The following is a 261,419-nucleotide window of genomic DNA, read 5'->3' as shown; positions in this document are numbered from 1 at the left end:
GAAACGTCAGCCTCAAAGGACGGCTTGCTATTCCTCCCTAAATAATTCCTAATCTCATCTATAACCTGACCCAATCTAACCTAACTTATCCCTAAACTAACCCAGATTATGATGTATGGTGCTCAGAATGGCGTAAATGCAGGCTAGCTGGTGGACAAATTCCATGATATGCAAGCCTGAGCGATGGGCAAGACACGTAAACAAACGTGTTGCGTTTGTTTACGTGTCCTGCCCATCGCTCAGGCTTGTCTATCATGGGATGTATGGTGCTCTTAGGTCAGATTAATGGGGCCATGCGAGCTTGCCTGGCCTCCTAAATCCACTTCGATAATGAAGTTGGGAGGGCAAGGCAAGCTACCCCGAACGCCCGACAATCTCCGTTCCTTGTACAGTAACTAACTTGTTTGTGGTGTCGTATTTGGTGAAGATTTATGGTATGGAAACGGTGCAACATTGATAACAGCACCACATTTCTAAAACACCTGAGACAACAGAAAAAAGACAACGCGACACAGCCTACACTCCCAATAAACCTCTATCCGAGAAACGTCATCATGACGTTGGTAGACACACCGAAACCAAAACAGATCGAAAGGGGAGAGGTGGGTTCCACCTAATGAAAGAAAAGTAAGGACCGAAGGTCGCGTCCCTTTCAGAGACCATCGTAATCGCCCCTCAACCAAGATCGTGGCTTCGGCGCGACCTTGTTCGCCACTAGCTTTGAACGTAGTTCAACCAGGCTCCCACAGCTCCCCATAGAGCCCATAGTTTGAGATAATTCAGGCAACACTGGACATGCAACCAATGAAAATGAACTATGATGCCTACCTCTCGGCCAATCAGGAGTCTCTCAGTTTGGCTCGCCTTTCGGCCTGGTACTGGCCAGTACTGGCTACCATCGGCTTTTACTTTTACTGGTTTTCATGCAGACGCTTGTTATTCCGTATTCCAGAACAACTAGGCAAATTTTTGACAAAATAAACATTTATTTGAAACGTCGTACTGATTCAATAGTCTGACACAAATATTCACCGTGCCTACAGAGTCCAAATCGTTGCGTTCGTTGACCAAGTTCGAACTCGAAAAACACACACACACTCTACTCCCAGAAGTGAGCGACGCTCACACGAGTGCACGCGATTTCACGGTGATGATCTCCTTTCGTTGGTTGCAGTGCGAAAGTTTCAACGAAGCGGGCAATGCTTGTCGCACGGACACCGAATCCTGTCTCCGTTGTGACTGCATTTGAAAATGCGACGGCGCTCACAAGTGTTCCTCAGGCGTCAGCTCACCACTGCATTCCAGTTCTGAACTCGAGAGACTGTTCGTACGTAGGATACTTGTGTCGGGAAACATCACAACACGCGCTGAGTCACTTTGACACACGAACAAATTTGGGACTTCTCTTTGAACAATGCCATCATACCGTGGTGTCAACTGACATCGTCGAGACGCCGCTGCCGCTTCTCTCCCTTCTCTTCTTGTAACTGCCCGCCAGACAGGCAGCCCGCGAAAGAATGCTCTTTTGAACTTTGCCAACCAATAGCGGAGAGCGCAATGTCCTTCGGCCAATGGGTATCAACTATGATGCCTGACGGAGTAATACCACGTGTTGATGACGTGCAAACATTTTTTTAGAGCCGCGAAGAGGGGGAGCTGTGGGGGCCTGGTTCAACGGTTCAACTCTACCAAACTCGTGGCGCTGTCGAACATTATGACGTCATTTGTTTACAAACAGGTAGAGGTCTATAACCTCCTGATGGGTGGAAAGCATGGTGGAAAGAGGGTACGCAGCTTTTTCGAAACACTGGTCTCACTTTTTTTCTGTTCCATGTCTCAGGTTTTATCGTCGTTTTACAATGTACCAGCTCGCCTGCTGCACCCTTGCACTTCTTCCACCACATTTCTAATGATCGAAGCGAAAATTAAAGGCTGTTTGACATTACTAAAAACATATACCGCCGCCACAGAAGAAAGAGGGAAAGAATGGTGCCGATGTCGTTGCATGGGCAAAGAAAAGGAAATAAAATATGACACGTTTTCTAGCACGTATATTGAATTTATTTTCCGATATCACTGAACTCGCGCTATTTATTTAATCCAGCATATCGCCATAGCAGACGACGATAACCACCGTGATCAACACGTTTTTGTTTTGTTGCGTACATGAAAATTAACACGAGTTCAGTGATATCTGAAATTAAATTCTTCAAGATACGTTACAGAAACAGAAATTTTATTGTTCTCAGGCGTATCATTATATTTCATCCCTTTTTTTACTCATGCAACGATATCGACACCACTCTTTCCTCCTTTCTTCAATGGCGGTAAGGAAGGATCAGGATGATCAGGATCATACAAGCTCGGCAAAAACTTTAGAGCTCTCAGCTTCTAGTACGCTTCTAGTAATGGCAAAGTAGCTTCGAGTGTCACTTAGAAGGTGCCTTTACTGTTCACTTCGAGGCAAAAGCAACTTGGGGCTCTGTCAATGGAGATGACATGGGAATCTTCACTGTTCACTGACTGACATGACGGCGTAAATCTGTGTGTGTGCTGTGTGTTGTGTCGTCCTTTGTTTGTTTCCCGGCACGGATTTTTTAAATCGCTTTTAAAGTGTAAATCCACATACTCCTCGTTATTATTATCGGTGAGATCTTTTCTTCAGTGCGAACATACTGCTCCAGGATCGTCTGGGGCGAACAACAATCTGGGAAGCACCGGGAACAGAACAACCTCAAGGAACAGGACACAGACACCGTGCACAAGCAAGTGTGTAAAACGAGGCTTCATTGAAACAGTGAGTTCTATCTAGCCGTGTGACGTCGACCTGCGGATATAATTAAATGTTGCAACATGTGATCTAGGGGAGCTGCCAGACGGTATCCGTGAAGGCATCTTATCGATGATGTCGACGTCTATAAACAAGTCTGTGAACGTTGAATGTAATGTAGCGAAATGCGTGGTGTAGCGTCACGTTTTTTATTACTGAAAGTACACGAAAACAACGCTTTGTTCTTAAGCAAACTGTATTTGCTTTTAAGTACGTTGGATATTTTTTTTAGTGGAGCCCGACTTTTTGGATGCAGACCACGACCGACTAGATTATAACGATCATGTCATAATCAGCATCCCCTATGAGGAGCCAGGTTCAGGGTTGCCTAAACCCTTTGGAATCATGGTGGGCCCCGCACGCGGGCCACAGGTAAAAGGACAACAGAGAAACAACACCAAAGACGACACAAAAAAATGTAGTCACTGTTCGAAGGGGGTTCCACATACCTGGCAAACACCGTTCGTCCTCCAGGCGTCATTGTGTGTTGTGTTTCGAGGCTTCGTCGATAGATGTCATTGGCTTTGGCTTTTGTTTGTCAGCCCCGTGTTTGTGGCCGTTTCGTGTTGGCTGGGCGAGCGTTGACGGCTCTTGGGGAATTGCTTGTCGTTGCAATTTCCTTCTCTCCGCTGTGACTTGGCTGAGATGGTGCGTTGGTCCGCTTTTGTTTGGTTGTCTTAATGGCTAATGCCAGTCAGGTCGTCGGGTCTAGTCCGTTTGTTGGTCGTGGCCAGTGCCTTCTCCCAAGCGATGAGGTGTCTTTTTGTGGCAGCGATTATTTCCATTTCACATTCGTGAGTAAAACCCAGTGCTGTTTCAAGGGCCTCTGGCAGGCTGTCTCTTGTCTCCTGTAGCACCGGGCAAAGGTGGGTGGCCGGGGTGACTGTAGAAGTTCATGCTCTTCTTTTTAGCGGTCGATGTGCTCCATCTCTCCTCCTCTATCAATCTCATCTCCTTCCTGACGATGTTATATCCCACTCCCATCCGGTCCTTGCTGTGTGCCGTTTCGTACTGATGCTGTAGATCCTGTCCAGTTAGCCTACTTTTTTTTATCCAGTTAGTGCGGACGCCACTGAAGCGGAGGTAGTGAGACAGGCGAGTGGTGTACGTCAGGTGTGGTCTGCGTACTAGTCTTCCAAGATACCGCGTTCTTGAGCGGGCTTCGCGCTACGAGAACGTGGACCAGCCTAGTTCCCCTTCAACGGCTGTGTTGGGTGTGGCGGAAGAACCTCGTAGGAGCCATCTACCTGCTTCCCTTTGTTGGCGCTCCATTTGATCGACTGTGTTCCTGCGGAGGCAAATTAGGTCGTTGGTGTACGTTGCCACGGGAACGGCAGTGGTCTTCCAATGAAGTCTGCCGATGTCATACGGGTTGAATGAGTGTCTCGCTGTGTGCCATGTGTGTTCGGTTCATCTTCCGGAGGAGCTGCTCTTTATCATAGATTGAGAAGTTACCCATCAAAAAGAACACGTTAAGTTACCGTGTGAAAAATGTAACTAAGTTAATAACGAAGTTCTTCAGACTGAGATGTAACTTGCAGTTACTAAGCTACTTAAAATAAAGAACGAGTTACTTCCAAGTTACTTCGGACACGAAATAGAATTACGCAGGTGCAGCGCGCGTGAGCAGTTGAGTTAGACCTTGAGTTGCCTGCGGTGGAGTGCAACACGCTTAGATTGTTTTCGTTTATGTCCAACAATAGACCTATCCCTGTTTGTAAACAAATGACGTCATAGTGTCTGTCCCTGTGGGTGCACATTGGTTCAGCTTCATTTAAATGGCAGCGGTTCCTTACTTCCTGAATAAAATACTGTCATTGATTGAATATCACGTTTTATGGCAAAAAATGCCATGAAGGAAACGGTGAGAAAGCAAGGAAATATGTGGACGTGAGTAAAAAGCGAGTTAAAAGTAACTTGAAACTTTGGCAAAGTTACCTGACCCCTGAAAGTTACCACTGCGCAAAAGTACCGAGTTAAGTTACAAGTTACCAAAAAAAAAGGAACTTAGTTACAGTAACGAGTTACCTCGAACTCTGCTCTTCATGCTGGTGTAGGTAGTGTTTCTCGTTCTGTATCCGTATTCCGAGGTAGGTATATGAGGATGTGGGCTGTACCTCTGTTTCTTGTAGGTAGAAAACTGTCATGATTGAGATTAACGAAGAAAGATGAAAGTCACTGAGAAGGTTAGCCAGCTGTAGGACTCGAACCCACATCTTCTGGATTGCCGGTCCAGGGCTCTACCAATTGAGCTAAGCTAACACGCCTTCTCAGCAACTTCCAGGGTGCGTCATCTGAAGGGACAAACCAGTCACTCTCTCCCACTCATCCTCCTTTCACTCTTACATTTTTGCTCACTCATACACACATTCGTACGACAGGGATCGACGCAACTGTTGAACATGAGAGAACTGATGTTCTGAGGCTGGAACAACATAGAAGGGACAAATACATACAATGCTGTATATATTTGTCCCTTCTACGTTGTTCCAGCCTCAGAACATCAGTTCTCTCATGATTGAGATGTCGCCGAACTTCATTCTGTTGGATTTCTCGCAACCGAACCGCATGCCCGTCCCTCTCAGCTCTACGTGAGCAAATGTCAAGGAGGTCCTGGATGTGGGCAGGGTCATCCGATATTAGTACTATGTCATCTGCGAAGGCTAAGCAGGATAGACTGGTCGTTTTGATTTCTCAATTGGTCTTCTGCGTTTGGAAAATGACTCTTTTCCTGGTATCTTAGAGTTCTTTTAGGAGGTCATATACGAAGATGTTGATGAGGGTCGGAGAGAGAGAGGGCAGCCCTGTCGTAGGCCTACAACCTGCTCGATCCTGTTAGAGCGAAATGCGCCCAGATTGTATTGGCTGAATATCTCTCTATACAAGTTCTGTATGAGGGTGATCAGACTTTCAGGTATTTTGGCTGCCTGCATTCGCTCTCCTAGCAGGTTACTATGTGGTACAGCATCATAGGCTTTTTCCAAATCCAGGAACGCTAGGTATAAGTCCTTCTCCTGCAGTGGGTAGGTTCCAATCAGTTGAGTTAGGATGAAGATGTTGCTCTTCGATTGGTCCGGAAGCCGTTCTGTGATTCAGAGGGAGATACGTCGCGTACTTCCTGTAGTCTCAAAGTGAAAATTGACGCAAATGGCTTATATACTATATTGCTCTGGATTGCGATTGGCCTGTACGAATTGAGCTCTTGCTTGAGCTTGTTGATCCCTTTGTATATTAGGGTTATGTCGGCTTCCTTCCAAGGGGGTGGGATTTCTCCAGTGCAGACGACATGATTGAAGCATTACCTGATCGTCTCCCGTGCCTTGTCTTTGAGGGATGTCATCCGACCCAGTTGCTTTCCCTGAGGCTAGACGCTTTATGCCCGCCTGCATTCGCTCTCCTAGGAGGTTACCATGTGGTACCGCATCATAGGCTTTTTTCCAAATCCAGGAACGCTAGGTATAAGTCCTTCTCCTGCAGTTGGTAGGTTTCAATCAGTTGAGTTAGGATGAAGATGTTGCTCTTCGATTGGTCCGGAAGCCGTTCTGTGATTCAGAGGGAGATACGTCGCCTACTTCCTGTGGTCTCGAAGTGATAATTGACGCGAATAGCTTATATAATATTGCTCTGGATTGTGATTGGCCTGTACGAATTGAGCTCTTGCTTGGGCTTATTGATCCCTTTGTATATTAGGGTTATGTCGGCTTCCTTCCAAGGGGGTGGGATTTCTCCAGTGCAGACGACATGATTGAAGCATTACCTGATCGTCTCCCGTGCCTTGTCTTTGAGGGATGTCATCCGACCCAGTTGCTTTCCCTGAGGCTAGACGCTTTATGCCCGCCTGCATTCGCTCTCCTAGGAGGTTACCATGTGGTACCGCATCATAGGCTTTTTTCCAAATCCAGGAACGCTAGGTATAAGTCCTTCTCCTGCAGTTGGTAGGTTTCAATCAGTTGAGTTAGGATGAAGATGTTGCTCTTCGATTGGTCCGGAAGCCGTTCTGTGATTCAGAGGGAGATACGTCGCCTACTTCCTGTGGTCTCGAAGTGATAATTGACGCGAATAGCTTATATAATATTGCTCTGGATTGTGATTGGCCTGTACGAATTGAGCTCTTGCTTGGGCTTATTGATCCCTTTGTATATTAGGGTTATGTCGGCTTCCTTCCAAGGGGGTGGGATTTCTCCAGTGCAGACGACATGATTGAAGCATTACCTGATCGTCTCCCGTGCCTTGTCTTTGAGGGATGTCATCCGACCCAGTTGCTTTCCCTGAGGCTAGACGCTTTATGCCCGCCTGCATTCGCTCTCCTAGGAGGTTACCATGTGGTACCGCATCATAGGCTTTTTTCCAAATCCAGGAACGCTAGGTATAAGTCCTTCTCCTGCAGTTGGTAGGTTTCAATCAGTTGAGTTAGGATGAAGATGTTGCTCTTCGATTGGTCCGGAAGCCGTTCTGTGATTCAGAGGGAGATACGTCGCCTACTTCCTGTGGTCTCGAAGTGATAATTGACGCGAATAGCTTATATAATATTGCTCTGGATTGTGATTGGCCTGTACGAATTGAGCTCTTGCTTGGGCTTATTGATCCCTTTGTATATTAGGGTTATGTCGGCTTCCTTCCAAGGGGGTGGGATTTCTCCAGTGCAGACGACATGATTGAAGCATTACCTGATCGTCTCCCGTGCCTTGTCTTTGAGGGATGTCATCCGACCCAGTTGCTTTCCCTGAGGCTAGACGCTTTATGCCCGCCTGCATTCGCTCTCCTAGGAGGTTACCATGTGGTACCGCATCATAGGCTTTTTTCCAAATCCAGGAACGCTAGGTATAAGTCCTTCTCCTGCAGTTGGTAGGTTTCAATCAGTTGAGTTAGGATGAAGATGTTGCTCTTCGATTGGTCCGGAAGCCGTTCTGTGATTCAGAGGGAGATACGTCGCCTACTTCCTGTGGTCTCGAAGTGATAATTGACGCGAATAGCTTATATAATATTGCTCTGGATTGTGATTGGCCTGTACGAATTGAGCTCTTGCTTGGGCTTATTGATCCCTTTGTATATTAGGGTTATGTCGGCTTCCTTCCAAGGGGGTGGGATTTCTCCAGTGCAGACGACATGATTGAAGCATTACCTGATCGTCTCCCGTGCCTTGTCTTTGAGGGATGTCATCCGACCCAGTTGCTTTCCCTGAGGCTAGACGCTTTATGCCCGCCTGCATTCGCTCTCCTAGGAGGTTACCATGTGGTACCGCATCATAGGCTTTTTTCCAAATCCAGGAACGCTAGGTATAAGTCCTTCTCCTGCAGTTGGTAGGTTTCAATCAGTTGAGTTAGGAAGAAGATGTTGCTCTTCGATTGGTCCGGAAGCTGTTCTGTGATTCAGAGGGAGATACGTCGCCTACTTCCTGTGGTCTCGAAGTGATAATTGACGCGAATAGCTTATATAATATTGCTCTGGATTGTGATTGGCCTGTACGAATTGAGCTCTTGCTTGGGCTTATTGATCCCTTTGTATATTAGGGTTATGTCGGCTTCCTTCCAAGGGGGTGGGATTTCTCCAGTGCAGACGACATGATTGAAGCATTACCTGATCGTCTCCCGTGCCTTGTCTTTGAGGGATGTCATCCGACCCAGTTGCTTTCCCTGAGGCTAGACGCTTTATGCCCGCCTGCATTCGCTCTCCTAGGAGGTTACCATGTGGTACCGCATCATAGGCTTTTTTCCAAATCCAGGAACGCTAGGTATAAGTCCTTCTCCTGCAGTTGGTAGGTTTCAATCAGTTGAGTTAGGATGAAGATGTTGCTCTTCGATTGGTCCGGAAGCCGTTCTGTGATTCAGAGGGAGATACGTCGCGTACTTTCTGTAGTCTCGAAGTGATAATTGACGCAAATATCTTATATATTGCTCTGGATTGCGATTGGCCTGTACGAATTGAGCTCTTGCTTGGGCTTATTGATCCCTTTGTATATTAGGGTTATGTCGGCTTCCTTCCAAGGGGGTGGGATTTCTCCAGTGCAGACGACGTGATTGAAGCATGTCCTGATCGTTTCCCGTGCCTTGTCTTTGAGGGATGTCATCCGACCCAGTTGCTTTCCCTGAGGCTAGACGCTTTATGCCCATCTCCAGTTCCCTTGCTGTGATCTCAGGTAAGGGGGCCGGATGTTGTTGGCTTCTCTTGTCGTAGGCGGGACCTGGTGACGCTCGCCTTCCTAGGAGGTTGTTCTATAGGGTGATGTAGTAATTCGTAATGTGTTCTTCAGTTTGACTACGTGATGTGAGGATGTTGTTAGCTTCATCTCATAGTGACATAATTCTGTCCTCTTGTTTTTGTGGTTTCATGTTAGCTATGTACCTCCACAGCACTGCTCCTATTCTTATCCCACTTTCAGTTATTTTTGTTGGGACTTGTTTCTGGAACTTCTCAATTTTCTCGGACACCAAGGCCTTCACTCTTGTCTTTTGTTCCTTGTATGCTCGGTCTGCTCCAGGTAACCGACCTTTGTATTGCCTGTGTGCCCTTCGGACTCTGTTTTCAGTTCTTGTCGCACTCTGATGGCCGATTTGATCTCTCCATAAAACCAGGGTTGGTTCCTCCTTTTCCTGACAGCCCCTTTTGCACGAGGTTTTCCCCACTGTGCAGGACGTGGTTATTTCGATTTGGTTTATGATATTTTCGCATTTCACATGAATGTGTCAATTCTGCTATTTGGTGTTCAAGCGCGTCTGTAAATTTTTGCAGTGCTGCTTCGTCCATCATCTTCCATCTTTGTTTCTTGGGTACCCCATATAGGTTCCGTCCGGGTGGAAGGTTGCCTGGTGGAGTTCTCGTGGACATCGAGAGCTGTAGTTGATTGTGATCGCTGCCACAGTTAGAAGTGCCGTCTTCCTCTATTGTCAGCTGAACCGTATTAGGGGATGTCCCACAGGCTTTGTTTACTAGAACGTAGTCGATAGTGGACGATTGGGTTCCCCTCGACCACGTTGCTTGACCACTGCCTTCTGGGTCGAGGTTGAGGATTGATAAATCATTCCTTTCCGCCAAAGTTCTGAGCTGGGATGCTGATTCATGCCCATCTAGTTCAAAGAGATGGCAATTGAAGTCGCCCATTAAAATGACACAGACTCCAGGTTGGCTGTGTTCGAATTCAGCTAGGTCTTGTTGAAGGCAGTTGTATAGCGGCTCGCTCCACGCAGCGTTTCGGGCCCTGTTGCCATATATGCCACTCCAAGGATGTGTCATTCCTAGGCTAGGTGGCGCAAGCTACCGCACGCTCCAAAGGGAAAAGCCACAGTATCCATCTGTCCACCGTAGCAGGTGACGCTAATCAACCATCATCGGGGGGGGGGGGGGGGGGGGGACAGTGCCAATTTTGGCGCGGAGCAATTGCGTGAGGAGGAGGCTGACTGTCGGCCGCTAGCGGAGCATATGCAAAACCTTTCGTAATTGGAATTTATCTGTCGTTGTGTCGCGCGGTAAGGTCATAATTCCACGCATTGCTCTAGCAGGTATTGTATTTGGAGATCCACTTGCTCGTGGAAGAACCCTCGTTTTCCATATTTTGTCTCACTTAGTCAAGACCCATACACGATTCCTCTTTTTTTTTTTTTGCGCTTTTATTTGAACATGGTCCATTTCACCGGTTAGGGACGTAAAACAGTCTGTCGAAGGCAAACAAAAAAAGGAAACTGTCAAAAGACGCTGATCCGTCCTCAAGTCACCTGGCAACACGGGTACCATTTGTCGGTCGGGGGCTAATGGTCCACTGTGGGATTCCAGGTCCCCTGCGGACCGGAAGAAGACGCACGTTTTGATGACGTAGGTTGCATTGTCTACATCGTTACGTGTCCCTCATGTGAACCCGCCCTAAGGCCGCCGCTGTGCCGCCGAGAGCCAACAAGCTCAAAACTGCCATCTCCCATCAGATCGGCGTTCCAATGACCGTCATGGAGGGAGACAAAGTACTCCATGCGTGCACTTCGTTTAGCTGGGTGAGGGCAGTACTATTTTTGAGGCACGATACAGGCAAGCTTGTCTGTCCTATAGGTGGTGTCCCATATAAAAAGACCACCAGATTCAAGTGTGCCAAAATATTCTGTGCTGTAGGTCTGCTCCTCTGTGATGAGTAATGTCTAGAGAAGTGTTAGGATATATGTTGCGGTGCCTTCTAAAAATACGCATTTTGCACAAACACCCTGGCTGTAGCCATCAGCCTTTATATCTTCCAAATGTCACATGTTTAAACTAGGAAGTATTATTCTAATACAAGTGTCATTATTTCTTTCTCGATGAGAAACAGGGCTTCGTCAAGAACCTCCCACCGGCACCACTTCTGTCTCAACTTGGAACCCATTCTGACATTTCCGACCCTCTGAAACAGTGAGTCGGCATTTCCATCAATGCCCCATTAAAGGTTTTCATGTTCTGCAAGCATACGAAAACCGTCGCTGTATCCGTTTCACTTCCAGACCCAATTTTCTCTCGTAATTTACGTGGGGCAAGGACACCTCTACAAGAAATGCAGCTCTCCCCAGAGTTGAATAGTCAGCCCGTGAGAGTGAAATCAGAACCTCTTGATGCACCATGCCTGCCAGAAGAAGGCCAGGTACATCCACGGCACTGCAGTGAGTATCCACCAGGAGGTGACGCTTATGGTAATGTCCTCCTAAACTATGCACTCAAGTGGGGAACACTTTATAAATAAAGCATGGCTTTTGCGAGTTAGATGCCCGAGACCAATTCCGGAGGGAAAAAAATCGTCCGCTATCATGGTTCCCACCGTTCCTTGAAACACTTGAAAACATAGAATTTCAAACTGCAATTTTCGAGGCTTTGGAAAACTCTGAGATTTTCCACGGTCCTTGAAAGCCCTCGATTTTGCATCAGTTTTTTTTTCTTATTGTTATTCTCATGGAGCTGGTAGTGCAAGTTTCACTTATCCTGAACTATCTGTGGTTTTGAGCTATAGTTTCAAAACCATGGGGTTAGTACTTCTTGCAATAGGAATCTAACCTAACAGTTCGAACCAAATTAATTAGCACGATGCTACCATAGAAGAAAAAAACACTGAAAACGGAGCTGTTTTTTTTTTTTTTTTTTCAGTTATATTTTTACCTCATTATGAAGGCCTCAGAAGAAATTTACCTTTTTTTTTTACATAAATATTTAGTCCTCGACGGATAGCCCGAGACTGAACAAAAACTGTGCACAGTGCCTCAACAGAAATAGTCTAAAATATTAGTAAAACTTCGGCTTTAGGCCCGCCTGCTTGATTGTCACGAAGAAGAGCGCACATGAGGTGCTGGGAGAGGAGGAAGTGTTCCCGCCTTTGCTTTTAATTTCTTTCCCCCACTTTGACCTCGATGCTGGTGATAACCGTCTTGTCACAAACAAATGAAGGCGGAGACACCTCCTCCTCAACAGGCACATTTAGTACGCACTTCTTCGCAAAAATCAAGAAGGTGGGGCTAAAGTGGAATTTTTACTCTTGTTTTGAATACTTCTGTTGAGATACCACACATTGTTTATCTTGGGTCGGCAGTTATCCATGGAGGAGTTCATATTTCTGTAAAAAAATAGAGGTTTGCTTAGTAATTCTCTTAGTAAAATATATTTCTTGCAATTAAAAATTGTCCAAAGCCTTCCTCGATCGCGGCCAAAGCTTCCAGAAGGTAAGTACCAAATGTCCCACAGTCCTCTGGCAAGTACGTTGCCAGTTAGAAGTTTTTTATCACTTGAGGTGAAAAACATCCTGTGTTACGTCCTTCTATTGCGCTCCACTATGTCCAGCTGTACATGTAGACATCATACCTCATTGTCTCTCGCGATAACACCATTGGGCGTGCAAAAAAAGCTGTGACTGGTGCGCTGATGTTACTATACACGTGCCACATCTCTCTGCTCTACAGTTGTTGTCATTCTCAAAATGGATGATGGCACAAAAGGCAACACCGCAGAGTGTGCTACGAGCCCCGGGAAAAAGTGCCCACTCCTCCCACTAGGGAAATTCGCTTGCGGCGCCCCCAGAGACGCTGTACTGGGCGTACGCCGCTTCACCCTTACGTAACCCAAATTCTTTCATCTAACAACCCACCTTTCCCACGCTTCAACTTGTACAGCATTGGCTGCGGCGGCGCCCCGACTTTTCGTTACTGGCGACGGCGCACACCTGTAGGTGCAATATAGCTTAAAGGTACTGTAAAGCAGCACCGATCAAATGTCATTTAGTGTGGCTATTCGATAGTCCAAGCCACCAGGACAAAAACTGTGCAAGTTTCATTCCAATCGACGGTGCAGTTAATTAGAAAATTACAATTAAAGATTACGAGCAACACTGTACTAGGTATTCGAAATGAATCCGTGCTTCTGACACATATGGCGGCAACCACATTGCATGCATATACCACTGGACCCGACATAACAATCCACCAGAATCCACCATAAAATCCGCCCCTGCAATCCACACAACGATCCACATCTGAGGATAAACGGATAAGCGAACTGAAATTAAATGTTGAGCCGTTGAAAAAAATGTGTCAGACGTTCAAGAAGCCAGACAGCGTCAGGACTTGTTTGTTCACAGAGAGAGTTTGTTCATTTGAAAGAGGCCGTGAACAAAAGGAGTGCGCAGGCGCAGCAGAGAAGTAGGGAGAGCCCCCATTGAACAGCGGCTTTACATGTGGTTTAACAGGTTAAACTGTTAACACGGGTTTCAGAATGCATAGGTAAACAGGAAAACTAATAATATGGTTACTAAAATATATACTAAAAATAATATAAAAATATATAAAAAATAATATATATATAAAAATAATAACGAAGTTCGGATGTCATAATGTGTAATACCAATTTTCAGTGTTGCCCGCTGTACAGGGGGTTGTTTGACACCAGGCGTCGCACCGCTCCACAACGCCGCCTCTTTCATGGCAAATTAAAAATACTTATAGAGCGTTGTCGGTCGTATGGTCCCGCATATGGTATTTAGATGCAACAAAGTCTCTAGTCACATCACCGGCATGTCATGCTTGTCTACTGCTTTACAGTACCTTTAACAAGGTTCAGAAAAGGCACAGAGGTGGTCATCACTCGAAGCCTCTTGATGTTGCTTACTTCTCTTCTTTCTTGTTTTGCTTTAGGAGTGACAACTGACATGTGTCACGTCAAAGAAGAGCCTCGAGAGGAATCTTTGAATGAACATCCAACCGTAGAAGTCAAGACAGAGCCTTACAATGTTCCAGTCTTGGCAGGACAGGACCAAATGGGTTACAGCCGTCAATCAACATCAGAAGGTAAGTACAAAATGGTCTAGGACATTTAGTCAAGACCTAACTTAATAGCGTGAGAAAAAGAGGGATACAACAGAAATGCACTTTAGTTTTCTGACAAACAGGTATCAGCTTTAATGCACGTGTTCTTTTCAATGGAAGATTCTCATAGTTGTGGGAAATGGATGTGGAGATTCTTTATCACATTTCACGTCACTGTTGCATCTCAATACAGTAAAATCTCGTTAATTCGGCCCCCGTTAATTCGTAATTTCGGATAATTCGGCGCCTCCAGTTGGTCCCGTCAAAACAACCACGTATTTCAATGGCAGGAAGCTCTCATTAATTCGTCAAAAAATTGAGCGGACTCCGCATAATTAGGACTTCGGGACGGACAATCGGCTATCACAAACGCGAAAAAGAGCGGCACATCAGCCTCTCATCGAGATCCCTGCCGGAAAATTGGCTGTCGCAAACATGAAAATGAGCGGTGCAAGCTCCCATCGAGAGAGGGCATCATCTCATCTCCTTCTCTCTCCCTCTCTTATTGCACGTGCACTGCCCTTTCTCTCTGCTCCTCGTGGCGTTTGTACCTCATATCGGCTCACTGCAGCAATAGACGGGGACAAGGAGTTAGAACATAGAAGAGACAAACCACCTGCAGACTCTCAACTAAGAGAAGTTTAATGAAAGAGGAAGTATTTGAAGAACAAACATTGAGTTGAGAGTCTGCAGGTGGTTTGTCTCTTCCATGTTCTAACTCCTTGTCCGCGTCTATTGCTGCAGTGAGCCGATATGAACTTGTACCAACTACCTCGCCTCTTGTTCGTACCTCAATGGGAGCATTCGGACTGCACATGGCCATTATTGCTCACGCAAAAAGTGGAAAAAGTGGTGTTTAACTGCTTCAAATATAGCGGATTTGTGCAATCTGATGACCAACTGGACGCTCCCGAACAAACTTTCGAGGCTAGCATACAAGACGATGGCATTTTCGAGCGCACGATCTTCCCCGCACGGTGCTGCTCGCGGACTACCTTTCCCACGACGACGGCGTTGCTGCCGCCGGCCAGTTGACAGACGAGGACCGTTTCAATCATGCGTTCGGTGCAAAGCGCAATGAATCCAGCCACAGTGGCAATGCTTGCTCAACATCCGGGTATGCAGACCCACGCAGACGACATCTCTTCATGTTGGATGCACTTTTCGCCAACTTTTCTCTTGAGTTCCATATCCCGCATGCTCATCACTAAATCATCCCACACTTTGAACATGTCATTGCTCTTTACTTCCATTCTGACTGTTTTTCTTTTTTTTTTTTTCGGAAATAAACCTGTGTAAGTGCAGCACATGTAAAAAAAAAGATTTTTTTTTTGCGTAAATTCGTTATTTCGGAAATTCCGATAATTCGGATTTTTTTCTTTTTTGTGCGCTCCCTTGAAATCCGAATTAATGAGGTTTTACAGTAGGTAGCGACCAAGTTGTATTTTTTGTGCTCATGGGGCTCCACTGTAATAGATGTCTTCCATATGTTTCGCCTCCTTTTCTTAGTTACACGAGTGTTGGAAATTCCTGTTATTAATTAGGTATCGTGTGCAAAAAATTCGGGGCTTCAAAAACTGCTGTTGATTCTGAAGCCATTCCAAAGCTGTTCAGCAGTGTTAGTTCCTCTTCTGGACACATTCGAAAAATTCGCATTTAAAAAGCGATTTCATTTGGAGTGCTGAAAATAAATCCGGATTTAAAGTGATTCCATTTCCTATCCAGACTGAATTTGGATTTGATGTAAATCTGTTTTGTCTCCTGAAATCCCTCGCACTATACGGAGGCGGTCATCACGTGACTCAAAGCCCTGCAATGTAGCTTACTTCAATAATGTTTCACTTCAGGCATGAGAGCTGGGACGTGTAATGTTGAAGAAGAACCTCAAGGGGAATCTTCAAAGGAACATCCAATCATAGAAGTCAAGACAGAGCCTTATAACGTTGAAGTATTGACTGGACAGGACCAAATGGGACACAACTGTCAATCAACATCAGAAGGTAAATACAAAGTGGCCAAGGAGATTTAGTCAACACCAAACTCAATAGCACGATATGGACAAAAAGAGGTGATGCAACAGCAATCCACTTCAGTTTTCTGACAGACAGACACATATCAGCTTTCCAGAGCACACGCTCTGTTCTATGGAAGATTCTGAAGGTGGGCAAAATAGACGTGGAGCTTCTTTGTCACATATATCACTGTCATGCTTACTCTCGAATGTCGGGAGATCTAAATCAAGTACAAACGTCGTTGCTGTACTTGCCATTGAGGAGCATGGAAAAAGAAGAAAGGTTCAGTTTTCCGTGAACCGTACATTCCGATGTGGAGAGCACTGGACATTCGTAAGTTACGGATGGAATTTCAAATACGTAACGGCAGTCATCATTGGTTGAAAAACGCTTCATTTTTTGGACCACAGTGATCACAAAACACCGCAGCAAAACAAAATCGAGAACGAATGTAACTATGGGGCAATTGCATAGTTCTCGCAGCAGTGGTTTTGCATGCTCGATCCAGCAATTACATCATTTTATGTGACAACACCAATTTTACAACAAAACGTTAGTGTTACGGAGACGTGACTTCTCCCTCCCTCTCCAGGGGAGGAGGATTGCTCCCCTCTCACCCGCACCTGGGATGCTGTACAGAGGTGTTAGTTGCCTACGGGCTTTGTTAGATAGGACGTGTCGAACGAAAGCATTTCGTTATGCCGAGTGCAGATATGCATTGTCGTTTATGTGGAATTGTATCTGTAGCGGAAATAATACATTAAAACGGAGGATTTTGTTAAACGAACATTTGCATAAAGAGACACATATACATTGAATATACAACGAATTCTTAGGGAAGTGTGCGATGTCGCGAGTGCGTCAGAATCCTTCCAGGTGTCTAAAAAAAATGTCATATACAGTAAAACCTCGATAATTCGACACCTGTTAATTCGGAAATTCGGATAAATCGGACGACCCGCGCGGTCCCGGCAAACGTCTGCACAAGTGGGAAGTATGGGAAGGAACGCTCGTTAATTCGGCAGCAGTCGCGTGCGCACCGGATAATTCGAACAACCACGGCTCGAGGGAAGCGCACGGGAGCGCAACAGCGGACGCCAAAACGGTAAAAAAAGACGGCAAAGTGCGGCGTACACATCGCCATTGTCATCAGCGCCGTGACGTCAGGCGCCATCTTGAAGCGAAATCTAGTTTTAAACCACGTGTATACGTCAGTCTTTCAACGACGTGTATGCTGTTCTGACATGGCTCCTCCTGCTAAGCGTGCTAAGTACGAGACCAAGGACCTTGCAACAAAAGTCGAGATTCTTAAAGGGACAGTCGCATCCGGAAGCGTGTTCCAGAACTGTTATGGTCATGTTCCCTGTCGTTCATAATGTACGCCGGCAAATTTTCTCCGCACAAATCCACTTGGTTGACTCAGAAATGATTTTTAAATGTTCGCGCTTCCGGCGCGCACGGCAATCCCCGCAAGGCGCCGACACTGGATGACGTCACCCGGATAAACCAACCATCAGGAGGCGCTCCTTCCCGCCGGAGTTCTGTGTGTGTCTGAGCGTGCGTCTGACCCTTTTTCTTGTCTTGTCGCGTTTGCTTTGAAGTACTTTGAACCACAGCGTGTGCCCAAGGATTTCACGCCGTTGACGTGCGATTTCACAGCCAGGAAACCGGTGCTACGTGCCCGGGTGCACAAAGACTGAATCCCGAGCTTACATTTCACCAACCTCGCAATGGCGAGACGAAACGAAAGTGGGAGGCAGCGATCGCCAGCCACTACTGTGGTGTGGCCCAAGGATTGAATGTTTCACGCGTCTGTTCCTGTCATTTCGCCGACGACGCCTATTTTGATGAAGATGTATTGTAAGATCGGCTCGGGCTACGGCAGAAACGGAAACTGCTGAAGATTGACGCCGTGCCTACCATATTCGATCAGGAACAAGTGCAGGAACCAGTAACGGAGGTAAGTGACAATCCTGCGTGGTCACAGCTACGCTGCGATGAAAACTATCAGTTGCACAGTAAACATCATCGCGAACACCTGGCCTCGCCGCCGATCGTAACGTCACAGTCACACCGCCTACTAATGTACACAAATTATTACAATGATTGCAGCATCCTGACGCAATAGTACGCTTACTCTCGAGAAAAAAAATTGGTGTGTTGTTGCAGTGCTAATTGTCGCCTGTATTATGCAGGAGTAACGTAACACTCCCACATGACAGCGTTATTCTAATGTTATTGCAGCTAGTGGATGTTTCTATAGTGCATAGTGTAAGCCTGATGGCAGAATTCAGGGATGTGGGAACATCGTTTGGCTACGTCCGAGACACTTCACGTTGCATCAGTATTCTACTGCAGCCTTGTTGCTAATTTCTGGCCCTATTTCAGGTGGCAGCAAGCACGTCAACGGAATCAACTGGATTTGGTATGTTTGGTCAAGCCACGAAAATATTGCAATGCTTTTTGCACGTCCCACAACATAATGGATATGTACGAGCCCTGAAAATTGTCGAATCCTGTGAAAGGAATCTTGTGTGATGTGGCTGCCAGCGTTTATAACGTAATGTCGACAGGAAAATAACCGTGCCAGTGAAACGGGGACCTCAAAGGGGAAGATTTATTTGCATAGTCATTTTTATGTTTGTTATTGTACCTGCTAGGTCCTCAACATATTCTTTTCACTGTTAACACTCAAGGTCATATTTCAGATGCGGAGGTCATGGCTGAAGCAAGTGCTGGGGACCCACTTCACGGCGCCTCACAAGGGGGTTGTTATCCCCTGATTCCAGGAAGAGGAAAACAAAGGACACACACTTGCATAGCGTATTAGTACCCCAGATATGGATCTGCCAACATGAACCCTCCTAACAACTCTGTGGCAGCATACCTGTAACCATCCAGACTTCACACCACATTAATTTAGAATCACAGCACAACATAATAAAATAGCTTAGGTTTATTTGCCTGCCATACATAATGGGAGGCAAATAAACCTAAGCTATTTTGTTATTCCCACTCCGTCATACTCCACTGTACAATAAATTGATACAATTATAGGGTCATTCTTTATTCCCGTCACTACACCGCACTGACAATCTGCACAGAGTTCGAAATATTCACATGTCGGCACTAACTTAGTGCAGTGCGGTCTGGATTTGATGCCAGAGCTAATACCGCCACGTGTAGTAGTTTTTGCTGTACAGACGGGTAGACAGTCTGTTGACTGCAACCGGAGATACAGAGTGACAAGACAAAACATCCCCACACCGCAATGACGAAAATTGCTGCAAGACGAAAATTTTGCTGACATAGGCACACTTCGTGCAAGTGAGCCCTTGGTCATCCCCCTTGCCTCCCATCAGAGGTTTTCGAGAACACCACACACCTATAGTATTCTCGAAAACCTCTGATGGGAGGCAAGGGGGATGACCAAGGGCTCACTTGCACAAAGTATGCCTATGTCAGCAAAATTTTCATCTTGCCACTGTCTCCAGTTCCAGCCATCAGTATGCACCAGCTTGTCTCTCTTGTCAAGGCACCCTTGTTTCGATGGTCCTAACACTGATAGCCTTGATAAGACGTAGATGGGAACTCCCTCCTGATTGCTTGGACAACGCATCCAGGACATCTTGTGAATGACGAGTATGCCGTGAACCTCAGGCAGCTGGAAAAGACAACTCCACATGACATTTCTTTTTGTTTAGCATCATATCTTGTGGGCATTTGCACACCTGCCAAATATCCCGCAGTGTTGGGAAGACAATGGCCAGAGCAGACACTATCCCAACCTTGGAGTTCAAAGCTTGTGCATTCCTTCCTTAACTCCAGGGTCTCCCGCATTTTGAATGCGGAAGGTTGGCAGATGTGCAACATAGTACAACAAAAAAAATGTTCGCCTCTTTCAGGATGAGCCCGATTCCAACTGCTAACTCCCTCCCAAACCAGCTTCCCTCCAATTTCGGCAAAATCCCATTTCTCCCAAAATACGTTACTCTTACATGCTTCCCCCCTTCATTGGCACCTCAAATGCTTCTGTTTTCAGACTTGTAAGACCTTCCTTCAGAGTTTAAAATTCCCACTGGATATCTGCCAAGCAATCAGGGATTTGTGTTGACAATCAGGCCATGGATAACTGGCATAATTGAGAGCATGTCGAGACTAGCTGAGGCGGCTGTGTTGCTTCACTTTTCCTAATGGAATTGTTGGACCAGGATTTTCTGGATCGTTCTACGGCTGTCGTCCACGCTTATGATTTATAGGGGACAAACTTGTGTAGGCCAAAAAGCTGCTGAGAATAATCGCCCTTTTGTATACAGCCCTTGTCCACTTTAGGTGCAACAATTTGCATAACCAACAACACCCGACTAGCACCCGAGTTTACCCTTCCGAATCTTGATGTGGGGGGGGGGGGGGGGGTCATTTAAACCGAAAAATTCATTACGGTCGTAATCATATAGCAAACGGGAGAGCACTGCAGCAGGCTTACCTGTGGTCCTGGGGATTGAGTCGCCTAAAATGTTGATCATAGTGGCAGAATTGAGGCTAGAAGCTCTCTACGGAGGCAGATGTCCCTGAGTAATGGGTGTTGTGCAATGCAGTGCACGGCGGCACCGTTGCACATTTCTACCACCCTGGCAACAGAATGGCAACACAGGCTCTCGTCGGGCTCCTGTGGATCGCGGACACCACACAGAAACCTGCCAATTTCAACATTCTAAACTGTCTTGCACATCCGACGGCAACCATGCAAAGAGATACGTCACCTAAAAATGTCATCCCGCGGGTTAGCCGGAGCCACATCTCGTGCATGGTCGGCGAGTTCCATGGCATTGGGTCCGTAGAGTATGGGTCATCATCCAGCATTAACTCGTCGCCGCTACTGCTAACATGTTCGTCAGAATCTCCCCCAGACAGAGAAACATCACTCTCGTTTTCCGACTCCATGTTTGCTCCCTTCGCTTCGCGATCGCCAAACAGGCGCGCGGCTCGCATTTGCCAAAGCGCGCGCTGATTGGCCTTATCCGGGTGACGTTTCCTCCCACTTTTAGAGAGCGAGGGCGCAAAGATTCCCGTTTCTTTTTCATAGGATTGCGCGAAAACTACGCCGCGGATCGAAATGGTATTTTCGGGCCCACTTCAGTGGTCGGCAAGGAATTGGAATTCGCATTAGTTTCGAAATTGACCTCGGAGAATGCGACTGTCCCTTTAAAGCGCTGAAGGATGGTGTCCCAAGGCAGGAAGTGATGAAAAAATATGATGTGAAAAGGAGCACTTTGGCAACATACGTGAAGAATGAGGCACAGATCATCGCGGCCATGGAAGGTGAGAAGTTCCACGGAAAGCGGAAACGCCTTCGTACAGCGGCGTACCCACAATTGGAAGACGCTGTTCTTCGTTGGATTGTGAACTCGCGCGATGCACAGTTACCTCTGAGTGGGCCCCTTATTTGCACGCAAGCCGAGAACTTTGCAGCAAAAATGGGGATTGAAGCATTCAAAGCTTCGGAAGGTTGGTTTTCGCGATTCAAAGAACGCCACGGACTTATCTTCCGAAACATCTGCGGGGAGAGAGCTGCTGTTGATGAAGACGTCGTCAGAGATTGGCGGTGCGTTCGGCTCCGGGAGCACATAGCCGCCTACGAGCCCTGTGACGTGTTTAATGCGGACGAGACCGCTCTTTTCTTCAAAGCACTGCCAGACAAGACTATCACGCTCAAGGGAGACCCATGCGTCGGCGGTAAAAGGAGCAAAGAGAGAGTGACCGTCCTTCTGGCCGCGAATATGACTGGGACGGAGCGCTTGCCATTGCTTGTCATAGGGAAAGCACAGAAGCCCAGGTGCTTCAAAAACCTCAAGCAACTCCTGGTGGAGTATTGTGCCAATCAGAAGGCCTGGATGACGTCCGACATTTGGCGAAGTTGGCTGCAGAAGCTGGACCGTCATTTCCGCGCTAAAGAGCGCAAGGTGCTCCTTGTTGTTGACAACTGCAGCGCACACTGCAACGTGTCTGACCTTGAGTGGGTCAAGGTGGTGTTTTTCCCGCCCAACACAACGTCTGCCTTACAGCCCATGGACCAAGGCATTATACACTACGTAAAGCGAAGGTACCGACGACATGTCCTGGAACGCATGCTGCTCTGCATGGGTACCGGCAGGCAGTATGATGTGACGCTGCTCAGCGCTGTTCATATTTTGGCGCACGTGTGGACAAGCACACCAGCTGAAATTGTGGCGAACTGCTTTCGCCATTGCGGGTTTGTGCAATACATGTATCAGGACTGCGACCAGGGGCGCGTTGCTGGCGAAATAGTGACATCGTGACTCGTCATCGGCATTCGTGGTCGTGATTTTCCCCTTGCTCAAGTGACGAAACACGAAAGATGGCCAGCAACGCGATATTGACACATCGGCATTTCATACCTCCTCTCCGCTTTGTATCATGGCGATAGTCTCGACACCGGATGGTCCCGAGCGAATAATATTTGCGCTTATAAAGCATAAAATGAACAATGCTTGTAATTTATATTGCTTTAAAATCGTTCTGAAAATAAAAGTACATGACTGTACGATCTAAATACAACGGTTCTGCACCACCAATGCAGACGAACCAATCACAAAGCAGCAGTGTCGTCTGCTAAGCTTAAGTTTCGTGCGCGCGGCAACGCTTGATTATTACTTCGGCGCTTTTTTGTCAGAAGGATCTTTCTGCCTTACGGAAACATTTCAGGTGAGACAAATCACTGAACTCCGTTTTACACATTGTCACAAACCATTTCCAGCACGCATGAACAATATTTTCGTTGCAGTCACCATGTCGATGTCGGAGGCTCAGAAGCTGCTGCTATTGTCTTACATGGAGCAGTCCCCCGAACTCTGCAACAACAGAAGTTTCATGGTTGGGGAGACAAAGCAGCAGCGCAAAGCGAAATGGGACGCAATTGCTGCCTCTCTTAACGCGATAGGCGGCATCCAAAAGGACGCCACCGGATGGCAGCTCATTTGGAAGAGCTGGAGGTACCGCGTACGTAAAAACGTGCGCGGTAACATTTGCAACATCGGGGGCACTGGTGGAGGGGCAGGTACGGCAGTAAACGCAACGACGGAGCCTGGAGAAGAAGGAGGAACGCGCGTGGTGGACGTCGCTGCGAACCTGCAGGGGCTAGATGCTAGGGTCATGGCCCTTGTGGGGTGGGATACCCTAGGCGGTATTGCGGGCAGCCACAATGTTGCCCCACAAGGGACTGTTACACTGACGGATGTCGTCGTCGTTGTAAGAACCCAAAATATATAAGCTATATATTACTGTGCAACCCAGACACATAGAGCTAGTATACAGGGTGTTTGCTCTAACGTGTCCAGAAATTGTATTTAAAGCGAGCGATAAAAGAGAAACGAGCGCTACTTTTCAGCTACTTGACTGAGAAACAGCTGCTACTAGTGAAGCAATACCTGTTTCTTATTCAAGTAGCAGAAAAGTACCACTTGCTTTTTTTTTATCGCTCGCTTTAAATATAATTTCTGGATACGTTAGAGCAAACACCCAGTATATCATTTGCTACCAGCAGAGTGCCCAAGCACCAGCAGAAGAGCCTGCAGAAATAGAAGACCCTGTACGGCAAGAAGAGTCTGCATCAGCAGAAGCCCCTACAATGGTGGGCATGTGTTGCAACAGACGAAGGCAGAGGTAGTAACGCTGTTTTGTACAGGCTCCAGAACCAGCGGGGAGCAGTGGCATGGTGCAACCTCGCCCGAACAGCCAGCCAGGAGCACGGGTTCAACGTCGCAGAAGGCGGAGGGTGCCGATCAACATTGCACAGCAGATTTTAGCGGCTCAGAGAACTCTTGTTGACCGCATTGACCGACTCACCGAGGTAATGTAACAAAGACACTCGTGTCATGACATGTGGCCAGTTGAGGCATCCATGTAACACAACAGCAGAAGCACGAGCAATGACATAACACCAATGAAAAGTGGAAATTTAATAGATTCCACGTGCACGGCACTGAGGTACTACATACAAATATACAATAACTGTTACCAAGAATTAGAACTTACACTTGAGCATGCACAACGTGAAGAAATACACATACGCACTCTCGCACACAGTCTCAAACTAAGTGATGCGAAAATGTACATGTTATGCGCTATAGAATGTTGACCATAATGAATGACCTGGTTTATATTGCACTCCAGCGTTCTTCATATTTTTTTTTCTCTTGTACTTGCTTCGCAATAGTCTTATACATACATTTTCACTGTAAGGTTAGTAGTTAATGTAAGCTTCAAAGTTCAGTTTCACCCAGTGCGATCTGTTAGTTTTCTCCTCATAAACATGATAATTGTGTGGTGCTTTAGTGACAGCAATTAAATGCTATGTGGACAGTGGGGGTGGCCCCCATGGCGAAAAGGGGCCTTCTTATGTTGCTACACGTCCCAAAAATGAGATCACCGTTGAATTATTCCTCCATTACATCTTAATTGCAAATTTGTTTTTTTGCTTTCTCATATAGGCAATGACACCCATCAGCGAGTACTACAGGCTGAAGCTGGAGAGAATGAGGCAACAAAATGTGCCATAGTCCGGAGGGTATTCTAGTATGTTGTGTGCTCACCTTGGGTGAGTGAAACATCGTTGCTACAAAATAGCTATCAGCACGGCCTGTGCAAGTGCTGATTTTCGACACTGAAATGAATACGAGGGAAACAGTCATAACCAGAGAAGAGAGGACTGAAGCTAACATTTTTAAAAACTGGAAGAAAATCTTTATAACCTTAGTGCAAAGTAAAACGTGCAAGCAGAAATAAAACAACGCAGAAAGGAACACGCATGTTGTGAATACTTGATATATGTTTAAACAAGGCAGAAAACCATTCAGGAGCATTAAATGTGAACTTGCAGAACAAACTGACACACTTTAAGTGAGAACATTCTCTCGCTAGATATGACTGCAATGCCACCATGCTGTTATTCAGAAACCTCACACAACGTGGATAACTCGATATCATTGTCATCATGTATCTCTCTCTCTCTCTCTCGATTTTGTTGCATTACATGAAACATAAAATATTACATATACCGTAATTTCACACGTATAAGCCGCACCGCAGATTAGCCGCAGGACGCGTTCTTAGGAACGTTTTGAAATTTTTCTGGCGGATAAGCTGCACTGGCAGATAAGGCGCGGGCAATACGAGACGACTCATTTGTGCGACAAATGAAACCATAAAGGCAGCCGTAAACCCTGTGGTCCATACTCCAAGTCGGCATATTGTTCAACAAAGGAGGTCAGCTCTAGAGTTTTACAAATATCGGATTGTGCCCTTGTGTGGCGTTTTTCATGGATTGACGGGTCAGTGGTCTTGCAGTAGACGTGAATCACTGTCACCGCTTTCGTTAAAGCTGCATGGAGGAATGCACTAGGAAGATCAATCTACTCGAATGTGGACCCGTCCCTGTTCGTGCATCGGCGGGGCAGAACTAGTCCAGAGACATTGTCGGCCCTTTCATTAAAACCGACGTATGGGGAAGATGCCAGGAAAAAATAGTCATCAGATAAGCCACACCGGTGGATAAGCCGCGGAGCGTCCGTGAGAGAAAAAAATCGCGCATAAGCCACGGCTAATACGTGTGAAATTACGGTACTTGCAGGCCTAGTTACTCCAGAAGCTACTTACAAAGGTGAAATCACCAGCATATTTACAATACTGAATATTTTAACAGCACTGAAAATGGAAGAAATTGTAAAGCATCAGAAATATTGCCTTATTATCTGGCTCCTTCTAGACAGTCCCCTGGTTACAACAGATAAATCATCGGCTTCGTCGATGTCTATATCCAACGCTCCTGCACTGTTATCCTCATAGTTCTCTGGTTCTTCCTCATATGCTGGCTCAGGAGTGTTGTATTTGTGGCACATGTTGTGCAGAATTCCACATGCTGTTATTATGTTGGAGGCTCGATCCGGTGAGAAGTGTAGTGTCCTGTATCGCTGCAGGCATCTGAACCTCATTTTCAGAACACCAAATGTTTGCTCAACTCGGACCCTTGTTTTACGATGGGCTTCATTGTATGCTTCCTCGCTACTCGTTGCAGGGCTGCGAACTGGGGTCATGAGCCAGGGCTCAAGAGGATAGCCAAGGTCACCTGAGGGAAAATAAAGAGCAGAAAACTGAAGACACGTCCTATGTGATCATACAGCTGCATGGCAACATGTGTATATAGTGTATATATGTATATAGTGTACTTTCAATATTTCTTGCTTCGTGACAGACACATTGTGTGCACACCATATTTTAGTTATCATCCTAGATTTGTCATATGTGCGAGGGCATCCAAGACATACATTTCACCTGTGTACAGCATTTTGGATACATCTAAATTTCAATAAACATTAACATCACTTCTCGTAATGTCTCTTAAAATGCAATTCTATTTTTTCTTTCGGCATAGCAAACTCTCATAAATTGAAACCCCAATTTCGTTTGAATTAGGTCATTTTTTTGTCAGTGATTGTCAGTGACAGTGAAATTTCGAGGCAGGCGCACAGCATTTTGCATACATCGCCCCTAATTTTCTGAAAGGCCTTCTAATGAATAATCCGTTACTCATGCTCCCCTTTATTTTATCGGCCCTCTTTTTTGTGAGCAGATGTGCAAATGAACTGAGAACGTAGTGAGCATGAGTGAGTGAAAATTTCTAGCACTGACTTCTGTGCACATGCTGCCCAGAAAACACCATAGTTGTGCAATGGTGTTGCACAGCTATGATGCAACACCATTGATTGACAATGTTGAATGACATATAACTATGTTATTGTAAATACATAAGTTGCTTGTATCAATTATTAACCACAGATAAACATTTTCTAAAACGTTACATGTCGGAAGGGTAGGTAGAACAGTGATTATAGACATGCATTATATGTGATTATAGTCATATTTGTACACTCCCGACACAATCACTTGTCGTACTCCACTTGAAGATCACGTTACATCAGGGTGGGACACAGATTTCTTTGTTCGATGACGGGGAAAGGTGATGGCATGATGGGAAAGCCCAGACCTATGGGCTTGCTACTCCCGATGAATGAAACCTGATTACGTGGCTAGTACAATCTAACCACTAGCACTTGTGCTTCTGAAGCAAGCACTAGTTTACTAGCAGCATAGTGAGCAGCTTTCTGCTGAAGGTGTTTTTCTTTTTTTCAGTACACAGTCTTGCGCAGATAACTGCTTACCACGCAAACAAATGTGGAAATATTTTGCTTTACTGTTTCTTCTCTCGGAGGAGTGGAATGTATACTTGCCTAAAAGCCATTCGCCATCTGCAAACAGTTGAGGAGCCTGGCGACGGAGGTCACACAAACTCCATATAGCTGAATCGTGGCAGCTCCCTGGGTAGCATGCATTTAGGTAAAGGATGCGGCGAGTAGCGTCCGACACCTGTTAAAATTTTATGGATATAAAAGAGGAATATGTATGCTAAGCTATCGTATATGAAATCTACCTTACCCCAAGCACGTTGATGGCATGGTATCCCTTGTGACAGTAATAGTTACCATCCACAAAACGTTGGTCTGTCCTGCTTGGAGCCATTATTGAAATCGCTGTCCCATCAATTGCGCCTGAAAAGTTAGAATGCGGTCGGTAAGCATAAGTTTTACATGTTTTAGAATACAACATTATGCTGTAAAGTCACGTTGACGTACCAAGGCAGCCAGGCAGACCTGCAATCTCGTAAAAGCCTCGTTTTACCCTCAACTTTTCCTCGGGTGACATGGGAAACTTCAGGTATCGCGGGGCAAGGTTACGGATGATTGCAGTGCTGACATCATGAATGGACTCCGACACTGGTCGCTTGCTCGTAAGGAAGTCTTCCTCCTCTGCGATGTTGCTAAGAAACGCACCAGTTGCGTAAAATCTAAGTGCCATAAGCACCCTTTGCGCAACTGGTAGAGTGGTGCTGCGCCATTGCTGTGCTGTAAATGGACATAATATTTCCATAAGTGCACACACATAGGGGTATAGCCTATAGGTGTATGTTCTTTAGGCCTGTGTACTATATCTGTGTAACACAGAGTTATTAACCGTACTGAGACCATAACTGAGAAAACAAGCTCGCCCATTGCAAAAGTCTGATGCAATCGGGCAAACCGACCTCTGCAAAACAAGATAGGAAATCCAAGAGGCGTGAAGCAGAGTGAAACGTTCACTCAAAGGAACTCTGTTTATAAATGAATCCGAGAGGTAAGTATGGGGCAGTGATTTCCCCAGAAATTCACTGCTGGGGGGGTGCCGACCTTTCAAGGGGGGGGGGGGGGTATGCTTTGTGAAAATTCCACTTACAGAAGTTTTCTTAGACACAGAAGGAATTGTCGCACAATAGTGACATCTGCACAACTTTCCCGTTTTATTTGTACATGTTATTACGTTAGAACACAGTACATTAGAATACAGATTCATTATGAAGGGCATTTTAACATAATGCATAATCGCATGACCGACAAAGGAAAAAGACTAGCACCCTGTCTCACGAACTCAATGAGAACCTAGCAACCAACGGAGGAAACCTTAGACGAAAAAAAGCAGAACAGCTCGCTTGACTGGGTTGGGCGCAAATGGTTCTTGATGATCCACATTGAGTGTGCGTGCCCGCACGCATTTTTACTCGTATATGTGCGCAATATATGTATTTGACAGTTACTTTCAAATGATTTTGGACAAATGCATGGTACGATCATCTGCATGACTGTGGTCATACAGCCCAAGCTTGACAGTACAGGATGTAATTCGCTGCGCCGGACTCACTACATGGTCGAGCTGGGTGGGGTCACCTGAGCAATTTCAGGGGGGGGGGGGGTTGCAAAAATCCAGGGAGGGTGTACACCCCCCTGGGGGGGGGGTGTAGGGAAATCCCTGGTATGGGGGCTACAGAGAGCTTCCCTGAAACCGTGAAACAGCAGCTGACCGACAGGCACTTCATTTTCTTTTCCCATTCCTTCTCCCCATAACAGAGCTCAGCCAATGAAGTTAGTGAAATAGTACAATACAATTGAAGACTGGTCACCACATTTTACTATTAAAGTATGATCACATACGCTTGTATTACATCACTGGTTTCAACTCGTACACATAAATAAATAGTTATTCGAGCCGGTTTGTTCCTTCGTTTACGCTACCAAAGTTGAGGTCTTTCGTTGTGAGATTATAATATCCAGTTACGCTGTTTACAAACATTGAACTAAGGGGATGTTCAGAGCATGGGTTCTAAGCGTGCACAGCCGATGTACACACGATGTACGACTCACACTTCACACTGTACGATGCAGACGCGATACGAACGGTATTAAGAAGCCCTGCAGAAAACCCTGTTTCAAACAATGCTATATCTCGTAAACGGGACGTACGATGAGAGATCATATACGTTGCTTCCAATTCTAAAGTGAACATGAGAGTACATACGTCTTTGCAGATCCCCTGCGACAGCGTCGCAAACCTCTCTGGCTGCGTCCTTGCAGAGGCGGAACTTGGCAATAAACTGCTCCTCGTCTAGCGCTGTAAAGGCGTCACGGTGTCTGCGAAAGACGCGTGCCCTTTCATCTTCGCATACGCCAGCATCAGCGAGGAACAAGTAGATATCCGCCATGTTGATGCCGATGCTTGTGTGAATGACGAGAGATTTACCGTCACTAAGCTATCGTCATTCCGTGCCGACTTCCTCGCGTCGGCATGACGGCAACGACATGGCCAGCAACAGCATTTCGAGTGCAAGTGTCGAAATAGGTCACGTCATAGGCACGTTGTCATAGAAACACTGCCGAATGCCGACACCCTGAGCTCGCCAGCAACGCGCCCCAGTTGGAGGACGTGACATCTCACGAAAACGAAGAGGACGACGATCATTTTCGTGGCGTCCTGCCACCCGCCGTGCAAATCGCAGATTACATCTCCATTGACGACGGTGTCGCTGTCGCCGGCCAGCTTACGGATGAAGACATCGTCAACGAGGTGTTAGGTGCCGATGACAACGCTGCATCGGATGAGGATTGTGAGGAAGAGCTGCCGCGACGGCGGACTGTTACAGAAGCGGCGGAAGCCCTTGCTGTTTTGGAAAACTTTTGTTGTAGTGCTCCCGGCGGTGCCGAAGCAGTGCAGCACTTGGCAGTTATCAGAAAAGTTGTCTTAAACGCCCAAATTTCCTGTACAAGGCAGACCACACTCTCGCAGTTCTTTTCGCAATAAAGGTACGTTGATAATGGCAAGTTTACCTGGTATTTTGTTGCCCGTTCGATAATTCGACATTCGGATAATTCAGACATTTTCGGTGGTCCCCCGCGATCCGAATTAACGAGGTTTTACTGTATATGCAGGATTCACCGGGAGCTGTTGGCTCTCTGGATGATGCGAGAAAAATTGTGCTTGAAACTCATCTCTTATGAAGTTTATATATCGACAGTTCTCATTAACAGTCAAGACCAGGTTGCTATTACTGATGGCTGCCACATTTATATGTTTGAAATGACTCAAGGGTACTGTAGTTTCATGTGTATAAGCCACAGTGCAGTCGCGATCAAGTTGTGATCGAGAAACTGATTGATTGAATGAGGAAAAATAAAATGGAGGTCGTAGCACTCCTAAAGAGAGGCTGACCAATGGCATTCAATTCATTAATTGCTGTTGCACTGGATCTCACACACTCCTGGTGAAATTGAGTGATCCATAACAGGAGAATCCAACTGTACCTACCCATATTGAATCATGTTAAAATCTGGGTTGGTAATCCATTTGAATCCCCCCCCCCCCCCCCTCCGCCACTCCGGTTGTTCGCGACTCCAGCAAACTATAGGTGGCGCACGCCGAACCTGGACTCAAGGGTTGCCGCTTCCACCACTAGGTGGCTACGGCTTCGCTGGAGTTGCGAGTAATGATTCTGGTTCGCTAGTCATTAAGGGTCAGCACCCTGTCCCTTTGTGGCCGTAAACCAGTCTTGCCAGTTCCCCCAGAGAATTGGGGGATAGAAGGAGCAGACGAATCATGACCTAGCAGGGAGCAATGCTTTTTCACAGCCCTGAACAGTCGACTAGCAGACAACATTTCTCTGAACCAGTCAACTAATGTGGACGCTGTAGCGTCAGCGCGAGGCCCCAGGCAGATCACAGGCTGGTATTGCTCTCCTCTGCTGTTCCGCACAGTCGCTTTTTGCGGCGTACTTTAAATTCAATTTCTACGTATGACTCTGTGGCGTGAATTACTTCTCATGGTGCATCTTACTGGCCTACTTAACAGTTTTATAGGAAGAAAATATCATTGGGGTTAAGTCGGAAACACCATTAGGCCTCATCCACAGATCATCAAGAATGCCATTTCGTCCACCACAAAAAAAAAAGAAACACAGCGGCTGAGATGGGCCAAAAAACATGCAAAGTGATCTGAGCATGAACACACACACATGCAAAAATCGAAATTATGTTTTCGGTGTCCCTGCAAATCATGTAATCTTGTTTCAGTTTTCATTTTGTTCCGGTTCGTCCAAAGATGAAGCTTTCTTTGTGCTTTCGGTTCAGGTTTCAGTTTTGCTTAGAGGTGTACAAATATTGAAATTTTCGAATACAAATCGAATACGAATATCTACAAAATTGTCCTTCGAATATCGAATATCACGTCATAGGATAACGGCTTCTAAGAGCTAATTAAGTTAAGTAAGCCCCGAAAACAAGCATCGTCACAGTTGTGTTCTGCTTAGAAAAATCCTTAGAAAAATGTCCCAAGTGCTAATGAGGAATATGTATTAAATTAATACATATTCCTCAACAGGTTGTAGAGGTGTGGGAATATTCGAAATTTCGAATACGAATCGAATATTTGCGATATTCGATTCGTATTCGTATTCGAAAATTTGATATTCGAAGTTTTCGAATATTCGTAAAAGTTGGAACATTCGATTTTTTTTTCGCATATCACAGCAGCTTATTCCGAAGCTGTTGCGGGCTGTGCTCTGGAATTTGTACGTTGCAGCGACGAACATGCATAGTACAACAGCTGCAAAGCGACGAGCGGAGCTTCCGAGGTACGCTCATCTGCGAATGAGCCGCTATACGTTCGGTAATCGAAACCGAAACTAGTACGCAGTTGTGTGAGGTCGCCATTTTAGAGTCCGCCCCAGCGAAACCCGAGAACTCGGTACGTTTCACACAATTGTCAACACTGTCGCGGGCTTTAGTGGATTGCTAGCGAACTCTGAACATTCGTATGAGGCCTACAGTTCGGTGAAATCACGGCTAAATATCGAAATTTGGTTGATGTTGAAGCTGAACACCGCTGTTCAGCGTCCCATTGCAGGCACAGCCAAAACCTGCGTCTCGAATGCGTCTTTTTCGGTTTCGATTTGTGGTTGTCAGCGATATATGATAGAATCGTGGTCGTGTGCGATGACGGCGATAATCGAGGAGTGGGACGTGTTTATATTTCGACATAGTTTCTCCAACTCTGGCGCTCTGCGACTGTATGAAAGCGCCAACTAGGACGACAGTAACGCTGCAGTCATTTGAAACTGCGCTAACTGTTGTTACAGGTGATAGTAAGACGCATACATAGCCTTACGCACGACCTTCATGGAGCGATTTTGCTCGCGACTCACGCGCGTCGCCGTCGGCGCGACAAAGTTTCAGGCCCGCGCGCAGATTTCCGCCGTGAAATGAAATGAGCGCTCAACACGAACGTCGCGGAAACAATCACGAGTGATACAGCCATACAACATCGTCGAGGGTCGCAGTTTTACTGCGCTATAATGCATGAGGCCGTTCCAAACTATGCATTACCGTCAGTAACGGTGGTCTCACACGCGTGACGTCACGCGTGAGAGCAGTGAAACCGTGCAGTTTCTCGCCTTCACGACAAATGCGGAAGGCATTGTCAATGCAAGAAGAGACCACTTGCCACCTTCATTTTCCTTCTGAGGTGCTCATCACTAAATCATCCCACACTCTGAACATGTCATTGCTCTTTACTTCCATTCTGTCTGTTTCACCAGCACTTTACAATGCCAACACAGGTGTTTACTGTTCATGAAAGACTTTTGAAATGGAAGTTTTTTCTTGCGGTTTTCAGCTTGCCTCATGAGAACAGCACACAGTTTCATTGTAAAAGTAATTTTACTGTACATGTGCATATAAGCATGTATGCCCTATGCTAAGCCTGGAGCATGGAGAAACTGTGTCGAAATATCAACACGTCCCACTGCTCTATTATCGTCGTCATCGCACGCGACCATGATTCTATCATATATCGCTGACAACCACAAATCGAAACCGAAAAAGACGCATTCGAGACGCAGGTTTTGGCTGTGCATGCAATGGGACGTTGAACAGCGGTGTTCAGCTTCAACGTCAACAAAAACTCGATATTTAACCGTAATTTCACCGAACTGTAGGCCTCATACGAATGTTGAGAGTTTGCTAGCAATTCACTAAAGCCGCGACAGTGCTGACGATGTATGAAACGTACCGCGGTCACGGGTTTCGCTGGAGCGGACTCTAAAATGGCGGCCGCACACAACTGCGTACTAGTTCTGGTTTCGGTTACCGAACGTATAGCGACGCATTCGCAAACGAGCGTACCTCGGAAGCTCCGCGCATCGCTTTGCAGCTGTTCTACTATGCATATGTTCGTCGCCGCAACGTACAAATTCCAGTGCGCAGCCTGCAACAGCTTCGGAGTAAACTGCTGTGATATGTGAAAAAAAAATCGAATATTCGAACTTTTACGAATATTCGAAAACTTCGAATATCAAATTTTCGAATACGAATACGAATCGAATATCACAAACATTCGATCCGTATTCCGAATTTCGAATATTCGCACACCTCTAGTTTTGCTCAGTTTTCGTAACCTTGCTCGTAGCTCAGCACCTCACGAAGTCCTTCAGTGGGGTTGCGTCAGCTCAGGTAGCAGATTCCCGAGCGGCTTCTTCCAGACACATAAGAAAGCCAACAGAACACCTTTGTTGGGTGACTTAGATCACCTCAGTGAATTCGAACGATGAACCCAGCTAGCTGAGACATTGAATGTCCAGCTCCCAGTCATCCAAGCAGTTTTTGAGGTCAGCTAACGAATAATTAAAGTACTCAACATCAGATATAATCATAATCATTGCAGAGGGCATTGCATTGATCAAGAAAGCAGTGAGATCAGATTATCACATACAAGCAGTCTATATCGCACGATTCATTATACAGGGTGTTACCCTGTAAAAGTCTACCCGTGCCGCCTTGCCGTATTCGCAAATTACTCAGTGCAGGTGGCATATTGTGCGATCTTTATAAAAAGCTCATAAGGACATTTAATCTTGGTAAATTTCAAAGTGATTCAGTGCCGCAGCACGAAGTTATAACTCAAAACGTGCAATTCCCATAGTCAAAACCAACAAGATGGCGGCGGTGAGAAGAGCACTTGACATGCTGCTCCCCACACGACAACGTGTCGCATATCCTGCCAGCCGGACAGAACTGCAGTTTTCATTTCGCTTTCGTGTAACTGTCGTATTTCGCGCAGAAGTAAGCAACGTGAGGAACGAAAAATGCCGACGCATACTCAGCAGACGACACCCAAAAGGGAGTCTGCTAACTGAGAGGCGCCATCTTGGCTGTTTTGAGTACGGGAATCACACGTTTCGCGCTATAACTTTGCGTTACGGTGCTCGATCACATCGATATTTACCATGATGAAATGTCCTTATGAGTTTTATACGTATCCAACACATTGTACCGCCTGCGTTGAGTAATTGGCGAGCACGGCATGCCGGCGCGGGTAGACTTTTATAGGGTAACACCCTGTAAATTTGCTGAAATTACATCTAACTATCAACCTGGAAAGTACATAAAAAATTTTATCGTGTGATGTGTTCCACTGCCACGGATATGCAGTTATTTTATACCAGTTCTTGCAACAATATCGAATGAGCAGAAGTTCAGTATTGTTGTATAGGGTCTGATGTATCATCACTTGTTGAAAATCAACAACCATATGAAATGCAGTGGACCACTGGACAATTTTCATCTAATACTCTCTTGTACGCCATTCAAGAATCTTCATACAAAGAAAGGAAAGATTAATAAGAGATTGTGCACGTTCGTGGCAACTAAATGCAAGTTAGTACGCTGACATCGTATCAGTTGCATTATAGTCCAGCCCGTTTGTTACGATCTTAGGTAGACCAATAACTCAGATATTGCGATCGAATTGCTGGTTCCCGTCAGCTCCCCCATTGAACTTCATGTCAACAAAACATTGATACAACGATCACAACGAAAGTGCTGGCTTGCATATAGCGATCAGAATTCTCCCGACGGTCGGCAAAACACGTGAAGATTAGAAAGCAAGATTGCACCATTTCACTGAAAACAAATTACATTGGCATTTTCAAGAGCCTTTGCCCCTGGTTGAATCAAATGAATCGCGGTTGAATCATGTATTGAATCAAGAACGGACAAAGGTACATATATGAGTAAAAGTATGTCATACAATGCAAATTTTTGGTCATCCGCTGCATTTTTCTTGCTAGTATATGCTTGCAGTCGCTGTCGTTACTAGACATAACACGGACAATGGAACGTATTATTTTCAGGTAGACACTGACACTAGAGCGCAATTTAAAGATTATTTGCACGATTGTTGCAAAATAATGTATAATTACAGAATGAAATTGAAGTAATTTGTGAAAAAATTGTCACAAAAGCCTCGCTTCGCTGTTCCAAGCCATACCGCCATTTTCGGGAAAATTTTGGTGTCACTGTGGTCTGCATAGGAAAGAGCAGCCATGAAAAATGCTCAAGTTGATTGACAGGTGGAGCCTCTTTTTTAGGCTCCTTCTAATGGCCAAACTCCCTTTGGCACATAAGGCACTGTTCCCAGCCACAGCCGTAACACTCTTAGATCGTCTGCTATAAAATGAGCATTGTGACGTTCTGACTGCCATGAACGCACATTTGTGTATCACTTGCGCAGCTTTTGTCTATGGATCTCCTGTGCCTGTAGTGGACATTCGTGAGAGAGCATGGAATTGCAGGGGAAAGCGTTATGTAGCATTCTGTAAATTAGGCTGCAGTTGTGGGTGTTGAATGAAAGAATGCCAGCTGGCATAAGCATTGGTCATGTACAGATCTACATGAGCAGCACAGGCTTCGTGTTATTACGAAAGTCAAAGAAATAGCTGTAAGTGGTGCTTTATTTGTACACTGACTATACTCTTACTCTTACTCTTTCCATCAGTCGCTTAGTCCTCTGACTGTGATACTTCCTTTAAAGGTTAACGGTTCGATTGTTTATTGCATCATTCGAACGCAGTCCACTCTCAGGACCTTGCCTGAATGAGGCTCGTCACGAAGCACACGTCGTGGTTCCCGTTTCTTTACTGTTTTCTTCGCGTTCGTGTAAAATCCACTGTCCCTAATTTGGTGAGGACGGGTGTTGCAAGCATCTCAGAATCAAGGATCTCTTCAACATTGGAAAAGGCTGTACACTTTTGGAAGGCCCTGGGGGAGGGCAAATCCAGCTGAAAAAAGATAATCCTGGTTATACAAAATCTGCATAGCAACCCACAAGTCACTCCAGGCCAAGGGTGTCCAAGCAAAAGGTGTTTGGGTTCAAAGAAAATGGTTCGGTTCCTGTTGTGCTCCTGAGTGAAAACAAATAACTGTTTGAAACCGGTTCAGCGCAGTTCAGTTTCACGCGGTGTAGGGTGAATTGGTTGTAGCAAAAATAATCCCCTATATCCTTCCCAACAGAGAGAGATGCAGAGGGTACAGCTTTGAGCTATCGAAACGATACGAAGATTTATGAAAAATTTCAGCAAAATTGAATTAAAGACAAGGCTGCAACTGTCTGGAATCGAGCTTTGGGCTTTCCGCCTGAAGATCTGACGCTTTACCTCACAGCAAATACTGGAAGGGCAGGGGATGAGCCGCTTTGATCTTACGGCCTCAGTTGTGCACAACGGGGAATATTCGTTGAGTCAGGCGTGACTGACAAATGCGGAACCATTGATTTTTTTTCCCAAAAAATCGTCAATCAGAGATGCGCCTGTACTGGTACGCACTCTTAATTTCCAATTTCCAAAATTTCAGGAGCATGGGAAAGCACTGGTTTGCCCCACGTAAAGGACCAGCCCAGAGGCGCTTGTGATCGCACATCTTCAGGATGTACTTCTTCAAAGGCATGGTTGAATATCAGCACGACGACCGTTGAGCCACAGCTCGACAGTGCTCTACTAGTCACTACGAACGGTTGGGCAGACCGGAGCAAGCCGTGTGAACCTCCATACACACTGAAAGACAGCCTGAAACACCACACGTTTGCAGAGTGTCACAGTGTGTCTGAAATGTGTTCTGCTACTCCTCCAATGGATGATCAGATGGGAGAGGAGGGTTTTACATGTGACATCTGTCCCCCTACATTCTCACCGTCTAGGAGCGACGAGAGTCACGTGCCAAAGCGTAATGACGAGAAGTCACGCATGTCTGATCTCTGTTCTGCACAGTTCTACCGGAACACGGCCCTGTGCTGTCACAGGCGAACACACAGCCTGTGGAGTCAACTGCATCAACACAAGCAAACACACAGGGGTGAGAAGCTATTCAAGTGCAATGTGTGCCCTGCAGAGTTCAGCAGAAGTGGGAACCTAAAGCAGCACAAGCAAACACACACGGGCGACAAACCATACAAATGCGATGTCTGCTCTGCAGAGTTCAGCCAGTGTGGGAACCTACAGCAGCACAAGCGAACACACACGGGCGACAAGCCATACAAGTGCGATGTCTGCTCTGCGCAGTTGAGCCAGAGTAGGACTCTACAGGATCACAAACGCACGCACACTGGCAAGAAGCCATACAAGTGCGACATGTGCGCTGCGGTGTTCAGGCAGAGAGGGCACCTACTGTACCACAAGAGGATGCATACAGCCGCGAAGGCATACAAGTGCGATGTCTGCCCTGCGAAGTTCAGTCATAGAGGGCACCTACAAAAGCACAAGCTGACACACACGGGCGAGAAGCCATACAAGTGCAATGTCTGCCCTGCAGAGTTCAGCAAGAGCACGTACTTACAACAACACATGCAGATACACACGGGCGAGAAGCCATTCAAGTGCAATATGTGCCCTGCGGAGTTCTGCAGGAGCGGGAACCTAGAACGGCACAAGCGAACACACACGGGCGAGAAGCCACACGAGTGCGATGTTTGCTCTGCGCATTTCAGCCAGAGTGGAAACCTACAGCAGCACATGCGAACACACACAGGCGAAAAGCCATACAAGTGCGATGTCTGCTCTGCAAAGTTCAGGCAGATAGGGCACCTCCTGTACCACAAGAGGATACACACAGCCGAAAAGGCATACAAGTGCGATGTCTGCCCTGCGCAATTCAGCCGGAGCGGCCACCTACAGTATCACAGGCGGTCACACACAGGCGAGAAGCCATACAAGTGTGATGTCTGCGAGGCAGGGTTCAGCCAGAGTGGGAACCTACAGCGTCACAGGCGGACACACACGGGTGAGAAGCCATACAAGTGCGATGTCTGCCCTGCACAGTTCAGCACGAGTGGCCACCTACAGTATCACAAGCGGACACACACGGGCGAGAAGCCATACAAGCGCGATGTCTGCTTTGCAGAGTTCAGCCAGAGTGGTACCCTACAGGATCACAAACGTACACGCACTCGCGAAAATCCATACCAGTGCGATCTCTGCCCTGCGAAGTTCAGTCAGAGAGGGAACCTACTGCCATAGGTCTGCATTTCCCTAAGAATTCATTCAACATCACATCATGGTCAGTTTTCTGCAAAGCCCACCACATCACATCACCGTCATAAACCATCGCATCACGGGCCCATCACTCAACTTCAACTTCAGAATTAATCACGTTGTAACCCATCATTCAACTTCAACTTCAGAACCCATCAGCATCACATCACGTCATTCAACTTCAGAATCCATCTCATCATAACCCACCATTCAACTTCAGAACCCATCATCGACTTCAACTTCAGAAACCATCACCGACTTCAGAGCCCATCATCAGAATTCAACTTCAGATCCCATCGCGGTTTTGAAGTTGAATTGCTGTGATGGGTTCTGAAGTCGGTGATGGATTTTGAAGTTGAAGTTTGTGATGGGGCTTTGAAGTTGAATTCCTATGATGGGTTCTGAAGTCGGTGATGGATTTTGAAGTTGAAGTCGGTTATGGTGTTTTGAAGTTGAACTCCAACAAAGGCCTACGTTGGGTGTACCCGGCTGCAGGATTACGACGCTAGCGTCCTGCTCGCCTGTGTGTGTGTGGGTTTCCTGGTAGTGGCAGCAAAAGCGTAAGCGAAAGAGAGGTATGCTGTTTGGAGGGTGCGGTCAGCCTGCACTCGGCTGGACTTGGAAGCAGGGTGTACCAATGAGGGAAGAAAGGGAGGGATGCCACGTTTGACCCCCGCTGTCGCATGTGAACGGCGGAAGGTGTGTTGCTTGCGCGCTAGGGTTGTTGCACAACGTTGCGCCCACGGTGTAAGATATATATATAGTTAGGTGAGGAAGCTCCCGGCGCCCGGACGGCCTCCTAATGTTCGCCTCCGCCCTTCCGCGGCTCTCACTAGATGGCGCGAAGAACGGTGGGCTGAGGCGGCTGAGGGGCGTGGGATGGGAAGAGCGCGTTGAAGTAAATGTATGCACGGTAGCCGGCATTTTAAAAGGGTAGCAAGCAAAGATAGAGGCTGACACTGGCTCGAACTTATGATGAAACTGCAACATTTATAGTTACTTTCCGCGTGTGTATCCGCGCCAGCTAAAGTAATCATGATCCGATGCAGTGGACGGCGTTTATTCCAGCCATCGTGTCATGTTTTGCTCTTTATTGTTTTGTCGAGAGAAACTTTGTTGGTGTATGCGTATCCATTTTCAAACTATTTTCGAATCCACAGCAATTCAAACGAAATATTCCAAGTACAAGTTTATTTATTCTCGTCGCTGCATGGCAGAACACTCAAGCGAAAATGTCTACGTTGTGCAAAAGTGTGAACTTTTCTTCTTTTCACGGGTCTCTTTTTTGTCCATTGCATTCATTTGCTTGCAGTATTGACGCATTCGCATCAAGACGTAATACTGCAGGATCTTTGACAGCAACTCGGTTTTGTGAGTATCACAGGGAAACGTTAGTGTGCACACGTCAAGGACGTGCTCGATCGTGTCCCAAAAAATTGTCTGTTCATTGGCATGGGCAGAAAAATAGTCTTCTGCAGCCCTCAAGATCGCGTACAGTTTCATGTTTGGATGCTGCAGTCCACCTCTACTCTTGACATTTGTGAGTGCCGCTTCTGGCACCTGTGGCGCGTGAACAGTTAAAGCACTAATGCACTTTGAACAACTTATGAGCCTCTTCATTTTTCGGGTTAGGAACCCTGTGACGTAATACAAAATACAGTCGGCTACTGCAGGTGAGGTGCTGTCGCCTACGACTATGTCGTCACATTCCCATTCTTCGGTGCCCACTAGCGCGTCAATCCTCGACTTCAGCTCCTGCAAGGTATCATGATCATTATTGTTCTTAAATGCACAGAGAAAGTCTGAGAGTTTCAGTATAGGTGCCTCGTTGGCCAGGACTTCACAATTCCCGAACTTTGGTGGTTTTAAAATACTGTAAATTTACAGCATGCGATACAACTGCAGGAACGTTGTCATGGTTGGGTGATCGTTCTGACTTCCTGCAAGACGAATTTTTCCAAAAAAGCGCTCCAAGCAGTCCTGATTTAGTTTCCCAGTAAGGACATGCTTGAAGCCACAATTTTTGATTAAGTAAGTACATAAATCTAACGTTGACCTCAGAGTAACACGCAATCCTTCGGCAGTATTGGCTGTCAGGAACATGTCTTTCAATATTGCACCACTGTGAACCTCTTCTTCCCAGTTGTCTAGCCACTTTAATGAATCTTCAAGTGTGAGACCAGTCCCTCGTCCCTTCCTCTGTACGTAACTCCCTCAGCAGAGAAGCGACGATTTAGGGCATCAAACATGTCATTTATTCTTCTTGTGAATTCGACTGTCCCGTCGCAGTCCGCGAGGCTTCCAATACCGCGATCTTTGTAGAAGATTAATCCCTGGGCTACAGAGTTGCTAAATACTTGCGTTGCAAGGCGCACACGCATCTTGTCGCAATTCGTGGGATATAAGTGTGACTGGGTGAGCCTAGGGCACACACGAAATCCAGCTGGCACAACTTTGTCTTCTCTGTACAGGGCAGTATAATCTGTCCACTTTACAAACTTGCCACTCACTTTTAGAAATTTATTCTTGTGCAGGCGATTTCTTATGCATTTCACCAGATGCGGAACATCAGAAAATGCATACACTTTCCTGTCTGAATCAAGTGGATGCTCAAAGAAGTTGCTACAATTCCCTTTCTTCCCACATATACCGAGTTCGGTCCACATGCGCCTGTTTGGATTTGCGCCGTCGCATACAATTCCGTCAACAAGAGCACCAGCACTTTCCAGTAATACAATTGCTTGAAGGACAAGCTGTGCAATAACTGTTCCTTTCGTGGCATTTCGAGATGCGAACACACCAATTGGCTGTACATAGCTATCGGCATACGGTGCAAACATGAACACAAGGCCGTGATCTGCCAACTCAGTTGTGGGTTCTGTATTGTCACCGTGGTCAACTAGACCTACATATGTCATATCTTTTGAGTTGCACGTCCTGCTTTTCTTCACCTGTATTTCATCGAACACAAGATTTCCATGTCTCTTGAAGCTGGACATACTACGAAGCTTTGTTTGCATCGCTTTGAAGAATGCCTCGTCAAAGCCACATTTCAGGCCGACAGAAGATATGCATTTGCGAATGGTTCTCACGGTCGGCAGTGGCAGGATGTCATTGGCCAGCAGGAATCTGTACGCAGAAGGTGAGCGAACATGCAAAAGTAGGCATAACAGCAACCAATCCTCAGTGTATCGGCGACCTTTTTTTGTTTTGCATCGACCAGCAGCAATGCATTCGCGCAGAATCATTTGTTGAGCATCAGGAAGGTTGGATCTACCGATGATATCGTTCAGCTGCTCTTCTTCCAGCTCGTAGAGTTGCTTCTGGCACAAAAGCAGTTCTTCTTCCAAGCGCTGTTTTGCTGCGAGTAGTCTCATTCTTGAACGGTATGAGGATATTCTAGCTTTGCGGATTACATCAACACGCTGCTTCTTAGATGGTGTTAGCGGAAGACGTACGCGTTTCAGTTGATGTGTTCTCTTCTGCCGCCGCATGGTATGGATACGTAATGTATCGTACAAGCCATGACAGTGTTTACAAGGCGATTCCCCATCCACGTGTAATGTACACTTCTTATGTCTCCACGTGCTGGCTTTGTCGACATACGCACATTCTGGTTGAGCTGCAGGGTACTTTTGGAAATCAGGTCCACCTGGACACACATGTAGGTTGTGAAAGTTGTTGATGACACTAGTTACGGCGGGTATTGAATTGACATCTATCCCTCCAAAAGCCAACGTTGTTTCGACGTGTATGTCGTAGACAAAACTCCGAAGGACCAGTCGCCTGTCTGAAGCCGGGGATATTGACAACATCTTTACACAGGTAGGTGAGCATTCTACGTCCTTTGTCGCCACCATCTGACAGAACATGACTCTCTCAACTTCAAAGTGCGAATTTACGTGGTAATTCCAAGTTTCGTTCGGAAGGCGTACTTCATCGAGCTTCGTCAGCAGCACATCGTAATTCAACACATGATTGATGAGAATTTCCTTCGGGGGCACTCCAGCAGTTTCATCGTCGTCGTTAAGTACATCTCGACCAATCGCAGCAGCATCACCACCTTCACAGACACCACTTTCGATAGACACGACGCATCGCTCCTTAGACCTCGATGACGAAGGGACGTCAGCGACGGATCTTCGCTTCGGAGGCTTCCTAGCAGGCTTAATTGAGGACAGATACTTCGGACATCCAGGGAAGATAGTTGGCACCATAGGTCGGCATTTTGCTAAGAATTCATTCAACATCACATCATGGTCAGTTTTCCGCAAAGCCCATCACATCACATCACCGTCATAAACCATCACATCACGAGCCCGTCACTCAACTTCAACCTCAGAATTCATCACTTCATAACCCATCATTCAACTTCAACTTCAGAATTCATCACATCATAACCCATCATTCAACTTCAACTTCAGAACCCATCACATCACATCACATCATTCAACTTCAACTTCAGAATCCATCACATCATAACCCATCATTCAACTTCAGAACCCATCATCAGAATTCAACTTCAGATCCCATCGCGGTTTTGAAGTTCAATTCCTATGATGGGTTCTGAAGTCGGTGATGGATTTTGAAGTTGAAGTTTGTGATGGGGCTCTGAAGTTGAATTCCTATGATGGGTTCTGAAGTCAGTGATGGATTTTGAAGTTGAAGTCTGTGATGGGGTTTTGAAGTTGAATTCCTATGATGGGTTCTGAAGTCGGTGATGGATTTTGAAGTTGAAGTTTGTGATGGGGTTTTGAAGTTGAATTCCTATGATGGGTGCTGAAGTCGGTGATGGGGTTTTTGAAGTTGAACTCCAACAAAGGCCTACGTGGGGGGTGCCCGACTGCAGGATTACGACGCTAGCGTCCTGCTCGCCTGTGTTTGCGTGGGTTTCCTGGTAGTGGCAGCAAAAGCGTAAGCGAAGGAGGGGTATGCTGTTTGGTGGGCGCGGTCAGCCTGCACTCGGTTGGACTTGGAAGCAGGGTTTACCAATGAAGGAGGAAAGGGAGGGATGCCACGTTTGACCTCCGCTGTCGCATGCGAACAGCGAAAGGTGTATTGCTTGCGCGGTAGGGTTGTTGCACAATATTGCGCCCGTTGTTGACAGATAAGTGAGCGCATAGCACATTGCGCGTTCATGTGGCTTCGGGTGACCGCTGATGGGGTTTTGAAGTTGAATACCAACGAAGGCCTACGTTGGTGTGCCCGGCTGCTCGCTGCTGGAGGATTACGACGTTGGCGTTTTCCTCGCCCCTGTTAGCGTGGATTTCCTGGTAGTGGCGGCGAAAGCGTAAGCGGAGGAGGGGTATGCTGTTTGGAGGGTGCGGTCGCCTTGCTCTGGGTTGGGCTTGGAAGCAGGGTGCACCAAGAAAGGAGGGAAGAGAGGGATGCAACGTTTGACCTCCGCTGTCGCATGTGAACGGCGGCGGGAGATATGTTGCTTAGGCGGTAGGGTTGTTGCACAATGTTGCTCCCGTTGTTGACAGCTAAGTGAGCGCATAGCACATTGCAGGTTTATGTGGCTTCGTACGATATCCTTGTCTGCCGGTACATTGCACGATCATGGGGCTTCATACCTCTCGCTTTTCCGCCGTGCCATTTTTCACTCGTGACGCGGGGGTATTAGCTTCGGCATCGGAATACATCGTGACCGGCCACTCAGTATTACATGAGTTCTTGTGACATGATGCCTACTGACACTGGAAATAGCCGTCATGAACGAATTCAGCGACTTGTAATCACCTTCGCTGGACTTATGTTTTTACTCTAATTCTTTCATGCAATACACCACTGCAGTGGTTTATCCGGAATCCCAAGCAGGGGGCGCGGTCATTATTACAGCTACGTGATAACAGCTTTACACGTATACTTACCGACAGGTCATTACAGCTGAAACGGCAAGCCCCCTTTTTTGCAGGGGGTGTCGCCAAACTTTTTTCTTTGGAATGGGGGTGTCACAGGGATGTATCATGGTCTGGATAAATCACTGACACCAAAAACTGAGAATCTGTCCTCGGAAAAGTGTAACCCATTGTATTATTTTTCCTCCGAGGAGGGTATATGCGGACGACCGAGGCGTTTGGACACATGTAATACATACAGAATGTGAGGCGCAAATTGAAGTGAAGACTGCAAGGAGCCCGGAAGAGCACCAACTTACAGTCGTGAAACAGTTTCTTTTCCTCTCTTATAATCTCTAAATAAATATGTGTCGACACAGTTTCCACGACCCAACAATTCCCACTCTTACCTGTTTTTATTTGATGTTTGAAACAACCCCTCATCATAATCACTTGACAGTAGTGTTAGTCACTTTTTGAGGTAACTTCGCAAAAGTATCATGAGCAAAGTTGTATTTCGCTTCATGTCCAAGCAGGCAGAACGCACAACGCGGGCTCCTTTCTTTTTATTTTGCTGCGGAAAAATCCGACGACAGTGATCCCGCCTCTTGCACGTGCGCGGCGCCAGCAGCCTGTCTGCTCCGCCTTGTTGCAGCGCGATGTACTGGATGTATGCAAACGCAATTCCGACGTGCTTCTGAGTTTGGTCGCAGCAGAGCATGGAGTGCATTTTTTTACGGGGAAGGTGGTAAGGCCACTGGCAACGTTCTATGAAATGTGCGCGGAAAATGGGAACTCGCGGAACTTGGAATTCCAATTCTCATTTTGTGCCCAATTGACAAGGTATATTCGGAACTCCGCTCCGAACTTAATTTCGGCATGGTAGCAAGAACTTTCATTTCTCACTTAATTTCATTTTGATAACTTGAAGGTTGTAACTTCATTACATATTTAGCTTAATGACGTAACTCGTAACTAGCAACTTTTGGGTGGTAATTAACTTCCTCACCTCTGTTGAAATGTACTTTATTGGCGATGAATATCTAAGAAATAGCAGCTGCGTGGTCTGATGGAACACTTGTGTCCGATGGATGCTACATGCATGCCGAACACATAATTCCCCAAAACATGACCTATGCACTTCAGATAAATAAGAGACCTATAGTGACCTCTGTGTATTACATTTAAAATAAAAGACGTCCACAAAAACAATGCCAGCCCGATCTTGTCCTATTTGGATCCCAATCACACAAAGGAAAAATAAGCAATCTAAAAAGACACAAAATAAGCCTAATAAAACACACTTCGTCAGTACGACAGCAATCTACTGTCGTCTAGTAAAACGTGCGTACGCGACCGAAGGCGGAGGCTGAAATCCGAACCCATCCAATATACATATACACGCACATTATAGCTGTAGGCGAGCAAATGAGTCAAACAGAACAACCGCAACGTGCAGACCGCGCGACCGCAGAACGCCAAATCGCATCTCGATCTAATCTACCGCTCACATTCGCAACATACAGTTGCCTCCGGCTACATGACATTGCCCTCCGCGCCCCACTACGCCAGAGAGTAACGCGTCCCAAACACTTCCCTACCTGCGACCGCCGATACACAACAAAGGGGGGGGGAGGAGTCTGCCAGGCATCTGCAGTGTCAGGCCCATACGCCCACGCCAGACACGAAACGCGAAGCGTTTATGTGCGCTCGGTGCACTCCAATACACATTTGCCATTCACTCCGCACGCGTTCGTACAAGTAGCAGTCACGACACGTGAACGTCAGACATCGACTAAACATGTCGGCTTCAAAACCTATTATGAGGACTTCGAAACCTATCCGTCATCTTCAAAATCCATCGCGCAGACTTCAGCTTCAAAACCCATCCCGCTGACTTCCCATTAAAAACCATCGCGCTGACTTCAAAACCCAACACACGGACTTCGACTTCCAAACCCACACACGCTGACTTCAACTTCAAAACCAATCACGCTGACTTCAACATCAAATCCCACCACACTGACTTCAACTTCAAAACGCATCACGCGGACTTCAACTTCAAAACCCGTCACGCGGACTTCAACTTCAAAACCCGTCACGCGGACTTCAACTTCAAAACCCATCACGTGGACTTCAACTTCAAATCCCATCACGTGGACTTCAACTTCAAAACCCATCACGCGGACTTCAACTTCAAATCCCATCATAGCCCTTCATTCAACTTCAACATCAACTTCACATCACATCATGACCCTTCATTCAACTTCAACTTCAGATTCATTTCACACCATGCCGTTCATTCAACTTCAACTTCAACTTCACATCACATCATGCCCTTCATTCAACATCACATCATTCTCTATGAGGTGATGGTGAATGACGTCGGTGAAGTCCATCATGAATGAATTCGCCGACCTATGGTTGGCACAGCGTGCGGCAACAACACCGGGCACTTCTTTTTCTCGTGCAGCAGAATATGTCCATTAATTTCGGAGTGGTATACCCTGGAAATCATGCTGTCCATGAAGTGCTTTTCGCAGACACTGTCAGTAGGTCGAATGTCTCGATCCTGACGAGGGATTGCACGGTTCCATATTGCTAGCCTTTGAGCGTCCGACGGCGCTTTGAAGAGAGATACTTTTTCGCTCGTGGAATCATAGCCGGAACGGCAATTCGGAACGAAACACTTTCTACCCATTACTGTGCATGCAGCCACTCACTGATTTTGCGTCGTCTTCAGAGTGTTGTCACGTTTGGATTTCTCGAGAAAAAAGCGGAGGTCCAACTATACGCAGCGGCCCAAGACGCCAGCTTATATAAGCACAGAGCATGGGTCCGAGAGTCCGATACCACAGTGAAAGCTGCCCTTTATTTCACAAAAATATCTACAAAACAAGAGAACCAAGTTCCCTCGACTTGTTTTCTGTTCCCTCCCTGTTCCCTGGACGATGACCTGTTTTTACAAGGTGCAATAAAATTCGGGGTGCAAACGAAGCGAAAATGGAACGAAGTCGTCGTAGTGGCTATTATTGTAACACGCTGCTATTCCAAATTAATACTGTTAAATTAGTAAAGGTGTTTGACAAGGTTCTACAACATATAAACTCTCCAAAAACACCAAACAAGCTATATGCATTCTATCCCGTCGCTACACTGCGCGAGAGTTCAATTTCAGCAACCCCATACTTTGCGGTTATGCCAGTGCAAAGTTTGGAAGAGAGAAGCCCACGATTGTCAGCGCCACATCTTGCGTAGGGGGAGAACCCTGAACGACCTTGAACATTATCTGGTCGGCGCTTCGCGGGCAGCGGTGGGGGAGCTTCCTCACCTAACTATATATATATCTTACACCGTGGTTGCGCCCGTTGTTGACAGGTAAGTGAGCTCATAGCACATTGCGCAGTCACGTGGCTTCGGGCGACCGCTGATGGGGTTTTGAAGTTGAATACCAACGAAGGCCACAAGCGGTTGCCGGGAGGAATGCACCTCCACCCGATTGGTCATTTTGAATGACGTCATGCTGGAACCTCATTGGAGAAAATCGCCGGCAGCGTCGTCTGTTCTCTGTCTTTCATTAGCATCGCTACCACCACCTGTCTTTTTTTGGTGTCTCGACACGTGCTTTCCACTTTTGATGTCGCGAAATGTCCGAATCAGCTAGCTTAAAGCCGTTGACAACGTGCCGCATTTGCGACAAGGTGTTTGCAAGGCCTTCAACTCTACGAAGACATATAGGAAACGTGCATCATGTAACAGCAGATCTGCGCCTTCCTTTCAAATGCCAGGACTGCAAATCGGAGTTCGCAAACCTCGAAGCTCTGCGAAATCATGCGGTCTCAAAGCATCAATTTCCAGAGGAAATCGTGGAAAGAACCTTCGACAATGAAGAAGGTGAGCCATCCCCTTCCTGAAATAATGAGACTTCCTCAAAGTCCAGGTTTTGGCTATGCAACAAAGACAGAAAAAAGGTCGTGGCGCGGTTCGTCGCACAGCTGTACCGTATCTTTCTCTCCATGCTCCCCCCCTCCCCCGGAACTTTCCTAGGGGGGGCCAGGCCCCCTCCGGTAATCTGCCCAGCTGACACTCAAGAAGATGAAAGTTTCGAGGGATATCCTAAGAATCGATCGCGTGTTGCATGCAAGTGATGATGAAAATCCTCTAAAAGTTAGTCTCAGTCACAACACGAAATTCCTCATACCATGCTCGACCTCTCTGGCCCCGGCCCCCTCCGGCAGAGTGAAAACTCTTCGCCTCTTCTCAGAGAGCTTCACTCCTTACACTTTCCAAGATGTTTTCCCTCGCAAAGGCATCAGAGAAGATGTGTGGAATATCTCATACATTAATTGTGAACTCAAGAGGGCAATTATTATTTTTCTCTCGCAGATTTTAAGAAGTGGAAGGAAAGTGAAGAGACAGAGTGGCAGGCAAGATTTGTCTCATCCACTGCAGCAAAACGACTGGCAGATGGGTCTGTTAGGCAGTACCTGACATGCCATCGTTCCGGAGTCTACTCAAGCACAGGGGTGGGAAAAAGGAGGTTAAAATCACAGAAATCCTGTAAAATCGGAAGTCACTGCTTTGCATCCATGACAGTAACAAGAGAAGGTGAAGCAGAAGCAGTCAAGGTGCGCTACCAGAAATGTCACACCGGACATGGTGTCGAACCCCAACATTATGGACTTTCATCAAATGAAAAAGCGGAAATTGCAGGTATCATGTTCTATTGGACAGTGTTGTAGCCATTATTCACTTGGAACTGTGGTGGTGATAGCAGTTCCTTTTTGTTTTGAGTTCATTAAGCTGAAATGTGAACTGGAACAGTAGGGTGATCTACATTCCGCATTGCGACGCAATGTAATGTAGAAGGGTCATTACATAACACAAAAGAAAGAACAAACAAGGACATAAAACAAGGATTAAACAAACAGTCTGTTAAGCAAATTTTTCATAGTTGAGCACCAGCAGATGTCTGTATAATGGATGCAGAATTAGCTGTGCATGAAAACTTTCTCTTTTCATTGTGTACTTTGTTTTGTGGTATGCAGGTTCATTTACAAACTACTATGTCACATGTTGCCATTTCCTGTGCTCAACTGCGGATGAGGAACATCATACTCTGATATCTCACACAAAGTATCTGCTGTTTACAGGAAAGCTAGCTGAAGGCGTCTCGCTGCAGGCCATATTGGACAGCATCCGAGACTCCATTGCAGGCCCTGTGACACGGCTTCATCTTGTGAACCGACGAGACCTACACAACATACTGAAGTCATTCAACATTACGTATTCGGAACGGACAAACCAGAACGATGTTTTAAGTGTTGCCACGTGGGTGGACTCAATGCAACCTCAAGATAACAGTCCAGTGAGGTACTTCAAGCAACAGGGGCTCTGTGACGAGAAAGGTCTTTTTGAGAAAGATGACTTTGCTTTAGTCATTATGACAGAACCCCAGCAACATTTGCTCTCGAAGCTCGGCTCAGAGAAGATATGCATTGACTCAACTCATGGTAAGCTCACAGACTGGCACAACTGTTCAGTAGAAACGTGGCGAGTTGTGACAGCTATTGCCAAAAGCGGGGTGGCGGTTCTTTGCTATAGGAACATACAGCTCATGGGAATGGCAGCTTTGCATCGAAAAGCTGGGATATGTGTGGTTTCCATCACTGGGCGATACAACAATTGACTAAAAGGCTGCGCTGCTTCACACTGATACCCATTACAACAACTATTGCTCTATCAGCTGAATTATATTGCTTCACAAGTAGCTTGTTGAGAAACCACTGTTTCAGAAACACGCAGAAAACTGCTGTTTACTGTGAATCAAGCTAAACTGATCTCTTTATTCCTTATTTTGTGCACTTGTGTAATGGTTCCTAATGCTCTCAGATTATGCTCAAATTCTATGAGTCTTGTGACAAATATCAAAAAGAAAATAATCCTACAGTATCTGCTCATGCCTCGTAAAGTCTGTTATCCGGCCTGACTCCAGGTTTTTGTGCTTAGTTATAGATATCTGAAAATGGTGTATCACAAAGTGTACCTACAGTGACAATCACTTAGAAATCACATCCTGTGACCTCACTGTCGTGTTTTCCAGTTTTGGTGTTAAGCTTTACCAAAGGATGATGAACGGATTGGGCATTTCCACTGGAGAGCTTTTAATCTAAAAGTTGTTGATATTGTTAGGAATACAGCATCTTTGCAATGATGTATATTTTCTTCTTGCAGGCACGACTGGGTATGACTTTCTCCTAACAACCTTGATGACAGTGGATGAGTACGGGGCTGGTCTTCCCTGTGCATATTTGCTGAGCAACCGTGCAGATACTTCAACTATGAAGGTGTTCTTTGAGGCAGTGAAGGCATCTGCTGGCAGTCTTGCCACAAAAGTTTTTATGTCCGACGACGCATCCGAATTCTACAATGCATGGGAAAGTGTGATGGGGCCAGCAGAACGCAGGCTCCTATGTGCTTGGCATGTCGATCATAACTGGCGTAAAAACCTGAACAAACTCAAGGGACAGCACGTACAGGTTCAAGTGTACAAGACACTAAGGTTACTTCTGGAATGCACAAACGTGGAGCAGTTTCAGAAGCTCATGCATCAATTTTTATGTGACAAGACTGAAGTTATTCAAGACTTCCTCACATACTTCAAAAACAGCTATGCAACCCGGCCTGAGATGTGGGCATATTGCTACAGAGCAAGTGCAGGAATCAATACAAATATGTACCTTGAAAGTATGCATAGAGCTCTAAAACACTGCTACCTAAAAGGTGAAAAAAACAAAAGGGTAGACAAGTTAATATCAGCTTTAATGAAACTGACAAGAGATAAGTTGTTTGATCGTCTTATCAAGATGTGCAAGGGGGCTAGGACGTACAGATCAAACCTGATTGCAAAAGCGCATAATGCTAGTGAAGGAATTGCGCAGGATAATGTGCTACCCTCAAGTGATGCAGCTACTTGGGAGGTAAAGTCACAAAGTGTGGCAGGTGTGCTGTACACCGTCAAAGAATTGACTGATCCCGAATGTCAAGGAAGATGCATGTTAAGGTGTGAAAAATGTGATAAATGTGTGCACAGCTATGTCTGCACATGTCATGACCATGTCATAAGCTTCAACATGTGCAAACACATTCACAAAGTTGCATATTCTGTGACCAGTCAGCCAAATGAGCCAAGCAGTACGCAACAGCCTGATGCAGAAAGTTGTCAAAAGCTCTTTGATAGTATGTGTGCCTTGAATAACATAAGAGAAGTTGCTGCTAACAGCTCAGATGTTTCACAAGCCATATCTCTAGCACATAGTGTGATTGGTTACTTATCATCAGGTGGTGTGGAACATGAGACGGTGACCAAAGTCCACAAGCTATTACAAAATGCTGCTGACCTGCTAAGTGCACAGGAAGCAGCAAAGTGCTCAAAAGAGCCAAACAACAAAAAGCTGGTAAAGCAACTTCGCTACCACACGACAAAGAAAAAGTGGACAAAGAAACCCAGACTCAGTCTTTCAAAGCCTACAGCAGCTGAAAAAGAAATGCTAAAGCACCAGCTCAATGACAACGAGGCTGAAGTCACTTACATTCATGCAGGCGCAGATCATGCATACTAATTTTTGTAGAGAGGCCACATGTCTGGTTAAAAGTATTGATCTTTTTATCCTTGCAGCATTCAAAGTTGCATGCCACTGTAATGTCTATGACTTCATTTTAGTCTTTACCTGTTTGTCATTGTTTTATTATTATCGATTTTGTGCTTTACACAGGCATAGCGCACATATGGACGGGCATGTTGGTGTTTGTACCACTGTACTAATCCAGGTCCTGTTATGATGATTACCAGTGAGTTTAGCTTTTTACATGTTTATTACATTTTTCTACAGCTGTACGTATTGATATTCCAGTCATTGCACTAGTCAGGTCATGTGTTTTTCAAGATTTTTACTTGCTTGTAATATTTCTTTGTGCTTTGCATATTTAGCAGACATTTTAGAACCCCACGTTCTCCTTTTTGAGCTACCATTTTTCTTGCTTCTATGTAGTGAATCTTTCTGTGGCATTGTATATCTTGACATCATTTCCTATCGCTATATGCTATCTATAACTGCTGTGTATATTAACTTTACTAAAGTGCTCCTCCTGCCCAGTAATTGCCTCCGTGTCCCTGTGTTTTATGTAGTTTAATATTCTGCCCACCAGTATTGCACGAACTGATTGCCCACATAGTGTCATGTGTGGAATATGGAGCATCATAACAGCATATCAGACTTAGCTGGTAAACCATGTGTACAGGAAAAAAGAAACACAAGTGTAGATATCACAGAGCCACCAACTGTTTTGTTTTAATTAACACATATAGTAGAAGCAATTGAAAGAAACACTGCAGCACAACACATTAATATCTGTGAGATTTGCATGGAAGCACATAAAAATTATAATTTGAAAATTGTGCTAAAAGATATCCACACAAAGAGCATCGCACTGAAAACTGTGTGCTAATACATAGTGCATTTTCACACAACACTAAAAGAGTGCTACATAAAAGGTTGCCAATAGCAATCCACAAGAAGAAAAGTAATATTCCAAAATGCCTGTAGTACACATAATATCATAAGACTTAAAGTAGCACAGAAGACATTTTTAACATCCTGTTTTCTTCTTATAAAACTTAAGCAAACCGGTAACATGCACCATGAGAAGTCATTCACACCACAGAGTCGTAATTATCGCAGAAATTGAATTTAAGTACGCCGCAAAGAGCAACTGCGGTGGAGAGCAGTATCAGCCTGTGATCTGCCTGGGACCTCACGCTGATGCTACAGGGGCCATGCATGCCGATTGGTCCAGAGAAATGTTGTCTGCTGCTTGGGGTTCTGAAAGGGCCTTTCTCCTAGCTCAGTAATGATTCGGCCTCTTCTTCTATCCACAATTCTCCTGGAGAATTGGCAAAACTGGTTTATGGCAGCAAAGGGACAGGGCAGTGACCCCCTGACCAGCGAATCAGAACTAGTTGGCCCTGTAACGTCACCGGTGATGTGGCATCATACTTCTCCTCAGCGTATATACCCGGAGTGGCGAGTTAAGGGTGACGGAGTGGACAGATCAAAAACTCTTTCGCTCTGTTTGGTAAGATGACACATACACTTTTATCAGACGTCTTAATCTGAACATTTTTGGGATTGCTCTCTCTACTCCTGTAAGATAACACTACAAATTTTGTCGCAGCAGGACCTGGCTTAATACTGCATGTATAATTAAGAGATCTATGTAGATATGGTCAAAACCTGTATGAATATAAGGGACCTCAACTTTTGTATTAGCAAGCTGCTGCAGCATCATTTTCTTGCTCATCTGCAGTTGCCTTCGACAGAATAAGCCTTGGCCCTTTTTAGTCCCTATATGTTTGTCGTATGAAAGTGAAGCAGCTTTTCCACCTTTTTATTGTGTGGTTCCTTTGTGCGCCAACTTCTTTGCTTGAAACTCAACAAATCTGCGGCACTTTGTAGCAGTTTTTGTACTTTTGTGACTATCTCTTGTTCACACCAGCTGAGAACAAATAACCAACAATGCTGTGTGCCAGAGGAAAGGCTTGTGACGCATCTGAGCTGACAGCAACGGCCACTTTTGATTCATTTAGAGCACAGATACTGTCAAGGAGCTCCTGGCATCAGGTTGTTCACTCCTTCATGGCTGTGCGTGTTGGGTGTCCCCAGAACATGCAACACTATGAATATGTCTTCACATATTAAAGCTGATTACATGATCATGACATGTACAAACATAGCCATGAACACATATTTTGCACTGTTTGCATTTTAGCACACATTTTCCTTTCCATCATGTGTATTGCTGGTGGTATTGCTGTGACTGTGTATGTTACACCTGTAACAGACTGGGGCTTCACATCCCAAACACTTGGATCCCTTGATGGTGCCACACTATCATCTGCCATCCTTTCACTTGCATGATGAGCTCCCATACACATCTTGATAAGGCCGTCAAAGAGCTTGTCCCTAGTCTATCCCATCAAAGCCGAGACCAGCTTGTCTATTGTCTTGTTCTTTTCTTCCAATGCTTCTCCCAGCAATGCTTGAGAGCCCTGTGCATGCCCTCCAACTACATGTTCATGTTTATTCCTGCACTCGCTCTGTGGCAGCGTGCCCATACTTCAGGTCGGGATGGATAACTGTTTTTGAAGTAGATGAGGATATCTTGAAAGGTTTTGTCAGCATCATCTAAAAACAAGGTCATCAAGTTCTCGAATTCTTGGACGTCTGTGCACTCCGGAAGCAGTCTCAGTGATTTGTACACCTGAGCTTGAATGTTTTGGCCTTTTTTGTCCTATGAATGCTGCTGTTGATTGTGTGGGTACTTTTCTGGGCAAAAACATCCTCAGTCTCATTCACATAGGTTTTAGTCTCTCCAACGGATCTCAATGCCATGTATATTTTGTCTTCTTTCCCAGTTGTTACTTTCTATCTCTTTATGAATATTTTTGTGACATCAAATGTGTCAAGCAGTTCATCACTATGTACTCCCTCACCCTCTTCCTTTCTGCTCTCACCCATGTTAGTGCTATATATTGTTTTGTAACATGTGCACAATGTACCTGAAGAAGGGCAGTCTCTGCCTGAAAGCTCGTAATAAATCTCGAAATTTTGGATGCTTCCTATGTCTTCCATCTTCAAGCATACCTTTAATCTTGCTCAGACTTTTCTGCCAGTTTTGGTCTATGTGCCACACACACAGCAACCCTCGTTCTGCTTGTCCCATCACGGTCTTCCATGCAATATAGAACACTGATGCATTGTCTGACATAAACACCTTTGTGACGAGAGTTCCTGCACACAGTAAGCAAAAGGCATGCCCGCACTGTACTCATCAACTGTCATGTCGTCGTATTCAGTTATGCCTGCAAGAAGAAGAAAGTGAGCGTTCATTGTTCTGTAGGGGACACTGTTGTAAAAAATCAGCACTCCATGGTCTACCACATCTCAAACCTCCAGGTATTGCAAGACTATTTCTTTCTAGTAATAACGTGCTGCAACCGAGGTAATATGGGGCGGCAAAGCACTGACAGGCGATTTTAGCTAACCGTGTCCCCAGCAGTACATTAATGCAAGCTAAATACATACAGGGTGCTTCGTGTAACATGTGTTACAAAATGTTGTGTAAAAATCCTGTTGTCCAAAAATTATGTAACCAACCTTGTCTGCTTGCGTGGAACTTTCTCCACAATGTAGCACCTTCAGAAAGTGTTAACAGCGAGAAACTATGTATTGTGAATTGACATCAAAAACGTGCCACGTCAATGTAGAATTTTTATGATATACAAATAAGAAGTGTATGGCAGATATAGCCCATTTCACCTAAAAATACATTGCCTACTACAATACTACTCTCTGAGAAAAGGTTGTGAAAACTTCAGTTTGTGTTTACTCATTCTTGGCACTTAATTTTTGTTACTGTTAGCTATATCTCACATTGTAACATGCACTGACACCTCGTCACTGCATTGTTTTCTCTACACGGGTTGAGCCTATGCAGATCTTCTCTAAGCCGAGCTTTGATAACAACTGCTGTTGTTTCCATCAGTACTACTAAAGAGAGGTCGTCCTTGTTGAACGGTCTTTCTAAAAAGGGGCTGCCAGGTACACGTACACAGAAAAACTGAATGGCCTTTCTCATCACATACTCCCTGTTTGAAGAACTTCACTGGGCTGTTGTCCTGAGTGAGCGTTGCCTCATCGCAAGTAACAAGAGACCTACGCCCCAGCAACACTCACGAAATCGTCATGATCCATTCTTTTGGCATAACTGACGTCAAAAGACTTCAGTATGTTGTGGAGGTCCATTCAGTTGACAAGGTGGAGACGTGTTACAGGGCCAGCAGTAGAGTCCTGTACATCATGCAGGACGACTTGCAATGACACACCTTCTGCTAGTTTCCCTGCAGGCAACAGACATATTGTGTCAAATACAGAGATGTTGGTTCATAATTGCTGTATCGGGGCTGGACGGGAGCAGTTTGAAATGTAGGTGCCTATAGTACAGTGAAGTGTACATTTACTGTCAGGCTCTTTTTGTTGTTAAATATGTCCTTTTGAAATATTTTGTATTAAAGCTTTCCTCAGGAAATTTAAAACTTTCCTGCATTTGGGGGCAAGGATTGGGTGCTATCTTTGAACCCACAATTCTAGGTGAAATGGGACGCTATACTGACAGGTTCGGGCATCATTAGTAATTTTGCCCAGCCACCATGGGTCTTTGTCCAGCTTGCAATCAAAAGTGTAAATCTTCATTACATAAGTAGTCTTCAGTCTTAAACACTTTACTATTTCTTTGATATGAAGTTTACGTCAAATGTGTATATACACATGCAACTGAACTAGTGTGCACTCAAAAAGAATACAGGAATAAACACACGTTATTCTCCACCGTCTCACAATAAATTCTCGTTATTCACACGAATTAATTGTTGATGGACGGGGTGGTATATCGTGTATAACCTGAATTTATTGTAAGTCGATCTGGACAGACCCATTTTGTTTGATAATATGAAATACCCTCTGCCAGTACACCGCACCATACCTGCAATCTTTGCATTTTCGTTGGATGACAGCTGAAAGCACTGTGGGTCAACACCATTCCTTGTGTGCTCTTCCTGCACCTTCACTCATGCACCAGTGCTTACCTTTCCCCGTTCCTGCACTCGAAAAGTTCAACACAATCCTGAAACCACGTGATTCACACCACAATCACACAATCAAGCGGGATGTGGAGCTAGACAGACAGTACACATAGCGGACCTAGCAGCAGACGACGCTGCCGGCGATTTTCTCCAATGAGGTTCCAGCATGACGTCATTCAAAATGACCAATCGGGTGGAGGTGCATTCCTCCCGGCAACCGCTTGTCGAAGGCCTACGCACTGATCTCTATGTATAAAGGCTGGATCGCGCATGGGAGAGGGGCTCGTGGGGGAGAGGCGTGCATTCGGGCCGCCATGTTGGGAGGCCCTAAAACGCAGTGTGCGCCCATAGAAAACAATGGGAGGCAACGGAGATTGTGAGTATTTATTGCGCTGCAGGCGTTGATCGTTGTTTGTCATCACACAATTTTGTAAGGTGCCAGTATACTGATGTATCCTAACAGTGTTTCACAGGTGTCCTGTCGTTCGATTCTTAATTACGTTATGTTTTGCATTCCGAAACTAGACCGTCACGGCAGTGCAGCGCTGGTGATTGTACTACAGTACGTTTCCCAGCCAATATTTCAATAAGAAACGATGTGAGGTTAACAACAACCATGTATGTAATATCCCGTGCTGCGTTGTGGACAAAAATTGTTCCATAAAGAACGGTCCGGGATGATATATATACTCGCATGGCAGAAAGAGATCGTACTGTAGAATCACAGCCGTTGTCTTAGTCGTGTATGGGTTTAGTATGATTTATATCAAGCATCGTGGCAGAAACAGTCTTTTAGTAAACGACAGCGGTGCTTTGCCTCGCAAATATGGACACACCGAAGCAGCCCTAAATACTTCACGCCATTAGATCACGCTCGTTAGGACAGTTAATCAGGTAGTGATGTAAGCTTAATCAATTAAGTTACTTAGAAAGTGGTAACACCTCCTTGAGACACAGGACTTATCTCTTTTTTAAGTACAGCCCTTCTATGTTTGTTTGCTTCTTCCTTTATTTGCTCGGATTATTTGCAGGCGCGGTTGTGCCAAACTGAATGTCCTTCTCCAGCACTCACATGCTTTTGTTGAATACAACTGCAGCGTGAGAAAAGCTGCTTGGGGACGGGGTCCTGCTATCCAGTGCTGACTTTGTCATGCTTGTTATGTGGAGCATGTTCCAAAAAATGCAGCTCCATGTATGGTCTTCAAATTGCAACAGGACTATTTGGAGGTTGAAACAGTTGTGATTTTGTCATTTTGGCCCTCGTGTACCCAGTCTGTGAAACGCAAACAAAAAAGTCTAACACGATATGCTTTTGTAATGAAGATCACTGATGATGAGTAAAGAGAATATACGAGTTCAAGTTTATTCAATATTTTGTATCATTCATTATATTATTCAACATTTTATGTCAAGTTTATACAACATCAAGTTTATTCAACTTCAAGATTTATTTCTTGCACTTATGCGTTTCAGGATACAATGAACGTGCAGGGAGGTCGCAAAAGGCTACATTTATTGTTTTGTGACATTGCTACAATGGCAATATATATTTTAGGAATGACAATGGTCAGGTACGCTCTCTAAATTTGTAGCACTCAATTTTAGGTTGGAATGAGCAATGAATAGCAACTTCCCCACTGATACTTTCTCATATATGCTAAATTTTAAATTTGATGTGATCGAATATGTGATAATATAATAATAATAATATATAAGAATATAATACGTGATAAATGAATGTGATCAACAGTAGATGTAAACAACATGAGTAGCCAGAGAAGTGCATTCTCAATAAATAGTTGTCTTCTTATAGCGTATATGTGCATGCCTATTAACTGAAACAATTATCACAGTTCCCTGACAAGTTTTAATTTCTGAGAGTGTACTGTAGAAGCTGCTTAGATCTACAACAGTTCATACAAGGTATTATATACTGTGAATGCCTTTAAAAATCCCATGTGACACATATCCCTTTACTTTTTGGAGATGCTGTGGTAGTAAAAGTTTGCGGGCATTACGCAGGTTCTGCACCCATTTCTTGAGTATGTCGAGGCAGCTGTGAAGTAACCTGCATTGATGATGATTATTCCAACTTTTATGGTGCATCGACAAGAAAGGAAATAATACATCAGAACATTGGTTTGGGTGCAACCAGTTAAAAATGAATATGTTGTTTAATAAATGCATTGGACAAATGTTAAAACATCAGTTTAAAACATGGTTTACAATCCCTGTATCTTCCAATAATTAAAAAGATTAAAAACTATTCTAAAAAGAATATGGGGAACTCTTCTAAAAAGAATTATAATCTCTAATTATTATATTGCTGGGTGAAGGAGCCTAAAGTGTAAGGTGTGTTTCTGATGTGAACATGTAAGAAAATATGCAAAACTGAGAGAGGCTAACCACAGTGCGTGCACTGAGGTTGTTCCTTCCTGTAAAGTAGAAACCAGTGGATGAGGAACGTGATACTTACCTGTACACCCAGCCGTATCACACTGCACAGATTATTCACTGGGCAGCCCTCATGACGAAACTTGTATTGAGAGACCACTTTTGCCTTAAAACTGCTACAAATAGCACGACACGCTACAAATTATTACTATCGTAACAAGCTGACGATACAGCTCAGACACAAAGGCGTTATTCAAGTCGCGCCACACCACCCTTACGTAGGATTCTTTGTCACAAATCAAACCAAGGCACAAAACAATACCAATACATGAAAAAATGTGACAATCGTGGTCTTATTATGACGTAATACCGAGCTTGTGCGCGAAGGTAATTCAAAGAAATGAATGTGGCACTTGCTTCCGCAGAGAACACCACCGTGTACCATGCTAGCAATGCATGCAAAAAAGCGCTCGAGTGTTCACACATATATCGATGACAACACTACCTGTGTAGTGTAACATGTCCTTTCAAGCATATTATGCACTCAAACTGTATTTGCCGCCGGGTAAAATGCAAGTGTGCTCGATTGAACGTCGGAAGAGCGATCAAGCAACCTGCATCCAGTGCTCGTTTTGGGCAAAAAAACACTTCATAATGGGCAACTAAATATACAGAATGGACGCCTATTTATTCCTTGATGAAGAGTGACTCACCTGTATAAATTTAGGCCCTGTAACCTTGCCAGTACGGTTGGTACGACCGTAATTGCAAGAAGTTGCCATGATCGCTGCGGCGACTGTTGTGGGTACAGTAAGATGGCGGCCGGTTTCTTCACGCTCGCGCTCCCTATCCGCGATCCAGCCTTTTACAATCGAGATCAGTGGGCCTACGTTGGTGTGCCTGGCTGCCCGCTGCTGGAAGATTACCACGTTGGCGTCTTCCTCGCCCCTGTTAGCGCGGATTTCCTGGTGGCGAAAGCGTAAGCGGGGGAAGGGTGCGGAGGTTGTTTGGAGGGTGCGGTCGCCTTGCTCTCGGTTGGGCTTGGAAGCAGGGTGCACCAAGAAAGGAGGAAAGGGAGGGATACAACGTTTGACTTCCGCTGTCGCATATGAACGGCGGCGGGATGGTATGTTGCTTACGCGGTAGGGTTGTCGCACAATGTTGGGCCTGTTGTTACTAGCTAAGTGAGCACATAGCCCGTTCATGTGGCTTCCATTTTTCACTCGTGACGCGGGAGTATATTAGCTTCGGCATCGCAATACATCGTGGCCTGTCACTCAGTATTACATGAGTTCTTACATGAGTTCTCAGTATGACATGGGGCCCTATCCTGGTCAAAGTAATCTACCTCGATTACTTGAAATTTCTTCTGTCATTGGTGCACAATCGAAAAAGGCGTGAATATTAAAAGCGGTTGACACCTTCTATCAACCAATCGCCCCACGTGTTATCTTGGAAAGCGACCCGCCTTATCGGTGTTTCCTCCTGAAAATGCGAAGACCACACCTGTGATCTGCCCGCCCTGCCTTGTTGCTTCGGTTAATAGGTGTCGGAAACAGAAAACTCTACCGGCGTAAAACTGAATTTCGTGGAAAATGCGTGGAAAAGCACGCTCGTAATTTCCTTTTTTGCTGTTTGTCATTTTTATTGACGTACAGGTGTGCAAGACGGCAATGTTTGTGTGACACCGTGATTGTACTTGGCATTTATAATTCGGTATGTACCCGTGAGATGGCGCTGACGGCAGGCAACAAAACTGACAAAACGGTAAAAGGGTAAAAGCGCGAAGGATCATTGCAAAGTGTCGAACGGACAGTGTGGCGCGAGCCGTAAACGCGTTTATGAGAAATCGGTTCGTGCTTTAAATCTTGAGCTTTATTTATGAGCTTTTCTTTATATTCTTCTGTGTGTTCGTGTGCTCGATATGCGAAATGATAATTCGCATTGCAATATGCTTCTTTTGCTCGTGAGCTGTGGGGGTGGTAATGATACCGCAAATGAGCATTGATAGTTTTACTCAAGAAACAGTGAACTTTGATCGATGAGTTTTTTGTGTGCACACCGCTACGTTGCAATAACATTGATTGTACGACGTACGGCTCGGACGACGCTTCGAAAAGCCCGCCGCTTTCACGCATATACGATGCCGCGATCGGCGCAGAGAAACGGTGTTACGCGGTGCTTTTTTCTCATCATTAAACACAAACGAAGAAAGACATGAATTTTTTGTTGTGACGAGCACATACAGACTTTATACAACACAATAAACGGAAATGCACATACGGACCCATCACGAAACCCATCGCCGCTCAAAGTAATCGACCCTCTTTCGCTAGATTACTTTTCAGCTTTGAAACTAATCTTTTACGTCATTGTTACGTCAAAATGACGTAGGGTCACGGTCCGAGATTAGGGCCGAGAGGCTGCGAAGGAAAACTAGGTATAAATTTCAATTGAAACGGGCGGGATTTAAGGGCGGAGTATTCCGTGGCAGCCCCGCCCTACAGCTTGTGACGTAAAGTAATCGAGGTCGATTACTTTTGACGAGGATAGGGCCCATGATGCTTACTGACACTGGAAATAGCCGTCATGAACGAATTCAGTGACCTGCAGCCACCTTCGCTGGACATATGTTTTTTACTCCCGTCCATTCATGCAATGCACCACTGCAGTGCTTTATCCGGAATCCCAAGCAGGAGGCATGGTCATTATTACAGCTACGTGATAACAGCTTTACACGTATAATTACCGACGTGTCATTACAGCTGAAATAGCAAGCGCCCTTTTTTGCAGAGGGTGTCGCCAAACTACTTCTCTTTGGGGTGGGGGGTGTCACAGGGTTGTAGGAGGGTCTGAATAAATCACTGACACCAAAAACTGATAAATCTGCCCTCGGAAAAGTGTAATCCATTGTATTCTTTTCCCTCTGAGGAAGGTATATACGGACGAACACTAAGTGAATTCTTAACGACCGAGAAATTTGGACACATGTAATATATACAGAATGTGAGGTGCAAATTGAAGTGAAGACTGCAAGGAGCCCGGAAGACCACCAATTTACAGTCCGTGAAACAGTTTCTTTTCCTCTCCCACACTCTGTGAATAAATATGTGTCAACACAGCTTACAACAATTCCCACTATTGCCTGTTTTTATTGGATGTTTGAAACAACCTCTCATCATAATCACTTGACTGTAGTATTAGTCACTTTTTGTAGTAACTTCGCCAAAGTTTCATGAGCAAAGTTAGAAATATCTATTTCGCTTCACGTCCAAGCAGGCAGAACGCACAACGCGGGCTTCTTTATTTTTATTTTGCTGCTGAAACATCCGGCGCCAGTGACCCCGCCCCTTGCACGTGCGCGGCGCCAGCATCTTCGAAACCGACCTCCTGGTCCGGACACTAGGCGTAGCTTTATTGTTTTACCTAATGTCCCGTGCTTTTCCTCGTCCTCCTCTTTTCCTACGTTACATGCTCCCACACTCTGTTAACCATCCCTTCGTGGATGGTACGGCAGGACGTTTCCTATGGTGGCCATCTCGTCTCCCCCCGCGCACCTTTATAACCAATAGTCTCCAGTAGACCCCTTTGGTGCACTGTCTTTTAGACTTCATATGGCCCACTGAAACTGGTCTTACTTCCCGGGACACCCCGTCGCACCAGTATCGCGTCACCAACTCTAATTTCAGGTATCTTTCTGCTCTTGCGCCTGTCAAAGTTCCTCTTCATTCTGAAGCGGTACTTGTCAATCGCCTCCGGCGACTTACTTTGCTCTTGCAGTGTGACGTGATCGATTACGCGCAAGCGTCCAGCAGCAGGGAACAGCGCCGGTGTGTGAAATGCTGCAAAGTGCTGACTGCATCCAAGAGCAGTGGTGTGCGATCTGTTATGGTGCCGTACCGCCGCATCTAGTCTGCTCCGCGATGTACTGGATCTACGCTACCACAATTCCGACGTGCTTCTGAGTTACGTCGCAGCAGAGCGTTCGTTTGGAGCTCGTAGAGTGCATTTTTTAACGGGGAAGGTGATAAGGCCACACCTGGCAAGGTTCTATGAAATGTGCGCAGAAAATGGGAACTCGCAGAACTTGGAATTCCAATTCTCACTTTGTACCCAATTGACAAGGTATATTCGTCCTCCTCTCCCAACTTAATTTCGGCATGGTAGCAAGAACTTTCATTTCTCACTAATTTCATTTTCAGAACTTGAAGGTTGTAACTTCGTTTCATATTTAGCTCAATGACGTAACTCGTAACTTGCAACTTTTGGGTGGTAATTAACTTCCTCGTCTCTGCTGAAATGTGCTTTATTGGTGATGAATATGTAAGAAATAGCAGCTGCGTGCTCTGATGGAACACTTGTGTCCGATGGATGCTACACGCATGCGGAACAGATAATTCCCCAAAACATGACCTATGCACCACAGATAAATAAGAGACCTAGAGTGACCTCTGTGTATTACATTTAAAATAAAAGACTTCCACAAAAACAATGCCAGCCCGCTGTTGTCCTATTTGGATCCCAATCACACAAATAAAAAAAAAACAATCTAAGAAGAAACAAAATAAGCCTAGTAAAGCACACGTCGTCAATACGAGAGCAGTCTATACTGTCGCCTAGTAAAACGCGCATACGTGACCGAAGGCTCAAATCCAAACCTATCCAATACACATGTATACGCACATTATAGATGTAGGCGAGCAAATGAGTCAAACAGAAAAACCGCAACGTGCAGACGGCGCAACCGCAGAACGCCAAATCGCCTTTCGATCTAATCTACCGCTTACATTTGCAACATTGCCTCCTGCTACATTGCCCTCCGCGCCCCACTACGCGAGAGAGTAACGCGTTCCAAACACTTTCCCTCTCTGCGTCCACCGATACGCAACGAGGGGGGGGGGGGGGGAAGTTCGCCAGGCATCTGCGGTGTCAGGCCCATACGCCCACACCAGACGCGAAACGCGAAGTGTTTATGTTCGCTCGGTGCACTCCAATACACATTTGTCATTCACTCCGCACGCGTTCGCACAAGTAACAATCACGACACGTGAACGTCAGGCATCGACTAAACATTGTCGGCTTCAAAACATATTATGAGGATTCCGAAACCTATCCGTCATCTTCAATATCCATCGCACAGACTTCCCCTTCAAAACCATCGCGCTGACTTCAAAACCTAACACACGGACTGCGACTTCCAAACCCACACACGCTGACTTCAACTTCATATCCCATCACGCGGACTTCAACTTCAAATCTCATCACGCGGACTTCAACTTCAAAACCCATCACGCGGACGTCTACGTATACATACATATACAGATTATAATGAATGATATAAAATATTGAATAAACTTGAACTCGTGTATTCTCTTTACTCATCATCAGTGATCTTCATTACAAAAGCATATCGTGTTCAACTTTTTTGTTTGCGTTTCACAGACTGGGTACACGAGGGCCAAAATGACAAAATCACAACTGTTTCAAGCTCCAAATTGTCCTGTTGCAATTTGAAGACCATACGTGGAGCTGCATTTTTTGGAACATGCTCCACATAACAAGCATGACAAACTCAGCACTGGATAGCAGGACCCCATTCCCAAGCAGCTTTTCTCACGCTGCAGTTGTATTCAACAAAAGCATGTGAGTGCTGGAGAAGGACATTCAGTTTGGCACAACCGCGCCTGCAAATAATCAGAACAAATAAAGGAAGAAGCAAACAAACATAGAAGGGCTGTACTTCAAAAAGAGATAAGTCCTGTGTCTCAAGGAGGTGTTACCACTTCCTAAGTAACTTAATTAATTAAGCTTACATCACTACCTGTCCTAACGAGTGTGATCTAATTGCGTGAAGTAATTATTTGGGCTGCTTCGGTGTGTCCATATTTGCGAGGCAAAGCACCGCTGTCGTTTACTAAAAGACTCTTTCTAAGGCGATGCTTGATATAAATCATACTAAACGCATACACTGCTAAAACAACGGCTGTGATTCTACAGAACGAGCTCGTTCTGCCATGCGAGTATATCTTTTCCCGGACCGTTCTTTATGGAACAATTTTTGTCCAGAACGCAGTACGGGATATTATATACATGGTTGTTGTTAACCTCAAGTCGTTTCTTATTGAAATATTGGCTGGGAAACGTGCTGTAGTACAATCCCCAGCGCTGCACTGCACTGACGGTCCAGTTTCGGAATGCAAAACATAACGTAATTAAGAATCGAACGGCAGGACACCTGTGAAACACTGTTAGGATACATCAGTATACTGGCACCTTACAAAATTGTGTGATGACAAACAACGATCAATGCTAGCAGCGCAATAAATACTCACAATCTCTGTTGCCTCCCATTGTTTTCTATGAGCACACACAGCACTTTAGGGCCCACCAACATGGCGGCCCGAAGGCTCGCCTCTCCCCCACGAGCCCCCTCTCCTATGGTGGGCTAGAAAGACTGGTGTGCTTACCGCCATATTCAATACATGGAATGCGCGATGCCCCTGTTTTGAAGCCAAGCTCCTGAGCTCCGGCGCTATGCGCTCGCTGCGAACCAAGCGGGTTCTCGTTGAACTAGTCCAACATGTGCCGTGTGTGACGGTGTATGTGTGTTTGACTATTTTTATAGTGAATATATTTGGACCAGCACTACGTTGGTTTGCCGCACTGACTGTTTACTAGCATCCGCAGTTCTTTGTAACTAAACCACGTGACATTTGCTACCGTCACGTCTGCCTAGCCGACGATCCCTGCAAGCGAAAGATATCGGAATGTTGCGAAGCACGTGACCGCATGTCTTATCTTCGTTGGATGATGACAGACGGGTCGAAAAACAAAAAGAGCGGTACTGCGTCCGAGAGCTCGCCTCCTTGATAGTTTCTTTCTCTTCACTCTTTCTTTTCAGCCTAGATTATCGAGTTGCTGTGTACATGAAGCTGGGAACACTTTGTCATGGAACATAGGCCGATAGTAGATTGTTCAACTAAATTGTCATTTAGCTAAACTATGGCGCTTTCTATACAGTGTACCTCGCCGCACATCTTAGTTGTTATGTAATTCTTTTGCTCCCTATGTAACTATAAAGGAACATTGTATCGTCCATAAAAAACGAAATTGTAGCATCGCAGTAGTATTCTCTCTGCACGCACGGTTTTACTGTTGACCAGTAGAACGACCGAGTCATATATATATAGCGCGAAAGATATATTCCTTATTTCCTTGCTCCTTCTTCCTTGCTCCTTATTTTGTTGCATATATATATATATATATATATATATATATATATATATATATATGCATATACAAAAGATGCGTAGCTGAGCTACGCATCTTTTGTCCTGACGAAGACAGTGCCACTGTCGAAACGTCGACCCCTTGCCCATTTTACTTTTTAACGTCTCCCCATGTAATAAACTAGTGTTTTTAACTTCCCTAAAATCTGTTTCCGCGTCTTTTTTTGAACTTCTGTAAAACTTCGTGGCCGTTTGATAATCCTTTTACCTCACCCTATATATATATATATATAGAGAGAGAGAGAGAGAGAAGAAAAATGCCACACTTGTATTATTAATCGAAAAAGCTTGAATGGTATTGATGTTATACAAAGGGTTCCTGGAACATCATGTTAAACTCATTTTATCCACTGATTGAGCGGCCTAAGAGCGCTGCTAGCGTGACATTATACAATAACAACGAATACACTGATGATGATAAATGGGAAAATTCGCCACCTGGGTTTGTGGCCCACAACCGACAGCCTTAATGCCGTCATTATAGATTATAAAGATTCTAGTTGAAAAGCGTAATATACATGTGCCCTAAGACTTCCGAAGTGCCCGCTTGGTGTGCCCCCCCCCCCCCGCCACATTACTTGTGTCATATTACCCTCACTCGTTCTGAGACCTTTGTCCTACATTTTGCAATTGATCCGTTCACCGTATGTGCATCTGTTTGCATTTTCGTCGCTTGTAGACGTCCTGGGGTGGCCCCGACTCTGTCGCGACTCATATCCCCATCTTTTTCTGTTACCTCATCACACCGCCATCATCCGGTTATATTAACAAGGGTGTAACATAGTTACAAATGAAACCTATTGACATTGAACACGGTCAAGGATATAATGCCATGATTGTTCAGTATATGGCCCCATGTTGAAGTGTAAATTAGGAAACCCCAACCGGAGTTTGAGACTTCATAAATGAAAATGCACTACTTGATATTGTCTTTTGCTATGAGGTACACTAGAAGTCAAGAGTCTTCTGCTTCAATACGTGATCTGTTCCTGGTGCCTAACACCCTTCACTGGAAATGGGACTGCCAAGTACTTGGTTGACATTCAGATCACAAGATGGTTTTTGAGATGCACCATATAAAATTTAAGCATGACAGACCTAAAATCCAGATATTCCGCGATATTCCTTGGGCAGATCCTTGTACAAATTTTAACTGGGTCTGTAGCATCTCGAGAAATGTTAATATGGCCTGAAATTTTTTCAAGGCCACTGTACACATGTCCACAAGAAAGTTCGTGTTCAAGAAGCCTTACAGGGGGAGGGGGGTGATATGTTTATTAAGAAAAAAAGAAGGAAAGGCTAGCCAGGCAAAGAGCCGGCTTGCTATTCCAGAAAAATGGGAAAAACGAAAAAGAGAAGGAAGGAAAGATAAAGGAAACAACGGGGAAAACGAAAAAGATAAGGTTTACACTCAAAGACCATGGCTGCCACGCGAAGCTTAGCATCTTAAAGTAGCACAGAAGTCATTTTTAACACCCAGTTTTCTTCTTATAAAACTGTTAAGTTTGCCAGTAAGATGCACCATGCGAAGTAATTTACAGCACAGAGTCATACTTATCGCAGAAACTGAATTTAAAATATGCCGCAAAAAGCGACCGTGCGCAACGGTGGTGAAGAGCAGTACCAGCCTGTGATCTGCCTGGAACCTCGCGCTGACGCTATAAGGAGAACGTCCGCTGATTGGCCTAGAAAAATGTTGTCTGCTACTCCGCTGTCGTCTGCTACTCGGCTGTTCGGGGTTCTGATAAAGCCTTTCTCCTTGCTCGGTAATGCTTTGGGCGCTCCTTGTATCCCCAATTCTCCGGGAAAACTGGCAAAACAACGATGAAAGATGAAAGTCACTGAAAAGGTTAGCCAGCTGTAGGGATCGAACCCACATCTTCTGGATTATGGTAAAACAGGTTTACGGCGGCAAAAACAATGCGCTTACCCCCACTGATCGGCAAACCAGAACGAGTCTCCTTATGCCGTCATCGGTGACGTGCCATCATACCTCCTCATGGCTATGGTCTCACTCCCCTCTTAAAAAGAGGCAGCTTTGTACCAGACCTGTAGCTCTCGTTTTCCTCTGTTGGTGGTGAAACGGGTGCCATTCGGAAGCTATGATTCTTGACTCGGGGGGACCGTCTTCCTATTTTCGGCCAGGCATGCGGTTGTGGCGCCATAAGGCCTGGAACATGCCAATATCTCCGATTATGGGTGGTCTTTGTACGAAACTGGCGCAAAAGGGAGAGCAGATAGCGGCGCACAATTTGTTGCGTTGTGTTGTTCTGTGATACGTGGAGGGTGGACCGTCTCGCTCTTATTGATATATGACGCCGATAATCCGGAAGCGCCTTCAGAAGAACATGAAAAAATGCCTTTCTTTGGCTTCCTGTTTCGAGGTGTTCTAATGTCACCACACCAGCCTAGAAGTGGCAGTGGATGGGCAATTATGCGCAAAACAATTGCTGAAAATTTCAGCATGATTGGAAGAGCATAGCGCAGGTTATTACGTTCCCAAACCATTCCCAAAAATTCCGACCAAACCGAAACTATACAGGATTTTCGGTGGCCACATCGTGGCGGAGCATGTAACTACCGTGTGATCAACTCCAGTATTCTGCGAAAGGTGGCGCTTGCGTCACTTGTGTTCGGTACGTCACGTTGGTTGCGCACTGCTCCTGTGCCGCCGCTGTGCTGCGGGACGCATTCATTCGCGCCGTGCTGACTGTCGTGTTCTGATTTGAACTGTTGATACTGCGGTAGGCTGCACGTTCATAGTATTGTTGCTGCTGCCGCTTCGCACAAACTGGAAACGCGCGGCAATGACAGGCCGTGCAATAATCCTCGGAAACCGCGGAGTTGCGGTCGGAAATCTGGGCCCGCTTGCACGAAACAATCCTAAGTGTAACACTTGGCAAGTGTTGCACTAACGCGTTAGTGCACTAAGTTTAGGGTTGCGGTTAAGTGGCTTGCACGAACACTTCGACGACCGCCCTAAGTCAAGTATTCTAAAGTGGATCGTGGCTACGAGCAGTAGCAGTTTTCGGGGGCTCTCATTGGTAGAAAGATAACTTCCGGAGTTCGTCCCAGGAAGTCGTGCGTCACGGCATGTTTGGATTCTGGGAAGTCGTCTGCTTCTGCCGTCGCACGTAAACAGTTTGTAGAACCAAAATAAGGTATTGTACTATCATTGTAGCTGCAAGAACGAGTTAGGTCACTTGTTGCGTGCTTTTGTTAAATAAAATAAAGCCTGTGGCCCAAAGTATGTCTCGAATTGCTCGATGATTGGGAACTTATCGCCAACGGCAGTGCCGGTGAGAGGCACTTCGCGTGCGGCGATCATTTTGAGAGATGTTGCTAACGAAAAGCACAACACGTACGGCACCCACAGCATAAAAAAATGAGACGTTGTTAGTATTGCGAGGAAAATGCGTACTGTATTGCGAGATACAGTTGGGGCCAACGACGAATCTTCGATACACGGTTCATAGCGGCCGACATGTTAGTCCTAAGCTTTAGTGCGGTAGTTTAGGGTGCTCCTAGGACCCTTGGCCAGCGTCCTAAATTGCGCGGAGCGAGCGCCACCACTTTAGTGTTGTAGAAGTTTCGTGCAAGCCACTTACGGCTCCGGCACTACACTAAGTGGGGAACTCGTTAAGTTTTACACTAAGTTCGTTTCGTGCAAGCGGGCCCAGTCCGCAAGCTGCGTCGGCGGCTGGCGAGAGAGAAGCGGTAAGTTGTAAGCAAGTGATTGTAACTTTGTACTGGTGCAGTGCGCTTGCTCTTATTTATTTGTTATTCCCCGTAGGCAATCCAAGCTGCGGCCTTTGCCCCCCTTGTATGGTGTTAGGCATCAGTGGTCTTAGTCTAGTGTCATTGCCTTGACTCTGGGGGCAGGACTGAGGAGCACCTGTATTACGACTCTCCCCCGATGATTTTTTTTTTATAGTCTGAGGTACAGCACAGGAGTAAAAGGGTGAGGATGGACAGCGTTTTCTAGGTTTGAACTGTCTTCTGCTGTGTATCTCACTTCGATATTTCATTTCTGCCCATGACAGCATTGCGAAGTTTTTTTGCATTTTGACTTTTTCAGATTACCACAGTGGTGCCAACTTTCCCTTGCGGCTATCCAAGAGCTGCTGCTGCTGCTGTTCAGCTCGACCCGGATGTTATCATAAACAATATATGCATTTACCAATTTCTAATGGCTGTGTTCCATCTCTTTTCTATGTTTGCTACAGTTGCCTTACTGCCTCATCCCGTTGTTTTACCCTCGCCGCTTCCACAGTACGATGAACTCAGCATGGGCATGTTCATAGCAATACCACAATGCCCGTACTAACATACCTGAAATTTGACCCGTACATTCCTTTAGTCTCACCATGTGTTCTCGTCTTCTTCTTCTTCTTTTTTTTACCTTCTACAACGTCCCTAGGTCTCGTGAAAAGTTACCGTATAGATTATTCTCCCACAAAAGTCTTCTAACACTTTGAATACGTTATGCAAGAGCAGGAAATTGACCAACTTGCGCGAGATTTCCGACCACTAACCTGCTGCAATCTGGTTAGCATGGCACACGGCCAGAGGAAGACAGATGACCGAGACAAATAATGGGAAAGCGCGCCCGTTCACATTCCTTCGGTTGTTGTACAGGTCCCGACAAAAGTTTACGGAACACTGGAGCGGTGTATATAGTCATCTGAGCGACACGGTTGCAGCAAACAGGAGCAGATAGAGTTACAAACAGGTGACCGGGTACTCGACGCACCTCTCAGTAAGTGTTTCCACTCCCATTCGCCGCTAGGGTGTCGCTGAGACCAAGAAATACGTCGCTCTGGTGTTCCGTAAACTTTTGTCGGGATCTGTACCACCTGTCTAATTGTAAAAGAAAATCGTGGGGGAACGCATTAGGCTGTTATTCGAAATGTGTCTCTTGTGTGCTTCCTTGTTTGTCTTTCTCGCAACGTGTCCTCGGCCTAACATATTGGCCTTGGCTCATAATCGTTGTTGTGAACGAACTAAAAATCCTAGAACCCTATGTTTGCGCCTAGAGAGCAATACGTGCGTGTAGTGTGCCTGTGGACCAAATCTAGCGGTACAATTAACGACTGTAGCATTTCGTGCAGCACTATCTTCGGTGCGCAAGCAGGCATGGTCTCAAGGGAATATAAAACTGTAATTGGTATCATCAACATAATTATCGTAATGAACCTAATTATCGCAATACGTTTGAACAGTTGCACACCTCGCCGCGCATGCTGAATCATATTCGGTTACTGCAAGTGTCACTGACATCCTGCGTGTTAGATAAAGCTGTTCGGGGCAACAAGCAGGCTCCTACAAAATAATTGTCACTGCTAGGCAATGAATGTGAACACAGAAAAGGCTACAAGCTAGTTCTCTTCCGTCTCTCAAACACACGCTTCTTCGTGTTGTTCCTTTATTTATTTATGTTGGGTTTTATTTTTTGCTTCATTGTTTCTAGTCGAACGGAAGTAATCTGGTTATGCACCAGCTTGCCTGCGTCCTGTCCCTTCGGTCGGCAGCTAGGTAGCGGAGTACCGCTATTCGCTAATCCTCTGAAACGCTGCTACTCATTCCGAAACGTAGCGCGGTACCGCTACCGGAAGGAAATATGTACTGGCGCTACTGCAAAGCTGCCTCGTAAGCTATTTTTTTTATGACGAACTTGTAACCATGATGAGTATAGCCCACACAACGCTTAGGCAATAAAATATTGTTTTATGCAGGAACAATAAGCACGAAAAATGTCGATACCAGCTCCGAACTTTATTCTATAGGCAGAATAAGAGCGTACAGAAATTAGAAAATATCACTTTGGTCGTGCCGGATTGTGACACGGATACTGCCCTGTCGAAGTGAAATGGCGTGGAATACGAGTTACTTCTTTTGTCTTGCCCACATAAGTAGCCGGAAAGTAGCGGTAGCAGCATCGGACACGTTACCAAAATTTGTAGCGGGAATTATTTTTCCGCTATTGGTTAGAAATTTAGCGCGAGCGCTCCTCCGCTACTGAAAACGTAGCGAAAAGAGCTGCTCTGTTCGTAGCGCCGCTACGCACAGCACTGTCTGTCGACAAGGAAACGTGTCCAGCCACACACGCAAACACACAAAAGAAAAAACCGTCCCCGAATCACGCACGTGTGTGCCGTAATGTAACGCGTATGGCTGAATTCAGGTACCGATGCTTTGGAGAATTGTCTTTGCGTGACAGTAAAATTCCGAGACGAGGGACGACGAAAGGCAAGGGATGATAAATCGGCGTTGGGTAAAATGTCCCAGTCGAAATGACGAAATGAAAACCCCAATGAAAAAATGGCTAGGAAGCAAGCGAGCTGGTGAAGATGATGCATAATGTAAAAACCCCGAGACTAGGGAGCACGAAGGGACAGACACAACACGAAACTTCGTGTTGTGTCTGTCCCTTCGTGTCCCTTTACATGGCCATAGGACGAATGACCGAGGAAAAACAACGAGAATGTGCACGCGTTGACATTACTTCGGTTGTTGTATCTTATTTCTCATTGTAAGAGAGAATCACAGGGGAGCGCAACAAAGCTGTTGTTTAGAGCTTGGCTCTTGAGTGTCTCTTCGCATGTATTTCTGACATTCTTGCAAGATTTCCACAGAGTAACATATTGGCTTTGGATCGAAACAACTGTTGTGTACAGAACTAAAAATCGTATCATCCTATTTTTGCCCCTAGTAAGCAATGCGTGCGTGTGCAATGAATGCTTGCGGCATTTCGTACAACAGCTGTCTCGTTGCAATCTTTTCGCTACGCGACGGACAAGCAGCCCTGCTGTCAAATGTCATAGAACTGTATTCGTTATTATTATAATACTTATCACAATGAAACTGCAATTATCACAATAGGCTCGAATCATAACAATTGCGCCCTTCGCTGCGCATGACGAATCAACTTCAGTCTCCCAGTGCCACTGACAACTTCTATGACAGCGAAGCCTGTTAGGGGCGGAAAGCAGGCTGTTACAAAACAATTGTCAGTGCTAGGCGTGAATACTATTGCTCAGAGAGAAAAGAATATAAGCCAATCCCCTTCCCCAGAGCACGGGTCCAGGAAGAAATGTCCCCGGAAAAAATTGTCTCCGGAAGAAATGTTCCCTGGAAGAAACGTCCCGGGAAAAAATGTCCCCTGAGGAAAATTCACTTCTGGTACGCGTGGACTGGTTGACTTCGGACGTTGACTTTTTACTATATAGGACGGTGTGAATGTTTGGATTTTTGAGCACCGAAGCGAGTAATCGTATATCCTATTCCATTTCCTAATCAAATATGGAATTCAATGTTCGAATTCCAAATCGAATTGATGCTTCTACTAAATTGCGCTACTAAGCGCTATACTTACGCGTACATATACGTACCGTACATGTTTGTAGTCCAATATATGTTGTATATGTATCCAATTACGGTTATTCAACGAGTAGCTTAATTTATTCGAATTCAATTCCATTTTAAAATGACTATTCACACATAGCATTTCTCTGCCTAGGTAGTCGCTGTGGGTCAGTTTTGGTGAATTTACTTCCTTGTGTCTTGCAACAATGCGGCCTGTACAGTCATGGGGCTCCCGAGATGTGATACCGCTAGACATATTGAAATATATTTTTGTCTGTCAATTTTGTTGCTTTCCCCCCGCATTTTATTTCCCTCTTTACACATCACCGTGCACCTCAATCTGCGCACTTCTAAAAAAGAACTTGACATGCTCCTGGTCATTCCGAATGACGTCTTCTCTCCTGATTTGTTGAAACTGGACGTCGTACTACTTTCTGTGATACTTCACGTTTGTGCTAATTAGCAGAGAAAATGTTTTTCCGTGTTAGCGCTGCGAAGCAACTATTGCTGTACGTTGTGTACAGGCGTGGACAGAGGACAGCAGGAGGGAGGGTGACAGGGGGCTAGTATGCGTCCTGGGTTGACTTCAGGGCTAAGTGAGCCGACATTCGTCAGGAAAGTCCGACGGAAAACCTCAGAGAGCACACCTGGTGACAGGATTCGAACCCGTGTCACGTTGTATCAACGAACGTGAAATCGATTGCAGTATATTCCCTAGAGAAATCGCGAGTGAAAGTAGGTCGAGCTTTCAAAGTAAAAACCCTTAGTAAGTGGTTAGGAATTTTAGTATTTATTTTTAGCCGGAGGACTTGAAGACCTGCAATATCGCAACCGGGGATTTCGCAAAAATTCCACGCGTACCAAAAGTGGATGTTCTCGAGGGCACATTTTTTCCAGGCGACATATTTTCCAGGGGACATTTCTTCCGGGGACATTTTTTCCGGTTCCCCCAGAGCACGCGCGTCTTTGTCTCGTTCCTTTTTCTTTCCAACTAGTTTCTTTGTTTTCTACATGTGGGGGAACTGAACGAAGAACCGGAGCATGGAAGGAGGGGCACCACGGTAAATGTTTATTATGTAGGCAAGGGGAAGGAGTGCTGTCGCATCCATTTTGCTACGAGGAATTTTTGTCGCACGATAACTATTTTGCTATGCAAATGCAATTTCTTGGATTGAACTCTGAAATCTGTAGACGGATCCTCCGTTTACTCGCAAATACAACGATCGTCTCACGACAAACTGTGGGCAATCAGCGCCGCGTAATGCGATGGAGACGACTGAAATAGACTAGTGAAATGACCACATTTCGTGGCGAAAGATCACACCTCTCGTCATCTCATAAAGCGATAACACGAATCGCAGCCAAATAGAAAAAAAAAAAGTTATCTTCACCTACTAGTCACGGCCGCTACTATGCGGAATACGGACAGGTTACATAGCATATAATTGTCGACTTCCCTATTTTACTTCGGTTATGCCATTCCTTTGATTCTTATCATTTTGTGTGCGTACTGTGAGTTGAACTTCAAGTTTCAACAGAAGTGGTAATTTCATAATTCATTTCAAGAAATCCTGTTTCTGTAAGCTGTATTGAGATAAAACTGCTACCGAGCGACACGTGAACAGATTCTTCACAGCTGACTGCAATTATTTAGTAATCGCGTCCATTTTTTATAACGGTTGTTTGACCATTTTGCATTTGAGATATATATTTTAATATATCTCAAATATATTATATTTTGCACAGTCTTCGTCACACGCTACGCGCGCGACAGCTACCCCCGTGCTACTCAAACCACGAAAGCACGAAAACCAACTCGCCGTCTTGCACGACAGTTTCAGAAGGCTTTTACGAGACAATCCTCCCTTCTACGCACGTATAAACACCGGGTACAATGGCATACAGAAGGGACTCAAGGTCAAAGGGTCCAGTCGGGAGAATCGCGCGTGGGACAGCTGTCCCACGCTCGATTCTCCCTAATGGGGTCATCCACGGAAACCGCGACGGTGGCGCCCCGCCGTAGCAAGTCCGTAAGTAAATTCAAGATGGCTACCGTGAGACCGTAGCCTTAAGGGTGAAGGCGCGGAGCTATGTTTATGTGAGTTTTTTTCTGGGAAACAAATTGCACACATCAAAACCTTTCGCGCTATTCGGTATAATGACACACACACGTTCATCAGATGTCTTAATCTGAAATTTTTTTGGATGGCCCTCTGTACTCCTTTAAACGTCGCATAAACAAAATTAGACGGCGATGGAAACTAACCCTGGTTTCAGGTTTGACGAAGGCACTGAAGGAGGAAATGAGGAAATTAAGTGAGACTAAAAAGAAATATTATAGCTACGTCTTTGTTGCGTACTCCCAGCAAATTTGGCATATGACTACTCAAAGTATCGAGCAAAAGAGGAACAAAATGACGCACAGCAGAGAACAGATTATATAGAAGATGTGGGAAACTCCTAATTGATCTATCACCGTTGTCGCACAACTGAAAGTCCCGAATTATGATTAGTATGACATTACTTTAAAGCAGCACTTGTATCTCTATTTCTTATTATGCCACTGTGGGAGGTAAATATGAAGAAGTCTTCTGCGGGTAGATTGGCAAAGGAAAAAAGTGGATATGCTAGTCCAAAAAGTCTCGGGACTGATTACTTCAGGACGCGATATTGTGGTCTTCTGGGCAAGACAATATTCCGAATGATTTTCTTAGAAGGTACGCCGAGTAAGCTGCGCAATTCCTCAAAATTATTTTCCAGATATCGCTGGACGAAGGGACTGTCCCGAACGAATGGAAATGCGCTCGTATAAAACCGATACGTAAGGCAGGAGTCCCGACTTTGGTTTCGAATTTTCTCTTCTTTCCAGCTTTTGTGAATTGCTAAAGCACATCTTTTGCAAACAATTAACATCATGATCAAGTAACAGCATTCCTTGCAGCATACCTTTCGTGGGGGCTACTCCGCTGTCATGGCCCTGTTTGATTTCATCCACGACTTTGCATTTGCTTTATGTAATAACCTACAAATTGAAATATTGGTTTTGCATCTCTCCAGGGCATTTGACCGTGTACGTACCCTATAGAAAGCTGACACATAATACCAAGATCATGGATTGGCTTCGAGACTGATTCCCTGTCTGATCGAACCCCATACACCTGGGGTATACGACAGGAGTCAGTCTTGAGACTTTTGCTGTTTCTTGTCTATATGCACGATGTGTTAAGTAACATTAATTGTAAAACATGTTTATTCGCTGATGACTGCGTAACATATCGCGCGATATATTTCGAAAAACATAGGGATGTCTGAACGTGCGTCCTCAATATGCCGATCGTTCTCTCTCTCTTTTTTTTCTGTGTGCTTTGCTTATGGCTCACCTTGCTCGCCTTATATTACGCACCTTTGCAAAGCAGTTTAAAACACATCAACGAGTGGTGTTACAAATTGCAAATCAATTTGAACACCGACAAAACTGTGTCTATGCTGTTATATGTAGAACAAAGGCTTTGCCAACATCATAGTATACTTGCAAGGGAGCGTAGTACAAATATCTTGGGGTCGCCGTCCCGTCCGATTTTAGATGGAATTTTCACGTGCGCTTAATAGGCATCACAGTCAAGAGAAAGCCTCTTCTATCTCAGTTGAACACTTCATTATGCTATTGCTTAGGTCAGACTACCGGTATATAGAACACTCCTGTTACCAATCGTCACGTTCGCGAAGGTAACTTGGGACCCTTTTGCTGCGTCTCTTTTGCGGGTTTCTTTCGAATTGTCGCCACTATACGAGTGTATTATGTGTATATATTATACAATTAATGTACGTTCCCTACTCCTTCCCAGGTTCCTTCTGGGACCAGTATTCTGAAGTAAATGTATAAATCGTTATATTTTCGTGTCGTCCCCTTTGTCTTCCGGATTCCTTCCTTCTACTGACTGCTCATATGCAGACTGTAATCAGCAATTCTATCGCTTCCGTTGGTTAGCTGCAGTTAACGTATATCTCACGTTTATAGCCCACCACTGACTAAAGATTTCTATCACAATCCTCCGTCACCGGACCTCGCAACCTGGAAGGTAAAGGTCGCTCAGATGAAAGGAACGATGAACACATATCACGAATATCACTACCCAAAGGCAGAACGGGCTGCTCGAACACGTCTTTATCGTTATCAAAGTACACGTGTCCCAGACCCGAGGGCTGATATGGACACGCCGACGAATGTCAGCACTGATATCTGGGTGTGCCATTCGTTTGCTCCTGCAGGTGACACTCAAGGGGCATTTTGCATGCAGAGCAAAGAGAAGGCACGCTCATGGGTTAACGGCAGGTGTGTAATCACGTGACCAGTAGCACTGAAATGAGCCGCGAGAGGCGATTAGATCGCATAGCGCCGAGACACGCTTGGCGCCATCTCTCGGCAGGAACATCGGAGGGTACATATGACAACCGCCGAATGGCTCACCAGTCCTTCTAGCCCACCATACCTCTCCCATGCGCGATCCAGCCTTTATACATAGAGATCAGTGGTGTCAGCGACAGGAGATAGACCTGTGCGCCGCGCCGCCGCCATTTCTCCGTGCGCTGAGCCGCCGCTGACGTTACTCCGGCGCGCCGATATCCCGCGCGCGTTTCATGTTCCGATCGGTTCCGCTGCGGAGCGGGAAGCTCAAAGTGGTTTCGCGCACTTCTGCCGGTCTTGGTCTCGCGAGTATTGAACTGTCATGGCATCAGAGACAGGATCTCCGTTTTTGAAGCGCGTGTCGTTATTCTCTGTTGATAAGAACTCAAGTGCATTTAAAACGAGCGCGGTGTGGCATTACTCTGGCACCTTAGTTTTGAAGACGATGACAATAAGCGCAAGATTGGCTCTGATTTCTTCTGCGACGAGTGCCTGACAAACGCAAAAGGGAAGGATGGAGATAAGCCCTTCGATAAGTGAGTATGTTGGTACATGAAAATATTCTCACCGTTGCTGAACGAATGCAAAACATTGGTAAAAGGAGACGCGTAGAAAACGCTCGAGCTTTGTGGTTCTTATACTGTCATTATTATTGTTGTAGTTTTCATTCATTCGTGACAGTATTAGGTTGATCCCCATGGGCACCGCGAAGGGGGAAAGGGGGCCGTTGGTCCTCATCCCCCCGCTGGCCGGGTTGTTTTTTGTGCATGACAACTATGCCCTCTGTAAAAATTCCCTCTGAGGGTACAACGCGTGTGCAACCATGTTACTGTGCACAGAGTACATGCTTTCACAGCTTGTTCTAGTCAAAATGTGATCGAAGTAGATCTATTGTTTGTGATAAATTTGTTACGGTTAGACCTTCTTTTTCTTTTTTTTTTTTCAAATAAAAAGTGGAACCTTTTTAGGATGTGCCTTCGACTGTAGTCTAGACAGTATACACCTCGCGGGCCACCAGCGCTTGCGTACGCTTGTGGACGGCTTACGCGTTTACGCCCTTGCGCCGCTGACGCCGCAGGTGATGGTGAAACCGGCACTACGCCGCCGCCGGTCAAAGTGGCATCGGCGCACAGGTCTAACAGGAGAAGACGAGGACGATACTCACCATAACGATACTGCGGGGCTCGTGAGAGCGCGACGAAGGAGCTTTGGAATCTTTTTTTCGTTTTTCGGCCGCTCGGACGGCCGCAGGTCTGGATTAAACGTTGCTTTTCCTTGTGTTCTTCCTAGTCACGGTCTCGACTACGTTATTAACAATGGAGAATATCGTGAATCGGAGTTGCTCCTCGACTGGCGTACCTGCCAACTTGGAAACATCCAAATTAGGGAGATTTCGAAAGCGGGGGGGGGGGGGGGGTAGGAGAAAGCCGATGTTGGGTGGCTTTTACTTGCATATGTAACAGGAGCACTCTTCATCCCAGCAGGCTCGTCGGGCACAAGTTTTGCAGCAACAGACTTTGTCCTCTCCAAGAAACTATCTGGGTGTCAAGCTGTGACATGGCTATGACACTTTCTCAAAAGAACGTGAGGACACAAAACTATGTCTCTGTTCTCTTTTCGAGGTCGAGGTTCTCTTTGCGAGGTACGCAAAGTCGAAACAGCTAGTGCAAAGGCACCTTTGTCACCCGAAAACACGGAGGAAATGCCCGGAAACTAGAAGTGCTAGAACTAGAACCATGACCAGAACCCCTGAACACCGTAACACAGAGGTTCCGGGAGCGGCAGCGATGCCGATGGCAATTGGGCTGGTATTGGATTGACGTTTTTGTCTGTGTGCCCAGGGAAAAAGCAGGCGTTTGAGATATAGAGAAGGAAACTGCATTTTCCGGGAGATTTGCTTCTCGGCCGTACAATCGTACAAACCGGTCCAAATCCGGGAGTCTCCCGGATGAATCGGGAGAGTTGGCAGGTATGGACTGGTATGGCCTCTTAACTCGCGGAAACCAAACAGCACTCAAATGGATTGGGTGGCGGTGACGTTATCAGAACTGCCCTTATCTGGGGTTGATCTTTCTTTTCATCTTCCCAAGACGCAAGAGACGACAGTGTGCTCCTTCACACTCTCACACTGGAACTGAAGGGAAGACACGTCTCTGAAGATGCGCAATGAACAAAATGACGAAATAAAACGGTTTTAGGCGCCTATAAGGGCACCACGAAAGGCAGAAAAATGTATGAATTTTCTCAGAACAGGCACCGTCAATATCGCACTACCGACACTACCAGCTATGCCGTCAACATTGGTTACTTTACGGCAGAGTTCGAGGTAACTCGTTACTGTAACTAGGTTCTTTTTTTTTTTTGTAACATGTAATTTAACTCGGTACTTTTGCGCAGTGGTAACTTTCAGAGGAACTCGTTTCTTTTTCAGGTAACTTTGCCAAAGTAACTTAAGCTAAGTTACAAGTTACTTTTAATTCGTTTTTCACTCACGTCCACTTTTTTCTTGCTTTCTCTCCGGTTCTTTCATGGCATTTTATGCCACAGAACGTGATATTCAATCAATGACAGTATTCTATTCAGGAAGTAAGAACCGCTGCCATTGAAATCAAGCTGAGCCATTGTGCGCCCACAGGGAATAAGATGCAAAGTGTTCGAATTGTTGGACATAAACGAAAACGATCTAAGCGTGTTGCACTCCTCTGCAGGCAACTCAAGGTCGAACTCAACTGCTCACGCGCGCTGCATCTGTGTACTGCTATTCTGTGTCCGAAGTAACTTGGACTTAACTCGTTCCTTTTTTAAGTAACTCAGTAACTGCGAGTTACATTTCAGGCTGAAGAACTTCGTTATTAACTTAGTTACATCTTTCACACGGTAACATAGCTCGTAACGAGTTCTTTTTGACGGGTAACTTCTCAAGCCATGCTTTACGGTAACATTCCAATCTATCGCATGAACTTCGGTGACAATTGCTGCTGAGAAAAACAATGTTTCTATCATAGATGCTGATCTCATTCTTCGGTTGCACTGCAAAGATTCCACAGCGCCAGCGAGAAAATAGGAAGAAAAATGTTATGGATAGTTGGCACCCACGGCACGCTAACCACTGAGCCACACAAGTCATAATTGAGGACACTCCAGATACAGCTTTACCACATGACACACGCAAGGACAATCACTGCACAGATTCGAGGAGAATCCAGTTAACAGCAAGTAACAGGGACGTCGGACAGCCCCATCGGCGGCTGTATCACCAGCGCCCTTTCTAAAAGAAACCCTCCCCCTCCGAAGCTGGGGCTAGTTCGAACCGACGTAATCAGCGTCCCTCCAATGTACCTGAAACGTGTCGGTCATGTGAACATTTATTCATTTATAAAGGTAATGCTATCTGATGTAACAAACATCACAACCACTTTTAATCTCTCGTGCCACACACGATTGTCTCATAGTGATCGCTCCATAGGTGTCACTCCACAGCCACTGGGTTTCCTGACACCTCACATCTATTGCCACCCAATCCACTTCGAATCCAGCTCTTTTTGAACCTCAGACTGTTCATGCGTGCGAGTTTTAAAACATCCAAAAGAAATAAAGTGCGGTGGAATACAGACGTACAGCCTTCCGTACATTCCATTACTATGTACTTCTTCAGGTCTCCAGGTAAAGGGCAAACAAACTGACCCATGGACGGTCTCTTTCTTGTGTACTTGTACCTGGCCTCTGCACTTGAATGGCATTCTATCCCAAGTACCTTGTGGCTGTCAAGTAGGACAGAAATCACACTTGTATGGTTTCTCACCTGCGTGTGGCTTCTTGTGATCCTGTAGATACCTCTTCCGGCTGAACGCTGCAGGGCAGACATCACACTTTTATGCCTTCTCACCTGTGTGCGTCCTCTTGTGACGCAGCATGTCAGTTTTCTGACTGAATTGTGCAGGACAGAGATCACACCTGTATGGTTTCTCACCCGTGTGTGTCATTTTGTGATCCCGTAGATGCCCGTTCCGGCTGAACACCGCAGGGCAGACATTACACTTGTATGGCTTCTCCCCTGTGTGCGTCCTCTTGTGACGCTGCAGGTCCGTGTTCTGAGTGAACTCTGCAGGACAGAGATCACACTTATATGGCTTCTCACCCGTGTGTGTCCGCTTGTGAACTTTTAGATGCCCGCTGTGGCTGAACCCCGCAGGGCAGACATCGCACTTGTATGGCTTCTCGCCGGTGTGCGTCCACTTGTGACGCTTCAGGTCTATGCTGTGAACGAACCCCGCAGGACAGAGATCACACTCGTATGGCTTCTCGCCCACGTGTGTCTTCTTGTGATCCTGTAGATACCCATTCCGGCTGAACACCGCAGGGCAGACATCGCACTTGTATGGCTTCTCGCCTGTGTGCGTCCTTCTATGACGCTTCAGGTCGATGCTCCGGGTGAACTCTGCAGGACAGAGATCACACTTGTATGGTTTCTCACCCGTGTGTATCCTCTCGTGATCCCGTAGATGCCCGTTCCGCATGAACTCTGCAGGGCAGACATCACACTTGTATGGCTTCTCCCTCTTGTGTGTCCCCACGTGCAACAGTCGGCGCCCAGGTAACTGCAGGCGAACTAGGTCCATAGTGTCCAGTTCAGTGTTGTCGAATTGCGGTTCAACTGTTCTTGTGGTGATATTGATGTGTGACTTTAAAATGACGCAACTTGAAGATGCTTGATCACAAGTTCCTATGGACTGATGGTCTTTAATACAGAACGTAGCAGTGCTTTCTCTTGTCCCTGAAATTTCAGAAATCAGACAATAAGAGGACACACCAGTCCAGATGCATCTCGGATTCCCAATTTTTGAAAAGCTATATCGCACCACATTCGCTGTGCCTTGTCAAGCTGTTCGCATCCAACTCTGCAAATAATCCGCACTGTGTATGACGGAGGTTGCAAGTTTAAAGTGCCCGCCTACTCCGGTATTTGTATTTCAGTGATAAAGTGTGGAACCCTAAGATGGAAGGACCGGAATTCAAGTTGACACAGACTTTTGTTTTTTTTCTGTTCCTTCATGAGCGTTCTTCGTTTTATGTGTTGCTATGCGGTGTGCCTCAGCTAGCTGCTAACACATATTTAAAAAAAAATATATATATATATAGTTGAAATAAATGGGAGACAGACCCATTTATTTCAACTATAATTACGTAGCCGTCCGACCCAACTGCAACTTTTCAAGATATATATTTATATATGTATACTGGGATGTACTAGATGGGATATACTTTTCCTTTTTTTCTTTCCCTTTTCCTCTTTTTTTCTTTTCAGCTATGGCCTCAGTACAACTCACCCTGAGCTACCTCCCCCCCAAAAAATGACGTCACCACCCGTGTCCCCTATCACCATATTGAGTCCCCTCCATCCAAAACCGGTTTCCTCGGTTGTGAGCTGGCTCGACTGCGCGCTGTTCTCCGGCGGTGAAGGGGGAGATTGACGTCCCATTGCTAGGCGACGGAGCCACGCCTGACCCAAGATGGCGGTCTCGCTCGCCGGCGTAGTCAGTGTCGCTATTCTGCTCCCTACTTAGTGACTCTATTTAAGCGGTGTGCAGCCCTTGTACCTCTTTTGTCCTGACGAAGACAGTGCCACTGTCGAAAAGTCGACCGTTCTTTTATAATCTGTGTTAGATTACCCATTAAATAAATTAGTTTTGGTAACTTTCTTGTAATCTGTCGTCCACGTCGTATTATTTTACCCGTTCACGTCTTATATATATATATATATATGTCATGTCTCGCTTATCCGGAGTTCAGATATCCGGAAAACTCGTTGTCCGGACTACATTACCGGGAACGGACCTGCTGCCATTGGATTTTGTCTCAGTTATCCGGAATTCGTTATCCGTATCCGGACAGCAGGTACGGGGACCTATCTTCCAGGACCTAGGTCATTCTGATTCGCTTATACGGAAAGGTGTCAACATCCTCTGTCTCTGGCATGTGCTGTGTTCGCATTATTCCGGAAAAGGTCACATCTCACTGGGGCATTCTGTACTGTTTGACTCCCCTTTCTTCAGAGGTCACTCCCTTTTGGTGTGTGTGCGAGCACACGGTAGAGATGGTAGACGATACGCGGTAAGAAGAGGTGCCCTGTATCCACCTGGCGCACGAGATCTACATGTGAACGTCAATGTCCAAGCCGCCCGAAAGCATCACCTGTCTTTTGGCCTATGCCAATGGCCATGTTGACCATGTCCATTTGGCCTATGCCAAAAGACATTTGCAAAAAGACAAAAAGAAATGTGTGCGGGACCAACTTTCTGGGACATTATCCTTCTTTGAACAGTAGGGTGATGCAGCGGGTACCGTGGCTCCGATCAAAATCATCTCACACGCGTGCCTACTAATTTCGAGCAGATCACTTCGCGTTGATTTTTGAAGTATCCATCTTTTCCTTGTTCCCTTTTCTGGAGCTATAAAGATGTCTCCCAAATTTTTCGGGTTTTCCCGGAATTTTGCTTGGTTCGGTTATCCGGACGAAAAGGGACGACTCCCGAGGTGTCCGGATAAATGAGACATGACTGTATGTATAAATTTTTCCGAGATGATATCATCAGATGTATAGCCTGTACAGGCCTCGCCAGCCTTAACCGTTGCGCGGGAGTGCGTCGCCTGCTTGCATGCCAGAGCCGCCTTGTGTTGATGATGGGGCGTGCTAAGGTGGAGACTCTGGGGCCCTGGTGCACAAGCGCCCCCTCTCGACAGGGGCACGGCAAGCACGCACGGATCACCTACTCGGTTAGCTATCTGCAGACACTTCAGCGATAAGAAAATCAGTATACGAGCAAAAATATCAGTGTTTTTTGGCGTATTTGCATCCACACAAACACGTTACCAAATCTTTCCTCAGCACCATGAAACAAAAACAAAAAAACTCTGTGATACCACATATCACAGTGAACAGAACGCTCCGAGCAAACATGGGTGAGCCTACAGTGTTTGCATATGCCTCAAACTTATTTCAGAATATTGTGCCCCTCAAGCTCGCCCTTCCGCAAAACGGCATTTAGATAAAACGTGGTAGATAACGCACACGCGCGGTTATTGTGCCTGTTTTGCGAGGGCGTAAGGTGATACTATATAGTAGGTGATCCATTCGTACCATGCCGATTACCCTGAGCTCAACCGATCGAGAGGAGGCGCTCCTGTACTATGGTCTTAGAGCCTCCACCCCAGCATCGACGCAAGGCGGCGCTGGCATGCAAGCAGGCCACGCGCTCCCGCGCTACAGTTAAGGGTGGCGACGCCTGCACTGAAGGGCACTCCTGAGGCAGGCACCAGCAAACTCTTAAGGCCACGTTGTCTCAATAAACTTTCAAAAATTAACTTTTTAATTATAGAAGCTATGAGGTTGTCCCAATGGGAGCATCTGGTCCATAGAGTCCCCTGCTACCGTTTTCAGAACAAAGACTATTTAGGTCGTCCCAAAAAGAACCATTCATAAAGGGACAATATTTTCTTTCCCTTGTTCATTGAGAACATTCAGAGATGCGTCTTCCCCCCATGTGAAAGGGTGAAAGAGCACAGTGCTCCATTATGGAAAAGCCTGAGTTCTTCCACCAGCTTTCCTGCATATACGCCATCTTGTCAGAGCACAGTGCTGCCCCATGCATCAAAGATGAGCTTTAACTTCCGGAAACCTAACAACAATCAAATGGATTGGGTGACTGTGACGTTACAGACCTGCCCTTATATGGGGTTTGATTTTTCTCTTCAGCTTCCCAAGACGCAACAGACGTTAGTGTGCTTCTTCGCGCTCTCACAGTGGGGGAGAAAGGAAGACACGTCTCTAAGATGCACAATGAACAAAATGACAAAAGAAAATGGCCTGGGTGCACTACGAGAGGCCCAAAATGGTATGAATTTTCTCAGAACAGGCACCATCAATATTGCACTACTGAGACTATTAGTGATGCCATTTAGCATTGATTGCTTCACAGTAACAGTCCAATCTATCGTACGAACTACGGATTATCTCTGTGTGTTTTCCTTTGTGTGTTTCTATTGTTGGTGATGGGCTAGTGTGATTCTTTTGGCGTGTGTGTGTGCCATGGCCAGCCGGCCGCTCGATTTTCGCGTAAAGGGCAACCTCCATGGAGCGAATTTTTGCAACGAAGTTCGCGCGGCAGACTGCCACGCGCGTTCCGCCGCCAGTTGTTCGCCGGCACCAGCTCCATGGAGCGAAAATCCAGCGGACGGCGTCGGAAAGCCATGCTGTGATGTCACTGTTGCCAGGGTATGAGGTGAAAACTTAGTGAAATCAGTTGCTCGAAAAAGTGCATTTAATGTCACAAACTAATTGCAACTAAATCCAACAACTGTCTGAAAAGATGCGACCAGTAACGTACCGAAAGGCATATTCACTACTGCGAAAGGAAAACATGTTTCTTGGCAGAGAATGCCTCACGTTCTAACGATGCAGTTGGCGAAACAGCGAGCAGACGACAGCATCTAGTTGCAAGAAGAGGACGATGACGATGATTCACGAGAGCAGACGACCACGTGCAGGCGATCTGGCGTAGATTCGTAGCGGAAGAGCACTTTGATTGGTTCATCTGCAGTTGACGCTTCCGGAATCGCGGACGCTGGCCGAAAATATCTGGCATGGGCAGATCGGCGGCGGACGCTCACATTTTTGACGCCTCGCGCTGGGCGTCCGACGCTGAGCGAAGTTCGCAGCTTTTTCGCTGTACATTCGCTCCATGGAGGTTGCCCTTAACACTGCCGTCGGCAGTGTCACGCGTGGAATTCCTTCTCGCTCTGGTGAAGAAGGCTCCTGGTGGCTGTATACGATCTTTTCAGCACCAGGATGAGTCAGATTTTGAGCTCAAAGCTATGTCTCCTCAAGGAGCTGCAACCCTGAAAGGTTTGGCCTCTGTAGAGGTAAATGGTGTTGCCATTCCTTTGGTTTCTTTGGAAACCAACCTCACCGTAGTTACGGTGTCTAAGGCACCGGTTGGTATGGATAACGCGCACATTGTTTCAGTGCTGGGCCAGTATGGCACAGTAAAGGACATTGTCCGCGAGACATACGACCATCCGGAACTCAATTTCATAGAGACCGGCACCCGCGCTGTGTATTATGGAAATCAAGTCCCCGGTGCCAAACTTCATCCGCGTTAGGGGTAAGCGACTTATATTTCGCTACCCAGGCATGCGGAGAACTTGTTTTAGGTGTGGGCAGTCAGGACATTTTAAAAAGTCCTGCTCGGTGCCTGTGTGCTCCAGGTGTGGGGAGGTAGGTCATGCTACCTGTGAGAAACCCTGCCGTAGGTGTGGGGGAGACCATGCTGCTAAGTCATGCTCGGTGAAAACCTGGGCGTCCCGTGTGGTGGGCATTCCAAATGCCTCGGAGACCGGTGGCGCTGGGTCTGCACCAGCAGAGAGTGCGCCTTCTGCGGATGTAGTGTCGGAGGTCGCGGGTTCTGTGGCATTGGAGCCTGCGGCTGTTGTCGCTCCTAACACAGTGGATGGGGTGGAGGCAGGGATGTCCTCCGTAGTTTCCGTGCCGCTTCCGAGCGACTCAAGTGAGGATGAGTGTGACCATGACAACTGTGATGCAGTCGTCATAGTAGGGGTCGAGAAGGTGCCTCGGGGAGAGCCTGCTGTAGATGATGGTCGCTGGTTCCCGAGCGACGTATCTCTTTCGAGTGACGACGAAGCGTGGGGTAAAAATGATGGTGACATTGACATGGAGGCAGAGGCGTCAGCTATTGTCTCAGAGGAAGCAACATTCGTGTAATGGTAGTTTTCGTGAGGGCATTATTTCAAATTATGGCACTTTCTGTGGCTACGCTGAATTGTAGGGTTTTTTCTCGCTGTACTAAGCAACTTTCAGTATCAGTGGGCTTCTAGTCATTCCATTGATATCCTTTTGCTGCAGGAAACTCATTTTCTTTCAGCAAGGGCTGTCCGGAATTTAGAGGCAAACCATCATGTTAGGGTGTTTTTTAGTCATGGCTCACCTCGTCGGTCAGGAGTTGGCATTATAATTTTTCCATCTTGTCGCGGCGTGGTAAAGTGGTTTGATCGCGATTGGGGTGGTCGCGTTATTTCGATTGAGTTGGACCTAGCGGGCACAGTTCTCAGAATTGTGAACTTGTACGCTCCGGTGCGCCGGGGTGACCGTTCGGAATTTTTTAGGGGACTCGATTATTTCCTGGTGGGTAACCCAAACCTTGTGATTGCGGGGGACTTTAATTGCACTATTGACGGTCATGGGAGTGGAAGCAGGCCTGTAAACCAGGGCCTGTTGCAATTAGTTGGCGGCCTAGGACTCATAGATGCATTTTCGCACATACATCCTGGAGTTTACCAGTACACGTGGTGCAATGCTCAGGGTGCACATAGCCGACTTGACCGTTTGTACGTTTCTCCTTGTTTGGGTAGCCATGTTTTGAAATGCGATGTGCTTCCCTCTGGAGATCTTTCTGACCATGAGGGTGTGCGTCTCTCGCTCACTGGGTTGCGAGGTTCTCGCTCCGGATCCGCCTGTTGGAGGCTTTGTGCCGAGCTACTGCGAGACACAGAAATTCGTAACGACGTCAAAGCGTTCCTTGTTGATCGCTGCGCTGACACTTTAGTCTCACCGGAATGGTGGGAAGAGACCAAACTAGAAGCCGCGAGACTTTTTCGTCAATGGAGAGCTAGGCGTGCAAGGGAGAGCCGGGAGGAATTTGTGCACCTCCGGCAAGTGCTGTCTATTTTGCGCCATCCTGGGTCGCGAGGCCCAGGCAATGATCAAGCCATACAGGACGTGCTAGGGAGGCTAGCCTCTCTGAGGTTACGTTTCTGGGACCAGTTTGCGGCAGCACAGACTGTCGAGCGCTGGTCGCGAGAAGCATATTGCTCTCGCCTTTTACTTGGCCGTTACCTCCGTCGGCCTCCCAGTGTCATCGAGCAACTTGTTGCAACCGACGGTTCGGTTCAGGAGCACCCTGATGGAGTTCGATCACTGCTGCGTGATCATTTTATGGCGCTTTTTGACTCCGTGCAGCCTGCCGACGTCGAGGGTCGAGCGTTTTTGCCGGACGCACGACGTATCGAGCTCAGTGCAGCTCCGTTCTCTGTGGACGAATATACTGCTGCCGTCAAAGCTCTTCACACAGGAAAGTCTCCCGGTTCCGATGGCCTCCCAGCTGAATTCTATAAATGCTTCTGGTCCACTCTTCGGAGGCCTTTGACAGTTCTGTTGAATCAGTGCTTGGCACGACGTCTCCTCTGTCCGTCCATGCGTGAGAGCATTGTCACCTTGTTGTGCAAGGATGCTTCCAAAAAACAAGACCCAAATGCCTATCGCCCTGTTTCACTGCTTAATACTGACTACAAAATTTTATCAAAAGCGATTTTGCAACGCATCTCTCCAGTTCTTGGTACAGTCATTCCTCCATTCCAGGCCTGTGCTGTCCCTGAGCGGTCCATCACGCTTCATACGCAGGCTTTAAGAGACGCCTTGTACTGGGCACATAGTCGGCGGCGACCTTGTGTTTTAGTGTCGTTTGACCAAAGGAAGGCCTTTGATCGTGTGCTTCACGAATACATGTACCGTGTGTTGGAGTCGAATGGGTTTGATCGCGAGATCATATCGTGGTTCCGAGCACTGTATGCTGGTGCGTCAGCTTCCATTGGTGTCAATGGGGGTACCTCTGCTAACTTCCCCATAAAGGTGGGTGTCCGCCAGGGCTGCCCCCTGTCACCGGCACTGTATGCCCTAGTGTTTGGCCCGCTTTTAGAGTCCCTCGCCTCCTCGGTTGCATCCCGGATGCTTGCCCTTCCGGGCACATCTGCATTACCGCTTTTTGCGTATGCGGACGACCTGTCTCTCATCCTGACCGACGAGGAAGCTATCGGGAATGTTCTCCAGGTAATTGAAAGCTACGGTAGGGTTTCTAATGCACAGATCAATAGAGATAAAAGCGCACTACTTTTCGTCAACCTCACCCCGTCGTGCTCCGCACCCTTTGGTATTCCTGTGAAGAATGCCGTGCGCGTTCTTGGGTATGATTTTCTGCCTTCAGGAATATCTCCCAGCACCTGGGCACGTGTCCATACGCGTAGTATTCCTGTGCTCCGGGACTTGAAAGAGCTCGTACTCCCCATTACCTGCAGAGCGCGCCTTGCTGCGTCTTGGTTTCTGAGTAAATATTGGTATTTAGCCAATATCTCCATCCCTCCGCGGACTACTCTTCAGGCCGCTACACGTGCGGCGTTTCAGTTTATCTGGGGCGGTTCAGTAGAATGGGTATCAAGAGGTCGTATGTATCGGCCTCGCGTAGATGGCGGCCTTTTGGTGCCCGATTTCAAAGTGAAGTGCCTTGCCTTAGGTCTGCGCGCGATCTTTCAGGGTCTCCTAGAGCAGCGGCATCCTGCTCAGGGTCTACTAACTTTTCTGTTAGGACCCGACATTCGTTTTTTTTCTGAGCTGACACACACTCGCCCGCGCTCAGAGTGCGTGGCTCCCCACCTGAAGGCATACGTTGTGGCAATGCGCAGCCTGCGAGCTTCTTTCCCTGATGATGACATAACATCATGGCCCGTGCGGCGCCTTTACATAGCACTTCTTGCGCTTAATCGGCCACCCCCGAACTCGACGCGTATTCAGCGCCACATAGCGTGGCGTACGACCACTGCTGGCTGGTTGGACGCCCGTCGGGCCAGTCTTCAGTGGCGCTTAGCGCATGACGTCTTGCCGCTGCGTGAGCGTTTTTCCCGTTTTGGTGTAACGTCACCCGGCTGTCCCTTCTGCGAGTACAGGGAGTCAGCAGAACATGCTTTCAGTTTATGTTTGTTGCCGGGTGCCCTGTGGCATCGTGTAGCAGGCCTCTATAGCCTGACGGATGTTGAGTGGAGCACAGTTCGTGGTCTGTACCCCCTCCCTGTCTCGCAGCGGGATAGGCGGCATTTTGTGCTCTTGGTGGTCGAAATCAACTACCAAGTGTGGATTTCACGTTGTCGACGAGTGCACGCGCAGGAGAGCCGCAGTGTGCAGGAGGTGATTCGGCTAGTTAACGCCGGTATTCGCAAAGTTCTTTGCAGGGAGCGTGCGGTACTTGGAGCAGTTGAGTTTCACCGTCGCTGGATGACCTCTGACATCCTCTTCAGGGTGGACAATGGCAAGTTCCATGTTAACCTATGAGGTGTCCACATCCTCGTGTTGTTCTCCCACTTGCAGCTTTCCAGTGTCATGGACTGTTGCATGGCGAAACGGACACGTATAGCAATCTCTGACCAGCCTTAGTCGCTGGGCGAGAGTTGGTATTCAGAATGTTGTTCGAGTCTATTTGAGATGCTGCAGGAAGCCTGCCCCTGTGGCCGGCCTTCCATTTGATGCCAATACACTCTCTTTAAGGGGCCTAATGCTCCCTATCACCTGTAGAGCTCGCCTGGCTGCGTCGTGGTTCCTGAGCAAATACTGGTATCACGGGACAGTTTGCCTTCCTCCTCGTCAGGTTTTCCTTGCACCAACTCGTACGGCCTTTCGGTTCATCTGGGGCAACGAAGCTGAGTGGGTATCCCGCGCACGTATGTACCAGCCGAGAGAGGTTGGCGGTTTGCGGGTTCCGCACGTAAAAATCAAGTGTCTTGCGCTCGGGATAAATGCAATTTTCGACGGCCTTAGTGACCCTGGCCACCCCGCCCACGATCTCCTGCAATACTGCTTAGGTCCAGACGTACGTCTGTTTCGGCCGCTTGTGCAGAATAGACCACGCTTTGAGTTTGTGGCCTCGCACTTGAGAGAGTACGTTTTAAACGTACGTCGCCTAAGCGCATCATTCCCGTCGGAGGATTTCTTTGTCTGGTCCGTCAAGCAGTTTTATGCCGCTCTTCTGGAGCTCCTTCCGACGGCGAGCTTGGCTGTGCCTCGCCCGATCGCGTGGCTTCATATTACCGCCGGCTGGTTGGATGCGCGCCGTGCAAGCTTGCAGTGGTGTCTTGCGCACGACGTTTTACCTCTCAGGGACAGGTTGTCCCGCTTCGGTTTGACCAGGCCTTTTTGCCCTTTCTGCCCTACCTTTGAAACGTTGCAGCACGCTTTTCGCAACTGTCTACTCCCGGATTTTTTGTGGCACAAGGCTGAGGTGCTTTACGGCATTCTGTTTATTCGGTGGGGCACGGTCCAGTTACTGAGCTCGCTCCCAGTTCCGGTCGGCGATAGACGCCAGTTTGTACTCCTGGCGGTAGAAATAAACTACCAGATCTGGCACGCTGCATAGCTGTGCACGGTGGCCGTGCTCGTACCGCCGTTGAGGTACTGAACAAGGTCAGAGCGGGCATCCGTAGAGTGCTATACAAGGAGAGAGCAGTCCTTGGGGCCGTCCAGTTTGGTAGGCGGTGGCAAACGTCAGCGACCCTCTTCGAAGAAAGCAATGGTAGGTATGTCATCCGCTTCTAATATCTTTCGTGCTGCTGTCCCACGAGCAACTCTCCGTGAGTTTTCGTTTCTTGCGAGGTGGCATCTAGCACGTACATCAATCCCGGACCTGCCGTGAGCTCGTCTTCGGGTGTTGGCGTTGCGATGGTTGTAGTCTACTGTGTTTGTCGCGTTACAGGGAGCCAGCCAATATGGCTCGTCTTCCACGATGATGCCAATACATAAAGAGCACTCGGAGTTGAGTTCCATTGAGACCGGCAATCGCCGTGTGATAATGGAGATGACATCTCGAGTGCCCAATTTCTTGCGTGTCAGGGGTAAGCGAATTATTATTCGCTACCCCGGGATGCGACGTGTTTGTTTTCGATGTGGACAGGCTGTGCATTTTAAGCAAGTGCAAGTTTGCAGTGGAGACTTGCGCACGATGTCCTGCCGCTCAGGGATCGTTTGCATCGTTATGGTCTCACCTCGCCTCGATGTCCTTTCTGTTCTAGCCATGAAACTGCGCAGCACGCTTTTCATGAGTGTCTCGTTCCCGACGTTTTGTGGCACAGAGTTGAGGAGCTGTATGGGGTTCCACAGATTCGCTGGAGCACCATTCAAACGCTCCTTCAACTCCCCGTTCCAATCCGGGATAGACGGCAGTTCATTCTCTTAGCCGTAGAGATAAACTACCAAGTGTGGACTGCGCGCTGCATAGCAGTACACGGCGGTCGCGCTCGGGGGTCGTCACACGTTCTAAGCCTTCGTTCGAGCGGGTGTTTGCAGAGTTTTACAGAGGGAGAGAGCAGCCCTTGGTGCTATGGAGTTCGGAAGACGCTGGCTAACTTCGTCTGTGCTATTCGAAGAAACACATGGAAGGTACGTTGTTCACTACTAAGCATTATTTTCCTTCGTGCCGTTATCCCGTACGCAACTCTCCGCAGTCTAGGTCTGTTGCATGCCGACAAGCACGAACAGCAATCCTTAACGTGACGTGATTTCACAAGCAGGAGTTGGCATTGCACTAGTTCTAGTTTTAGTCCTAGCTTGTTGAGATAGTTATATGGGAGCCAGTCCTTGTGACTGGTCTTCCGCCTCGATGCCAATACACGCACAATTATCTCTGAGAGAAAAAGAAAAATTCCATTACAGATGCTGATCTAATTTTTCGGTTGCACTGCAAAGGTTCCATAGTGGGAGCGAGAAAAAATATTTTCTGGATATTTGGCGCCCACAGAACCGCTCTGATCAAACGGCACTCTTTATATTTTGGAACTGAACTCAAAGCACCTTCTTTCTTCTTGAAAGCGAGAAGACAGTATAAAACAAGCACAAGGTCAACGCGTTCTAGGGTGAAGTTCTGTCGCTACGAACTGTCCTGTATTCCTAAAATGACCTCACGACGTCGACTGATTTGACGATGCATTCCAGTACGAACACGGGTAATCGTGAGCGATACAATGAGAACAGAAGGGGCGCTGCCACCACAACTGTAAAGTAACTCATAAAAGGTACTCGAGTTGATCTAAGTAATTATTTTTTGTACCTAGTTACTGTAACCAACTTCTTATTGAAAGGAGTGCCCGTAACTGCAACCCAATTATTTTCTTAGGTAACTTCTTCATGGTCGGATTATGCATGGTGATGGTCTAGTGCGTCGCGGAACGCGCACGGGACACGCTAAAAAGATTTTTAGGTGTTCCTTGGAATGTTCAGTGGTGGCGCTCATGGCAGTCATTGCTTCACAACCTCTCTTCAGTGACCACTGAACCAACAGGGGAGCTACTCTCGTCAAAGTAATCGACCTCGATTACTTTGTGTCTCGCCTATCATTGGTCGTTACGCGAAGAAGGTGTGAAGAACAGAGGTGAATGCCACGCGCCCTCAACCAATATAGTGGAGCCCTTGATCCTGCTATCTTCGCGCTTTATCGGAGTGCCCATACCGCAGCGAGGCGGCCCTTCCGCTTGTTCTCGCGCGTGTGCGTGATATGTGCGCGTGGAGTGCATAGCCCACAGTGTGGCGCCACTTGACTCCCTACGTGGCGAAATGCGCAATGGTTCGCAATCTATGCACATTAAGGTCCCACATTGAACGGTATATCACCGCATCACATTAATTGTAATACACGTTTACGCCTATGCGCCACGCTTTTTTACCCTCCTTTTCCCCCTGTCGTTTATTTCAGTATAGCACCAAGTGCCCGATGTCGTAGGAAAGCGCGACCCCGACCTTCCTACTGTTCATGCGCTAGAGACACCGGTGGACGACGGCTGGGGATGCCGGCTAGGGATAAATAAATAAGGGCGGAGTGTGTTCTGGTAGCTCTGCCCAATAGTTCGTGACGTACACTAATCGAGCTCGATTACTTTTGAGGAGAACAGCTCCCCAGTAAACATGCCCATAGCATGTAACATGTCAACTTCTGAAGGAACGGTGGACTCCCTGACAGGTTGATACCCTTTGTGTGCTCAATGCACTGTATTCTCATTGAATACTGCCGTGTGGAAGGAATGGAGAGGATCTTCCCTCTTTTACAAACTCGAATGTAAAGGAGATGGCGTTCTTTTACACGATTCCTGATCAGCGATGATGCAATGTCCAAGAGCGTAAGTTATGCCGGAGAGCTCGTGAATCCCGGAGTAACTATCCGCCATCACAACTACCTTAACTATATCTGAAAGTGCCGCTCCGAAATGGGAAAACAGCATTTATTTTATACAGTGCATGAAAAGAAGGGGCTTCTGCGATTCTATACGCTAAATTTCAATCCCGTTTGCCAACAATGTGCATGTTTGTCAATTTTGAAGATCTGGTGAGCCTCCACAAGTTTCGATTACGCCAGGAGCGGATGACGTAATCATAAGCCCACAAATTTCAATGCTGCCATGTTCTGGAGAGGGAACTCGACTCCTAGCAACGACGCCGGCGTCGGGAGGGGGGGTCATGTGGCGCTAATCGAAAGAGGGCAAAATAGGAGACATTTCTTCTTCCTCCTTTGGGTTTTCTCGAAGGTCGGAGCGGTCATATGATATGCCACGTGGGGACCCCCGTGAGCCTCGCCCGGAAGATGCAAAGCGCAACAATGTTGCCAGATGAGAGGCGGGCACTATGTCGGAACCTAACATGACGTCACAGTTCTCGAGAATAAAAATTATTTTCCCTAGCTTTCGCGGGAATCGGACCTTTCGGTACACGGACCTTTCGGTACAAGGACATTTCGGTACACGGCCATACCGCTGAAATATGGTCTTCGGCTTATTGGTTATGACAACGTGTTTTGTTCTCAATACAGATTTTTTATTAAAAATGTATGAGCTACAGACGTCCTGTTTTCACTTCTAACATTTCTGGGACGGCTGATAATCTTTGCCAGCTATTGTCACCCAAACGGCATATCTGGGACTCTTATAGATTTTTAATAAAAATATGTATAAAAAAGGACACCCTGTGTAAGGAAGGGCATTACAAGGCTTTGCACATACGAAAACATCAGTTCGTTGTCCACTGCGTTGTTCACTGTAAATTAAAATTACCATGACCTTTCTTTCTTTCTTTTTTTAACGGCTTTCAACGAAAATACGTTTGATGAAAAGTCCGGCAACCTCTTCATTTCCTTTTTTACGAACATAACATTTTTGACGACCTACATTAACAACGGGCATCTGGGATGTCTTCTGTGAAACAGAGTAGGACAAAATAAGTCAGATAAAAATGCCCGCCTACTATACCGGGGGCACTTTTTCCGGGAACGTTTTCTCCGGGGTCATTCCTACGCCCTTCCGGTTGCCAGCCGTAAGACACTGCAGAAAGGCTACTTTGCGATCATTGCAGCATGCAGATACAGGCAATTTTAGGGGAACATCTACACTTCCCGTCACCACATTTACTACCATTCTTGAGCCCTTATGTGTCCTGCAGAGGGAAACCCATCAAAAGGTCAAAACACGAAAGGCCAAAAAATTAAAACGGCCAACAGACGCAGGGCCCTAAAATCAAAACACCGACCTGTCTGAAGGCCGAAAAGACATTGTTCAATTTTTTCGCATAAGATTGCAACGTAATGTCCGTTCAAGCGCGTGTAAATTGTAAACACTCTTTTTGAACTAACCATATAAGGAAAATTTAACCTAACCTTAGCCTTGAATTTTGAATTTCGGTTTATTCGGGGATTCGATTTTTCGGCCTTATGGTTGCCCTGCAGAGGCAGTGCCTGGAAATTATACTTTTCGCGGCGACCATCTAAAGACATGTATCATGGGATGCTTCGAGTACTTCCCTTGGATGACATACTGAAACAACGCATTGCATGATTAATGCAAAGTCTATGTACTCGCAATTTTAGGTACTCGAAAAAAAAAGAAACAGTCACCATTTTATGACTAAGAAGCCGAAGACCACCTTCCAGCGGTGTGGCCGTGTACCGAAATGTCCGTACCGAAAGGTCCTGTACCGAAAGGTCCGTATCCCGAAATGACCACCCGAATTCGCCATAAATACGCCTACCGGTTCGCTGGATTTCTACTTATTTTTCGCTATGTTTGCCAATAGGTGATGCTGGCTCAGGTGACGAGGAGGAAAGGTGAGAGGAGGAGGAACTTCCGGGGCAAAGTTGAGCGCGATGGCAACTGCAATGCATAGCCATAGCGTTGCAAGTGAAATCAACGAACGCCGATTGTGCGCTACAAGGTACTTACGTTACTTGACGACTCGATGTGATCATAGCTGGTGGTTATCCACATGTTTGTCACTCTATTTTACGAAGGGGTGAGCCGTAGTTGGCGACGACGATATCTATCGGGCGTCTTGTGTAAGGGGAGCTGTCGCCTTTGTCAGATCACACCTCTCACGCATTTCTTTCTGGGTTGTATGAAATGCGAAAACTATGGCTGTTGCTTCGTTGAGGGCGCTCACAGATTCAAATTCCTCACCCGTGTAACGAAGAGCTTTGCGCGTGTGGGCACCCTTTTCTCGCAAAAAACGTGCAGCCGCAGAAAGCCTGGCTCAAATGCACGTGCTTCCCCTAATTTGTACCACAGCAAACTAAAGTCTAGGGTGAACTGCATTGCATAAATCGGGAATCTTCTAGCAATATCAAGCGTCTCTTTTAGAAGATAGAAAACGCTTCACAAAGAGCGAGAGAAAAGAAGTCTCTTGTACCGACATCTTATCTGTTAAGTCGATTAGAGCCCTGTTGTTAGCCATTCGTACCGGACTTGGAAGAAGTATAAGCTGTTCAGAACATATGTGTTTGAGCCTAAGTATGTTTTTGCGTTTCCATGCTGCAGGAGATCTGGAGAGTCGTTTCCTGGCTGGATAAGACTTCGTTAACTTTCTAGAGTCCATGGCATCCTTGCTGCACATGAGCCCACTCTTGCATTAAAGAGTTCAATCAACTTCCATGAAATTCATCAACTGATTTTACAGCGTAATCTGCCTGGATGACGTGAAGCGACTCCAGTACTGCAATGACAAGGACATGTGGCCTCCAATCACAGAGGAGGATATAACGCAGTATTTTCTGAGGAACCAGTGTATGGACGGCCAGCCCTTTGAGGCCTTCAAATCACTTGAGGGTGACGATTATGTGGTGTTTTCTATAGGCATAACAAATTTTCTATAGGCGTGGCAGGTGTTGCAGTCATGCTGCGGCAATCTGCTTCACTATCAAAATGTGTCATAGCGGGACAGCAGAGCCTTCTGCACCAACTGATCAACCTTGTAAGTGGGTTGTGCCTCGTCTTAAGAAGGTACATTGTTGTTTACTCACAAATCTTTATAGCAGTATGCTTACAGTATGCCATAAGAAAGCATATTAACACCTCTGTATTGATTTTACTGCAACAAAAGCTCATAACAAGCACTCCTTGTGATAGTTGAAGGAATATGAATTTCAACCTAGGTACAACCTGTGCCAGCAGAACAGCTGAACTTTGTTCACAAGAGGACAGAGGTCCGACAAAAACGTACACCGGTAATGTCCCAGCAGGAAGAGCCAGCATTTGCTCCATTCCTGGCGCAGCTGAAGCAGGTAATGATCCTTTCACATAGAACGAAATGACACTTTAACTTCAGTGCAGTCAATAATGGCACGTAACCTTGTCTTTACTCGTCAGCCGCTTCGAGCAACTGTTGGGGGTAGGGAAGGTCACATGATGGCGGCGGAGGGATGCTAGTGGCTTTATGCACATCTTGAAGATGGCACTGACTGTGTTCCGGTGAATGTCAAAGCGTTATGCCAGATCTTGGTACGGAACTGCCAGTCTCAGCTTTGTCAGAACAATTAGAAGCTGTGAAAAGTGCGGAAGCCTGGGTTGTGCTTGTGGCAAGCATGACACAATAGCAGCTAACAATCCAAAGAATGCTGCCCTCGAAATGCCTGCAATTGGAACCATAGAAAATAAAACTCTCACACTTCAAAAGAAAACAAAAATGCGAAGGCTGCTTCTCTGGCAGCTACGTAATGGTGAGTTCCTAACCAGTATAAAATGTGAGCTTCTTCTCACGCATCAAGTTTACATTCTGTTGCATTGCCAACTTCTCGGAGAGCTCTTTGTTGGCGGAGCTTAATTGTTGTACACGTTCAGTGAGTGATGCCACCTTCATGTTGTAGAACAGTGCAGGATGTGCATAGCGTTCCACATGGCAAAGTCTGTACTTCAGTATCTGAAGTGTTTCTTTCTGAGCTTTCTTTCTGAGTTTCTTTCTTAGCTGTGGTGCGACAGTTGTGAAAGTAACTATATGTGTGTTACGGCGCACGTACAGAAAGCAACTTACCTCTCCATTCTTCTGTCACATTTTTCACCGAGCTGCTGGCTATGCCGGAAAACGCTTGGAACATAATCTATGCTCAATGGGTCATCACTGCTCGATCCTGCAAAGCCCCGTGTTTTATACTGTCTGTCATATTGCACGCCCTTTCTCTCACTTTTTATAATGTAAAAATACAAATTACCGCTGACGAAATGTTCACTGCAGACCCTGCTGTGCAATGACGGCATCCAGAGCCTGCCGTCACCTCCCAGTCGGTTGATAGCTGAAGCCCATTGTCGCTTCCTTTCCGGGTTCCAAGGAACGCAAAACATCTTAAGACCCTTGGCAGTGCTATTTGTGCACCTAAATGCGCAGCAGCCACCCATTGGAAATCGTTATTTTTCACCCCAAAAGGCTGAACGCAAACTATAACTGCAGCACGTGTGAATACGGCCGACTGGAGAAATTTGCCCCGGAAGTTGCAGACGACGGAGCGCTTACGTCACTAATCCGCGGAGCCAGCATCACCTATTCTTGCCTGTTGTCCCGTTTCGTTCACGTGTTAGTGAACCTCCCATTTTTCTGTCACTGGTCTGGAGCCAAGATCACTCCGTTCACATAATCCCCTCCACACTTTAAAGCTCAGCTACGCCGATTTTCGAGTGTTACAGAATGGAATGGTACTCACACGATGTGTTCATAAGGGAACACTGATTATGTATGCAAAATAGTTATCCCAAACTCCTCGCGGTTTTCCGAAAAAGTGAATTTTTAGTTTCACTGAGATCCCGTCTTGTGGCCCGCAAACCCTGTGTCGACGACACATTCGAGACTATGGAACATGTTGTTCTGAAGTGCCGGAAGATTGCGCCACAATCCGTCTCAGAAACCCTGACCCAAGCACTGGGATTTGGAATTGGTCTCGAAAGGAACATTGAAATAACAAAAAGACGGCTAGAAAACTGGTGGCAAGAAAGTGGCCAGGGCACCTTTTGAAAGGATTGGAACTCGGACACTTGAGGATTTTAAGGCTAGGACGTACAACTTATGCTGTGCTGTCCACCCGCTACAAAGGGGCAGCCGCCATCATCATCATCATCATCATCGTTATGGCGGGCTAGAATTCATTCTAGCCCGCCATACATTCGTGGTCTGCCCGCGCTCCGGCTTGGCATGACTTTTGGCTTGGTTTCTTCCGCCAAGCCGGCCAGTTTCTTCTGCCGAGCCGTCTGCTGCGCAGATTCGCATTGGGGAAGTGATAAACAGTTCGCTATTAGGGAGCCAGTATATTTCTGGACTTCACTAAACCCACGAGGAACGTGAGTTTTGCTTCCTTCGACTGCAAAGCATTTGCTAGGCCAGTACAGACTTCCTGGTGTGATTCGTGTTCTGTGCTGCGTGCCGAGAATGTGTGAGCGTTTTGCTCCCGTCTGCAAGAACACTTCAGCATGCAGTTCCAATGTTTCAAACCACAATTTTCCGAAAGGCGAAAGAGAAATCTATTGACTGCAACAATCGGTTACAACTCCGACTGGGTGCCACCTTCGAAAGGAGCGATTTGATCTGTTCATCTGGCTCATACGAATGTTACGGAAGCAATGCGCAACTTGTTTCACAAGAAGCCGAAGATGTCTCGTCCGGGATGCTGTGCCAACCTTATCTGCAGCAGGAGATTGCAGGGGCAGGACTAGGCAGCAGATAAAGGTAAGACGCGTAATATGTTAGACAAGTCAGTCATGCGGTGCAAATTGCATCACGTAGAAGAGAAAAATACGCTATCTGTCGGTTACTGCTTCATCCTTTAGAGATTACGCCCCAGCGGGTGTATTCTCAGTACAGATTTGGAATTGCCTTATTTGTTAAATGATTTCGCAGGCATGCTGGCACTACCGAAAAGCTTGCACTCCACGTCTCAACTATCACCGTCTCGGTTTCAAGCTGAAGGCTGTCACCAGTGCCAACCAGACACCCCTTCAAAGTTCATCTGTTTTTGTTGACGGAACAGTGACACCTGGTACTGAGACATTTCATTTTCTGATTAATCAAGTGCATTCCATCACTTGTGCTCGACTTCTTGTGTTCGTATACCCTTGCTGTTGCTCGCTAGCTTAGAGCAACCATGCCTGAGGTGGCAGAGCTTTCAGAGTACATTTAAGCAGTATCATCGTATCATATGCACGGCAGCAAATCTTCTGTATTTTGAGTAAGGTATAAATTCAATGTTGGCTCAGCTGTTGTATTTTGGTCACAAATAAGGTGTTTTTCCAGAGCGCTCGAGGGCAGTTCAAGCAGTTTCATGTGTGCAACAGCACATACTTTTTCTCAGTTTTGACTAAGGTAAATCGAAATCTTCCAGTTGATGTCTTTTGGTCATAAATTATGTTTTTCGAGACATTCAAACAGCATCATGTGTGCAACAGTGCATACTTTTTCTGAGGTGAAGTAAGGTAAATCTGTCCGCCATGGTGTTCTGGCAGTGCAGCAGAAGCTTGTGTTGCATTCAAGTGGTATCATATATACAAAAACTTGTTTTATGCCTTTCTGTAGCTGCTGTACTAATATTGTGAGTACAGAGACATTCCTGCAGAACATATATCGGAGCATCATGTGTGCTATTGTTTGTATCATCTGCAGCAGTATATTGATAATGTTAATTATTCAATGACTTCAGCTAACATTTACATTCTTACTTCCAAGTAAACCTGTCACGCAGATGCCCTACCCCTTGGTATGCATAGTTCAAGATTGTACCGAAACAATCCACCTGGAGCATTATTCTTCAATTGGCAGTGGCATTACTATCACAACACACCACATACTGCATGTGTATGGTGCGTGTACAATGCATCAAACCTATTCTCAGGTACAGGCCAGCTGGTACGCAATTGCAACATGAAACAACTGACACAGAGACCGTAAAGTCATGCCTTTTCCTCCGCGCCTCGGGTTTCATGTTATTATCCTCACATGCAGCTCAATTCGCCTGTGCTGTGCAGCATGAGCAAAAGCATATATTGTTTGTGGTCACATGACACGGAACATAAATACAGTGAAACCTTCCTATGTTGGACACCCGCGGTGCAGCCGAAGCTCCTACTTATAGAGGTGTCCGAGTTACAGAATATGACGGCAAGAAAAAATGGAAGAGATCACAGCTGTGAGAAATGTCCCCCTTCTTCAATTTAAGGTCCTTAGTGGTACCTGGTGGTGGTGCCTGGTAGTGGTACCTCTACCCACCCTTCACTGATAATTATTACTGATTTTAGTATATTCAATTCCGTTCAGATTCTACTCAATGGCATTACCTCTGGAGCTTTTCGAGCAGCAAGGACTTGTCTCTGAAGCGTCAGCCCACTTCTGATAGCTTTGGTGCAGTGCTCGTTCAAAGGCTCTAGACAAACTGAAGACAAGTGCTCACATAAAGAATTACAATGTAGACTGACAGCACTTGTTTTTGGACTCTACAAACTAAAAAAAAACAAAACAAAATGCTGTGACCAGTATAGGGAAAAAAGGGGCAAAAGTCAAGGCCACTGGCTCATTTTGGGTCTTTTTGGTGCAAAGATGGGCCGATATTGAGGTAATTTGGCCAGGGTTTTGTCCGACTTTGCAGGGAAAACCCTATCCTACTTCCAAGATAGGGAGGTGTCCGACATAGAGAATTTCGTCCCCATGTAGTTTCAATGGGAGCCTGCCCGTGCAATGAAATCATGGGGGTTGTCCGAGGTAGGGAGGTGTCCGACTTTGGAGGTTTTACTGTACTATAGAGCATTCTACATCATGTAATCTAACAGTTGTTCACGTTTGGATATTTTAACCATGGAATTTACCCTGCATGCACCATACCATGTCCAAACACGAACAACTGCTAGAGAGCAGCATGTACTGTTTCCGTATAGCACTTATGGATTGCGTCCTGTGATCGGGAACAGTGATGTCTTTTTTCTGCTACAACCAGTAAACTACAGTAAAGATTTAGAAATACTGTGTCATACCATAAAGCACTATGGGAAATGGCAGTTTGAAAAACTGGAGAAGACTGTCATTAGAATGGGGGACATGTTCTACGGTGAAATTTTTTACAGTGTGTGCTGTACCACGTAATGCACTGCAGGCCTACCACAGTATGGTAACGCTCTGAATACTAATTTGCTCAAAAAAGGAATGTGTGCATTTCTTGTACTAACTTCCCCTTATGCAAGGTTGTAGAAAAATGTTTTCAGCTAATGGAGAGGGAGAGGACATCATTCTGGAGTCTCGTTGACCTACAATGTGTCGTGTGTGAAGGTCATTTTGAAGAGTGTAGGTGGTAAAAGACTGTGTTCCCACATTCTTGGCAGTGTTGACTAATAACCATAATGAACTAGAGAGTACATTTGTTGCTTCATATATTTGTGTCACGGCAAAGTATGTAGAGATACATCTGTCTCAACATGCAGGTGCCAAAACTGCTTTTTGTGCCTAAAATATGACAAATAGTTGTCTGTTCAACACCACTAATCATGTGCCGGCCTCCATGACCTGTCTGTGACATTCCAAAGTGATTAACATGTCCCATAGATGTGTGCAATGCTGAAGATGATTGTGTACCTTCTATGGATTCTTGTTTCAAGAAAAGTACTGTGTGATTTGCTAACAGCACCTAGCTGTACCTTCACAATTCTACATAAAAATATGTCAAGTTTCCGGAAGGAAACATCATGAAGGTTCATAGCGAAAAACCCTGAGACGAGGGATACGAAGGGACATACACAATGTCTCAACATAGCGTGTTTATGTCCCTTCTTGTATCTCCTCTTCAGGTTTCGCCATCATGGACACTATCACCAGCTCGCTTGCTGTTGAACCGTTCTTTCAACGATCTGGGTCACTTTCATGGACTGGATGGCAGCCAACATGCTGTCATTAAAAAGAATAATGGAAGGAGCTAAATATGATCCTTAGGCTGTGCGTGGTCATTGCTTTCTGACAAATGGTGACTTAGAATTTCAGGACGGTGCCTGCAGTGGTAGTATTCTTGTGTTCTCACCCTTGACGCCCATTGTGTGTCATCGGTCACCTGTAATCTGCTAATATGCACATAGCTAAAACAAAGTATATTTGTATTTCTTTGAATACAGTTGGTACAGCAGATTGTTTTTTACATGTTCTATGGAAAATATAAATAAAAAATTATCTACTCTGCAAGCCTCCTGTCAGCTCTACAAAGCAGCTTCGAATTTCACTAGAAGCCACGTGTGAAACCTGGACCAAACTAGTGGTGAGGGTCCATATAGGTCATAGATAGATACTATTATTATTATTAGATCATAGGTCAGGCTTAGGTCCTGGTTGGTAGCAACACATTTGAATCTTATTAAAAATTGGTGCAGGAGGTGACCAACATAACTAAATACACCAACTGACTCTCACAAATTTTGTGGTGTTATACTTTTGAAACAACATTAATACGCCGCAGTGGTCTTTTCTCCTTTGTTCCATTTAACCTAGAAATATTTGGTCTTCGGCATCACCAGCCTTAGTTGCTGAGCATGCAGTTATTTACGTTGAGCACTGCAGTTTCATATTTGTTTCTCTGGACAAGCAAGCCCGCTTCCCCATTTTGATAAGAGTCTTTCAGCTTTGACAGGGCATTTGTGGACAAGGAAAACATTTGGACTATTGTGTATTTTGCTATGAAGTGCACCGTACAAGGAAGAGGACACCGTCAACCATTTCCACCAAGGTTATTAAATTTGTGATAAAGTACGTATACCTTTTGTCACTGACTAATTTGTTGGCAAAGTTACTTGAGTGGCAGTTGTGGAATTTTAGGCACATGTTTAAAAAAAATAGGATATGGGAAGTGCTGACTGGTTGAACATGTGGAGTACCCAATATAATAATTGGGGGTTTACGTCGCGAGACAACTGAGTGTGGAATACACAGCACAGTGTAATGTTCCTTATTCTGGCAATGTTAGCATGGTTCAAGAAGTGGGAAATGTTGCACTACCCTTAATAACATCTGTTGGGCCCAGCAAACAGGATACACATACCCTGATCTGAAGACACTATGCCTAACTCAAAAGCAATATGAGATCGACCCGTACGTGTTTATTTGCGAAACTATTATGAATGAAATATGGCCTGTGTGGTATAGAACAATGCGCACACTCAAGTAAACATGCAAAAAATACGTATAAGGGCTCTCGACCTACATGCCGCGATGCGCTCTACGAGATAAACAACACACTACAAAACTACATCCAACACTTTTTGTGCGGGGCAACTCTATTGAGCACTTTCATATAACCCACGAATGGTTCAACGAGTGCAGTTCGAGTGCTCACGATACATTCCTACGTCGTTCATTGCAGTCGCGCTATGATGCTGCACAATATATGTATCTCGTGTAACAAGCCTGGCAATCGCACGATGTGCATGGGCAGAAATACGGCCTTCTTTCTTTGAAGACCAGTCCTCTGCAGGTATATGCTCAAACGATCACCAAGTCTCACGTTGTTGCTCAATCGTTCCCATTCCTGCACTTGTAGTAAAAGCAGCAAACGGGTTGACGTGAATGGCAGCTGAACGGTTCAACTGCGAAGTTCTCGAGCACATGATCACAATTTCACGCCGAAAATGATGTTGAGGTGAGTTCGCGGTTGTTCCATCGTTCGCGGAGTCCATCGTTCAATAGCTCTCGGGATTACGTCGGACGAAACGCTCATCGTAGCCGGCGGCCATAACTGGATTTCCTCGCAGACGGGAGAAGACGCCAGGGAAGTCAGGGAAAGCCTCAGCTTTCATCCAATCAGACGCACGATTCTCTATCTACGTAGATGGAGCAGGTTTATCCCATCTACGTCACAAAAATGGCTGCGCCCATGGCTTGTTTTGGTTTCTTTGATGAATTAATTTTCGTAATAGGAAGACAAAATTGAGAAACGAAGGTGCGTTTCGGGGGCAGTTGGATGTGCTCGTTCTGAATATCACAACCGTTTCAACACATCGGGAAATCGGCGTAGCTGACCTTTAACAAAGCGGCCATTCACTCCGGCCGTAGAAGCCCGTACGGACCCTTTCTTCCCTCCGGGCTGTTGACCCACAATTCGCATGGACCTTTAAACACGTCACGCCTAACCCTCTAAATACCCTGCCAATGATGAGGACAGGACCTACTAAATAAAGAGACTCTTTATTTAGTAGGTCCTGGATGAGGACGGTGCCCAGAAGAAGAAGAGTCCCTGTTCGAAATATCGGCAGCTCCTGTCCTGAGGCAACTCCCTTCCCAGTCAGGAGTTAAGTAAGGCCACAAGGTACAATACGATAAGACAAAAATAAAACAGCCAACAAACAAACCAGGACAGATAAATCAAATTCAAGAGAGAACAACTAATCAAACCGGACCAATTAAACTGCATTACGAGTTAGTACATATGCCTCAATCGATTTCTCAACAAAGAAAAATGGCGGATGCTTGTAGTATCATGAGACAATTAGTTCCACTCACAGACTCCTCGAAACAAGAATGACAGCCTCCCATAGTTCGTTTTCACCACAGGTAGGCTCGACTTACCACCTGCTCCAACCTCCATGCGTTGGTTTTGAACCGAGGTGACTAAAACTAATTTTTGGAAAGCAAGATTAAGGCTTAAGATGCACTGAGGTCAAGTTGAGGACGCTGTAAGAAATTATATCGTGAACTCTAAGGATATGAATGTCACGATATGGGATGAGAGAAAAATGGGAAACAAACGTGATCCTAACAGCACAGTTTTGTATTGCCTGAAGCAGACGAAGACGCGTTTTGTTAGTTAGGCCCCAAACAGGAGCACTAAGATAAGTGGGAATGTATTGGAGCGTAATAATATAATTGAGTAAGATATGCGATGGGAAAACCTTTCGGGTTCTCACAAGAACACTTTTACCATATGAAATCCTGCGGATCGATGATATGATTAATGTGCAATGTAAGACGAAGAGGTCGACGCCTAAACATTTGGTTTCATGACGAAACTGGTATGAACATCCCAGAAGAGATAGTGAAGTGGGTGTGACAACATTATGCTAATTTATTTATTATTTCCCAGGTGAAAAAATAAAGTGGAATCCCAAGTGGGATATAGTGGAACCACTTGAACAACAAAGTGGGTGAAAGTGGAACCACTTTGTCAGCAAAGTGGTTTAAGGTGGAACCACTTGGTCGGCAAAGTGGTTCGAAATAGAACCATTTTCTGGCTAAATTGTGTTCACTCTGAAGTCAAAGTGGGTTTGGCCAGAGCCTAGTGGGTTAAAATGGAACCACTTTGAAAGTCAGAGTGGGTTAGACAGGATCCGCTTGGGGTATCACATGAGGAACACTACACACGAAAGGAAAGGCAATCCAATCCAATCCATGTCTGGGTATCACTTGAACTACAGCACGGAGGAGAAGTAAGGAGAACGAACTCTGCCGAGCCGCCGTTGAGAAAGCGTGGTCTCGATTCCTCGAGTCTAATTGTGGCCGCGGCGCGGCGCTCGCGCTCCTTCAGGTACTTGCTCCTCTGAAATAAGGTTGCTGTAATGCACTCTTTCAGATGTACTTGTGTGTCCAGTGGAAGCAGAAAAAAATATTTTGATAAGTAAACACGCTTATCGTGTGTCAAGGAACGATCTATCCTTGAATTTTTCGCCTACAGTTTTTGTTAGTGCAAAGCGAGAAGCTTTTATTTAGAATGCGGGGAAGCCGCCGTGAAGGGGGCTCCGCGTTGGCTGGACGGCTTGAATGTCTCCGTAAGCGTGGTGCTCTCGCAGTCAAGAAGCTATTATCTTTTTTCTTTTTTTATTTGCGATAAAACACGACACCCGAAGAAGCACAAAGGTTGTTATCCGACATCAGACAGGATGGTACGCGTATTTACATCACCGCCAACGCACGACCACGAGATGTACATTGATAATGGTTTGCATTGATCAATATTAGTTCCCGGGAACACCTCGCAGTGTAGGGTAATGATGTCATCGGGCTGGTTAATCCGCATTTGCATTCTAGCTGTTGCACGAGAGCTTTGTCGCGTATGCACAACGCTTTGGGAAACAGGAGCCTTTTGTCGTAATTGTGATGATGCATCCGCTGGGATAGAGAGTTACATATTTCGCATGCCACCATACACGAATTTAATACCAAGGTACCAGAACGCACTTCTGTCGCAGGTTTTGCACACGCGCGGTACAGGATTCAGTGCATGCACTTCCTGTTTCTCGAAGACGATTTTAATCTTCGTGTACCGGGGGGGTTCAATCCCATATCTACTGGAATTAGGGCTTTTTAGCTTTTCTGGCAGGTATATATTGGTGGTGTTGCAGTATTGTTCCTTTTTTTTTGGTGGTGGTGGTAAAATATCCGGTGCAACGCTTTGAGCAGCATGCTTGTACAGAAGTAACTTGAAACTGAACACCAATGCGATAGTGTATAATGTAGAAGTAATGTGTTGTTCAAGGTTTCAGTGTTCGTCAACATAAATTAGAGACTAGATCCCGACTTTATTTTGCAGTTCCCAAAAGCGAGCGATTGGCATGCATGACAAGATATAAGAAACTAAGTGCTGTATAGAACCTTCGGAACCGCACCGTGTCCCATCATCAGAGCGTCCCGCCCCTCCTTGCACTCACACACACAAAGGTCCCTTAACTGCTTGACACGTACGGAGATAAAACTTTCTCAGTCCCAGCTTATGCAACGATCCACATAACGCGCGATTCCGGAAAGATCGCATCCGGCGACTTTCGATTACACAGCTTCTAACTTTCTTTCTTCCCTCCTGACCTTCTTTCCTTCATACCACTCAAATGTGGCTTTTCGGAACAACGTTTGCTTCCTTTGGGGTATGTTAGCGTGTTAGCGTAGCGGTCAAAGTACGCGCGCACCACAGAGAGAAGGGCAGATATACCCGAGACGGCCGGGGAGAAGCGACAGAAGATTCCGTCGGAGGCATTCGACACTGCACCTTTAACAATGTCAGACGTTTGTCTTACGTATTAAAGTTTCATTTTTTTTCTTCTTATTTCCGATTCCATTTTTATCGGACAGGTAGCTTCCATCTAAGAGAGACAAAAACGAGGTAGCAGAAACCGAAAAAAAAAAAAAAAAAGAAATAATTGTAGCTGACCAGAAAATATTAACTCGTTACTGGAGACACCATTGTTTATGCTTATCAAACAAACATTCGTTTTGAACGCTTTTTAGTAGAGTATTCGAGCACAAACGACGCATTGCCGTGTAGGCGATTTCGCGGAGCTAGTACCGGAGGGAACGCGAGCGCCGCGCCGCGGCCAACAATTGACTCGATAAATTCGGACGTCGCTTTTCAGCGGAGTTCGGTCTCCTTACTTCTCCTCCGTGAACTACAGTCACTATATAAGCTTATATGGTGACTGTAACTTGAACGATTTCGAAGTTGCGTCGGTTGGATAGAGCAATACAATGGAGCTACTGAAACTGCCCAGCATTGTATTCCAAGTTCAGCGTGCTTCAGGCGCATATAGGAAGTGAAACTCCTCGCCTTGCCTCGCGACGAAACCGCCATCGCCGCTGATATCACCCGATTGCAAGTTGCAACACACAGGGGTGACACAAACCCACCATTGTTGTAACTACCCTCAAGCGGGTGCTTTTGGCAAAACTGCCATCTTGTCCTGGTCGCACGTCATAGAAAACGTCATTTTGAGGTCATGTGACTTTGTTTACATGGCGTTTTGCCGCTTACCGACATATTTTCGCCGTCATAACACCAAGAGATGACCGTATTTTGCCAGCGTAAACTATGCGCTGTTTCTTCTGCAACATGGTAGCCCATTTCACCTTAGTTTAAGTACATCGCATCGGCTCGGTAAGTCTTAACGCGCGGTCGTCATCACATCTTTGGAAGTTGTCAACAATACGAGGCTGTATGTGTAAAACTGCGCGTTTTATTGCGAGATTATCGGATAAAAATAATTACCGTGATCGAAAAACATCCAAAACGTCGTCCAGAAACAACAACCGCATTGTTTACAAACGGTTTGGCCGCCGATCACGGGCGCCGCCATCGTTAAGGTCACGTGTGCCTTGACGTTTGCTGTGACGTGCGACCAGGACCTGTCCAGGATGCATTGCGTTCGCCCAGCACGCATTCGTCTACGGAGCAATACATTGGATGCCACCCGTGTGTTGCAACAGAACAGGCGTTCCATGGTGCTCGCTCGGATGGAGAACAACGGAGAATGTGATTTCTGCATCGTGAGCTGCTTCTGCTAATTTCAGTCTCGATTCTGTTGACTTCGCTTCTTGGAAGGGTAAGCCAGTGGACCAACTTACAGTTCGAACATGACTAATATGTGACTGAACTTTTCCTTGAACATTTCAGATTTGGCTTTCTTCATGCTGCACTTCCAATATTGGATCTCGAAATGTCCCGAGATTCATATCGTACCTGATCATCTTAAGAAACGTGGACTGCAGCTTGTCATGTTGTCTGTCCATTGTGCGATACCTTGTGACATTGAAATATGTGTATACGTGTGAAACACTTCCCGACAGTGTGCGCGAGATGTTTTCCATTATTGTGTCAAGCTGGATATGCCACTTTCAAGGTATGTATTTTCGTAATAAAATAGTGTGTTGCTCAATACCTCATTGTGTGTGTATGTTTCATGCACGTCGCGAATGTGAGAGACTGTTTCAGTTTGGACTTCGCTGGCGGCATAATTCCCTTGTCCATGTCAGGTTGGAAGCTTGAATGAGAACTGACAATGTTTGATGTTTGTCTGGTCTCGTTCGTACGTGGCGAAGGCGCATCGTATCGCATGTGTACCTCATGCATAGGTGGGCATTTTGGTGAAACCTCACTCGCCCTCACCCTCACGGCCCTCACTCGCCCTCGCCCTCACGGCCCTCACAGACACATGCCCTCAATCGCCCTCACCCTCACCGCCCTCACGAGCACAGGCCCTCACTCGCCCTCACCCTCACGGCCCTCACAGACACATGCCCTCAATCGCCCTCACCCTCACCGCCCTCACGAGCACAGGCCCTCACTCGCCCTCACCCTCACGGCACTCACAAACGCAAGCCCTGAGGGTCTTACCCTCATAATGTCTCCTGTGAGTGCACTCATGAGGTTGTGTCCCTCATGAGACCTCCTGTGAGTGCACTCATGAGGTCTGAGGGGCGCCAGGTCTCTGTGAGTGAAGTCACTGGTGAGGCCTGAGGTATGTGAGGCCAGTATGGGGGCATTCAGAAATGAGGTCAAATGACGCATGATGTGGTTCCAGCGACACAACCACTGGCTGTGTAGACTTTAAAGGGCTGGTGTGCACGTATTTAGCAATTCCGTCTACGTCGCGCTGGGAACACAGCAAAGCGTCCTGAGCTGACTGATTACTTTGCGATATGGTTCCAGCGACCTAACTACAGGCAGGGTGCACTTTAAAGGGCTGGTGTGCAGGTTTTTACAAATTTAGTCTATGTCGCGCTGGGAACACAGCAAAGCGTCCTGAGCTGACTGATTACTTGGCGATATGGTTCCAGCGACCCAACTACAGGCAGGGTGCACTTTAAAGGGCTGGTGTGCAGGTTTTTACAAATTTAGTCTATGTCGCGCTGGGAACACAGCAAAGCGTCCTGAGCTGACTGATTACTTGGCGATATGGTTCCAGCGACCCAACTACAGGCAGGGTGCACTTTAAAGGGCTGGTGTGCACGTTTTTACAAATTTAGTCTATGTCGCGCTGGGAACACAGCAAAGCGTCCTGAGCTGACTGATTACTTGGCGATATGGTTCCAGCGACCCAACTACAGGCAGGGTGCACTTTAAAGGGCTGGTGTGCAGGTTTTTACAAATTTAGTCTATGTCGCGCTGGGAACACAGCAAAGCGTCCTGAGCTGACTGATTACTTGGTGATATGGTTCCAGCGACCCAACTACAGGCAGGGTGCACTTTAAAGGGCTGGTGTGCCAGTTTTGAGCAATTTCGTCTACGTCGCGCTGGGAACACAGTGAAGCGTCCTGAGCTGACTGATTACTTGGTGATATGGTTCCAGCGATCCAACTACAGGCAGGGTGCACTTTGAAGGGCTGGTGTGCCCGTTTTTACCAATTTCGTCTATGTTGCGCTGGGAACACAGCAAAGCGTCATGAGCTGACTGATTACTTGGTGATATGGTTCCAGTGACTGAACTACCGGCAGGGTGCACTTTAAAGGGCTGGTGTGCTCGTGTTTTAGCAATTTCGTCTACGTTGTGCTGGGAACACAGCGAAGCGTCCTGAGCTGACTGATTAGTTGGCGATATGGTTCCATCGACCCATATACAGGCAAGGTGCACTTTAAAGGGCTGGTGTGCCCGTTTTGAGCAATTTCGTCTACGTCGCGCTGGGAACACAGCAAAGCCTCCTGAGCTGACTGATTACTTCGTGATATGGTTCCAGCGACCCAACTACCGAGAGCGTGCGCTTTAAAGGGCAGGTGCGCCGGTTTTTAGCAATTTCGTCTATGCCGCGCTGGGAACACAACAGCCTAGTACACTTGGCTGTGTTCCCAGCGCGACGTAGACGAAATTGCTACAAACGTGTACATCAGCCCTTTAAAGTGCACACTGCAGGTAGTTGGATCGCTGGAACCATGTCACCAAGTAATCAGTCAGCCAAGACGCTTTGCTCTTTCCCAGCGCGACATATACGAAACTGCTAAAAACGGGCACACCAGCCCTTTAAAGTGCACACTGCGTGTAGGTGGGTCGATGGAACCATATCACCAAGTAATCAATCAGCTCAGGAGGCTTAGCTGTGTTCCCAGCGCGACATAGACGAAATTGCTAAAAACGTGTACATCAGCCCTTTAAAGTGCACCCTGCAGGTAGTTGGATCGCTGGAACCATGTCACCAAGTAATCAGTCAGCCAAGACGCTTTGCTCTTTCCCAGCGCGACATATACGAAACTGCTAAAAACGGGCACACCAGCCCTTTAAAGTGCACACTGCGTGTAGGTGGGTCGATGGAACCATATCACCAAGTAATCAATCAGCTCAGGAGGCTTAGCTGTGTTCCCAGCGCGACATAGACGAAATTGCTAAAAACGTGTACATCAGCCCTTTAAAGTGCACCCTGCAGGTAGTTGGATCGCTGGAACCATGTCACCAAGTAATCAGTCAGCCAAGACGCTTTGCTCTTTCCCAGCGCGACATATACGAAACTGCTAAAAACGGGCACACCAGCCCTTTAAAGTGCACACTGCGTGTAGGTGGGTCGATGGAACCATATCACCAAGTAATCAATCAGCTCAGGAGGCTTAGCTGTGTTCCCAGCGCGACATAGACGAAATTGGTAAAAACGTGTACATCAGCCCTTTAAAGTGCACCCTGCAGGTAGTTGGATCGCTGGAACCATGTCACCAAGTAATCAGTCAGCCAAGACGCTTTGCTCTTTCCCAGCGCGACATATACGAAATTGGTAAAAACGTGCACACCAGCCCTTTAAAGTGCACCCTGCCTGTAGTCGAGTCGCTGGAACCATATCACCAAGTAATTAGTCAGCTCAGGACGCGTGGCTGTGTTCCCAGAGCGACGTAGACGAAATTGCTAAAAACGGGCACACCAGCCCTTTAAAGTACACCCTGCCGGTAGGTGGGTCGCTGGAACCATATCATGAACTAATCAGTCAGCTCAGGAGGCTTTGTTGTGTTCCAAGCGCGACGTAGACGAAATTGCTAAAATCGTGCACTCGGGCCCTTTAAAGTGCACCATGCCTGTAGTTGGGTCGCTGGAACCATATCACCAAGTAATCAGTCAACTCAGGACACGTGGGTGTGTTCCCAGCGCGACGTAGACGAAATTGCTAAAAACGGGCACACCAGCCCTTTAAAGTGCACCCTGCCGGTAGTTGGGTGGCTGGAACCATGTCACCAAGTAATCAGTCAGCCAAGACGCTTTGCTCTGTTCTCAGCGTGACATATACGAAACTGCTAAAAACGGGCACACCAGCCCTTTAAAGTGCACATTGCGTGTAGGTGGGTCGATGGAACCATATCACCAACTAATACGTCAGCTCAGGACGCTTTGCTGTGTTCCCAGCGCGACGTAGACGAAATTGCTAAAAACGGGAACACCAGCCCTTTAAAGTGCACTCTGCCGGTAGCTGGATCGCTGGAACCATATCACTAGTGCCTTCATAATTTGCCCGCGTCTCGTAAGCGTCATTTAACCTCATTTCTGAATGCACTCATACTGACCTCACACCCCTCAGGCCTCACGAGTGACTTCACTCACACAGACCTGGCGCCCCTCAGACCTCATGAGTGCACTCACAGGAGGTCTCATGAGGGGCAAAACCTCATGAGTGCACTCACAGGAGGTCTCATGAGGGGCAAAACCTCATGAGTGCACTTACAGGAGACCTCATGAGGGTAAGAACCTCATGAGTGCACTCACGGATGGCCTGATCGCGGGCTTGCCCTCACTCACCCTCACCTCAAAGGCGTGAGGTGAGGGGCACTCATGAGGGCCCTCATGAGTGAGTTCGCCCAGCTATGACCTCATGCACGAAACAGTACGTGCGCGGCACTTCATATTTTATCACGTTCGCTGTACCTCTTGAATCATGATTTTTTTAAATGTACCTGATGTTCGTGCGGTACGTAACCGTTACTGGGCGTAGAGTGTAAGCTGGAAACTGAAGTGGACTCACTAGCAAGTGGTTCTGCAAGTGGAACCTTTTGCAAATAGGTCCCAAAGTGGAAAAGCATATGTAAGTAGTTTCCGAAGTGGAACCACAACCAAGTGGTTCAAAGTGGAACGGCTTCGAAGTGGATTTTAAAGTGGACAATTTCCAAGTGGTTTCTCAAAGGGGTATTTGTTTTATAAACAACTTGCAAGTGGTTCCACTTGCAGATATTTTCCACCTGGGTTATTTATTTATTATATACCGCTAATCGCCTTTTGGCGACCGTAGCAGGAAAAGGGCCCGCTTGCACTAAACAAACTTAGGGCCGTATTCCCAAACCACCCGCAACTTCGCCCTAAGGGCGCCCGTAGCCCAGGGACCCTTGAGGGCGAACATCCCCTCAGAGCAGTATGCGTTTCTCAAACGTAAGCGTGCACGCGCTCAGCGAAGGGCTGGCCATCGGGAGGCTCGAAGGGGATTCGGCCCGATTCCTCGTAGAACGAAGCAGAAGCGCATGCGCACGACCGCGCTTCATTTCCGCTTCCGACGGCTGTCGTCTGCTACTTTGGTATCTGCTGGCGTTTGTCTTGCAAACTTCATGTCAGTATTGTGTTCAGATGTTGTTGTATTGCGAATATGAATTGTACCCATCTCATCATCGTCTCTTTATGTGTGTATGTGTGTTGCGCTAAAATGGCAAGATTGTAACAATCACTGGATGGGCGGACAAGGGAAGCCACGATTGTCCATGCCCCTCCTGATGTTGAGATGTTGGTATAATGCACAGACGACTTCGATAAGCAGTATCTTTCTTGGAATTCATATTCTTCGTTGTGCCGCTCAAGATGGTTTTTCCCATTCCCGAATTCGTCGTACTGTCGGCATAAAACCGTTATAGAATCGCTCGACGCGATCCATAAATGAAATCGCACATGTCCTCCATGTTTGTTTCGAGGCGAGCGTCCCTCAGGGAGCGTACAGGAAGCTCGCGAGCTTGCTTGGTTGGTGCGCGCCCTTAGCGCGCCCCTTGTAGATACGGGCGCTTTGGGAAACGAAATTCTCCTCCCTCAGGGCCGGCGCTTACATAGGGAGCCCTCAGGGTTGTTTGGGAATACGGGGGTTAGTGTAATACTTAACGAGTTCCCCGTGCCGGAGCCGTAAGTGGCTTGCACGAAACTTTTACAACACTAAAGTGGTGGCGCTCGTTCCGCGCAATTTAGGATGGTGGCCAAGGGTCCTAGGAGCACCCTAAACTACCGCACTAAAGCTTAGGACTAACATGTCAGCCGCTATGAACCCTGTAGCGAAGATACGTCGTCGGCACCAACTGTACCTCGCAATACAGTACGCATTTTCCTCGCAATACCAACAACGTCTCATTTTTTTATGCTGTGGGTGCCGTACATTTTAGCAACATCTCTCAAAATGATCGCCGCGCGAAGTGCCTCTCACCGGCACTGCCGGTGGCGATAATTTCCCAATCATCGAGCAATTCGAGACATACTTTGAGCCACAGGCTTTATTTTATTTAACGAAAGTACACAACAAGTGACCTAATGCGTTCTTGCAGCTACAGTGATATTACAATACCTTATTTTGTATCTACAAACTGTTTACGTGCGACGGCAGAACCAGACGACTTCCCACAATCCTAACATGCCGTGACGCACGACTTCCTGGGATGAACTCCGGAAGTTCTCTTTCTACCAATGAGAGCCTCCGAATACTGCTACTGCTCGTAGCCACGATCCACTTTAGAATACTCCCTCCAATACACCACAATCCAGTTAAACTTATCTTAGGGCCGTATTCCCAAACCACCCGCAACTTCGCCCTAAGGGCGCCCGTAGCCCAGGGACCCTTGAGGGCGAACGTCCCCTCAGGGCAGCATGCGTTTCTCAAACGTAAACGTGCACGCGCTCAGCGAAGGGCTGGCCATCGGGAGGCTCGAAGGCACAGGGGTGGCATCCAATGTATTGCACCGTAGACGAAAGCGTGCTTGGCGAACGCAATGCATCGTGGACAGGTCCTGGTCGCACGTCACAGCAAACGTCAAGGCACACGTGACCTTATAGATGGCGGCGCCCGTGATCGGTGGCCTAACCGTTTGTAAACAATGCGGTTATTGTTTCTGGACGACGTTTTGGATGTTTTTCGATCACAGTAATTATTTTTATCCGATAATCTCGCAATAAAACGCGGAGTTTTACACATAAAGCCTCGTATTGTTGACAACTTCCAAAGCTGTGATGACGACCGCGCGTGAAGACTTACCGAGCCGATGCGATGTACTTAAACTAAGCTGAAACGGGCTACTATGTTGCGGAAGAAGCACCGCATAGTTTACGCTGGCAAAATACGTTCATCTTTTGGTGTTATGACGCGAAAATATGTCGGTAAGCGGCAAAACGACATATAAACAAAGTCACATGACCTCAAAGTGACGTTTTCTATGACGTGCGACCAGGACAAGATGGCAGTTTTGCCAAAAGCACCCGCTTGAGGGTAGTTACAACAATGGCGGGTTTGTGTCACCCCTGTGCTCGAAGGGGATTCGGCCCGATTCGTCGTAGAACGAAGCCGAAGCGCATGCGCACGACCGCGCTTCATTTCCGCTTCCGACGGCTGTCGTCTGCTACTTTGGTACCTGCTGGCGTTTGTCTTGCAAACTTCATGTCAGTATTGTGTTCAGATGTTGTATAACTGTTGGGTATTGCGAATATGAATTGTACCCATCTCATCATCGTCTCTTTATGTGTGTATGTGTCTTGCGCTAAAATGGCAAGATTGTAACAATCACTGGATGGGCGGACAAGGGAAGCCACGATTGTCCATGCCCCTCTTGATGTTGAGACGTTGGTATAATGCACAGACGAGTTCGATAAGCAGTATCTTTCTTTGAATTCATATTCGTCGTACCGCTCAAGATGGTTATTCCCATTGCCGAATTCGTCGCACTGTCGGCATAAAACCGTTATGGAATCGCTCGACGCGTACCATGAATGAAATCGCACATGTCCTCCATGTTTGTTTCGAGGCGAACGTCCCTCAGGGAGCGTACAGTGAGCTCGCGAGCTCACTTGGCTGGCGCGTGCCCTTGGGGCGCCCCTTGCAGATACGGGCGCTTTGGGAAACAAAATTCTCCTCCCTCAGGGCTAGAGGTTACATAGGGAGCCCTCAGGGTTGGTTGGGAATACGGGGGTTAGAATACTTGATTAGGGCCGTATTCCCAAACTACCCGCAACTTTGCCCTCAGGGCGCCCGTAGCCCAGGGTCCCTTGAGGGCGAACATCCCCTCAGGGCAGCATGCGTTTCTCAAACGTAAACGTACACGCCCTCAGCGATGGGCTGGCCGTCGGGAGGCTCGAAGGACCTGCATCTCGAGAGAGACTTGGCTCCGCGCTTCTACGCATGCGCCTCCGTGGGCAGCGCTATGGCTCCACCCACCCACCAGCGCTCTCTCGCCCCCCGTCTACACCCGCGCGCGGTTCGCTTCGCTTCTTGCGACTCTCCAAAAGCGCGCGAACTTCGGGTTCATGTTTCTTCTCCTGCAAAATGGGGAAGACGACTGACTGCCCTTATTGCGATCGCCGTTGCAGCACTACCTTCAACCTCAATCGTCACGTCTTAAACGTTCACGGAGTAAAGTTTAACGACAAGGGTAACTTCGCCTGCTGTCACTGCTTCACCAACCATCGACATCTTGAAGACTTGGTGGCACACCATGAAACTACTCACGGCTTCCCTGCAAAATATGAAATGCGGGAGTTTCCATCGATGGAAAGTAAGTATCAAGAGGCAGAAGCGGGTGCTGTAACGATGGATTATTTCAGCTACTGAGGCAATGTCCCCCACTTTAAAAATGACAAGATGATGATAAACATCTGGAGGGCTCCTTGCAATGGACAAAAGTAAAGAAGAAATCTCAGGCATTTTAGTACAACAAAAAAGAAGAAAACTCAGGCATTTTTTTTACAGTCAGTGTCATGGTTACTAGATGACATGCAGCTTGTTGTGAAAAGCTAGCATATCTCAAAGCTTATTTCAGTCAAGACACTGCCTTAAGTAGTTCAACAACTTGCTTCATACCATGGATTTCCTTACACCCTCCTTGCATTTTTGCAACACCCCTCCTGGAATTTCACACGTGACCCCACCCAGCTCGGCCACCAACACGTTCTGGTAGAGAGTCCAGCGCTGCAAATTACATCCTGTACTGTCAAACTTGGGCTACAGGATACAAATGGTCGTACCATGCATTTGTCCAATCTGTGTGCTAGGTATTCACTGAGCTTCGTGAGACAAGGTGCTAGTCTTTTTTCTTTGTCAGTCGTGTGATTATGCATCTTAATGTGGAAATGCCGTTCATAATGACTTTGTATTCTAATTTACTGTGAACCAATGTAATAACATGTACATACAAAATGGGAAAGTTGTGCAGAGATGTCACCATTGTGCCACAATTCTTTCCATGTCTAAGAAAAATTCCTTACGTGGGACCTTCACCAAGCATACCCCCCTTCCCCCCTGAAAGCTCAGCACCCCACAGCAGCAAATTTCTGGGAAAATCACTGCTTTATACTCCCAGCCCAGCATAACAGTAACACTCAGAAATACTTGAACAGAGTTTAGAGAGTGGAAAGAAGAAATGGAGAAGACTACACACTCCAGATTTTCGGCGTTCGAGGTTCGTCGTTCAACTATAGTAACTGCATTTATCTACCACGGTAGTCTGGAAAGACCACGCAAAGGCTGGGACAAGGTTGGAGACCTACGGTTGGCTAACATTTTCAGTAGCACACTCAATAACCCGAGTATTTGTGTACGTGCTGCTGACAATGTAAGTCAAAGTTCTGTAACCTTGTCCCCATCTGAGCTCGGCCTCGCCTTCGTGAAACGGACTTTCCCCGGTGGTGCTGTCCGAATAAACTTAGCTGCTACTTGAACGACGTCCGTGTCTGTACCCCCGTCTCGTTTCGCGTTCTTAACATGTTGAACGCAGACACGGATCCCACAAGAAAACGAACCACACACGCGCTGCTTCATAGCTTCGTCTGCTTCTGCCGACCGGAGGAGGAAGAAAGAGCAGGTGGTGGGTGGAGCCACAGCGCTGCCCAAGGAGGCGCATGCGTAGAAGCGCGGAGCCAAGTCTCTCTACGGCAGCCATGTTGAAACAGAGAACATCAGCAGGATAGAAGCGCGCATGTCCAGAACGCGGCTTCGTGATTGGTTCTCTCCTTGCGGGTTGAAGCGTGCGTTGAAAAAGTTGAGCTCAGACGAACTCCTTGCGTTCAACTGCGTAAGGTCTCATTCGCACCTGTTGCAACGGTAACTACCGTACGCAGCCGTACGCACGCATGAAAACGCACTAGTGTGAACCATGCTTTGCCGTTTCTCTCTCACCAGCCGCCGACGCAGCTTGCGGACCGATTTCCGACCGCAACTCCGCGGTTTCCGAGGATTCTTGCACGGCCGTGTCATTGCCGCGCGTATCCAGTTTGTGCGAAGCAGCGGCAGCAACGATACTATATGAACGTGCAGCCTACCGCAATATCAACAGTTCAAATCAGACCACGACAGTCAGCAGCACTGCAGCAGTCAACACGGCGTGGATGAATCCGTCCGCCGCAGCACAGCAGTACGCAACCAACGTGACGTAACGAACAGAAGTGACGCAAGCGCCACCTTCCGCAGAATACCGGAGATGATCACACGGTAGTTACATGCTCCGCCACGATGTGACCACCGGAAATCTTGTATAGTTTCGGTTTGGTCTGAATATTTTGGAATGGCTTCGGAACGTAATAACCTGCGCTGTGCTCTTCCAATCATGCTGAAATTTTCAGCAATTGTTTTGCGCATAATTGTCCATCCACTGCCACTTTTAGGCTTGTGTGGTGACATTAGAACACCTCGAAACAGGAGGCCAAAGAAAGGCATTTTTTCATGTTTTTCTGAAGGCGCTTTCGGATTATCGGAGTCATATACCAATAAGAGCGAGACCGTCTACCCTCCACGTATCATAGAATAACACAACACAACAAATTGTGCACCGCTATCTGCTCTCCCTTTTGCGCCAGATTCGTACAAAGACCACCCATAATCGGATATATTTGCATGTTCCGAGCCTTATGGCGCCGCAACCGCATGCCTGGCCGAAAATCGCAAGGCGGTCCCCCCAAGTCAAGAATCATAGCTTCCGAATGGCACCAGCTTCACCACCAAGAGACGAAAATGAGAGCTACAGGTCTGGTACAAAGTTGTCTCTTTTTAAGTAGGGAGTGAGACCATAGCCTTATGATCGGCTCGACCATAGCCATCGGCTCTGATCATGAGCGAGATGGTGGGGACCCCGAAGCATACGTCCCGTTATATCCTACAACCTTGCCAGTCTGGAACGTTGCAGACGAATCATCAATGCAGGTTGCGCCACGCGTGACGGAACCTTGTGATTTTATGGACCTTTCTCCTTTGATGTTCCTCTCTGTAAGAGCACCCGATCAGTTACAAATATAACAGCACTTTAAACATCCACCTTTCAATATTTTTGCTCCTGTGCCGTTTGTAAAAGGGCTCTTGGCTGCCTTCTGCATTTCTTCTCTCCATGCATGAAGATCTGTCAGTAATGATAAAATCTCAGTATTAACACAATTCTCATGTGTTTTATTTCGTTGTCCCCAGTTAAGAATACATCATGGGAATTCTGAGTAAAAACACAAGTACAAAACAATAGGAATAGCTAAGCGCAACTAAAGATTACTGATAACCGTTGGAACTACGATATTTATTACATATTTACCGACTTCTGTGTTGACATAGAACAGGTGATACAATTAGATAGTCCGAACACGCCACCCGAATCAGTCGAAGATGATGGCACTGATGTTCTGAGGCTGGAACACTGTGACTTGGTTCTTTCAGAATTAGTCGAACTCGACAGCATGGGTGTACATCACGCACCAGACTGCCGTTTTGTGCAACAGCATCATTTGCTGCAACACCTCCAAAATAAGTGCATTGAGCGCGAATGGCATGTGTGTATTAGTGTAACAGAGCATGAGACGAACTTACCAGCTTCAGAATTGCATTCATGCTTCATAATTCACTCGGAAGTTGTGTACATCTGGTGCTGCTGCTACCTGGGCTGAGAGAGTGCAGCTTAGAAAAAGTGGACTTTCACTTGTTGCATATCTGTAGTAATAACAGAGCGGCCCATGAAACAATTTTGTACAGACGCCATCATCTTTTCAACCGACCATGCAACTCGCAGGCGTTAGTGAAACGTTCCCTCACCTGGTGAACATCGACGGGCATCTAGTGAGGAACTTGAACGGAATATTCAGCAAATTTACCTCACCACTACCACAAATCGCAGCCTCGAGCCCGAGCCAACCGCTGTCTGCTAGCGCACGCGCACGCGAAGCGAGCAGACGGCAAGGCGGCGGCAGCAAAAAAACGACACGTGACGTCATTGCTGGCGCATGCGCAGCGCAACTAATTTTCCTCTCCCGAAGGCCAAGTGTACAATCGGCCGGACGGAGGTGTCGGGCGGTGGCGGCGTATCGGTTCCGTCCGACAGACCCCTAGACATTCCGAACCGGGGCTGTCCGACGGAGACACTGCAAATCGGCAAAGCTTTGGGCACGTATCAGCAATGTCCAACCAACGAATAACGACGACTAAACATTTTACTTCAAGCAGTCATCTCCTCAGCGACGATGTTCTTCTGTCTTTTCGTAGACATGGGGACTCGTGATTTCCCGTCCAGTTTGCCTTTCTTGATCCAACGTCGGCGAGAACGAGTTCCATTACCAGCTCGCGACGGCTCCATCCTGCCGCTTCGTACGGACTTGCATTTCAAAGTACATTGCTCGAACTGCATGCCAGTGTGAAGGAGTCATCAAAATATGTAACATACCGTTTGCACAGACAGCGGTTAGTAACAGACACACCGCATTGCATCTTGCGATCTCCGTATCAGTGCTCACAATGCCTGCAAGAAGAGGTAAAAGCAGAAAGAAGAACGGGAATGCCTGTCATTCCCAAAAGCATATCCGATACATCGTCTACTTACCTGAAAAATGGCTGAAATCCTGTAAACGGACCCGGGAATAGCTTCAGATTCGGAGCTAGCATCCAAGACAACCGCGAACTTCGACGTTCCACAACCGACAGATTAAACAGATTAAAGGAGCATGGAAATCATTTGGAACATACATTTTTCACCGCTTGATATGAACATACTACCTTCATAAACTGTCACGCAAAATATTTCCTTCGAAAAGCGCGAATTTCCTAAGAAAATTAGTTTGCAAGAATGCGCTCCGCGGCGACAGTCTCCCCCAAGCCGAGTCTGGCGTGTGGTGACGTCAGGCGGCCGACCACTTCATTGGCTGCCGGAAGCGTCCGCTCCCCGCCAGAATCGTCTGCTAGCTCAGGAATCGTGGTGACGTACCGACTGAGACGCTGTTGCTATTTATTTGCGTTTGACATTCACTTGCGTTCTTACATGATTTGTCTCGTACGTTTTGCATAAAACAAGACTGCGGGCAGTGTAAAAGGTGTGGCTAGGCCTCTGTGTTGCCGTGACGGTCCGAGTTGAGGTGGATCGTACGCGGTTGTGGTTTCCGTTCCGATAGACGGTATGCAAAACCCAGCGCCCATTTGTAGCGCGCACGGAAACCTCCGGAATTCCGCCATGTCTGAGGCTCCCTCCCCGACGCGAGTCGTACACACGACTCACGTCCAGCTGTTCTATTGCGTGTCTTGCCTCACACATGTGCGGATTCACTATGTTATTCACATGGTGAGACGAGGGGCTCAAAAGGGAACGCAAGCAAGGTGAGAGTGCTTCTGAATTCCTTGTCGCATTGGAGCGCGGTCGTTTTGATTTTGGGAGAGAGAATTGCTATAATCCAGTGCTCTTTAATGCCATCCTATGACATATTTAGACAGTTTAGTACAGTCCACTTAAGAACTATTTAGTGCACTGTATACGGCATAAACATTTGGTACAAAATAAAGCTTAGTGTGATTGCGGCAAGTAGCGATGGTCAATTATCCTAAAACAATCTGTTTCTGGACACTACCGATGACATATCGACAGCTTTGTATCACTACTACGCGTTCCCTTGGTGGTTTTCTCTCTCACTACTTCTTGAATGTGAAAAATCAGTCTCCCAGTGCCCAGAACGCACCTTTGCTGTGTCAGCATTGAACTTATCCTTTCTCTTGATGGCAAGCAGTAATTTCTGTCTCAGGGAAGCTGTTGAAGGTGACTGTAAGGAGAGCATGAAGTGTCCTCGCACTAAACGATTGAAACAGAGTGCACTGTCTGAGAGGCACATCTGGGGAGGACTACCTCTCTGGTAAACAGTCACACGAAATGCAGTGCAACCAAACGTGACAGTTATGGGGGAGATGGTCAAATAACGAAAACTCAGATTCACCGAGCTGAGAAAGACCACATTTTATACCAGTGCGTAACGATGAGTATCACAGCGGGTTTCATAGCAACAACTGCAATCGTAAGCTTTTATTTTGTACCAAATGTTTCTGTTGTATAAAGTGCACTAACAATTTCTCAAATGAGCTGTACTAAACTGTAAAACTTTCTCCTGGGATGGGATAACAAAGCATCGTTGCACTAGGTTAACGTAATTTTGTTGCCCAACCTATGTTACCGCGCTCAACGCTTTCTATGTGCACAGTCAATGCAGTCTATGCAGTCAACGCTTTCTAGACATTTGAGGCTCTCTTACCTAGTTTACATCCCCCTTTGAAATCCGCGTCCTATCACACAAATAGGATAGTTAAACAGCATATGTGAGAAGCATGACACGCGGGAGAACTGTCGTATGATAGTCGTTTGCATTGCTCGGGCCGGGTAGAACGCCTCAGACATGGCGGATTGCCGGTAGGTGCTACGAGATGGCACTACGTTTTGCATACGGTCTATTGTGCTGAGGTGTCGTTAATTAGTGAACAGTATTGTGCCTGTGTGTGCAGAATATATATATGATACGACTAAATACATTCCTGTCAGCTGAAGATTTATTCCATGTGCCATTGTTGTATGCTGCGTATGACCATTCAAAAAAGAAAACGCTTATTTGGCCATGTGTTTTGGGGTTTCCCACAGATCGCTAGCAGATGAACTCTACTGACTTTATTTTGGTATCCATGTTGTTGTGCTTGTGGAGACGTTGCGCTCCTGGTAGCAGTAAGATATGGTAAGCGCAATGTTACACAGCTATGCATTCATCGGTCCGCTCTTTCGCCTCGGAGATGCCAGTGTCCATGCGGTTCAGAGCCCTGTTGACCACAACACGGTGAAGTCATGATGGTCGACGACCTCTTCAAATGAAAAAACTGGTCACTGCGCCGCGTCTGCATGAGTCTGCATTTGTAACCAAGAAGAAGCACTATATTTCAATCCGAATGTTCGTCCACACTTAGCAGCATCACTTACCAGCCTCCGGTACATTCGTGTGGCGAAATCGAAGCTGTCGGAGCTTAGGCTCCAACTCCATAAAACGTTCCGTCAAGAAGAGCTGACGTGTCGCCTAAAGAGTGTTCAGTTCATCGCTTGTCCTTTCCACGACGCCCGATGAACAACAACGCTTCCTGCTCGGTCGGCTTGCCGGCGCCGCGACGCCGGAGAAATCGCAAAAAAGAAAGAAAAAGACGGCGCGGCCACTGATCTCTATGTATAGGGACTGTGCGACACACTGGTGGCGCCGCGATGAGAAAGTACCTTGCGTGATAGTCGCCGGGTAGCCAGCTTTGTTTACATGTGAAGCGGGCGTCTTTTTTGTCACACTTGAACTGTTGCATCGCTAACTGTGCCAGCAACTAAAAGAACTCTTCATTAGGGACCAAATGTTTCATTTCTCGTGATTTTTATGCTTCCAATACCACTGAGGGCACTAGACTCGCAGCAAATAGCGTTTGTGAAGCGCTTTCGACCATTGCATGAGGTGTGCACAACATGAGCGAATATCTTCTATTTCTTTTGTTCTAGTTTCAACGAAACTGAACCAGGACCTGCAAAATGATCAATGATTTACAGTTGCCACTTTCGTGACGGTGAAACGCCGCTGGATACTGTATCACCGTCAAATACACCGACCAAACGGCAACTATATTTCGAGATAATGATTGAGGTGCCCAGAGCCGATATTGCTCCTGGTAATCTGGTTGACGAGTGAGAACGGAAGTTCTACGTTGTTCGAAAGGTTCAGTATTTACGCACTGACCACTTCACAGCTGTCGTGCCGCAAGCTACGGTGGTAGCTGAGGTAGAAACTCATATAATTTCTTCTTTGAGTATGTCTTATGTGCGTTATTGTATCTGAAGATACTGGAAAAACTGCAGTAGAAGTTCAGACAATAAGTTGTGACCTGACGTGTTTACTTGTATGGATAAAACGGACGCACGATGTAGATTTCAGTGACGAAGCTATGTGTGTGCAAAGAGGACGAAAGGAATACAAGAATCAGTCAAAAACATGATATTACAAATGGCTGGAGTCAGAGAAATACACGTATATAGCCTTCGCTAGCAAGCCAGGATTTTGTGAGGCGTCAGATAACCATTCTCTCGACGTATCACTTACTGGTGTTTTGAACAGACAGACGCGAGTGGCTGTTCTCCTTCCGCACTGTTATATACATTATAAATACGGTGGTTGTTTCTCTGCAGTTTGTCTCCATTCTCTTCGTTCGCGCCCCAGAAAGGTTCCACATTATTTGCACTTCGAAAATTAGCCCTTCTAATTACGGCGGTCGCCACGCAAGCTACGGTTTCACTTGAGAATGCATAGAACGGGCGGCGTGGTATCACGTCGGATACCTCCAAGACCGCCACTGGCGGCGCTGTCGCAACGGAGCAGCGCGCCCTCTTTAGGTGTCGCACGGTCCATATAAAGGCACCTGCATCTCGAGAGAGACTTGGCTCCGCGCTTCTACGCATGCGCCTCCTTGGGCAGCGCTGTGGCTCCACCCACCACCTGCTCTTTCTTCCTCCTCCGGTCGGCAGAAGCAGACGAAGCTATGAAGCAGCGCGTGTGTGGTTCGTTTTCTTGTGGGATCCGTGTCTGCGTTCAACATGTTAAGAACGCGAAACGAGACGGGGGTACAGACACGGACGTCGTTCAAGTAGCAGCTAAGTTTATTCGGACAGCACCACCGGGGAAAGTCCGTTTCACGAAGGCGAGGCCGAGCTCAGATGGGGACAAGGTTACAGAACTTTGACTTACATTGTCAGCAGCACGTACACAAATACTCGGGTTATTGAGTGTGCTACTGAAAATGTTAGCCAACCGTAGGTCTCCAACCTTGTCCCAGCCTTTGCGTGGTCTTTCCAGACTACCGTGGTAGATAAATGCAGTTACTATAGTTGAACGACGAACCTCGAACGCCGAAAATCTGGAGTGTGTAGTCTTCTCCATTTCTTCTTTCCACTCTCTAAACTCTGTTCAAGTATTTCTGAGTGTTACTGTTATGCTGGGCTGGGAGTATAAAGCAGTGATTTTCCCAGAAATTTGCTGCTGTGGGGTGCTGAGCTTTCAGGGGGGAAGGGGGGTATGCTTGGTGAAGGTCCCACGTAAGGAATTTTTCTTAGACATGGAAAGAATTGTGGCACAATGGTGACATCTCTGCACAACTTTCCCATTTTGTATGTACATGTTATTACATTGGTTCACAGTAAATTAGAATACAAAGTCATTATGAACGGCATTTCCACATTAAGATGCATAATCACACGACTGACAAAGAAAAAAGACTAGCACCTTGTCTCACGAAGCTCAGTGAATACCTAGCACACAGATTGGACAAATGCATGGTACGATCATTTGTATCCTGTAGCCCAAGTTTGACAGTACAGGATGTAATTTGCAGCGCTGGACTCTCTACCAGAACGTGTTGGTGGCCGAGCTGGGTGGGGTCACGTGTGAAATTCCAGGAGGGGTGTTGCAAAAATGCAAGGAGGGTGTAAGGAAATCCATGGTATGAAGCAAGTTGTTGAACTACTTAAGGCAGTGTCTTGACTGAAATAAGCTTTGAGATATGCTAGCTTTTCACAACAAGCTGCATGTCATCTAGTAACCATGACACTGACTGTAAAAAAAATGCCTGAGTTTTCTTCTTTTTTGTTGTACTAAAATGCCTGAGATTTCTTCTTTACTTTTGTCCATTGCAAGGAGCCCTCCAGATGTTTATCATCATCTTGTCATTTTTAAAGTGGGGGACATTGCCTCAGTAGCTGAAATAATCCATCGTTACAGCACCCGCTTCTGCCTCTTGATACTTACTTTCCATCGATGGAAACTCCCGCATTTCATATTTTGCAGGGAAGCCGTGAGTAGTTTCATGGTGTGCCACCAAGTCTTCAAGATGTCGATGGTTGGTGAAGCAGTGACAGCAGGCGAAGTTACCCTTGTCGTTAAACTTTACTCCGTGAACGTTTAAGACGTGACGATTGAGGTTGAAGGTAGTGCTGCAACGGCGATCGCAATAAGGGCAGTCAGTCGTCTTCCCCATTTTGCAGGAGAAGAAACATGAACCCGAAGTTCGCGCGCTTTTGGAGAGTCGCAAGAAGCGAAGCGAACCGCGCGCGGGTGTAGACGGGGGGCGAGAGAGCGCTGGTGGGTGGGTGGAGCCATAGCGCTGCCCACGGGGGCGCATGCGTAGAAGCGCGGAGCCAAGTCTCTCTCGAGATGCCAGGGGATTCGGCCAGATTCCTCGTAGAACGAAGCAGAAGCGCATGCGCAGGACCGCGCTTCATTTCCGCTTCCGACGGCTGTCGTCTGCTACTTTGGTATCTCTCCTGTTCTACATGAGAGAACTGATGTTCTGAGGCTGGAACAACATAGAAGGGACAAACACATACAGATGTGCGTTCGACTCCTACAGCTGGCTAACCTTTTCGGAGACGTTCATCTTTCATCGTTGATCTCCTGTTCTGTTCGCGTTTGACTTGAAAACTTCATATATGGTGGGCTACTTCATGTCAGTATTCAGATGTTGTACAACTGTTGGATATTGCGGATATGATATGTACACATCTCACCATCGTCTCCTTATGTGTGTGTGTGTTGTACTAAACGGCCAGATTGTAACAATCACTGAATGGGCGGACAAGGGAAGCCAGGATTGTCCGTGGCCCTCCTGATGTTCATTATAGTCTGTAGTGTTCATGCACACGCCCCCCCCCCCCCCCCAACTTATCTTTCTTTCAATTCATATTCGTCGTACTGCACAAGATGGTTTTCCCAGTCACGAATTCGTCGAACCGTCACTACGGCAATACCACCGTGAGGGTATAACGCTCGAATCGCACGACGCGATCCACAAATGCACATGCCATCCATGTTTGTTTCGAGGCGAGCGTCCCTCAGGGAGCGTACAGTGAGCTCGCGAGCTCACTTGGCTGCGCGTGCCCTTGGGGCGCCCCTTGCAGATACGGGCGCTTTGGGAAACAAAATTCTCCTCCCTCAGGGCTAGAGGTTACATAGGGAGGCCTCAGGGTTGGTTGGGAATACGGGGGTGTTCGTGCAAGCCACTTAAAACACTAACGCGTTAGTGCAACACTTACCAAGTGTTACACTTAGGATTGTTTCGTGCAAGCGGGCCCAGGCTACAATGTTTTGGGTGTATAAATGAAGAGCAAACGACAACAACAAAAAAGATTCAAACACAGTAATACATAGAATAGAGCATAATGAAAACATAAAACAAGCACCAGAACATATAAAGAGGAAGGGCTTTACAGCTACTGTGGGACGATAGCTGATGAGAACGCATGTAATGATGAAGCATTTGTTATCTCATACGCTAGTGCATTCCAGTAAAAAGAAAACCTGAAGGCATTTATTCGAGAAAAAGGGGCAACAAACGTGTCGTTATGCCGGGATCGCACTTCCCTGTTTTCGTTACACGAGATACATTTGTTGATGTCGATACGAAGTTTTCCATTGACCACGAGATAAAGAAGTTTAAGCCTGTCGCATGAGCGCCGAGCAGTTGGTGGTTCGATATCAGCTAAGGCGTAAAGGGATGTGACAGATGTGTTACGTTGATACTTATTAAATATTAAATACTTGATAATATCAAATATGAATCGAAGTGCCAGACGTCGTACACGCTCGAGCAGAGTTGCGTTGGACTGTGTCCCAGGATCCCAGACTGAGGACGCATATTCTAAAATGGGTCGGACAAGGCTTTTGTAAGAAGTCAGTTTGGCTTAGAAATGAGGCATGCTTCAGGCTATGCCTGATAGACCAGAGTGTCTTTGTGGCCTTTTGTGTTACGTTAGCTATGTGTATGTTCCAGTTCAGGTTAGAAGAGGTTTGTACACCCAAATACTTATACAGAGAAACTCTACATAATATATCGGCAGTCAAAGTGTAGTCCTACAGTAAGGGCGATTTCTTCTGTGTAATAGATAGTAGTACAGCACACTTGCTTAAATTCAGAGTCATTTGCCATTTGTTACACCATTGTGAGATAGACGAAAGACAGGAGTTTAACAAAAGTTGGTCAGCCACACTATTAATTTCCTTGTGAACTACACAGTCGTCTGCATACAATCTAAAGGTGACATCATGAGAGCACACAATATCATTAATATCGATATTAAAAAGCAACGGCCCCAATACAGAGCCCTGGGGCATGCCCGATCTAACAGAGGACAGAGGTGACAAGGAAGAATTAATACTGACATACTGGGATCAGTTATTAAGGTAGGATTCGATCCAGCGCACAACAATGTCGTTATTAAGCAATATTCGAAGTTTAAGTAAGAGCTTGGTATGCGAAACGCAATCGACTGGTTTAGAAAAGTCTAGAAAAATGACATCAACCTGCCCTTTTCTGTTGAGCACTTCTGCTAGGTCGTGCACAAATTCGACGAGCTGAGTTGTGGTTGAGAGACCCCTACGAAATCCATGTTGGTTATTGAAGAAAAAGTTACGTTCCTCTAAGTATGAGGAGATATGACTGGCTATGACTAGAGCCTGAAGTTTTCAGGAGATATTTTTTTCTAAATTCGGAGGGTAAAAATCGGGTAAATAAATATGTGCTCTAAATTTGTGCAAATTCGGGTGGAAAAACATCCAGTATGCTAAATTCGGGGAGAAATCGGGCTCAGTTACTCAAACTAACTGTACTAGCTCGGTACAAACAGTGATGTAACTGCACTTGCTGCCAAACAAGTATGTCAGTGCATTCCTACAGATGTCCTAGTGAGCGGGATTTGCCGGGTAAAAATCGGGTTTCACCCTAAAGGGTCAGCCTTCAATTCGGGGTGCAAATTCAGGGAAGAATCAGGTAAACCCCTAAAACTTCAGGCTCTAGCTATGACGTGCTCAAGAATTTTAGAGCATGAACATAGTATAGAGACTGGGCGGAAGTTAGCAAACTCGATGTTTGTACCGGATTTAGGTATAGGGACTACCCTTGCACATTTCCACTCAGTCGGAACCGTGCCGAATTGCAGGGACTTGACAAATAAAAGGTGCAAGTACTTAGCACACCACTCAGCGTAACGGATCAAAAACTGATTTGGAATTTCATCGACACCTGGCGATTTTTTGGGGGGGGGGTCCAAGTTTAGTAAGGCCGAAGAGACACCCTCGAAAGTAATCGTAATATCACGGAGATCTAGATTAGTATAATCGGTACAAGGTGTTACACAATTGTCATTCACAAAAGATGAGGCAAAATATTAATTAAAAGAGTGCGCTATAACATCTGAGTCATCTATGCACTGACCATTTACCCGTATTTTGTGCAGGCGAGAGCTGGGTGTAGAAAGGAAACGCCAGAACATCGCAGGGGAATTTTTCATAAAAGAGGCTAACTTACTTAGTTATAGAAGTTATATCTTGCGCTTTTAACCTTTGTTTTGAGATTTCGGACAGCGGTTGCGTAAGATTCCGTGTGTTGCATTTTGGCTTTCCGGAGTCGTTTTATTCTGCGCTTTAAACGAATGATACCTCGTATAATCCAAGAATTACGGGTTCTGACGTGACGTTTCCTTTTGGGAACATATCGACACACAAGCAGTCAGATGTCACACTCCTAAACAAATTCCACAGCTCATCAACATTATCAACAGGCAAAGAACACAAATTCTGAAAATTATCGAAACGATGTTCAAGGTAATCTAATACACAGACATCATGTGCATTACAAAAATCGTACGTAAATTGTGAACAAGCAGAAGAGGTATGTTGACAGATGCCCTGGCATTCAAAAAGAACAAGTTTAAGGTCTGATATGCCATCCAGTACATTGCAGTTATATGTCAAACGAGACAAGGGTTCTGAGATGAACAACAACTAATGAGAATCTACACTAATGAGAATAAAAAATCATGGACACTGTTTTATATGCGTTTAACTGTAATTTATTACTATGGCTATTACCAACGTCTTTATCAAATTTTAATGACAGATCATCCATATCCTTGCCAGTTAATAGTAATGTAGTGTCATCTACATACAAAGATGCTTCAGAAAATTCAATGTGCTGGGGGGGGGGGGGGGGGGGGGGGCGTTAATTTACAGTAAAAAGAGAAGGGGACCTAGTAGATTCGTCCAGTATGGCAATATTAGAAACTACAGGTTCAGAGAAAGCCTTCTGACACCTAACAACATGAGATTGGTTTTTAAGGTAACTGGCAATTAGACCAAAGTTATTGACTACCTTCCATTTATCTTCGGTGGTTGAGCCGGATGTGACTTATGAACAATAACAACGCCTCTTAGCGTGATCATCCACCCTAGACAAGATGCGTAAAAAAACTACACTGCACCACGTAGACGGGTAGAAATCCAGCGATCCCGTAGAGAAGGATAAAGGGAGTTCCCTCAGGAGAGGAGCCGTCCTGAGGCAACTCCCTTCGTACACTCCACCACGTTTGCTCTGCCTTGTCAAGCTAGCTGTCTGTTTCCAATTCTGCAAATCCGCAAATAGTCCACATTGCGTAGGATTCAGGTTGAAGGTATCAACTGCCCAACTCCCACTTCTGGAGATAAAGTGTCGATCCTTCAGACGGAAGGCCAGAAATTCAGCTTGAGAACACTGTTCTTTTCCTATAATAGTGTTTTTAGTTTTATGTTGCGTGTTCCAGCTAGCTCCAAACATATTACATGTGTATTTAGATAGGGTACTGCTTCGTTTCAGATGGGGTCCTGACAACACCCCCCCGACTCCAAGGGTGATGACACCTTCCAGAATTGACACAGCATTCCTGGACTTCACGTACTGACAGCCACCAGGTGGCGGGGCCCTCCTGATTCTGACTTCATTCTAGACACGTGTAAAAGCTCCAAGCAATCACTGCACTTGTATGGCTTCTTGCCCATGCATGTTCGCTTGTGATCCTGTAGATGCCCGTTCTGGTTGAACTCCGCAGGGTAGACATCACAGTTGTGTGGTACACCACCCACCCGTGTATGTTCGCTTGTGATCCCGTAGGTGCCCACTCCAGATGAACTATGCAGGGCGGGCATCACACTTGTATTGCTTCTCACCGGTGTGCGTCCGCTTGTGACGCTGTAGGGACTGGCTCTGTCTGAACTCTGCGGGACAGAGATGGCACTTGTATGGTTTCTCACCCGTGTGCATCCACTTGTGATCCCGGAGATACCCGTTCCGGCTGAACTCCGCAGGGCAGACATCACACTTGTATGGCTTCTCACCAGTATGCATCCTTTTGTGACGTTTCAGGTCTATGCTCTGGTTGAACTCCGCAGGGCAGATATCACACTTGTATGGCTTCTCTCCAGTGTGTGCACGCTTATGATCCCGTAGATGACAGTTCCGGCTGAACTCCGCAGGGCAGACATCACACTTGTATGGCTTCTCTCCAGTGTGTGCACGCTTATGATCCCGTAGATGACCGTTCCGGCTGAACTCCGCAGGACAGACATCACACTTGTATGGCTTCCCTCCAGTGTGTGCACGCTTATGATCCCGTAGACGACCGATGCGGCTGAACTCCGCAGGGCAGAGATCACACTTGTATTGCTTCTCACCCGTGTGTATCCACTTGTGATCCCGGAGATACCCGTTCCGGCTGAACTCCGCAGGGCAGACATCACACTTGTATGGCTTCTCTCCAGTATGCATCCTTTTGTGACGTATCAGGTCTATGCTCTGGTTGAACTCCGCAGGGCAGACATCACACTTGTATGGCTTCTCACCGGTGTGCGTCCTCTTATGACGTTTCAGGTCTGTGCTCTGGTTGAACGCCGCAGGGCAGAGATCGCAGTTATACGGTCTCTCCCCTGTGTGTGTCCTCTTGTGACACAGCAGGTCCAGTTTCTGAATAAACACTGCGGGGCAGAGATCGCACTTGCACGGCTTCTCTGTCTTGTGTGTCTGCATGTGCACCAGTTGGTGCCCAGGTAACCGTAGGTGAGCTATGTCCATAGTGCCAAGCTCAGTGTTGTCAAATCGTGGTTCGGTTGTGCTGATATGTGCCTTTGCAAAAGTGCAACTTGAAGGTGCTTGATCACAAATTCCTGTGGGCTGGTCTTTATTATGAAGCGCAGCAGTGCTTCTTCTTCTTCCTGAAATTTCGGAAATCGCACAATAAACTGGCATACCGGTCCAGGCGCAAAACTCTGATTCACGATTTTTTTATTTCAATCATTTTATTTTCACTCGTTCAAATAATACATACAATTGACGTGGAACCTTTAGGAACTCAAGGGAAAATCCCAGGTAAAGGTTCCTTCGTGAAAAGTGCCCACGCCAATCTGGGGCCCTATACTCGTTAAAGTAATCGACGTGGGTTACTTTAGGACTCTTCTGTCATTGGTTGGCGATCCAAAAAGGCGTGAATATTAAAAGGGGTTGACACCTTTCATCAACCAATGGTCCAACGTGTTATTTTGGGATGCGACTCGCCTTAACGGTGTTTCCGCCTGAGAACCCGAAGGCCACACCAGTGATCTGCCCGCCTTGCCTTGTTGGTTCGGTTCTTTGATGTCGGAAACAGAAAACTCTTCAGACATAAATCCGAATTTCGTGGAAAATGTGCGAAAAAGCACACTCGTAATTTCCTTTTTTTGCTCTTTGTCATTTTTCACGACGTACAGGTATGCAAGACGGCAATGTTTGTGTGACACCATGATTGTACTTGGCATTTATAATTTGAGCCTGAAGTTTTAGGGTTTTACCTTATTCTTCCCCGAATTGAAGGTTGCCTCTTTAGGGTGAAACCCGATTTTTACCTGGCAAATTGCCCTCACTGGGATGTCTGTAGGAATGCATTAATTTACTTGTTTGGCAGAAAAATTCAGTTACATCACCATTTGTACCAAACCACTACAGTTAGTTGAGTAACCGAGCCAGATTTCACCCCGAATTTATCATACTGGAAGTTTTTTCACCCGAATTCACATGAATTTAGTGCACATGTTTATTTACCCGATTTTTACCCCCCGAATTTAGAAAAAAATATTTCCCGAAAACTTCAGGCTCTATTTATAATTGCGGTATGTGGCCGTATTGATGTAATGATAAGTAGCATTTCAATATGCTTCTTTTGCTGGTGAGCTGTGGGGTTGGTAATGGTACCGCAAATGAGCGTTGATAGTGTTACTGAACAAGCAGTGAACTTTGATTGATGAGCTTTTGCTGCGCACACCGCTATATTACATTGATTGTATGACGCTTCGAAAAGCGCGGCACTTTCACGCTTACGAGGTGGCGACCTGCGCAGAGAAACTCTGGTGAAGCGCATTGTGCAACGATGCTTGCTATCATATAAACAAAAACGAAGAAAGATATTAATTTTTTGCTGGTGACGATCACATACAGACTTTATACAACACAATAGATGGAAACGCACACGCGGACTCAGCACCAAACCCGTCGCCGCTCACAGTAATCGACCCTCTTTCGCTACGTTACTTTTCAACTTTGAAACTAATCTTTTACGCCATTGTTACGTCAAAATGACGTATGGCCACGGTCCGAGATTAGGGTCAAGAGGCTGTGATGGAAAACTAGGTACAATTTTCCACTGAAACGGGCGGGATTTAAGGGCGGAGTATTTCGTGGCAGCCCCACCCACAGCTGCTGGTGACGTAAAGTAATCGAGGTCGTTTAGTTTTGACGAGGATAGGGCCCCTGGAGTTAGGTTAGGCTGCATCGTACGACACAATAACACAACAATAAAGCAACAAAAGAAACAATAACGGGACAGATAAGTGGAATTCAAGAGATAACAACTGATCAAACCGGACCAGTTAAACTGCGCTACGAGTTGGTACGTATGCCTCGCTCGATTTCTAAACAAAGAAAAATGGCGGATGCTTGTTCTATCATGAGACAATTAGTTCCACTCACAGACTCCTCGAAACAAGAATGACAGCCTCCCCATAGCTCGTTTTCACCGCGGGTAACTTCAACTTACCACCTGCTCCCTCCCCCGTGCGTTGGTTTTGAACTGAGGTGACTGAAATTAATTTTTGCAAGTAAGATTAAGGTTTCATATGCAGCGAGTGAAGTTGAGTACGCTGTAAGAAATTATTAAGAAATTATATCGTCAACTCTAAGAATATGAATGTCACGACATGGGACATGAGGCAAAAACGGCAAACAAGACGTGATCCTAACAGCACGGTTTTGCAATGCCTGAAGCGCACGAAGATGCGTTTTGTAAGTGAAGCCCCAAGTAGGAGCACAGTAAGATAAGTGCCAATGTATAAGAACCTAATACAGACCGAGTAAGATAGACAGACGATGGGAAATTCCTTCAGGTTCTCACAAGAACACTTATACCACATGAAAACATGCGGATGATATGATTAATGTGCAATGTAAGACAAAGAGGTCTGTCAAACACGACGCCTAAAAATTTGGTTTCATGACGAAACTGTAATGAACATCCCAGACGACGTAGTGAAGTGGGCGTGACGACATTATGCTAATGAGAATAAAATATCATGGACACTGTCTTATTTGTATTTAACTGTAATTTTTATGCATTTATAATTTATATTTATAGTTATCTGCGGGAGCGTGTTGCGGGCTTGCCCTTTGAGTCCCGATGTAACTGTGAAAAAAAAAAAAAGTATCATAAATTAATTTATCCTATCTTACTTGTTAGTGTGGCACCATTAAATGAGATTACAAATGCCTTTCTCTAATTTTAATGATTAGATCATCCATATGCTTGCCAGCTAACGGTAACATAGTGTCATCTGCACACAACGATGCTTCAGAAAATTCAATGTGCTCGGAGAGGCCGTTAATACAGTAAAAAGGGAAGCAGATCTAGTGATGATCCACAGGTTCAGAGAAAGCCTCCCGACACCTAACAACATGAGGCCAGTTTTCAAGGTAACCGGCAATTAGACCAAACACGCAGGTCCTGTGATCCCATACCTGGCTAATTTAGAACGAGGCATTTTGGAAGAATTTTACGTTTGACACATCAAACGCTCTAAAGAACTCGACGCAGAGAAACATGGCCAAGCAGCCCTGGTCGACGGATTCTTTTACGCGATCCGTAAAGGTTAAAAGAACCTTTACCGCAGAATAGGCAGTAATAATCCTGCAGAACAGGGCGATTTTTTTGTAGGCGTCTCTCGATGACTTTGCCAACCAGAGGAAGGATCAAAGTCTGTTTTTGTAATTAGTGATATCAGAAGGATCACCCTTTGTATGTACAAACACAATGTGGCACATTTCAGTGAATCAGAAAATACACCTTGCCTAAAAGAGAGAGATTCACAATGTGAGATATAGCACAGGGGATATAACGTCCTCAACCAGTTTCAATTCAAATGCGGATATGCTGTCACACCCAGGTGATACATTACGCAAAGATGAAATAACTTCGGCCACTTCCGTTGAAGATGTAGGCCGAAGAACAAAAGATTGCAGAAGACGACATAGCATAGGAGCAGGCTGGTATGTTTCCCTTGTCGCTATCAACAAAGGTACCATTAAAAAAGGACATTGAAAGCGATAATGGAACCTGCCTATACTTGGAGCTCCACCCACTTTTTGAGCTCTCTGGCCAATCACGAGCCAAAATAGAGTTCGCTATTAACCCCAGGCTATCCAAGCTATATATTACCTGTATTAACTGGGTGCCGACATTTTCGGGAAACTGGATTGGATTAGATTGAATAGGACATTCCCTGACGACCTAGCAACATAATGGATTTTGCGTCCACTTTTAACGGCGCCATCTGGATGGTGAGGGGCACGCCGGGAAGACGCAGAATAGCAGAAGGGCAGAAGTAGCAGAAGTGCTTGCTAGCAGAACTGATTGGCCGGCAGAACTGCTAGTTGGAACAGACTGCCGGTATTATACGTATTTTAACTATGAAACATAAGATTGAACCAAGAACGGGCAAAGGTGTGTATATGAATAAAAGTATGTCATAAAATGAAAATTTTTGGCCATCCGTAGCGTTTTTCTCGCTATCTGCCCGTGATCGCTGTCGTTACTAGGCCTAACAAGGACGACTAAACATATTATTTTCAGGTAAACATCGACACTGGAGCGTAATTTAAAGGTGATTTGCAAGATAATTGCAACAGAATGTACACTTACGGAATAAAATTGACGGAATTTGTGAAAAAAAACTATCATGAAATCCTCGCTTCGCCGTTCCAAGCTACGCCGCCAGTTTCGGGAAAATTGTGGTGTCATGGCGGCCCGCATAGAAAACAGCAGCCAATGAAAAATGCTCAATTTGATTGACAGGTCGAGCCCCTTTTTTAGGCTCCTCCTAATGGCCAGACTCCCTTCGGCATACACGGCACTGGTGACATCCCTATTAAGAAATTTATTCGATACTTTCCATACATCCTTGGTGGTTGAGCAGGACATGATTTGTGAATAATAATAACACCCCTTGAACCCCCGCGACTAACCACCAGAAACAGCGTGCGCGAAAAACTACATAGCACCACACTCACTGTGACTTGTTAAACTGTTCCTTCCTACATCCGCAAACGATACCCATTGTGTACGATGCAGGTTGCAAGTTCCAAGTGACCCCTGCCCACCCACCTCTGGTATATGTTCAGTGATAAAGTGTTGAACCTTCAGATGGAAGGCCCCAAGTTCCAGCTCGGGAAAGCCACCGACTTTTTTTCTTTTTTTTCTCTTCCGGTATGAGTGTTTTTAGTTTCATGTTGTTGTTATACAATGGGTCTCGGCTAAGTGTGAATGACTAACTGTCACGATTTTATACATATATATATATATATATATACAGTCAACCCTCGATTTATGAACCTTCGATTTATGGATTCCCTTGTTTTATGAACAGGAGCACCGGGAACCAAACTTTTTCCATTCATTTTTCCCTCGTTTGATGAACTTCGATATTCAAATAATGAACGGAATTTCTGAGAACCAACTAGGAGTTGCCAGCGTTTTTGCCCTCAATTTATGAACGGATCGTTCCGAGGTCAACAGAAACCTTCAAAGGGATAATTCCGTGGTCTTATGAATGACGCCTGAACGGACAAAATGTTTTCCAGGTATTGCACCCTCGGTTCTTAACCCCTCGAAATCCGAACAACAAACGGGTTTTCCGGGGTCGCACAAGGTGCGACCAAGTGTTCCTGACCTCAGTTGATGAATAAGGTGGTCGCTGTCACCCGGAGATTAATAAACGGAAGTTAAAAATCCCGGAGGAAATCCGAGACCAGTCCAGTGCGAATGTGGTGACATCTCTTATTTCCAAGATTGACACAGCGGATGGCATGGTCCAAAGCAAAATTAAACAATTTAGTATTGCATAATAAACAGAGTGTGAATGCGCTAACGTCTGTTCTTTGTGAGATTGATACAGCAGAAGGCATGGTCAAAAGCAAAATTAAACAATTTAGTTTTGCATAATAAACATAATCCCAACTCGGAAATACTGTTGCATTTGCTCGATAGTACTCAGTTAACTGAATTTTCGATTTATGAATCCCTCGATTTATGAACGATTTTTCGGGGAACCGAGGGTGTTCATAAATCGAGGGTTGACTGTATATATATCAATTTTTCCAAAATTAAATCAATTGCAATATAGCGTATGTTAAAGGCACTCCTTATGCTAGAATCAGCAAACTCCTGAGGCAATGTCTTAATTAGCTTTCCACCTTTTGGGTTTTTAATTATAAAAGCTACAAGGACGTCTCAAAGAGAATAACTTGTCTCTTCGATTCCCTGTTACCATTGCTGAGAAAAAAAAAAAAAAACGTTTGATAGGTCGTCTGCAAAAAAAGTCGTGAAGGAGCACCATATTTTTGTTGTTGTTCTTGTTATTGTGCACCTTCAGAGACGCGTCTTCCCCTCATCCCTCAATGTGAGAGGGTAAAGGACATGGGATGGATCAAAGGTGGGTTTGACAAGGGATGGGTCAAAGGTCCAAGCGCAGTGTTCCGTATATGTGCGGCACGATGCACACTGCAGCATTTTTCAAAACAGACTGAGTGAATTGCAGCCTATGACATTTCTTGCAAATGTTCCAGTGACAACATTTATTTCCACGTCCTTTGGACAGCGACGCCAAAATGTGCACCATGTTTTCCGCCAAGACTGCTCAGTGGAGTGGCATGTGCGTGCATGTCATGAATAGACTAAAAACACTGATGCATGAGCTGGAGCGATGTATACCGCGTAGCGCCGAAGCAAGAATGGGTCCCGTATATATCTTTTTTATTTGTAGCTTCGTGATTTGAGGTGAATGAATGACAAGGTGAATTTGTTTTTGTATTTTAGTGCCCCTTTAAGTTCTTTGTTTCTCATTGCATTATGGTGCCGGAGCAGCTGCAGGAAAAAAAGTCCTCCCATGTGACACGGTAGGAAGCTATGATCCCATACTTTCACCATTGCTCCTTCTGGATTGCACGTGTCGAATTATGACGGAAGAAAAGAGAGACGAAAAAAAAACATGCGATGCGCCACCAACTATGTAAGCGTCAACTTCTCAAAGAGCACTGGATCCTATTGGCCCTGACAAATTACACACCTGCTAGTGCTACACACATGTTCAATCGCAATTGGTTTCAACTGTCATTGTAAAGTGCCAGTGTGACACCTTGTGCAATATGCCCTTGACAATTTTCTACTTACCAACTGATGTTGACTCACAGCTGTGTCCCGTCTGGACCTGTTCCGTCAACACTGCAATGTTGTACGGCTCCGTCTTCACTTCTATGATTGGGCGTTCATTTGAAGAGTCCTCTCGAGGTTCTTCTTTAATGTCACACATCCCAGCCGTCAATCCTGAAGTAAGGCAAAACAGGAGAAACGTAAGCCTCATTGCAAAGGGACCACCCTTGCATTTGCTGACCAAGAGAGACGGAGGCTCCGCCCCCTGGGTGCCAGCAGGGATGCGGAGGGCAGGCACTTCCCAGGCCTCTGCTCTCCCCTAAGAGATGACGCAGCGTTACCGTTGCTTACGGTGTCGCAAGGCTTCTGGCACAGTGCACCAACCTAACCAGCTGCTGAACGGGGCTTAGGCACGAGTGCAGCTACCATTATTTCGCTTGGTTCAAGGCCTCTGCCATGGCGCACCAATCAAGCCCATGGCTTCACCGTCCATCAACGTGGGATGGAGGCTAAGCGGGAGTGTCGTGCATGCCGGGAAACGTGCGGAGAAGCCGCGGGCTATATTGGTGCGCCATGACAGAAGCCCCGCGACACGTGAAACAATTGTTTCATGTGTCGCGGGGCTTCTGTTGTGGAGGACCAATCCAACCGTAACCGTTAACGGTAACACTGTGTCATCTCTTGGACAAGAGCAGAGGCTTGGGAACTGCCTGGAGGGGGACGTTACGGACTGTGCGGGCGTCCAGAGATTCCTGTTATGACATCTGAGTAACGATCATTAGCACCTATGAACAAAAGAGTGAACTATTTTCAGACGCAACTTTGGATCGCTGGGGGAATGGTTTATGGCCAGTTATGGCCACTAACTACTTCTGCAGTAGTTTAACTATAACTACTACTAACTACTTTGTGATCCATGAAGAAGACCAAGAGACACGGACACAGAAGACGACACACGTAGGTCCTCAGACACAGCAATAAATTTATTGGTTCATCTCAACTCAAAAGCTAAAAATCTTCGAAGGGGTGCGAGAGGGATAGAAGACGCATTGCTAACTACGTTTCCCCTGGTGGCAATCTCCAAGGAGTCCCGAAACAACCTTCGGTGTGCGTAGGGTTCCCACGCAAGCAATGTAGTGTCCTTGAAGCAAGGCTGACAACCTTTACAATCCTGTAAATGATCTACCAGTTTCGTAAAGGTTGCCAGCCTTGCTTCAAGGACACTACAGTGCTTGCGTGGGAACCCTATGCACACCGAAGGTTGTTTCGGGAATCCTTGGAGATTGCCACCAGGGGAAACGTAGTTAGCAATGCGTCTTTTATCCCTCTCGCACACCTTCGAAGATTTTTAGCTTTTAAGTTGAGATGAACCAATAAATTTATTGCTTTGTCTGAGAATCTACGTGTGTCGTCTTCTGTGTCCGTGTCTCTCTGTCTTCTTTATGGATCTATACCAGCTAGCCTGCACCCTTTCCCTTGTTTCTTTAGTACTTTGTGATGAAATAGTTTAACTAGTAGTTCAACTACTTTTCAGGGGAGGTAGTTAAAACTAATTCTTTAACTACTGCAACATATTTTATACATCTATAACTACTTAACGTTGTCCGTCAACATGAATCCCATTCTGTAGTGTTCTTGGACACCTAAACATGAATCACAAGCAGCAATAAAAGTGACGATTTAGTACACATGCGCGGCACAATTGCTCTGCACCTCTGTTCTCATCAAACGACTAGCTCAAGGTAAAAGTCGAAAGCACAATCGTGCCGTAAAGCCTGCATTAAAATTGGAAGTAGCTGGTGCCTGCAGTAATCTAAGCACTGTAGTCAACTACTCGAAATAGTAGTTTGACTAGTAGTTTGCCACTATATTTCTGCAAGTTGTTGATAACTACTTTTTAACTACAATCAGGTAGTTTAACTACATGTAGTTAACAACTAACAGTACAATCGTGTCACAAAGCTTGCAGCAAAATCGGAAGTAGTTGGCGCCTGCAGTAATCTAGCTACTGTAGTTAACTACGTGAAATAGTAGTTTAACTTGTAGTTGCCACTACACTTCTGCAAGTAGCTGATAACTACTTTTTAACTACAATCAGGTAGTTTAACTACATGTAGTTAAGCGACTGGCCATTACTTTGTACGCCCATGAGCACTGACTTGAACAGTGAACGTGAAGGAAGTCACATCAGATAGCCTCTTCAAGTACAGTCCCCGGCACTCGTATTACACAGCAGGACCCAGGTTCCCTTTTCTCTGACGCTTTAAGTTAACAGAGGGTATGTTCAGTGTTCTTCGTTTTTATTTTTATTAGAGTGTGATTATACGAGGAACACCAGCGATATGGAAACGGCGCACGCACATGCAAGAGCAGGCACTGTGTGCTTTGTGCAGTTACAAGGATAGCCAGCTAGGGAAGACAGCAGCACTGGCGTCACTCCCCCAGGCCTGTGCCGAACAAGGTTGCATGAGCACTAGCTCCCTCTAACAGAGAGATCCAGTGTTGTGGCACACCGAGCCGAACAGGCCTGTACGGCTTAGTGGGACAAAAGTTTAAGGAACACGGCACTGGCATATTACTTCATCGGAGCAGTCCCCTGCTAAGCACCGGGATAAGATCGAATAAGAAACGGATGTCCGGTTACTGTATCCTCCCCACAGCATGTGTGTCAGCTCTCACTTGCCGCTAGGCTCTCATTCAACTGGAGAAATGTGAGACTCCAATGTTACGTAAACTTTTGTTGCAAGCTGTACACACTCTTAGCCGATCCTTAGGGTTCTTCGTTTTCCGGTGAAACCCCATTTTTCACGATAGTTCCCCCCCGAATAAGTTTTCAAGAATTCGGGTAAAACCCGATACCTACCCGAAATCCTTGCGGTCCTTCAACTTGTCGTTCTACATAAACCGTGGGAAAAGTGAATCATGATATCAGAAAGGAGAGCTATTTGTGACAACCTATTTGTCCTCCTTTTATAATCCCTCCTGCAGAGTCAAAGACTAGCTTTTGTGGAGATCAGGCAAGTGTTTGAATAGCGCGGTCATTCACTACCACAGTTCCGAGCGGAAATATAAAGATTCTTGTTTCTCGTCTCAGTGTCACAGCAGCGGCTTGTTTCGGATGCCTTGCGTTTCACTCGAAAATTCTCTGATGACATATCGAACAGCGATCGTAGTCCCCGATTTCTCCCCAAATTATCGTGTATAAATAGCACCCGATTTTTCCCTCCCGAATTTGAAAAATCATAAAACCCGAAAACGAAGAACCCTACCGATCCTGCAAACAGGCTAACCATGGGATGAAAGATGGAAGTCACTGAGAAAGTTAAGGTAGCTGTAATGCGTGCCCTTGGAAGTCGCTGGGGAGGTGTGTCAGCTTAGCTCAATTGGTAAGAGCCCTGGACTGCAATCCAGAAGATGTGGGTTCGAGTCCTATACAGCTGGCTAACCTTCTCAGTGACTTCCATCTTTCATCGTCAATTTCTTAGGCAATTTGAGGCATTGTATGTATTTGTCCTTTTTATGTTGTTCCAGTCTCGGAAGATCAATTGTCTCACCGTAGGAGCTCCCTAAAATGGCGTGATCAGATTACTGTAAAACCCCATTATTTCGCGACCCCAAATTTTCATGAATCGTGCACAGCCGATATATATTTGCGGCCTTTAGTATTTGCGAATGCCTCTGAACACTCCAGATCACCAATTACGTCTCGTTCGTCGAAAACTCGGATTGTTGCGGAAGAAGTGCAAGGGCGCAGGCGAGCTGGTACATGATAATACGAAGGGAACCCAGAGACAGGGGAAAGAAAACACGAAAACACACACGATCTCAGACACAGCAACCCTTTTACTGAACAAACATAGAAAGTCAAGTTCCCAACAGTCTCCGTATGGGTGGCAAAGGTGAAATAGATGCAACACTAACACAATTCCCTCTCGCCTTAATCTCCTTGTATTCCGCTAAAAGGCGACCAACCGGGTCAAGCACTTTCCCAAGGACAGTCGTCTCTTCCAAGAGGGGCTTACAATTGTGACACAGCTTCAAATGGGCAACAAGTTCTGAGTTCCCGGAAAGTGAAAGCGCATTCCTTCTGTGTTCAAGCAGCCTTGTGTTTAAACAACGCCCGGTTTGCCCTACATCAATTCTGTCAAAAAAGTCTGTATGCAGTGTTTCCCATAGGGATCAGTTTGTCAAGTGCAATAATCGCGTGGTATACTGTATCCCGCTCGCTTGCGGTTTTTGTTATGTAGGGCAAACCGGGCGTTGTTTAAACACAAGGCTGTGTTTACAACACAACGCGAACCAGTGAACAGTGGGGTGGAGCTCCCGCGTGCCCAAGATTTTGAACAGGCGGAGTGGCGCGAAAAGATTAGTATTCCCCGTACAGTTTCTTATGTCATTTCTTGTTTACGCGCAATGCCTCTGCGACGCCATTTGTAATGAAGCGAAACTGATTTCGTTGTCTTCGCTTTGCATCCATACTTTTCATTGTCCACAACCCCCGCCAACGCCCCCCCCACTCCCAATGTAATAAGTCATGTGAGAAAAGAGCACGAAACGACCACTACATTACTCTTAATTCTGTCCGTGTAAGGGATCAACTGTTTAATGATAGATGCCGTCGCTCTAATCGCCAATATGACGAACAACTCTGCATCGGGGAGTGCTGCATTGTGGTGAAGCACGAGCCACGGCAATGAGCATATCATCCGATCATTTCCAACGAGGTCCAAATATTTATGCACTATGCACCATTTCCGCCGTCGTGATGTGGATTCAAAAACAAGTCCGAGGCATGTACGCCATTCTCATCGTTACCGCCGTCCCCGTTCAAAGTAATCACCCTCTTTTCGGTCCTTACTTTTCAGCGTAAAAAGTAAGATACTACGTCACTGCCTGCGTCAAAATGACGTACGTCTTAAGAGGACATATCACATACGTCTCAACTCAAAAATGAACTTTTTTCTGCGATAGATGGCGCCACAAGTCGGAGGAGTGAGGAGGGCCCTCACTCCTCCGACTTTGTAAGAAGTCCATCGCGTCTCTGATTGGAGGACACGACAAGCCCACGTGACAGGCGGAGACCTATGAGCTGGGTTGTGTTTCCTTTATTTTTAGATTTTCTCCTTTCCCCGATTTGCTTTTGCGCGGTGGATTTCGTTGTCTCGCGTTTGCTGTTTACGTTTTACTGGCATTTCTCGAACATGCCGTGTGACTGTCGCGTACCGCCGTTACCACCTCGCTTTCTCGTGGATGAAGATTGCTCTGATCGGTAGCAGCGGGCTAAAGCTTTTCACCCGATACGCAGAGACTGTCCGTGGAGGTGTCTATTCGTGATATAGTAATCGTAGTTTTCAGTTTTCGTGGTGTCACAGGATCACGTGTCCCTGAGAGTATCGGGGGACTCCAGTTGAGCTGAATAGCGATTTTTGTCAGAGGCAGCAGTATCCAGAAAGGACGCGGGGTTGTCGACGGTCATATGACACTGCAACATCCCGTTGCAAAACATCCCTGCTTTTCTTGCCAGTGACACTTACGCTGTTGAACCATGACGTTCGTTGCTGTCGATTGGTGTCGTGAAAGCGCTCCCATTATTTCATAGTAGAACTCAAGGCCGGTGCGCTCGCACAGGACTGCTAGCAAATTTCGATAGGGTTTCGCACTCCCCTTTAGAGCATTGCGCGGGCCTTGTCGGGCCGGGCTTTACGTTTTTCGCACGTGCCCGTGCCAGGTTCGGATTCGACAACACATGGTGCGGCATGTACGTCAACAGACTTCATGAGACTCGACAGCTGAATGTTTGTGTCGGGTCTCGGTTCTTCTTCTACATAGGGGTTAGGAGATGTCAGCCAGATGGCTACGGCTTGCTACTCAAAATTCCACACACATGCACTCACACACGTTGGGGCCCACAGGCGTGGTGGGCGCGTTTGAACAGCAGAAGGAGCGTCCTTCAACAAAGCCAGAGAGGAGCAACCGCGTACACACGACACCGCTCTCTCCGTGAAGCAGAGTGAGACGCTGATCAAGAGGAAAGCCGAAGTGCGGAGTTTTCAGGCGTAGTGCAGGCAGGGTTCTGCACGACACGCTCTATCCTGCGGTGCGGATCCCGGTTTGGAGTTTCCCGCGGGTAGCGGGTCGGTTGCGGGTGATATTATTGACACCCGCGCGGGTAGCGAGACTGTTGCGGGCAGCGTTTTTGGCACAAGCACTGCTGGCGGGTCGGCCACGAACAAGCAACGGCTACAGCAACAACAACGAAGAGAAAAGATCATACCAAATAATAAGTAAACAAAGGCGCCGCAGCCCCTGCTGGTCGGGTCCGGTTGGGTGTGGATTTCATTTTCTGGTAGAGCGCGGGTGGCGGGTCTTGTCAGAGGATTTAGGGGTCGGGTATGGATTTCACCCTCAAATAATGGGTTGCACGTCATACGGTCCAAGTGCCCATTTCGTCGAACTACCAAGTGTCCGTCTGGCTTACGCGAACATTTGGGAAAACAAAATGCGTGATAGCGCTTTTCTATAGAAACGGCTGTCTTGTCCCCCGTCCCGAGTTTCTTCAGCTATCAAACAAACCAAACAGTGCACGTATGCACAGGTCATGCGCATTTTGGCACTGTAGTTGCCTCTTGAGAAGGGGTAGAGCACTGCATGGGCCGGATTTTTAGGCCCGTGCCCTGCCCATACACCAATATTTCTATACTGAGGCCCTATCCAAACCCACCTCTGCTCTAAGTGTTCCCCAGGCTCGCAGCGGGCCCGATGGCCAGTCCCATTTGTCCATTCCAATTTTCTTTCTGTGTTCTCGGGAAGGATAGCTCCATAACATACCCGAAAATCGTGCCAAAATTTTGGCGGCGATTTTGAGTAAATGGCCGCCGGATTTGGCCAATTTCGTGATACAGTGTGCGTGCAGACGGCAGGTATCGATTTGTTACTTCCTTCACTGTATTGTTGTTACTTTTTTATGGGGTTTAATGCTAGCCGGGCCTTCCTCAACCACGATAAAAATTTCATAATTCCAAGATAAAGCAACCTGTCTTCCAGTCTGTTCAGGCTGACGTGTTGAATTGTTTGTCTGAATATTCGATATTTCGGACGCGACTGTTTATCATAGTGTAGTTTGCATCAATTGCGGACTATCCGATTCAAAAATAAAAGAAAGTGTTTATTTCCGCGGCAATCGAACTATGATTTCATTTTCACCGTCAGAGATCGCAGGCGAATTTCCATCCTTTCCGCGGTGCATATACAGTTCATAAAAGGAAGCTTTTGACCGCTCGATAAATAATTTGTTGTTTTTAGTGTTTAAACATATGATCGTCCCACTACAGCGAAGGATTCTTAGGAATACATGCAGAATGCTCATGACAAATAAATCCGGGTTTGGGTAGCGTGCCGCGAAATCTTGTGGCAAACGTCCCCACCCTCACGGTCATCCCACTATATTTGGTTTTGCTGGTCCATAAGGCCCTAAACCAATGTGCAAAACACCACAAACGCATTTGATTTTATTTATATTTTTGCATGCGATGGGTTTGTTGTGTGGGCCCCGTCACATAACATCCGCGTCTGCACGAGCGGGCTGCCAAAGGCTTGGTGGTCGCGTCGACCTCAGCGAGCAGACGACCAGACAGCTGTGGAGAGGAGGACTACGCAACGGCGCGGCGCCAACTGCGTCTCGCGCACGCCACAGACGCACGCATGGTTCTCCTTTGCAGCTTCTTCGGAGGTCAACTGACTTTGCAGTTCGCCGCACAACGCATTGTGATCCCAGAGAAACGTAAACGATGAAAGGCGCGTTGGTTGGCAGTAGCCAGCTGAAGTTTATGACGCGCGACAGGCTGTTCGTAGACTCTGACGTGGAAATCGTCACTTTTAGCTATCCCGGAGCTACAGCGGCCCGTCTGAGAGAAAAAATCCATCGACTGCACCTAGCAGTAGACTGGATCGTCATGTATATCGGTGGCAACGATATCCAGGATGGGAAGAGTGCCGCAGCTGTTTTGCGGGAAGTCTCAGTAAGTACAGATTGCAACGATTTCAATCTCTGTGCTGCTAAAACCCATTTCCTCTGACACGCCAGGGAAGATTCATTTCCATGAATGGTCTTCTTTCACAGGATACCGTTGAGGTGGCGAAAGGCTACGCGGAGCATATATTCCTGTATAAGCTGATGCCACAGACAAGGCGGCCTGAACTTTCTGGCACAATTCAGGGATATAACGCGATGCTGCGCACGATTCCAGCTGTCCGTGCCGGTGACGCTACGGTGTTGAGCATTGACGTGAGTAGTCGCTTCTCGAACGCTAACTCTGGAACTTCCTGGTGGTCATGGCAGGTATTTTATAATGCTCGTTAATTTTGGAAAAACAGTGCGACAAAAAGTAACTGGGGCTACCTTTGTGGTGCTTGAATTACAAACAGTTGATGGTCTTGATGCGGTACCTGTTTGTAATTCAAGTATCACAAAGCTAGTTTCCAGTTGCTTTTTATCGCGCAATTTTTCCGAAAATAAAATGCGTACGAAGTACTGGCACATGCCTACCAGGAATTCCGGTTTATTTGTATTGCTGTCTTTGTGAAGTGCTGTTTGCAAAAACATTCCGTATATATGTTCAAATATCTTTTCCAGCACAAGGTCTTTACCAGGAACAAGGAGGTGAAAGAGGGGATGCTTTCACGGGATGGCTATCACATTTCGACGGGACGGGGGTTATCGTGCCTAGCAGGCATCCTCCGCACAGCCCTCGTGAAACGCTACGGACCATGGCTGAAAGCACCGGGTCCGCGTCGTGGCATCGTACTCAAGCCAATGGAGTCGTGTGAAGAGTGTCGTGCTAAGGGACACCCCACGAGTGCATGCAGGCCTGTGCGCTCACCGTGGTGAACGCTCACCATTTTAGCCGCCATGTCATGACGACACAGAACGATGTTACCACTGTTACCTGCTGTATTATAACAACCACGTCATCTGATCCCCAATCCTATGCTCACTTCTGTCAGCAGCAGCAACGTAGTCAAAGCTTTTTCTAACCTGTTCCTCCTGCCATCGCATACTTTGTCCCATGATTAGTGTACAAATGGCCCACATCATACACAAGACCTGCCCGATAAAATTTTGTAAACAACTATCATCATTCCGATGGAAATTTTGTAATGGCTTCATGCCGTCTGCCAGCTTCCGGCTGGGCTGTCTGCTCGTTACCCTAGGCACCCTGAGACCAGTAGTTTCCTTAGAAGTTGGTCCAGGGCACATATGCCCCCCTCCCCGTGATATTTCCTGGAGCAGAAACTCTAAACACAGCGAGGTGGTGCATGATAATGCGTGTGAAATTTGAAATTGAAAGACTACTGCATTGCTTGCCACTATGAGTGCGAGTCACTGATGCCCACTGTAGCCTGAATGAGATGGCTGGGTATTTTCCTACGGGTGCAACTCGTGCAATATATTTTGGTTAATAAAATATATTATGCTTCATAGCAAGCTTTTCAAGAGAAAAAAATGTATTTCTCCTCAAATTCGTATTGTGGTCCGTACAGATGTGTTTGCAGTGTTCCCCCGGTCTCAAGTTTTTCTTCAGATGAAATCTGGTCAAGGTGACCAATAGCCATTGTTAGTAACCACTGGTTCACAGATTACTGCAAGCAGAAAATCCTAGACAGCCAGCACCCGAAAGATTAAAAAGAAATCAGTAGCACGTGTTCACTATTGGTAGATTGGAGATATTTTATTGAAGAACGCAGCATGTATACATCGTCACGTTTTCTGCATTACTTATGCGTATCAGCTCATGCTTGTAGCCTCAGAATGTTCATTCGTGGATACAGTATCCAACAGCACATTTCATCATTGGCGATGTGGCATACACACATAATGAAGTACCATACAGTCCGCTGCATGTAGGCGCACTTTGACATGAAGGTCTCGCACATACGGCATCAACATATAGCATCCTGGTGGACAGAGCCAGGTTCATAATATGGGAATAGTAAAAACTTGGAACGTGTTACTCAGCAACGAGTTTCCTTTTTGAGCAATGAAGTAGCAACTGATAGTTGCTTTTGCCATGCTTGTCAGTTGGCAGCTAAAGCCTCAGAGTGTGTGTTTATGGAAAAAAAATGTCCAACAGGGCACCATTCATCATTGGCCACATAATGCTGAACCAGGTACAACACTGGCAAGGGCAGGTGCTTCATAATCAGGGAGAGAGTAGGAAATTTTCAAATGACAGGTAAAGACAGTAACACTTAGGAAGTTTGACCTTTGGGCGTCTGGCCATCATATTTGCAGTAGTACTGGATACCTGAATCTGAAAATACAATTTTCATATGTTGAAATGACACCCAAGTAAAGGCAAGATGGCAAGAGGACGTAATGCAGAGCGACATGTTGGGATGTTGCTCGTGCTCAACAATGCGGGGAACTGGCGACAGTTGGGAGACAGCTCTGCACAATGATACTTACCGACCTTGTCAAAATATCAAAATGGATTCATACTCAGGATGTCGACATCTGAACAGGCTGGTGGAGCTTCAAAAGTGCTAGGAATACCATTCATGTTTCTTTCCACAATTTTCATACACTCAAGCAAAGGTAGAATACCGTGATGGCCTCACACATATAGCATCAACGTGTGGACGTGTTTCAACCATGCCTGGGAAGAACGACGGTTTGGGGACAGCTTTGCTATATCTTCATAAACTCAAGCCAAGGCAGAATACCATGATGGCCTCACACATGTAGCATCAACGTGTGGACGTGTTTCAACCATGCCTGGGAAGAACGACGGTTTGGGGACAGCTTTGCTATATCTTCATACACTCAAGCCAAGGTAGAATACCATGATGGCCTCACACATATAGCATCAACGTGTGGACGTGTTTCAACAATGCCGGGGAAGACGGTTCTACGGTTGGGAGATTGTGCACCATTCTCATACTTAGATCCTCACGTGCTGATGGCTGGATTCAGATTTCACACTCTTACGCCATGTTTAAAATATGACAAGCATCGCACGACTAGTCTGTGGATTTATACATAGAAATATATTAATATAAATATTTAGGAAAATTGAAAAATATGCACAGATATGCACAGTAAAAATGGAAAAAGGTAACTTAAATATGAAACACAAAACATTCAGTAAATTATGAAGCAAAATGGATGAATATGCATTAAAACACTTGGCAAAGGTGGAGCCGCACAAACTAAATGACACGTAAATCCACAGTCTAGCCATAATTACAGAACAGCGGCAGGTGAGTTATCTTTACCAGTCTTCCGTCTCTTTCTGGATGAATCGCCCTGATTGGAAGTTGTTTTGGCGGCATCACAGAGCGAGGCAACCTGATGGTCACTCTTCTTGTTATCTCTGAGCTGCAGCCCACGGGACTGACGAGGGTCAACCAACTCCGGTAGAAGGCTATGCGAGTAGAACAGTTGAAGGTGGCCAATCATTTTGCTCCAGAAGCCATCATTTCTCTCGATCTTCTGGACAAAAATTTCCTCGCCAGAATATACCACAAAAAGACAAAACTGACGTCGAGTGATGTGGAGCTGTCCCTGCACCTGATAGTGGTAGTCATGGTTTTCCTTCAACGAAATATTACCAGAGTTATCAATAGTGCAAAAGGTGATTTTTTTTGCCCGCACTCCCTCCACAGGGGTAAGGGGCCGAGCCGAATAAGGGCACTTCACTTCCACGACAGTGTCATCACCGACAAGCCCATCAGGTGTTGCAGCAAGGTATGCAAACTCCTGATCAACAACAAGGCCGCATGGTGAAACAGTCACCCCTAACTCATCCTGCAGCTTAGCAATTGCAATGGGCTCAGTGTCGCGACCATATCGGAGAGCCTCAGTGTCAAAATGACCATAGAGCAAGGAACGAACAGTACTTGCACTGCTCGTTGCATCTCGCATCTTGCATACCTTGCCAAAATTAGAAGCGGTGAGTCGCTTTCGCCTCTCCTGCATCCACAAAGTTCTCCCTTCTTGACCTCGAGTATCAGCCTCGAGCTGCTCTGCATCTGGTTTGGAGAGCACAAGGGAATCCTTGTACGCCGCAGCAGCTTCAACATAGTCATCGTGGTTCATGTCTGGAGCATCCACTATGGAACCATAGTGGTTGTCGCTGGAAGCACGCTTGCAAGGCGCACCTTCAAGTGAACGCTTACAGCGAGCAGCCCCAGAACTCCGATGCCTTATGCAAGCAGCACGAACAGCTGCTTTACGCTTCAGCATAATTTTTGCATACTTCCCAGGGCTGGTGTTGTACACTGCCTTATGTAGAGCACGATGGTACTGCTTAGAGTTGAAAGACACGACAGCTCCTGAAGCCCGCATTCCGAATGATCCCCTCTGGGAAAAGTTTATTCTTTTACCGCCAGAAAACTTTGCAACGAGAGAATTGAAATGTTCTGCAGCATTATTGTTAACGTCAAGGATCAAGCTGCTACCATTGTTTGCCAAACGACTCATCGCTACAAGGATTTCATTGAAAAGTCCGCATTTCCTGAGCTCTGGGACGTGATTGACTTCCCCTTCTTTTGGACCACTGCAAAAGTAACCCGCACATTTTGCGTGGTCGCCGAACACATGGAGTGGCCCATTACGGATATCAGCCACCAGGTTCCGAATCTGATCTTGTTTGCTGAACTCGGCCTGCTCTTTGCGATAGTGAATAGCCCTAGCAACTCCAACTCTTAGTCGAACAGCATTATCCAGAAGTAGCTTCTTCAACGATGGGGGAATGGGGGTTGTTCTCTTTGCCAAAGCAACATCTCGAAGACGACTTACATAGTTTCGAAGAAGGTGGTTGCGACATTCTACCTTCTGAACTACCTGATGCTGGTACGGTGCAGCTTCAAGAATTGACTTGTATGTGCTCGAATCACCGTCAGCGATCAACTGCAAGTACTTTACCCCGTGCAACTCAATGCTGCGCCTGAAGCCTTCAACGACGATATCCTTCTCCATACTGGTAGAGCTGCTGTCCCAGTTCTTGAAGCACAGATGCTTTTTTGGGCTCGACCCTGCCTTGGAACTTGCGCACAGTGTACAAAATTTGTTCCGGACGCCTAGGAACAGTACTTTCTTTGTGCGGTACCCAACAATTACAGCCTGCAAAAACGAAAAAATGTCAGGATTGTATTCCACAAAACTCTACCCCCAATGACAATGTTTCGAGGAATTATGCATTTGTACGCGTATCATACGAATTAATGCCACAGGATGTATACCACTCTAGAAAGTGTGTTTACCAAAAGACAGCAGTGCCACTAATAGCACCAGAGGGGTCAACTTTTTCCTCCAAATAAATGCTCATAGTGTTCTTTCCACAAATGGTGGGCACAGACTTCCTGTAAATCCCGTCTGCCAAGCGGTGTGCAAGATAAATCCTCCTTTTTCGGGCACCTTTATTAAGTGTAGATAAAAATTTTTACTTACCAAGCCAGAAAGAGCGTCGTACTTGTTCTTGTATGAACGTTTGCACCAAGCACCATCGGCAACGACCGTAATTATAGGAAAACCGTCAGCATCGACGTCCCCAGCCTCCCTAGCTAACCGAGCTTCCTCAATGCCTGCTTTTCTTATTTCTTCCCAAGCTGTTTCGTCGATTCCTTTAGCAACAATATCCTGATACTTACTGTACGTGCTACCAGCCATGCCGGGTATGTCCAGAGCACCTAGGAGCTCGCGAAGGCCTGAGAAACCAGAACCTATAGACACGATACCGTTCACTGCTGAGGAATTGACGTCCATGCGTTGTTGAACAAGTTGATCAACTGGTGCCTCTGTTGTGACTACATCTTTCCTCAGACACATCCTGCACTTCAAACTGAAAGAGCTACACAGACCTCGCCGATGTTCTGATACAATTTCCATGTCAGCCAGGCCGCAACCAAACGGACTATGTACCGACAAACTTTGCAAAGACGAGAAGAAGTGATCAATCTCCACTATACGCCGACCATTCACACTGCTTGTGCGCTGACTCTGTGTCTGGTGAACATTGCCAGTATCGAAAGATGAAGATCGACTGGGTGTAACAGCGGCAGTGATTGGAACGGGACTTGCTCTGGAACCGGCAAGCTCGTCACAACCTGAACTGCAGGGGACTACATTATCTACCTCAGCTGAATCAGCAAATGACGAATTTGAAGGACGAATTTCGCTTGTGCTCGAAGCGAAACAAGCATTCCGACCGGCATCAGTTACAGTTTGAGGAACAACACTACCACCAAAGGTTGAGCCTACAAGGGTATCTGCGCGATGTGGAGTCGTCGAAGTGCAACGATCACTGGGAACAGCACGGCTGGAGCATCCTGCATTACCAAAATCTCTCAAATCCGCAGGCTCCGTCACATGCCTGCCTCTACCACGTAAATTCGCAAAGTCCTTCTTCTTACGTTTCCGTTGTCCGTAGACGTGACTTCGAGCCATAATGGGTAAATACTATGAACACGCAGAAAACACACAAGGACAGAGAGCAAATGAACAGGACAAGAAAGTGAAAAAAACGCGTAACTTAGCCACGAATTGGTCACTTCAGGACGAACCGCCGAAACCACGGACGCCGATCAGCTGCTGCGCAATACGCGGATGGTTACGAGCGGACTACGTTCGGGCGCTGCGAGCGGACGGCGCCACCTTCCGGAATCAGTGGTAAACGCCTTGGATGCATGCCTGTACTCACTTTTAATTCTTTTTCGGAAAAACAGAATGCTAAAAACACACAAAAAACGCGTCATTTGAATCCTGAAACATGTCCCCGGTTAACCTCAGAAGCGGATTGTTTTTATTTGCTTTCATTTATTTATTTGGATTTTTTGAAGCTGTAGCGACAAAATTCATTTCTTTTTCTTTTTAAAAAAAAAATTACAACGCTAGAGCGATATTTCAGTTCCCAGAGTTAAGATGTCTTGACGTCACCTTTCCGATGAAAGTTTCCGCATTCCGATCTGTCTCGTAGTTCAGCCACAAAACCTATGCAAAGTTCACATAGAAAACAGAGGGGTTCCCACCTTCAGGGGTCCGTAAAAAAAAATTACAACGCTAGAGCGATATTTCAGTTCCCAGAGTTAAGAGATCTTGACGTCACGTTTCCAATGAAGGTTTCCGCAATACGATCTGTCTCGTAGTTCAGCCACAAAACCTATGCAAAGTTCACATAGAAAACAGGGGGTGGTATGTCCTCTTAACATGATCCCGTGAGCTAGGGACACCGAGGGGACAACTCAAAGAGCAATGTTCTTCATAGAAGCACGGTATTGGGTGTGGCGCCACTTTCTGACCGCAAAAAAAAAGACAGCTGTGGCGGCAGCGCGCCGCTAAACTTGTCACGCCAAAATTGCCAGAAGCATCCGTTCATGAGAGATATTCTATAGCAACTATAATATCAGGACATTATAATTATTCCTGCACGTTTAAATCTATGTACTATTGTTTCTCCTTTTCCCCCCCATACAACCTGTTTAAATCCGGTATACAGCGCCACTGTAGCCTCGCTGTGTATGCGCTGGGAATAAATGTCCCTAGAAATGGGCGGAGCATTCAGGCGGCGCTTGTCGCGGTGGCTCAGCCCGACAGCTTGTGACGTGTAAAGTAAGCAAGTAGCTTACTTTGACGTGAATAGCTCGCCAGGAAGAAAGTAACTGGTACGATGGAATGGATCCGCGATCTTGACAGAATGGGCATCGGCACCAGCGAAAAACCATTATGAACGAGACGGGACGGTTCTTGATGAATTTCAACAGTCTTAAGAGTTCAGGGATGGACAATATACGTCGCTGCACCCCCATGGAAAGCGAATGTCTCGATGCAACGAACAGGAGATCGTTACGGGACGTTTCGATCGAGTAACTCAATGGCCCCGTTGTGTTCCCCCGCACGTGAGGAACATGACAGAGCCACGTGCGAATGTCGTCTATCCCTTTTTAGCGCAGCGCAGCAATTGTGAATACGAGCGGCGTACAGACGTGGACAGATGGAGAGGAGGACAGCAGGAAGGAGTGGGGGGGGGTTAGTATGCGTCCTGGGCCGACTTCAGGGGAACTGCCGACATTCGTCTACAAAGTCTTCGGAAAGCCTCAGACAGCACGGCCGTTGACAGGATTCAAACCCGCGTCGCCTCCCAGTCTCGACGTGGAAAGCGATCATCCTAACCAGCCAGACCTGTAAAGTAATTAACTACAAGTAATTGAATTACTGTAATTAATTACTTTGCTAATAATTAATTACTTTTGGAATTACATTAGGTTTTATGTAAGTGTAACTGTAATTGAACTGCTTTTGTGAACATGTAATTGTAATCATAATTCAATTACTTTGGAAAAGTAATTTTTACAAGTCTGCCACTATCCCACGAGAGCCGGTCCTCTTGGCACGTCAGTGCTGTCTCTGCTCACATCGCATGTTTCTGGACAGACTCCACCACTGCACTGCAGTGGATGCGGGGCCACCCAACCTGCTGGTCCACTCCGTCTGCAACAGAGTCTCGGAAATTTGTCACAAAAATGACAAAGAAGGGTGGGACGAAAACCCGGCACTTGTGTTGACGAGAAAGTTGAGGTCCTAGAAAACTGTTACAGGCCGAGATTTGGTGGAACGAGCCGTCATGACCGAAGGCCACACCGGACCAATGGCCAGATGCCATGCCTGACCAATTGCATGCCACAAAAATTCGAATGCCGATGACAGGTGCCGACAGGTGACACGCCTGCATCCCGTTATGTGCATGGGAAGGCTCAGCAGCATAAGTAGTCTTCACCGAACAACGGCACGGGTCGTTGGGTTCGTAAAGAAGGCAAGAGGGCTGCAAGAGCAAACAGGGCCCCGTTGAGCAACCGCAGTCAACACTAGACAAGATTCGTGCTGTAAAGAAAAAAAAAAGAAAACAAGCAGATTCCCCAAACTTCCAAGGTACATGATGTTAGACTGTTCCTTGACAAAGATGGAATTGTGCGAGTTAGAGGACGGATGACAGCAAACCCATCTGCGTTCTCACAACGTACATCCCAGAGTAATCCCTTAGCAATCCAAACGCAGAGGGACCCTTCTCTCACGATATTTTATGCTGGATGACAGGTTTGGAGCAGAACATCATTGAACAAGCAAAACACCACAAAGTACATCACCATGAGGTATTCGAATCGAGCATTTTCTGATTACATATTCGAATTCAGTGTGCCGTCTGAAGAAATTATTTGGGTTCAATTCACACTGCAACTATTTGCACAGCTTTACTACTGGATGAAAATATTTGGAAGTTACTCAAACTCTTGGTTTTCAATATATTCGTATTTGGTTCGCAGAGAGCTTTGAATATTTGAAAGCTATTTGAATTTTTAAATTTGGTACTCGCACGCATTCCCACAAAATAGGTATGCTGAGATCAAAATGAGTATGAAAGACCAGACACTCCATCCAAAATACTGTCCTATATAATATTGGAAATAGAAATACATTGGCTGTGCCGGGCGTTTGACTGTGCCAAGAGCTCTATCCGAAAAATTGGAAAGTGCGAATTTAGCAATCTTCAATAACCACTGAAGCCAACGGCCATAGAAATTATGTGCAGGGCCACCAACCACATAACTATATAGTGTGCCAACTTCTCAAAGAGCATTGAATCCAATTTACCCTGACATGCTAAAAGGTCTCCAACAAGACACCGCTCTCCCCTGGATAACAGGGAGATATGCACAAACAGCAACTGGGACTCCCCGTCTGCATCCTTATTACAATCGTTTTATGTGTGACACGTGGGTAAAGTGAGACAAAAATGCCTCCAAAGTGTAGGCCCTGAGGATGTCCTGAGGTTGTCCACAGTGATAAAAACGACGACCAGTAATGGGGACGTTCATTGGCATTTCATTGTTTTGCATTGCGCCTTTCGGAGCTGCTTTGTATTCGAGAAAATTAAATTGCCATTGTGGACGGGTTCATTATTTCATTCCCCACACCACCACCAGCAAATCTTGCAGCAATGCGAAGTTGGATCAAGAATCTGCAAAATCCGAATCTTCCACAGAGCACATGCTGGAAAACTGATATACATGCGGAAAACCGAAAAGCACTTCTGTTGCATCCTTCTTTTTGTCCTTGTGCTGCCGTCCAATTTGGCGTTGACAAAATTCCCTCAACCATTTTGCACTCACCTTCTGGTGTTGAATCCCAGTTGTGTCCAATATGGTCCGGTTCTGTCAAGATGGCAACGTTGTAAGGCTCCGTCTTCACTTCTACGATTGGATGTTTGTTAGAAGAGTCTTCCCGAGGTTCTTCTTTAATGTAGCACATCCCAGCCATCGATCCTGAGGTGAAACAAAAAAGGAAATCAAAGGAGAGAAATAAGGACACATTACACAGTCATGCGACGGCCATTCATGAACCTCGCGGGTTATCAGGAAGGAAAACGAATGAAGCAATGTCCTCTTCTTGCTTACTACGCCTTCCACATTTGTCGTTTTGGATAGAAGCTAAACGATTTAACTCTTGCTCTCACGCGTGACATCAAGCAGTGAGAACAATGTTCCTAACAGTAATGTGCAGTTTGGGGCAGAGTCATTCATTAGTGCTGTGAGACTGTGATCCTTTGCAATGCCGTATGGTTATCATATTGCCACGTGTGCCATTGTTTCTGCACTGCTCTCGTTGCATCTAAAGCTGTATGTGTCTCGCTGTCGTCTGCAACAACAGTGTGTGCGATTTCAAATGATTTTGCAGCATTATCGTCATCCTAGTTGGTATTTCTACCATGTTGTGCAATGCCGGTGTTCGAAAAAAGAAAAATGTGCCAAAATGTTGTCACACTCCTCCACTGACCCTGTCAACGCCAGAGTGTTTGGTTTGATTATTTTTCTACAGCGAAAAGTATATGGTGACCAGGGTTGCGGAGTTGCCACTCCGGTGTTGGAATGATTCCGGAATCATTCCGGATTTAGCAGGGCCCGGAATGGAACGGTAATAGAATGGCAGAAACTGTCCTGGGAATGGGAATGGTCTGGGTGGCCCGCTGGCAGTTTTGGTTTCAACGTGTTGGTTTCTGCCCTCGCACCCCTTGCACTGCACCTGCACACGGTTGAGAGTGAAATAACCTTGTCTTTGTGCTCTTTCCATGCTTGGTAATGTCGACCTCCTCTAGCACTGCTGGAGTTGCCAGTATGGTTACCGGTCCTTTTCTTCGATTGAGGGAATTAACGGAATGGAACTGTGTTGCCAAACCATTCCAGGAGTGGGAACTGACCATACCTTTTCATTCGGAGGAATTGAAAGGAATGGAATTATCGCAAATCTCCATTCCTCGGAATGGAATTGGAACGGAATGGGAGACCCCATTCCGCGACCCTGACTATGACTGTACGATCACACGACACCAAGGTTGGAAAAACTGTCAAAATATCATCACAGACCAATCCTCCATTGACCCCCGACACCGCACGCGTCCACGGTCTGGTTATTTTTCTACAGTAGAAAGTAGCTGTTACGGTGACTGGCTATGTGGTGACTATGACTGTGCAATCACACAATGCCGAGATTGGAAAAACTATGTCAAATTATTGTCACAGTCCACTCCTCCATTGTCCCTGACATCTCACGCATCTGTGGTTTACTATCTCTCACTTATGCCTATGGAGGAAAGTGGAGAACTCTCGAACCTGAATTCTTTCCATAAAACTAAGACACAATTTAGTTTTAGGGGGGAGGGGGAAGAATATGTTTAATGTAAAAAAAAAAAGAAAAAAAAAAGAAAAAAAAGATTAAGGGTTTAACCCTATTCTTCCCCGAATTGAAGGTTGCCTCTTTGGGGTGAAACCCAATGTTTACCCGACAGATTGCCCTCACTGAGACAGGAACAAACACTAAACTTGTTGGGCAGCAAATGCAGTTACATCATCGTTTGTACCAAACCAGTCCAGTTAGTTTGAGTAACTGAGCCAGATTTCTCCCCGAATTTAACGTGCCGGAAGCTTTTTTTCACCGCTCGCAAATTTCCCGAAATTCTCCTGAAATTCGGATCACGCGTCACGTTGTACCACGTATCGCGTGCGCGATTTACCACAAATTCACAACCGTACGCATCGAGATTATTCGATTTCACTTGGGATTACGGAACTAAAAATAGCACCCGGTTTGTTCCTTCCAACACCTCTTTAGGCATTTAACCCAAAAAAGGTCAGACCTATATACATAACGTTCACCACCCCAGTGTACGGTTTATATAACGATGTTACCATCAGCATCACCTCCTGATGAAGACTCATTGCAGTGCTGTTGCTGTGTCTGGCCCTCTTCTGGTAGACACGGAACATCAGGTGGTTCCAATTTCACTCTCACAAGCTGACCACTGAACTCTGGCGAGAGCTGCATCTCTTTAGGTAGTGAATCTGAGGGGCTGGAAGGGGACGACTCAAGGACACCAGGATCTCTTGCCTCTTCCTTCATGGGGATTAAACTGTTTGCTGTCCTTGTCCCATGTAAGGTAAGAGAGAGAGAAAGAGACAAGTGGGTTAGGAAGCAAAAAAAAAAAAATACAACATCAGTATCCATAAGTGTAATACAGAACTTGAAAACGGTGAAGTGTATTGATGAAAGTGCTGACTCACTGTCTGTTGGAGCGTCGGCTGTGTCTGCATGGGTTCTCGGTTAAGACAGAAGAGGTGAGAGTAAGAGGTTCTTGACAAAATCCTGGGTAGACTTTTTTTCTTCCTGAAGAAAGAAATACTGTGCTTGTATTTGTATTTGAATATTTCCCAGATTCAACGTGTGACATTTGGAAGATGTAAAGGGTGACGAGCGAGAAGGATTCTCCCCCCTCTCCTAGGTTCTCTCCCCCACCGGAAAGTAATGAGCAATTTGTGTAATGGACAACATCTGAGTAGCTGATGGTCAATTCTATTTTGCGATCATCGTGCCTAAATAGAATATACTCAGTGTGTCCATGTAAAGCTACACAACTTCCACTGCATGGGTCACTTACTGCATTGCTTTTATTTATTTATTTATTTATTAGCAGTATATTATGAAGAAACCAACCGGCAGTCCAAAGGGAAATCATGCGAAAAAGTGGGGAAAAGTAGTAAATCCTCCTCGCTGGCATGACAACTCGCTCAGCCGACAATGTCATGAGATTATTTTGCACAAACGAGGGATGAACAAGTGTATTCTTCCCTCATTACAACCGCCGTCAGTTCAACAAGTGGTCCTCGTTGTTCAACAATATCTTTGGAAAAGCTTTTTATACAAAAATTATTATTAAAAAAATATTATTAAATTTTTATTTAAAATTTAAATTTTAAAATTCCTTTTTTTATTTCTTACGCAAATAAGCTGTATGGTGTTCTTCACAATGTCTCTTGCTTTGCAACAAATTGTAGCACAGGCCCGTGCTTGCACTGTCCCAATCTGTACAACTGGTCTAATAAAGTTATATTATTATTTTCTTTTATCTGCGTCATATACTGTTTGTTAATAAGACAATTTGCTTTATGACCAATGTCGTGGTCATAGTAATGGGGCTTGACTGCAATCGAAAATGATGTCGATGTGTCACGGTCTGCAGTGACGTGCCTTTAAACGGACGGTCTCGTACCCCCTGCCCCTCTCATAAAGTGTACCATTCAATTGCCCTTTGTTGAAAATGAAATACTGCAAATTTACCTGACAAAGCGAGTTACCATTGTTAGATAAAGGAATTGAATTGATAAAGATTTTGCATCATACCACGATCTGTGTTGGCAACAAGAAGAAAGGCTACGTCACCCTGCGGGAAAGTTTGTGATTGGATGCAGAAATCGTCTGCTTTTGTGCGTGCTAGTGCACCGGCGTGAGAAGACGACTTCCAGAAGTGACTCGGAGTCCGCGGAAACTCTCGTCCATTTCCTTTCAGTACTCAGGCAAAAGACACTGATTTAGAACAACTATCTCAGTTCTCAGAGGCAAGTTAAAAGTCACAGGCCAACCGCATCCACAATCACAAATCTGAAGTCATCCGTCCTCTGTGCGCGCGGTCGCATTATAGCTCCAAACAAAAATATATTACGCGCGCTTCAATTACACTCCCCATCGCACACTGATCAGGTTTGGAAATGGAGTGTGGCTGACGACGTACATGGAGGAGGAGTGCATGCTTATTGAAAAACCACATTAAATACCAGCGGAAAGAAAACACCCGACTTAGCTTCCACGTATACAATTATGCGCCACAATCTCGGAAACCTCACACAGTGATGGAACTGCCTCAGAGCCCACGGGCGCTGGCGCTGGCGCACAAAAAAGCTGCATTTGGCGCAGAATTTCACAGAATGGCGCACCTCCGCCGTATGTATCCCACTTCGTCCCACCGCAACACGTCGTGTTTGCAATGCATACTCTCCAATTTATGGCGAATATCGGGGTTCAGGACATCTGGGAACAATTATCGGCACGTACGGTTTAAGTCCTGAAAGCTCAATTTCTCGCGCTCTCCTTACGCGCCTACACTCTGCGAGCACGCGCGATGTTACGTAGTAGAGCGATCCATAGTACAGGCGCTGGCAACTCCGGAATCAGCGTCGTCAGTTATTCCCATCCACAATTAGTTAAAACGCGGTTGTTTAAAAACAGCTCCCATGCAAACGAGCCAATATTCCCTCGCAGGCACGTGGCGTGCCCACATGTTCGGTAAATTTGTACAGCCACCTTTCGTCCAGGACGCAAACACTTGATGCACTAACAGTGCGCTTTATTGTTCACAACTTCTCTTTGAAGTACAACAACGTAATATTCGGTTCAGCAGTGACATCCCGGCAGTTTAAGAATCTTCGTCGACTTGGCGGGCTCGGCCGAAACGACACGGCTTGACTCGGCTTTGCTGTCCAGAGGCATCACGAGAATAGAGGGCGCGGGAGCATCGCTCGCGGTTTTTGTTTCGTTTTCATGCGTCCGGACCGGGGCATCTTTGTTCGGCGCAGCTGTGGCGCAGAATTAGGGAAAATTACTTTTTCGGCGCAGGGTGGCGCAGGCAATCCCAAATGGCGCACTTTGGCGCAAATGGCGCAGCAGTTCCATCACTGCTCACACTTAATGCACTGACTACTTGTGATGGCCACTAACTACTTCTACAGTAGTTTAACTATAACTAGTAACTACTTTGCGATTGAGTAGTTTAACTAGTAGTTCAGCTACTTTTCAGGGGCGTAGTTAAAACTACTTCTTTAACTACTGCAATGTAGTTTAACTACATCTATAACTACTTAACGTTGCCCATCAACACCAATCCCTTGTAGTGTTCTTGGACACCTAAATATGAATCACAAGCAATAATAAACTTTGGCTCAAGCTATTGCTACGATCGTCACATACAAAGCTTGCGGCGGGATTCTTTCTGTGCGACACAATTGCTCTGCACCTCCGTTCTCATCAAACAAGTAGCTCAAGGTAAAAGTCGGAAGCACAATCGTGCCGTAAAGCTTGCGACAAAATCGAAAGTAGTTGGCGCCTTCAGTAACCTAACTACTGTAGTTAACTACTTAAAATAGTAGTTTACCTAGTAGTTGCCACTACATTTCTGCAAGTAGGTGATAACTACTTTTTAACTACAATCAGGTAGTTTAACTGTAGTTTAACTACTGGCCATCACTGCGGACTACATTCTCCGCTACCAGGGGCCCTATCCTCGTCAAAAGTAATCGACCTCGATTACTTTACGTCACAAGCTGTAGGGCGGGGCTGCCACGAAATACTCCGCCCTTAAATCCCGCCCGTTTCAATTGAAATTTATACCTAGTTTTCCTTCGCAACCTCTCGGCCCTAGTCTCGGACCGTGACCTTACGTCATTTTGACGTAACAATGACGTAAAAGATTAGTTTCAAAGCTGAAAAGTAATCTAGCGAAAGAGGGTCGATTACTTTGAGCGGCGATGGGTTTCGTGATGGGTCCGCATGTGCATTTTCGTTTATTGTGTTGTATAAAGTCTGTATGTGCTCGTCACAACAACAAATTCATGTCTTTCTTCGTTTGTGTTTAATAATGAGAAAGAAGCACCGCGTAACACCGTTTCTCTGCGCCGATCGCGGCATCGTATGGTGAAAGCGGCGGGCTTTTCGAAGCGTCGTCCGAGCCGTACGTCGTACAATCAATGTTATTGCAACGTAGCGGTGTGCACACAAAAAACTCATCGATCAAAGTTCACTGTTTCTTGAGTAAAACTATCAATGTTCATTTGCGGTATCATTACCACCCCCACAGCTCACGAGCAAAAGAAGCATATTGAAATGCGAATTATCATTTCGCATGTCGAGCACACGAACACACAGAAAAATATAAAGAAAAACTCATAAATAAAGCTCAAGATTTAAAGCACGAACCGATTTCTCATAAACGCGTTTACGGCTCGCGCCACACTGTCCATTCGACCCTTTGCGATGATCCTTCGCGCTTTTATCATTTTGTTGCCTGCGATCAGCGCCATCTCACGGGCACATACCGAATTATAAATGCAAAGTACAATAATCACGGTGTCACACAAAGATTGCCGTCTTGCACACCTGTACGTCAAGAAAAATGAAAAATGACAAACAGCAAAAAAGGAAATTACGAGCGTGCTTTTCCACGCATCTTCCACGAAATTTAGTTTTACGTCGGTAGAGTTTTCTGTTTCCGACACATAAGAACCGAAGCAACAAGGCAGGGCGGGCAGATCACAGGTGTGGCCTTCGGATTCTCAGGAGGAAACACCGATAAGGCGGGTCGCTTTCCAAGATAACACGTGGGGCGATTGGTTGATAGAAGGTGTCAACCACTTTTAATATTCACGCCTTTTTTGATTGTGCACCAATGACAGAAGAAATTTCAAGTAATCGAGGTAGATTACTTTGACCAGGATAGGGCCCCTGAGATGTACGTCTCAGCGTTCCCACTTCGAGAGCAAAGGGGAGCTATGGGGTTGACTCAACCCAAGATCCTTCTGCAAGTTTCAAATGCTGTGGCAATGGCAACAACTACAAACTGCTGCTTGGCTTTCCGCTCAGCCAATCGGCAACGTACCCGCAGGCCAATGCCATTTATGACGATGTACGAGAGTGAAGTGCAAGTTTTGTCACCTGCTATCCTCGCACGTTCGGAAAAATTCCTCGAAGACGACTTCGTTATTCTGAATGAAACTTTGACAGTTGTATGCGTACAGTGTTCGTGAAGACAGTCTTGGCTAGGTTTTTCGGAATCGCCCTGCCTGTACAAGACTGTCCCTTTAACAGCATTTTTCTGGAAAAATTCTGGATGGCATCGTGTTCTCAAGTAGTTTGGATGCTGCAAAAGAAAAAGAAAGAAAACATAAGAGAAAATTTCTGTGCTCATGTTTTTTTTTTTTTTCTCCCCACAAATATCAATCATGGGCAGATATACTCAGTACCCATGTGGGAACACCTATGTCATCTAACTCGATTGCAGATGCGGATCTTACACATGTGGGTACAGTGCAGATGCGGATAATGTCAGCGTTATCCGCACCCACCTCTCGTGAATAGTGATGCTGGAGGGAACTGTTAAACATACGCACGTGGGGGTGCATCTAATGCGCCCGTAACGGCAACATGTGTCGGTAAGAAAAAAAAAAAAGAAGAATCTCTACCGTCTTTTGGCATGGTGCCAAATATGTTCAAATGAGATAGCATTACCGGACCATCATTGACAGTAAACTCTTTTGGTATTGCATTTAAATTCTCATTGACTCTTTTTAAAATAAAATTAATTAAAATTAAAAATTAAAATAAAATTAATTAGAATAATTTATTTTACAAATAATTAAAAGAAATTTAAAAAATTAAAATAAAATTAATTAAAATAAATTTTAAAAAGTAAAATAAAATTAATTAAAATAAATTTTAAAAATAAAACAAAATTAATTAAAATAAATTTTAAAATTAAAATAAAATTCATTAAATTTACGGGGTTTGGGACGGGTAACCAAGAACTAATTTGGGCTTGGTCCTGCACACAGGCCAGGTATGGAGCCATCGGGTCAGGTCAGGAGCAGATAAATGGCCGGGCTCGGGCCTGGCCATAAGAGTGCCTGGCTCGTGCAGTGCTCTAGTGGCGGTATCTTGTGGGGCAGACATGTCTTGCATTGTGTTTCGTACAGCGAGATATTTTAAGGACACAGTGCAGGGTGGACTTTTTGTCATGGACTACAAACGGACGAAATGTGAGTCACTCTTCTCAAGCCGAGGTTTTCCTCCAAACGGCCCTAGATGTGATATGGTTAGTGCCGGTTGAACGAAGCACCGAGTTTGGGAGCGGCACACGTATCACCCCGGATTTGACCGAAAACCCACACCAGGAAAGATGAAAGCCACTGAAAAGGTTAGCCAGCTGTACGACTCGAACCCACACCTTCTGGATTACTGGTCCAGGGCTCTGCCAACTGAGCTAAGCTGACATACCTCCCCAGTGACTTCCAGGGTCCGTCATCTGAAGGGACAAACCAGCAACTCTCACTTACTCATTTGAGGCTTTGTATGTATGTCTTTCTAGCTTGTTCCAGCCTCAGAACATCAGATCTCTCAAACCCACCCCATGTGTGACCCTAAATACCCCGCTGTAAGAAACACAACGCAGGACGTTTTTGCCCCACAACTTCAAGTCACCGACACCTGCTCAAAATAATGAGCGATTTGAACGCCATACTCAACTAGATCGACACAGTGGCGGAACTGGAACACTCCAAAGAACACGAAGAAAGACTCAGGTGAGAACTCTCCATGAACCATATAGGGTTTGAGAACAGCTTTCGAAGGCCTTCAAGCCTGAGTGTCATTAACAAAGGAGCAACTTGCATTACTATGGGCCTAAACCTACATAACTTACCCGTTCAAAGCTCCTGCCAAACTTAGGTTCACTTTCCAACTTTTTTAGAGGTTTTGCATGGGACTTTCGGACTTTCGCTTTTCTCCACTTATCGATGGTTTATTTTGGTTTTTCAATTCAATGATGTTGATGCCGTAGCCGTTGAATGGCTCATAACTACATAGCAGACGATGACAACCTTCAATAATGATCACGCATCTTATTTTAATTTAATTGATTCTTGGGCATTGAATACTGCTAAAAGTCAAGCTTGAGTTATTCAATATGTGTCATAAATAAGGATCTTATTAAACTGGAACATGTCTCCACATTTTATGTCATTTCACACCTAGCGCCATTCAACACCGTCGGCAGCAGCATTTCGCATCTCTATGCCGGGCCCTGAGTTGCGATAAGTTCGAATTTCGAATGGGAAACAAACATGTAAACAAAGCGAAGTTCACACAGTTTGGTGCATTCAAAATGGTAGTGGGTGAATAACACGGTGATTATCAGAGCGGAAAGTTGACTTTCTACTGATTGAAACCCTCGAGACCGGTTGAGTTTGTTGTCGTGTGCAAATGAAGCGCGAGAAAATTACTCTAAACGGGCTCAGACACGAAACCTAAAAAGTTTCGTATCACTTCAAGCCGGAGTCAGTGCTTATGCCCCGACATGGTAAGGTTTAAATCATCGACAAAAGCTTCAAAATTACGCGCACACAAAAGTTACCAATATAACGTTGTTTGTATTGCGCTATGTTACGTTCGACAACGCTTTCTTTCGAGCACGCTACACGTGAAACGTCATGTGGATTTGTGTGACTGTGAGGATGTTCTGGGATGTCTGGAAAGTTGGGGTCCCTTCGCCGCAATAATGCCTTTTCTCTTTCTTTCTGTCTGTCTCTCTCTCTCTCTCCTGTCCTGACTTGTTTGTCCCGTGTGGTGCTCTACTGAGTGTCACAATGCCGCGATGTGGCACACTCATGCGATTCGACATTATCGCCAGTCTGTGAAACTTAAAAAGCGATAAAAAAAACGGGCTGCTTGGCGGTACATTTTAAAAGCGATAAAACCTCAGTGCAGGGGTGCTTCGTGTGTTTGTGTGTGTGTCGTCCTTTTGTGTCCCCTGTACTTGGGTTTTATCACTTTTAAAATGTGACAACTAAGCAGCCGCAGTAACAATGATGGCAACAACAATTTAAAAAAAGTTTGTTACTGGTATACGGTATACCACTACAGACGCATCAGTTGCAGCCACATGTGTGTATCAGTTGCCTCTACCATTACTAGAGGTGAGCGCAGATAATGTTGACAGCATCCGCACTGCACCCGTGCACGTAAGATCTGCATCTGCAACCGCGCTCGATGACATAGGTGCATCCGAATGGCACGTGTGTGTGTATTGAGTGCACCTGCTGATTGATATAGTTGTGGGGAAAAAAAGAAAAAAGACTCGTGATGAAAATTTTATGGTACGGTTGCCCTTTTCAGCATGTGCAACCGCTTAGGAACATGATGCTATCCAGAATTTGTCCAGAATAATGCTTCTGAAAGCACAGACCATGACGCGCATTAGAACCATTTTCGATTATATTGTGAGACGCGTTAATATGACTGCAACCGCAGATATTGATCATAAAGCGCACTATATGTAGGGAGTGACTTTTTCGGGTTAAACCCAATTCCGCCTGCATATCCCCCCCCCCGAACTGAGCTCCGACCAATTCGGGTTAAACCCGATTTCTCCCCGAATTCTATTCACTATGAAATCCTCAGAGTGACGTTTCCACTGAAGACGAACAAAGGTCGCCACGTGTAACACATGTAAGAATGGGTCACTTACGTTCCCAGCAATACACCCATGTGTGTTAACACTGTCTATGCCTTCGAGGATTACCGCTGCAAGGTCACGATCACCCAAAGAAAAACAACAAAAAAAGTGAGAGAGAGAGAGATTAGGAAAGGACTTAATAGCCAAGAGGAGAAACAAAAATGCCCGATAACACCAGAAGGCACAGTTATGGCCTGATTTCTCCCCGAATTACAGACTTAAAAATAGTGCCCGATTTTTAGTCCCCGAATCTGAGAAAGGTATTTAACCCCAAAAAGTCACTCCCTAAATGCATGACGCAAAAAAAGAGAAAACAAGTAGAAAACGTGGCCAGCACTGGGCTGTGCTACAATTTATTGCAAACAAGACACGTTTCGAAGGAGAGCTTACATGCGAAAGAAATCCAATAATATTGTCTGCTAAGTTTCTCCAATGATATTGTTGAGGAACAGTGGTCGAACCATTGAGGGAAGAATACATGCGTTCATTTGCAATTCCTGTAAAAACTACTTGACGTTGTCGGGTAAGTGACTTGTCATGTTAGCAAGAGGAACTTGCCGCTTTTTTCGCAGGATTTCTGCGTGGACTGTCAATAAATAAATATGCAAACAAGTAAATAAACCAGGCATGGCTATAAGTGACCCTTGTAAGAGAAGTTGGGTAGCTTTATACAGACACACTGAGAATTTCATTTGGGCATGCTAATCATTGAAATAGAATTGATCGTCAGCTGCTTATATTTTATCCATTGGACAAATTACTCATTACTTCCGCATTGGGAAGGGTACCTAGGAAAGAGGGAGCATCCTCCTCTCTCATCACCCCTTACGTCATCCAAATACTACTGTGTGTTAAAACTAGGAAATACTCCAATACAACTACATATATCTCTTTCTTCAAAATGTCTATGCAGGATTTCATCAAGGACCTCTCACTGGGACATCTTTTATCTTCACCGAGAACCCATGCAGACACAGTTGATCCTCCGGCAGACAGTGAGTCGGCATTTTCGTCAATATACACTGTTCAGCATTTTCAAGTTCTATATTACACTTGTGGATACTGATGTTGTATTTTTTTGCTTCTGAAACCACTTGTCTCTCTCTCTCTTACCTTACATGGGACGAGGACAGCAAACAGTTTACTCCCCATGAAGGAAGAGGCAAGAGATCCTTGTGTCCTTTAGTCATCACATTGCATCCCCTCTGATTCACAGCCTGAAGAGATGCAGCTCTCCTCAGAGTTCAGTGGTCAGCTCGTGAGAGTGAAATTGGAACCACCAGATGTTCCGTGTTCACCAGAAAAAGGCCAGACACAGCAACAGCACTGCAACGAGTCTTCATCAGGAGGTGATGCTGATGGTAAAATCCTTTTATAAACCATACGCTCGGGTGGTGAATGTTCTATAGATATAGGTATGACCTTTTGGGGGTCAAATGCCTAAACAAGATTCGAGAGGGGAAAATTGGGTGCTATTTTTAGTTGCGTAATCCTGGATATAAATTGCTCACCAAAGTGCAATGTTCGGGGTAGTTGGTGTAGCATGACTAAATTTAGGCTGCCAGAGAAGGCGACACACAACAGAAACAGCTGCCTCTCAACTGACGAATTTAATCAGAGGAAACAAAACACAACCCGACCTACAAGATACGATGACGTCAACAGCGATAACAGCAGGTTTAGCGCACTCGAACGACAACATCGACTATATGTTCAACTCTCAGCAAGATAATAAAATTCCGCAGAAGACGAGGCAATTGACGGGGAGCTGACACAGTCGGCGGTCCTTGCTGAAAAATGTTGACGTGTATCTTCCTCACTGTCTGATTGGGATGCCTGGCAAGCGTACATATGTTCAAATAATGGTGTGCAACCTCAATTCCCCCCTGTAGTCACTAGTCACAAGTAGTCACTGCAGGGTGACTACTGGGAGTGTTTTTCATCGTCGCCACACGTTCAAGTAATCTAACATTAGGACACCTTCCAGTCTGCCCAATATTGGCGGCGAGCGTGACCTACAGGGGGCGCTCTACAAGTCACGTGATCCACCGGTAGTGTGGAAACAGCGCGATGCGTGTCTGCGGTAGTGACTGCGTTTGGTCGTGTTTGTACGGTATTGCACTGTTTTTAACTGCAAGTCGTCATCAGCTAGACTTGGAATGAGCTTCCAGAACAAGCTGAAACATGAAAAGCTTATAATTAGGGAGTGACTTTTTCGGGTTAAACCCGATTCCGCCCGGTTATTCCGCCCCGAACTGACCTCCGACCAATTCGGGTTAAACCCGATTTCTCCCCGAATTCCAGTCACTATGAAATCCTCAAGTGACGTTTCCACTGAAGACGAACAAAGGTCGCCACGTGTAACACATGTAAAAATGGGTCACTTACGTTCCCAGCAATACACCCATGTGTGTCAACACTGTCTATGCCTTCGGGGATTACTGCTGGAAGGTCACGATCCCTCAAAAAAAAAAAAAGAGAGAGAGATTAGGAAATGACTTAATAGACAAAAGGAGAAACAAAAACACCCGATAACACCCGAAGGCACAATTATCGCCCGATTTCTCCCAGAATTAGATTTAAAAATAGCGCCCGATTTTTACCCCCCGAATCTGAGAAAGGCATTTAACCCGAAAAAGTCACTCCCTACTTATAATATGATTATCTTGATAATCAAGCTGCGAAACGGAAAGCAAGTGCCAGAAAAATTGGTGCATTACGAGGCATGTTCGGAGCATTTCGCCGAAGCGTACGTCTTTATGAAATAAAAGGGTAAAGTACTACTTGGTGGACAGAAAAGTGCAACAATATGGTGCTCTTGGTTTCTCGTCCAGATCCGACACGGTGTTTTCTGAAATGAGATATTGTGCCGTCAAGAAATCTACGCACGAATGCTCGACAGGCCTCCATCAAAGAGCCGGCCTGAGAAAATCGTCATTGCGCTGCACTGTCAGATATGTTTTTGGCCGATTTCGTTTATCGTGCTATCGATCTTCCTGGTGCTTTGCCGTTGTTGCAGGATAGAGATTACAGTAGAATCTCGATTATACGAATCTCACGGGGTCGCAGAAAAAATTCGTATCATCCGAAATTCGTATCAAACTAATTAAACCAAAATAAAAATTTAGGCAAGAAAATAGACAGTGACTGTTCATTTTCCGTTACTGTCAATGAAAGAGGTCGGTTGTAACGCTTTTGTGTCTCCGTTTTTGGCCACTGCTGCCCAAATACGCGAGATGATTCAAAAGACGTAGCACGTGCTTTTCACCCGCGAGTCGAGCGACAGTGGTCTAAAGCGAGCTTCTCCTAAAGCGAGCTTCTCCTAAAGCAAGCAGGGGTTAGGTGAAGCCGACTTGCGGAATGGTGACGCGTAATGTTGCACAAGTTGTCCTGATATGTTCCCTCCACGTGTTCTGGGGTTCTGGTCGCTGTTTTCCGCCAGAGCGATGTCACACAGCTTCGCGGTTTATTGTTGCGAGGGGGTAAAAAGGTCAAAACAGAGATAAGGTTCCGGGCCGTTAAATCGCTTTGATCTTATTTCCACCACCACCACCAAAAGCAAAGTCATTGCTTGCATTGCGCTACATGATGTAAGGGAGTTCGTGGTGAGGATCACCCTCCCTTTTCGAAAGACGCAGCAGCATGACTCGCGCGCTCTCGCGTCACAGGGGAACGACCTCTGTCGCATCCTCGGCTCATTCGTATCATCCGTAAAGGCAAGATAACGTGTTCGTATCATCCGAGCTCTAATACATGGGAAGAATAGGCATTCTGGCCGGGACCGGAAAAGAATTAGTATCATCCCGACATTCGTATCATCCCTGATCGTATCATCGAGATTCTACTGTAGGTATATCACACCTGAAGAAAACTGGTATCGCATCAGTCACATATCTCCAGCTAGTTATGTAGGAATAAAGGTGTTACACTGCTGTATGGTTTCCAATGTAAAGTAGTTCATGGACTTCTTGGACATCACACTGTACAATATAACAACAATAATAATAATATTAATGAAACATCCGAATGCATACGAGTTCCCGCTGGTGTCCGGAACTAAACTACTACGCACACACGAGATAACAATACATATGATCACTGATGACAGCGTTCAATGTATGCAATATGCAGCTCCTTGAGGACTGTCGCCGTAGTGCTAAAGGGGCGATCAAGCTTGCACCTCACACAATCGCAGACCTGTCGTTATTTGTTTAAATGAAAAAGGATTAAAACTGTTGACACCTATTAGTACCATTCGAAAGTTTATCTGCATTCAATAACTCTGTACTGGCTGCTAACATTCACGATCCTCAAATGTATTGTTACACGTCGCACTTGTTCTATGAGGCACCGCTCTTTATCTTTCAATTCAGTTCAAACTTTACAGTGCCCATGAGCAACCGCATTGGTCTGAGTAATTCTGCACTACACCAAATAATTGTAATCAAACATAATACACTGACGGTAACCAAGTACGACAAACAAAACAATAATTGTGACACGGCGCTCAAGGCCGATAAGAAGACTTTTTTACACACCAGAATATTTATTTATTTTATATACCTTAAGTGCCATAGCTATGGCATCACATAAGGGGGGGGGAACAATAGGAAAAGGATACATATCAAAAGCACGACAATCACAAGAAAACACAACCATATAGCAATTACCTACTCTAAGTACAATCTCTCACAGGCCCTAGTAAAGGTATCAATATTTCTATATCTGCATCTGTAAGCTGGTGTGGGCATCCATAGGGGAACTGGAAGGCAAAGACCGTCCGTAACAGCACTGCATCACACGCGCACCTTTCTAGTGCGCACAAACTTAAACAGGAACATACTCATTACGAATTTAATGTTCATTTGGCTCTGTCTAGCCACGCTTCGGGGCAGGCAACGTTCAGGGCTGTCCCTCTGCTGAACACCATTATGAAACTCAGCTTGGGATCCGCATTTAAAGGTGCGTTGGCAAGCTTGCGAACGGCGTTGCATCCTCGCTGCGCAGTTCGCTCCGCCGCCGCGGGATTGGCGCCACCGTTCGCGCTCGTCCCCAATAGCACGTGTCACAGCTCAAAGGGATTTTATGAACTACAGACGTGTCACATTCAACGAAAGGCCTCTTATGCTCGACTTGAGAACCCCAGTGTGAATGTGACACGTCTGTGGTTTATAAAATCCCTTTGAGCTGTTACACGTGCTGTGTTGGGCACACTGGAAGGTGTCTTACGGCTGGTTGCACCAATCTCGGCTTAACACGCTGCTCCCGCAAGGCCGGCTTAGTGCTCGAGTTCACTCAAAACACATTTAACCGAGGGAAGCCCTCAACTGTGCGTTGCACCAAACCTCACTCCCACTTCTGATCTGATTGTAAGGCCCACCCTTCTTGATATATGCCTCTTTATCCGCCGAAGAACAGTGGACATTATTCCTCAGCCTAGTAACGACTGAAAACCATCCGTCGTCTTGTTCGCACTAATTATTGTAGGAAGTGTCTAGAGGTCCGTCGGACGGACGCGAACATCGGGGTCCGTCGGCTCAACATTATGTCGTGTTAGATCAAGTTAGTTTAGGTTAGTTTATTGTAGTCAGGTTAGTGCAAGTTAGCTTCGTACAGCTCTAGGTTAGGTTAGTTTAGGAAACAGTCTAGTTCCTCATACCACGGACGATCCTGACGGACTCCACTGCGTCAAGAATGGGGTCTGTCGGTCCGACGAACCCGATTGTTTATACAACGGAGTCCGTCGGGGCACTCCGCTTTCAACATAATGTCGTGTTAGATCAAGTTATTTTAGGTTAGGTTAGTTTATTCTAGTCAGGTTAGTGCAAGTTAGCTTCGTACACCTCTAGGTTAGGTTGGTTAGGTTAGGAAAACAGGGTCTAGTTCCTCATACCACGGACCATCCGACGGACCCCGCTGCATAAAGAATCTGGTCTGTCCGACGGACCTCTAGACACAGCCATTATTGTAACCAATAACGGACGAAGAGAGTGATGGCATCAACTTCTCTCCCTGTCCTGAGCCGCCAATGAGGACGGTTCCACTGAGTGGAGGTTTGACACGAGTTTGAGGGGGGCGCTAGTGTTGAGCGCGTTTGGTGCAACGCTCGGAAACGGGAACCGAGCTCAACTAGCTCCGCGAACTCAGTTCTGCGTTGAGCGTCCTTGGTGCAGCCGGGGGTCAATGTTAGATCACTTGAACGTGCGGCCACCATGAAAAACACGCCCGGTGGGCACCTTGCAGTGCACGTTAGGAGTCACAGTTGTACACCATTGGTTGAACGAACATGCACGTTTGCCAAGCATCCCAATCAGACAGTGAGGGAGACACACATCAGCATTTTTCATCAAGTCCGCGTCAGCTCCCCATAAATTGCCTCGTCTTCTGCAGAATCTGATTATCTTGCTGAGAGTTGAACAGATAGTCGATATTGTCGTTCGAGTGTGCTAAACCTGCTGTTATCGCTGCTGACGTCATCGTATCTTGTAGGTCGGGTTGCGTTTTATTTCTTCGGATTAAATTTGTCAGTTGTGAGTAAGCTGCTTCTGTTGTGTGTCGCCTTCTTTGTCTGTCGTCACCTTGGCATCCTAAATTTACCTATATAAATTGCTCGTAAATAGTGCATGTCGTACGGGGTACCGTCTGATGCGTGATTGGAGTTGAGGGAGAAATCGGGTTTAACCAACACCACCTGGATAGAGAAGGCCTGCTTGTTACCTCCTCTCCCTCCTTCGCTACGTGGACGCATAAACTCTGAATTCGTCTGCTACTGCGATTTACCGTTCTGTGAACTCAAGTACCCGCAAATAATTGCAGTTCATCTGGAACCTGCAGGCTTAAATATTTAGGTGAAAAGTGCAAGCGCAGTCAGTTTTGACAACGATTTAGGCCGTCTTGCGCTTTGGCCACGACTGCTGAAAGCACGTCTGTGATTGGCTAGGGCCATTGAAACCCCGATCCTCATTGGCTGGCTCTTAATTGTTACATCACGTCGACGAGCACACAGGCTTCCTATATCTAGTGGTGTTGGTTTAGCCAGAATCGGCCCATGCAGATCCAGGAGAGAATAATCGGGCCGGATCAAACTTCTTCTTCTTTGTTTCTTTTCTTTCTTTTTTTTAATACTCACTCCCCCCACCGAATATCATACGGGCTCATCACAAGCACTGTTGCGGATGGCACACTTGACTTTGTACTCCTTGAATGGAGCGGCAGCTTCAGTCGTAGAAATCTCACGTAGAGAGAGAGAGGCTAGAAGGAAAGGCGGGGGAGGAGGATCAGAGGAGGATCGGCGGAGAGCAAATAACTTGAATGTGGCTCTTCCCTCTCTCTCTCTCTGTGTGCACCCGGAGGCAGCCATATTGAATCAGCCGAGGGAACGGCGCATATTTTTAGCCCGTCAAAGCGGGCACAGTTCTGAACACTGCTGGCAACCCTTGCTCCGCTGGTTCCGTCGGCTTGTAGTCAAGGCTGGTCTGGGGACAGCAGCAGCCCCATGTGGTGTCCGTGTCCTGATCAAATCTTGTGGTTTCATAGATTAGGGCTGTGTGTTACAGCTCCAAGAAAAAATTTTGGATTTTGACTCTTTAGGTTTAAGAAGACTTAACTTGTAATTTTCAGTGCACCCACGCTAAGGCTCGTCATTGGCCATTGCAGAGTGCCACAATAGCCCCATTTCTTCCTTCGTTAACAATAGCTCAACAATAGTACTCTGGTAGGAGGTGACCCAGGTTCAAATCCGGACGCCGACCGTGCTGCCTGGGATGCTTTCCTTCGGAATATCCTCGGTTGGGGGCTTTAAGGCAAATATTCCGTGAAGTCTGCCAAGAGGCACGGGTCCCCCTGACATATTACTGACATTGCCCGCCTATGACAAGCAGTTCCACCACCACCACCTAGTGATGCAAAATTTCCGGAAATTTTGAATTGCTCGAAAAAAAAACAAATTTTCTTTTTTTTTTCGAAAAATTGGATAAAATGGGAACAAACGCGGTTACTGCTGAGTCGAAGCATTGCCGGCCAAGCCACAGCATACAATGAGCTTGAAACTTCAGTAGTGTTCACCCTCTAGGCATAAATGCGGAGCAGAGCATCCCATGAGACTGCTGTCTACTCAGCGACCGATAATTGGAACAACCTGTCCACTCCGACCAGAACTCCGACATTATGTGAACGCGATGGCGATCGCTTGGAGTAGCCAGATGGAGCTCTAAGTTGATGGTTGTTGGAGGATTAGAGGCAGCTAAGGCACTGTTGGCGGGTTGGAACGCATCGAAGGCACGAAAATTTACATTTTTGAATTTTGTCGTCTGGAAATTTTGGCATATTTTTCCGGAGATGAGGAAAAGAACCGAAAATAAAACTTTTTGTCCCAAAATTTCCGTTCCTTTTTCTTTTTTTTTACGGGGCTTCGCATCTCTACCACCGCCACCAGGCTCTCGCAAGTATGCATGGACACATGCGTATCCACTTCTTCATGGGGTTATTATTAAAGCAGCGTGGAAGTGACATTTAAAGGGACGGTCTAGTGCAGCCGGTGTGATTCCGAAACATAGCCAAATCCAGCTTCACGAGTACTGTACACGTGCAACCATCAAAGTTTCATTCGGAATAACCAAGCCGCTCTGGAGGAATTTGTCGAAACGCGCTGTAATAGCAGACGACGAAACCTGCGTTTCTCTGATGCATACGTCACGTATTAAGTCAGCCTGCGGGTACGTCGTTGTTGTCATGGTAACTTGCAGAAGCACCTTGGGCTGAGTCATCCCCTTTGCTCTCGAAATGGGGACACTGAGGCATATACCTCCTCGGGTGAAGAATGTAGTCCGAGCATGGACTCTGGGGTCTCCGATAATGTGGCGCATAATCGGATACGTGGAAGCTAGGTCACATGTTTTCTTTCCGACACTATTTAATGCGTTTTAAATAAACACGCACTCCTCCTCCATTTATGTCGGCAGCCACACTTCATTTCGAAGCATGGCCAGTGTGCAACGAGGAGTGTAATGGAAGCGCACGTAATATATTTTTGGTCAGAGCTGTAATGCAACCGCATGCCGATGGCCAGCGACTTCAGAAAAGAAGCAGACGATTTCTGTATCCTATCACGGAGTTTTCCGCAGGGCGACGTGGCCATTCTTATTGTTGGCAACACAGATCGCGCACATATCTCGAACAAATATGTTGCCTCCTTCCACGATATTGTAGTGTTGTTGTATTAAGGAAGACGACGACGGAGGACACGATGAGAGGGAAAAGGAAGTAGAAGTGACCGAGCGCGTGAAAACGTAGAATGTAGTTTTTGGTCGGGAAAATAAACAACGTGGTTGCAATGTTTCTACGTCGTTAGTCCGAGACACCACAGGAAAAGCTGGCGACGAGGTATTTTCCATCAGCAACCCACGAGGATAGCAAGAACAGGGAACCGAAGAACAAGTAAGGAATATGGAAACCCTTTTACCGGCGTTCCCCAAGTTCGATCCACACACAGACGCGTCGTCACTCGCACAGCGTTGGACTAAATGGCACGCCCGTTTCGAAAACTTCCTTTTGGCCGCCAACGTCACAGATCCCACTAGAAAGCGTGCTATGCTGCTTCGTTATGCCGGAGAGGAGGTGTACGACATTTTTCAAACCCTCCCAGATACGCAATCGGACTACGACACAGCTGTCGCCCGTTTGAAAGCGCACTTCGCCCCTAAGAAAAATACCGTGTACGAGAAACACGTATTTCGCCAAGCAAAGCAAGATACTGGAGAAACGCTGGACCAATTTCAAGTCCGACTGAGAAAGCTTGCAGCGACATGCGAATTCGCGAATACTGACAAAGAGTTGGTATCCCAAATAATCGAGGGAACTGCGTCACACAGATTACGCCGCGCCGCACTCCGTGAAACGGATATCACCCTAGACAAACTACTGGGAATTGGCCGTAGCCTTGAGATTGCAGAGCTACAGGCTTCCAACATAGAAGGTCCTTCACAACATCAGACAATTCAAAAAGTGGCAGCGAAGAAGCCCTGGCGAGGAGGCGCCACTCGCAAGGAGAATCGCTCCAACCACAGAAGCTCACAAAAATGCTTCGGATGCGGGGGAAGCTGGCCCCACAAGAAGGGAAAAGCGAGCTGCCCAGCGTGGGGAGCCACATGTCATAAGTGCCAAAAGAAGAACCACTTCGCCAACTGGTGCAAGAGCACTCCGAGGAACAAAGAAGAGGTTCGGTCTCTGGTTTCGTCAGCTGCCATTTCGGCAAGAGAGACTCAACAGAACTGCAGTTCAGACGAGTCTGTGTTCCACATACACAACCCAGCAACCAAGCTCCCGGTAGTTACAGTAAGCATAAATCAAACGCCGCTGGAGTTCTTTCTGGATACTGGGGCCGGTGTCAACGTGGTCGGAGAGCGGACCTGGAGAAAACACCTTCAGACACCCCAGAATGCAGCGACGACACGACTGGTACCTTACGGGGTTACTCAAGAAATCCCTGTTATGGGAGCATTCACGGCTTCGTTCAGCTTCAAAGACAGCAACGTGGAGGCACCGGTATACGTCGTGAGGGGACCACAGGCATCACTGTTGAGCTACAGGACTGCCATGGAGCTGAGACTCATCAATATTGTGCAGACGATAGCCCAGGAGACATCTGTAAGCATACGAAAGGAATTTCCAAGGTTGTTTGGAGGTCTCGGTCGACTCAAGAACTTCCAAGTGAGCTTGGAAATCTCGAAAGAAGTGAGACCAGTTGCTCGTCAGCATCGCCGCATTCCCTTCCGGATGCGGAAGGCATTGGAAGCTGAGTTGACCAGACTAGAGAACCTCGACATTATCGAGCGTGTAACCGGCCCAACCCCATGGGTCTCTCCTATTGTCGTGGTGCCCAAGCCACACACGGAAGGCGCCGTGAGGATGTGCATAGACATGAGGGAAGCAAACGTGGCCATTGCGAGAACACGGCATGTCATGCCGACTGTCGAGGACATTCTCAGCATTTTAAATGGCGCAGCGTACTTCTCTAAGCTAGACCTCAACGAGGGTTACCACCAGCTGGAGCTGAGTGAAGAGTCCCGAGCTATAACGACATTCTCCACGCACTGCGGCCTGAGGAGATACAAGAGACTGCTGTTCGGGGTGAATGCTGCAGCTGAGATCTTCCAAGATGCCATACGACAGATCTTGCCAGACGAAGATGGCATCATCAACGTGAGCGATGACATTTTGGTGTCAGGACGCACAGTCGAAGAACACTACCGGAGGTTACGTTTGGTGTTAAAGCATCTCGAAGAGGCAGGGATCACACTGAACGAGAAGAAATGCGTCGTAGGTGTCCGAAGTGTGAAGTTCTACGGTCATGTCTTTGCAGCCGGAGGGGTCAGGGTCGATCCTGAGAAGGTAGAAGCAGTAGTGGAAATGTCACCGCCTAGAGACGCAACAGAAGTTAGAAGTCTGTTAGGCATGCTTACCTACTGCACTCGGTTCATTCCACGCCTAGCAGAAATGATGGAGCCTCTGAGAGGCCTCACACACAACGATGCTGAATTCATTTGGACGGAGCGGCATCAGAAAGTCTTCGAGAGAGTAAAGCAAGAAATGTCCCAAGTGCGCACATTAGCGTATTTCGACGACAGCAAGGATACCTACATAATAACGGATGCAGGGCCAGATGGAGTAGCTGGAGTTTTGGCACAAGAGTCTAAAGACAAGGAAAATCTCAGCATCCTCGCGTACTACAGCAGAGCACTGACGTCAACAGAAAAACGGTATCCCCAGATTGACAAAGAGATGTTGGCGATCGTGTCGACAGCGGAACGTTTCCGTGCGTACTTGGCAGGAGCCAAGTTCACTATAAGAACGGATCATCTGCCACTGGTGTCCATTCTCAAGAACCCAAGCGCCAAGCTGTCAGCGAGATTGGAGCGGCTGAGCCTTAGACTACAGCACTACCTTTTCGACGTTCAGCACATCCCCGGAAAGGAAAATCCTGCTGACTACTTATCCAGGCACCCAGTACCAAATCGAGATGACGGGCCAGCTCGGGAAACCGTCGCAGTCGAAGAATACGTCTCCTTCGTTCTGAGAGCAGCTACACCCAAGGCATTAACGGTGCAAGATGTGGAAAAAGCATACAAAGAGGACCCGCAGATAAGCCTACTTGTCAAGGCACTACGGGAAGGTCACACACTATGAAAGTCACATGAGCGCCTCTGGAAGGCCGAAAGGCTGAAGCCCTTCCTCCAGATTCGGGACGAGCTGACAGTGACCGAGGACAATGTCGTCCTAAGAGGAACACGACTGGTGATTCCAGAAAATGTACAAGACCAGGCTATTCACTTAGCGCACCAAGGGCACCAAGGCATCGTGAAGACGAAACAGCTCATCAGGGAAAAGATTTGGTTCCCAGGAATCGACAAGAAAGTAGAGGCAGCAATCAGACATTGCGAAGCGTGCCAAAGAACAGTTCATGAGAAGAAGACATCGCCGCTTGTGATGACACCGCTCCCAGACGGACCGTGGCAATCACTTGCTGCGGACTTTGCAGGGCCTCTGCCAGGCCAGAAGTACCTGCTGGTCGTCGTGGACGAATACTCGCGGTTTCCAGTGGTTTCCACGCTCTCGTCTCTAAACGCGAAAACCGTCACGGCTAGACTGAGCGACATATTCGCTGTGCATGGAATGCCGTATGATTTGAAGACGGACAATGGTCCCCCTTTCTTTGGGAAGGAATTTGCTGAATTTCTGCGCCTGAATGGCATACGACACCACCGCACAACACCCTTGTGGCCGCAAGCAAACGGCGAGGTGGAGAGATTCATACGGAACGTAAAGAAGACCGTCAAGGCTGCGTGTGTTGGAGGGAACGATTGGAAGGAAGAGCTGAACGAGTACCTTCTAAATTATAGAGCAACTCCACACTCCACGACATGTGTCACACCATCCGAACTACTATTCGGCAGGAAGATCCGAGTGAAGCTTCCCCAGTTACGAGAAAAACACTCCAGACGAGAAGTTGAGTCCGTCGACCGACGACGGAAACAGAAGATGAAGAGCTATGCTGACGAAAAACGCAAGGCAGTAGCTCACAGCCTTCGACCAGGGGACACTGTACTTTTGAGGCGACCGTCACCGTTAGCTCACGAGTCTCCGTATGAGCCACGGCCGTACAAGGTAACGAAGGTCCAGGGTACCGCAATCACCGCGGAGCGTGATGACAGAAGAATTGTGAGGAACGCTTCGTTCTTCAAGCGCATTCCGCCGTGCCCTTCACGAGAGTCCGAGGACTGGGACCTGGTCGAGGATCTGGTGTGCACGCCGGACGACCCCCATTTCCTAACCGGAGGACCTAACACGAACGAGGGCCCAATCGTCGCCCGAGATGCGACACAGACGGGGTCCACCAGCACACGGAGATACCCAGCAAGGGAAAATCGTGGCACTCTGCCGAGAAGACTTCAGGATTTCATACTGAACTAAGCAGAACTGCATATTGAAGTGAGGGGGGAATGTAGTGTTGTTGTATTAAGGAAGACGACGACCGAGGACACGATGAGAGGGAAAAGGAAGTAGAAGTGACCGAGCGCGTGAAAACGTAGAATGTAGTTTTTGGTCGGGAAAATAAACAACGTGGTTGCAGTGTTTCTACGTCGTTAGTCCAAGACACCACAGATATTACTCTTGAAAATGTGTCATCATACAAGTACCTTGGTCTTCATATAACTTCAACACTATCCTGGTCACTTCTTAGGAAGAGCATAATTAAAGGTGTTGTGACAGTTGGTTTCCAGCTTTCCCAGATAAATATTGTTACGACGACGGTGTCAGCAGCGGCGGGTGCATGTCACGTACGGTCATCCTCATTCCATCTATTAAATCCTTGCTATCATGACGCTCTGCTACCTGTGTCAATATGAAAAACTATTCTATCACCCGACACCATCCCATATTCAAGTTTTCGGGTCCATGACATGCAGGTACGGAGAAAAACGGCCCCGAGGAAGCGACATCGGTGACGTCACACAGGAGCAGCGAGGGAAGACGAGCGTCTCCCAAGCCAAATGGGGGAGAGGGGTCCTTGAGGTCACACCGTGGGTTGTCGTTTTGTGGCTGCGCCTATTTTCCGAACCAATCTAGCGAGAGCAAAAATTATTTTTTCACAGTGTTCTCAGAATGAGTACGATGCATATATATTATGCTTCGAACACACCAGAGAAAGTGTCGCAACACCTTTAACAATGCAAACCGCATGTTAGGCTTCTCTTCAGCCCCCCTATCCCTAAAAACTTTGCTCTACAAGTCTCTTGTGCGTTCAAAATTAGAATACTCTGCCTCCATATGGGATCCTAGCTCAGCCACACTAATTAATGCAGTCGAACTTGTCCAAAATAATTCTGCGCATTTCATTACTGGTAATTATTCTCGCACAGCGAGTATAAGTACGTACAATAAAGGACACTCTTGCCTTACCTGCCCTTGTTTCACGTCATAAAATCTTTCGTCTATCTTTACTTCACAAACTTTACTTCACAAACTTTACTATGACCTGCCTTGTTTGCATAGTGAACTTCTACCTCCTCCCATGTACATTTAATCTCGGATTGATCATCAACACAAGATAGGCCCAATGTCATACCACAGTAATACGTGCCTGCAGTCTTTCGTCCCCCGCACATCTGAGTGGAACCACCTTCCTAGTGACATCATACACATTCGCGATCACTCCCGATTTCGCTCTGCATTATGTTCCTTTTTTGACTCATAGTAACACCGCATACTGTAAAACCCTTTAATTTCGTGAGTCGGGAAAATTCGCGAACTTTAAGGGCACGCCAAAAATTTCAAAACACAGAAGGAGGAACTCGTGGAGCGCGCGAAATTTAGTGGTTGCGAATATATACCTGTTGATTCGCGAAAATTTAGGGCTGCGAAATTAAAGGGTTTTACAGTAGTTTCATAGCAGCCTGTGCACCTTGATGTAAACTCTCCCAACTCACTGGCTCTTGTATAACACACTTCTTCATCAATCTTGTTACATTTTAATTGAGTATCCTGATTTACTGACCTTTGTTCACTGTTATTTATTGCTGTTATGTATTTTCTTTTTTTTCTTTCCCCCCTCCCCTCTGTAATGCCCAATGGGCCTTGACGGTATAATAAATAAATAAATAAACAAATAAATTCAAAAGAAAACCTGCAGTTCCTGCATATGCCAAGAAGAAGATTTGCAATGTGACCTACTTGTATCCTTTTTTGTTTTACTTCAGGGGCAGCAGTTGGGATGTGTCCCATTAAAGAAGAACCTCAAGAGGAATCTTCGAATGAAGATCCAATCATAGAAGTGAAGACAGAGCCTTACAATGTTCCAGTCTTGGCAGAAGAGGAACAGAAGAGAACAGAGGAACAGGCAGAGGGACACAGCTGTGACCCAACATCAGAAGGTAAATACAAAATGGTCGAGGGGATTTGGTCAACACCAAATTGAACAGCACCATATGGACAAAAAGGGGCATGCAACGGAAATGCTTTTCAGTTTTCTGTTTGTTACGTATCAGTTTTCCAGCATGTAAGGAAGATACTCAAACCAGGCAAAACAGATCTATAGATCCTTTATACAATTCCACATTACTGCAACGATTGCAGACTTTCGCTGCATAAACAACTGCACATAACGATGTTTGTGAGTGAGAAGATAAGGAACAGTAGATGCAACCGGAGGAATCAAGTGCAAAATAATCCCTGGTGCACAGTGTCTTTTACTATGTCTCCCTTCATATGCTCCCACAATGTTTAGCCCTAACAAACACACTATACATCTTCTGGTGCTACTGTCTTGAAAAGTACAGTGCTGGACAAAATTTTACTAAACAAGCTTTGGTGCATTCCTTCTCCAGGGTGATGCACTAGCATCGAATGAGGCCATGCAGACTTGCAACTAGGTGACTGGGTTACCCAAGCGCATGTCTGTAACTCTGTACGGTCTCATTGAGGGAGGAACGCACAAGAGCATGTTTCATAAACTTTCGTCCAGCACCGTATGAGCAGTTGATTATGTGTGGTCAAGGTCTGTTTATTGTATTCCGTTTCTGTTTCTACGATACAAGTATGAGCCAAACCATACAAGTGGGATATCTGTCCCGCAGAGTTCTTCCAGAGCACAGACCTGGATCGTCACAAGAGGACCCACACTGATGAGAAGTTGCACAAGTGTAATGTCTACCTTGCAGACATCAACCGGAAGGGGTACCTACTGGAGCATAAGCGGACACACACGGGTGAGAAGCCATTCAAGTGTGATGTCTGCCCTGCAGAGTTCAGCCGGCACGGGTACCTACGGGTTCATAAGCGGACACACACGGGGGAGAAGCCATACAAATGTGATGTCTGCCTTGTGGAGTTCAGCCAGAATGGGCACCTGCAGTACCACAAGCGGACGCACACCGGCGAGAAGCCATACAAGTGCAATGTCTGCCCTGCAGAGTTCAGAGGGAGCCAGAGCCTACTGCATCACAAGCGGACACACCCGGATGAGAAGCCGTACAAGTGCAATGTCTGTGCTGCAGCGTTCAGCCGGAATGACTGCCTACAGCATCACAAGCGTACGCACACGGACGTGAAGCCATACAAGTGCGATGTCTGCCCTGCAGAGTTCAGCCGGCACGGGTACCTACGGGTTCATAAGAGGACACACACGGGTGAGAAGCCATACAAATGTCATGTCTGCCTTGCGGAGTTCACCCAGAAGGGGCACCTACAGCGCCACAAGCGGACACACACAGACGAGAAGCCATACAAGTGCGATGTCTGCTCTGCTGAGTACAGAGGGAGCCATGGCCTACTGCATCACAAGCGGACACACACGGGTGAGAAGCCATACAAGTGCAAGGTCTGTGCTGCAGCATTCAGCCGAAATGACTGCCTACAGCACCACAAGCGGAAACACACAAGCAAGAAGCCATACAAGTGTGATGTTTGCCCTGCAGAGTTCAGGTGGAGCCAGAGCCTACTGCAGCACAAGCGGACACACACAGGAGTGAAGCCATACAAGTGCGATCTTTGTGCTGCAGAGTTCACCCGGAGTGCAGATGTGCAGCGCCACAAGAGGTGGCATACAGGTGAGAAGCCATACAAGTGTGATATCTGCCTTGCGGAGTTCAGCCGGAGCACAGACATGCAGCGTCACGAGAGGATGCACACAGGTGAGAAGCCTTACAAGAGCAATGTCTGCCCTGCAGAGTTCAGAGAGACCAGGTACCCTAAGCGTCACAAGCGAACACACATGGGTGAGCAGCCATAGATGTGCGACCTCTGTCTGGCAAAAATCAGCCACAGCGTCGAGTGACAAGCCATACAGGAGCATTCTCTGTTCTGCAAACTTCAGGCAAATCACAAACCTGCCCCTGTGTGAGGGGGCTTTTATGGACATGAAGCCATACAATTGCAACCTCTGTCCTGCAGAGTTCAGCCAGTGTACTCACACACACTAGCCATAGAACACGCTGCTAGCAGAGCAAGAGCTGGTTTGGCTCGTTTGTGAACCTGTGCTTACACAAGTAGCCATGAGGTGTCTGGGATAGCAACAGTACAAGTGTAGAGACCGTGTAGACAAGAAAGAGACCATCCAAGGATCAGTTCTATTGTCCTAGACGCGGAGGCCTGAAGAAGCACATGGTCATGTGCAGACGCTGTAGAGACGCAGTTCGTATCCCACATCATTCTATTTCTGTTGGATGTTTTGGAACTCAAGCTCACGAGCAGACTGAGGTTGAAAAAGAGTTGGACTGGTGTTGGATTGGTGGATTGGGTGGTGATGCATGTGAAATGTCAGGAAACCCAGTGTCAGGGGAATGACTTCTCTGGAGGGATCACTGTGAGACAGTCCTGTGTGCCAAGAGAGATTAAAACCAGTTGTGATGTTTGGTGTGTCAGGTGGCATTAGTGTTATAGGGAATGTGCGACAAACTGGTGGTGCCGCGTTGTGACCTCTGGAGAAAGTACCTTGCGTGATTGCCGCTGGGTCTCTATCTTTGTTTGCATGTGAAGTGCAAGCGTCTTTTCCTTGCCACACTGGAAGTGCCGCGTCGCTAATTCTGCAAGCTCCTAAAAGAACTCCAGACCAGATGTTTCATTTCAGGACGCTGCTTATATAGGTCCAGAGCATGGTCCGGTACCACTGCGGAGGCTACACTTTATTCAACTAAATATATACAAAACAAACACTTGGGGAGTGAGTGCGCGCCGGAAGGTGGTTTCGCGTTACAGTTACGAAAGGAGGAGAAAGTCGTTGGCGGGAAAGGCGAAAGTTGAACAAAGAGTTATGCAGTAATATTGGCAAACAGTTATATAGTAAGTCATGATAGTGGAATTGTCTGAATATGTGGTTATTGGAATTGTACTTTTAAAAAGGTGCTCAAAAATACCACACAAGTATAAGTATAAATTTAGTATGGCGCGACAATATAACCTTTTTTGAAGGCGCACACAGCCTTGAAGTACGCTTAGAAAAGTCTATCTATCATCATGTAAAGTTTTACCCGCTCACCAATACTAATACCCCAATAACGCTTCCCGAATGACGCGAATGCTACGCCGCAACACCATCCCACCAAGCCCACTCAACCGCTGCGCAACCACTCGTGGCTAGCTGTCTGTTGAGCAGCCAATCCAATCCATGCTCATTTGCTTTCCCGCCTTCAGCTGTCGGACTCGGACGCGTTGTGGCGTTGTCTCTTGTCTCTGTGTGTGCATCGGGAAATTTCGTGCTTTATGTGACAAGCGTGTGAGTGCATGTGTACACAGAGATGTGGGAGTCGTGCTGATCGTCTGTGAAGAACTATGCGGATAGCTTTTCAACAATGGGTGAGTCACGAAGTACGAGTTCCATTCTGTTGTTGCAGCCCCTTGCAACGAACAATGAACGCAACTTGCAAAGAATTGTGTTCGCTTATGGGCATCTGAAGGGAACGAGGGAGCTCTTGCTTTTACGTTCTGTGCTTTTCAGACTAGTAATCGTGTTCGTACTAGACTTTCCGAGTATTTGCTGTTGCTGATACTTTGTTTATAAGCGAATGCAAGCACTGAAAAGTATATTCGCTTACGTGCGAGTACACCTCGATTAACGATTAAAGATGAAAGTCACTGGAAAGTTTAGCCAGCTGTAGGAGTCGAACCCACATCTTCTGGATTGCCAGTCATCGTTAATTTCTTAGGCAAATCGAGGCTTTGTATGTATTTGTCCCTTCTATGTTGTTCCAGACTCAGAACATCAGTTCTCTCATGTTCACCTCGATTACTTTAGGCTAAACAGAATTCCAATTGCACTAGCACATTTTATAGCTGACATGTTGCAGTCGTGGATGGTGCTGGTGTCAGTTAAACCCCTGGGCGGGCATGTTTTAGGATATCAAGCTTCCGGCAACTATGCAAGGCACGGTTTAGTACTTCAAGAACATGCGTCGTCCCAGCATCTCGGCCAGCACGCAGGTGGCTTTCAACAAGGTGCTGCATCCTCACCGTGGAGTCCCTTTCTTGGAGAAGGCAGAGGTAGGACAGTTGTGCTGCCAGCACTACATGCATAACACTGTCAGGACTGTAGTGTACAAGAGCCTGTGTGCACTTGTTATTGACGCTATTTTATTGATATGTGAACAGCACATTAGAGCAATTTAACTGAATCTGTGTAGGATATGTCGGCGCAAACTCTATTGGACCGCAGAGCCAACTGTACAGCAGGGATACCACTGTGGATATGCATGGTAATGTAAACGATGCACCAAAATGTAACTTTACAAAATAAAAAAGAAAAGTAGATTCATTTGTTCTGTTCTCTACTCCAGCTCGTGACAGCCGTGTTGTATATGGTGCCCCCTTCTCGGGATACCAATCTCCATGTGAGACTAGTAATGCAAGGCGCTTTTGACCAGTCAGTAACGTCGCGCCTATGGTCCACAGAGGTATGGCCGTGCAGATTGTATTGTTGTTATTCGCTTAACACAGCGGCACTGGGAAATATTTCAGAAGAAATGCGCAAGTCGCACCACAGGTTGCAGCCCAGGGCACTGGACCAGCATAGCTACAGCACTTCCACTGCTCGTGGTACTACATTGCAGACAGGTACGACAGCAAGCATAGTTGAATTTAAGTTGGCTCTAGCCGGGGCACCGTGTTTGGGCATTCCCATTCCAGTTGAAGGGATGCCCAGTAGTAGCTGCGAACTGCGTAATGCTGATGAAAGAGTGATAGCTCCTTCAGTTGGTGCCATCAATACAGGGCTTGTTTTCTTACGTCGGGGTTGACAATTCTGTAGAACCTATGCTACCAGACACTGTAGAGAGGCGTAGGCGGTATCGGGCTGAAGACAGCTTCCCTCTTTCAGAAGCTTCACAGTTCTGAATTTCTAACTGCGATGCCTTCAACTGGAATGAGAATGTCCAAACACCTGCTTCCGATGATGGAAATGAATGTTTCGAGGCTGGAACCGAATGAGGGACAAACACTCACAGCCTCGAGTGCCTAAGAACGATGAAAGAAGTCCCTGAAAAGGTTAGCCAGGTTAGGTAGGACTGAAGAAGGTGTGGGTTCGAGTCCTACAGTTGGCTAACCTTTTCTGTGACTTCTTCTTTCATCTGCCTCCCATGTTTTGGTTCAGCCTCTTCGTTAACCAGGGTAGCTCTCCCTCTGCTGTGCCTGCCAGAGCTGCGTTAAAGTCAGTCATGTACAGCTCAGCAACAGTAATGTGTTAACCACATTATTGCAGGATTTGAAAATGAGGTTCCAAGAGGACCAGACATCTCAATGGACCTTTTCCATATTCGCGTCGCCCCTGGCGGCGGAATGTCAAACGTCCTGTCTTCCCCCCCCCCCCCCCCAATAATGATGACGCTTTACGAACTGGCACGTACGTTGCGTGGGAAAGTAGCGAGAGAAGATTGGAAGAAGAATGCGGAAAGAGTGAAAGCGCATTGTACTCATTACCAGACCTCAGACGTCCGCGTAACCTTGAAACCGATTATCCCCCCCAAAGAACATGACAGTCGCTCGCAGGTGGGTCCATGGCGATGTTTTCCGCTCAAAGATGGCGGACTCAAGGGCTGGGCATGCGCATACGCGTTGTCGGAAATGGTCCGTTGAACACTGTCACATCTGCCCTGGAGCGTCAAACTGTGCAGGCTGCCCTTGACGTGTACAATGCTCTGGAGCCATATGAAGAACTAGATCAGTTTCTGGCATTCGATCACTCTCTTTAGGATGAGAAGGAAATGAAAAAGTTGGTAAGCTGATAATGATTGTGCTGACTTCGATGGTGATGTTCTGGAATCACCTCTGTTAAAATCTGAGATGGACAACTGTTACATTGGAATGTGTTAGGAACACTGTTATTCAATACACAGATGATTTACATTTAACATTTAAAAATAAATTTGCAGCTCCCCTTGGTGTGAACGTTGCCCCAACAATTTAGATTAGTCGTCTTAGATTCGAGAAAATACGATAATTACGTACTCAGTAAGTGTAGACTGAGCTGAAAAGCCGGAAACACTGTCATCTAAAATTTGTATGGATATTCTATACTCCATTCAGTATTGGGCATTGTTTTCTATCATTCGATTCGATTCCACTTCAAATATTGGGATTCCCACACTCATACATATATAACCCGTAATTCATAAACCAATTTATGAGAAAAACATGTGTTACTGTACTGCAATTCGATCAGGCACAGTAAATGCTTGCACAGATCTCTTTTTCCACAAGCACACTTTGACACGTAACACATGTGCAAATTTTTAGATTCATCTGGATCGAGAATGTCCAGACACATTTCTTCTGAAATTGACAAATGTTGAGGCCTGTTGTGTAACATAGTGTTTTGTTCAATTAGCGAAACATTTTGTGTGCGTATTACACAATTACAGCTTAACATGATGTGTGGCAAAGGCATTCATTGAATCATCAAGAACTTGTGAAATTTTATTCCGCAACCCTATTTTGAAAATGAAACCACAGTCTCATCTTCCACAAACTGTGTAGTACTGCTGTTCACTCCACTTCCACACAACTACTACTTTTACTATAGCTGGCCATGCTGCAACAGTATGGGGGAACGAACACCAAGGATGCTACACTGAGACTCCTGCGTGCACTAATGACTGATGATATGTGGCCACTGCTTTTAGCTGGAAAGGTCGAAAGGGGAAGATAAAAGTTTTGTGATCTCCTCTGCTGTGATGCCGTCTTCCGTGAGTATCTCACATCTGTACCTTTCAATACACATCGGGCAGAAATATATAAAAAAAAAACAACACAGATGCATTTGATCTAGATTTAAACCATCTCGGACATGGCGGTTTTCTTCTTTTTCAAAGTGATGCAGTAATAATAATATCTACAGGGTTCTTCTAGAAGGCGTGAGTTTAGCCAACTCCAAACCTTGAAGATTAGTAGGCATTTATTCAAGGTTTTGCTGGGAGTTTTAGTGAGCATTGTGATCCCGTAGAAATTAAAGTCGAGCAAAGTGTCCTTTTTTCCAATGGCCCATCTCACTTTAAAGCTGCCATTTTGTTCTGTGTGTGCCTCGCAAGAACTTCAGTAAATGAAGCATGTTTAGTTGTCGATCCTGCGCGCTAATGTGTCACTTATTGCCTCCAAATGTATTTCTTCAGGGTGCATCAAGTCAAATCGGCTACTCAAGAATACGACAGATTCGGAGATCGAGTGTCACATAAAATCATGGCTTCGACACGCCAAAGAACGCATAGACAAAAAGGCCGCTAACAAGGAAAACCCATCAGCATCTCAGGTTTGACATGTGCCACACACAAGGACTCTGACATTTCTGGTTTATGTTACATATTTTTGCATCACGCTTCATTATTAGTAATGAATGCCTGTGCAGTCCTGTACGTTTTTAAGTGTTACAAAATTCATGTATTCAAACTATGAAAGTTACCTGCATGCAATTTTTGCCTGTACATTCTATTGCCTGGTGGACAACGTGTGTGACATATTTTGTGACTGCAGTTTGGCTAACTAATTCAGGTTCAGTAATTAACTCCCTAATCAATGCTTTTCCAGAAAAGCTTGCATAGGAGAATTTGAGGGAACCCTCGTTCAATGACATCTTGCTTTTTAATTTTGACACAGGCTTATACACTGAGTCGGCCGCTTCGCAAATTATTCTGAAGTGACGCAGAAACCAAGGTGAAACTCACGTATTGAGTGCAGAAAGGGTTGCAGCCACTGTCAGATGAACATTGACACAAGTCGCAGGGACTTTCGAAGCTGTCACCCTGCGGAGCTGACAGCGGCGAGTACTGTGCTATCCAGACAACATTAGGGTGTGTGCTGTTTAACATGTCACCTGTGTCATAGCGCGTAATTAACAGCTGGCGGCTGTTGTACTTCTGTGCGCAGTATGTGCAGTTTTGCCTTAGTGTCAGCTTATTTCAGCGTAATTTGTGCGACGGCAACATTGTGTATGCTTGCTTTCATGCTTTTTGAGACAAGGTATTTTTAAACATGGGTAGCGCGCAGTCCTTCTGTTGTAGCTTTTCCAGAAAAGTGCTAATTAACACCTTGATTGGTGAACCCTAATCAGCTAGCTAAACTACAGGGTCTTACCCTATAAAAGTCCACTTGCGCCGGCATGCTGTGCTCGCTAATTACTCAATGCAGGTGGCACATTGTGTCGTCTACTTGTTAAGCTCATAAGGACATTCAATCATGGTAAATTTCAAAGTGAACGAGCTTTGCAGCGCGAAGTTATAACGGAAAACGTGCAATTCCTGTACTCAACACAATCAAGATGTCGGTTTTGCGAAGAGCAGTTGACATGCCGCTCCCCAGACGGTGGTGTGCCGCATGTACCGCCAGCTGGGTGGAATTGCAGTTTTCATTAGCTTTCGTGCAAGCATTGCATTTTGCTCCTGAAATAAGCAACGTGCGGAAGGTAATTGCCGAGATACTTAGCAGATGACAACCAAAAGGGATATCGTCTGCTTATACTGAAAGGTAGTGAAATAATGTAAATCGGAGACGTCTCGGCCTGCCAAATCGAGACATCACCATCTGGGGAGCGGCGTGTGAGCTGCGCTTTGCAACACCGCCATCTTGGTTGTTTTGACTATGGGAATTGCAGGTTTTGCGTTTAACTTCGCATTGCTGGGCTCAGTCACTTCGACATTTACCATTATTGAATGTCCTTATGAGCTTTATACATAGACAACACAATGTGCCACAACATTCAGTAACTGCCTAGAACGGCATGCCAGCGCGGGTGGACTTTTATAGGGTAAGGGTAGAGTATAGGGTAGTCACAAAATATGTCTCATGCTCTCCGCATTGCTCTAGAATGCACATGCACAGTGTGCATGAGGCATCTCTCATAACTCGACCACAATTCTGTAACACTTAGAAATTTCTCTGTAACTTGGGCTAAAATGTGAGAAGCAGGGTGTCGAACCAAACCCGAACCCGAACCAAAAACCGTACCCGAACCGTTATTTTTGCCGGAACCGAACCCGAACCGAAATTTTCATGACACTGTTGAACCCGAACCGGAGCAGAACCGTAAAAAATAATAGCGGTAACCGGTTCGCAACAAAACGGTTCGGACATAAAAGAAGTCAGCATAAGACTTCCTCTCTATCCCAGAACGAAGACACATTGGTATCATCATCACGTGCCTATATCATAAATTTCAGAAATGTTCACCTAGCAGTCAGACGACGACGTATAGTAAGTATACTTTCAGCGACTTTTTAACATGTTGAAGCGCAGTTGTCCTTGTCAGCGCCGCGGCTAGCGCCCCACGCACGTGGTGCGGCGTCTACTCTTCAGAGACGAGGTGCCACGCGGACGAATGAAACACGAATGGAGTAGGCCAGTTATATAGCTCTACAGGACGAATATGTGATCAAATAAGTGCCCAAGATTTCCCTTTACACGTGAGCAGTACAAATTAAACAAGTCAGAAACATGAGAAATGGAGAAGGAGCGTACGCAGAACGGTGCCTGTTTGATTGGTCGTGGTTTGAAAAGTAAATGTGGTTCTGCTTATCGGTAGCGCAGTTGTGTCGTGACACTTTGCCGTTGTGTTGTGGATTAACTAGTACACTGCTGTGAGCTCGGACAGAGCAAGGCTGGCAGGCTTATTTTCGACATGCTTCAGTACGGTTTCAGATCGATTCACGCTGCGAAGGCAGCGTGCCGGCAAGTACTGTCGTCTATGTTACGCTGTCCATCCTTCCATCCATGTTAGGCTTCCTTCAAGTGTATCTTGCTGGCACTGCGCGTGTGAAAAAAGAGATTTTGGGAACAGAAAGTAGCAGGGCTACACCGCTTCAACAAGCGTGAACTCCAGTTGCAATAAGTGTTCATCCATTTCTCATTTCTCTCGCTAAAGGGCTACCTCACCGCTAGAGACGTCAATGCAGACAACAGCAGTAAGCTATTAGCGACGCATTTCCTGATAGAAGCAGTTTTATGGAACATATAAAACGGAAGCGTTGAACCGGTTCGCGAACCGGTTCGGGGCTGCGAACCGGTTTGCGAACCGGTTCGATTTCTGGCGTGGCCGAACCGGAACTGAACCGGAACGAAATCAAAACAATCTGAACCCGAACCGAACCCGTATTTTTTGCGGTTCGACACCCTGGTGAGAAGTGTCATACTTGATCAGTGTGTGCCAACAATGGTAATTTTTCTGTAACAGGTTTGATGAGGGACAACATGCACTGTGTACCAGCAAAACTGAACAATGTTTGCCATATATGCATAGGTGGAGAACTACCGTATTTTCACGCGTATTAGCCGCGGCTTATGCGCGATTTATTTTTTTCGCGGACGCTCTGCGGCTTATCCGTGGGCGCGGCTTATCTGGTGACTATTTTTCCCTGGTACTTTCCCCATACCGCGGGTTAAACGAAAGGGCCGACAGTGCCTCATGTTTTTCAGAACAGGACCGCCCTGCCAGTGCACGAACAATACCGAACAGGGGCAGGTCCACTTCACATTCGAGTGGACTAACCCGTCAATCCACGAAAAACACACAACAAGGGCACAATCTGATCTTAGTAGAACACTAGAACTGACCCCCTTTGTTATACATCATGCCGACACCGGAATGTGGACAGGGTTTATGGCCTTCCCCATGGTCTCCTTTGTCGGCAGACCCACAGGAAGGGTTCAATACACCTGTCATTGGGATAAAACGTGGTCAGCTAAGCGTCAGTTCTCATTTAACGAGAGCAGCAGCATTCGTGGACACGGGCACGGCAGTTAGAGGTGAGGCATGGCTCCAACGCTGAGGCATAGCCACGACAGCGGCTTCAAACTAAAAGTCGTCTACTTCGCGGACAAGTACGGGAACAGGGCAGCTGGCAGGGAGTACGGCGCTGACGAGCGTTGAGCGTCTCTGTTGATTTTGTATGTGCATCACTGGTGTAGCGCACAAAGCAGTTGCGTCGTATTACCCGCGGCTTATCTGCGAGAGCGGCTTATCTGCAAAAACATTTTCAAAATGTATCTAAAAACGAGTCCTGCGGCTTATCTGCGGTGCGGCTAATACGCGTGAAAATACGGTATGTGCAACAGGAAGCACAGATTGTCCTGAGTTTTCTACCCTACTTGCATTTATCTCCCTTTTTCTCCATTCAACACTCAGTGCAGGTTAGTTGGACACAGTGCGAGCGTTTGTGCCATATTGTCAGTACAATACCTGTACTGGTAATCCCTCTATTTTCATGCACCTCCTTTCTGTGATGTATCGAGTTGTGCCTTTTTTTGCTCCCACATATTGCTGCCTCTCATCCATGAGTACAGTGTCACTTTGAACACGAACATTACGTTTTTTTGTCGTGTAATGTCTTTGTAGTGTTTTTAATAGAAACCAGTGTTGCATTATAGTATACTTTTACACTATATTTTTTATCAACATTTTAGTCTGAAAAGCTCATGTGAATTTCTAGTCCACTGCCATATCTAGACAATGTAGAATTATAGCACTTTCGTATCTGCTCGAGAAAGCAAGTGTGCTTCTATACACTGCAGTCAGCCACCATTCCTAGTTATTATACAGGGTGTGTGCAGGTATACCTATCTGATGTTTGCACATGTAGCTCGTTCTCCATTTACCCAAAGAACTTCTGGTGGCGCACGATGGCGTATCTATGCGTGCGAAACCTAGAAAAAATCCTGGAAGCCATACCCGGCGTAAAAAAATAAACAGTGCGGAAACCCCGGCTTCCATGCATTAGAATAGGGCAACATGGCAGCCTCAGGAGAGTTGTATTCAGGTACCGCTCAGAAACCGAAAGGATGTCCCACATGGATGCTCATCAGCAGTGCCCCTAGTGGTACTAGCATACAACTCACCTGAGACTGCCATGTCATGGAAGATGTTTTTGAAGTGCTTATTTTTTAATGTCAAGTATGGCTTCCAGGATTTTTTGTAGGTTTCGCACGCATAAATACACCATCGTGTGCCACTTCGTCACTTAAGCAGACGGGTTACGTGTGCAAATGCCAGCTAGGTTTACCTGTGCACACCCTTTGTGTGTACGGCTTCTTACGTGCACATGCAAGTGTTTTATCTTAAATCTCAAGCCATATTCAAAGTAAACATTGTCGTATTTTTGGTGTACTTTCCGGGCAACACTTTGGTAGAGGCCTATTTTGCGTCCAGATGGTTATGCTTAAAGCCTCCAACTTTCCGCGAATCCGCGAAATTTCGTGGAAATGACGATCTTCCGCAGAATCGCCTTTTTTCCGCGGTAACTCCGCGGAATGCTGTGATTCACTGTGCAATTAATAATTTATGCTCCCTTAGTCAATAACGCCTATTAGATCTAAAAAGCCCTTCGCTAAAAAAGCCTCGTGCTAAAAAGGAACCTTGCTTCGGGCGGTGCCTGCAAACGGCGCCGACAGCAGACGGTCACATGGCACGGTTCTCCTCTCCACACGTGTTGTATGAGAAAGGGTCAGCGCGCACGTGCATTCGGGGAACGGTGGAGAACAAACGTCTTCCTATTCTTACGATGTCATGTCGCACCTTAGGAAGAAAACTGCGCGGGATCGCGCTGGGAATACAGAAACGCCGTATTCTATGAGGACGGAGGCATCCTTTTTTGCAAGGTGTGTGCTAAGTCTGCGACCATCGACGTAAATCTACGACCGACGACCACGTAATGAGCAACAGGCACGGCATGAACGCCGACAAGTTGAAGCGAAGGCAGGAAGAAACACAGCAATGCAATAACGTTGCTGCTGGTTGTTCTGGACTGCAGCAGCGTGATGTAAGATTGCAGACGCTGGACTCTGTGGTCACAACCCGGGAAGCAAGAATGGATGTTGTTACGGAATTTCTGGAAGCACTCATTGCCGCTAATATTCCGCTGGAAAAGGTTGGACGCCCCAAAATAAGGAATTTCTTGGAGACGCGAGTTACCAAGGGCGGATCGATACCGGGGCTGAACGCACTTCGCCGTCGAATTCCAGAACTGTTCGAGAAACACGAAGCTTGGCGTGCTGCGTGGGTCGACAGTGTCGGTGGTGGTCGACGAAAATAACGTGGTTAACAGAAAATAAAAGTGTGTTCATCTCTTTGAGGTACTCACTGGCTTGATCTGGGTGCATCTGCTTCCAGACATGCATTTGTGCCACACTTGCAGAATGGCGCGGAATTTGCGATTTTTACTCGCGGACGCCCGCGGATTTGACATTGGAGCCCCGTGGAAAAATTAATTTTCCACCACAGAAAGTTGGAGCCTTTAGTTATGCTTTGCTCTCAAGCATTTCTGAGGTATTGAGAGTATATCGTATAGCGGCACATCTTAGTTTGCGACCCACACAGTGAATTTTACCTGTACTGCAAGATGCAGAGAAAGTGTGTCCTTTAATTTCAACATAATCTTTATTGGATCTAGTCAATTTAAGTGGGATAACCTTGTTAGTTGAATAAATTATGCAGGCAATGCTCTTCTGACCTGCATACCTGTATTCTGTTCTCTTCCTGTGATATTACCATTGTTGAGGCAGAAATACAACATGTTCTGATTACGTAATGTGGCTGTCATCACTAGATATCAAGTGGTTCAAATATTGAGCCTTAGCGACCCTACCTAGCAGCGAACTGGATGCCCTGAGCAATATCTTGGAAAAGCCCAGTCAAATCCCTGTCTTGTCCCTCAAGATATCCCTGGGAGAAAAATAGGACATCATTTGGGGGACACCGGGACGTCCACTGGACATCCATTGGACATCACAGGATGTCCATGCAAAATCCCACTTATCCCACAAGGATATCCTTGTGGGATAAGTGGGATCCGCCGAGGTGGATATCCACTGGACGTCACCGTGTTGTCTGCGAAATTGCCGCATGAGAGTCGTTGACCGCATATTTTTCCGTTCTTCCGTTTTCTCATAAACCCCAATTGAAATGATTCATGAATCACCCTGTATAAATCTCAACGCATGGTTTGAATACTCCAAATTTTTTCCCACATTTATCTTCTTATATGAGTCCCAGACATCAACCACGTACACGAGACTTGGCCTGGCGATTGATTTATGAGCTAGTAGTTTTATGCGGAACAGGGGTGTTGTTGAGCTCCCTCCTTAACATACCGAATTTCCTCATCACTGAAGAGCATATTTTGTACACTGGGTTCAGAACAGGTACAGAGGTGGCCGTCGCATAACTACAGCCGGCACGCGTTTATCCGGATCCTGTGCTATCCGGACAAAAAAAGTATGGGGACGATTTCTCCCCATGAATTTCGCCCTCGTTTATCCGGACTTCAGCTTCCGGACTTGGACGAGGATTACAGGGAACAGAAGTGACTAATATCCAACAATCGGCTTCAGTTATACGGTCATTGTGTTTACGGTCATTCGGTCATTGTGTTTCGGTGATACGGTCATTCTGATCATTTCAACAATGAAAGATGAAAGTCACTGAAAAAGCTCAGTGACTTTCATCTTTCATCGTTGATTTCTTAGGCAATTTGAGGCTTTGTTTGTATCTGTCCCTTCTATGTTGTTCCAGCCTCAGAACATCAGTTTCTCTCTTGATCATTTCAGACTGAGAAGGTCCGCAACGAGCACCCCTGCGCTGCAATCACAGATGACGACATCGTCAGTGTCTTTGCTTCCGATAGTGCTCAAGAAGAATGTCATGATGATAGCGTGGATGCACCAGCTGTGATGCTAGAAAATGCGCGGGCAGCACTGAGAACAGTGCTATTATTTTTTGTGCAACAGAACAATATTTCGCAAGTCAATTCCATTAGCATAGGTTTGCAAGAACTGGATGCGTGTATTAGAATGAAACAGACGACAACAGTGTGGCTTACTTCTCTCCTTTATTGTTTTACTTCAGGAGCAACAGCTGGCATGTGTGACATTAAAGAAGAACCTCAAGAAGACTCTTCAAATGAAGATCCAAGCATAGAAGTGAAAACAGAGCCTTACAATGTTCCAGTCTTGGCAGGACAGGAACAAATCGAACACAGCTGCGACCCAACATCAGAAGGTAAACCAAAATGGTCGAAGGGATTTGGTCAACACCAAATTGAACGGCACAATGTGGAGAAAAAGTGGTGTGAAACGGAAATGCTTTTCAGTTTTTTGTTCATTACATATCGTAGGGTTCCGGGTTTTCAGAGTTTATTTCTGGGCATTACCGGAGGATATTTTTCGGAGTTTATTATTTTTTCCAAAAACTGAGTTTTTCGGAGTGTATGATTTACAGCTCAGTTAATATCAGAAATTCGGAGAAAACTTGACGAGACATGCACAGTTGTGCAGCGAAAATACAGTTATCACATTTATACAGTTATTCAACAGGGTAGTTTCATTTATAATCGACCAAGGGGCACCGGTGACGTTTTTATTTTCTTAAAGAAAAAATATATGTTATTCCTAATCCAAAAAGAAACAAAACAAGTCTAGCCGCAGGTCTCTGCAATACAGTTGAACCCGACTATATCGAACCCGGTTATATCAAATTATCGCCTATATCGAACATCCGAAACATCCCCTTGAAAATAGCATGTAAATGTATAGGCGTGCTGTACGTCTATATCGAACAGCCGGCACCGCTGTCATCGGCTATATCACACTACCGCTGGAATCCTATGACGCGCCCTTAGTAACTTCCGCACATTTTTCGCGATTGAAAAGGACAAAGCGCGGCTTGGAGATTAGGGATGAAGCCATCCACACGAAAAGGAGTTGGAAATGAGGGCAGGCTGCCAACGGGAGAAGTTAGTGACCCCACGGAGCTTTGTTTCGCACGCTCCGAAGTGAGAAATCACGGGGTCATGCGTCATGCTACCTTCCCCGAGCACGCGACCTCCAATGGAATCGTCCATACCGGCCGTGCGCAGCGCGTGGCCGAGACGTGCGCAGTGGCGACTGGCGTCGGAGCATTCCTTTGGTAGGCGCCACCATTTGAAAGTTGGCACGAATGAGCAGGGCTCGGAACCGTTATTTTTTGTGGTTCGGTTCAAGTTCCGGTTCGAGGTTATCGGTTCGGTTCGGGTTTGGGTTCAGAACACCCAAAATAACGGTTTGAACCGATATTAATCGGTTCGAACCGGTTTACGTGTGCTGTGCTAATCAGTGTACGATATCTGAGTGGTAATATCAGGTTCCGGCGATGGCTTCCTCCTCCTTCCATCCTCATACTCCCTCACCTCTACACTTCGTAGGTACGAAGAGCCATGATGCAGTTCACGACAGCAGATCATCCTCTACTGTACCGAAAAGTGCTGGGAAATGGCATACAGCGTACCACTGAACTCCATTGCAAAAGGCTATCACTAATTTCCAAAGGAAAACAGGGAAGAAAGCGGTCTCGTGGTAGATAGGAGTACGCCAGAGTCCCATGCGCAGGCCGGCACGTTGCTCCCCGTTGAAAAGGGGGAGAGAGGCCGCTCCTGTGTTTTCTTCCTCCATGCTCTGGACCACACGCCAACCTCTTTCCCGTGGTCGCTAGAGATCTGCGTTGCTTGTGGATGTCACTGTGAACTACTAAAATTTACGTCGCCTTCACAATGCGACGCTGAATGAAAGGAAGCAGCCGAGGCAACAATGCAAAGTGTAGCTGTCGTGCAGCACGTCTTTTTTTTACAAATTGAATCGCAAAAATGTACAGGGATGTCGTGAACCTTTTGAAGGTGAGGTTGTAGGAGGTTCATGGACTCACCACTTAGTTTATCAATTTGTCCGCTCTATAAATTCGGCAAGATTCCGAGCGATGCAGGGAGCTGGTGCGCGGCAGTCGACGGCAGGTATAGGCGTTTGGACCGTCTGGTGAACCGGTTACCGCATCATATTTTTTCGGTTCAGTTCCGGTTCGTTCAAGGGGAGACGAAAAATGTTTACGGTTCGGTTCGGGTTCGGTTCAGCGAAAAATAACGGTTTTTTGCGGTTTTCGGTTACGGTTCAGTTCCGGTTTCGACCCCTGCGAATGAGGCAGCCATGGACGCTAAGAAAAGGAAGAACCTGGACTTCGCGACCAAGCTCGACATCATCCGACGTGTTGAGAATGGAGAAAAGAAGTCTTCGGTAGCAGAAGCATTCGGCATCCCACGTCAATGACGTCAAGCGTGAACCAGTAGCGAACTGCTTTCGCAAAGCGGGTTTCGTAGCAGTTGCAGATGAGGCGTGTGCGGATGCCTTAGACGACGATGACGACTTCGAGTACGCTCTGGATGACGAGCTTCGAAAGGTCGCAGAGTTCCCAGAAGCCGTTCCCACTGATCTGACGGCACATGATTTTGTAAGCGCCGACGACAATGTGCACGTTGTGGCAGAGATGACGGATGCGGACATCATAGCGGACGTTGCTGGTGACGACGTCGATCCAAGCGGCGATGAAGGCTCACTGGGAGGTGTTAACGGCGACGATGTCATGCCCACAGCCACCGCGATCGCTTCGGCTTTCGCTACCATTCGTCGCTGCTGCGGGGCAATAGAAGGAGCTGGACTTTCTCATTTAGGAGGCCTCGAGAAGATCGAAAATAGTGTAATGGACTTCATGGCTCGCAACAAGAGACAAGCCCAACTCACGGAGTTCTTCCGTCCCAAATAAATGTTGTTAACTGTCCTGTTGCCCGCTTTGTTTGTGCAGTTTCTGCTCTCGTTCATGCAAATCGGTAAGCTCCTGTTTCATACTATCCCAATTAAATGGTAATTAATATGGCACACGCGAATGTCAGTTAAAATACGAACGCTTTATATATCGAATTATCGATATATCGAATTATTTGCCGATCCCCTTCGAGTTCGATATATGCGGGTTCGACTGTATTTCGTTCTCGGTCGGCGAGGCTCCAAGTAAATGAGCGAGATTTGGGCAGTTCCAGCTTTTCCAAATTTGGCGCCCTGGATCCTCCGAACGGCTGCTTTCTTCTGAAAGCATTTTTTTTCACTGGCTGAATGGGTGGTGAAGGTTTGCCTAAGACAATTAAATTCGGTGGCAAATCCCGAAAACATTTTTTAAAAAAATCGCGAAAACGCCTCCGAGGACGTTTGTAGCGCAACTTTGCCAATTTCTTATGTGGTCCCGTAATTTTCGAATATGACGAAACGTATATGAGATGAAAGGGCTTTTTTTACTCTTTCGTTTAGTATATAGCGCGTTATCATACCTTCCGACATCCGTCCACAGGGACGCAGTAATCGCGAAGGGATGCCAGAAAATCGCTGTTTTCAGGACCGTGTTTCCCAAAAAGGCCATCCTTAATTTTGTTTATATTTTGTGGAGACATACCTTGGACACCGCTCTTTGACATTATAAAATAAAATGTCTGCTTATTTTATTTCTTCAGGGCGCGCGAATTCTTTTCCCGCGCCCTGGTCGCTTTTAATTCTAAGTGCCGGAGAATGGTATTCACAATGGTGCTTTTTTTCCTGTTGCTGTACGGTATGACATTACGGGCTGATAAGATTGGTTAACGTGCACCCAAGGATCGATCAAGGATAGTAACTGGAAACATATTTATTGTCGCACTCTTACAGTGGAAGCCCTAGCACCAACCGCTTACAATAAACACCAGTCCCAGGCGGCACTGAATGTTTTTTTTATTGAATATGTCCCAATTTTATTTTATAATGTCAAAGAGCGGTGTCCAAGGTATGTTTCCACAAAATATAAACAAAATTGAAGATGGCCTTTTTGGGAAACACTGCCCTGAAAACAGCGATTTTCTGGCATCCCTTCGCGATTACTGTGTCACTGTGGACGGATGTCGGAAGGTATGATAACGCGCTATATACTAAACGAAAGAGTAAAAAAAGCCCTTTCATCTCATATACGTTTCGTCATATTCGAAAATTACGGGACCACATAAGAAATTGGCAAAGTTGCGCTACGAACGTCCTTGGAGGCGTTTTCGCGATTTTTTTTCGAAATGTTTTCGGGATTTGCCACCGAATTTAATTGTCTTAAGCAAACCTTCACCACCCATTCTGCCAGTGAAAAAAAATGCTTTCAGAAGAAAGCAGCCGTTCGGAGGATCCAGGGCGCCAAATTTGGAAAAGCTGGAACTGCCCAAATCGCGGAGCCTCGCCGACTGAGAACGAAATATCGCAGAGACCTGCGACTAGACTTGTTTTGTTTCTTTTTGGATTAGGAATAACATATATTTTTTCTTTAAGAAAATAAAAATGTCACCGGCGCCCCTTGGTCGATTATAAATAGGGCCTGACTTTTTAGGGTTAAACCCGTATCCGCCCGATATTTACCCCCCGAACGAAATCTGTAAAATTCGGGTTTAACCCGAACCTACCCGAAAACATCGCGTGGCACACTCATAAGCGTGCGTTAAAATAAAGTTTGATAACATTGCTAAACATTAGTTCCATGTTAAGACAAATTTTAGTTAAAAAAAAATCACCCGAATACACCCGAATTCCTGACGACAGAATATGCCGTAACGGGATATAACCCGAATACACCCGAATTTTCGAATGAAAAATATCACCCGATATTTACCCCCCGAATTTGGCCAAAAATAAAACCCGAAAAAGTCAGGCCCTAATTATAAATGAAACTACCCAACAGTAAAGAGACACAAGCTTCACAATACGTTTCGTGCGACACACACTGAGGTGTTCCGCAGTTCCAAATGCACCTTTTCCGTGTGCACTGCTCACTGTTATGTGGCAGTACTTACATACGACAACCTTTGCATCGTGATCGCGGGACAATGTGAGCTCCTCAAAATCAGGGAACTCCTTGACGTAGTCGCAGGGCAGCTTTCGCTTGCATCCCATCTTATCGTCAGCACTGCATCTAGTTGCCCTTCTAAAAAGACCACGACTGGCCTCGTTGGCTCAGTTGGTAGCGTCTTCGCCTTCTGATCCCGAGATCGCGGGTTCGAACCCATCCGAGGACGCCAGCAACTTGGTGGCAGGGTACAAGTTGCTTAGACACGCAGTCTTCCGCGAGGGACGTTAAATACGGGGTGCTGTGTGATGGGCAACCCTCAGGTGGGCAAAAGCAATCCACAGACCGACCGCTGTGGCGTCGCTCATGATCTCAGTTGTCTCGCGACGTAAACACCCAATTATTAAAAAGACCACTTCGTATGACCTCGGTTGCATGCTTATTTTAGTGCTTAGGTCACGGGTAGGACAAGGAAATTGGGCAACAGAGTGGGGGAAAGCCCAGGCGGTGAATCCTCAAGTGGTCGCCATGACTGCCGAAGAAAACGCTAGGTCACGGAAACCATTATTATGTTACGGTGGGGCCGGTATCCTAGGTCGGGAGAGATCCAGGACACAAAAGGAGGTCAAGAACAATTACCCGGATATAAGGAAAAACATCTGCCAAGCGGAGTTTTTCGGATTAATCCGAATTGCTTAAAATTTTACCGGAGTACGCTTTTCGGATAAATCCGAAAACCTGGAACCCTACGTATCAGTTTTCCAGCATATGGAAGGTACTCAAACTAGGAAAAATAGACCGGGAGATCCTTTTTCCAATTCCACATTGCTGCAACTTTTGCAGACTTTGGCCACATAAACAACTGCACATAATGATGTTTGTGAGTGAGAAATAAGGAGCAGGAGATACAACCAGAGGAATCAAGTGCAAAGTAATCCATGGTGCACAATGTGTCTCCCTTCATGTGCTCCCACAATGTTTAGCACTAACAAAGACGCTCTACATCTGCAGTGTCGGACATGCAGTGCCGGACAAAATTTTACTAAACACACTTTGGTGCATTCCTTGTCCAGACTGATACTTTTGCAGCAAATACCATGTACATAGTAGGACCATGTGAACTTGCAAACAGTTTATTGTGTTACCTAGACATATGTCTGTAACTCTGTACAGTCCCATTGGCTGCTGGCCTGGAGGAAAGAATATGACGGGCGGGTTTCATAGTCCAGCACTGTATGAGCGAATGATTATGTGTGGTCAAGGTCTGTTCACGGAAAGAAAGCTTTCATAAAATTCTCACTTTGTATTCCATTTGTGTTTCTACCATACAAGTGGGATATCTGTCCTGCAGAGTTCTTCGAGAGCATGGACCTGCAGCGTCACAAGGGGACCAACACAGGCGAGAAGTTGTACAAGTGCAATGTCTGCCCTGCAGTGTTCAGTCAGAGTAGGCACCTACAGGTTCATAAGCGGACGCACACGGGCGAGAAGCCATACAAGTGTGATGTCTGCGCTGCGGAGTTCAGCTTGAGCGGGAACTTACGGCAGCACAAGCGGACGCACACAGGCGAGAAGCCATACAAGTGCGATTTCTGCCCTGCAGAGTTCAGCCAGAAGGGGAACCTACAGTATCACAAGCGGATGCACACAGGTGAGAAGCCATACAAGTGTGATGCCTGTCCTGCAGAGTTCAGCCGGCACGAGCACCTACAGGTTCATAAGCGGACACACACAGGCGAGAAGCCATTCAAATGTCATGTCTGCCTTGCGGAGTTCAGCCAGAAGGGGAACCTACAGTACCACAAGCGGACGCACACAGGCGAGAGGCCATACAAGTGCGATGTCTGCCCTGCAGAGTTCAGATGGAACCAGAGCCTACTGAATCACAAGCGGACACACACAGGCGAGAAGCCATACAAGTGCAAGGTCTGCCCTGCAGAGTTCACCCGGAGTGCAGAGATGCAGTGTCACAAGAGGACGCATACAGGTGAGAAGCCATACAAATGTGATATCTGCCTTGCGGAGTTCAGCCGGAGCACAGACATGCAGCATCACAAGAGGATGCACACAGGCCAGAAACCATAGAAGTGCGACCTCTGTCCCGCAGAAATCAGCCACAGTGTTGAGTGACAAGCCATACAGGAGCATTTTCTGTTCTACAAACTTCAGGCAAATCACAAACCTGCCCCTTTGCGAGGGGCTGTTCATGGACATGAAGCCATACAAATGCAACCTCTGTCCTGCAGAGTTTAGCCACTGTCCTCACACACACTAGCTGTAGAACAAGCTGCTAGCAGAGCAGGAGCTAGTTCAGCCAGTGCATGAACCTGTGGTTTCACAAGTAGCCACGAGGTGCCTGGGATAGCAACAGTACAAGTGTGGGGACCGTGTACACAAGAAAGAGGCCATCCAAGGATCAATTCTGTTGTCCTAAATTCGGAGGCCTGAAGAAGCACGTGGTCATGCGCAGAGGGTGAAGGCTGTACAGACCCAGTTCGTATCCCACATCATTTTATTTCTGTCCAATGTTGTGAAACTCACTCTCATGAACAGACTGAGGTTGGAAAAGAGGTGGACTGGTGTTGGATTGGGTGGTGATGCATGTGAAATGTCAGGAAACCCAGCGTCAAGGGAACAATATCTATGGAAGTGAGACTGTGAGACAGTTCTATGTGCCAATGGGAATTAAAACCAGTTGTGATGTTTGGTGTGTCAGGTAGCATTAGTGTTATAGGGGATGTGCGACAAACTGGTAGCGCCGTGTTGTGACCTCCGGAGAAAGTACCTTGCATGATAGCCGCTGGGTCTCTAGCTTTGCTTGCATGTGAAGTGCGAGCGTCTTTTCCTTGCCACACTGGAACTGCCGCATCACTAACTCTGCAAACACCTAAAAGAACTCTTAATTAAGGGCCAGATGTTTCGTTTCTCGTGATTTCGACGCTTCCAATCAGGGCTCGGAACCGTTATTTTGGGGGGTTCGGGTTTGGGTTCAGTGCAACCAAAATAATGGTTTACGTGTGCTGTTCTAATCGGTGTACCACATGTGAGAGGGAATATCAGGTTCCGGCAATGGCTTGCTCCTCCTTCCTCTTACTTCCTCGCCTTCACACTTCATAGGCAAAGAACCATGCAGTTGACAGCAGATCATCCTTTACTGGACCGAAAAGTGCTGGGAAATGGCGTACAGCATACCATTGAACTCCACTGCAAAAAAGGCTATCGCAAATTTCTAAAGAAAAAAGGTGGAGAAAGCGTCACGTGGTAGACTGGCACGCTGCTGCTCACTGAAAAGAGGGCGCTTGTGTGTTTCCTTCCTCCACGCTCTGGACCACACGCCTTGCCACACGGTTTGCATTGCCTGTGGACGTCACTGTGAACTATTAAAATTTACGTCGCCTTCACACTGCGACGCTGAATGAAAGGAAGCAGCCGAGGTAACAATGCAAAGTGTAGCTGTTGTGTAGCACATCATTTTTTACACCTCGAGTCACAAAACTTTACAGGGATGTATTGTACCTCTTGTAGGTGAGGCTGTAGGAGGTGCATGCATGGACTCACCACTCCTTGGTTTATTAGTTTGAAATAATGGTGAGCAGGGAAGCGAGCTGCTGAAGGTTCGACGATGGTGGCATACGTTGAGCTTGAGGGAACGAGAGGACACAGGAAGAAGTAGACAGGACGAGGCTCGTCCTGTCTACTTCTTCGTGTGTTCTCTCGTTCCCTCAAGCTCAAGGTATGCCCCCACCGTTATCAGTTTCTCCGCTCTACCAATTCGGCAAGATTCCGAGCGATGCAGGGAGCTGGTGCGCAGCAGTCAATGGAGCGGGGGAAGGTACAGGCGTTTTTACCGTTTGGCAAACTGGTTACTGCGTCATATTTTTTCGGTTCCCATACGGTTTGTTCAAGGGGAGAGAAATCATGTCTACGGTTCGGTTCCGGCAACGAGCCCTGCTTCAAATACCACCGAGGGCACTGGACATAGAAATCTTAAGGAGTATGCTAGAAGGAAACCTCTGAAACTGGGACGTACGGGCGAGGGGAGCGCCATATTGAATCAGCTACTGTCGCCGCGGCGCATGTAAACAAAGGAATCCAGTAAGCATGCAGCAAACATAACGCCAAAAATGTTTTTGGAACAGTAACACACAGCCAGAACCCATGAAACCGAAAGATATATGAAAACACATACACACACGAAGAAATAAAGACACGACACGGACGCCACATGGGTCAGACGCCGTCTCCACCGCTGCCTCAATCAGCCTTGACAACAAGCCTGGATAGCGGCGGGCACTGACAAAATACGTAGCCGACGGAAGCGGAGGAGCAACCAAGCAAGTGTTGCAACAGGTTTCGGAACTGTGGCTGCTTTCACGGGCTAGAAATATGCGACGTTTCCTCGGCTGATTCAATATGGCTGCCTCCGAGCGCATACACTGAGAGAGGGAAGAGCTTCATTCAAGTCGTTTGCTCTCCTCCGATCCTCCTCCCCGCCTTTCCTTCTAGCCTCTCTCCGTAAGATTTCTATGGCGCTGGACTCCCAGCGAATAGTGTTTGTGACGTGCCATTGCATGAGGTGTGCACAACATGAATGAATGTATTCTATTTCTAATTCCATTCTAGTTTTGATGAAACTGAATGAGGACCTGCAAAATGATCAATAATTTACAGTTGCCGCTTTCGTGACGGTGGAACGCAGTGATTTCCCCAGAAATTCATTGCTGGGGGGGTGCCGAGCTTTCAAGGGGGGGGGGGTATGCTTGACAAAGGTTCCGCTTACGGAATTTTTCTTAGACACGGAAAGAATCGTGGCACAATGGTCACATACCGTATCTGCACAGCTTTCCCGTTTTATTTGTACATGCTAGGACACAGTACATTAGAATACAGATTCATTATGAACGGCATTTCAACATTAAGATGCATAATGACACGACCGACAAAGACTAGCACCTTGTTTCACGAAGCTCAATGAATACCTGGCAACCAACGGAGAGATCCTTAGACGAAAAAAGCAGAATACCTCGCTTGATTGAGTTGGGCGCAAATGGTTCTTCATGATCCAGATTGAGTTTGCGTGCCCGCACGCATTTTTGCTCGTATATGCGCGCAATATATGCATATTGAACAGTCACTTTCAAATGATTTTAGAGAAATGCATGCTACGATCATCTGCATGGCTGTGGTCCTACAGCCCAAGTTTGACAGTACATGATGTAATTCGCTGCGCCGGACTCACTACCAGCTAGAACGTGCTGGTGGCCGAGTTGGTTGGGGTCACCTGAGAAATTTCAGGGGGGGTGTTGCAAAAATGCAGGGAGGGTGTACACCCCTCCCTGAGGGGGTTGTAGGGAAATCCATGGTGGAACGTCGTTACGGATCTGCATCACTGTCAAGTGCGCCGACGAGACGGCAGCTTATTTCGAGATGATGGGGTGTTTCATCGCCAATGCCAGATCTTGAAAAATTTACAGAAATGTAAACAGTAAACATTCCAATCGCAAAACAGGATTGGAATTTCGCGTATGGAACCCTTGAGCGGGGACTAAGTAAAGTAATTGCGTAAAATAAAATAATAAAAAAACTGTCTTCCGAGTCTGGTCTGTCACTTTAATGGAAAGTGGGAGGATATGGTAAATTTTGAACTCGCTTCAGAAACCTGCACCATTCTTAATGATGATAGGGCGGCCGCACGAGGAGGAGTAGCTTGGATAACACGATGGACTTCCAATACGATAATTGAACCATGACAGCAACTCAAAAGTTGATATTGAAATATCTCAAGATTGAAATAAAGAATTGGCTAAGAAAATGAGCGAGGTCAGTACCACCTTATTCCCAAAACCAGTGGGTGATCTTGAAACACCAATCTAAAAAATGCTATGGTCTATAGTGTATTGTATACAGCCGTTAGTACAGCAAGTTGACAGCCTCCCAGGGACGGATCTCTGAGCTTTGATCACTCCCGTTAAAAATTGACTAGGAGTCATACTCATAGCTGGCACCCCCATTTCATCTGTGCGTGTATTGCGCATACTACCGTCTGTACTATTTCTGCGCCGGTATAGCACTATAGTACAGCTTTGAGGTACTCAAACAATACAAATATGAACTAGAGATTACATAACATTGGATACAGATGCCAGTGACTTGAGAAAACAAATGTAGTAGCCTAAGTTTGCGAACGGCTGTACCAATCGAGTGACTTCCTTTTTTTACAAATATCTGTCCGATACCACCTATAAGCCGTGTGAATGAGTGCGAGGGGCTCATTACTTAAATAATTCAAATGAGCTTTGTGAAAAACATGACTTCTAAAGCGGTGCCCCGCCCGGCAATACCCCTTTTGGAACCTTCAGTGGACACCTTTCAAAGAAAAATCTGCCACCGAGGCGGGTTACCTGCTCCGGTAACTAATTGGTTTCTGTATATACAAATTTTTGTGGCGGCCGGTCGCGGTGAAGCGCAAAAGGACGCTCTTCCACTCCCTTATCCACCAATGAATTGCGTGTTCTTGAGCACAGTTCGCTATGGGGAGTGCTGAAGAAAAAATTGAAAGCATATGATATCAAGGCACTGTGTGATTAACTGTGTTTCATCCGTGCGATCACAACAGAGACAGGGCGCATATCAGTCAGATAAGCCAGGTGGGGACTGGCGTAACCTGTCTGACGCGGTTACTTTCTCTTCGACATTCCCCGTTGCGAAGTAAGCTCAAGAGCACATAATTCATTAGTGGATAAGGGGGTGGAAGAGCGTCCTTTTGGGCGCTTTACAGGTACCAGCCGCGACAAAAATATGTAAACCAAAACCAATTAATTACTGCAACAAATGATAGGCTTCAGTGGCAGATTTTTCTCTAAAAGGTGTCCACTGAAGATCCTGAAAAAGGTAGTACCACCGTGGTAGTACTCATTTTAATGCCAACGGCGCCCTGCTTTAGAAGTTACGTTTTTCACGAAACTCATTTGAATTTTTATTTAAATAATGAGTGCACCCCGCACATTCACACGGTGCGCAACCTGTAGGTGATATCGGACAGATACTTATAAAAAGGTTTTTCGATTGGGGCACCCGTTCGCGAACTAACGCTGGGATCTAACTGAGACACTCTGTTTAACAACAAACTAAAACACTCTCCCAGGAAAACAAAACAAAAAAACAATGAAATGAACTCGGGGCCTTTCCGTCTGAAGGTCCAACGCTTTACCTCTCAGCACATATATTGGATGAGGGGGGTAGGTCACTTCGAACTTAAACTTGGGGCCTCAATCATGCACAGTGTAGATTATTTGAGGAGTTCGATGCGAACAGCGTGACGAGGCATGGCGATGTGGTACAACGCCCTCTTATTGTCCAATATCTGAAATTGCAGGATCAAGAGAGAGCACTGGTACGCTCCACATTAAAGACCAGCCTGGAGGATTCTGTGATCAAGCATCTTCAGGTTGCACTTTTTCAAATGCACAGCTCAAGATAATCACAACAACAGTTGCACCACAATTCGACAACATTGTACCAAAAACTGCGGGCGGTCGACCCACGGAACGGCCTCCAAGCCAGAGCAGGCCACGTGTACCTGCATGCACGTCGCAGTCCAGCCCGAAATGCCACACGTCTGCGCACTGTCACAGCGAGTCTGAAAAGCGTCCCACTACTCTTCCATCGAATGTTCACGTGGGAGAGGAGGGTTTTGGCTGTGACATCTGTCCCTCTGCATCCTCGCTGACGGCGGCTCACGAGAACCACGTGCTGATGTGTACTGATGAGAAGCCAATGCAAGTGCAATCTCTGTCCTGCACAGTTCAGCCAGGGAACAAGGACACACACTGGGAAGAAGCCATCCAAGTGCGATGTCTGCTCTGCAGAGTTAAGAAATAGCTTGTCCCTACAGGATCACAAGCGGACACACTCGGGTGAGAAGCCATACAAGTGTAATGTCTACTCTGCAGCGTTCAGCCAGAGAAGGTTCCTACATGATCACAAGCGGATACACACAGGTGAGAAACCGCACAAGTGTAATCTTTGTCCTACAGAGTTCAGTCCAAGTGGGCACCTGCTTCTTCACAAACGGACACACACGGGTGAGAAGCCATTCAAGTGTGTTGTTTGCCCTGCAGAGCTCAGCCAGAGCAGGTCCCTACGGGATCACAAGTGGACGGACACACACGGGTGAGAAGCCATACAAGTGCGATGTCTGTCCTGCAGAGTTCAGCCAGAGAAGGCACCTACAGAATCACAAGCGGAGACACATGGGTGGCATGCCATACAAGTGCAATATCTGCCCTGCGCAGTTCATTGGGTGCGGAAGCCTACGCCGTCACAAGCAGACACACACGGGCGAGGAGCCATATAAGTGCGATATTTGTCCTGCAGAGTTCAGCCAAAGTTGGTCCCTACGGGAACACAAGTGGATACACACGGGTGAGAAGCCCTACAAGTGTGATCTTTGTCCTGCAGAGTTAAGTCGAAGCGAGCATCTAGGGGGTCACAAGCGGGCACACACGAACGAGAAGCCACACAAGCGCGATCTCTGTCCTGCAGAGTTCGTCCAAAACAAGTCCATGAAGCATCACAAGCAGACGCACATAGGGGAAAAGCCATACAACCGTGATGCCTTCCCTGCGGAGTTCAGCCAGGGAGGGCACCTACAGGATCACAGGTGGACACACACTGGCGATGTCTGCCCTGCAGAGTTTAGCTCTTTGCTAAACTAAGCATGGGACCTCAGAAAGGGTGCCTCTGCAGGTGTATGTCAGGCATTTGCAGGATCACAAGGAGACGTACATGGGCAAGAAGCCATACAAGTGGGATATCTGCAATGCAGAGTTCAGCCAGTGCAGGTCTCCAGAGGATCACACGCGGATACACGGGGGAGAAGCCACACAAGTGTGATCTTTGTCCTGATGCTGAGTTCAGTCGGATTACGCAACTGCAGTCTCGCAAGTGGACAGACACCATCATTTTCACAGGCGACAGACCTCTGCGTTCACCACGTGGTGGTCCAAATTTTGTGCAAAACAGAAGACACGTGCTGGACAAGATAGCCGACAACGAGGTGAGTGCGCACATCAAACAGCGAATTGTCATGAAGTTTCTCCTGAATGAAGGCGTAAAGTCATCTGAAATTCACAGAAGACACAGGCTCAGTATGGCCACGATACACTTAGACGCAGCAGAGCGTTTGAGTGATGCAAACGGTTCCGAGACGGCCGTACATCAGTGCAGGACGATCCCGGCCGGGGCAGCTCAGAGCCCAGTGTCAGAGTTCCTGAGAACATCTAACTTGTGGACCGCCTGATCCTCAAGGACCGACGGATAATATGTCTCGAAGTGGCTCGAAAGATGGACCTTTCTGTGGGAACGTTGAACACTATCATTCATGAACACCTCCAGTTTCGGAAAGTTAATGCCCATTAGGTCCCGAGGCAGTCCTCAGTGTTTGACCTGCAGAGAAGAGTGGAAATCTTCCAAGAGCTAAGGTACCGTTTCGACACCGAAGGACAGCCGTTCCTTGATGGGATCATTACCTGCGATTAAATGTGGGTGCGCCATTTCACTCCTGAGTCTAAACGCGCATCAAAACGGTGGAAGCATCCGGGCTCGCCAGCTCCCAAGAAGTTCCGAAGCACCCCGTCTGCGGGAAGGTCATGGCCACGTTCTTCTGGGACAAGGCTGGTGTTGTTCATGTTGATTTTCTGCCCAGTGGTGCCGCCATCACTAGTGCATATTACAGCCAGGTTCCCAGGGATGCGCATAAGGCGGTGAAGCAAAAGCGGCCGGGCCTCATCACCAAGGAGTCCTCCTCTTACAGGACAATGTTCGCCCTTATATAGTGCATCTCACGACACACACCTTACAGGAACTTGGCTGGGAGTTGCTGCCACATCCCCCTTACAGTCCAGACCTAGCCCCCAGCAATTTCCATCCCTTCGGGCCACTGAAGGTGTTCCTTGGGGGCCGCTGCTTCAGCTGCGACGACGAGGTCAAGAATGCGGTCCGATCGTGGTAAGGATTTCTACGCTGCTGGCATCCAAGCCCTCGTGAAACGCCGGGACAAGTGCATTAGTGCAGCTTGAGTTTACGTTGGAAAAGAAAACTAATTTCTCACTTGTAGGTTCGTTTTGCTTTTACAAAAAATGAAAAGTCCCCGTTTGACTTGAACACCCCTCGTATATAGCTTCCTAATGTTTACGAGCTGACCCATCGCACAACACAGCATTTTTTTTATCATAAAGCTGGAAATATATGTATTTTTATTTTACTAATGATTACATACATGCAGATGGGGCGTGTCGGGACGTGTCACTTCTTTAGCGGTGACCTCCCAGCTCATACCAAGACAACTCATACCACACTCAACCTTTTTTTTGCAATAAGAGTAGTTATTTTTTTGGGATTAGCTTCCTAAACTCAAACCTCATGACATGCCGGGAAACGCCATATCTGAAAAAAAAAAAAAAAGAAATATCACCAGGACTTCACAGATACTGAAGGAAATACAAGAATTCCACAAATGACATTTACCGAGGCACACTGAAGGATATTTAAACCGCACTACATCGGTTAGTGAAGATCGCAAATTTTGAAATTCAATCAAAACTGCTCCACATTTTCGTTGTCACGCAAAATACTTATGGAATATTTTTTGTGTTTTTTAGTTTTTTGTGTATCCCTCGACAACCATAATTGTGGCCCAGGCTGAGAAGCCGTTCCAGGAGAATCGGGCCAGGCTGTTGTTTAGTCCTTCCCACCGTTTTACCAAGTGTTTTTACTAAAGGGTCTGCCTGACCATCATGAGAAATGGGTGCTGGCTTGCTCCCGGAAATAGCGCACGGGGAAACGTGTCAGTGGACAAGTTGCGTGTAGCATTGTATATGGGCTGCAATACAGATTCGGCTCATTGACCACATATTGACCGAGAAAGCAACACACCGCTTTGGCCCCAGCTTCCCATAGACGGGTGGTCCTGGATGGCCCGGCCATGGCTATCCAGCTTAGTCGCCGCGGTGGCAAGGGTCAACCTCGTGCAGAGCTACCCGCCTGTGCCTGGGTGTAGTGTGACGGCACGTGCCACTGTGCGGAGCACGGTCCCCTGGTTGGGGCTCGGTGGTGGGCGGCACGGCCTCCGCACTGATTCACACACACAACACATGGCAAACAAATTCCTTAAAAACCCCCATGATTGGCGCCTGAAGAGGCGCTGCACCGAAGATAATCCAGCAACCGAGTTTTTATACCAGAAACAGCCAGCATGGTTCCCCAGAGTCTATGTCATACACGCGATGAGTCGATCCAGTCACTGTCAAAGCTGTCTCCATTTGCAACTGCTAAAGTTCTGGAACAGACGATTGACTAAAATTACACTGCTCGAAAGCTCCGCTCTGGTGACATCCGGGTGGAGGTCCAAGAAAAGGAACAGAGCGTGTCCCTCCAGTCCCTGAAGGCAGTTGCCTGCATACCTGTCACGGTCACTCCGCACAAGACACTAAACATCGTAAAGGGCGTCATTTCAGAGGAAGCGCTCCTGATGTGCTCTGACTCTGAAATTGAGGAGGGTCTCAGGGAGCATGGAGTGGTCAGTGCACAGAGAATAATTATGCGTAGAGACGGCAAAGAAATACCAACAAAACATGTGGTGCTACCATTCCAACTTCACACTCTTTCATCTACAATACATACTGGCTACCTCAACTAGTCTATAAAATAATGTACGGCACTACGTTCCAAACCCAAGGCACTGTTTTAAATGCCAGCGCTTTGGGCATGGCTCACAGACATGCCGTGGACAAACAACATGTGCAAAGTGTGCAGGGAAAGACCATGTGTCGCAGACATGTGAAAGTGCCGTAAAATGCATCAACTGTAGTGGCAGCCACCCAGCATACTCCAGGTCCTGCCCACAGTCGAAGGACGAAAAGGAAATCTTGAAAGTTAAAGTTGAGCAGAATCTTTCTTATACTGTAGCGAAGGCACAGGTAGCATTTTCTAGAAAGGGCTCGTACTCCGAGGTTATGCGCAGGGGAGTGGCGCCACCTGGGAAATCTGTGGAGACTCAGACTGAGTCCCCACACATCACTCCCAACACAAACGTTGGGGACACAGCTCACTTGTCTCCCAAGGCAAAACGTGGCCTGCCCAAGGGCTGGCCACAAGGAGGTCGCCAGCCCCAATCAGGCTGGCAGTACCTCTTCAGAAGGGAATGGGAGCGGTGAGGGCTCGGTCCAAACCGTACCCCAGTCGATGGATGTCGATGACTGCTGCGCGCCGCAGATGTTATCGCCAACCCCTCAGAATTCCTCAGATCAACAGAAGGGGAAACAGCCGGGTCGAGGCAGAGGACATTCGCAGAAGGTGCCACCGAAGGAACCTCCAGCCAGGGTGCAAGCACCCTAAGAACTTATATACATATTGAGCACATGAAAGAGTTATCGCCCCATCGCATTAACCAGCTGCCCCGGGAAGACTTTTGAGCGCATGGTAAATGCAAGGCTCGTATATGTTTTGGAAGAGGCAGGCATCTTTGACAAACACCAAAGTGGTTTTCGTTGCGGCCGAAGCACCCAGGACAACCTGCTCCACCTCGAATCACAAATCAGAGAGGCTTTTGTTCGAGGGCAGTTCTGCGTGTCCGTGTTTTTTTATCTCGAAAAGGCATACGATACCACATGGCGTTTCGGGATTCTGCAAGATCTACACGCACGTGGTATCGCAGGGTGCATGTACAGGTGCATTGAGAATTTCCTCAGGGATAGAAAGTTTCGTGTCCGTCTGGGCTCAACTTTATCTGACGTCTTTGTAAAAGAGAACGGGGTTCCACAGGGGTCTGTGCTGAGCGTTACGCTATTCGTTGTGAAAATGAACACGATAGCGAGAGCCATCCCACCTGGCGTCCAGTACTCCCTTTACGTAGACGATGTCCAGGTTTCCTACACAGCATCAAGTCTTTCGACAGGTGAGAGACAGGTGCAGCTCACGATCAACCGCCTGTCTAAGTGGTCTGATAAAAACGGTTTCAGGTTTTCCGCGCAAATGGCAGCATGTGTTGTTTTTACGAGGAGGCGAGGCACATTTGCTGAGCCCTCGCTGCTCCTCGGTGGCAACACACTACCAGTTTGTGATGAGCAAAAATTTCTGGGGGTGGTCTTTGGCAAGAAGCTGTCTTTTGTGACACACATAAACTGTATAAAACAGAAGTGCCTGAAATCCTCCAACATACTCAAAGTTTTATCCCATCGATCGTGGGGAGCCGACAAAGTCACACTGTTGCGGGTCTACGACTCGGTTGTGCGATCGATAATTGAGTACGGGAGTGTTGTGTATGGCTCGGTGCGGCCTTCGGCATTGAAGGTGTTGGACCCCATCCATCACGAAGGCATCCGACTCGCCACCGGTTCCTTCCGGACGTCCCCTGTGAAGAGTTTGTATGTTGAGGGCAATGAATGGTCGCTCGAGAGACGGAGACAATTTGAACATGTGAAGGCTGCGCTAAAGTACAGGTGCCAGGGCGATGACCCAGTTGTACACTGTAGTGTGAACCCCGCTCTGGAGCGACTCTTCCTTGCAAAGCCCTCTGTTGTACCCTCGTTTCCGCTTCTTGTGTAGGCGGCGAGTTCGCGTGTGGAATTCAGTCCCTTTGGCGTTCCCCTGCAGCAGGCAGTCCTCGATGCTGCCCCTTGGCAGAGACACCTAATACAATCCAACTTAAAAATGACACAGTTTGACAAACAATCCACTGCACACACTGTCATTCTCCAAGAATTCCTTGAGATTCACCATGACTTCGGGAACCACCATGCTATCTACACTGATGGGACCAAAGTAAGCAATGGTGTGGCGGCCGTCGCCCTTGAAGGTGATTCTATTATGACTGCACGCCTGAACACGAACGCCACAGTTTTCACCGCAGAGCTTTACGCGATTCTCCTGGCTCTGCGGCACATTCAACAAAACGACCTTCAAAATTCAGTAATTTACTCCGATTCGCTAAGCTCTGTGCGTGCGCTGCTTTCATGCTATGATAGCAAGAATCACCTCGTCAAGCCAGTACGGGCGCTTGCTACTCAACTTTGTTCCCGAGGCTTTTCAATCTGTCTCTGCTGGGTCCCCAGCCACACTGGGATCCCGGGGAATGAACGAGCCGACAGTGAGGCTCGGCGAGCGTTGGTGTACAAGAGGAGTCAGCTCTCGGGCTACCCTACCAAGACATCCTGCCAGTGTTAAAGAGAGCTGTCTACACACAGTGGCAGCAGAAGTGGGACATGGAAGAAAATAAGCTACACGTCACACAGCCACACGTTTTCCCCCCGCATCGGACTGAACACATCAACAGATCCTCCGAAGTCCTTTACGCGAGATTGAGGATAGGGCACACATGGCTCACGCATCACCATCTACTCAGAAGTCAGGATCTACCAGCTTGCGCGCACTGCGGTGACAGCTTGACTGTCTTGCACGTGCTGGCATCCTGCCCTCACTTCGAACACCAACGCCAACCGTATTTCACTGCATTCTACAGATACCATGTCCGACTCCACCCAGCCCTTCTACTGGGTGACACTCCTCTTGTGCCGTTTGATAATGTCATCCATTTTTTGACCATGTGTGGGTTACGTAGTCAGATGCAGATGTTAAGCATTGCTCCGCTTTTATCCAATATCACCGAACTCCTCATGTAAATATCTCATCCTGGATAACCTCATTGCTAACACTTGTAGATAGCTTTTAACTGCCATACTTACTTGTTATCGTCATCCTCCTCTCTCTCTTATCCTGGTCCATCTCATCGCTCATACCTGTAGATAGCTTTTAAGTACCATACACACTCTCTCACATGATCTCTCCCATAATCATCTCCCACCACTACACACTCACCATAGTTTTGGCGCTCTATGGCCTTTGTTGCCTTTGGGCCATTAAACCCAAAATCTCTCTCTCTCTCACACACATATTCAAAGGATTAGTGTTTTAGAGTTCCATGTGACAATGGAAATGTGGGACGTTCTCGGTCTGGCTTCCTTAGAATTAAGTTCCAGTTTCTCACTACAACCGCAGTGTACTTTCACTATTTTTCAGTGCGCGTCGGCAACTATCACCTGTAGGACAGGTACATTTCCTTCATTATAAGTCACATCTGTCACATTCTGTAACATTTTTTCCTGATATGGCCTTTCCCTGCGCGTCTCAAATTTCAGTGATACAAAAAAGCTACTCCCATAATCAACGCCCCTTCTCACGAGACAAAAATAAATTAATAAAATAGAAATTAAAAAATTTCATGCAAAGAAAAACCAGAAAAACACAGTTAAGTGTGGTATGAGCTGTCCTGGTATGAGTTGAGTGTGGTATCAGTTGTCCCAGTATGAGCTGGGTGCGGCATGAGTTGTCTCGGTATGAGCTGGGATAGAGCCGATAACAAGTACATAGTATATTTGAATTTGTAATTTGAAGTGATTTGCATTTCAGTGGCCCTTTAAGACGAGCGCGGTAAAAATGCGTCAACTTTTCTAGCATCTTCACTGATTAGCCCTGTTTTTCAATGGAAATGCAAAAACAAGTTCACTTCAAATTACGTTGTACACCATGTCTATTTTTTGTACTTGTTATCATAATTCAAAACTTCTGATTCCTTTACGAAGCTGCGATTAAAATTATGCCGGACTCATTCTTGCTTCGGCGCTAAGCAGTGAACATCGCTTCAGCTCGTGCATCAGTGTTGTTAATCCATGCTGCACTTGCATGTGTGTGCCACGCCATGGAACGGTCCCTGTGAAAACATTGTGCGCATTGCGAAGCGGACCGGCGTCGCTGTCCAAAGGACGTGAAGATAACTGTTGTCAGTGACACATCGCGGAAACTGCTGTGGGCTACAATTCAGTGAATCGATGCGACAGTGCGCATTATGCCGCGCATATACAGAACACTACGATCGGACCCATTCCAAAACCACACGTGCACGATGCGATATGCGTGCACTTCTCCTGCTACTGATTGGATGCCGCCAATGGACCATTTCCACATTCGCGTCACCCCTGGCGGCGGAATGTTGAACTTCATGTCTTTCCCCCCAATAAATATGGTGACGCTGAGCTGTAGCGTTGTGTGAACTAATTTTGTTTGAATCGTAGTAATTCATTCACGGACTTTCATTTGAGAGCAAGTTGTTTTTATATTTTAGCGCCCTTTTATGCCTTTCCCCCGCATGTCTCTTCTTGTTCAGCAGTGACTTCCACGCCGTTGAGTTTCGTAGCATTGTACGTCTTAAGCTGTCGCCCGTTTCGCGGTGTTCTTTTCTTTACACTGTTCCTAGCATTTTGTGGTTGTCATCTTGTGTTAGCTGTTTTAATATCGTTGCATTGTGCAATGACGCTGCGGATAGGATTAATCGATCGTCTTCAGCCTTTTCCCCTGATGTGTTGCCTCCGCGTGCTGCCTCATGTCTGCACTTGTTTAGCAGTGCCTTCCTAGTATTTTGTTGCTGTTTTCATCCTGTGCTAGCCCTCGAGTTTCGTTGCGGTGTGTGGCGACGCAGCATTAGGACTAAGCGCTCGTCTTGGGCCATTTCTCTGTGCCGTTACATGCTTAGCATTAGCCGTAGCGGTTTGGCTTTTTTTTTTCAGACGTTTTGTACGCGCTATCGCATGTTTAGAGATGTTTAGCAGTGGCTTTCTTGTTCCCATTTTTACCCGCCGCTGGTACTTTGCCGTTTTTCTGTCTTCCATGCATGCAATGATGATGGCACCATCTGGTGTGATGCCATGCAGTGCCGTGTATGCCAAAGGAAGTCTGGCCATTAGGAGGAGCTTAAAAAAGGGGCTCGACCTGTCAATCATACTGAGCGTTGTTCAATAACACACAGGTGCCTCTCGGCTTTTCTTCAACGAGAGGGAAACAGTTACCAACCTGTGGCCCTGAAATGACACAAAGGAGACAAGCTGGTGATCTTAAAAAACAAAAACAAACATATATATATGCTTATAAGTTCCAAACGTCGCCACACCAGCATTGGACAGCTGTTTCGACCTAATTAGGCCTTCATCAGCAATACGTAAGTGAGCGACGTTTGAGCGAGTGGCGTCAGAAGGTCACGTGGAACGCGATGTCCTCCCGTCAGGGTGAGAAACCCACCTCTGAAAGCCCAGTGCGAAGCCAGTGAAGTATTATGGGAAGAAAATTAGCAGAGGCTCTTTGGATGCACGTTGAACAATATAAGTCTCAAACGTCACCACACCAGCACTGGACAGCTGTTTCGGCTTTAAACAGCCGAAACAGCTGTCCAATCCTGGTTTGGCGACGTTTGGGACTTATAAACATATGTTCAACGTGCAGCCAAAGAGCCTCTGCTAATTTTCTTCCCATATATATATATATATATATATATATATATATATATATATATGTTTACAATTTGATCGTGCACTCCCAGCCAACGACAGCTGTTTCGCTCTACTTGGAGCTCGTCAGCCTGGCGTAGGGAAGTGACACGATCTTGGGTCGGCACAACAGTGCCGACCCAAGATTATGCGGAGAGACGGAGATGCGGAGAGACGGCATCCAATACTGATATATATATATATATATATATATATACAATCAATATATACAATCAAAATCCTAACGCTCATGAGATTCCCAAGGCGAAGCCGAACGCTGTGACAATCAAAATCCTAACGCTCATGAGATTCCCAAGGCGAAGCCGAACGCTGTGACAATCAAAATCCTAACGCTCATGAGATTCCCAAGGCGAAGCCGAACGCTGTGACAATCAAAATCCTAACGCTCATGAGATTCCCAAGGCAAGCCGAACGCTGTGACAATCAAAATCCTAACGCTCATGAGATTCCCAAGGCAAGCCGAACGCTGTGACAATCAAAATCCTAACGCTCATGAGATTCCCAAGGCAAGCCGAACGCTGTGACAATCAAAATCCTAACGCTCATGAGATTCCCAAGGCAAGCCGAACGCTGTGACAATCAAAATCCTAACGCTCATGAGATTCCCAAGGCAAGCCGAACGCTGTGACAATCAAAATCCTAACGCTCATGAGATTCCCAAGGCAAGCCGAACGCTGTGACAATCAAAATCCTAACGCTCATGAGATTCCCAAGGCAAGCCGAACGCTGTGACAATCAAAATCCTAACGCTCATGAGATTCCCAAGGCAAGCCGAACGCTGTGACAATCAAAATCCTAACGCTCATGAGATTCCCAAGGCGAAGCCGAACGCTGTGACAATCAAAATCCTAACGCTCATGAGATTCCCAAGGCAAGCCGAACGCTGTGACAATCAAAATCCTAACGCTCATGAGATTCCCAAGGCAAGCCGAACGCTGTGACAATCAAAATCCTAACGCTCATGAGATTCCCAAGGCAAGCCGAACGCTGTGACAATCAAAATCCTAACGCTCATGAGATTCCCAAGGCAAGCCGAACGCTGTGACAATCAAAATCCTAACGCTCATGAGATTCCCAAGGCAAGCCGAACGCTGTGACAATCAAAATCCTAACGCTCATGAGATTCCCAAGGCAAGCCGAACGCTGTGACAATCAAAATACTAACGCTCATGAGATTCCCAAGGCAAGCCGAACGCTGTGACAATCAAAATCCTAACGCTCATGAGATTCCCAAGGCAAGCCGAACGCTGTGACAATCAAAATCCTAACGCTCATGAGATTCCCAAGGCAAGCCGAACGCTGTGACAATCAAAATCCTAACGCTCATGAGATTCCCAAGGCAAGCCGAACGCTGTGACAATCAAAATCCTAACGCTCATGAGATTCCCAAGGCAAGCCGAACGCTGTGACAATCAAAATCCTAACGCTCATGAGATTCCCAAGGCAAGCCGAACGCTGTGACAATCAAAATCCTAACGCTCATGAGATTCCCAAGGCAAGCCGAACGCTGTGACAATCAAAATCCTAACGCTCATGAGATTCCCAAGGCGAAGCCGAACGCTGTGACAATCAAAATCCTAACGCTCATGAGATTCCCAAGGCAAGCCGAACGCTGTGACAATCAAAATCCTAACGCTCATGAGATTCCCAAGGCAAGCCGAACGCTGTGACAATCAAAATCCTAACGCTCATGAGATTCCCAAGGCAAGCCGAACGCTGTGACAATCAAAATCCTAACGCTCATGAGATTCCCAAGGCAAGCCGAACGCTGTGACAATCAAAATCCTAACGCTCATGAGATTCCCAAGGCAAGCCGAACGCTGTGACAATCAAAATCCTAACGCTCATGAGATTCCCAAGGCAAGCCGAACGCTGTGACAATCAAAATCCTAACGCTCATGAGATTCCCAAGGCAAGCCGAACGCTGTGACAATCAAAATCCTAACGCTCATGAGATTCCCAAGGCAAGCCGAACGCTGTGACAATCAAAATCCTAACGCTCATGAGATTCCCAAGGCAAGCCGAACGCTGTGACAATCAAAATCCTAACGCTCATGAGATTCCCAAGGCAAGCCGAACGCTGTGACAATCAAAATCCTAACGCTCATGAGATTCCCAAGGCAAGCCGAACGCTGTGACAATCAAAATCCTAACGCTCATGAGATTCCCAAGGCGAAGCCGAACGCTGTGACAATCAAAATCCTAACGCTCATGAGATTCCCAAGGCGAAGCCGAACGCTGTGACAATCAAAATCCTAACGCTCATGAGATTCCCAAGGCGAAGCCGAACGCTGTGACAATCAAAATCCTAACGCTCATGAGATTCCCAAGGCAAGCCGAACGCTGTGACAATCAAAATCCTAACGCTCATGAGATTCCCAAGGCGAAGCCGAACGCTGTGACAATCAAAATCCTAACGCTCATGAGATTCCCAAGGCGAAGCCGAACGCTGTGACAATCAAAATCCTAACGCTCACGAGATTCCCAAGGCGAAGCCGAACGCTGCGACAATCAAAATCCTAACGCTCATGAGATTCCCAAGGCGAAGCCGAACGCTGTGACAATCAAAATCCTAACGCTCACGAGATTCCCAAGGCGAAGCCGAACGCTGTGACAATCAAAATCCTAACGCTCATGAGATTCCCAAGGCAAGCCGAACGCTGTGACAATCAAAATCCTAACGCTCATGAGATTCCCAAGGCAAGCCGAACGCTGTGACAATCAAAATCCTAACGCTCATGAGATTCCCAAGGCGAAGCCGAACGCTGTGACAATCAAAATCCTAACGCTCATGAGATTCCCAAGGCGAAGCCGAACGCTGTGACAATCAAAATCCTAACGCTCATGAGATTCCCAAGGCGAAGCCGAACGCTGTGACAATTAAAATCCTAACGCTCACGAGATTCCCAAGGCAAGCCGAACGCTGTGACAATCAAAATCCTAACGCTCATGAGATTCCCAAGGCAAGCCGAACGCTGTGACAATCAAAATCCTAACGCTCATGAGATTCCCAAGGCAAGCCGAACGCTGTGACAATCAAAATCCTAACGCTCATGAGATTCCCAAGGCGAAGCCGAACGCTGTGACAATCAAAATCCTAACGCTCATGAGATTCCCAAGGCAAGCCGAACGCTGTGACAATCAAAATCCTAACGCTCATGAGATTCCCAAGGCAAGCCGAACGCTGTGACAATCAAAATCCTAACGCTCATGAGATTCCCAAGGCGAAGCCGAACGCTGTGACAATCAAAATCCTAACGCTCATGAGATTCCCAAGGCGAAGCCGAACGCTGTGACAATCAAAATCCTAACGCTCACGAGATTCCCAAGGCAAGCCGAACGCTGTGACAATCAAAATCCTAACGCTCAGGAGATTCCCAAGGCGAAGCCGAACGCTGTGACAATCAAAATCCTAACGCTCATGAGATTCCCAAGGCGAAGCCGAACGCTGTGACAATCAAAATCCTAACGCTCATGAGATTCCCAAGGCGAAGCCGAACGCTGTGACAATCAATATCCTAACGCTCATGAGATTCCCAAGGCAAGCCGAACGCTGTGACAATCAAAATCCTAACGCTCATGAGATTCCCAAGGCAAGCCGAACGCTGTGACAATCAAAATCCTAACGCTCATGAGATTCCCAAGGCAAGCCGAACGCTGTGACAATCAAAATCCTAACGCTCATGAGATTCCCAAGGCGAAGCCGAACGCTGTGACAATCAAAATCCTAACGCTCATGAGATTCCCAAGGCGAAGCCGAACGCTGTGACAATCAAAATCCTAACGCTCACGAGATTCCCAAGGCAAGCCGAACGCTGTGACAATCAAAATCCTAACGCTCATGAGATTCCCAAGGCGAAGCCGAACGCTGTGACAATCAAAATCCTAACGCTCATGAGATTCCCAAGGCAAGCCGAACGCTGTGACAATCAAAATCCTAACGCTCATGAGATTCCCAAGGCAAGCCGAACGCTGTGACAATCAAAATCCTAACGCTCATGAGATTCCCAAGGCGAAGCCGAACGCTGTGACAATCAAAATCCTAACGCTCATGAGATTCCCAAGGCGAAGCCGAACGCTGTGACAATCAAAATCCTAACGCTCATGAGATTCCCAAGGCGAAGCCGAACGCTGTGACAATCAAAATCCTAACGCTCACGAGATTCCCAAGGCGAAGCCGAACGCTGTGACAATCAAAATCCTAACGCTCACGAGATTCCCAAGGCGAAGCCGAACGCTGTGACAATCAAAATCCTAACGCTCATGAGATTCCCAAGGCGAAGCCGAACGCTGTGACAATCAAAATCCTAACGCTCATGAGATTCCCAAGGCGAAGCCGAACGCTGTGACAATCAAAATCCTAACGCTCACGAGATTCCCAAGGCAAGCCGAACGCTGTGACAATCAAAATCCTAACGCTCATGAGATTCCCAAGGCGAAGCCGAACGCTGTGACAATCAAAATCCTAACGCTCATGAGATTCCCAAGGCGAAGCCGAACGCTGTGACAATCAAAATCCTAACGCTCATGAGATTCCCAAGGCGAAGCCGAACGCTGTGACAATCAAAATCCTAACGCTCATGAGATTCCCAAGGCGAAGCCGAACGCTGTGACAATCAAAATCCTAACGCTCATGAGATTCCCAAGGCGAAGCCGAACGCTGTGACAATCAAAATCCTAACGCTCATGAGATTCCCAAGGCGAAGCCGAACGCTGTGACAATCAAAATCCTAACGCTCATGAGATTCCCAAGGCGAAGCCGAACGCTGTGACAATCAAAATCCTAACGCTCATGAGATTCCCAAGGCGAAGCCGAACGCTGTGACAATCAAAATCCTAACGCTCATGAGATTCCCAAGGCGAAGCCGAACGCTGTGACAATCAAAATCCTAACGCTCATGAGGTTCCCAAGGCGAAGCCGAACGCTGTGACAATCAAAATCCTAACGCTCATGAGATTCCCAAGGCGAAGCCGAACGCTGTGACAATCAAAATCCTAACGCTCATGACAACACAACCAATACGTCACCTCAAAATGTTGTTAATTTGTCGTCCCACCCCCTCAGCGATTCTGAACTATCACTTCTTAGCCGTGGGCTTTCATTCTGCCCAAATAATAACAAGGTAGACGAATACCAACTCCATCTCGATTTAGATAATTTTGCCCGACGTATGCGTCTGAAAGAGTATTTTCATGATAAGCCTGATACAACACCCAAACCTTTCAAGCCACCGTGTGAATTTACGACAGAGCCCAATCGCGAAAAAGCTCTTGATATATATATATATAAAGGCAGTTCAAAAAGATGTAATTACTTCATATAATCCCTCTTCCCGTAAAACCAAACCAAATTTGAGTCAAGCCGAGCAAAGTAGTCTGTCGCATCTTAAAAAATCGAAACACCTAATAATCAAAAGGGCAGATAAAGGTGGTGCAATTGTCGTAATGAATATGCAGGATTATATCGATGAAGGACTGCGACAATTGGCTTGTGCCACGTTTTACAAAACTTTAGACACTGATCCCACGGAACAAATTGTTTCAGATATCACAAAACATCTAAAGGTATTAAAGGCCGCAAAGAAGATCGATTCGGCGTTATATGAATACCTTCTTCCCCGTAACTCAAAGCCAGGTAGATTCTACATGCTCCCAAAGATCCATAAACCGGGGAACCCCGGACGTCCAATCGTCTCCTGCAATGGGACAGCCACTGAAAAACTCTCCAGTTTCGTAGATCATCTTCTTAAGGACATACCCCCGCGACTACCATCGTACATCAAGGACACTAATCACTTCCTGCAAATACTAAATCAATGTCAGCCACCCCCATCTAGTCTCCTAGTTACGTTAGATGTTTCTTCCCTGTATACCAATATTCCCCACGATGATGGCATAGCTGCAGCCGAGGCGGCTTTTTCCAAGTACTCTGATTCTTCTTATGATCCATCTGTCGTATCTACTCTATTAGAACTGATCCTAAAGAACAACAACTTTGAATTTAACGATGGCCACTATTTACAAGTCAACGGCACCGCTATAGGCACTAAAATGGCACCAAACTATGCAAATCTATTCATGGGTTCACTAGAAGAAGCATTCTTGAGCACGCGTGAGGACAAACCCACTTTATACAAGCGCTACCTTGATGACATATTTATGATCTGGCCACATTCGGAAGACAGCCTATTGGAATTTATACGCGATTTGAATGAGTTCCATACTTCTATTAACTTCACTCACACGTAATCTCCCGTCACTGTTAGCTTTCTTGATGTTCAAATTAAGCTAACCAATGGAGTTTTAACGTCTGATCTGTTCCGTAAACCCACGGACTCTCAGCAGTACTTGTCATTCCATAGTTGTCATCCTCGCCACACGAAACTGGCCATTCCCTACAGTCAAGCTCTTCGGTATAGGAGAATCTGCTCGAATGACGACGATCTGGACAGAAATTTAGAACAGCTGCAACAAACCTTTGTCGGTCGTCAGTATCCACCCGATCTAGTTCAAGATGCTCTCAACAGAGCTCGCAAGGCAAACCGTCTAAGCTTACTCGAGAAAAGACAAAACAAATCAGAAAGTAATGCTGTGAACTTAACCGTAACATTCGCCGGAAATATCCCAAACATTAACAACATACTTAGCCGCCACCACAGTATCCTTCTCCAGTCAGAACGCACGAAAAACATATTTCCTAATCCACCACGTGTCGCTTACAGACGTACACGTAACTTACAAGATAGCTTGGTCCGCTCTAAAGGAGGCGAACCCACTAGCCCTCCGGCGGGCTGTCATCCATGTAATGGCAGGAGATGCCAGATTTGCAAGTTAATGCAGACCGCACAAACGGTCAGAAGTACGAATTCCAACTTTACCGTCAAGACCAACGCAGACGTAGACTGTAACTCATGCAACGTTATCTATGTAATCCAATGCAACACATGCCGGGCCCAATACGTGGGTCAGACAAAAACTTCTTTCCGAATTAGATTCAACAATCACCGATCGGATGTTACCAAGAAACCTAATCTTCCAGTCTCACGCCATTTCAAACAACCAGAACACTCAATCAACGAAGCTTCAGTTTTTATTCTCCAGTCAAACTTTATCTCCGACCGCTCCCGGGAACAACGGGAATCTTACCTAATTTACAAATTCCGATCGGCCATTAACGAGGACCCTGGCATGCTGTCAACAATAAGAAGTGTAACAACCTAGATAAGACCCTGTTGCCTTTTCTCGTTTCAGCCAGATCAAGATCCCCACTGACCCACAAGGACGATGACCCCACTCCTGGACCTGACACAAAAGCGCTCTGGAATTTCCCCAATTGACAACCGCCAGGTGGCGGGAATTTCCCCCAACCGACCACGTCATTCTCAAGCCCCTTATCAGCCTCGTGGCCACATTTAGCTCTTTTGTCCCGAAGAAGGCGGAGCTTCCGCCGTAACGTAGACTTCCTCCCTAACTTTTATAATTTTTAAGTTTTAATAAACCCCTTTTTTGTTACTTCCCCTACTTTCGTCTTCTGTCTCCCATTTATTTCAACTATAATTACATAGCCGTCCGATCCAACTCCAACTTTTCAAGATATATATATATATATATATATATATAGATTAGAAGCTTAGGAGGGCGGTTGACCACGAGAATGAAATAATCAGGAAAAATGAGAAGACGACAAAGAGCTTACAGGAAAACACAAAGGGGAGTTTATTAACACATATAGGGATAGGGGTCGACGTTTCGGAAGTCAGCGCTGCCTTCGACGGGACTGGGGTTTGGTGACAAGAACAAGCTTTATATATGGGAGAGGGTTATGTACAAGGGAAAGAGAGCAGCGCATGCGCTTTTGTCATGACTAACATAGGTTGGTGTCTAAGTGAAAGGGGAATGACCGGGTCTGTGCAGCAGGACCTTGAGGAAATACCCGTGAGCCTGAAAAAGAGACAAAAGAGTGTATGTATTGTGCTGGGTTAGGAATGCATTCCTAACCCAGCACAATACATACACTCTTTTGTCTCTTTTTCAGGCTCACGGGTATTTCCTCAAGGTCCTGCTGCACAGACCCGGTCATTCCCCTTTCACTTAGTCACCAACCTATGTTAGTCATGACAAAAGCGCATGCGCTGCTCTCTTTCCCTTGTACATAACCCTCTCCCATATACAGGGTGTCCCAGAAAACGTGTCATTGAATTATAATTAAAAAACTGCACCACCTAGAGTCATGCGGTCAACGGCATTTGTTCTTACTGGGTTTTTGCCACCTCCTCATGTGAATGTCGTGTAACGTAAGTTTAATTATGTAAATTTTTGTGAGCTTAAGTCGGAAATTTGCCTAGTAAAGGTCACTTTTTTACCCCACCAATGTGAAGAGCGTGTCTAATTCACTCAAATTAATGATGATTGACAGGGATATTCAGGAGCTATCCCATCGGAAAAAATAGCCGAACATCATGCTCTACGGAGGTCGCACAGAATAGCGCACGATGAATTTTTCAGCGCAATCTTTGTCAGTCCGACGAAAGGAGGTTGGAAACTCAGCCCACCCCGGCATCGCAGAAAGAGATAATGCAGGCATGGCTTATCACGTTCGACTTTCGCTGGGATAATGCTTTCCCTCTCCCAATTTTAGGAACTGTTACTTTTTCTACTATCACTCTGTGGGCTGGCTTCGGAACCTCCTTTCGTCGGACTGCGAGCGATAGCGCTCAAAAAGACATCGCGCGTTATGGTCCGGTGCTCCGAAAAGCATGATATTCGGCTATTTTTTCCGATGGGATAGCTCATGAATATCACTGTCAATTATCATGAATTTGAGTGAATTCGGCACGCTCTTCATATTGGTGGGGTAAAAAAGTGACCTTCCCTTGGCAAATTTCTGAGTTCAGTTCGCAAATATTTGCATAATTAAAATTGGGGTACATGACATTAACTTTACAAGGTGGCAAAAACCTAATAAGAACAAATGCCGTTGACCGCATGATTCTAGGTGGTGTAGTTTTTTTTATTATAATTCAATGACACGTTTTCTGGGACACCTTGTATAAAGCTTGTTCTTGTCACCAAACCCCAGTCCCGTCGAAGGCAGCGCTGACTGCCGAAACGTCGACCCCTATCCCTATATGTGTTAATAAACTCCCCTTTGTGTTTTCCTGTAAGCTCTTTGTCGTCTTCTCATTTTTCCTGATTATATATATATATATATATATATATATATATACAGTCGACCCCCGTTTATCCGGACTTCATTTATCCGGATCCCGCGGTATCCGGACAAAAGGCACGGGAACGGATTTTCCTCCATGTATTTTGTTCTCGTTTATCCGGACTTCAGCTTCCGGACTCGGACAAGAATTCCAGGGAACGAAAGTCGAAAATTCTTGTAATCCAGCTTCAGTTATCCGGACTACCGTGAGTAAGAGGAGACGCTGACCCCGCTTCGTCACCCTTTTCGCTGTGTTGGGGTTATTCCCGTCACACGTCAGGGACCTACATTCCTCCGTAGGGGAGACAACCGTGCACGATGACCCCCTTTTCTATTTGTGTGCGTTGGGTCACGTTGACCAGTCGAGTCATTTGGAAATATCTCGAGCAACTGTCCGGTTCTAGAGGGAAAAACTCCAACCCGAGGGCTTGCTGCTTACGGCCCGTTGGCCGATGAAGACATTCCCCTAGCTGAGCTGCGATCCCTGATGCAGAGGCTCACTGCGACTGCCGTAGATGATGCTGCGGTTTCTGACTACGTTGACGTTGATAAGGATGATGACGCGTGTGCAGCTATGACTGATGACGGTGTGATTGCTGCCGTTGCCTCCGATGATGTGCAGCAAGACGGTGCCGATGACGCCAGTGAGAAACAAGGCTCCGACATTGACACTTTGCGTCCGCACTGCCATTCTTCGAGCAGCGCAACAGCGTGGCTCAACTCTATGCAATTAGCAAAAGTTTGCAGGAATCGAGCGCCTACACTACTATGTAACAGCTGTCATTGACGAGATTTCTGTATTTTAATTAAACCTTGCTCTGTAGAATGTTTCTATCCGGTCGTTTCATTTATCCGGATGCCCCGGTATCCGGACGATTTCGCCGGGAACGGCACCGTCCGGATAAACGGGGGTCGACTGTATATATATAATGCAGAAAAAAAAAAGCCATTAAAGAAACAAATAAATTATACTAGACGTGTTTGAAATTCAAACTTACAGATTAACATGGCTTCTATGGCTGCACGCAGAGAAACAGATACTCATGGAACGATGCGGCAGCACCAGAGGACACGTGTTTCGCCGTGTTTGCGGCTCGTCGGCCCTGGGTAGCGGCGCATCGTTCCGAATTGGCAAACCAGGGGTCACTCAGCGAGCGATATACACCTGGGAGGGTGACTGAGCACTCCTCAATGCCACAGTGCAAACCAGTGAATTGTAATGCAGGAAAAAAAGCCATTAAAGAAACAAATAAATTATACTAGACGTGTTTGAAATTCAAACTTACAGATTAACATGGCTTCTATGGCTGCACGCAGAGAAACAGATACTCATGGAACGATGCGGCAGCACCAGAGGACACGTGTGTATATATATATATATAGAGGGTGTTCCAGCTAAATGCGAACAGATTTTTAAATATATATGCATATATATATATATATATATATCACTTTTTTTTAGATGAAGTCAGTTCCAATGTAGCATATGCTGAAGGGCCCCCCTTAAGAGGGTGAACTCCTAATTAACTTTCAATAATTGACTCTTTAATTATAAAAGCTACGAAGTTGTCCCAATGAGAACATCTAGTCCCTTTGGTCGCCTGATAGCGTAGACGTTTTCAGAACAAAATTCCGTTCGACAGATCATACGCAAAAAGATCGTGAAGGAACACCATGTGTTGCTTTATTTTGTTCTTTGGGCGTCTTCGGAGACACGTCTTTCCTTCACCGAAATGTGAGAGGGTGAAAGAGCACAGTGCCGCCTCATGTGTCGAAGATTAGCTTTAACATGCGGAAAGAAAACAAAAACAGATGTATCGGGTGACACTATCGGAACTGCCCTTATCTTGGGTTGCATTTTCTGTGTTATCCTTCAGTCTTTTTCCGGGACGCAAGAGGTGGCGCTGCGCTCTTGTTGTGGAGATATTATGGAACACCAGAGCAGGCTCCAACAGCTCCCCATAGAGCCCTTAGTTTGAGATAATTCACACAACACTGGGCACACGATCAATGACAGTGCAACGTTGTAGAAATTATGCATAGCCAGTCCGCCAATCAGGATCCTTAACTTTGGCTGACCTATCGGCCGGTTCTGGCTACCATTGGCTTCTACTGGATTTCACGCCTATCGCCGTGAAAAGTTGGAAAAAAAAGTTGCCGATCGCATGTGGATGAAACGCGCTGTTTGTTTTGCTGTTTCACCGTGGAAGTGGTAAAGTGTCGCGAAAGTGATGCGAAAAAAGTATATAGGGTGTCTTTATTCAGTTGGGGTGCTGTTTTACTTTGACAGGACGGCGGCTCGCCCGCGAAGTGGTGACGACATCGGATAAGCACATGGGATTCTGAAAGTAGGATTGGCGCACGCCAACTCGAAAGACTTTACTAGGACTAAAGATACAGATATAGTGCAATGCACTTCGTGCAGTAGCTGGGCTTACATCGGAGAGACACCCTTCAAAACCGCCAAGGAGGCAGAGAAAAGAGGAACGCCTTTCAAATGCAATCTTTGCGTTCAGATCGAGTCAGTGGTGCAAAACCTGAAGGAAGAACGCGAAAAAAGATGTCACCTGGAGGAGGAAGTAAATGCGTTTTCCGAGCAGCTTTACAGCCTGCAGGACGAACGCAAAAACCGACGACGCCTGGAGGAGGAGATAAATGAACTCTCCAAACAGCTCGCCATCGAGCAAGACGAGCGTGAAACCCGACAACGTCTGGAAGAAGAGGTAAAGGCTCCCTCGGAGGGACTCACCAGTCTAGAGAAAGAGCGCGAGTACACACAGTTGGTGCATTCTTTTCGCTTGCCCCTCCTGCACCATATCTGAACTGGATTATTTGCGTGCTGCACTTTCCTGTTGAAAATAAAGGCATTGCTAATAAAGTTCCTTTCAGCTGGAAAGTGCAGCTCCCGAAAACCCGTCTTGCGTGGAGTCCAAAGTAGTGCAGTCCAGTGCAAGTGAAAAGAATGCGCTTACTGTCTAGAGGTCGAAATGAGAACCCTTTCTGAACTGCAAGCCAGCCTACAGAATGAACTCCAGAACAGACAGTGCCTGGAGGGGGAGGTAAAGGCTCTCACAGAACAGCTTTCTATCCTCCAACTAGAAAAAGTGACAAAGGAGCAAATTGAGCATACAGAGCAGATTTGGGCCCTTAGATGGGCAGAAGAGGAGAAGCAGTGGGTCAATTAACGTAAAGCAGGAAGTGAACGCAATGAAAAGAGACATACATACGCAGGAGAAAGCTTCATGTGACAGCAGAAAAGAACATCTAGAACCAAATCAGGGTATGGGTGAGGAAGGAAATATGCCAGAAGACCCCCATACACAACCTTCCCTGGAAAGAGATAGTGAACTGAATTCTGGTTGTGTGCAACACAGACTTGGGACAGGCTTGGAAATCCCTAATAACCCAGCAGCTGCGGGATCATATGAGGACACACTTGACAATACTGGGAATCAACAACACTTTAGACATGGAAAGGTCCTAGGAGCTCCGCAGACAGTCCCGAACGGTTCAGGGATGAATCCACAAACGATGAGGAAAGGTTGTGCAGAGATCCAGAAGTTAACCACGTCGTCTGCTATAAGCCGAGGTGAAGAAGGGATCCCTAATACAATCTATCAGCAAAAGCAAGCCCGACAGGCAATTCTGGCCGGCGACTCAAATATCAGAAGGATAGAAGGCCCGTTGCCGGATGCCATTGGCCATGACAACGGAGTGGAGGTAGTTGGAATACCAGGAGTACAGACAGCAGATCTCCTGCTCGAAGTAGAAACCCGAATGGATCCCAACGCAGAGAACATTCTCATAATAGTACACGTAGGGCTTGTCGATGTACTTAACAATGGGAAGGAAAACAGTGTCGTGGAAACCATGAAGAACACTTTCGAGAGATGGGGCAGACAATACCCCAATGCCATATGCGAAGTATGTACCGTACCGGCTGTAAGAAATGACAACAACCCACTAACAATACAAGAGGTTAGACAACTAAATGAAGAATTGAAGAGGACGTGCGAGGTACTTGAACACCTAGTCAGCTATGTATCTCCTGGATGGCACATGCGCAGCTGCTGGAACGGAGGGTTCTATGGCATTCACTTAACGAAAGAAGGCAGTGAGACACTGGGCAGCTGGATTGCATGAAAAGTAAACATTTTTTTTACAAACAACCCAGGCAAAAGAAAGGATATACAAGAGGAGGGACGGACGCCAAAAAAAACTACAGTGACCTCATTCAAGTCATCAGCCAAGCATTGGCAGAGTTCCAGACTCAAGGCAACAGTCAACCCCATCACAGAAAGTGGTGATGGAGGGCATGACAGAGGAGAGGGAAGGGGGGAACAGGAATGGGAAACGACAACTACAACAGAGGAAGAGAAGGATGAGAAAGGGAAGAAGGAAGAATCGTAGTACACATCACATTAAAGTGGGATTTCTAAACATGCAAGGGGGACGCCGGGAGGATAAATGGCTGGAGCTTACAGATATACTGCGGAATGAAAACATGACTGCTTTCTTCCTTGCAAAGACTCACCTACGGGGCTATGAAAGCCCTCTCATAATTGAGGGATATATTTTGGAAGGTCGGAACAGAGGTGAAGGAGAGAGAAGAGGTGGGGGAATTGAATTCCTAGGAGCAAATACAAGGTGTTGGAACAGAATGAAGCGAGACTGCACACAACATATGTGGATGGAGACTAACCTAAATGGAAGAAAACTAGCAATTGGGGGAACCTACTGGAGGACGGGATGGCACGAATAACAAAATATAAAGATGTCGTCCTGCCTGGAAAAGAACATTGAAGACCTCAAGGCCTCTCATGACATCTTGATCATGGGCGATTTCAATGGCCACATAGAAGAGTTGGACGGAAGAATTGATAACAATGGCCGTAGACTACTTCAGATAGTTGAGAACCAGAATCTAACAATAGCAAACTTGCCCCAGACCAATGCTGAATCATACACATGGACACAGGGTGAGAAAAAATCAAACATCGTCTACTGCATTCTCTCATGGCAGTGCATGGACCGGCTGACGACCCCGCAGTTTGATACTGAAGGCGAGTAGCTTTGGAAGTGACCTCAGAACAATAAGTGTGGAACTTGGTCACCACTAGCGAAAGCTCAATACCATGGGAAAACCAGCAATTATAATCTCCTTTCAGACTATGAAATTGCTGAACTAATAGAGACGTGGGAGAAGGACCTAGAACCACTGCTGGACTACACTACATGGGCAAACACAGCGGCTCAACTAATTGAAGCGAACAAGAACTCTAAAGATCCTCTAGAGATCAATCGAAAGGCATGGTGGGATGAGGAAATAAAACAAGCCATCAAGGCAAGGAAGTTGGCAAGTAGAGAGCACAGACAAACTCTCGGAAGAAGGGAATCTAAAGAGAAAATATCAGAGGCTTGGGCTACATACAGCGATCTTAAACAAAAGGCAAGCGAGATGATACAAAGGAAACAAAAGCCAGTGAACGAAAGGTTAATGGAGACAATCAGGACAAGTGGCAGAGATGGCCCCCCAAAATTCTGGAAATACACAAAGAATAGTCAGAGAGAAGTCAGAAGCAAGTTTGTCATGCTACACTCAACAGAAGGCAGACCACTGACAAGGAATGAAACAAAAGGCTATATCACGCAACACCTAACCAATATGTTCACTAGCGGCGTTGAAGTGCAGGTAGAACAACAACTTGATAACATAATGGGCATGGACATGCTGAATACAACAGATAAAATACAAATCTGTGAACCAATAACAGGAGAAGAACTAATGTGGGCAATTAAAAAGTCACCATCAAGCACTACGACTGGTCTAGACGGAATCCCAGCAAAGGCAATCCGGGCTCTGAAGGGACAGCGTTTGGAAGAACTACGACAGTTCCTCAATAAAGTGCTTAAAGAAAAGGACATGCCGGAGGAATGGAGAAAGAGACGCGTATCATTGATCTAGAAGGGCAAGGAGACAAAAACAACCTCTTAGCATACAGACCCATCACAGTTACATCAGTAATGTACAGGATATTCATGAGAATAATTAAAGGGCGACTTGAAAAATTTCATTGGAAATTTACAGTTCAGATTTCGCAGAGACAGACGGGTTGAAGATAACCTGTTTGTCGTGACCCAGGCCATAGAACTAAGAATGGAAAAGAAAAACATATGGGCCTGTTTCATTGACATCGAAAATGCATATGGCAACGTGATCCACAAAAGACTATGGCAGTAACTCAGAGAATTAAATATCGGAGAGGACACTATAGATCTGATAAGGAATGCCTACTCGTCGAACAGCATTGAAGGATCTTGGGAAGGAATAACAATGGAGGAAATCATGACCACCACAGGGCTGCGACGAGGTTGCTCCTCCTCCCCCCTCCTCTTCATGCTCTATATTACCCCAATTGAAAAAGAACTGGAAGCATCTCATCTGGGTGTCGATATGTCATACAACATTGGAGGAAACGCGATTAATCAGGTGACACCTGGATGTGTCTACGCCGACGACATATTGCTTTTAGCCAACAACAAGGAACAGCTGCAACACCTTGTCGATATACAGGGTGTCCCAGAAAACGTGTCATTGAATTATAAGAAAAAAACTACACCACCTAGAGTCATGCGGTCAATGGCATTTGTTCTTTCTGGGTTTTTGCCACCTCATGTGAATGTCGTATAACGTAAGTTTAATTATGTAAATTTTTGCGAGCTTAAGTCGGAAATTTGCCTAGTAAAGGTCACTTTCTTACCCCACCGATGTGAAGAGCGTGTCTAATTTAGTGAAATTAATGATAATTGGCAGGGATATTCAGGAGCTATCCCATCGGAAAAAATAGCCGAACATCATGCTCTACGGAGGTCGCACAGAATAGCGCACGATGAATTTTTCAGCGCAATCTTTGTCAGTCCGACGAAAGGAGGTTGGAAACCCAACCCTCCCCGACATCGCAGAAAGAGATAAAACAGGCACGGCTTATCATGTCCGACTTTCGCTGGGATAATGCTTTCCCTCTCCTAATTTAGGAACTGTTACTTTTTCTACTATCACTCTGTGGGCTGGCTTCGGAACCTCCTCTCATCGCACTGAGAGCGATTGCGCTCAAAAAGTCATCGCGCGCTATGGTTCGATGCTCCGAAAAGCATGATATTCGGCTATTTTTTCCGATGGGATAGCTCGTGAATGTCATTGTGAATTATCATGAATTTGAGTGAATTCGGCACGCTCTTCATATTGGTAGGGTAAAAAAGTGACCTTTACTTGGCAAATTTCCGAGTTCAGTTCGCAAATATTTACATAATTAAACTTGGAGTACATGACATTCACATTAGGAGGTGGCAAAAACCTAATAAGAACAAATGCTGTTGACCGCATGATTCTAGGTTGAGTAGTTTTTTTATTATAATTCAATGACACGTTTTCTGGGACACCCTGTATGTGCACAGAAAGGAGAGGACATTGGGCTGATTTTTAGCGCCGGAAAAAGCAAAACTATGCACTGGAAGAATGACAATCGGGCAGAAAACTGCTATGAAGGGGACATCACAATGAAAGGAAGTGCAATGGAATCTACATGGAAAACCAAGTACCTCGGAGTGACCATCTCAACAGACGAAAAATACCTATAGGAACATGAAGACCAGATGCGAAAGAAGGCGACGAAATATGTCGGAATGCTACGGGCGCGAACACTGTGGTCATTGAATTGTTTTGAGGTGACAAGAGAGTTATGGAAGCCAGTGGCAGTGCTCGGGCTCACCTATGGGAACGCGGTAATTTGCTTTTCGTCGGCCACAACCGGATTCCTCGAGAGAAAACACAGAGAAGCCGGCCGCATAGCACTAAATACCCACAGATCAGCGCCCAATGCAGATATACAAGGGGACTTGGGCTGGTCTAGCTTTGGTGCGAGGGAAGCAAAAGCCAAAATTAAATACGAGGAAAGGATCAGGACAATGCCCGAGACATGGATTCCAAACAAGATACATAAAAAAATGATATATAAGGATCAGTACACGGGTTGGCGGAAAAAAACACGGTCCTTTCTGAAAACCGTGGACCTAAGTGAAAAGACGTTGATTGACGGAGACCATGTAAATCGCGGTACCATTCGGAACCACGTTCGTTTTTGGGAAACGACCCTATATGGCGCAAACAAGTACCCCTAAAGTCAGCACTTCGAATTTACGCAGCTGGGAAAGAGGTAATAAAGGCGGAGAAGGCACACTACGATAATTCAACATCAAGTAGACTCTTGTTCGAGGCACGCGCGGGAGTCCTCCGAACGAGGGAATGGTGGGCCAAGTTGCGACCACGGCAGGAAAAAACTGACGACTCAGATTCACCGAGGACCGACACACACTGCTCCATTTGCGGGGAAACTGATGAAACAATTGAACATACCGTGTTGCAGTGCTCAAAGTTGTCACCGGAAGCGGATACAGAATCTTTGCTAGACGCTTTGGGATTCGGCGGAGAAACGGAGGCGGTGAAAACCACAAAGAAAAGATTGGCTCTATGGTGTGAAAAAAGTGGACAGTAATTTTTGTTGTTAGTTTTTTTTCTTTTCGGATTTTAGGCTAGGACGCGCTGTTTAGCGTTGTCTGCCCGCTACAAAGGGTACAGCCACTAGATCATCATCATCATCTCAGTGACAGTTCGTCGCTCATTACAGAGTACCGTAATTTCACGCGTACAAGCCGCACCGCAGATAAGCAGCGGGACGCGTTTTCAGGAACGTTTTGAAAATTTTCCGGCAGATAAGCCTCGGGCAATACCAAACGACAGATTTGTGCGACAAAGGAGACCATAGAGAAGACCATAAACCCTGTGGTCATTACTCCGGGGTCGGTTCTAGAGTTCTACCGAGATCGGATCGTGCCCTTGTTGGGCGTTTTTTCGTGGAATGATGGGTCAGTGGTCTTCCAGGAGACGTTGAATCACTGTTGTATCAGGATGAGCGAAGCTTACAAGTGCCAGTCTAGACAGCAACAACCTGTTGCTCCTTTATTACCTGGTTTTATACAGAACGGTAGGGGGAGTACGTGTTGACACAAAGGCATGGCGAAGGCATGCCAACAGATAAGATTACTATCGGCTTCATTCCGATACATCTCCCTTTTCTTTTCTTTTTTTTTTGTTAAATTCGTACACAGTGTTAAAAGTAGCGTTAAGCGCAACAATAGCGTCACAATAAAAGTTACATACAAAAAGCTACACAGTTTACTTATACATCAATCTGTCCGGCGGACGTCTTGTCCTGGTCGATCGTCGCAGGGACAGTCCTTGCGTAGTTACACTGTCTTTGGTTAACAATGGGGCAGAGTCCTTGGAAGATGCACCAAATGTGCTGGGAACTGCCGGTTCGGGACCGCTGGATCCTGTCAGTACTTCGCTGAATGGCTAGCTTCCTGTGCATGGAAGATCACCCATGGCTGGTGTTGTCCGAACGTAGTGCTCAGACGTTGGAAGCAGGTGCTGCCGATTCCTTCGCAGTACTTTATTGTCCTCCGTGACGACTTTGTAGGACCTCGGTGCCAAGCGGTCTTGCACTTTCGCTTTGACGGTCCAAGCACCATCTTGGTGGATTCGGACGGTTTCACCTGACCGCAGAAGTTGCAGGTGACACCCTCGTGATGTACTCTGTCGATGCTTTCGGACGTCCACCTGTGAAGCACTTCCGAAGTCTGGTAGGCGGGACCGTAGTCGTCGACCCATCAGTATGTCTGCCGGGGAGTTCCCGTCTTCCAGCGGTGTCGTCCGGTAGTTTAGCAGTCCTAGGAAGAAGTTCGTGTTAGCATAAGTGCTTTTTTTGAGGATCCTTTTGACGATTTGCACTCCCTTTTCAGCGAGTCCGTTAGATCTTGGGAATCTTGGACTTGAAGTGACATGAACAAAATCGAATAATGTACCGAAGTCCCTGAATTCTTTAGAAAGGAACTGAGGACCATTGTCGGAGTACACTTCCATCGGTAACCCATGTCTTGAGAAAATGCTGGCAAGGGTGTTAATAACACTGCGTGCACTAGTGTCGCGGAGCTCTTCAACTTCCGGATAATTTGAAGTCGCATCGAAGACAACCAAGTAATTCTTGGATGCATACTGAAACAAATCAACTCCGACACGATGCCATGGCTGCTTTGGGGTAGGTCGCATCATTAGAGGTTCCTGTTGTTGACGATAGGCGTACCTTCTACAAGCACTGCATTTTGCGACCATATTTTTGATGTCTGCGTTCATTCCTGACCAGAACATCAATGTGCGAGCTCTTGCCATGCATTTTGTAGTTCCGAGGTGCCCTTCGTGAACACGACTTAACATCTCCTTGCGCAGTCCGTTTGGTATTATCACTTTGGTTCCCTTGAGTACAACACCACCGACAACAGATAGTTCATGTTGAAATGGCTTGAACAACCCTTGCACTTCTTCGTTGTTCTCTAGAGCGAATTTCACATCACGTAGACACAAGTCTTTTTCAGTCTCGGCTTTAAGAAGTTTCATTGTGTTTTCACTCACCATTGCAGAAAGCGTCCACACCGCATGCACCTCTACATCGGAGTATGCGCACTCCGCTGTTTGCACCCGAAGCGGCGCTCTCGATAGTGTGTCCGCCAATTGCAGGTGTTTGCCTGGAATGTACTGGAGCTGATAATCATACTTCATCATGCGAAGAAAAAAACGTTGCAAGCGTGGCGGCACGTCCCCGAGATTTTTTTTCGAGATTGCGATTAAGGGCTTATGGTCTGTCTCGACAAGAACGTATCTACCATAAATAAAGTCATGGAATCGCTCACAACCAAAAACATTGCCTAGAGCCTCCTTTTCTATTTGCGAGTACCTGGTCTCCGCGTCCGTAAGCACCCTCGAAGCGTATGCCACTGGTCGCCAGTCTTTTCCATGCAGTTGCAACAAAGCTGCACCAAGTCCGCATTGCGATGCGTCCGTTGACACTTTAGTTTCCAAGGCCGGGTCGTAGAAGGCCAAGACCGGCGACGACGCTAAGGCGTCCCTGAGGCTTTGCCACTCCTCGTCATGCGCCTTGGTCCACTCGAAGTAGCACTCTTTTTTAAGAAGCCCTCGTAAAGCTGCGGTTCTCTGGGAAAGATGTGGAAGGAATTTACCGAAGTACGTGGCGAGTCCAAGCATCCGCTGCACGGCTTCTTTGCTCGATGGTGTAGGCATCTGTAAAACTCCTTTTGTAAGTTCAGGATCTGGTTGTATTCCATCCTTTGTTATCTTGTCACCCAAGAACGCAATCTCTTGCACAGAAAACACACATTTGTCCGGGTTAAGTGTTATTCCTTCCTGCTGACACACCTCAAGCGCCTTACGTAAGCGCTCATCATGTTCTTTACGAGTTTTGCCCCACACTAGCACATCATCTATGTACACTTTGACACCTTCCAGGCCATCAAAAATTTGAGTCATTGTCCTTTGAAACACTTCAGGAGCAGAAGCAATGCCGAAGGGTAATCTTTTGTAGCGGTAACGCCCAAACGGAGTTGCAAACGTACACACACGTGATGTTTCCTCATCTAGTGGAATTTGATGGAACCCTGCATTTGCATCTAGCTTCGAGAAAAATGTGGCACCTGCCAGTTCTGCTTCAATGTCTTCTCTTTTGGGCAAAACAAAATGTTCACGTTTCAAACACTGATTTATGTGCCTAGGATCCATGCATAACCTGAGCTTGCCATTCTTTTTTCTCACTACAACGAGAGGGCTTACCCAGTCAGATGGTTCCTCCATTCTGGTCACAATACCAGCCGCTTCCATTCGGTCCAACTCCTCTTTTAGTTGCTTCCTTAGCATGAGAGGCACGCGTCGTGCTGCTGGATAACAGGCGTTGTCCCTTCTTTCAGGACCATCTTGTACTGTCTTCTCGTGCATCCAACGCCTTGGAAAAGGTCAGGGTACAGAGACGCTACCGGATCCTTGAGCTGTACTGCACTTGCCACGGCATCCACGGACTTCACCAAACCAAATAGTCTGCAGGCCTTCAGACCTCGAATCGCTCGGCGAGGACTCTTTGTCACAAAGAATTCCACAGTGCTTTCAATTCCGTTGACCTTGGTGAGCAGCTGCGCTGTTCCGACGTGGCTGATAATGCCGCCGCTGTAGTTGCGCAGCACCGCTGCCGCAGGCTTCGTGGGCACACCCGCGCTTATCTTCCGATACACCGAGAGCGGTATCAAGTTGGCCTGTGACCCTGTGTCGACCTTCAGCTGCAAGTCTCTTCCCGAAACAGATGCTGTCACGAGCCAGTCATTGCCATTATCTTTGCTGTTTCCGACTTCCAGGACGTCGAAATCATCGCCGCTATCTGCGCGTTCTTCCAAATACACCCTATCTGTTACCTTCCGGATTGCTCTACAGCATGCTGCAAAATGGTTCTTCCTCTTGCATTGGCGACACACCTTTCCATACGCTGGGCATTTCTTTATCTCGTGCTTCCTGCCACATTTCACACATTTTCTGTTAATCTTCGTCTGTTCCCTCTTCATCACCGGCTCGACTACTTTCTCAGACTTGTTCCACGCCCTCTTGTGCTCTTCCGTCAATTCCGCGGCTTTACAAAGTTGGACCGCACTGCTCAAAGTGAGATTATCTTCTCGGAGGAGCCTTTCTCGCAAATTTCCGTCCCATACTCCGTATACTATCTGGTCCCTGATGAATGAATCAGTCAGCGTGGAAAAATTACAGGACTGTGCTCTTAACTGGACGTCCCGGTAAAATGCTTCAAACGGCTCGCCTTCATTCTGCATTCGACACCTGAAGACATACCTCTCGTAGGTCTCGTTGCATTTCGGAGTACAGTAGGCCTCAAACTTTTGCAGCAACGTCGTGTAGCTAGTTCTTTCTTCCGCTGTGAGCGAAAACGTGTTGAAAACCTCCACTGCCTCGGGTCCTGCTACGTGCAGCAAGGTTGCTATCTTTCTCTTGTCGGTCCTCGGTTTTTCTTCGACCTCCGTTGCCTCCAGGTAAAGTTCCAGCCTCTGCTTAAACTTGCGCCAATTGTCGGCTACATTTCCGGAAAGTACTAAGGGGTCCGGTGGTCGGAGCCCTTCCATTCTGGCCGCACTAGGGAGGGGATCCCACTCCTGACACCATGTATCAGGATGAGCGAAGCTTACAAGTGCCAGTCTAGACAGCAACAACCTGTTGCTCCTTTATTACCTGGTTTTATACAGAACGGTAGGGGGAGTACGTGTTGACACAAAGGCATGGCGAAGGCATGCCAACAGATAAGATTACTATCGGCTTCATTCCGATACAACTGTCACCACTTCCGTTAATGCAGCTTTGGGGAATGCACCAGTCGACTCGAATGCGAACGCGTCCCTGTTACGCACTGTTCGTGCATCGGCAGGGCAGGTGCTGTTCCAGAGGCACTGTCGGCCCTTTCGTTAAAACCGGCGGATGGGGAAAATACCAGGCAAGAATAGTCACCAGATAAGTCGCACCGATGAATAAGCCGCAGACCGCCCGTGACAAAAAAAAAAGAAGAAAAATTGCGCATAAGCCGCGGCTCATACGCGTGAAATTACGGTAGGTGCTAGGGCTTTGGGATGAGATGTTTTCTTTTATATTTTTTTTGTGACTGAAATTCAATATGAAGGCACCGAATCCTACTTACGCCCACCGTATCAAACGAGCATGTGTGCAGTCAGTTTGCACTCCAAAACTGCTGAGGCAGCAGTAAAGATTCACATTCGAAGCACTGTCTCCAGGCTTCAACTCACATTGACGCTAGTTTAAATCCTGCTACGTGTAACAAATAGCCACGTTCTCTCCACCATCTTTCCGACGCCTGTTAGCCTAGTCCACAGCTCAGCTGGCTCAAGGGTCAAGAGTGATTGCCCCGTATTCACACGCGCACACTCCTCATTGTTTTAAGGCTGGATATTTGGAAATCCAAAGTTGTTATGCGAACAAATGTAATTGATATCTGTACAAACATGAGCACAAAACCTCATGATAGCATGTCCCGCCAAAAAGAACATCGTGTCGCCCATAAGCTATCATACGGAACATTACGTTCCCACGCCTAACCATGATTTATTTTAACCTCGTTTATTTCGAGAGCACCTATTTTTAAGCGGTTTATTTCAAAAAGTGAATTCTGAAAGGGTGAAATTTTAGTTGTGGGTTTTTAATTTTTATTTTGAAATATTTATTTCGGCGTACAGCCATCCAACGGTGCGGCGTACCTGATCACAATTTTTTCTACAGTATTTTCCACATATGCCGCTTTTAACGAAAGGGCCGACAGTGTCTCTAGAACAGCACCACCCTGCCAATGCACAAACAACGGGTAACGGGGTCAGGACCACATTCAAGTAGACTGACCTTCCCCACGAGGCCACTGACCCCTCGATCCATGAGAAACCCCTTGCCTTGTTGCGCGTTTCTCATGGATCGACGGTTATTTGTGTGTCTGAGCAACTTGTACTCCGCCATCAAGTTGCTGGCGTCCTCACCCGGATTTCAACCCACAACCTTGGGATCAGTAAGTGCCAACCAACTGAGCCATCGTGGCCAGTGGTCTGAGCGGCATGTCTACAAGATCTTACTACCTTCAGCGTATTGTTTACACGAGGATTTTACCATCAGCATCACCTCCCGGTGAGGATTCGTTGCACTGCTGTTGCTGTACCTGGCCCTCTTCTGGCAGGCACGCAAAATCAGGTGGTTCCGATTTCACTTTCACGAGTTGACCACTGAACTCTGGGGAGAGCCGCATTTCTTGGAGTTGAGAATCCGAGGGGTTAATACGTGATGACTCCAAGACACGAGTACGTCTTGCCTCTTCCTTCATGGGGAGTAAACCATTGGCTGTCATTTTCCCATGTAAATTATGAGAAAGAGAAAACTGGCTCCGGAAGTGAACGGTTGCTGCAGGCTCAAACAAATGCGTGCATCAATTAGAGGGCCAACTCACCGTTTGTCAGAGGGTCAGCCCTGTCTTCAAGGGTTCCAAGTCAAGACAGAAGACTTGCCAGAGAGGGGTAACCTGTAGAGATCGTTTCTTAAAGGTACTGTAAAGCAGCACTGATCAAATGTCATTTAGTGTGGCTATTCGATAGTCCAAGCCATCAGGACAAAAAGTGCGCAAGTTTCATTCCAATCGACGGCGCAATTAATTAGAAAATTACAATTAAAGATTATGGGCAACACTGTACTAGGTATTCGAAATGATTCCGTACTCCTGCCACATACGGCGGCAACCACATTGCATGCGTACAACACTGGGCCCGACATAACAATCCAGCACAATCCACCATAAAATCCGCCCCTGCAATTCACACAACGATCCACGTCTGAGGATAAACGGATAAGCGAACTGAAATGAAATGCTGAGCTATTGAGAAAAATGTGTCAGACGTTCAAGAAGCCAAACAGCGTCGGGACTTGTTTGTTCACAGAGGGTCACAGAGAGTTTGTTCGTCGAAAGAGCCTGCGAACAGAAGGAGCGCGCAGGCGCAGTAGAGAAGTAGGGAGAGCCTCCATCGAACAGCGCTGCGTTACTTCGCAAAAAACACTGTTACCAGGGGTTTCAGAATGCATAGGTAAACAGGGAAACTAATAATATTGTTACTAAAATAACGAAGTTCCGATGTAATAGTGTGTAATACCAATTTTCAGTGTTGCCCGCTATACAGGGGGTTGTTTGACACCAGGCGTCGCACCGCTTCCTACGCCGCATTTTTCATGGCAAATTAAAAATATTTATAGCGCGTTGTCGGTCGTATGGTTCCGAATATTGTATTTAGAAGCAACAAAGTCTCTAGTCATATCACCGGCATATCATGCTTGTCTACTGCTTTACGGTACCTTTAAGAAAGAAGCGCAGTGCTCGTGGAAAGGTAACCCCGAGACAGAGGAATTGCAGAGACAACCACAAATTCTTCCAGGTTACTCCCAGCATCAGCAGATCAACCATAAACTGCGCAAACTTTTTCTATCCCCTTTTTACTCCCCGCTCGGGTCAGGTTACTCCCAGGTCGCTGCGGTTTTGACTCACTTGAATATAAAAACTCGGGGATGGATGTTGTAACGCACGCGCATGTTTCAGAATTTGTAATTTTAGGTAATTAGTTGTCTCGTAATTGCACACTCTCTTCGATAGCACGTCCACTTGGCCGTAGAACTGGGCTGCAAAAACGACATCTGTAGTGATCTCGTACTTTTGTAACGAAAATTCTGTAAAGGCTAAAAATAACCACCCGGTATGCAGAGGTATTAAGTTTTGTCACGGCTTCACAGCTCAGTAAAAGAATAAGAAGGAAAACAACAAGGAGGTGGGTAGGCACCGAAACGGAAACAAAAAGAACAACAGTTGTGAATATGAATCCAAGGAATTGAATCCACAAAGCCTACGAATCTCGAATCCTTTCTTTAAAAAGCGTACGAAAAGCCACGGAGAAAAGGTACTTCTACCGGAGAATGTTTTGAAGCAGAATTTCATATTTTTGTCTAATGAAAAACTAATTGAATAATAGTTCACTTTCAGGAAAAAAATATATCCATATCCTCATCTTTAATTGTAATTTACGTAACACGTTGTTCATCCACTACGTCAAATAACTACGTAAACTCTCGAGCCAGAATTCTTTCCATAAATGTGGGAAACAATGGAAAAACAAAACCGCATAGGTTTTCAACTTGTAACGTAAGAGTTCTTTCCTAAACTGTTTCACTCTGAAGCAATATAAACAGACAAACAAAGAAACATCCATTGGCCAATCAGGATTTTGGCACACTCCTGATGTGCAAATAAAAAGAAAGAAGAGAGAAAAAGAAAACGTGGTTGGTAGATTCAAAAGATTCAATACTCCGTTTTTTGCCATTGGGACTCGGATACCCGAATCACTGTCTAGGATTTCAGGATTTGGTTGGCCCATCCCTAGTTGTAATGGGAACTGAAACGGAGGCAGTAACGGAAACAGAAAAGATTCCGTTAAATTCCCCTGGATGCTACCCACCTCATCCGCCGGTTCCATGATCATGTCATCTCTATTGTCTAGTGTTTTTATTAATATTGCATTGTTTTCAATAGTTTTGTGAGGTTGCGACCGTGTGTGCTTGGAGAGGTAACGTGGATTGCGTAGTACTAATTAGGAATACAAGAATAGTGTCATTGGTGGCTATTGGGGAGGACAGCCTGGCAAACACCTACACGAGAGTCGTCAAAGTCTTCCATTAGGTGACGTTGCCGAGATACGAATACCACCTTCCTTGCCCTATGTGGACAGTTCTTCAAATTCTTTTCAGTGAATCGAGGTTCTTTTCTGTCGGTTATTTGGATGTTTTTACGGAGCGTTAAAAGAACTAGAACACAAGAGAACACGTTAGCATGCGCACCTTAAAGGGACTACGAAATTTCCCGAACCCCCATACTTTTTTTCGATGGAAACTGTTCTTCCCGCAGAGAAACTAATATGCCACAAATTTTTCCGGACGAAATCGCTCCACTCTGCGAGGAGCGCGCGCTGGAAATGTCTCTTCCGCGTTCCTCCTCTCCCGCGCATATTTCCCTGCCGATGGTGTAACTGTACGGACCGCTCTTCGGTTCCCCGTTACGTCACCGGTGTTGCACAATGGCAAGTAATGCCGCGAGCTCGCGCTGTGGCTGCCGCCACTGCCGAAATCTGCCGATCGCGCGAAAGCTGCTGTCATGGAGATTTCCACTCCCGATGAACGCATACGCGGGATCCTACGGCGCATGCTCCTGGCGGGATTCCTCGGCTCGGCAACACGTCACGATGACGTGTTGCTGAGCCGGCCGTGGTCGCGTCAAGTTACCCGTTGTGTCTCCGCTCGGCAGCTCGTCACGGCGCGGCGCCAGCTGTCCTCCCTTCGCCGCTCCGTTTAAATTCGCTCCCGAGAAATCCGCTCGCGCGACGAAAGTAAAATTTCGGTTCTAGACTCAGAAAAATGTCTTCTTTCGAACGAAACGAAGAAAAAAATCGTTTCATAGTCCCTTTAATGTTGATGCAATCCTTTTTGCTTATATCCACACAAAGAAACCCAGTCCTGATAGCTTTCCTTTCAAGGGTACATGTATTCAGGCTTCATTGTAGTTTTGAAGACTCGCAAAAAAAGTTAGAACACCTGTTGCAACATTCCATTATATCCGCAGGCCGATGTCACACGGCTAGGTATACAGGATGTTCAAAATTAAGCTTTCACGAGCGCTACGCAAACACAGCGATGACAGGAAACCGGATGATAACTTTACGTTACTTGTGTAAGAAACAGGTGCTGCTAATTATGTAGCGCCTGTTTCTTACTCAAGGAACAGAAATATAGCACCAGTTTTCTTTTGTTTATTTTATTTTTAAAGTGCTAGTGAAAGCTGTGGAAGCTAGTGAAAGCTTTGAACACCCTGTAGAGCTCACCGTTTTCTTAAGATGAAGCCTCGTTTTTCACACTTGCTTGTGCACGCGCGGTGTCTGTGTCCTGTTCCTTGACGTTGTTCTGTTCCGGGTGCTTATCCCCAATTGTTGTTCACCCAGACGATCCTGGAGCAGTATGTTAGCACTGAACGAACTATCTCATCAATAATAATAATAATAATAACAAGGAGTATGTAGATTTACACTTTGGCATTGGCTTTCTGGAGCCAGTTCGATGGTCAATGGCGTCAAATGTGGGCGTTCTTCTTCCCGTTGGTGCTGTCGATGTTGAAGAACATTCGGTCCACAACACGCTGCTCATATGCGCGTGCTTCCGGTTTTTCTCGCGGTTACGCGCACTCTACTGCTTGCGTCCTCACCGGCGAATTCACGGTTTCTCGTCAGCCTTCAGAATAAATCAAACTGCCGACAGGGAGAGGCTATAATACTTCTGGTCGATGGATGTCAACTTCCTTCCACGACGACGTTCGTCAATGACTACCAGCTTTTTGTTTTTTACGCGTTTTTATAATTTCGGGCTCCGCAGGGATGTTGCGCTTTTCTTTTCTTTTCTTTCGTTTGCAATGCCGTCTTTGATCCCAACTTCAACTTCCAACTCTTCTCTTCATACTGATTCCAAACTGTTCAACTTCCACGGAAACGGGACATACTGCATCGCTAAAAAAAAAAAAAAAAAAAAAACAAAACAAAACAAAGGAACACGGCAGCGAATCGTCCCTCTAAAATGGGACGTGTGGTTACCCTGCTAAAGTCCCTACTCTAGGGACTTTATACCCTGCACCCTACCAACGCCACCTAGATAGAAAAAGTCTGTGCATTGCCTCCTCTCCCTCCTTCGCTACGTGGACATAGATAGTAGTCAGAATTTGTCTGCTATTGCGATTCACCGTTCCGCAAAATTCAAGAATGATTGCAGCTCACCTGGAACCTGCAGAGCTAAATATTTAGACAAAAAGTACAACACGCTCTCAGGGATATCACTTTGGAGAAAGATTGAGACAGTTTTGCGCTTTATTCCCCAAGTTTTCCCGTTTTGCACGCGTGGGGGCGTTCGATCACACCTCGCAGACGACGGTGATCGTTCATGGCCATACACTGTTAAAACAGTACTTCACCACATAGCACGCTCACAGCCAACCATCATTCCGAATGATATCATTCTGTGCATTGATTTGGTGAAAATGGGAGGAGGCGCCTATCTGGGACAGATTATCTTGTCCCAGATAGGCGCCTCCCCCCTGTTTTGAACATATCATGACACGGAATGATATCATTCGGCATGATGGTTGGCTAGAAGCGTGCTATGTGGTGAAGTTCTGTTTTAACAGTGTACAACCGCTGAAAGCACATTCCTGATTGGCTACAGCCGTTGAAAACACAATCCTGATTGGCTGACTCTCAATTGTTACGTCACGTCGATGAGCGTGCACGCTTTCTGTATCTAAGTGGTGTTGACCGTTGCACGTGAAAAGAAAATTGGAACCGGACCGTCGTTTGTATACAGGTATTCATAGTCTCTGGAGGTACTGCTCGCGACACGGTTGTCTGAAATCTCCGGCCCGTGGCTGAGCGGTGCCCTATCGACGGTGTCGCACACGAAGGAACTGTACCAATACAGCCTTATAGGGGAGGCCGCTATCCCCCTCTCTCCCACTGTCTTGGTATCGGACTTCACTAACAGCGCAATACAGGGCATAGAAAAAGTTCAGCGAAGGGCTGTTCGTTTTATATTTAACCAGTTTTCTCGTAGGTCTTCTCCGGCTGAACTCTTAGCTGCGGCAAGTCTTCCCTCCCTCGAAGTGAGAACCAAAATTCGGCGCTTAAAGTTACTTTGGAGTATCTGCTATAACCAAACCTGTACTCAGGCGAATGAATATGTACGTTTTTCTCAGCGGGGTAGTTCACGTCTGAAGCGCGCAAAGCACATCGAGCAATATAGGTTCCGCACTAACTGTCTGAAGAACTCGTTTTTTTTTCCTTTGACCATAGATGTTTGGAACCACTTACCCGCGGATGTTGTTGCATGTGACACCCTGCCATCTTTCGTTGAGGCTGTCACTAGCCTGTTTTTTCATTTTCAGGTACACAGCAACTCATAAAACACAGTATTTTTTAGCAACTACTTTTATATAATATAGAGTGTGCATCCTACTCTTATGTATTGTATGTATGTATGTTGTATGCATATGCATTTCTTCTTTCTTCCGTTTGCTGAAGATGTTCTAACGATTTGTATTTGGGGAATGTCCTTCCTTCTACGGCACTATGCCAGAAGTATCACAAATGAATAAATCAGACGACACCCAGGTATCCAGGGTTACTTCTCCCGACAGGTGATCGCGATTCCAGCGAAGCCGTGGCCACCTGGCGACGATTTCGGAAAGCTGTGAGTGGAGGTCCGGCAGCGGGTCCGGACAGGGAAGCGGTACGGCGATACACGTTTCTCTTGCTTATGGTCAGAATGCCGGCAGCAAAGAATGTATCGACATCGAAAAGAGGAATGTTGCACTACTAATTTATTCTCAGCTTGTTGAAAATGCCCCACGCTTTCTTTTGTTTCCCTAATCAAGAAGAACGGAACGGAGGTCCCATGTGTCGACCGAGTTTCCGGAACAACTCTGTTACCACGATACTATCTTAATATTAATCTTAGTAATACCAAACGAGGAACCCGCATTTCTTTGTCGAGTTCATATATATGCATTTTCAGACCTCAGGCGAAGTAAACAATATCACCGTACTAATGCGACGTAGACAAGCATCCACTATGGATGTTCTCTGGGACTGAAAGCTTCTGTCTAGTGCCGCACACGTATCAACGAATGACTCGCAAATATACAAATATCACACCAAGTTGTAGGTAAATACAAAGAGCGGTAGAGAAAACGAATACTTCACTTTGCCAGAGCGTCTCTTCCAGCGCTCAGATGTTCACCGCACAGAATAATGCATGTTAAATAGCTGCACATGTATGGTGTAAAGTGAAGACAAGGTGTCAGATATACGCGTGTACGCCAAGGGTTTTCAAAATATGTATTGTTTGTTCACGTATACCTTTGACATACAGTCACAGAGTTCTGAAAACATCAGGGTCAGAGCTAACGTCATATGAGCGCGCTATCTTCATCACACGAAACAAAGAAAATAAGTGTTATCTTGAGCTGTTGCAAATGCCCATGTGAACGTTAACTTGTGCATTACAATTTTATGGTTCCTTCTCTATGTTCCGACAAAAAGTATCAATTAATAGAGACACTACCCTTCCAACGGAGCTGTTGTTCCCTTGATTGCAACACTCACACGTAAATACGAGGGACTATCGGAGGAGAAACTCAAACATGGTATTGCTTTCAGACTAGTAATCCACATTCGAAAACACATGAAATGTCACTCTTCTTGGAAACATATCCCTGCTTTGCCTTCTTAAATTCTAAAATGCCTCCTTTGTTCACTCGACTCCCGACGTTTGTAAACAAACTTCGAGGACGGGAACTTTTCGCCTACTTTTCTGATTTGAACTGCACAGTATGAGACGACCAGATGATAAAGGTAATTCCTTTTTCATGAAACATGCCCATTTGTGGGTATTAAAAACTGAAACAGATGAACATAATTAGGCCGACACCTTGCCGACTACGCTTGCTTCGCTCGGGAGACCTCCTTTCGTCGTCCGCCATCTTGGAAGTTCGCGGCGCCACCTATAGTTCATTGGAATCGCGAATAGCTCCTTTGAGCGCGACACCGGCGATAGGGGACCGCTCAGCCACAGGCTGGAGATTTCAGACAACCGTGTCGCGAGCAGTACTTCCATGACGGGACACCTGGCTCACCAGACGTGCACCTTCCGCACGGTACTTTCGTCGAAACGGGCGCTGGTGAAAACACTAACCATATCAGCTGTACAGCATCCCAGGCAGCACGATGCACCGAAAGTCGAATGCAATAGGGGTTGATGGTATGTGTCTTACCAATGTCCCTAAGTTTCAAGAGTATCTTCAATGCGCATTCCAACTACCCGTCCACCCCCTATTGCGCTCGACTTTCAGTACGCTGTGCTGCCTGGGACTTTGCCTGGTAGAACCGATATCATATCCCCCGATAACAGTTCCCGCCCCCTTTATAGATCTGTATCGAATGACGTGATTCTACGGCAGAGTATCATACGCTGTTTCAGAGACGACGCGCCATAACCTTGAGGAAGGTGCAGAGACAATTGGGACGACTTGAGTGGGCAGGCAGTGATGCTCCGTTCAAAAATCTCTGCGTCGGCTGCGGTCCAGAACGAGTGTCACATTGATGCAGGACAAATGCAGCCGATCTGCCGCGAGTTACACAATTATTGAGAGAAAAAAGGAAACTGCTATAGGGCAGAACTAAGTTGTTACAACCACCGAGTGTACGTCACATGTAATAGGTGTGGTATTGGCTTCAGGGTAACGTGCTAAATCTTCTGCGACAACTGGGGCCAAACGACTCCAATAATTGCGCCCCCTCTCCGTCGCGAACTGCTTTACTCCCCGACGGTGAAACTGGGCGATTTTCTCGTTGTTGGCCAAAGTCTATGGCCAGTCGGATCGAAGATGCTAATGTTACATAAGCGTTACGTCAGCGGAAGAGGCGAAGCAGGGAAGGGCAGTTTAACCCGGAAGCCGGCAGTTGGTTACCAATTGACGCTTTTAATCTTTTATGAAAAAAAAAAAAAAAAAACGAACAAATTTTGCGAAACTTCTTTTTCTTCTTCTCGGAAGGCACCTCGAAGTGGATACCACGTTAACTTTAGAATTCCGGATTCGTCGCAGAGACCACCTTCAATGGCCTGCCCAGCGGCACTTGTGATGGAACATCTTCGTCATTCAAACGCGAACGCGTGGCGTTCCCATGGTGTTGTAAGATTCCCGGAAGAGGGCACCTCATAACGAAGCGCGTAATCGCGCGCATTCCCATTCCCGTGGCCCACGTCCTGGCGTTCGCGGGTGGGGCCAACCCATGACGAAGCCCGCAATCGCGTGACATTCCCATTCCCGTGGTGTCCTAGCATTCGCGGATGGGGGCAACCCATGACGAAGAGCGTAATCGCGTGCACTCCAACTCCCGTAGCGTCCTAACATTCGCGAAAGGAGGCAACCGAATACGAAGCCCGCGAACGCGTGGCGTTCCCATGGTGTTGTAAGATTCCCGGAAGAGGGCATCCCATGACGAAGCCCGCAATCGTGTGACATTCCCATTCCCATGGTGTCCTAGCATTCGCGGATGGGGGCAACCCGTGACGAAGAGCGTAATCGCGTGCACTCCAACTCCCGTAGCGTCCTAACATTCGCGAAAGGAGGCAACCCAATACGAAGCCCGCGAACGCGTGGCGTTCCCATGATGTTGTAAGATTCCCGGAAGAGGGCTTCCCATGACGAAGCCCGCAATCGCGTGACATTCCCATTCCCATGGTGTGCTAGCATTCGCTAGCAATACGAATTGGCAACCCAACAGAATTGACACTTGGACGGCCTCTTTCACGTGTACATGTACGTGTATGTGCCCTCTGCACTTGTACGGTCGTTATCCCAAGTGTGTACTGGCTACATGCTGACTTTGTGCTGTACATGAACTCTGGAGTACAGAAGTTGCATTCGTACGGCTTCACACCCGTGCAAGTTACCTTGTTGCACTGCAGGTTTGTGTTGTGCCCCAGGTCTGTAGAACAGAGAATTGTCCTCTATGACTTCTCGCCTGTCGGTGTCCAGATGTGATGCCCAGGTCCACGCTGTGCCAGAATTCCGCAGGACAGAGACGGCACTTGTATCACACCGGAAGTTTGTGCTGGACGACACTGCAAGACAGAGGTCGCGCTTTTCTGGCTGCTCACCCATATGTGTGTGACGTGACAGGGTCGTACTCTGCCTGAACTCTGCAGGACAGAGATCACACCTGTATGGCTTGTCACCCGTGTGTGTTCGCTTGTGACGCTGTGGGTGCCCTCTCTCACCGAACTCCGCAAGGCAGACATCACACTTGTATGGCTTCTCGCCCGTGTGTGTCCGCTCGTCACGCTCTTCTCGCTGAATTTCGCAGGGCAGACGTTGCACTTGTATGGCTACAAGCCTGTGTGCCTGTACTTGTGACGTGACAAGGTTCTGCGGCGTCTGAATACTGCAGGACAAAGATCGCACTTGTATGGCCTCTCTCACGTGTGCGTTTGCTTGTGTCGTGACAGGGTTGTGCTCTGTCCAAACACTGCGGGACAGAGATCGCACTTGTATGGCTTCTCGTCTGTGTCAGTCCGCCTGTGATCTTGTAGGTGCCCTCTTCTTGATCACACGTGCCTCTGTGCAGCTCCTTAATATGGAGTGTACCACTGCTTCCTCTTGCACCTGAAATTTCAGTAATCGGACAGTAAGAGGGCATGTCAGTCCTCTTAATATCATCACTCATCAGTGATTCCAGACTTCTGAAACACTAGATAGCGCCATGTTCGCAGTACCTCGTCACGCTGTTTGCGTCTGACTGCACAGACGCAGGGTGAATTTCGCGAAAGTTACACATTTGATCGAGTCATAAAAATATAAGATAACGTCTCCGGCTCTTCAAACTTTGCAGACTGATAGTCATTCGCCCAAAGTTTCAACCATATTTTTTTTCAAATGCTATCACTTCGTAGAAAAGAAGCTAGAAGCAAAGGAAATTTTCACTCAAATGCACTTCCTATGCTCTATACCGCCTGCAGACCACCACGGTGATGCTCTCAGGAGATGAAACAAAACCCGAACCTGTGGAACAACCAACAACCAGATGGACCAGGTGCAGCGTATACATGGTGATGTGAATGAGAAGCAGACAGAAGGAAAAAAAATGGGGGTTTGCAGGCGGTATAGTCCACTGGAAATGCGTGGAGTAAGAATTTGCTTTGTTTCTAACTTCTTTTCCACAAAGCGAGAGCATTTGAAAAAAAAAAAAAATGGTCGAAACTTGGGGCGAATGACTATCAGTCTGCAAAGTTTGGAGCGCTAGGAACGTCATTTTCTATTTTTACGACGGGATCAAAATGTGTAACCTTCGCTAAATTCACCCTGTAATCCCCTTGGCGCACGACTGAGGTCACATGGTTAAACGACGATCCCTCAGCTTCGTCGCTTTCTTGGCTTGGTGAACTTTCACCGTCGGTTCATTGCTAGATGTGCTCCGCAACAACCCGAAGCCATCGTCCAGCGTCCCGTGGTCGCAATCCCATTGCAGATATCAAGCACGCCGTCGCGGACACTGCTATGCTAATCCACCCCGGCACGACGCCCCAAGCCGTCTCATGGTAGATGCGTCTAGCACCGCTGTGAGCACAGTTTCGCAGCAGCATACCGACGACGCCTGGCACCCTGTAGTGTTCTTTTTCCACCACGTAAACAACGCGCCAACTCGCTACAGTGTCTATTGTCGAGAGCTTTTGGCCATATACGCAGCAGTGCGTCATTTCCGATACTTCCTGGAGGGCCGCACATTCCACGCTATAACGGATCATAAGCCCCTCCCATTCGTATTTCGTACCTACCGCACACACTACCTCGCCCGCGAAGCGAGGCATCTGGCTTACATTTCCGAACTTACGACGGACATACGTCACGTGCACGGTGTGAACAACGGTGCCACGGGAGCCCTCTCTCGCATCGAATCCATTTCTGCGCCGTGCACCGCCGCACATCGCAGCGGCGCAAGTTCGCGACTCCGAACTGAAACAATTTCTAGCCACGCAACACACGTCACTGGTGCTGCGCGAAGTTCCCCTCCCGGCCACACTGACGACTGTTGTTTGCGATACCAGCACAGGCATTAATCGACCGTTAATTCCCGTCAAGTTGCGCCGGCCCACCTTCGACCGACGCACGGCCTTTCCCATCCTGGCGTGCGCGCTACCCAAAAGCCTCTGGCACAACGCTACACTAGGAGGAGCATGAATAAGGATGTGCAGCGTTGGCTGAAGACCTGTATCCCTTGTCAGCGAGCGAAGGCCGAACGCCACACTCGGACTCAACTTCAATCGTTTCTGCCACCTCGCGGCCGATTCGATCATGTGCATGTGCACATCGTCGGTCCCCTCCCACCATCTCGAGGATACCGGTGCATCGTATCCTGTGTGGACCGATTTACAAGGTGGCCCGAAGCAGTCCCGCTGACCGACATCAGTGCCGAATCAATCGCCGAGACTTTTGTCGCATCATGGGTTTCGCATCGCAGGTTTGGATGCCCCTCCATCACGACCACCGACCGCGGACTGTAGTTTCAGTGCTCTCTCTTCACGGCTCTTACACGCCTGCTCAGAACTCGCCACATCCACACAACTGCCTACCACCCTGCGGTGAATGGGCTCGGCGAACGACTAGACCGTTAGCTGAAGGTGGCAGTCACTGCCCGTGTTGACCCTGCACACTGGAGCCAAATCTTCCCTTCGCGCTGCTGGGCATCAGAGCCTTCATCAAGGAAGACCTTAGCTGCAGTTCCGTGGAGTTGGTATATGGCTCCCCGCTCTGATTCCCAGGTGATTTTCTGACACCGAGCTCCGCCGAACCCCCACCAATCCCACACCGCGTACATTAACAAGCCCCATGACTTGTTACCGGTCCATCACCCCGGTTCCGTCGCGCATGCCGACACGGCGCACCGTTTTCATCAGCCAGGACCTCAAGAACGCTTCGCAGTTGTCACCTGGCAGGTGCACAGCATGGACCTATGTTCGTTGTTCCCTGCTAGGTACCCACAAAACAATTGAAGAAGACAAGCATAATGGTAGAGAGTTGGGCTACGTGATAACTATCTCTGGTTGACTAACGAAGCACCAAAGGGGCATGGACAAGATATAAGACGGCACAAGTGCTTGCGTTTCCCTTTCCTCCCTTGTGCATGTTCCTCTGGTGCATCATTAGTCACCGATGAAGAAGATAAGCATTCGTGACAGGAGGAATAAAAAAGAAGGGAAGAACATCAGAGCATGTTGCTCATGGAAATGAACCTTAGTCAGCACTTCAGAGCCTGTGTGAGGATGTCTTTAACATGTTTGTTTCTCTCCCCAGCAATGGGTTTCCTAACATTTCACATGCATCACCACGCAATCCAATTCCAATCCACCACTTTCTGAATCTCAGTCTGTCTATGCATGTGAGTTTCAAAACATCCAACAGAAATAAAACGCGATGGGACACAGACATGATCTGTACAGTCTTTCCTCTATGTGATTACCATGTGCTTCCTCAGGTCTCTGGGCTGAGCACATGTGACAAAACAGATTTGACACTTGGAAGACTTTTTTCATGTGTAGGAGTATGTGGTCTCAGTACTTGCACAGTCTATGTCCCAAGTGTTTCGTGGCTACATGTGAAGCCATACGTTCCTACACTCGCTGAACTACCCATTGCTCTGCAAGCAGCTATTTTGTTCTCCGTCTGGTGTTTGTTTATCCTGTGGCTGAACTGTGGAGGACAGAGTTTGCATTTGTAATGCTTCACGCCCGTGTACGTCCACTTGTAACATTGCAGGTCTGTGGCCTGCCCTGAAATTTGGATGTTCCTATAGGATGTCGTTAAATCCCTGAGCTTGTGTCAAGGCTTGATGAACTCTCTACAGAACGGGCATAATTAAGTGTCATAACCCACCCCCTAATTAGGCAGTAGGGCAATCGGGGCAGAAACCCTTTGTATATCCCACAATACTCCAAGAAGAATTTTTCCAGGAACAATACTATAAGCAATACTGCCCAGCCAGTTGACCAAAACAGACTGCGTTAACCAAGGTGCTCTCAGCCTGGAAGAGCAGGGTCCCTTTGGCCCCATCTGCCACACACGCAGACTTGAGGGGATTTAAGAAAAATCTTTACGGAACAGCACCGCGAGCGGCACTGCCCGACCTGCCCGACGACCTTTTTATCGGCCGCGCATTCAAAGACACTGCCCACCCGGGGGCGGACCGCGTTATCAAGGGGCCCTTCTGCAGTATATGAAGGACCGGTTCCCCTTTGCCTCCGTCCACCGCTTACTCGAATTTGAAGAGAGACCAGAGCAAATGGACAGAGCACATACCCAAGCAGCGCACAATATTGGGCCCATATTGACTGGTCATTGGCGATACAGGTCCAATATGGGGCTCGTTTCGCCAAGATTTCCCCCATATTGGCTGAAACTGGGCAATATGGGCCCCACATTGCCGAGTTTGAGCCTCTATTCGGAAAATCCTGGCAATATGGGCCACATATTGCCCATGTACACCCCATGTTGACAGAAAATGCAGAAAATGGTACGTACCCGTGTTGCACAAATGCCCAAGCAGCACGGCAAGATTGGACGTTGAAGCGTGTGAAATGCCCAATGCAATGCAGATGCACAATGTAACTTCCCGCAGATGATACACATTGTTCTAAACAGTCAACATACGTGACAATCCCATTGTAGCATTCACTGGAACTCGTCAACTCAATTTTCCACTTTCTGGAATCAGCCGCCATCTTGCTTTGCGATACCAATCGGTCGAATCGACTGGGAGCGTGCGTGGTCGCTTGAGCGAAATCACGCGTCCTACAACTAATGCTCATGCGCGACAGTCGGATCGGACGTTTCATACGGGCTAAACTGTCGCTGGTTCCTCTATTGATAACGGAATTGCAGCGGATCAAGTAAAAAACAATGTTTGATAGAATGGGATGGCTCTTCTGTAAAGTTAGGTGCTTTCAAGTTACTCCAAGCGGTGCGAGTTGCTTAGGTACGTCGGACGTTAGATACGTCGCCG

General features: G+C 46.5%; 10 protein-coding genes and 1 long non-coding RNA gene across 19 annotated transcripts; 5 read left to right on the top strand and 6 right to left on the bottom strand.

Annotated features, from left to right (window-relative positions):
• Window positions 1–2,338: 2,338 nt before the first annotated feature.
• LOC135378978 (zinc finger protein 883-like) lies at window positions 2,339–40,348 on the top strand. Of its 3 annotated transcripts, none has more exons than XM_064612183.1 (7): window positions 2,339–2,536; window positions 2,685–2,797; window positions 11,118–11,197; window positions 11,287–11,442; window positions 13,954–14,106; window positions 15,972–16,124; window positions 37,256–40,348. In XM_064612183.1, exons 4-7 carry the CDS (start codon window positions 11,337–11,339, stop codon window positions 38,911–38,913), a joined length of 2,070 nt encoding a protein of 689 aa, XP_064468253.1. In that variant the 5' UTR covers window positions 2,339–2,536; window positions 2,685–2,797; window positions 11,118–11,197; window positions 11,287–11,336; the 3' UTR covers window positions 38,914–40,348. The 3 variants fall into 3 exon arrangements, with proteins under 3 accessions (XP_064468253.1, XP_064468255.1, XP_064468254.1); XM_064612185.1 differs by adding an exon at window positions 10,598–10,809 and having other exon boundaries at window positions 2,339–2,769; XM_064612184.1 differs by having other exon boundaries at window positions 2,339–2,769.
• On the top strand, window positions 19,636–26,541 carry LOC135378980 (uncharacterized). 2 transcript variants are annotated; one of them, XR_010418656.1, is made up of 5 exons: window positions 19,636–23,405; window positions 23,701–23,787; window positions 23,842–24,006; window positions 24,647–24,753; window positions 26,230–26,541. XR_010418656.1 is itself a non-coding variant. In XM_064612187.1 (5 exons), exons 1-4 carry the CDS (start codon window positions 22,920–22,922, stop codon window positions 24,713–24,715), a joined length of 807 nt encoding a protein of 268 aa, XP_064468257.1. In that variant the 5' UTR covers window positions 20,549–22,919; the 3' UTR covers window positions 24,716–24,753; window positions 26,230–26,541. The 2 variants fall into 2 exon arrangements, 1 of the variants encoding a protein (XP_064468257.1); XM_064612187.1 differs by having other exon boundaries at window positions 20,549–23,405.
• Window positions 24,097–29,975, bottom strand: LOC135378979 (putative nuclease HARBI1). Its single transcript, XM_064612186.1, has 5 exons — window positions 29,598–29,975; window positions 27,845–28,114; window positions 27,648–27,760; window positions 27,443–27,578; window positions 24,097–26,280 (listed from the first exon to the last, which is right to left on the bottom strand). Exons 1-5 carry the CDS (start codon window positions 29,779–29,781, stop codon window positions 25,886–25,888), a joined length of 1,098 nt encoding a protein of 365 aa, XP_064468256.1. The 5' UTR covers window positions 29,782–29,975; the 3' UTR covers window positions 24,097–25,885.
• A 12,751-nt stretch (window positions 40,349–53,099) lies between the features above and the next one.
• LOC135378977 (uncharacterized) lies at window positions 53,100–57,677 on the bottom strand. 2 transcript variants are annotated; one of them, XR_010418654.1, is made up of 3 exons: window positions 57,369–57,677; window positions 56,473–56,727; window positions 53,100–55,689 (listed from the first exon to the last, which is right to left on the bottom strand). It is a non-coding gene; the product is annotated as an uncharacterized LOC135378977 (long non-coding RNA). The 2 variants fall into 2 exon arrangements; XR_010418655.1 differs by having other exon boundaries at window positions 57,472–57,677.
• Window positions 57,678–82,257: 24,580 nt separating this feature from the next.
• On the bottom strand, window positions 82,258–233,276 carry LOC135378976 (zinc finger protein 239-like). The gene is made up of 2 exons (XM_064612182.1): window positions 233,237–233,276; window positions 82,258–83,695 (listed from the first exon to the last, which is right to left on the bottom strand). The coding sequence occupies exons 1-2, from the start codon at window positions 233,244–233,246 to the stop codon at window positions 82,794–82,796; spliced, it is 912 nt and encodes a 303-aa protein (XP_064468252.1). The 5' UTR covers window positions 233,247–233,276; the 3' UTR covers window positions 82,258–82,793.
• Window positions 132,481–168,751, bottom strand: LOC135378975 (zinc finger protein ZFP2-like). The gene is made up of 7 exons (XM_064612181.1): window positions 168,662–168,751; window positions 166,900–167,104; window positions 162,423–162,525; window positions 162,051–162,283; window positions 159,978–160,130; window positions 141,837–141,989; window positions 132,481–135,303 (listed from the first exon to the last, which is right to left on the bottom strand). The coding sequence occupies exons 4-7, from the start codon at window positions 162,259–162,261 to the stop codon at window positions 134,225–134,227; spliced, it is 1,596 nt and encodes a 531-aa protein (XP_064468251.1). The 5' UTR covers window positions 162,262–162,283; window positions 162,423–162,525; window positions 166,900–167,104; window positions 168,662–168,751; the 3' UTR covers window positions 132,481–134,224.
• Window positions 153,008–156,064, bottom strand: LOC135375567 (uncharacterized). Its single transcript, XM_064608245.1, has 2 exons — window positions 155,266–156,064; window positions 153,008–154,938 (listed from the first exon to the last, which is right to left on the bottom strand). Exons 1-2 carry the CDS (start codon window positions 155,701–155,703, stop codon window positions 153,058–153,060), a joined length of 2,319 nt encoding a protein of 772 aa, XP_064464315.1. The 5' UTR covers window positions 155,704–156,064; the 3' UTR covers window positions 153,008–153,057.
• LOC135378974 (zinc finger protein 501-like) lies at window positions 168,390–188,378 on the top strand. 3 transcript variants are annotated; one of them, XM_064612179.1, is made up of 5 exons: window positions 168,390–168,542; window positions 171,387–171,468; window positions 171,690–171,834; window positions 185,728–185,901; window positions 186,604–188,378. In XM_064612179.1, exons 2-5 carry the CDS (start codon window positions 171,439–171,441, stop codon window positions 187,755–187,757), a joined length of 1,503 nt encoding a protein of 500 aa, XP_064468249.1. In that variant the 5' UTR covers window positions 168,390–168,542; window positions 171,387–171,438; the 3' UTR covers window positions 187,758–188,378. The 3 variants fall into 3 exon arrangements, with proteins under 3 accessions (XP_064468249.1, XP_064468248.1, XP_064468250.1); XM_064612178.1 differs by lacking the exon at window positions 168,390–168,542 and adding an exon at window positions 169,071–169,318; XM_064612180.1 differs by lacking the exon at window positions 168,390–168,542 and having other exon boundaries at window positions 171,428–171,468; window positions 171,607–171,834.
• On the top strand, window positions 179,814–183,940 carry LOC135379166 (uncharacterized protein K02A2.6-like). The gene is made up of 2 exons (XM_064612411.1): window positions 179,814–182,629; window positions 182,681–183,940. The coding sequence occupies exons 1-2, from the start codon at window positions 179,918–179,920 to the stop codon at window positions 183,938–183,940; spliced, it is 3,972 nt and encodes a 1,323-aa protein (XP_064468481.1). The 5' UTR covers window positions 179,814–179,917.
• On the top strand, window positions 188,479–208,707 carry LOC135378973 (zinc finger protein 235-like). Of its 2 annotated transcripts, none has more exons than XM_064612177.1 (7): window positions 188,479–189,319; window positions 189,860–190,003; window positions 190,144–190,215; window positions 190,297–190,413; window positions 190,481–190,573; window positions 200,540–200,990; window positions 206,986–208,707. In XM_064612177.1, exons 2-7 carry the CDS (start codon window positions 189,911–189,913, stop codon window positions 207,717–207,719), a joined length of 1,560 nt encoding a protein of 519 aa, XP_064468247.1. In that variant the 5' UTR covers window positions 188,479–189,319; window positions 189,860–189,910; the 3' UTR covers window positions 207,720–208,707. The 2 variants fall into 2 exon arrangements, with proteins under 2 accessions (XP_064468247.1, XP_064468246.1); XM_064612176.1 differs by having other exon boundaries at window positions 190,478–190,573.
• Window positions 233,277–241,233: 7,957 nt separating the features above from the next.
• Window positions 241,234–256,959, bottom strand: LOC135375559 (uncharacterized). Of its 2 annotated transcripts, XR_010417280.1 has the most exons (4): window positions 256,318–256,959; window positions 247,190–247,261; window positions 246,856–247,060; window positions 241,234–242,024 (listed from the first exon to the last, which is right to left on the bottom strand). XR_010417280.1 is itself a non-coding variant. In XM_064608235.1 (2 exons), exons 1-2 carry the CDS (start codon window positions 247,088–247,090, stop codon window positions 241,651–241,653), a joined length of 609 nt encoding a protein of 202 aa, XP_064464305.1. In that variant the 5' UTR covers window positions 247,091–247,130; the 3' UTR covers window positions 241,234–241,650. The 2 variants fall into 2 exon arrangements, 1 of the variants encoding a protein (XP_064464305.1); XM_064608235.1 differs by lacking the exons at window positions 247,190–247,261; window positions 256,318–256,959 and having other exon boundaries at window positions 246,856–247,130.
• Between the last annotated feature and the right edge of the window lie 4,460 nt (window positions 256,960–261,419).

This window comes from Ornithodoros turicata, chromosome 1 (assembly GCF_037126465.1).
Source record: "Ornithodoros turicata isolate Travis chromosome 1, ASM3712646v1, whole genome shotgun sequence".
NCBI classification, from domain to species: Eukaryota; Metazoa; Arthropoda; class Arachnida; order Ixodida; family Argasidae; genus Ornithodoros; species Ornithodoros turicata.
This window is presented reverse-complemented; position numbering and strand designations above follow the sequence as displayed.

Bases quoted from the DNA above. Each gene is read 5' to 3' on its own strand.
- LOC135378978 (XM_064612183.1), top strand. From the start codon at position 11,337: ATGCAGCTCTCCCCAGAGTTGAATAGTCAGCCCGTGAGAGTGAAATCA. The intron at 11,443-13,953 runs GTGAGTATCCAC...GTTTTGCTTTAG, and splicing joins GGTACATCCACGGCACTGCA to GAGTGACAACTGACATGTGT. The intron at 14,107-15,971 runs GTAAGTACAAAA...GTTTCACTTCAG, and splicing joins CCGTCAATCAACATCAGAAG to GCATGAGAGCTGGGACGTGT.
- LOC135378980 (XM_064612187.1), top strand. From the start codon at position 22,920: ATGAACAATATTTTCGTTGCAGTCACCATGTCGATGTCGGAGGCTCAG. The intron at 23,406-23,700 runs GTAAGAACCCAA...TGCTACCAGCAG, and splicing joins TGACGGATGTCGTCGTCGTT to AGTGCCCAAGCACCAGCAGA. The intron at 23,788-23,841 runs GTGGGCATGTGT...TGTTTTGTACAG, and splicing joins CAGCAGAAGCCCCTACAATG to GCTCCAGAACCAGCGGGGAG.
- LOC135378979 (XM_064612186.1), bottom strand. From the start codon at position 29,781: ATGGCGGATATCTACTTGTTCCTCGCTGATGCTGGCGTATGCGAAGAT. The intron at 28,115-29,597 runs GTATGTACTCTC...GTCCATTTACAG, and splicing joins CGCAGGGGATCTGCAAAGAC to CACAGCAATGGCGCAGCACC. The intron at 26,281-27,442 runs GCAAGTATACAT...ATTTTCCCTCAG, and splicing joins AGATGGCGAATGGCTTTTAG to GTGACCTTGGCTATCCTCTT.
- LOC135375567 (XM_064608245.1), bottom strand. From the start codon at position 155,703: ATGGAAATTGTATCAGAACATCGGCGAGGTCTGTGTAGCTCTTTCAGT. The intron at 154,939-155,265 runs GTAAGTAAAAAT...TCGTTTTTGCAG, and splicing joins ACGACGCTCTTTCTGGCTTG to GCTGTAATTGTTGGGTACCG.
- LOC135378975 (XM_064612181.1), bottom strand. From the start codon at position 162,261: ATGAAGGAAGAGGCAAGAGATCCTGGTGTCCTTGAGTCGTCCCCTTCC. The intron at 141,990-159,977 runs GTGAGTGCAAAA...GCCTTACTTCAG, and splicing joins CTGGGATTCAACACCAGAAG to GATTGACGGCTGGGATGTGT. The intron at 135,304-141,836 runs GTAAGTAGAAAA...CCGAAATTTCAG, and splicing joins CTGTGAGTCAACATCAGTTG to GAAGAAGAAGAAGCACTGCT.
- LOC135378974 (XM_064612179.1), top strand. From the start codon at position 171,439: ATGCAGACACAGTTGATCCTCCGGCAGACA. The intron at 171,469-171,689 runs GTGAGTCGGCAT...TCTGATTCACAG, and splicing joins AGTTGATCCTCCGGCAGACA to CCTGAAGAGATGCAGCTCTC. The intron at 185,902-186,603 runs GTAAATACAAAA...TCTGTCCCGCAG, and splicing joins CTGTGACCCAACATCAGAAG to AGTTCTTCCAGAGCACAGAC.
- LOC135379166 (XM_064612411.1), top strand. From the start codon at position 179,918: ATGGAAACCCTTTTACCGGCGTTCCCCAAGTTCGATCCACACACAGAC. The intron at 182,630-182,680 runs GCACTACGGGAA...CGCCTCTGGAAG, and splicing joins AGATAAGCCTACTTGTCAAG to GCCGAAAGGCTGAAGCCCTT.
- LOC135378973 (XM_064612176.1), top strand. From the start codon at position 189,911: ATGCGTCGTCCCAGCATCTCGGCCAGCACGCAGGTGGCTTTCAACAAG. The intron at 190,216-190,296 runs GTAATGTAAACG...TCTCTACTCCAG, and splicing joins TACCACTGTGGATATGCATG to CTCGTGACAGCCGTGTTGTA. The intron at 190,574-200,539 runs GTACGACAGCAA...TGATCATTTCAG, and splicing joins TGGTACTACATTGCAGACAG to ACTGAGAAGGTCCGCAACGA.
- LOC135375559 (XM_064608235.1), bottom strand. From the start codon at position 247,090: ATGACAGCCAATGGTTTACTCCCCATGAAGGAAGAGGCAAGACGTACT. The intron at 242,025-246,855 runs GTAAAATCCTCG...ACTTCTTCCTAG, and splicing joins ACCGGGAGGTGATGCTGATG to GACTGCTAAACTACCGGACG.